This window comes from Camellia sinensis, chromosome 15 (assembly GCF_055761805.1).
Source record: "Camellia sinensis isolate YWXY chromosome 15, ASM5576180v1, whole genome shotgun sequence".
NCBI lineage: Eukaryota > Viridiplantae > Streptophyta > Magnoliopsida > Ericales > Theaceae > Camellia > Camellia sinensis.
Genome location: NC_138975.1, coordinates 116349381 through 116637738, shown reverse-complemented (window position 1 = coordinate 116637738; position 288358 = coordinate 116349381). Strand labels below are relative to the sequence as shown.

Below are 288358 nucleotides of genomic sequence, written 5' to 3'. Positions count from 1 at the left end.
GAGTCTGTAAGCAACGGTGTTAACTTTCTCAAGAATTTCAAACGGCCCAATATATCGGGGTGCAAGTTTACCCTTCTTCCCAAATCTCGAAACTCCTGTCATCGGTGAGACCTTCAAAAATACATGATCCCCAATTTCAAATTCTAACTCCCTCCTTCTTTGGTCGGCATAACACTTCTGTCGACTCTGTGCGGTTTTAATCCTCTGCTGAATGATTTTGATCTTTTCAGTTGTCATCTGAACCAACTCGGGGCCAATTAGGGCTTTGTCTCCTACTTCAGTCCAACATATCGGCGATCTGCACTCCCTTCCATACAAAGCTTCATACGGCGCCATGCCTATGCTGGCTTGATAACTGTTGTTGTACGCGAACTCTACTAATGGCAAATGCGATTCCCAACTTCCTTGGAAATCCAACACGCACAGTCTGAGCATGTCTTCGAGTGTCTGAATCGTTCTTTCTGTCTGCCCGTCGGTCTGGGGGTGAAAGGCTGTGCTAAATCTCAACTCTGTTCCCAAGGCTTCTTGTAGACTCTGCCAAAATCTAGAAACGAACTTCGGATCTCGGTCTGACACAATGGACATCGGCACTCCATGAAGCCTAACGATCTCATTTATGTACAATTCGGCAAGTCGGTCGGCATTGAATGTAGTCTTGACAGGCAAAAAGTGAGCTGACTTAGTAAACCTGTCGACTATAACCCAAATGGATTCCATACCTCTTTGCGTCCTCGGCAAACCCACTACAAAATCCATGGAGATGTGCTCCCATTTCCACTCAGGAATCGACAAGGGTTGAAGAAGTCCTGCCGGTCTTTGGTGTTCTGCCTTCACTTGCTGACAACACAGACACTGAAATACAAACTCGGCTATCTCTCTTTTCATGTTTGGCCACCAAAAGGTCCGCTTTACGTCTTGATACATCTTGGTGCTCCCCGGATGGATGGCGAACTTGGAACTATGGGCCTCTTGCAAAATCTTCCTTTTTAACTCTGGTACGTCGGCCACGCACAATCTTCCTTCAAACTTAAGCACTTGATTCTCCATAGTGTATCCTGGCCTCGGCTTGGTGACGAATTCATCAATTACCTTCTTGAGGAATTTATCCTCCCTCTGTCTAGTCTTCGCTTCCTCAATAATCGTCGGTTCCACCGAAACCGCTGTCAGGCACGCCAAACTTCCAACTAACTTCCTGCTCAATGCGTCGGCCACGGAATTTGCCTTACCTGGGTGATACTGAATCTGCATGTCATAATCCTTCAGTAGCTCGAGCCATCTTCTCTGCCTCATATTTAACTCTTTCTGAGTGAACAAGTACTTCAGACTCTTGTGGTCGGTGAAAACTTGGCAAGATGTTCCATACAAGTAATGACGCCATATCTTCAAAGCAAAAACCACGGTAGCTAGCTCCAGATCATGGGTAGGATAATTTCTCTCATTGGGCTTCAACTGACGAGACGCGTACGCTATGACCTTACCTTCTTGCATTAACACGCAACCCAAACCCTTATGTGAAGCATCACTGTAAATCTGAAATTCCTCATTAGTCGATGGTAGTACCAAAACTGGTGCTGTAACTAACCTCGTCTTCAGCTCCTGAAAGGCTGATTCTCTTTCATTGGTCTATTCATAAGCTGCTCCCTTCTTAGTTAGTTGTGTCAAAGGCACTGCAATCCTCGAGAAATCCTTCACAAACTTTCTGTAATAACCTGCCAAACCCAGAAAACTACGAACCTCGGACACGTTGGTCGGCGTCGGCCAGTTCACAATGGCTTCAATCTTACTGGGGTCAACTGATATACCGTCTTCATTGATCACATGCCCTAGAAATGAAATGCTGGAAAGCCAAAACTCGCATTTACTTAACTTGGCGTACAACTTTTTATCTCTCAAGGTCTGCAGGGCAAGTCTCAGATGATTCTCGTGCTCGCTCGTACTCCCGGAATAGATCAATATGTCGTCGATAAAAATAATGATAAACTCATCTAGGTACGGCTTAAAGACTCTGTTCATCAAGTCCATGAATGCTGCTGGGGCATTGGTTACTCCGAAGGGCATTACCAAAAATTCGTAGTGGCCATATCTTGTCCGAAAAGCAGTTTTCTCAATGTCCTCGGCTTTAACCTTCAACTGGTGGTAGCCCGACCTAAGGTCGATCTTGGAAAAGACTCGTGCTCCTCGTAGTTGATCAAGCAAATCGTCGATTCTAGGCAATGGGTACTTGTTCTTGATGGTCACCTTATTAAGTTCTCTGTAGTCAATGCAAAGACGAAGTGTGCCATCCTTTTTCTTAACAAATAGAACGGGTGCTCCCCACGGTGAAGTGCTCGGCCTAACAAATCCTTTGTCCAACAATTCCTGTAATTGCGATTTCAGTTCTCTAAGTTCGGCTGGGGCCATTCTGTAGGGTGTTTTGGAGATGGGTTGTGTTCCTGACAGGATGTCCACGGTAAACTCTATTTCCCTATCGACAAGGCGGCCAGGCAACTCATTCGGAAAGACATCGGGGAATTCCTGAACAACGGGTATGTCGGCTAACTCAACACTTCCATTCAAATCGCTTAGTATACTGCATAAATAACCCTGACATCCTTTTTGGATCAACTTGTAGGCCTTTATGGATGAAATTAAGTATGGTGGGGGTACTACTCCTTTACCTTGGAAGATGACCTCGGCTTGACTTGGGGTCCTCAATGTGACGCTCTTAGTGACACAATTAATGGATGCATGGTTCGCTACTAACCAATCCATTCCCAATATGACATCAAAATGGGTCATGCTTAATGGCATCAAATCAACTAACAACTCTACATTCTCAATCATAACAATACACTTCCTATAAATGGATGTAACAATCATATTTCTCCCAGATGGAGTAGACACAGATAATACGTAATCAAGGGGTTCTAATTCTCTACCCAACTTCTCGGCGAATATAGTGGACACAAATGAATGCGTAGAACCCGAATCAATCAATACGTATGCATCTTGAGAACAAATTGAAAGGGTACCTAACACTACCGCCTCGGCATTCTGGGCGTCTCCGGGCACCAATGCAAAAACTCTGCCTTGCCTTGCCTGTATTCTCCCAACGTTGTTGTTCTGTGCAGAGCCCGAGGTGCTTCCATTCCTCTTTCCGTTGTCAGTCCCTGCCTTCGGGCAATCCTTCACACGATGACCTATCTCGCCGCACTCATAGCAAGCTCCTGTTGCCCAACGACAAACCCCGAAATGTAGCTTTCCACAACTCGCGCACACCGGCTTCGCGTTACCTTCCTGATTTGAGTTGCTGGAACTGTCTGTGCTCATTCTCTTCTTGGCGTTGAACGGAACTCGGCGATTATCATAGTTCTGTCTCTTCCTCTGACCCTCACCTGAACTCTGGTATCGGTTTAAATTAGCTTCAGCCAAGATGGCCTTGTCCAGTACTCCGGCATATGTCGGCATATTGAGCATATTGACCCTATCTTGTATCGGTCCACGTAACCCACTTTCGAACTTTCTCGCCTTTCGATATTCGTCGTCAACCATATGAGGCGCATATCTCGCCAGTTCAGTAAAGGCACGATCGTATTCTGCGACTGTCTTATTCCCTTGCATCAGATTCTGAAACTCCGTGATTTTTCGGTCTCGGACGCTGAGGGGGAAATGCTTGTTGTAGAACAACTCCAAAAATTTTGCCCAAGTCAAACCCGGATTGCTTTCTCGGACCATCATCCACCACCTACGGGCATCGTCGTCTAATGTGAATGCTGCCAGAGATACCTTCTGGGCGTCTGTACTGGGAAAGATCTCAAACAACTTCTCCATCTCTAAAACCCATGCCTCGGCTTCCATTGGTTCTATACCTCCTTGAAATCTCGGCGGTTTCATTTTCTTGAACTCTCTGATTAGGGTTATCGTGTCGTTCCCATACAAAGCCTGCTGTAGAGGCACTTGTGGCACTGGTGGGGGTGGAGCTGCATAACGGCTGTTCGTCTGCTCAGCCTGCGTGGAAGTCGTACCAGTATCCTGTGGCCTAGGTTGTCTCTGCTCACGAACCAAGCCTTCGACTAACCTTTCCAATCTCTCCAATCTATCTTCTGAACGATCTCGGCCAACTGGAGGTCTACCTCTCCTCATGATGCTAGAAGGATGCAAGATGAGACTTTAAAAATAACTGAACAGATAATACGTATACAAGTAACAAATGTCTATGCCGAAATGATGCACACGTAGTCAAGTAGCAAGCAATATGATGCAATCCTAACATCATTCTAAGGAAAATCCTATGCTCTTTAGGACTCAAGGTGGGTGATTAACGTACTATAAGGATCTCGTGCTCTGATACCATTCTGTCACGCCCCCAAACCGCCCCTAGTAGTTTGGTGCCGTGATGGCCAGTAATCCGAGATTACCGAAGGCCGACTTACAAGAATCACACACAATCAGAGTATGAAATATGGGGCTTACAAGTGCGGAAGCAATATATGTATATACAGAATCTAAATAGTCCATGAGAGCCGTGCTTAAGTCCAATGAAATGACATACATTTTTACAAAGTCTTACAACTTAGATACAATGAGGAAATGAGATACAAAATACATCTTGACCAAAAGGCTTCTCAAGCCGACATATACAAGTACACATGAAATATAGACTAAGAAGCATAATCTTCAAGATGGTACAAAATGCTAATCCAAAACACGTCGGCATTGCACCCAAAAACACATCGGCTACACGTCTAGGCCTCATTGCCTTCTTGCTCATCACCTACATATATATAGAGAGGGTGAGCTTGGATACTCAGTGAATGATATTAGAAATAAAGGTTTTGCATGATTGATATCCAAGATTTGTTTCAAAACAATACATAGCATACTTTACAATCAAGGGGGAAATCAAGTTCATTGCCGGCCTTTCAAGTTCTTTGGATGTTATTACATCTACTTAATACAAGGGGGTGATGACAATTCCAAGACAAGAGTGCAGTTGCATTATAGTCCCCTGCAACTAAGGACTTTCAAGACAAGAGTGCAGTTGCATTATAGTCCCCTGCAACTAAGGACTTTCAAGAAATGTCATCAAAACAAGATAGTGTTTAATATACAAGTATGGATAGTCATTCATGCTAGATCAAGTACTTTTCAAAACAAGGCAAGACGAGGTTCATGAAAGCAAGTGTAACATAGCTTTATTAAAAATACCACTCACTTAGTTTCTTCAAACGTCGGGGTCGAGACAAACCCAAGTCCTACAAACACATGGCAAAGCCTATTGAATGCACCCTCAACAGTTTCGTATGTATACAATTGATTTCGGAAACATGCTGGGCACCAACCAGGTCTAGGCCGAGGTCCCACACCTCCTCGCCGAGGTGTGTTCCCGAGGGCCACATGCAAGGAAAAGAGGTCGGAAACTCTGGGTTTCCCTCTGCTGATGAACATGGAAAACATGAGTGTGAAAACATGAAAAATATGAATGCTCAATCATAATCTGTCATCACAAATCTGGGATTTTCGTGCTATGAGTTTGAAAACATGGACCTGGGTACCCGTACTTGGAATTCTTGCGGAAATAAACACAAAAACATGATTCTTTATGCAAGCTTTCGGATCAAAACAAGACTTTCTTGAAGAACACATGAATGTCATTTTCTCTTTCTAAAATCGGACTTCAAAACGATGCATGGCTTACAAATCATATCCGATCATGCAATGCAATAACATGAACATAGAGAACATCATGAGCAGATCAAGAATCTAACCTTAGAACACGGATCTAACGGTTCGATCTCTAGGAATCAAGCTTGAAGATCTACTTCCTCACTCTAAAACTCCTTCTTCCCCCTAGAGCTTCTCTCTCTACAAGGCAAGGTTATGACACCAAATGATAGTTTTTCTTTACCCGGTTCTGGGGTTAACCCTCTACTGAGACACGTGGCGGTGACTGGTTGGGTTTCCCTGAAAAAGGTGGCTGACAGACCAGACAAAGCATGGTGGAAGGGTGTTCAACAAGTAAAGCGGTATGGGCTCTCTGACGAGGCAAAGACATCGGCTAACAACAAGGCGTATCTAACAAGCTACCCGGAATGGCACTCCGGCAAGGGGTGACATCGGCTAACAAAGGACTTCGGCAACTACGGTGACAAATGACCTCGGCTAGGAAGGACAACACTTGACTAAGCTGTGCCACATCTTGGCCTAGATGCGCCACACCTCGGTCTAGGTCATACCACTCCAGGACGAGATCACTTGGGTGCAAGGTAACATCTCGGCTAACGTGTCAAGGCGAGGACGGAGGTCAACAAGGGGTTCCAAGATACTATTAGACTAAGGATGACCTCGGCTTGGAATAACATCGGCTAGCATAACTCAGGCGAGGCGTGACCTAAGTTTCACATCAAGGAAGGAACAAGACAAGCATACTACACTTAGACAATTCACAAGGCTTCAAAACAAGGCATGGATCACATTAGCTCAAGCGAAACAAATCACAACATACACATGCAAACTTAACAAGTCATAATCATACAGATGCTCATGAACATGATGAGAACATAAAATGTGGGTTCCTACAATTGACTTACACCAACATGAGTGGACCTCAGCCACACTCACGTCAGTGGCCATATGATGGAAATAAGACAACCGAAACACATGCAAACATGCACGATGCAAGGGACCGATCCTAAGGCATCAAATGCCACTCTACCAAAGCATGGCAAGGGATGAAAGATGGCATACAAACATGCAATTTCTAGCTCTGAAATAAGATGCTCAATGGTCTCGAATCATGGAAACATGTCACCCAATGCACGAAATAAGCCCTGAAACTCAAAACTAGGCAAATGCATTGAACCACAAGTATGCAAAGCAAGCATTATTTGACCATGAGGCATGAAAACAGAGCCAAGGCAGTCCTAAATATGCACCAAATCAGTTCTAAGCATGGCCAAAAAGTGCTAACATGAAGGGCTAAAACAACAAGCAACATAGGCTAGTAAGCATGGTTTACATTACATGTATATGAAACACAAGAGAGGTCACCAAACCAGCCAAAAATAGCAACATGGTATGCTAAAATATGCCCAAATAACCGCTGAAACTCAGTCAATGCATGCAAAAATGATGGGCTTCTTTGGAGGGCCATGCAAAGGGTTGTTCTACACCTATGTGATGGACATACCAAATGGAAAAACTAACTCTGGAAATAGGTTATGAGGGTCCTAAAACCCACCAAAAAGGCTCTGGAATAGGTCAATAAAGCATGCAAATGAAAGCCCCTTTGAAAGGCCTTGAGGAGGATTGCTCCACACATGCATGATAGACACAAAATATGGCCAAAGGGGCTCTGGACAGAGTTAAGGCAGACCTAAAAACTCACAACTAACGGCCTGAAACAAGACTTCAAAGCATGCAAAATGGGGGTCCTTTGGAAGGCCAAAAGGGCCAACAAACAAGACAAGGAGAGAGGGGGGGTGATTTTGGCTTTCAAAACAGTGTGATAGCCACTGAAAATCTACTGGATTTCAGTGGCTAGAAGGCCAAACAAAGCATGCAACAAAGGTCTAGATGTAAGGCTCAAAACAAGATGCAAACAAGCATATAAGGGGGTAGATGACCCCCAACAAAAAAATTCCCTAATCAAACTTCAAGAGAGGCTCAAAATAAGACTCTTTTCAGTTTATGACAAATCTCAAAAATGCTTGCAAGTAAGGCTAAGATAGGAAGCAAAATAAGCCTACAAAGAGGGATGGAGCATACAAGGAGGTAGATGACCTCAAGCAGAAAAGTATTCTTAAACAAACTTCAAGAGGAGATCAAAATAAGACACTTTTCAGTTTAAGACGAAACCCAGAAATGCTTGCAAATAGGGCTAAGTTATGAAGCAAAATAATACAAAAATGGGGGAAATGATGACTTACCCTTGTAGCACAGCAATGCAGCAAGTTCTGGACCAAGAAGGTGAGCCTTCAACCTCTGAAAAACAGCTCCAAGGTGCTTGGATGGATGGTGGAGGTGTTGTGCTAGGAGGTGTAGTGTAATGGCCAAGAACAATGGAGTATTTGAGCTTGGATGAGAGAGATATGGAGGAGAGTATGTATATGCCTTGGCTAAATTTTCTAACCCTTGGAATGGAAGAGGAGAGTTTGTTTTATAGAAGAAGAGAGCCAAGGCTTCTTGGAGAAGCCTCAAGAGAGGGTCAAAGCTTCTCAAAGAAACTTAACCAAAAGGGTCAAGCTTCTTGAGGAAGCTAGACCAAAGGGGTCAAGCTTCTTCAAGAAGCTTGATAAAAGGGTGAAGCTTCTCCTTGAAGCTAAGCAAAAGGGTCAAAACCCCCTTAAGAAGACCAAAAAGATGGTCAAAATCTCGGAGGAAGGGTCAAGTGCTTCGCAGCTGGCATAGCTGTGTTGCACTCAAAAGGGCCAAAAAGGAGGTGGTTGGCCGACCAGTTCAGGTGGTCGGCCGACCACTTGCCCTGGTTGGCTATACCAGAAAGGTGGCCTCCCAGATGAGTAGAATACAGCTGTATGGTGGGAGACCAGAAATTGTGGCCTAGGAGAGAGAAAAACCAGCTTTCTAGCAAGGTTCAAAAGGGGCAGGAAGAAAAGCTGGTCGGCCTACCCATATTGGTGGCCTCCCAGGTGAGTAAAACACAATGGTGGTATGGGAGACTAGAAATTATGGCCCAAAAGTGAGGAAAATCAGCTTTCTGTCAAGAAAACCGGTTGGAGGAGAGAGAAAATGGTTTCCAAAAGAATTGTTGGTATCCCACCATACTACCACCTTCCTAACAATGAAAATACGGTCCATACCAAAAATGAACCCTAACCGATGCAAAACGAGGATTCGGGGGCCAAAACACGCGACCCGGGGCTCTGAAAACAGGCTGTTGAGCATCGGAAGTGGCGTGCTATCACGAAGGTGGTTTCCCGGGCCACAGTGTCCCTCTAGGGAGGGGAAACAAGGTGTGTGCCAAAAATCGGAGCAAACAGAGGTAGTTAAGCAGTCCCGAACCGAGGCACGCGGTTGACGGCTCCGAAAACCGGAAACTAGTCTCCAAACGGGAATAGTGGCCTACGACCACGAAACGTAGCCTACGGCCACTGAGAGATGGTCTTCAAGACCTCTCCCTTCCTTCAGGAAGAGAAAATAGAGAAAATAAGACCTGGTTTGCAAATCGAGGCAAAGCACAGAAGAGTCCCGAAGCCCGGAGGCAAGGCTCTCAGCCGAGACTCCGAATCCTCAGAACGAGCACAACATGCGTCATTACCGAGTGCTCAATCGGTGACGTCTGAGTCTTAAGGTCGGTCAAAAATGTGGTGTCTACAGTCACCAAGATGTTTGAACCATTGTTAGGCCGAACAATGGAGGCTTACATAGATAACATGGTGGTCAAAAGCATGGATGAGAAGGGCCATCTCAAGGACCTAGGTGAAATGTTCCAGATTCTGAAGAAGAACAAGTTGCGCCTAAATGCATTCAAGTGTGCATTCGGCGTAGGATCAGGAAAATTCCTTGGCTTTCTGGTGACCAACCGAGGTATAGAAGCAGACCCTTCTCAGATCAAAGCAATCCAGGATCTGGAGAGGCCCAACACAGTAAAAGAGATACAGCATCTCACTGGCCTAACTGCCGCACTTAACCGGTTCATAAGTCGATCATCAGACAGATGTCGACTATTCTTCCAAGCATTGAAGGCCAAGTTTGAGTGGGATGAAGAATGCGATCACGCCCTAGAAAGCCTAAAAAAGTACATGTCTTCTCCACCGTTGCTAATAACCCCAGTACCTGGAGAAGAGCTCTTTTTATACCTAGCAGTTTCACAGCATGCAGTCAGCGCAGTGTTGGTCAGAGCGGAAGGAATCCAACATCTGCCCATATTTTATGTTAGCAAAACCTTGCTGGGCGTAGAAACCAGGTACCTACCATTGGAAAAACTGGCCTTAGCCTTGATGATGGCCTCAAAAAAGCTGTCGCATTACTTCCACGCCCACACCATAATTGTCTTAACAGCTTTTCCATTAAAAGCTTTATTTGAGAAGGCGAACTTTTTTGGGCTAATCTTGAAATGGGCGGTGGAATTAGGACAATTTGATATCAAGTTTCAACCAAAAACCGCAATAAAAGCCCAAGCTTTAGCAGACTTTATGGCAGAGTTCACACCAGGAAGTCATCACATCTGCCCAGTTGACTTGACTGGTACAACAGAAAAGGGGATGTAAAGTGCCACAGGAACTGCGCAACCACCAACACAGGATGCCCAGCCATATCCCAAGGCATACCGAATTAAAGAAAGAGAGGAAGATGCAAACCAAGCCATTCCTAGTGAGGACTCATCAAAAAATAGAGATTTGAGGCAGTCTGACAGCGAAGATACAACACTTACAGTCAGCATGGACTTGGAAGAAAACAACACTCATGACCCCAAGACATCATCCGACCCCTCCACTTGCTGGAAGCTATTCGTTGGAGAGATGTGGAAGCTCTTTGTGAATGGAGCATCCAATAAGCATGGTGTAGGACTAGGCATAGTCCTCATCTCACCAAATGGCCTAATAGTGAAACAAGTAGTCAACATTGGCTTCCCAGCATCAAACAATGAGGCGGAGTATGAAGCACTCTTAGCGGGCCTAAAATCAGCACTCTTCATACAGGCCACCGAGCTAATGGTTTACAGTGACTCCCAGCTCGTAGTAAACCAGATTTTAGGCGACTACAAAGCAAAAGATGAGAGGATAGCAAAGTATCAAGAGTTAGTCATAAGGGAAATCATGAAATTCGAAGTAGTGAGCAGATCGGTTGGGAAGAAAACAGTAGAGCAGACGAACTAGCAGGCTTTGCTTCGATGACAGATACATCCATCCCACATCCATTACTGATCGACTTTCTACCAAGACTAAGCATTGAAGAACCCGAAGTAACTGAAGTATGTTGCGCCGAACTAGGCCCTTCATGAATGGATCCCATTATAGTGTTCTTAAAAGACGGCGTCTTACCTGCAGAAAAGAAAGAAGCTAACAAGATCAGAGCAAAGTCACAGCGATTTTGGCTCTTCCCATCAACGGCCTTGTACAAAAAATCCTTCACAGGACCTTACCTGAAATGTGTCCATCCTAGCAAGGTCGAGGCATTCTTGTTCGAGATACACGAAGGTGTATCTGGAAGCCACCAAGGGGGAAGATCATTGGCCTCCAGAGCAATTTTGCAAGGATATTGGTGGCCTTATATGCAAGCAGATTCAGAGAAGTATGTCAAGAAGTGGGAGAAATGTCAGAAGTTCGCAACCAAATACATCAACTAGCCAGAGAGCTTCTACAATTAATTAGCCCATGGCCCTTCGCAATGTGGGGCTTGGACATAGTAGGACCACTTCTAATGGCGCCCGATAACAGAAAGCTCTTTCTCGCAGCAACAGACTACTTTACAAAATGGGTGGAAGCAGAAGCACTCGCCTCAATAAAAGAGAAATATGTGAAGAAGTTCGTCTAGCAGAATATCATCACTTGGTTTGGCATACCCAAGGCTCTAATATCAGACAACGGCACTCAGTTCGATGGCAAAATTTTTAGGGGCTTTTGTGAGGAGTACAAGATAGAATTCTACAACTCTACACCAGCATACCCCCAAGCAAATGGCCAGGCGGAAGCATCAAACAAAGTCGTCTTAGATGGATTGAAGAAAAGGCTGGAGAAAGCAAAAGGCAAGTGGACTGAGGAGCTCCCTCATGTTTTATGGGCTTACCGTACCACACCTCGGCGGTCAACTGGAGAAATACCTTTTTCCTTGGCCTATGGCATGGAAATAGTAATCCTACTGGAAGTTGGCCTTCCCACTATTAGAAGTGAAAATTTTGACCCAGATTTAAATGGAGAAGCCATGGCCATGGAACTCGACCTTGCAGAAAAGAGAAGAGAAAGAGCACTGGTTCACATCGCCTCATACCGGCAAGAGTTATCCAGAAAATATAACAAGACAGTACATCCGAGGCAATTCAAGATTGGAGATTGGGTGCTGCGCAGAGTAATGGGAAACACCCTGATTCCTGGAGATGGCAAGTTAGGGCCTAATTGGGAAAGACCTTACAAAGTAGTTGGATTAGCAGGAAAAGGGGCATACCACTTAGAAGATAGAGACAACAAGGCCATTCCCAGGCCATGGAACACTGCCAATCTCAAATTATTTTATTTTTAGCTTTTCTTTAACGTACTTGTAGTTTTTTTTTCAATAAAACAAGTAGTTTTTTTTTTCAATATAATTGTTTTCTTCTGTAAAAGTAGTTTTAGTGAGATAGGGGCAATGAAATCAGAGTTGGCCGGAATAACCAACTTTGAGCTCTCTTCAGCCGAGAACAGGATCTAGGCTGAAGAGATTGGCTGGAAAAACCAACACTTACTTCTCTTCAGTCGAGATCAAGATCTAGGCTGAAGAGGTTTGGTAGGAATAACCAAACATTTGGCTCTAGGTTGGCAGGAATAGCCAACACTGAGCTCTCTTCAGCCGAGATCAGGATCTAGGCTAAAGAGGTTGGCTGGAAAAACCAATACTCACTTTTCTTCAGCCGAGATCAGGATCTAGGCTGAAGAGGTTGGCTGGAAAAACTAAAACTTACTTATTTTCAGCCGAGATCAGGATCTAGGCTGAAGAGGTTTGGCAGGAATAACCAAACACTTGGCTCTAGGTTGGCAGGAATAACCAACACTGAGCTCTCTTCAGCCGAGATCAGGATCTAGGCTGAAGAGGTTGGCTGGAAAAACCAACACTTACCTCTCTTCAACCGAGATCAGGATCTAGGCTGAAGAGGTTGGCTGGAATAACCAACTTTAAGTACTCTTCAACTGAGATAAGGATCTAGGCTGAAGAGTGGTTAGCTGGAATAACCAACTTTAAGTACTCTTCAGCCGAGATAAGGATCTAGGTTGAAGAGTGATTGGCTGGAATAACCAACTTTAAGTACTCTTCAGCCGAGATAAGGATGTAGGCTGAGGAGTGGTTGGCTGGAATAACTAACTTTGGGTACCTTTCAACCGAAATAAGGATCTCGGCTGAAGAAACACGGAACAAATAGATTATAATGTTCCAAGACCGAGATAAGTATCTCAGCGAGAACAGAAAAAGGTAAAACTGAATACAAATTACAGTTAAAAAATAAGTACAGGTATGGAACAGACCGAACAAAAAGACGAAGATTTTCATTCAAAATTCAAATCAAAGGTACAAAAGGTGGGGCCTCAGCTCGGTTAGAAATTTCTTACATTTGTCATCTAAAGAAAAGAAAATACATGATCATGCAAAAAGGTCATCCAAATCAGCATCCAATTCAACCCGAGCTTCACCAGCTGGTAGCCCGGCATTGACGGGTAGGTCGGTCCCTACCACATCATCAACCACAATGGATACCAATGGCTCCACCCGAGCTGACTGAGCAATTTGAAGACAGGGATCATTGTCAATAACCGGGGCATTGTTGGGTTCTGGGGATGCCTCTTCTTCTTCCTTAACTTGAAGAAATTTTTGCTGAATAGCGTTGGCATACTCCGCCATGTAGCTCGGTATGAAATGTGGAGGAGGGTTCTGGAAGACCTCGATCTCTTGGCCATGACCGAGCTTCGCCACAGCCGCCTTCTATCCATACTTGAAGAACATATCTTTTGTGGCTTCACATTGTTGGATGTAAGTGGCCTCCCTCTCCTTGTAACCGCGGTCTTCCGCATCTTCCATACTCTTCTCTAGCCGAGCTATCTCTGCATCCTTCTTCATCTCGAGCTTGGCCAGCTCATGCAGGTATTTATCTTTCAACTCGGTCGAAGCCTTTTGCTTCTCTGTTTCAGCCGAGTTGACTAGCCCGGTCAGGCGGGCTATTTCGGTATGTAACTTGGCCATTTTCTGCTTGGACTCTTCCATCTCGGCCGACTTAGCGTTGGCCTCTGCCACGGCTTGCTGAGTGGTCTTACGTAGCTCCAGCACACGCTTATGTGCAATGTGATTTTTCTACATGGCCTGCAAGAGGGCGGTAAGCAATTGGAAGTAAAACCGAGCAAACAGATGCACAAAATTGGAAAACAAAAAAGTACTCACCAGCACCATCGATTTGGTGGTCGAGTGGATGACCTTGAGCTCGGTGAGATGGTCATGGTGTTCCATATCAGAGGGCAAGCACACACTCTTAGCCAGGTTGAAGGCGAGCGTGTGATCTTTGTCTGCCACCACTGAATCTGTGTCTCTTATGGCTCGGTTCTTGTATGATAGTTCTGGGGCCCACTCAGAGGAGCTAGCCCGGTCAGAACGCTCAGGTTCTGGGCTTGGTGGTATAGATTAGGGAAGTATGGCGTCTTCTTTATCAACAAGGCGTGGCTCGGTTATGGAAGTCCGAGCGCGCTTGCTTGGCTGAGATGATGAAGGCTGGGTGGTTGGAAGGGCTACCATGGCCTCTTGTGTTTGGCCGGCTTGTGGTATCTCGGCTTGATTTGTTTCGGTAATGAGGGCCCTAACTGCTCTCTTCTTGGCCATTTCTTGTTTCGCTGTTAATGAGATCAGATTGATTTGAGGTAGTGTTAGATCTGGTTCTGGAGAGGGTTCCAGAAGGAAATCTGTCACCCTGGTCTTCCTTCTACTACTGTATTTGTATGTTGGTTCAAAGTTGAGTAACTCGACCCAACCTCAATCGCGGTACCGCAGTGCGGCGCGGAGTGCGTCGAGATTGGGGTAACTGTACTGTGACTTTAAATGGTTCAAGTCTGCATAAGGAAAAAAGCAACGGCTAGCGCGGTGCCAAACTAATAAACAGAGTAAAGAACGCACGAAGCTAAAACCGAGGTATTCATACCAACTACTCCCTTGTCCCAGTTAATTCGGTCACCCGGGATCTGGGCCTCCTGGTTTTCGAAGTTGCCCGAGACCTAGAAAAAATCATCGTCATTTACATCTTTGTCTGGCGTTTTTTTTATTATTTTCTCTCAGCGGCGTCTTATTCTTAAGTAATATACCCAACCGTCTTCATTCTGGTCTAGTAAATATTGGTGAAATAGCTCGGCTAAATTGAGGTTGAGGCCAAGCCAGCGATTTAGCTCGGCAATGCCATTTATTATTCTGTAAGAATTGGTGCTGAGTTGGGTTGGGCATATTCTAGTTTGCCTTAAGAATTCACAAAGGAGTGGTTGAACAGGGAAGCAGAGTCTGGCTTCTACAATGGAAAGGACGTTGAAGGGAACGAAACCCTGTTTTCTCCATGGCGTTGTGTCTAGCTCGGCTAGTGAAAGATGGACGTCATCAGGGATGTTGTAGTCCTTGCAAAATTCGGCAATAGCCCCTGGTGAGTTTACTAGGAATCTATATTTGCCTATGTGGACTTAAGTTATGTATAAGTTAGCTCGGTGTTGAGATGGTGTTGAGTATCTTGGTTGAGCGTTCAAAGGAGTTCCTGGTCAACCTAAGTCAGTCTACAAAGTGAAAAGGAAAAGTGTTAAGCACAGATCGTTGGACCGTGCTAAAAGAAACAAAGGCAAAATAAATGGAGTCCTAGCTCGGCTAAGTGGGATACTATCCGTTCTTAGCTCGGTTGAGGTGAAGGACTTTAGTTTGGTTAAGTGGAACGAGAGGTTCGTAGCCTGGTTGAAGCTTAGGGTACGGCATTCTTGGTTCGGTTTTGACTAAGTCAGAGAGCTGGTTTGGCCCCAAGTGATAGCCCGATCATTGGTTAAGGCTTTCTAGTTCGGTAGTGCGCACACCTAATACAGTTCCCTAGCTTGGCTAAGTGAAACAGAAGGTTCTTAGATCGATTGAAACTTAGTCTAGTTCGGCTGGGTGCACACCTTAAGTACAAACAAGTTCCTAGTTCGGTTGAAATATTATTTTGGATCAAAAACGTCATTTCTCAAATTGGTTGTGAATCCAGTAGGTCTATTACATGGTTTTTGGAACAAAGTGGTTATTTCCCATGGAAACTACAAGAAAGTGTTTTTGAGAAACATATATACTATGCTATGTATTATAAAACAATGCAAGATAAACGCAAAAGAAAAAGATTTGAGTCCCGTACTAGTTCAAAATGAAGGAACCGAAGGTGAAAACAATACTAGCAGAAACACGAGCTTGGCAGGTGCTAGGGTTGCAAGAATGAAGACTCAGAGGGAAAGAGAGAGGGAAGATGAATAGTGATGTGTTTTGTTCGAAAGATAGGGTTTTGTTTTGTGTAAGGCATGAGTTTGGGCAAGACTGTTCAAATTTTGCGAGGTACGAGGGCGGCTATGGCAGCTGTAATTAACCAATAAAGACTTGCCACGTGTCCAAGAGAATCGTAAGCGATTCAGTTTTGCAGCGACTAAAAAGATGTTTTTTGACCGAACCAATCGGTAGCCCGGTGATGACTTAGCTTGGTTGAAAGTGTGTTTGGTAACGTTTACGTTTTCAGTTTATATTTACAAAAATTTTATAAACTGATTTTTGTTTATTTTTAGAAAAACATAAACTACAAACGTGTTTGGTAATTGACAAAATATTTTTAAAAAATTAAAAATATAAAAAAGAGTGAGAAATGGCAAGTTGTAGCAAGTGACGGCGGAAGACGGTGGTGGAAAGTGGTGACGGTGGGTGGTGGGTAGCTGGTGGTGGCGGGTGGGTGGTGGTGGTGGTGGTGGTGGTGGGTGGGTGGGTGACGGTGGTGGGTGGTGGCCAGTGGGTGGTGGTGGTAGTGGTGGCGGCAGGTGGGTGGCGGATGGCTGGTGGTGGTGGGTGGGTGGGTGGTGGTGGCGGGTAGGTGGCGGGTAGGTGGCGGTGGGTGACGGTGGCGGGTGGTGGGTGGTAGCGAGTGGGTGGTGATGGTGGCGGGTGGTGGTGGGTGGTGGCAGGTGGGTAGGTGGCGGATGATGGGTGGTAGCGAGTGGGTGGTGGTGGTGATGGTAGTGGTAGCAGGTGGTGGTGGTAGGTGGGTGGCGGATGGCGGGTAGGTGGCGAGTGGTGGTGGTGGTAGTGGGTGGGTGGGTGACGGTTGCAGGTGGTAGGTGCTAGCGAGTGGGTGGTGGGTGGTGGTGGCAGGTGGGTGTCGGGTGGGTGGTGGGTGATAGTGGTGGTGGGTGGCTAGTGGTGGCAGGTGATGGATGGTGGTGGCAGGTGGGTGGCGAGCGGTGGTGGCAAGTAGGTGGCGAGCGGTGGATGGTAGTAGCGGGTGGTGGGTGGTGGCGGGTGGATGGCAAATGGGTGGTGGTGGTGGTGGCGAGTGGGTGGGTGGTGGGTGGTGGTGGCAGGTGGTGGGTGGTGGTGGCAGGTGTGTGGTGAGTGGTGGTGGTAGGTGGTGGTGGTGGTGGTGGTGGTGGTGGGAGGTGGGTGGTGGTGGCGGAAGACGGTGGTGGAAAATGGTAGCGGGTGGTGACTAGTGTTGGGTGGTAAAAAAAAAAAAATCGAAAACTCAAAACGGAAACACATTTTTTGTGTTTTCATTTTTTGGCCAAATTTATAAACTGAGACCACTGATTTATAAATCAAAAATTTTGCCAAACAAGTTTTTATTTGAGTTTTTAAATTTTTTATAAATATAAACAGAAAACTGAAAACGTAAGTGTTACCAAACGGCACCCTAAGTTTTTTAGCTCGGCTGGTAACAGATAATCCCAATCATGCTACACATGAAATTAAGGGGCAATTGAGAGGGAGTTTTATGTGCATTAGGGCCGAGCTAGGCCAAGGCGTGATAATGGGCCGTTCTGTGGGCCGCAGTAAAAAGGGCTAAGTGAAAGGACTTTGCAGTTAGCTCAGTCCAAATATGGTTACAGTCACCACGGTCGGATTGGTCATTAGCTCGGTCATAGTATTTGAAACTGAGGTATTTGGGCTTTTGATAGTGAACCTTGCTCTTGTTAGCTCGGTCAAAACTTACTATAGTTAGCTCGGTCTCAGCAAGCAACCAAGATGCAAGTGAACAAAAGTCGAGCTATATGTTGCATGTGAAGGTGCTGGATTGAGTATGACAAAGAGATATTGTTAGCTCGGTTATATTGTCATCCCACCGAGGTAAAACCATCTCACTTGATTTAAGCAGTGAGGGGGGTATTGAAGGATAAGCATTATCTTTCAGGAGTATGATTCCTAGGAGGATTCTACATGGAGGAATAAGAGTCCTACTAGGATTGTGCCAGGCAAAAACTACAAAAGCTCACAACATAACCTATGTACAGGTATCATAACTTTGATTCCCGAATACGCAGAGCTTTTATCTATTTGTCTATTTTGCTGATTTAGGCATCGGAGAGGTATCCGACACACACCCGCCGGCTAGCTCACATTTGTGTTTTCAGGGAGTAAAGCGACGACGTTTGGAGGAGTGCAAACTTGATCAACAGGATTATACGAGAAGATTATTTCGTGCTTTACACGCACTAGAAATTTTATAGCAAACCCCCTTATGCCTTTGCCGCACTCAGAGCCGGGTGGTATGGAACCATTTCCCTGACTAGAACTGTTCGTTGACTCTGTATTTTGCTTTTTATTCAATGAACTGTTCCGGCCTTTCTTAAACTTAAAGCTCCGTCTCTTACCGTGCCACTCAGTCGCTAGTGTTTCAGTCTGTTTCAATGCCTCGATATTCGACTCAGCTATTATTGCGCGGTCAAGAACGTTCACATATTTAAGTAACTTCAGAACATTGATTCGATCAAGTATCTCGACATTAAGCCCGCCCTCAAACTTCCTGGCCTTTTTATAATCAGTATCAACCATGTGTGGTGCATATCGGGCGATTTCAGTGAACTTAGATTCATATTCTGCTACGGACATGGTACCTTGTTTTAACTGTTCAAATTCAGTCACTTTGCGATCCCTGACACACTGAGGAAAGTATTTTTCAAAGAAGGCTTCTTTAAATTGAGCCCAAGTCATAGCATTATTGGTGTCACGAACGAGCATCCACCACTGTCTGGCCTCTTCTTGTAAAGTGAAGGTAGCCAGTAATACCTTGTGTACTTTAGAACATGGGAACACTTCAAACAACTTTTCAGTTTCTAGAACCCATGCTTCGGCCTTTAGTGGTTCAAGGCCTCCTTGGAATGATGCTGGTTTCATTTTGTTGAACTTCTGTGTTAAAGTAATAACATCATCGTGAATATTCTGTTCGGGTTGTACTAGAGGAAGTGGGGGCTGTTGGTTCTGTTGTTTCCTTAAGGCCTCAGTCAACAGTCTAACTGTCCTTTCTAACCTTGCCATTCTTGCCTCAGATGATTCAGATTCATCGACATTTCTTGTATTCTCCATTTCACTATAGGCAATATGGTAATAATAAACATAGGAAGTTGCTGACTTAAGCATATTAGCACATTAGCACATATATTCATATCATGGCCACACACACTTTCTCATGCTCATGCAATGCCCTAATTACTTTTCTAGGACATCATATAGCTCATTTGGACACATGTGTGCGGTATAACTCGTGCTCTGATACCACTCAGTCACGACCCAAACCCGCCCCTATGAGTTTAGCATCGCAACCGACCAGTAATCTGTGATTACCGAAGGCCTGCTTAACAGTAAAGATGGTAATACAGAGAAAAGGGGCCGGCGGAAGCCAAACAGTAAATAAAAGATGTCCAATGAGCTGTGAAAACCTGAATGCAAAAAGACTTTATGCACAAGCCACATCGATAAACAAAACATATATACATACGTTATATATATACATGACATCCGGGTTAGGGACCAAGTCCCTTCAATATAACTATACAGTCAGAAAGTCTTATTCATCTATTACAAAATAGAGACAAAAAAGGGAAATCTGAGACACTCCAAAACAGCCGTGGCTTGAACGGACTCGGAACCTCGAAGTGAGGCGCGGTGGTTGGCTTGACAAAACAAGAGCTTAACTTGACGCTCCTAGCTTCGGTCCGGTGCCTGGACACCTACATATAACTATAAACAGTGAACTAAAGCCTAGTGAATAACATATGCGTAAATGGGTAAAGAATGAATGTCCTTCTATTAATTAAAACAGTCATTTGCATCAATAAATCAGTTATTCAATCAGTGGCTCATATTTCATGCCATATCAGTCATTTAGAAATCATAACAGTCATACGTGGTACGTCCAATAGCAAAACAGTACAGTGGGTCTTAATAGACCGAACAGTCAGTTGATGGCCACCAGAATAGTAAATAGTAGTAGTTCCAAACATTGGAACTAACAAAGATCTCTGTAACAGTAGCAGTAACAGTACAGTAACATTAAGTTGCTATGGAAGCCACGAATACAGTTTACAAATAGGACAAACATTCATTCAGTAAGCAATGCCATTTCAGAAAGCAGTACAGTTAATTGTTCAAAAATAATTATAATTGAACGTATCTTTACAATATTGTTACTCACAGAGCACTGGGCTACAGACAGGCTAGTCAACGTCCTCGGGTGCCAACCCTACACAGTTGTAGAACGAACACACACTAAGTTACACACTTGGGATTAATAACTTAGCCCTTTAACTTGACTCGGTGTGGTTCTATAACATTATCCTCATTAAGATGCCTTAAACTTGACCTAGGAATGCCTAGGATGGAATGAGGATGCAAAAATGTATTTTAAAACACTTTTCAAAATTTGCTGAAACAGGGGTCCACGCTCGAGCGGACATGCAGACAATGAAGCTCCACTCGAGCGTGACTTCCTTCACTTGAGCGGGCTGCAAACTCATGAAAAGTACTGGTTGCATGATATTCACGCTCGACCTCTGCTCGAGCGTGAGACTCAGACCCTCGCTCAAGCGTGAATTCTCTCGCTCGAGCGGACTGCAAAACACATGAACTTCTGGGCATATGCATTTCACGCTCGAGCGTGACTTTATTCGCTCTAGCGGAAGTGCATGTACTCAGAGTGTACGCTCGAGCGTGAAGTCCTCTGCTTGAGCGTGGATCCAAAGTTTGGAATTTCTAGATTGATCCTCAAGCATAAACTCAACTTCTGAAGCTTCAAATTCGATTCTTTTGGGCTAATTTTCTGGAAAACACTTAAAAACCCATACTACAATATGTTTCAAAGATCAATTTATGAAATCAAGCCCAAAGGTAAGCCAATTGAACACAATTTCAAAGAAACTTTCATGAACTAAACAAGAACATAACATGCATGAGCTCTTATGAATTCCAATGCTCCAAAACATGACTAAATGCAAGATTGAGCTCAAAATCATGGTGAATTCATGGACTACAACCAAAATGTGAACATGCATGTATGGATTTTCATGAAAACATCCTCACAATTCAAAGGTATGTACATGCATGCATGAATGGACTCTCAAATCAACATTTTAAACTAGTCCTTGACTCAAAACACTAATTTCTCCATAAACCAAGCATGAACAACTTAAATTCACAATTAAGAAGACGAATTCTCTACCTTAGGTCTTGAATTCCAAGTGTGGTAGCTCAACTTTGCAAATTCTCCTCAATTCCTCTAAGTTCAAGCAAGAATTCTAGACGAATTCAATTTTTCTCCCAATCTCCCTCTCTCTCACGGTTTTGGTCTAGAAAGTGGCTGAAGAATGGTGCTAAACAAATGTAAAGGGTGAGAGAAGTAGTGGCCTTGAATTAAACACCTCAATGGCGATTTGGTAGTAACTGCAAACTAATGTAATTTAACTTTATTTAATCTAATTTAATCATTCCAAATTGAATTTTAATTAAACCTATCATAAAATCACATAAATCCTACTTAGCATATAATATTAAGCAATTTTAGGTTCGGTCGCCGATAAGGCCTTCAATTTGAAATTCGAAGTCAAAACATGAACAGATCATTAAATGACAAACAGATAGAAATGCAATTAAAGCAACACACTCATACAAACAGATTAGGATTTCATTCTAATCAGTTACTTATCATACTCAAACACAGTTTAACACTAATCAGAGGTGAGGGTTGTCACAGACAAGCCTTAACTCAAACCTATAAGGAAATTTTACCAAACACACAATTTTCATGGAGCCCATTTTGGCATCAATTTCCCATTCACTCGATAATGGTTTTGAGCAACCAAATATAATAATTGAATCACAACATGACATAGAACCTGTTACCACTTAGACTTGCCAACTTTGGCGTATGGGTCCTGTAGACGTCCCCGAACGTCCCGGGAGAAGATCCGTTTTGTTCATTTGGGCTCACTACAGTTCAGGACTCAAAATGTCATGGTCCTGTATCTAATCTCGCAGAGTGCAATGCAAGACCGATGAATCATCAAAGAGTCCAAATCCGGCAAATCGTTTTTGAAAACTGATTTTTTTGAAAGAAGTGCCAAACATGGACTGTTTTGCCAAATATAGAGTCGCCACCTAAATATTTATTTTTGGGAGAATTTAGGAAATCTTGACTCGTTGCCTACGGCCACGTGTTTGTCATCACCAAAGTTGCCTCGACTCGGGAACTTGGGTACGATTGGGGAAGGTCACTTCGTGAGCACCCCCGCTCGCCCGATCAAAGATCTGTCTCTACTAACCATGATATCGAGTTTTGAAAACAATATGAGCTCTTATTCCGGTTATTAGCTTAGAATTACTATGTGATGCGCACAACATACAAGTATAGACTAGATCGCTTGAATTGGAACAAAACATTTCATGTTTGTTTATTTGAAAATGGTTTGATGGTGCTGCCCGCAAGTAGGCTAAGACGTGGATTTGCCACCCTCGGGTGGGCTTAGAAACATGATTTTGCCACTCTCAAGTGGGCTTAAAACTCGCAATCGGTGAATTGTTCCAATTCAAATAACCCAACCTTCATCTACAGGCATTCAAGCAGTTATATCACATAAGCAAATAGCCTTATGGCAAGCATGCTATCATGGCAGTCACTCACACACATGCAAGGATACTAAAGCATAAAAGCTTACCTAGTACTCCGAGCCAAAATAGAAGCTAGTTAGTAATCAAATACATGATCCTAACTATGCTGAAATGCCTAATGCAATACATACAGGAATGCAACTAAGATAGGCTCGGCTATTCTAAGATGGCAGGTGAAATGCAACAGATAACATGTATTTAACTCGGAATTGAAATACAACGCAGTTAGTATGAGGCGCCGAGCATGGTGCATGCAAGACAGAATGAATGCAAACATGTGAGCATAAGTATGCTAATTGAAACGTGCCCTAAACTAACCATCATAAGCTGGTAAATAAAAGGGAGAAACACGTGGGGTTGGAAGACATACATCACACGCACGCACACTTATTACAAAATTGCCCTCCCCGGAAGGTCCGAATAAATAATACAGACCGAATAAATAATTAACTACTCTAGCTAATTAAATATTACAAAACCCTAATTAATTAACAAATTAACTAAGAAACGAAATAAACTAGTATGCAGATCTATGGACCGCCTCAGCTCTGTTCCGAATGATGAAAGATGCATGCATGCTCGAGTCACCTTGTCGGGAAATTCCTCGCGATGCCCCGATTTGCCTCTGTTTGCAATTGATCCCGGAATATTGTACAAAGCTCTAGAAGGCTGCTGGTTTCTAGTTTGTTGCAACAGAGAGCAAGAAAGGGGCATGGCAAAGAATTTTCAACACATGTGCGCATGACCACTCTTCCCATCATTGCACAAGCTCTAGGGAGTGTAGTCCTCGATCCTCGTGCCATCAATCACGCATCTCAATGCATGATGGCCGAAGATTCGAATTCCATGACTCAATGTGAAATGAATGCACATATAAACACAACAAGGCCTAAACTTCATCATGGATAATCCGGAGTGTCGGCAACTGGAAATTGAGACACGTTTCATCACTTTGAGTACGAAACGCCCCTTGTTTCCCGTGTTTGGACTAACCCTACTCCAAACACAATGCAATGAGATGACATACACAATGCGACTAACATGCAACCCTAAATGCAATGCAACCTAATCATGCTGGCATGCAAGGGATGATATGCACACATGCAACCTAGCATACGCAATGCTATGGACTAAAATGGCATACATAATGCACATGAGCTATATGGCATACACAATGCACACATACGAAGATGGACATACACAAAGGCATAATCAAAGCATACACAATGCGATGGTCAAACATGCAACAACATGAACTAAATGGCATACACAATGCAAGATGGACTTAAACCAATGTGAGTGGACCTTAGCCACACTCAAATCAGTGGCCATATGATGAAAATGAGACAACCGAAATACATGTAAACATGCACGAATGCAAAGAACCAATCCTAAGGCACAACATGCAACTCTAACAAAGCATGACAAAGGATGAAATATGGCATAGAATGGCACATGATCCAGCTCTGAAATATGATGCACAATGGTCCGGAATCATGCTCACACGATGCATGCTAGATGACCCGAATACCGAAACTAGTGAAGTGCGTTACACTAGAGGTACACAAAGCAATGCACAAATGGCAAAACCAACCCCAAACAGACCCTAAGCAGGTCCAAGATAGTGGGAAATTGGTCTAAAACGATGGCTCGGAATGCATTCAAATGAAGTCTATGCAATGGTCGGTAAATGAGGCATACAAGCCCGACTCTCTAATGCACTTAAAGAGTGAAAATCAAGGGAATATGGCATGTATATAGGCTCTGAAATATGATGTGAAATGGACCCAAAATATGAAAAAACCTCAGTATATGCATGCGATGGACCTCAAAACTCAAAGCTAGGCAGGGATATTGTACTACAAGCATGCAAAACAAGCATCATTCGACCATGAGACCCAAAAAAAGAGCTAAGAAAGTCTAAAACATGCACAAAATCAGTTTAAGGCATGGCCAAAAAGTGCACAAATCAAGGGCCAACATAGCATGCAATGTAAACTAGTAAAGAGGATTTGCACTACAAGTATGTGAGGCAATCAAGAAGTCGCCAAATTAGAAAAATTCAGAAGTATGCCATGCCAAATAATGCCCAAAAACTCATGGAAACATAGTCAATGCGTGTAAGAATGATATGTTCCTTTGAAAGGCCCAAAAGAGGGTTATTCTACACGTGCAAGATGGACATCCAAAATGGAAAAACCACCTCTAGACAGAGGTTATGAAGGCCCTAAGACTCACTGAAAAGGGCCTAAAATGAGGCTAGGAAGCATGCAAGTAAAGGCTCCTTTGAAAGGCCATGAAGAGGGTTACTCTACACATGCAAGAGGGACACCTAATATGGAAAAACCACCTCTGGATAGAGGTCATGCAGGTCCTAAAATCCACCAAAAATGGCCTGAAACATGCTCAAGAAGTGTGTAAATATAGGCCCCTTTATTAGGCCAACAATGCTAGTAAACGAGACAAGGGTTGAGAGGGTCACCCCTCTTTGATTTTGGGGCTCAAAACAGTATGCTAGCCACTGAAAATCCATTGGAAGGCCAAACAAAGCTTGGTGGCTAGAAGGCCAAACAAAGCTCACTTCAAAGGCTTAGATGCATGGCTCAAAACAAGGTGAAAACAAGCATGCAAGGGGGTAGATGACCCCCAACAGAAAAATGACCTTAAACAAACTTCAAGAGGAGCTCAAAATAAGACTTTTTTTAGTTTATGACAAAACCCAAATATGCTTGAAAATGGAGCTAAGATGTGAAGCAAAATAATGCTTAAAATGGGGAAATGAGTGTTACCCTTGTAGAGAAGACCTCCAGCAGCTTCTGGACTAAAGAAGCAAACCTTCAACCTCTGAAAACCAGCTCCAAGGTGCTTGGATGGATGGTGGAAGGGTTAAGCTAAGGGTTGGTGTGCAAAGGGCCAAGAACTATGAAGTATTTGAGCACAAAAGATAGAGATATAGAGAGGTGTATATTGTATGCCTTAGAAGCAAAGTCTGAACCCTTGCAATGGAAGAGGACCTCTTCCTTTATAGAGGAGAGGGGATAAAGCTTCCTCAAGAAGCTTAAAACCAAGCTTAAAGATCCTCCATACACGTGTATGGAGGATCAATTCTGAGGCTTCCAGCTGGCATAGCTGGCTAACACTCAGTGAGACAAAAAAGGAGAAAGCTGGCCGTCCAGTTCAAGTGGTCGGTCGACCTCTTGCCCTGGTCGGCCGACCAGGGTCAAAAGGGTCAAGTTGATTTGGGTGGTCGGTGGCCTCTAGGGATGGTCTCCCAGATGAATGCAACTCAGTGGTGGTATGGGAGACCAGCAATTGTGGCCCAAAAACCAAGAAAACCAGCTTCCCGACAAGAAAACCAAAAAATCGACAAACGGGGAGAAAAGTGGTCTCCAAGGAGAAAAGGTGGTCTCCCACCCTTGTACCACCTCCCAAACAATAAAAATAGGGTCCATGCCAAAAATGAACCAAGACGGATGCAAAATGAAGGTTCGGGGGTCAAAACACGCAGCCGGGTGCCCCGAAAACAAGCTGTTAGGCATCGAAAGTGGCGTGTGACCACAAAGGTGGTCTCCCGGGCAACAGTGTCCCTCTAGACAGAGGAAAAAGGTGTGTACCAAAAACCGGAGTAAACGGAGAAAGTTAAGCGGTCCCGAATCGAGGCGCACGGTCGACGGCTCCGAAAATCAAAAATTGGTCTCCAAACGGGAACAGTGGCCTACGACCACGAAAAGTAGCCTACGGCCACTGAGAGATGGTCTACGAGACCTCTCCCTCCCTTCGGGAAGAGAAAACAGAACCTGGTTCGCAAACAGAGGCAAAGCACAGAAGAGTCCCGAAGTTCGGAGGCAAGGCTCTCAGCCGAGACTCCGTGACCTCAGAACGAGCATAACATCCGCAATCACCGAGCGCTCAATCGATGATGTCTAAGTTTTAAGGTCTGTCAAAAATGGGGTGTCTACAGGTCCCACCTAAAAATTAGACCAAAGTTGGGAAAAAATTTGTTTTTTCCCAAACCAATTTTCAAAACATTTCTAATAGTTAATAGATATAAAAATAAATAAATAAATAAAACATGAATTTACCCATGGTATTGAAGCGAAACAGTGCAAGAATGAACGTGGCAGTGTCATCAAAGAAGGAACACATGCCTTACTTATCATCATGTTGTAAAGTATCAATTTGGATGTTTGTTTTTAGTTATCTTTTTTTTTTTTTTTTTTAGTTTTTCAGTCTTTTTTTTTTCTTTCTAAAAACTTAATTTAAAAAAAATATATATAAATAAAATTCCAAAGGTGTTTGGGATTGACATTGACGCTTTAAGCTTTTTTTGTTGACTTTTCCATTTAAAAAAAAAAGTTTTTAATAAAAAATAATGATGATTTTTGTAATTAGATGTTAAACCAGGCCTAATAATTTTTCCACCGACTTTCAAAGTTTTGAAAGGGAGAAATTTTATTTCCACACACCTATTTATCTTTGTGCAAATCATTTCTCAATATACACATTTAATAATTTGATTATTAGTTATTTTTCTCATTCCACATGCCAAATGTCCAATTATACTCTTAACTCATATCCTGTACACAAACTACCTCAACCCTTTTTCTACACACTTCTTCAAAATTGTAGACCAACTGTTGACCCCTATTCGGTTCCACGCAGTGAAGACCTACCACCTCAACCCTCTATTGAAGACCCTTCATTGGATTGTTGAAGGTGAGTATTTCTTATTTTCGATTTTGTAAGTAAGCATTTTCTTTGATAATAGTAGTATCAGCAGTTGTGAATCGTTGGTGTCAAAGAGATCAGTGGTTTACAGAACTTTGTTTGGGAAGAGTCAAGGTGGTTTGCAGTGGAAAAGTTTCATTGACACCATAAAGATGAAATCGATGAGACGGTTTACTACTATTCCATTGTTGAATGGGTACAATATTTCAAAGAAAAATTTGATAAAGAAATTGAGGGGGAATCAAAGTGCTGATGATGAAATTGATTATGGTGATATGGTGGTACCCAAACCATTGTGAAAAACTTCAGTCGGACCGAGCTCATTGCTGCAACTAATAATTTTAGCTTCAGTAACACATTTTAATTTGTTTCTTTCTCTGTTTTTATCATTTTGGTTTTAGAGTACTCTATTTTTAATGGTTTAAGGGAGAGAACATTTGAGTTCTTGGGCACCCCTGTTTTTGACCGAACATTAAATGGATTGAACAAAAATCCAAATCAGGATATATTTAACTATGAGAGAGAGAGATGTTTTGTTGAAGATGAATACATGAGGGTCCTTTAGTACCTATAAATTGATTGCTACTTGCCTAGAATAAATTTGATGTTACATTTGCATTTCTTTTACTATTTGTTCTTCGTACATAATTTTGTGGATGATATTACTTTAGTTTAGATAGGGTTTTAATGCAATTGAGCTATATGATTGATTAATGTCGTCATCAAATTGGGGAAGCTCTAAAAATAGGGAACGGAGAATAAACCAATGTATTACAGTTAGTTTCACAAAATCTTAGAATGTATAATCGGGTTTGTGTTATACATGTATATGTAAATATATCCCAATAGGTATGTATTATAGGCATATGAATATAGACATAGTTACATCTTCATATAACTTCAAAGCTATATTACATGCACTCAGAAACAAGTATCAAGTGCCTGCATGTGCTGAACTATCAAGTTTATCAAACCTTTTATGTCCAAGGACACCAGAACACAACTAGATTCATATATTGTCAAGGGGATGCCACCCATGTTTTACACTATAAGAACCAAAACAATAAAAAAACAACTACTATACATCAATATATTCAAAATTCTCAACAAAATTCAAAAAAGGATTCAATGAAGCCTCAATACCCCTCAAGATCCAATTGTAAAAGATGGTTAGAATTCTACTCTTTAAAACAAAAATGGAAGTCTTAAGACTCTTAACACCATCAAAACTTCTATTAAGCTCCCTCCAGATGCTCCAAAATAAAATAGGAGGTCGTAGTTGCCAATCACCTCTTTTTTCGCTTTTCAACTCTGGCTACCCTCCAAGAAAGCAAAAGGTCCCAAACATTTGAAGGGAAGACCCAACCCACATCAAGCAAGACTAAAAATAAGGCCTAAATGTCCCAAAAGATGTGATCCCTCTCCCTACTCACATATCACTAACAACAACCTCTCTATCAATTGCTATCTGCCTCGAGCTAGACAGGCCAGCTCCAACTTCTCACCACAGCAAAGATGTCACCAAAACTAAATTCTCAAACACAAACCTCACATGATGGTGAAAAACATACCCAACCTTCCTAATACCTTGTAAAAGGCCCATACCGATGCACAAAAACCTCCAAAGACATCCAATCACCCCACCTACACCCATATTTTGCCAATACAAACCTTCTCCAAAATCTATCTCGCTCACACAGAAAACTCCATAACCACTTTCCCAAAAGAGCTTGATTGAAGATTTTAAGACGCCAAATCCCCAACCACCCACTCAAATAAGGGAGCAAACCGTATCAAATCAATCAAGTGGTTAAATATATCCCCCAACCCACCCTAAGGAAAGTCCCTCCACAACTTTTTCAACCACTTAGCTACTAAGACTGGAATGGTAACCACCAAACCAAACCAAACTAAGCATTGCGTCCCAATTGAGTGGAGTCGGCTACATGAATTCTTTTGTTCTATTCCGCTCTGTCAAAGGCTATATGAAAAAATAAATTTAATAAATTCAAATCATTTTTCACTACAACATCACATGTCAGTTTAGATCTTCCCCTCCTAACATTTTCATTTATGGTGATCATATCACTTTTATTTACTGTTGCATCTACAAGTCTTTGTTGCATATAACAACCATCTTTATCAGTGTAAGGCTACCATCTTTTTAAAAATAGAAAACATTTATATATATATATATATATATATATATATATATCAAACTCAACCTAAAATTAGTTCATCCAAAAGACCAACAAGGAATTCCCTAAAACAATTGCCAAACTCCAATTAATTAAAGGAATCACTAAAACAATCATCCACTTTTTAATTCATGCACTCCAACCTCAAATTTTATAACACCACTACTTTCAAACACAACACAATATGCATAACGTTAAGGTCCAAACATTCACAAGTGGGGATCAAAAACCTTGATATTTGCACTAAGGTTCATAAACATTTTTACCTTTTTTACTTGTGCTCCCTCCCTCCATGGGAACATGTTTTAAGCTAACCCAAAAGTGTTGAGATTTCTACTAACAAATCTGTGACTTTCTCATTGTTTTAACAACTAGTATATTCATTTTCAAACTTTTTATGGTACATTGTAGCACTATTATTGAAAAATCTAAAAATTTATGAGATATTGATTTGTGATTATATTTCAATTTTAAATAACGAATGACAATCCCAAACAAACAATCAAAGGCAAATCAACACAACGATTTAACGTGGAAAAATCACAATTGGAGCGCCTCCAATTGTGATAAAAAATCACGAGCCAAAGCCACAAAACAATCTACTAAGAAGACAAAAAGGAACTACACAAGTGTACCCTTAATTACTTAACGAATCCACGCCCGAATTGAACCGACCCCTATGTGCCTCTTCCACTACCGTCTTTGCCTCGGAATTGTCTTGCCCAACGTTGAATCCACAACGCCGATGTCAAATCCATGATGATGAGCCACTCCAGAATCCACCAAAGCTTCAAGCCCAAGTTCCACGAAATCCATCGAAGAACAACTCTATCTTTTGTGAATAAACGAAAACAAACAAACCCTTGCTGATGTTGATATGAATTTCATGGATCCATTGATCACTCTTAAATCATCAAGGAAATACTCAGAAAACACCCTCCAATATAAAACACTTTGTATCTTGTTCCTCTCTAAAAATCTGGACGGCTCCAACCCTAGAAACAGCGAACAATGCACTTTATAGAAAACAAAATCACGTAGACTGTTCGAGCGCACTTTTCACTGCTCGAGCAGTGTGACTAAAGGCAGTGCGAAACATATAGGCTGACCGTTCTTTTAAAATTTGACTTATGACCTCAGTTTCCATAAATTACAAATATGTCTCCAGAGATTTGTCAAAAATACAAATTCTCTCTTTATATTCTGGAAATTACAAATGTCTTATTGTGAGAATTTATCCTTCAATTCAACTGACCTAACATAAAAAAAATAAAATTACTCAACAGAAAATATTTGCGATCCCTAAAAAAGTCCCTTAATTTAAGTCACAATGATATGGCATGATAAGTGTAAACTTTTGATTTGCCACACAATTAACTATATTGAACCTAACTCTATTGCTAGATCATTGTGGATAAATTATTGTGAATCTTTAGCATTTCTCATTACCCAAATATCCTCTAGTAGCAAAATGAAAATTATTATACTACTTTCATTTCAATCCACAATTCACCAAATCATTCTCTTCATGCCATTATGATAGTCGTCAACTCTCTCTGAAGACACATCAAATATTTATAGACAATAATTGTAATAGTGTTAATTGAGAGTGAGAGAGAATAGTGTTACTAATTGAGAAAAAATGAGGAATAATGAAGGTAGAGTAGGACAAATATAAAATAAAATAAAATTTTTAACTTCATAAAAGTTAATATAAGTATTTAAAATAAAAAAATTGTTGCTTATATCATAGATTTTGTTAGTTAAAGGTTGATTAACGAGCCACCGAGGGTGGTGGCCTAGTGGAGAATGCATCCCTCTCCATAGGCGTGACCCATGTTCTAATCCTGGAGGAGCGAAAAATGGTTGCTTTGCAAGTGGCTTTTTTTGGAGACCTCTCATTGTATTTCGATTGAAACCCGAGCTTGTCAGGGGCATATGTTTGAGCTCCATTGGTGTTTGGGTTCCTTTCTATGGGTTGAGCCAAATCAAGTGGGCAACCGGTTACCCTGGGGCCTGGGTCCATGGATGTCATGATGACACTTCAGAGGATCATTTTTTCATGTTAAAAAAAAATAAAATAAAATAAAAAAATAGAATAAAGGTTGATTAACGAAAAATGTCATTTGTTATAGGATTGAAAATCTCAGGAGATTGGATGTAATTTCCCGAATGTGATGGAATAATCTATATTTTTAATAAACAAAAGGTATATTTTTAATTTGCCAAAATTTTATTTTATTTTTTATTATGCAGAAAAGGAAATTTTCATTTACTTAAATTTGTATTAAACTTAGATTTAAATAATTTTTTTTTTTAAAAAATATCCTTCACTCATGGACTCAATTTATACCAAATAAAATTTTACTCAAATTTTTGCTTTGAATCAAAGAGACTCAAATGTTTAACTAAAATTTTCAAGACGGTTGTGTGACTCAAATTTATAAATTTGAATAAAATTTTCAGGAAAAGCTAAAGATTGCCTAATGTGAGCTTTTTTGTAAACATCAAATGTTATCTCTCTATTTATTAATGAATATAGTAATAAACAAATAGAATAAAGTAATAAAAAATGTTTAAGACTCTTAAAAAGGTTTTTTTAAATTTGATTCACAATGAAATGACAGAATAAGTACCAACTTTTGATTTGTTACATGCCCAATTATATAATGTCTAACTTCCTTGTCACATCATTATGGGTGACTTTGTGAAAAATTACTAGTTGGTCTTGGGACGCCACATTGCCATACCTCACATCAATCATAATTTACCATATCTCTCAAGTTCTTCAATTACCCAACACAAATTCGTGGGCTCCACTTCTTCCACCAATCATAATACCATTAGGGCACTACGTGACGATGTCCCAAAACCAACCAATAACTTCTCAAGTTTGTAATATTTCTCTAAAATAATTACATGACTCTGTAATTGAATGGACACGCTTAAATTATAGACTCCATTGAAATTTTTTATTTGAGTAATGTATGGTGCTCTTTGATAATATTTATAATTTTTTTTTAGTCCATAAAAGATATTAAATATATTTGTATTAAGTTTGATTGAAAACGAAAATAAAAATATATTTGGTATACAAGATTTTTAATAATATATTTTGAAAACAAGTGAAAATAGATTATTACAGGAGGAGGTTGTTGACAATTAAAAATGATAGCTAGAGGTAGTTGTTGGCCATAAGAGGTGGTTGGTGGTAATCAGAGGTAGTTGTTGGCTACAGAAATAGTAGGTGAAAGTGATTGTCGACAGTAAAAAAATGATGGTTGGTTGGTCACCTAAAGTGATAGCTAAAGGTGATTTTCAACCAGAGTTGGTGGCCAAATGTGATTATTAGGAGATAATGGCTGAAAGTGATTAACAGTGAAGTTTATTAATAATGTAACCCGTACAGATGAATAATAGTTGGTTGTTGAAAAAAAAAAAACAATAGGAGGAAGAGGAAAAAAAAAATTAAGATAAATAAGTGAAACTTTTTTCTTTTTTTTTTTTTGTGTTTTGTAAATTTTGTAAACTATTTATAACTTTTTAAAACCAAAACAAAACAAGTTTTGTTTATAATTTTTAAAAATTCTATAAAAATAAAAAAAAAATTATTGATATAAACTTACCAAATATTTACTTATAATTGTTTTTGTTAATTGATGTGACAGTTGTTATATTATTATAATATGCTATTGTTAAAATTTGAATTTTTATTAGTGCTTAAAAAATGGCATTTTAACAAAATTTATATACAATTTATTATTAGAAGCATACGAGAGTTCCATTTTTTAAACTTTTAGATCAATAGGTTCAAATTTAATTATTCTTGAATTAAAAGAACATTAATATTTTTAAAAGGAAATTTATTTGTTTAAAACTTACTTACTTATCTAAATATTCCTTATTTATACACGTATCACTTGTCTGTTAATTATCTGTCTAAATGTCATTTCTTTATAATCTTATATTGCTTATTTATTCATCTTTGTGTTCACTCATTTCCATGAATTGCCAACTATCACCAGTGATTTTTTGATGATTTTTCAAACTCATGTTGTTTTATAACCAAATTTAAAAAAATAAAAAATCAAATAACAAATAAAAATAAAATCAAATAACATAGGATAATAGTGGACTTTTCACCAATATATATATTTATCTTGGTAATAAAAAAAAAGAAATCAATACTAACGTACCCGTAATTTATAAACCCTAAAATATATACGTTGGTAGTGTGAATGAAGGACATAGGAATAAGAGATGAAGGGCAAATCTGCAATTTGAGCTTTGTGGACGACATAGCTCTCATGTGGCTGTGGTGTTAGTATTCTTGCCAGAACCGTAAAATCGAATCAAAATGTAAAGACCCAGCTCACTGATCTCATCACTGGTTCTAAATTCTACCCTTTTTCTTCCATTTCCATTTCCTTGGTGTGATTTGATTTGCATAATATGTTTTTTCTATGAGAAAACTTGTCATTGTTTGTGTATTTTGTTAAATTGGATTACTTGTTGGCTATGTTTTTCCTATGCTAATTAATGGAATGAAGTGAACTGACCAAAGTGACCAAATGTTTGGGATTTGGGCATTTCTGGATACCGGAATAACTTGTAATCTGGGGGCTAGATATATATATATATATATATCTATATATACTAGTGGTAGGTGCAAATGATATGCGATTATAATTTTAAATTTAAGCTTTTGGACAGATGAATGAGGTAAATTGATTTGCAATTTTGGGCAGTTTGATGAATGAAAAAAACCATTTAGTAGTTATTGAATGTGGCAATTATTTGATGTGAAGGGCATTCTTTTTTTTTATTTTATTTTATTTTATTTTTATAATTAAAAAAAAAAAAGTGACAATGTTGTTCACACAGAGATGTGTTTTTGTTAAGGTAGAATTCCTCATATTGCTATAATTGCTAGTAATGTTTCTTATGAACTGGGATATTTTCGTCTAGCATTTACTTATGATTACAAGATTTGAGATTAGGTGTTATTTGATTGGTGAATATTCAGATACTGTATTTGAAATCTTGGTAGTAATTGGACGTCAATGTCATGACATTAGGTGACGTACTTGAATCTTTTTTTTCTCTGTTATACTCTATCAAGGGCCATATGCTCACTTAAATTAAGTAAATTCTTATCCTTATTTACTACACTGTCCCATGTCAACGTGGGTCTTTCCCTCCTCCCTAGCATTTCCATTGACCGTTATCCTATCAAACATCCTCGCTGTTGCCTCTATCAGTCTTCATTATATACGACAAAATCATTATAATTTGTTCCCTCTCAACTTATGTTCAGTTGGTGCTACTTTTACCATATCACAAAAAAATTTATTTATGATTCTACCTTTCATGGTCTTACCACACATTCACCTCAACATTTTCATCTCAGTTACATTAATTTTACTTACGTGTTATTTCTTAGTTTGTTAACATTTGTCTCATGATGCATTGCTGACCTTATAACTGTTCTATAATTTTTTTTCTTTCAATTATGTTGGTATACATCTATCACATAATATGTCAGAAGTATTCCTCCACTCTAACCAACCTACTTTAGTTTATGGGTCACGTCATCTCCAATCTCTCAATTCTTATTAATAATTGAATCTAGATAATGAAATTGTTCACTCTTAAGTATCTCTTGGTTTTCAATTTTCACTTTTCCTCATTATTAGAAATCAAAGATAATAAATTATCTCAAAAGTGTTAATTTCTTAGCTAGCTCAACTCTAAAAATTTTCATTGTTCTATTGTTTGTTGTCAAATGTTCTCATTTTTATTTTTATTTTTGTTTTGCATACTTTGTTCTTATACTTATTTTTGTTACCTTGCTGGCTCAGCCACTTACATATTTCGTGTCCTATTCTTTCTTGTAGTTTGTTATCTATTTTCCTAAGATTGCACTAGAAATTGTAAGATTTCTTTATGGGGTAAAAGGATAAAACAAGTAGACCTAAACACATGAAGGAGAGAGTAATTGGAAAATTGAGAAAACAGAGCCTCGGAAGGAGATCGACTAGAGAGAAGGAGAGTAGGCATATAGTTGAGAAGAAAAGCAGTAATAAAAACTGCTTCATCCCAAAACGAGAGGCAAAGAGAAGGAGGGACCTAGCTATCTCAAGGGGATGACGGTGTTTACGCTTAGCTTGACTTTTTTGTGTAGGTGTATTGGTACAAGAAATTTGGTGAATGATATCCAAATTGACCAAATATTCACAGAACTCAATTTTAAAATATTTTCCACTCAAGTTAAACTGCATCAATTTAATAAGAGACCCAAACTGTAGTGACCATAAACTGAAAAGTATGATATATCTGGTAGAAGGCAGACTTATGAGTTATAAGGTAAATTCAAGTGTAACAAGTGCAATCATCAACAAATGAAATATAATATGCAGGATCCACATAGGAGAAGGACCCCAGACATTAGTATGAACTAAAGAAAACGGTGTATCAGATATAGAAGTATTTTTACGAAAAGGTAAGGCTGTCATTTTAGCAAGTTTACGCCCTTGACACTTGGTAAGTTGAGTAGGAAAAAATTTACCCAATATACCTGATTGAGCTAAAGACTGTAAGCGGTCAGCAGACAAATGCTCTAATCTAGAATGCTATAAATAGAAAGGACTTGATAAAGAATCTAACTGAAAAGAAGAAAAGGCAGTCGAAAAGGTATTCATAGGCAGATGCAGGCTCTTCACCACATAGAGGTCTCTAACTTTATGGCTAGTCCCAATTTGCTTCTTGGACATCCAATCCTGCATAGAACAAATAGAAGAAGAAAAGATAACATCAAAACTGGAGGCATTACGCTGACTGATAGATAATAAATTGACAGATAACTGAGGAACATATAAGACAGATGGAATAGAGACATCATACATAGCAGACGGTGACCCAACAGATATAATAGACATACTAGACCCATTAGCAACATTAACAGTAATAGGAAAGGGAGGGGGAGTATAATTTTGAAGTAAGGAGAGATGGGCAGTCATATGATGAGAGAAACCAAAGTAAGAAAATCCCGATAGACGAAGAGATATCTGAAGAAGACCCAAGCAAATAAAGGAAACAGAGGAGGCAGACTGGGATGGCTGAGAGGTAGAGAATATATGCTAAAGCTGACTAATCTGAGCACTCAAGGAAGCCAAGTCCGGATCAATAGTTGAAACAGGAGCAGTATAAGTGGTGGGAGACCGAAGAGTACTTTGAAGAGGAGCACGGAACTGAGTCTGAGACTGCTGAGAAGACGAGGCTGGTAGACGCCCTTTCTTGGGACAGCGATACTTCCAATGGCTTCTCTAATGGCAGTAAGCACACTCATCTAAAGCCAGTAGCCTATTTTTAGGCCTAGCCATCTTATCATCCGTCATTGTAATGAATTAGCAAGAATAATATAAAAGATCCAAACAAGCAAATAGGGATATCCACTGGAGTCAAAGAATAATAAGCACTAAATTACCAAGTGAATAACACCTCAGATAGGGAACCAGATGATAATACCTCATATGGGTCAAATATCCAAACCCAGTTTAGAAAGACAATCTTCGCGATGTGAAGTTGAGCCAGAGAGATGATAGTGAATCAAAGCGAGAGAGTGACGAACCAGACGAAGCCCTAACACACAGTCATGATCCACGACTTACAATCCATGAACCAGAGAGGGTTATGGTGCAGCAATGACCACCTACTAATTAGCATCGCGAATTAGATGACTAGATGGGTCGATCGAACGAAGTCGACTCAAACAGATGGGTCGACTTAGATGGCCAAATGGGTCGACTCAAACAGATGACCAAACAAGCCAAACCCAATCTCGAATTAGACTAACAAGAGAACCACAATCGGTGGATTGCGATTCGAACTCAGATGGGTCGCATGAATCTAGAAAGCTGAACCAGAGAAGAATTGATAATGGCTGCTAGGGTTTTGAACATAGCTCTAAAACCATGTAAGATTTCTGAATGACTTCTATATATTTAATTGTGTTTCTAATACAAGAGTACATCGGTTTATATAACAAACTAACCCTAAGGCTGAAAAGAAAACTAGAATAATTACTCAATCCCTAACGTTCCCAAAAATATACAAAAAATATGTACTACCATATATACATAAAACCTATTATTGTCACAATGGATTTGAGTTTGGATGTGGATTCAAATCTAAGGATTTAAATCTAAAAAGCTAAGAATTAGTAGATGCATTTGGGAACATAGACACACACAAAAACATACATTATGTACATACATATAGATAACTATATAGTGTTTGAGCTAGGGTTGTGGATTTGTAGAAAATCATGGAGGGGGAGAGAGAGTTGGATCAAGCAAATCCGCACATAGTCCAAAAGTAATATATTTCTTAGGAATGAGCTCAAGCAAATCTTACTATATGTTAGACATATCTGTTATGTATGAGATAATGATTATCTTAATTTACTTGCCTTTAAGCAATTGTTGTTTTGTGGTGTGTGATTTTAAGCTCTTCCAGTGCTCACTCCTTGTTCATTGAGGTCTTCATATCGTGGTTTTGTATAGAAGGTTAAAGAGTCATGTGTAAGGACTCAAAGCCAAAGGAGTCAAGAGGAAAGGGAAAGGGAAAACAAGCAGGGGGAGGAAGTGATGATATTGCTTCAAAAGGTAAAGGAAAAAGAGCGAAGACGGATGGGCTTGGCACCTGCACATATGTCAAAGGTTGTTTCTTCCCCTTAATCTGTTTTTCAGGAGCTTCTATGTTTTTTTAACTGCAATTTATCTAGTATGTTGAGTCTCATGATTTGACTCTGGGTTTTCGATTTTGTTTTTAGCAAGGCATATCTTATGTGAGAAGCAAGGGAAGATTAATGAAGCATACAAGAAGCTAGAAAAGATGGCTGGCTTAGTAATGGAGACAAGGTTCCACCTGCTGAGTTTGCAGAGGTGATTTCCCCATTACATTATCCATTTTCTCATTATTTTTTTAACACATTTAGTTTAAAACTTTTACACTTGTTGGTCAAGGTTGTGTCGGTATCAATTTCTAGTTTTGAACTTGGAGGGGATCATTTTTGACTCTTTCATATTTTTGTAATGATTTAAGATCTTGATGGTGAACCTGATTCAATTGTATTTAGTTGGTTTTTATTTAGGTATTTAATAGGTTCATCATTTTCACTTAGCTACTTAATTGCTTTCAAGCCTTCTAAAATGTGCTAAATAATCACGATCTCTTCAACTTAATGATTATTATAGCAGTTTTGAAGTACTACATTACAAAACCTTGGTCATTGGAAACAAATTGCATGAACACAACATGTTGAAAATTAACTAACGGTCCATATGTTTGGGTGAGAAAATGTTTTTCTTATTTTTTGGGCGTTTGGTACAATGAAAAATGAAAGTCAACAAAAAATGTCCTGTGGTAAAAATAAACCTATGTGGGCGGAAAATGGTTGCACTTTTAAAAAGTGCAAAACGTTTTCCAAACTAAAGTTTACCAATCCCACCACGCTACCACCAGCAACACCACCATCACACTGCCACCACCACCGCCACAACCTCCTCCACATTACCACCCCTACCATCACCCTGTTGCCACCTCCTTACCACCGCTAATACAACCGTTAGTACATTAGTTTTAAGAACACAAAATGTTTTTCGTTGGAAAATGTTTTTCGCTGAAACAAAAGGAGCGTAAGGAAATGGTTCAGGTGTTCTCTGTACAATCTATAGAGAATTTTTGACCGAGATATTGTCTCAGGAATATTTGAAGGAGCCATAACACTGACATCTCCACTACAAGAAAACACATTTTTGGTGACCATTTTTGGCTACCAAAACAAATTTAGTCGCCAAAAGTGTGGGAATTGGCTACCAAAATTAATTTTAGTTGGCAAAAGTCAACTTTTTAGCTACTAATTTTTTTTAGTAGGGGAATGTTGATTATTGGCGACTGAAATAAATTTAGTAGCTAAAAATATTACAATTGGCCACTAAAAAAAATTTTAGTAGCTAAACATATCACAATTGGTGACTAAGAGAAATTTTAGTAGCCGTAGGGGCACCTTTAGCTACTAAATTGTTTGGTAGTTGAATGAAAATAAAAAAATTTATTTTTGATCTTTGGCGACCAAAATTTTGGTCGCCAAACATATATTTTCAGCGACAAAATTCCTTTTAGTCGCTGTAGACCTACTTTTGGCTACTAAATTGTTTGGTAGCCGAATGAAAATAAAAAAAATTATTTTTGATCTTTGGCGACCAAAATTTTGGTCGCCAAAAATATTTTTTCAGCGACAAAATAACTTTTAGTCGCTGTAGACCTACTTTTGGCTACTAAATTGTTTGGTAGCCGAATGAAAATAAAAAAAATTATTTTTGATCTTTTGGTCGCCAAAAATATATTTTCAGCGACAAAATTCTTTTTAGTCGCTGTAGACCCACTTTTGGCTACTAAATCGTTTGGTAGCCGAATGAAAATAAAAAATTTAATTTTTAATCTTTGGCGACCAAATCATATTTTAGTCACCAAAGATGACCTATATATATATATATATATTTTGTACCAAACCAAACCCTAAAATAATCAGCACCTCTCCCCCCCTCTCTCTCTCTATTTTCAGCGTTGCTCCTCTCCTCTCCCTCTCTCACTGCCGCTCTTCCTCGCCTTCGCCGGAAACCGGAGCACCTCCTCCTCCTCCACCATCGCCATCGTCATCATGAGTACCGCCGCTCTTTTCACGCCGCCTCCTGCTCCGCCGATCTTCATAGATCCAGCGCCACCGCCACGAGATCCAGAGGCTTCATCGCTGAGATGAACTCTGCTCCATTGATGCTCCGTCTTGTGTATGCTTCTCTCTCTCTCTCTCTATATATATATATCTATCTCATTTATCTTATGTGGTGTTTTGGGTTTCTGAAATTGAAGCTTTGAATGTTTGTGCTGTCTTTGAACTCTGTTTTTGGTGATATGCAATAATAAATTTGAGATTTTCCTTTCTTCCCCCCCTACATTTTCTTGAATGCCAAATGGGTTGTTGTTATTATTATTATTATTATTATTATTATATGGCTTTTTTGGTTTCTGATGTTGTTCTCAAGTTCAGGGATTTAAAGAATGCAAAGGAGGACTTGGGCAAGAATTGCGTTGCACTTTATGAGGCTTCAAGTGGTGATGGGTCGTTAAATGATGATGGTTTGTTTTCTCTTTCCCAGTTATTTGTTTATTTATTTATGAAAATGACAGATACTTGGTATTCTACCTCTGACAATGATTTATATATAGTTCAAAGGCTCCTCAAGTTAAATTGAGATTTATCCTAACAATTTTGGTTGACTGCATGATGCTTTTTCTTGCCAATGAGGCTTCAAGTTTTCTGACAAGTAATTGGTATAGGTTCTTTTGTGAAGGGCATTGTGGAAAATCATCAACATTGCCCGACTCCGCTTTGCCTCACAAAGAATGTCCAGATGATGGTACATTTCTGTTCCTTTAATAGTTTTCATTTTCAATGCTTTTCTTGGCAATGATTGATTATTGGTGGCTATTTTTAGTGAAGGGTATCATCAGAAATCATCAAAATTCATTAATCCTTTCTTACCATTGCATTTACTAGTTTGCATTGTACATCACCAAACCATTTTAATCTATAATCTGTCAACTTTACTTCAATTGGTGTTACTCCTAACATTTCATTTCATGATTGTATTCATCTCTAATTTTTTCTTTCTCCACAGATCCAACTAAGTATCCTTATCTCAACTACCATAATCTTTACTAACCATGCGACATTCCAATTCTAATATCTGATTGTTATTTCCCATACATTACATTGTTGATGATTTTTACCCAAATAATGTTTTAAAAACTGCAGATTGGGAAGCTATTGCAGATCGTGCTCCAGAGGAACTACTTTCTCCACAGTGCTTGCCTGAAGTCTCGAAACTATCACTGCAAGATGCCAAAACTCAAACTCCTAAGCGGCGTGGAAGGGGAATGTTCGCATACACTACTCATGGCATGTATAGTGATCAGCAGTCTCATGGGTCTGTTGTTGGTAATTCAAAAAATGAAGCTGTATGCGATAGTTCAGAAGGAGATACACAGATAAGAAATGGTATGTATCTATGTGAAATGCATTTGAAGGCAGATACACAGATAAGAAATGGTATATATGCTTGATGTTCTTAGTGGAAGTCTTCAACTCACTCTCATGGCACAGAGTGAGTTGTATGAGGTATTCAAGTTGGACTTTCAAGGAATCTCAAGGCACTAAATTATGGATGGCATTAGACATTTCATAGGATAATATTGTATAATGCTCCTCTTTCACGTCATATTTATCTGGATGGAACTGATGTGATTAGTCAGATGTCCTTCAGTAACAATTAAATCCTTGTGTTGCTTCTATTTGTTCGTTATTGGCTTTCATGATGGTGTTGGACTAGGAAGCATAGATACGGATACGACACGATAAGTATAAAATGATGTAGTGATAAGGGAGGCTTTTTAGGGGCCCTGATCTTTTTCCTTTTACCCTAGTTCACCTCTTCCCAGCATATATACATATCTACACACATTCATTATCTAACTGAAATAAGGAGCCTCCCAATGTAGAGATTGGGATAAATTAGGGTCTCATAGTGTTATTGATAGAAGTACAGCAGGTTGGATCAGTCATAGTCTGCAAAATGTGTTCATTAATTTCTTCCCACTTTAGATGCTATTACAGAGGAATTGCGGCAGGAATGGAAGGATGATGGAAGGCAGCTGGGGGAAGGGATATGGATGGGTAATAATGGCTTTTAATTGTATTTCTAACTGCAAAACTGTTGTTGGAAAGTTACTTGATTATCTCCTTTATTACTTTACAGATTTTCTACTTTATTGGATTTGCATTTCTTTCTCTCAAAGCGAGGCTTCAGAAGTTGATGGGCGAAGAACAGGTGCCTTTATTTCTTTCTTTCTTTCTCTCTATCGGTACAGTACATAAATATTTATGTAAGTCCAGTACATTTGTTGGGGAACAAGTCCTTTAATTGAGCAAATTTAAGTTCCATTAATTGGATTAGGTACAGACCTATTGGCTCTGTTTCATTAGCATAATTAATAACAAGGGAATTGACAATCCATGAAATTAGTGTATGATTAGTTATCCAACTAGATTAGTGGAATAAATAATTTCCTCCTGTCCATGTTTATTTTGCAACGATAAATATAAAAATATGTAATTCCAAATTATAACCACACATTGGAATGTGAATCCTATAGATTACTAATCTCAATCCTATGCCATAATCCCTCAATCAAACAGGCCCATTATGTATAAAGTGACCTTCTTAAGATTAATTGAGCAAATTTTAATAGTTGAATCAGTAACCTATTTGTAAGAAAAAGACCAACAAAAGTAGATTTGGATATATTATGAAGAATTGATCTCACCCAAAACCTAAGTTATATAATTCAATGCAACCAATGAAAAATAGTTACATATGAGAACAAAAGTACTGAAATTAGCATAAAATAAGTACAGTTTCATAGAGATCACATAACAAAAATTTGAAGCAAACCACAATTAAAACAAGGCAACCAAACCTTAAGATTGAGAACTTGATCAGCTTCACCTTCCGATAACAACACAACTTTTATATATCTTATATATATATATATATGGAGGGAGAGAGAGAGAGAGGGAGAGAGAAAGAGAGGCTCACCCTTTTTCCCTACCCTCCCAGAACTAGAAATAAGGGTTGCGAATGTGCAATTGAGGTAATATAGATGGATTGGTTGCCATATTATCGGTCCTTAATTTGTGATTTGTACTTCTTACATTGGATTGAATTCACTGACAAGCACAAGACTAGGTACCATATTGGACAACTGGTGAAAGAGACATCAACTAAGCTTAAGCAAGCTACTGAAACAGATCAGCGTACTGAAGTCAGTGTCAGTTCACATGTGATTGGCATTCTCAATTAGCCATTTTTATGCTACACATATTTACCATCCTACTTTTTTTGCTTCCTCTATTTACACTCGCTAACACTTGCATTTTTTAAGCCTCATATTGTTTGTGAGAAAATTCCAGAAGGCTCAACGGCTTGCTGCTGAGAGGGAAACAACATATGCTCCTTTTGTTCCTAAGGAAGTTCTTCTGCCCAGGTGCGTTGGCTAGATTTGTGATAACTTGATAAGGGTCTTAGTTTCTTCATTAAATATTGAGATGAGTTGGCCAATATTATCACTATTGGTTGAAATTTGACCAAGTCTTGACTCTGTTATTCATTTTGCTACTTGCTAAATTCTAAGGAGTAATTAGTTGATGTCTCACACATATTTGCCGCTGATTGACTTGGAATATTTCATCTAATGTCCTTGATCAAATTTTGTGCAGCAACAATGGCAATGAGCTGGAGGTAGATTCAGCGAAGAGTCATGAACAGTTAGCTCTTCTTGTGCAATCTAAAAGGTGAACAACTGAACTTAGCTAGAAACTTTAGGCCTGACTATGTAGCAATTATATGGAGACTACTATAATGGTTATCTTTTTTGTAAATGATTCATTGTATCATGTGTGAATTGTTATTATTATATATAATAAGCTCCTCTGGAGCAATGTAATTTAGTGCAGACAGGAGGTGGCAATGTTGGAGAATGATATTGTTTTCAATTAAAAATTTATAGAAGAAAGAGAACAAGGGATCGAAGAAATTCAATAGCAGATTGGTGAGGTGAATGAGATTTTTAAGGATCTGGCTGTGCTAGTTCATGAGCAAGGAGTTATGATTGGTAAGATATTTTTTTAAAAAAATTCTTCTTCTTTAAATTTATTTTATAAAAAAATCTTCTTTTTGTACCCACTGACGCTTTAATTTTACAAGATCTCTGTTTTATCTTCCTTCAGATGACATTAGCTCAAACATTGAGAGCTCTCATGCTGGAACTGCACAAGCTACTTGCCATTTTATATGTAAGAATATCTATGTCATTAACCGGGAAGCTTTTAAGCCTTCTTAACATTTTATAGCTATATAATTTTTTGACACCAAACTAATGAATTTTATTTTTTTTTGCAGATGGTTTTACAGATGGTTTTATAGCTATATATTCATGGATATATAATTTTTTGACAATTACGGGAGGGCATTGTTTTTATACCTCTATCCGTATATATAGTGGTTCGAACAAATTAATTTGGTTATTCATGTATTATGTATGGATTTAAATTATTGACGTTGGATTAGACTTGGAGTGTATGGAATTTGTATTATATATAGAATTGGACGTTCAAGATTAATTTTTTGAATGCTTGGAACTGAAATGTGTGCACGTTGTTAAATGCTTTAATGGTTGATAATATATTTTGGTATTGATGGATTATATTGTTTATACAGGGTATATGTTGTAATATAAATGAATACAGGTTGTTTACTATTTTTTTTTTTTTAAAAAAAAAACAGAAAATTATTTGGCTACCAAATGTTTTGGTAGCCAAATAGGTAATCAAAAGTTTTGGCTACTAATAATTTAGTAGCAAAAACATAACCCAAAATGTTTTTGCCACCAAATAATTAGTAGCTAAACAATTTGAGAGGGAGAGAAATAAACTATTGGCCACTAAATTTTTTAGTCACGAAAAAAAAGGTATCATTTGGCGACTAAAACTTTTGGTGGCAAAAAGTAAAGAAATTAATCTTAATAGGTTTTTGGCTACGAACAGTTTTAGTCGGCAAAAGTCACCACGCCTAAGGTAGAACTTTTAGTGACTAAAACTTTAGTCGCGGAAAGGTCACGTTTGCCGACTAAAAAAAGGATTAGTAGCTAAATGTTCACTTTCGGTGACTAACGGTTTAGTGGCGAAAAGATACCATTTGCCTACTAAAAGAAGTTTAGTAGGGAAAAGTTTCATTTTTTGGCGACCAAATGAAGTTTAGTCGCCAATACTATTGCCGACAGGGTATGGGCGACGAACTTGGCGACAAATATATTTGGTCGGTAAAACGTTTCAGCGACCAAATTTATGCCTTTTGCCGACCAATAATTTAGTTGCCAAAAGTGACATTTCTTGTAGTGCTCTGTGCTGCTTTTCTATCTTTTTCTTCCAGCTAGCAGCAGAATATTCAGAGTGTCCATCAGGGAAGAAGGGTGGAGACTTGGGATGGTTTCCGCGTGGTAAGATGGCTGGCCTATTTCAGGATGTTGCCTTTAGCACAACTGTTGGAGCTACCAGTGCACCATTTAAATCAACGTATGCTATTTTAATTCCTGATTTTTGCTCCGCAAACTTGCTAACGACATGTTAAGCTTTATCTTATCTTGTTCATGTTGCTCAGACCAGCTAAATTTGTTATGCTATTGATGGTTACAGGAATGGATACCACATTATGTTGTCGTAAAGGAGGAAGAATTGATAGAACTTGGCATTCAAAGTTGGGCTCTCTCGGATTATTAACCATCAAATCAAAGTAAGCATTGTGTATTTATCTGTGTGAGACTTTGGCTTGATTGTGGCGTGGTTTTTAGAACATAATTGACTCAATGATGCTTCAACCTTTTAGACATTGGTTTGATAAGTAGTTTTTTTTTTTTTTTTTTTAAATTTTTTGGTAGTCCACTTTCTGTTATATAGAGTTCTGACTGCTGGATTTGGTCTTCATTGCAGTCCACTTTCTGTTAAAAATCATTTGATAATCAAAGGTTGTGCATGGAATCCACCGATCCTTAATCTATAACCTATATATAAAAGAATGAAAGTAAGTAGGTCCCTTTGCATCAAACGCATCAAATTGTCTGATCTGCCCTAATATATTAGTTGGTTGAACTTTCAACATAGGAACAAAAAAACAAAACACCTTCACATGGAAGCGGTGGAAGTTTCTTCTGATGACTGTTACCCTTGACCTGTGAGTTCCAAGGAGGTGAGACGGTGTGTTTTGTTGTCTTTCTCGAGCAGTGGAAGATTGGGTCACAAGATTGCACCGTTTGGGGCTTCTTCGGTAAGCTCTGCGGAAGATGAAGCTTCTCAAACAAGCTGGCCTTCAGCTGTTGCCACCTGTGCTGACTCAGCTGTCTCCTGAGGCTTCCTCTTAAGCTCTTGTACTTTAAGAGGTGTAATTGTGGGCTGGTGCGAACTGTTCTGAATCTGGGTCAAGAAACAAACGAGGTATGCCATTTTTCAACTTCCATATTCCATTAGTTATGCAATCCAATTTCTACTGCCATTATCCTATGTTTGCTTGATGGAAAATTGTCTTGCCCTCTCTGTTTCTGAGCTTGGTTTGTGTTGATACATGTGTGGTTTGCCATGAATTTCTACTGCCTGTTACACCTTCTGCCCATCAACTGTAATGAAAAATCAGTAAATAAAAATTTGTGCATATGTATATGTAATGAAAAATATGTTGACAGTGGTGTTCCTTGGTAAACAAACACACACACACACACACATATATATATATAAGAAAGAATGATAGATAGATGGTTGGTGGCAGTTAGTTTGTTTTTTTTGTTTTTTATCACTTAAATTACACCATAAAAGCTACTGAATAAATTAACCATAAGATAAAATACTAAGCAGACCAGAAATTAGAAGTCCTTCAATCCAAACCCTCAAGTCATCAGCTGCACTATTTCCTTCATATCGGTGATAAAATATTAGGAAAAGACTCAATAGTATATCAAAAAAGCCTATTTCTCCTTAAACCCAATGCAACCATCATTTTCACATATCAAACCCTATCCCTGCCATCATTTTCAAGTTTATTGGATTGGAAAGGTTGGTTCATGGAACCACATTAGTCAAAACTTGATATATATATATATATATATATATAAGACTGACACTACAAGCTAAAAACCTATGAAGCAAAAAACCTCTATTTGATGTTAACCACTTCAATGTTCAAATTGAGATTTAAGCATAAATTTCAGTCAAAGTTTGATGAAGTAGTAACTTTGAGAGTAGACATTTTGGTCTCCTTTGGTTTCAGTAAAAAATTGAATGAAACACAATTTGATATAAGTTTAGCTGAAGGAGTAAACGATTGATTTTCATGCAAATTTGAATTTGATAGAAGTTTGAGTTAAGGATTGGAGATGTGTAACACACAATTTTATTATTCGTATATAAATTACATAATTACAAAAAATTATAAAATGTATTTGCCTATTTGATAAATGAGAGAACACATTGTTGTGAGACTTTAGTGTGTTTTTAAGCAAAATGGATGGGAAATAGACCCCACATGAAGAGAGACTTCTCATTGAAGCATATGGTCTTCTTTTCATTTTTAAATTTTACTATGTATTAGAGACCCTTTTAAATTTGAAACTAAGATTTCTTCTCCTCCCTAGATCCACTTCCCCCTCTCTTGCCCAAACCCAAGGAAAGGATATATAAGCAATACCTTTGGACTTGTAATGACCTATCACCTCAACTCCATTGTTGTTGAAATGGAGATTCAAAAGTATGAATAGTAATAATTTAACATATCAAAGTTTCATGGACTTGATTAGCAAGCACTTCTAATTCATTATTAGAAAGCATGGTTAATGTGAGAATATGTTTGATGCTTTTTGTCTGCATGATGTAATGAGATGGTTGGTGGCTGACCACTGGCCAAGGACATGCCTGTTACTATATTGTAGGTGAAAAAAAACTCTCCTCCATGTTTCATGGCCTTTGAGTACGAGGTCTGGTAATAGTAAGCCAATAGAAATGTGTATTTAGTATGCAAGGCCTGTGTTGAGGACAAGAATTATTACGTCACTTCACTTGCTGGTGCATCCAATGACAGTGCCTTGGTGGTTTATGTCCAAGGGTGAGTGAAAAAATTCTCTTTGGTATTTCACATTTTGACATACCTCACTTTTTTTATGACAATAAAATCCAGTATGAGAAATTTCAAAAGTGTAAACGGTGAACTTGCACATTTTAACAATGTTATGTTTCATGATAATCTACTTCCTAAAAGAAAATTAGTCTCATATCTAGAGATGCCTCAACACATTTTGATGAATTAATTTATGCACGACCCATATTGCAAGCATGTGTGGTATATCTTGTGTATTCTTTGTTTAACAAATGATTGTTCTTTATACTTTGGATTTACGTTATTCAGAAGTCATTAAGCCACTATTACGATATTACTCCTAAGTAATAAATTGATATAAACACGTAATTTTTTTATTATTATTGTTATTTTTTTGTGATTGAGAATACATTATTAGTTTATGGACAACAATGCACCTATTATTTTTTCTTTGAAATACTCAACCCCCAAACTACTTGTCAGGATATCCACATTTTTATCAAATCATTTGTACCAATGCAAGTTATTAATGTTATTTTTCAATTAACTGCGCGGGGAAAACTTGAAGATGGATTTGTTTTCAGTTTTAGCTTTATCATTGGTGCTAGAGAGAAGGAAAATCCTTCTAACTGGCCAACCCACAAAGTTATATTTTAAGACAATAAGGATTTAAGTTGTTTGTTGGTTCATAATTTCATATCAGATGTGTTTATGATTGATAGAATAGGGGGGAAAATAGTGTATTTTGTGTTGAAGATTTTCTCGAAAAGAAATTTTCTATTTGTCTTGTGGTATTATTTTTATCAATGATAATGCAACCCCCACGAGTAGGGGAACATAACACCTCATGCACATTCTAGAATATACAAAACGCGTGGGGTCCAACTAGTTTATACAGAAATGATGAGTAGGGGAACATAACACCTCATGCACATTCCAGAATATACAGATCTCTCTCTCTCTCTCTCTCACACACTCAATCGATCGATACATTATTTGGCATAAATTAAATAAGTGCACTTATTTAGATAAGTACATTTATTTGGATCACATCATCCCTTTATTTTTTTGCACATTTTTTCGTAAAAAATTAAAAAGTATACTTATTTCGATTACCTCACACAATTAGCATCGTAGTTTAGGTGAAGATACTCTGTGGTGTTTTGAAAAGTTGGTAGAAAATTGATTTTTTGACTTTTTTTAGTCTATTATCTTTTTGTGAATAAAAAATGTAAGAGATAATATGATCAAAAATAAATAAAAAGCTAAAAGTTGATTTTTTTTTTAACTTTCCAAAAGACCTCTCTATATGCAGAGTTACACTTGTCATATGCAGGATTTTGGGGTCATCACAGGCAAAATGGTCTCTGACATGTGCCAGTCATTGTCACATTATTTGGTTTTCCAAGTCGAGGATAAAACTCCTGTTTGATTTATTTTTTCTTAAGCAAAATACTCTTAACCCCTAGATTAGATTCAAAATAAAGGAGACCTCATATAGGCCTTGTTTAGCAAGTGGATTTTTAACTTTTTTTCAAGCTAAAATTTATAAAAAGTCAAAATTAATTATAATAGTCAATAAGATAAAATGTCACATTAAATTTATAATTATTTTATTTTTTCTTTTACAAATATTACATTCAATTAAAAAAAATTTAATTCTCTTTTCAAACATAAAAATTTCAACTTACTAAAATAATCAAAAATTAAAATAGAAATAGTCAATTTTCCAAATGAGGTCATAGTTTCATTTGTGATGATAAACCTCCTTGTGATGATCACCGCTCTCTTAACCAATAAGATGCTCTAAATAAGATGAGAGGGAAAAAAAAAATGAAAGGTGAACATTTATGTTCATAGTAAAAAAGTTAATTTTTGACATTGATTTTCTATTAAAAAACATTGAGGATACAAAACAAATGCAAAATATGGAATAATGTACCTACATGTATATATATAGAGAGAGAGAGAGAGAGAGAGGGAAAGGAGGAGGAGGAATTCACTATTATTATTTTTATATATTTTTGGTGTTTAGCCTTGTTGGAGTATCAAGACAAATTTATAATATAATTATTTTTCGAAGGCTTCCCATGTATTTTTTTTTAAAAAAAAAAAAATTCAAAATGAGGGATATGTCTGTTAAAATACAAGGATAGATTCTAAATATCCCATTTATTTATTTACATATTTTTACGCCTACTATATGCATTGTAAATATTATACATTGTGAAGAAATATTTGTATGTATAGCTGTATAGAGAAATTTAATATATTTATTTAAAAGCTCTCAAATACAAGAGGGGAAAATAGCTCATTTTGAAAACTAAAATTACCTTGGAAAGGATTAGTTAGAAATTAGAAATCTACCAAATGTTGATGGAAGGCATATGTTGCATTTTGTAAAAGTCTTCTCCTTTTTCCCTCTTGAGCCCTTGAAGCTTGTTATAAAAATGTTTTATTCAAATTGAGTTCGGTTTATAATTTGGACGTAAATTCGTTAGGTAATTAAGAGTTTTTGTATATATTTTCTTTATTTTTTTAGTGAATTGATTTGTGACTTTTAATCGGTAATTTTTTTTAATTACAATTGGAGGTGCTTCAATTGTGATTTTTTTCCACGTTATATTGTTGTGTTAATTTGTCGTTACTTGTTAGTAGATATAATTCAATTTTCGTTTAATTGGATTACATTTATGATTGTTTGATTAGAAATTATTATTCATCATTAAAATTGAATCTTAATTGCAAATTACAATCTCGGAGGATTTTAAGATTTTCACTACCAAAAGGCATCAATGCTCCCAGGAGCAAGACTTCCAATCTTTGGATCTCCCAGGCGATTTTGGATTCCATTCATGATGCTGCCAATGCTCTATTTCATTACTGTCCCTTTGGATAAACTGGTTCTAGATCCTACTGACCAAATAGGATCTGCATCTTCAGGAACTAGTGCAAGATTTTTTTGCTCTCTGCGATGAGATAAAAATAAAAGGTGTGAGCAGACAATATCTTCTATGAAAGAGATGCAACTCTAAGGTCTAGAGTGTATACATCCTTAAAAAAAGTTACAAAGTTTAATGAGTATCAATTTAGGAAGAATGGACACTTTTAAAAAGGTAACGTGTCGTGTCTAACACCGACATGACACGATATTCACTAGACTCTTTCTAATATTTAGACACATAAGATATATTACAAGTTTGAATAAAATAATTTGGAATCCAATGATAAAAACAAAAATTAAGTAATTTATACATATTCTCCTCTTTTATACTTAAAAAATGAATATATTATACTTAAATATTCATATATATGACATAATAATTATTTATTCATATATATAACATATCATAAATAAATAAATTATATATTTTGCAGGCGTCCCTACCGTGTCATGTTCTACATTTTTTAAAAAATTTACATGTCGATGTGTCAGTGTCCTGTCACATGTCTGTATCCATGCCTTTTAGGTATATGAATAATGGCGTGAAGGTATTTAAACCTTTCAACAGAATACACAAATTCATCTATTCAAGCACTAAAAGGAAGCTTAATTCTAAAACTTATTCACAAGTTAGTCTATGTTAACTATAAGAAAGGGAGCTCCCTAGAGTCATCATTTTCGATTATTGCAATGGGTATCGTGATAATCTCAAGAACTCTTTAAATTTAAATTTAAGTGTAAATTATAAATACATTATTAATATTTGTTTAAAATATAAATTACCTCTTATGATTTAAAATATTAAAAATACTCCCTTATTATAATTTTTTATTTAATAGAGTTAACTGAAAAAATAAAATTTCTAATTGTTCTCTTATATAATAATAAAATTAAATGAATTATTAATTAAAATAAATTTCGATCATCATTAAAAATTGTTAATTAACTTGATAGTTTATTAATAAAAGAGATTAGTTGTTATGAAATAAAAAATTTAAGAAACGAAATATAATTTTTAAAATTATTTTATATTTTAAATAAATCTTAAAAGATGTATATATAATTTTTTTTTAAAATTTAAATATGAGAAACGAAACCGGCGATAATTTTCCAACACTGCACTTGCATTGAAATGGGACGGAAACTAACACAAATCTGGTGCATCGTATGTTGAACGCGTTTGGTGAGGTTGGGTGGGGTCAGATCCATATGTTCAACGCAATAACGTGTGAACCACTCACTTTTTCCGACGCTGTACTTTCTCTTTTTCTTCCTAACGGCTGATTTGGTAATTTAATATTTTAATTTAAAAGTTAAAAAATTAAAAAATTAATAATTTATATCAAAAAAATTAATTTTTTTTCTATTTTTTACGTATTTTTTCGTAAAAAATTAAAAAATTATTCTAAATATATTAATTTTTTTATCTCATATTTTAATTACAAAATTTAAAAATTACTAAAATAAAATATTTACAAATAAGTCTACTAATTTTATGACATTATTACAGTGAATAATTTAATTGCTCCTTTAATATGTGTTGCGAAAGATAATCTTAAGGTCTATTTTGACAATATAATTAAAAGTTAATTTTTTGATTTTTTAAATTTTTTTAAAATGATATCATCTTTTTATTTTTTATATACTTTTTAAAAAAAAAATTAAAAAATTAATTTTTAATCTCCTTTTCAAAATAGACCGCTTATCTTTCTTATTGAAGAAGATATTCACCCAAAAAAACACATTGAAGAAGCAATTAAATTAGACTTATGTTAGATATTTTAAAAATTTTATTAAAATTTTTACCAAATGTCTTATATGGATGTGGAACCCACATAATGTGAGTTGCATATGAGACATTTGGTAAAATTTTTAATAGAAATTTTGAAATCTTTAGTATTTTTAATTAAATTATTCAGTATAATAATGTCATACAGTGAGTGGCCTTCTTTAAAAATAAAAAAATAAATAAATAAATTGGGAGCTCTAAATATAGAATTTTAGAAGAGCTCTAATAAATTATCCCTCACCTATGGTATAATTTATTTATTTATTTTAATACCGAGTGTGTAGAGCTTTGTTTGGATCGCTAAATTTAAACGATATACTATTTCCTTCAAAACAAAAAGTGAGTGGAGTGCATGTGAAATGAAGGTGACCTTGACGAGAATATAGTATTTCCGTCGAAACAAAAAGTGAGTGGGGTGCATGTGAAATGAGGGTGACCCTGCCGAGAATATACTAAAACAAAAAGTGAGTGGAGTGCATGTGCAATTCTAAGAACTCTGTCTCAATTAATCAAATCTCTGTCTCTCTCTCTCTCCAGTCTCTACACTCACCCCACATCCCAACCCCTTCTCTTCTCCAACCTTCATTCTAAGTTACCATCTACTCTTTAGATCCAGATTTTGTTGGGTTGGGAAGGAGTGGGTTTGAATTCAATTGAAGTAGCACAGTTTGACAATGGAAGTGCCTGTTGTGTCCTTCATTGTCAAAAGACTTGGAGTTTTGTTAACTGAAGAAGCAAAATTCTTATACGGAGTAAGCGACCAAGTTGAAAAAATTCGAATCGAGTTGAATCGAATGCAATGCTTCTTACAAGACGCAGATTATGCAATACAATCTGATCTTGTAGATGCGAGGGTCAACAACTGGTTTGCGGAAATCAGAAAACTTGCTTATGAAACCGAAGACATCCTCGAAACTTATGTCATCAAAGTTTCATCCAAAAGGAACAAAAGGGGTGTCCGAAACACCCTTAAAAGATTCGCTGGCATCTTCAACGAATGGCTAGACGTTCACAGGGTCGGAAGTGAGATCGGTGCTATTAAAAACAAGATCACTGACCTCACCGCTAGTTTACATACTTACGGCTTGAAAAGTATAGGTGAGCCACTTCAAGTGGTGATTTTAAATTTAAGTTTTTATTTATTAATAATTTCAATTATTGTTATATTTTTATTTAAAGTATATTTTTTCTCTTTTGAGATGCAAAATTATTACTAATTAAAATTTGAAATTTAAATTATGTTAATATATAACATTACTCTTCCGTGTGACATAGTCAATTTTAGGAAAGAATAATATTTTATATTTTAATTTTTCTGAAAAATTTAGGAGAAATTAAAATGACATCTCTCTACAAATTTGTGTAAGAATTTTAGGATAACAATAATTTGCTTGGTAGTTAAAATTCTTGAGATTTTAAATCTTTAAATAATAATGACCACTTTAACATATATATATAGTACAAAACGCCCTCATGATCTTAAAAATTCTAATTTTTCTCATAACATCGTTTCTCCCTGGTGTGATCTTTTCAGTGGCTGATGTGATTTTAAAATTTAATAACTTTTTATCTATATCTCAATTTTTTTGTAAAATTTGTAATTTTAGAAATTTCATTAACTTAGTCTAACTTAGTAATCAAAATTTCACTGACTAACCAAAATTTTATCAACCTATCCCAGGTCAATAAAATTTCGTTAACCTTTTCTTTTTGAAATTTTATATTCATCATGGATCCTATTTTACAGATTTTGATGAAACAATTCATAAAAATACAATTTTTATAAATAGAAAAAAGATCTAGATCAAAAGTTATACAATTTTGAAATTTTTATAAATGAATTAAAAAGGTAATAGGTGATATATGAAGCGATATAGTGAGAGCATTTTTGTCACGGTATATTTTGGAGGACCTATATTACTATAAAAAATTGTGTTGTCCTTGTCCTTCTAAAAAAATATCACTAGAAATCATAAACAAAAAATCTTTTTAAATTTATGGAAACATATAAAAATAATATTTCACAATTTTAACCTCCAATTTTTTTAATATATATTTCATAAAGGATGTATTGTTATATGGTGAAAAATGATTCAAAAAATAGAAATTTTATATACAAAATTCATACAAATTATGTGGCACTGTTATTTTTGGACCGTAAAATGAGCATTGTTTCCCTCTTTAAAATGAAAGAATCACAAAAGAAAAAGAAAAAAATCATTTTATGTGAGTTTTTTATATGAAAATTATATTTGTACAACATTATTATTGAATATCAACCGTTAGAAAGACTAAACTAATACTGCTGTAGGTGAAGGCATAAGAAGTTCGGCAGTTGAGAAGCAACAAGAATTGAGGCAATCGTATCAACATGTTGTTGAAGAGGATTTTGTTGGGTTTGAGGAAGACTTGAACAAGGTTGTGAAACATTTGGTGCAAGTTGATGTCTATACTCCTAGTCGAGTTGTCTCTATTTGCGGCATGGGTGGTTTGGGGAAGACCACTCTAGCTAAAAAAGTATACCATCACAAAGATGTCAAGAATCATTTTCATTGTTTGGCATGGGTATGCATATCTCAGCAATACCAAACAAGAGATATTCTGCAAAGAATCTTCATCAAACTTGTTCCAGAGAGGAAGAAAGAGGTTGTCAGGATGAGAAATGAAGAATTGTTTGAGCAACTTTATGAAGTCCAGCAGAGGAAAAAATGCTTAGTTGTACTGGATGATATTTGGTCAATAGAGGCTTGGAAGAGCTTGAAACCGGCCTTCCCAAATGGAAACACGGGCAGCAAAATATTGCTAACAACTCGTAATAAAACACTGCCTTCACAAATAGATCCATACCATATATTTCATGAACCCCCGTGTTTAAATGACGAGGAAAGTTGGGATCTACTTCAAAAGAAATCATTACTAAGAAGAGATGGTAGAGGTAATATTAATCAGTCCACATTGCTATATATTTTGATACAAATTAAATTATTTCAATGCTAGTTTTCATATCATTTGTGTGATCTATTATCATCTAAAAAGATTAATGACTCACGGGCAGAGATTTGGGAAAGATGGACAATACTTTAGCTTTACTGGCCATAGGTCGTACCAAATGTATTTAGAATATTCATTTTACGAAAATTACATAAAATTGAGAACATTCAAGGAATTACTTTCCAGTGAGATTGAAAATAAAATATTACACAAACATGTTTGCACCTTTGTACTTTTTCACTTGCATCTCATCACATAATCACTTACACCCCTATATTTTTATAATTTTTTTTTCTCTATCCCATTGTGTTGTAATTCCCCCAAGTTTCAATATATAGTTGGAATAGGGAAGGACTTATACAAAAAAAATCAAATTAATTAGGCATTCAAAATCACATGATCCATAGTTGTTTTCTAAAAATAGATAGTATATTATCAAAATCATATATTTAAAAGAATAAATAAATATGATCTTATTATTATGTGGTTATAAATATATGATTAATTATGATTTTTTTCATAGTTCATTTATTTGATAAATCTTACAATATAAATGATTCAAATAATCGAAATAGACCCAAATTGCCCCACACGAAGGGTTACAACAGCAGTCCCAAGACACCAACAACAACTCAGTGGTTATCAGACATATAGATACATAAAATTTATACAAATACATATAAGATAAACTATTAATGGATCTTAATAGTTAGACTTAATTTTCATTAAATTCAATTAAAAATAAGTTCTAGTAAAATTGTCGCTAAAAATAATTTTTTTGTAACAATTTTTTCGTGTTGCTAAAAATTGACAATTATTGATTTTTTTTTTTTTTTTTGTCATGGTTTTTATAAATTATCGTTGAAACTTACAATTAGTGACTTTTTCTGTAACAAATTTTTCAAACTGTCGCTGAAAGTTAAAAATTAGTGACTTTTTTGTAACATTTTTTAAAACTGTCGCTAAAACTTATAACTAGTGATATTTTTTGTGACAAAATTTTCAAACCGTCACTGAAAATTAACACCTATTAGGACTTACACGTAAGTTCTCCATGTATATATATATATACAGATATATGATGTGACATATTTAAGTCTTCTTATTTTAAATCAAAAGACCTATTGAATGGGTCATGCTATATGCAAGTTATGGCATTTATAATTTTGATTATCAAAAATGTCATAACTAGATTATTTTCAATTATAATTAAAAAATGAGTCATAACTAAACACCATAGAAGGTATAACTAAAGACATTTTAAATTATATCTAAAATAATGTCATAATCAACATCACAATAAATAAAAAATAACACAACAATGAATTATAACCAAATCATAACTAACAATCTAATAGCTTATAACTAAATATCACAAAAATTACAGACCACGAAAGTAGAATTTCCCCCATTTGGGGTGGCCTTTATTTCAAAAATACAATACCATATTATTCTGATTAAAAATTTTCTAATTGATGATAAAATAGCATTTCCATCCCCCAAAAAAATGTGGTCCAAGCATTTCACTTAGAAAGAAAAGCAACTTCTTTTATGTAATTTATTAATGGACAAATTATCTACAACTCCCTCGAGATTTAACGAAATTACCGATTCCCCCCTGAGGTTTCAAAAATTACATCATGTCTCATAGCAATTAACACCGTTAACAGATATCATAAATTGAGTAAAATGCCCTTAGGAAAAATTAGGGAAAATTACCTACACCCCCTTAAGGTTTAGCTAAATTATAGATTCCTCCACGAGGTTTAGCTAAATTATCATTTTTAAATAAGTTATGAATTGCAAAATTAAAATGAAAAAACGCTTATCACACTACAAAAAATTAAGATTTTAGAGACCAAAATTTAGGGACAATTATTTTTAGGAGACAAAATATTTTTGTTGCGAAAAGTGTCATTATATTTTTATTAACGAAAATTGAACAATAGTGATTAATTATTATATTTTTGGTGTCAAATTTTTTGTCTCAAAAAATGAACCATTTTGAGGCCAAATTATTTTGTTCCTAAAAGTCTATTTATTATTAACATTTTCAAAATTTTATTGCTAAAAGCTTTATTTTTGACTTTTCAATGTAACCTTTTAGCGACTATACTCATGACGATAGAAATTAGTCTCTAAATGTCTTTTGCAACAAAATTTTCAACTTTAGAGATCAAAAAAATTGATCACTAAAACTCTTATGTGTTGTAGTTTAAGATGGTAAAAATATCATAAAATTAACAAATAATGCAATAAGTTAAAAACATAAGAAATGGCTTGTTAAAAAGATTCTTAGAATATGTTTGTTTTGATTTTTAGAAATTTATTTTTAATTTTTTTTAAAAATTAAAAATTAATTAAGAAATAAAAAAATAATTATTATTTTTATATAATTTTATCTTTTGAGTGGTTAGAAATAATTTTTACAAATTAAATATATTTTTTCATATTTATTTTTATTAAATTAGTTTTTATTTTTTTTTAAATTCTGAAATTTTTTTCTAAACAATAAATCAAATATGGTTCCAAAAACTTAATTTTCTTTTCCATCTGACGTAGTTCTTTTATAAATTTTGTTGATTTATTAAAGGGATTTCAGCATGGGCAATATCATCTATCAATTTATATTTTGGTAATATTAGCTAGCCATTCTTAACGTTTAGTTAACGGTAGGAGTTAAGTTATTATGCGAATATAAACCTCGAGGGTGAGATGTAATTTCTAAAACCTCAGGGGAAATCTATAATTTAGCTAAACTCAAGAGAGGTGTAGGTAATTTGCCCTTTATTAATCTAAAAGAACTGAACGTAATTGGATGCTAAAAAATTTGGTGTTAATTATAATAACATCTCATGAACTAGTATTGAATATTAATATCCTCTTAAACTAAAAAATTGTACAGTTAAACCTTTTACTTTTAAAATATCATACAAATACCTTTGTTTAGAATTATTAGGTACTTTCAAAATACCATGTTATCTACATAATCTACTCTCCGTCAATGAGAAACCGCAATAAAAACTAAATAGGCTTCATTTGTCTGTTAACGAACCCCACAAAGATGAGTTAATATGTTCCATTCATAAAAGTTATTGCTATGCAATTAATATGAAACACCATATTGATAAGAATAATACTATGTGTACCAATTAGTGTACTAACAGATGACGTGGCATGATTTTAAAGGTTTTGGGTATTTGTAATTTAATTAATAGGTGGGGTCAGTATTAATAGCATAACACTAATTAATATATTAGTTAGTACATTAATTGGTGCATGTAACACCACCGTATTGATAATGACACATAATACTCAAAGACTAGTCACGAATCATTGATTCATGTATTCGTAATACTAGCTTGAAGAATGAAATCTAAAAGGAAGGTTAGGGGTACATACATCACTTTTTTTATTTTTTTTTATTCGTCTTTTTATAGCAAATTAAAAATTAATTAAAATAACAAATTCTCGGGGCCACAGTTCACTTCTTGGCTCCTTAACATCACTCTCTTTGCACCAAATGCATGCATGAGTTTGAGCTTTTTCTTCTTCTTTGTTGACATAGAACTTTTGATTGAAAAGATGCAAGTGTCAATGTAAACAGTGCTGACTTTGAGGCAAAGTTGAGGATGCGGCTGTTTTGAACCCCAATAATTGGTTGAAAAAAAAAAAAAAAAAATATCCCTTAAATAGAAACAAAAAAGCTTGTTGATGTAGTAAATTATTTAAAATTAACGGATGATTATTTTCCAAATATATGGTTTGTGTATAGAATGTTATTGACTATCCTGTTACAGTTGTTTCTGAAAAAATGAACTTTTTAAAATTGAAATTGATTAAATCTTACCTTTGATCAACTTTGTCACGAGAATAATTCAATGGATTTGATTGTTAAATTAAATTATGCAAGTTTGATTAGTAATTTTACAACTACTAATTTGAGTTTTATACTCGAGAATACAAAAGTTCAAAAATTTTAAATAAAATTTAAATTACCAACCGATTTGATTTTGCAGAAGAAATAAAATTTTTAAAATTGAAATTGATTAAATCTTACCTTTGGTCAACTTTGTCACAAGAATAATTCAATGGATTTGATTTTTAAATTGAATTATGCAAGTTTGATTAGTAATTTTACAACTATTAATTTGAGTTATATACTCGAGAATACGAAAGTTCAAAAATTTTAAATAAAACTTAAATTACCAAGCGATTTGATTTTGCAAAAATAAATAAATAAATAAATAAATAAAATAAAATCAATCCATATTACAAGCTCGCTTTAGAATTATCTATCTATATATGTATAAAAGGCCCACTTTAAAAAACTTGATTTGGGTGTCGAAAAAGTTGGTAAATTTTCATTTTTTATTGCTTATTCATTGCATGCATTCATTAGAATTTTCATTTTTGTTGTTTTATAGACTCTAGGCAATAATTTATTTTTTGTTGTTTTTAAATTTTGCATTTTGTTATTTTTGTAGACTCTGGAGTGCTTGAGACAAATATGGAGGCAATAGGGAGGAAAATGGTAAAGTTGTGTGCTGGTTTACCGTTAGCAATCATTGTGCTTGGTGGACTTTTGGCAACAAAGCATACATTAAGGGAATGGGAAGTTGTATACCAAAATGTTCGTTTGCATAAATGGAGTGATGACCCCATACAACATGACAATGGAGTATCAACGGTGTTAGCTTTAAGCTACCATGACTTGCCTTATCAATTGAAGCCATGTTTTCTATAATTTGGTCACTTTCCGGAGGATTATAAGGTAGATGCTAAAAGACTATATCACTTGTGGATAAGTGACGGTATAATTGTAGATGATGACAGAGTGGGAGATGAAACAACAATGGATGTGGCAGAACGTTACTTGGGTGTGCTTGCACAGAGGTGCATGGTTCAAGTACGAGTATACGAGTATACTCAAAGGATCCAGGATTGCCGCATTCATGACCTTATGTTGGAGCTGTGTTTATCAAAGGCAAAAATGAATGATTTTCTTGGGATCATTCATCTCCAACGCGAAACTGATCTGGCTAATTGCTTTTCCACCACAACATCAACAACTACTGCTCCAAAAATGCACAAACTTGCAATTCATTTGAATATGGAAGTCGAAAGAGTTGTCCTCCTTGAATCGGAGACAACTAAACATCTAAGATCCATATTGTTCTGCAATTCAGGGAGTGTCCACAAGAAGTCTTCAATAGAGTTGAACTTCCATTTGAAGTACTTCAAATTGCTTAGGACTTTGGATCTTGAAGTATTTAAGTTTGATGAAAAGTCAGTCGAATCAATATGCAACCTAATTAGCTTGAGGTACTTGAGGTTTGGAGCTTGTCGGATACCGAAATGGCATTCGTCTATCTGCAAGTTGAAACACTTGCAAACCTTGGATTTACAACATAGCCGGTTCAACTCAGGTGAAGTAATAGTCATACATGGAATGGAACAATTGAGGCATTTGTATATTCCGTTTAATCTCAATTTTCAATTCAAATTTGATGGGTTGAGCAACCTCGAAACATTAGGAGGGTTTGACACAGGGACTTGTGACGTCAATGATCTGTGTAAATTGATCAATCTTCGGCAACTAGAAGATGCAACTCTCTGGAAGATGCACAATCAGGACTTAGCGGCTTTCATCAACTTCCTAAGCATCGGTGCCGACCACCTCCGACAAACATCCGTATCAGTTAATTTTGGCAAAAAAGAAGAAGAGTTGACTCTTCTCAAACAACTGTTCAAACAACTGTTAGGGTGTCACCATCTTTATAGATTGAATATTACTGGAATTATTCCCGAGTTACCAGAGTACTGCCAGGGTTTCTCTCCCAACCTCATCGAGTTAACGTTGAAGCAATGTCAACTTAGAGAAGACCCTATGCCAACATTGGAGAGGCTACCTAACCTACAATATCTCGATTTAGGTGAGGATGCCTTTGTGGGGAAAAAAATGGTTTGCTCCGTTAATGGTTTCCCCCAACTCAAAACCCTATCTCTCTTTGCCTTGCAGCACTTAAAAGAGTGGGAGGTGGAAAAAGGAGCCATGCCCAATCTCTCTGCTTTAGAAATTGTTTTTTGCCGAGGACTAGAAATGGTTCCGGAGGGACTGAGATTCATTGCTACCCTCCAAGAATTTACAATTAAGAATGGGAGCGAAAATTTCAATAACAAGCTTCGAGGGGTCAATGGTGAAGAAGGAGAAGATTTTTACAAAGTGCGACATGTGTCTTCTCTCTACATTAGGTAAGTTTCTTAATTCTGGATAATTCTTTCTTTCACAAGAGACGAAACAACTGTTGTGCCTCTTATCATTTCTTTCACATCCCCCTCATTAATTCCCATCATAAAATTTGTTGATTGTATATCTCTCTGCTTTTTTGCTGTTATATTGGTTTAGGGGTGGACAAATTATCATAGAATCAAAAAAAACTAAACCAAACCGAAATTATTGGGTTGGTTTGGTTTTTTTTTTTTTTTGAATACATTGGTTTAGCTTTGAGTGTTCAATTCTATAATTCAATAGGATTGGATTAATTTTTGGTTTAGGTTCTATTTATATCGAACAAACCTGATGATCAAATCTATATATTTATTTATATTAAGATTCGATCAATATCGGCATGTTTTTACCTAATTAGTCTATTCTAATGGACTTGATTGCAACTAATCATTTCTCACTATTTATTTTTGATTTTCAGTACATATTGAGAAGCATCAAAAGAAGAATGGGAAGTGGAAGAAGAAAATACTGGAAGGTAGAATTGGAATTTACGGTACTTAATTTTATTTTATTAGTTGTGTTACTGGATTTGATTTATTTTGGTTGTATTTAAACTTGAGTTGGACTTCACTATACTATTCACAACTATTGGCTTGTATTAAACAATATTTATTTTATATTTGTGTTAAATTTAAATATTAAAGACTTGTTATTTTAATTATTTGGTTCAAGTGCATGATTCATTTAAATATGTTCTAAATTTCATATCAACTCAAACCAAACTGACCCAATCACACCCCTCTATTGGTTCATATCCATAAAAAAATTTAATACGAGACTTGAGTAATAAAAGCTTAGAGTTTTTATAATAGATCCCTTATAATAAGATTTTTTTTTAAGAAAACAAACGAGCCCATAAGTTTTATTGTGAGGAGAACAACACGTGCAACAAACACAATCCAATTACTGAATAGCTAATTTTATTTTTTAACTTTTAAATACTAATTTTTTATTCAAAATTTTATTTTTTGAAAGTAATTTTTGGAATACTCTCATCAAAATTCATTTAGTAAGAGTTCGTATTGAATATGCAATATTAAAGAAAATGTTATTTATTTTCGAACAATGAAATTTTTATTATCTATGAATAGAGAAATTTCATATTAAAAATTAAAAATCCAGAATTAAGTGCTACAAAATGAAAAACCATATTTCATTGTTTGTAGATTAGAAAGAAATTTCACTGTCTATTGACATGAAATAGAAAATTTTAAACTAGAGGGACAAAATGCAAAATTAGCATTGGTTGCTAAAAAAATTGCGATAAAAAGAGGCATCACGCTCACTATCAAGTACAAACTTTTGTTATGTTTGTTTTTTTTTTTTCTTTTTTGTTTTATTTCATCCAATGCTCATTAATTTGGGTTTTATAAAGAGTATCATTAAAGAACTAAACGAAAATTTTTATATTTTTTTGAATTACCAATGCACATGCAATACATATGCCATATGACCCTTCTAACAAATAAATTAGCACTCAATTGAACGTAGTAAATCAAAATTTCAAATGTAAACAATTTGTTATGTGTGGACATTTTGGTTAAGATCATGAAAGGAGGATATTTATTTTTTTAAACTGTATTTGGATCATAAACTTAAGTGGTATTTAGAAAAGACAATGAAAAACTCGATACAATGTACATGAAATATAACTACATTTCACTTATTTTCATCCACCTTTTTCTCTTTCCCTTTTCAATTCTATGATCTAAACATTGCCTTAATATTTTAACAAGACTCAATGGAAACACCCATGTCCAACCCTTCCTACTCAGAAACTTTTGGGAGCTGGATATCATCTTGCCAAATCTCAGGGAGGAATATGAAATTAACCTCAAAAGTTTTGAACAACATATTATTCTGAACTTGCTGAAAATTTTCTTTTATAGGAATTAACCTTCTAAAATTTTACATATCTCCTCATAATCTTCGTGAGAATTTTTCACTAAAATTTTACAACTTAGTGATACCATCACATATGTGCTTCCTTTTCCAGATAAGAAAGGTAAAGCAGCTCCTGAAGGTAACATAATCGAAAATTATCACAAAGTTATGATTCAGTCACACATTGAGACTAAAACAGACAAAAACGGACAAACTATCAATTCAAACAGGTTCCCAAAATTCATGGTATAATATCTAAATGATCAATGTACATATGTTGGGCAGCCATTTGCTAGTTACTTGTTACACCTGTGAGCAAATCAGTATAATCACAACGGTGATAGAACTCTGATCTTTACTTCGAGAACCCCATGTGCTTCATTTGCTTAATGTCAAACCTCGATTCCTTTGAACACCATCTATTACTCGGAGTCAGAATCTGATAGTGGCATCTGGTAAGCATCTCTTGGTTCCGTGTCAGTGATGGAAGGAGGACAATCTTGGTTTGACACCGCTCTCTTCTTGCGTCTCTGATTTGGTCTATCTTCATCATCCTGGAAATTTTCATATGGTGATTGAGCAAACATATAGAAAGCAGAGGAAAATAAAAATGCATAAAACAAATACTGTTTAACGTACAAAATGCTTATGCAAGTCCCACTGCAGTGAATTGGGCAGCATGTATGCATAGCAAAATTAAGATCACTGATATTTATGTTTGTTAGTTGTAATTATGTGTTAAAATAGGAATTAATATTGGAGATTGATATCAACTGTAAATTGTCTTTTCCAAGTATAAATAAAAAGTCGCAAAATAGATTTGAATTGTTTTTCTTTCGTTTCTATGAGCTTTGTATGTTTGAAAAGGGTTCTATTTCAGTTGTGTGTGGTTCTTCCCCAATGGGTGTGAGTTTCTTCCTCAATGGAAGCGAGTTTCTTACAGGTTTCTTCCTTGGGAGTGGAGAACCGCATTTTTGAGTAAGAAACGTCAACTAAGAAGGAAATTTTTACTACTAAGTGAAAAGCTCGATAACTTAAGCTAAAAATTCCGATTTACCTTTGATGAGGGCAAGCTTCCATCTCTACAATGAAATTTTTTGACGCGTTAAGGAGAAAAGTATTTACATCATATTTAATTTTTAATATTTGTTTACTATTTTGATATAAAATTCAAAATTCTAATGCCTCAAACGCCTTGAGGTTTACGCCTCTCCTCACGAGGGAAAAAAATGCCTCACATTACGCATTTGCCTTAAAAACTTCAGTAATTAGTAGTAAGAGGTGCCAAAAGGAGACATGTTGGCAGTGGTGCTAAAAATTATTCAGATTTCGAGGTTGGGAACTATATAACACATAACACCAGCAGCCTCCAGGTAGTTCAACACAAAGTGAAACACAATTTCCTTTTCCAAATGAATCAATGTCTTTGAAAAATGGTGGGGGATGACTGTTGAAGAAAATTATTAGAGAATATCAATGAAGGAGCACAATAATACAGGAATGATTGGTGGTGAGGGAAACAAGTTCAACTAGCAAGCAATAGATTCCCAGCGAAGGAACAATCATACAAGAATGATTCGTGGGGAGGGAGACAGAAAAATCCTTCTTTAGGGTGTTTTTTTTTTTTTTTTTTTTTTTTTTTTTTTTTTTTTTTTTAGGTGTCTGTGGGTTTGGGGTGGGGTGGGGTGGGGTGGGGTGTTGCTTTTTCAATGAGTGACAAGTCTAGAAATTGCAAAGCTGGAAAATGTGAATTGTTCAATGAGATGATTCAGAGATATGCTCAAAGCTATCACTCAGTACAATAATCTGTTAGGGCCAGAAATAAAATGACAATGAATAGGCAATAACATGGCCGTCAAGAAAATAAAATAAAATAAAAAAACAAAACAAAAAAGGCTGCTACCCACAAGGTATATGTGAATGCATTTGAACTAAATGAAGGGAAACTTTGAAGAATATGTTGTGAATGGGATTTATACCACATCCCACCAATGTGAACGGAAGCACACAACGCACACACCAAAGAGAAAAACAATTAGACATAGATTTTGTGGTTTGGCACCAATAGCCAACATCCACGGGAGAGAGATTCAACTATGAATAAAAAATAGATAATACATGTGAGATGGTTAACACGCTCAAAACCCATATCACTACTAGAATCCCATGCTCAAGAGTAGGTGAGCCATTGATCACTCTAGTGCCTTGTCGGTATTTTTTGTCACCCCTTACATCGCTATTTTATCCTCCTCTTAATCTCACCAAAACATAGTCCCCGTGACTATTTATAATAGTCTATCCACAAAAAACCTAGTTCCATAAAATTAGGTAACCAAAACCTACACATTGGGTTTCCCAATAGATTCAGACTCTACTATCCTAACCCAAATACATGCTTAAACTAATCTAACAAATGTATGGGACTACATGTATCACATGGGTGGACCAATCCCAATAGAATATTAATATAAGTTACTAAATTAATCAAGTAAAATATTATGCAGCCAAAACATCACATAAATAAAAAATAATTAGAAGGAAAACAATGATGCTGAAAAGTAGAAAAGGGAAATAAAAGAAAGGACTAATCATGAGTTAGAAGAATATCAATGAAATACATTGGATTGGAGATGAAGATAACAGCTGAACAAACAATAACAATAACAATGCTCCCAGGAGCACAATCTGCCATGACTTACTTTTTTGCTCGGTTGAGTTTGATTATTTGATTGACTTGGATGAGTTGATTGGCTCCTTCGCAGCCAGATGCCACCAAAAGACATCAATGTTCCCAAGAGCAAGACTGAGCCAATCCTTGGATATCCCAGGCGATTGTGGACTCCATTCATGATGCTACCAATTCTCTGTTTCATTCCTGTCCCTTTGGATAGAATGGTTTTGGCACCTACTGACCAAATAGGATCTGCATCTTCGGGAACAAGTGCAGGAGTTTTTGCTCTCTGCAATGAGACAAAACAGAAAAGGTTTAAGGCGGCAACATCTTGTATGAAAGAGATGCAACTCTAAGCTCCAGAGTGTATACATCCTTAAAAAAACCACAAAGTTTAATGAGTATCAATCTAAGAAGCATAGACACTTCTAAGAACGTAATGTGCCGTGTCCGACACTCGTCGAATACCTATGTAGCACTAGTGTGAGTATGGATACTGGTACGAGTACGCTAATACGGCAAAACCTTTCCAAAAAAAAAAAGGATATGGGTATGGTTGGGGTACGGTTGTGGTACGTCAATAAATTTTTTATTTTTCATAGTTTATTATTTGAGATTCAATCTACAAATCAAAGTTCAATACTAAAATTAAAACGAAAATTACAAAACCAAAAGAGAATTCACAGTTCAACAATACCAATATCAAAGCAAAGTCCATATTGCTATTTTAACGCCATTAAATAGGAAAAATTACAAAAACTAAGTTTCATTCCAAAAGCAAACTAGAAAAATTTGGAAAGTTGAAAAATCAATTCTCACTTACATCAACGTCATTATTGAACAATACATCTTTCATCTTTGACACATCAAGTAAAAGATTTGCAATTTCAAGTAAATCATAAATCTCTAATAAATTAAATGTATCACTATCAATGTCCCATAGCTTGGTGTACCCCCGATGCACCCATCACGTACCTACGAAGTACCCACCTGCTAAAAAATGTATAAAAACTACCCGGTACGTATTTCATGTACCCGATACGTGTGCAACCCTAATGGTACGCGTACCAGTACCCGTTATGAGTATGGCAATATTTTCGGAGTACCCGTGCTTCATAGCTGGACACTTTCCAACACTTATACATGAAACATATTACGAGTTTGAATAAATAACTTGGAATCCAATGATACAACAAAAATTAAGTAAATTTATACCTATTCTCCTCCTTTATACTTCAAAAATGAATATATTTTACTTAAATATTTATATATAAGACATAATAATTATTTATCCTTATATATGACATATATTTGATAAATACATGAATAAATTATATATTTTGCAGAAGTCCTCAACGTGTCGTCTCCTATATTTTTTGAAAATTTACATGTCGGTGTATCGGTGTGTCAATGTCATGTCACATGTTCGTGCTTCTTAGGTATCAATAATGGAGTGAAGGTAATTAAACCCCTCAGCAAAATGCACAAATTCATCCATTCAAGCACCAAAAGGAAGCTTAATTCTAAAAAAAGTTTGTCTATGGTAACTTACAAAAAGGGGAGCTCCCTAGAGTCACCATCTTCAATTATTTGAGAGATCCACTTGATGATCTGCCAACCAAATAAATATAAACTCAACGTGAAAAGGTACACTAAATCACAAAGAATGTTGCATTTGCGTTAACTGCTCAATACAGAGTGAAATATATATCAATAATTAAACCATGTAAAATCCATCTCACAACAGATAGAAGGCCAAACCTCTAAACTTTCTTCGGAACTATTGTACCTCGCAACAAGTTGTGATGCAGGATCCACATCGTCATTCAGAAATGCCTCCAACATGTTTTTTGGTTTTTTTTCCTCATTTAATACTATCTTCTGTAGCATTCCTTTTGTGTGTACAATAATTAACTCTGGTATATTTGTTATATCCCTCCTAGGTCCACATGTTTCATAGCTGTTCTCTATTTGAGTGTGGAAAAAACAATATCGCTGGAGAAGAAGAGAAATTTAGTGACTAATACAGTTGCAAAAGATCATTTGTTAAATGTTTCAGCGTAGACTAGTCCATCATGACCATTATTAATTAAAATATTATAATCCATAATAGTAAGCACACATACTACTACATAAAAAAGAAAAAAAACCTACAAATGGTTCTAGGAATAACAGTGGAGAGATGGAAAGATCATTCCTTCAACTGAATAAAGCAGAAGCAAACAACCTCTAATCATATGTACCATGCAGCTGCAATGACGTCTTACACAATTGCTATTGGAGTTTATGAATAATTTTCACCTTTGCAATACATGCCTCATATACGCAACCTGGTGAACTTTAGTTTATTTTAATTATATAACACCTTCTGTGAGAGGAATCACATTTTGTTTCTTACACTGCATAGCTTGACCTACAGAATAGTATTATTTGTATAGCTGAAGAGGAATCACATTCTTTGTACATATGGCTTGATTATAGAAATTCATTCAATGTACTTCCTACAGTTCTTTGTATTTCATTCTTTGAGATGAATCACATTTCCCTGTACATATAGCTCGATCCACAGAATAGAATCAACCAACAAAAGTACAATTTTTTTGTCAAAGATAACCTCCAAAGTTTTTAAAATGACCAAGAAGCATAATAAAAAACTTTCAGATTTTTTGGTTTAATTTATGAATAGCTTTTGAGTCTTTTCTTTTTCTAAAAAAGAAATTTGGGGGGGGGGGGGGGGTCTTTAGTGAACTTTTTTCATATTTTATTTTATTTTAATTTTTTACTTTTTAGATGCACCTAATCTAGATGCACTTAAAAAATAAAACATTTATAAAAAAAATATGAAATTGTCTTTTAACATTTTTCAGATTTTTTTTCAAATATTTTAAATTTTAAGTGCATCTAATTAGGGAGATCTAAAAAAAATAAAAAATAAAAACTAATATATGAAGAAAAAAAATTGCTAAAGACAAAAAACAAAACAATTTTGAGTTCCAAAAGTTGGTTTTGAACTCAAATAGGATAACAATGAATGATGAATACTTTTAATTGGACATGTCTCACATGGAAAACAATTGGTGTGTACATGCTTTGCACTAGACAGGCCATGGCTAAATATGTATATACCAAAGGCTTTAAATGTGAATGCGCAAGTCTCAAGGCATCAACACATGCATTTCAAATTTCAAATTTTTATATTTAGTAAGAAAAAGTTATTTAAAACTAAATAAAAAAACAACGCCCAATTAGTATACATTAATTTTAATTTTATTCAAAATTAAATATAAATTTATAAATACTTTTCTCCTCAAGGCATTGAACATTTCATTACAGAATAGGAAACTTGCCCTCATCAAAAATGAACTTGACATTCTTAGTTTCAGCTATTGAACTTCTTACTTGAGTCTTTGCTTCATACTTTTCTTGGTTTTTTCCTTGGAATATGATGGCTAAAGAAGATGTTCTTATTTTTTATGTTTAAATACAAACTAGGTATTAGAAAATAATAAAAAATAAAAACTAGGTATTATAGGCGGTGTTTGGGAAGTTTGTGTTTTGGTTTTTTTTGTTTTTTTTTTCACTAAAAGACAAATTAGTTACAAAACCAAAAAAAACCAATCTAAACAAAATATCACATCAAACCCCATAATCATTTCACTTTTTCTCTCACAAACATCATCCAATTACAAAAAAACGCAAATATCTTCCCAAACACAAAATAAAATTTCTCCAATAATATCCTACAACTACAAAAACCTACAAAAAAAACCCACTTCCCAAACACACACATAATAAGCTTAACAACAACCCAAGACAAGCTCTCCAAATACGTATTGTTACATGGGATTGAGGTACGAGTATCGGGTACAGGTGTATATCCAAGTGTCAGACCTTCATAAATTTAAATCTTGGGATACATATCCAAAATTAGATATAGGTACTGGAACACGTTATATGCACATATATATTATATTTTATATAATATTCTCGGATGAGATGTGGTAAATTATGTAGAAATATACTATAAATTAAATAAGATATAGGAAAAATATGAAATTTCTATATCTAAATCACGTGAGAGGCTAAAAATATTACTTTACTAACAAATGTGAGTTTCTTCTTCTTCTTCATGTATTGTCACAAATTAAAGCATCTGAGTGCCTAAATTGGGTACAAGTATCGGACACATATCTCACACCCTTACCAATGTCATATCCAATGGACACGGGTACTGTGGGGAAAATAGAAGAGTCCATGTAACACAGCTCCTCATATTTATGTGCAAAAGGAGTACAAGGTGCAAATGTGTTGCACACCTCAAACTGTGATGTGCAAGTCTTTGGAGAGTTTCGCCCAAAAAAAATAAAAAAAAACACAATGCATTTTACCTTAGCCTCGCCTCGAAGCTAGCCTCAATACATCTTTTAAATACACAATATATTTGTATAAACATGACATATTGTAGGATTTGTGGCTCAAATCATACAATAACTTTTTAAGATTAATAACACATATTTTGAAAGATTATTAAAAAGTACCAGAATTTTTTTTTTTTTTAACGAAAGGAAAAGAAGAGCCATAACAATGAGAATTACATCCTAAAATTCCAAATCAGTGACAGGCCTCTATAATCTTCTCGAAAAACCATATTCAGATGTCAAAAGGTTTATGAATGCAATCAGACTCTTGGACATTTCCAAAAGTTTCAAGTAGAAATTCTCAGCTACTTACGGCACGAGAGTATAGCGCATAAGGAAGTTGTGACGATGTTTTTTGATACCCTTGATTTTCAGGCCAAAGGTCACATGTGGTTTTAGCATTTAATGTTTCAGAATTTATCCTGCTATTAGATTGAATGATTTGTAATGTAAATAATTTCACATCATTTTATGGCAGTATAACACTGTCAGAATTTATGACAGCAATAATCACTGACCACCTTTTCCAACTTAGGCCACCATTTGGATTAAGATACTGGCACTTTGGCAAAATCTTCCAATGCCAATAGTGATCCCAACTAAGTTTGACAAAGAGAATAAATTTCAGAATAAATTGCTACCAAGTACCATACATACAGCATCACATACATGACCCTCAAATTAATTAATCCATTCACTACTACAAATGTGAATTCAACTACAACTAAACTTGGAAAACATTGGCATGCCAGACAAACAAAAGATGACACTTACTTGTTGGGCTTCCCCATCAAGCCAGGTAAATGTCAACCGCTTTTCCTTCAGTGCAACAGCTGCTAGTGACGACAGCTGATCGTTATCAACTGTGGACAGTGCTTCTAGGATCCTGTGCAGAGTCTTTATCATAGTAATGTACTCCATTTAGTAAACTAGAAGAATATACTAGCATTTGGGCATGCATACATGAATCTTTCTGTTATATTCAACATCAAATTTTGAATGAGTACACTTTGTGTGTCATAACTTCAAATGAACATCAGGGTCTTTGCCAGGATTCAACAAATAAAGTTCTTTCACATTCTGTGTTTTTCTTTCTAACCACTTTCTCTACTATTTTCCTCAAGTTACCTTTTCTATTCTTTCTTAGGTAGTTGTCTATTTTAATTTATGAAGATTTGTCTTCAAAGTTTAGAAAAATCAGCTGGCATCACTAGACAATGATTTCCCAACGAAGTAGCTAAATCATTTCTAGGAAATAACTACCAAGTGGGGATTTAATTTAACATAACAAGCAGGGCAAACAAACTCACTGCACGCATTTTGTTGAGTTCTGGGCTTGATCTTCCTGCTAGAATAACACAGTACCAAATTGCCGTTTCATTTCCAGCACGAGAATAGCCACGGGCATCACAACCCAGCTCCATGGACGTCACACTTCTCAATTGTGGAAGCTCTAAAAATAAGGAACGGAGAATAAACCAATGTATTACAGTTAGTTTCACAAAATCTTAGAATGCATAATCAGGTTTGTGTTATACATGTATATGTAAATATATCCCAATAAAAAACAACTCCTATCCATCAATATATTCAAAATTGTCAAAAAAATTCAAAAAAGGATTCAATGAAGGCTCAACACCCCTCAAGATCCAATTGTAGAAGATGGTTAGAATTCTACTCTTTAAAACAAAAATGAAAGCCTTAAGACTCTTAACACCATCAAAACTTCTTCTATTAAGCTCCATCCAGATGCTCCAAAATAAAATGGGAGGTCCTAGCTGCCAATTGCCTCTTTTTTCTCTTTTCAACTCTGGCTACCCTCCAAGAAAGCAAAAGGCCCCAAACATTTGAAAGGAAGACCCAAGCCACATCAAACACTACAACAAAAGTAACCTATGATGACGAAAAGTAGTGAAGAAAATAAATTTCGTCACTAAATAAGAATAATCCGTGACGAATTATAAAATTTTGTCACATATAAGAAAAAAATAAAAATAATAGGTGACGAAATTTATTTTCGTCAACAAATACTTCTTTTTAGGTGAGGAAAAATTAAGTTTCGTCATCGAAGGTTTTCCCGCTAATTTTTTTTTGTGGCACCAAAATTTTAAGACTTTTGGTGAGAAAAAAACTTGTCACCAATTCTAAAATTATTAGTGAGGAATATCTTTTCGTCACCAATAATTTTATATATATATATTTTTTGAGAACCCTGATTTTAAATATTTTAAGACCATTTGGTGAGAAATATATTTTTGTCATTAATAATTTTTAATATTTTGAGACTTTTTAGTGAAGAAATTATTTTGTCACTAATTTTAGAGGGAAAATTTTGACATATTGGGCAGTAATGAAAAAAAATATACTACTAACTCCTCCCCCCCTTTTTGTTTATCAATTTTCCTCTCCCTCTGTGTCTCTCTCTCTCTCAAAACAAAACACAAGTTAATTAGTTTTCTAAGTAACCTATAGTGACAAAAAGTAGTGAAGAAAATAAATTTCGTCACTAAATAAAAATAATCTATGACGAATTATAAAATTTTGTCACATAATAAAAAAGTAAAAATAATAAGTGACGAAATTTATTTTCGTCAATAAATACTTCATTTTCGTCAATAAATACTTCATTTTAGGTGAGGAAAAACTAAATTTCGTCACCAAAGGTTTTCTCTTTAATTTTTTTGGATGGGGCCAAAATTTTGAGACTTTTGGTGAGAAAAAAATTTGTCACAAATTATAAAATTATTAGTAAGGAATATATTTTCATCACTAATAATTTTAAATATTTTTTTTTTGAAAAATTTGATTTTAAATATTTTGAAACTATTTGATGAAAAATATACACTACAACAAAAACACACTTTAGTGGCACTGCACTAGTGACATGCTTTTAAAAAATGTCACAAAAATAATATTTTGTGACATATTTTAGAAAAATGCTACAGAATTGTAAACATATAAGGCTCTAGTGGCATTTCAATAAAAAATGTCACATCAATTTTATGTGACACAAGAAATTGTTTTAGTGACATTTATCAACAGATGTCATTAAACTAGGTGGGTGCAAGTTACTTTTTATGGCATTAGGTGAAAAGTGTCATAAACAAATATTTTATAACATTTTGAGAAATGTCACTAAGCCAAAAACTTTCCAAGCTATCTAATAACATTTTTTGAAAAAACAAAACTGCAAATATATTTTCAAAATTTTTAAAATGCACAAAACAATAAAAACAAATAAATTAAACTGCATATAACATGTTTTTTAACTATGCTTGTCACATGTATAAAATTGATCAACGACTTTATATGACTTAAAACAAAAGATAAAATTTCAAATTGTTCTCCTATGCAATAATAAATTTTTTTGAATTTTAATCTCTATAATTTCAATTAACTCGATTTTCACTCTGAATATTACCGCCCAATTTGAGTTTAGTTTAATTTCAGTATTATTATTTTTTAATTTATGTGATATCCCAATTTGAGTTTAGTTTAATTTCAGTATTATTATTTTTTAATTTATCTGTATACATAGGTACATACACCAAACAGAGTGACCAAACACCAGTCTTGCTCCCCCCCCTCTCTCTCATAGTCGCTCATCGGCGGTCAGTCAGCATTGCTCGCCGTCGGTCACTCATCGTAGCTCACCCTCTCCTCGGCTCCCATCGACGTTCAGGTCTCTCTCTCTCTCTCTCTTCCTTTATTTTCCTATTTCACTCTAGAGCTACGGTTTTTTTTTTTGGTTGTTGTTGATGTTGTAGGATTTTTATTTTTGTGAAATGAGTACATTAGTTTTGATTTTTGTTCTAGATTTAGGGTTTTTTGAACTAGTTATTGGTGTGATGGATGAGATGATTTATTCTATGAAATGATTTAGGGTTTTTGAATTTCAAGTTGAAGATATATTGAACAAACGAAATGGATTGTAGTTTTAATTATACAAAATTTTCTTTCGATTCTTAATATTAACTCCAATACTAATTTAACAATGATTTTTTCTCATTACTAAAATTGTAGTTCTATTTAACTGCTCCTAATGTTTGTCTATTTCATTTTCACTTCATGTACTTCAGAGGATGAAACCAAATCAATTAATTCCATAGGTGATTAATGCATATATGCATTTAAGCAGAATTTAGGGGATAGTAGGATGTTTGATAGATTCATAAATGGAGTATACACCGAGTTTTCGATTGGTTTGTTAAACATGCAGATTGGCCATCTCATTTGCAGGCAAGAACACCCAATGCCTGTGATTTTTATCTCATACATACAAGCCTTCAAAGGTCATTTATCTCATCGAATCTCTTCTTGATTACAGGTCAGTGGATCCTGCATGATCAAAGTTTTCTTTATAAAATTTCTCTAGTTTGTCTTGTACCCTTGAAATCATGTTCATGATCTGAATAAGATCTAAAAAGGATTTTCAAGTATGATAAAATGTTACAAAATTGTTCTTAAATTCTTGAACTTATTAGAAAAAATTTCAGATGTTTGGAAAATCTTGATTTCTCTAACATAATGGAAATGCATCCCTGTTTCCTGTTATATGCATACACATTTGAAGTACTAACTGTTTACCATGAAGGAAAATGCAACAAAATTAGCTGCTGATAGCTTCCAACAGTATATAGAAATGGTAAACTAGTGTAGTGGGTTGTCTTAACTTGGTACTAGTGCTCAGGGTATACTGTCCAAGTGGAAACCAAATTGACAAGGGATAAGATTGATTTGGTATTTTAAGAGTCTAGACCATGGACACCAAACAGAGCTCTTGTTTAGTTTATTAGTGAGTGGGGAGATATGTTGTTGATGGTCTTTTGTTTCACTATGTCACTTGCTGAATTCTTCAACAGTCACTGTCCACAGTTATCATAGCAGTACTGTTTATGAGAAATCGGTCACTGTTCTTTGCATCAATGTTGTCAATAATTGTTTAGCTTAACCGTTATTAAATGAGATGGTGGGGATTCCTTGAGAAAGGTGGTTTTTTTTTTTTTTTTCTCTGGGTAATTGTGTTTGAGTCCGCTTTTGGGCTACTGTGTGATAAATTTCTCTCTCTACTTGTTTTATTTGAATCAGTCCCTCTTCCCTCTTTCTGGTTTCAAACTCACGGACCTTCCACAAATCTTGAATGAAAATTTTCTTTTGTTGGGTTTAACTTTGAAAAAAAAAAAAATTTGGAAGAATGCATGCATTTCATAGATGTTAGGTGGCCATCCCTGTGACAAGAATTAGTATAAAATATTACTAGTTTTACATCCTCAATATTAATGATAAATTATGTACATGATTGGATGGCATTCAACAACTAGAAGTTTTTAGAAATGTTATACTATACTTTAGGCCAACGATACCTTGAATCATTGGTTTAGAATTTATTTCCAGAATATTTCTAATGCGTTATTCCATGCAGGGATTTGAACAATTTGAGATGGTATAATTTTTGTGGAGAGGGTTATCTCATCGTTCTTAAAAAATTATTCAGTGAATTGCTTCCGAAACTGGGTGGCTGGAAGACAAAATATACTACAGGAAGAGCAATTGTTATGTGTATGGAAGATATTTGTTTTTGTGTAATCCTCAAAATTATTCTCCGAGATAGCTTGATGAAGTCAATGATATCAAAATTTAGTTATAGTTTTTTCAGCTTTTACTTTTTATCAGTGTCTTTTTTACTCTTTCAGGATGGTTTATAATTTCTGACTTCAAATTTGGCTCGTAGGCAATTCAAGACTCGAGAACATAAGATACAGATAATAAGGCTTCAGAATATGAATTGATATACTCAATTTGCTTGGAGCAAGTTAACTAGGAGACCTTGTTTGAAGCTTGCTATGTTTGCATCAGGTCTCTCTTCTAGCTTTCATACCAATTATTTAACAATTTCTCATCAGTGCATGTCACATGATGATTCTAATCTTTTGATCTTCATATACAATGAACATATGCTCAGTTCAATCAATATTTAAGTACTTTGGTGAATTTCCAAATTATTAATGTTGATTTTATTTATTAAGTACTTTGGTTCTACGTGTTGCATAATCCCATCTGGGCAGACCACAGTCCACTGTGTTCTAACTTGCACGAGTACAAGAAGCAGAGAAAATGCAGCAAACCTTTGTACCCATTTGAACATTTCTGGAGTTTTTGTGACTTAAAAGCTTTCGAACTTTTTTATTTTTTGGTAATTGTAAATTTCCATGTTGTTCTGCATGCTAATGCAGATCCCATCTGTGTAGATTTCAATATACTCTATGCTCTGTTGCATCCTAACTTGCATCAATGCAGAAAAAAGAAATACAGAAAAATCTATTCAAATCAGAGCTTTGCTTCCCAAAATTTCAAAAATGTTAGTCTCATCATAGTAAATTGAACTAGTTAAATAATTGGTTAGAATCTAGATATGCTTGTCTTTGATAACTCAGCTGCTGCTGTCTTTTGCAGTTCCAAGCTAACCTCATGGATCCATCGCCATGCATGATGCAGTGTGATGGATTAGCGTGAAAGACTTAGTAATTCTATGTTTGTCATGCTGTAGAAAATTGAAGATCATGATTCAAACTTAGTCTTAGGAAATTAAGCTTTTAAGTATGTCAATTTAGTTACGAACTTGAATGGATTTGAGCCAAGAAATGAGATCAGTCCCATAAAATTGTGCCATTTGTTTGAAAGTCTGAATGAGACCACGCTTTCTTTTTCCTTTTTGGGTGTTGCTGCATTTCTTTCTTCATATCAGACTTTTCACCATGGGACATTTGCATATTTGGATGTTTCATGGAAATGAAATTATTTTGTGGATACATAATTCTGGCGTTTCATGACATGTTAATTGATAAGACACGATCCGTCTTGATTGTATCTCTGTTAATCATCAATGCCCATTAAATGATCACTGTATGCTTGTGACCAAATAGTTGTTCAGTTCCCAATGTGCCCTCGGGTATTTAGCTTCTTCGAATTAGTGTATGCACTATCATCCAGACGAGGGTTTTTTGTTATCTTGGTTTTACGACATTGATGCTTTTTATGCCTAATCTAAATGTACTCTGATTCTTCTCATTTTAAAAAAAAAATGTGCACCTGCCCATGGCAATTGCTGCCATTTCGTTTCGTTGGCAGTGATTGAATCTTTCATAGCTTTCAAGGCTTTTGTTATTTCTTAGTTACAGAGTTATCAAATCGATAATTACAATGACCCATTTATGTCACCGACAGGAAGTGGATTCAGAGGATGGGTTCCTCTGCTTATGGGACTGATCTCATTTCCTGGCTATGGATTGATAAAGTGCTATATTGTATGTTTGATCTTTGAGAGCATCTCCTCCATAAATTTAAAGGTTATCTGATGGGTGTTATTTTTCGTTCTAGTTTTCAGGGGCACAAGGAATGGATCGATGAAATGAACTTGTTGCATGTAGTCAAGCACCAAAATCTTGTCAAGTTAGTGGGATACTGTGCAGAAGATGATGAAAGAGGGATTCAGCGGCTTTTGGTGTATGAGCTCATGCGTAACAAAAGCTTAGAGGACCATCTGTTGGCTCGGGTAGGTCTCCTCTGCCATGGATGGCAAGATTAAAAATTGCTCAAGATGCAGCTCGTGGTTTGACTTATCTGCATGGAGAAATGGACTATGGAGACTAAAAATTTGTATGATGAATTATTATTAAATTTGTATGATGGATTTATTTTGATTTATAATATAAATTGGTTACTGAATTGTTTTGTAGAGTGATGTATAATAGCTAGTGGATTTGTTAGTATATTTGAAGGCTATTGAGATATGAGCAGGATATTTGTGAAATAATAATTTAAATTGAATTATAAAATATGGAACAATAAGTTTTGTGACGAAATTTATCGCAGCTATATATGTAAAGTTTTGTTGATTTTGTTGTTTGGTGACCAAAAATTTTGTCACGTATACATCTTTTTGTCACGAAATATATTTCGTCACCCATGTATGACTTTTGGAGACGAAAAATTTCGTCACCTTTACATCTTACTGTGACAAAATTATTTCCTCATCAATGATCAACATTTGTGACAAATTTATTTGTCAACTAAAATTATAAATATGGTACTGAATAATTATTTGGTGACGAAAATAAGAATTTTTGGCGACAAAATCTTGTTTTATTGGTGACAAAAATTTCGTCACTTAACTAATTTCATTGGTGACGAAATTATTTTTCGTCACGGTGGTTTTTAGTGACAAACGTTCAATGACGAAACTGGTGACGAAAATATTTCCTCACAAATATCTATAGTGACAAAATTAGTTTTTTCGAGACAAAAAAATTTCGTCACTCAAGACCCAACTTGTTGTAGTGAAACAAGACTAAAATAAGGCACAAAAGTCCCAAAAGATTTGATCCCTCTCCCTCCTCACATATCACTAATGTTAGGTTTTATTTCTTGGCAATCCCGTTTGACAAAACTCCTTTGAGTTGTAATTTTATTCGCATTTTTATTTCAGTGAGGCTATGAGTTTATTAGATGCGAATCCAACCCGAATTGTGCTTTTCAGAGAAGTTTGTGTTGATAAAGCTTTCAAGATTGCCACTTCGCTGATTATGACGGGGATCGAGCTGCCTGGTCAGCTCGCGGGGGTCCAGGGGGCAGCGCCCCTTGGCGGGTCCGGGGCAGCGCCACGGCGGGGTCGAGGGGCAGCGCCCCCGAAGCAAAATGCAAAAATGCATTCAAAGTTGCCTGTTCGATCATATTATATTTTTCCAGTTTTTCCAGTTTTGGCCTGTCCGCTCGAGCGGGGAAAAGGGCGCTCGAGCGGGGTTTGCGAGCTCTCAGCATCTCTGCAGTCGCCTGAAAAAGTACTGGATGGTGTGATTCACCGCTTGAGCGGCAAAACCGACGCTCGAGCGTGGAGCCTGTATGAAATCACAGAATTTGAAGTCTCCGCTCGAGCGGGGAAAAGGGCGCTCGAGCGGACCGCGCGATCCCAGATTTCCAGATTTGATTAAAGAGTTGGTTTTCTTCTGAAATTAGGATTGCTTTGGTTTTCTATAAATAATTGGTTTTCTCCCAACACTAGGGGGACTTCTCCAGATCTTACTTTTAGATCTTAAGGTTTATATCTGGAGAGATTTTGCTAGTTTTTCTTTGATGTTTTTATTGAGTATTCAACTCATGTTCTAAAGAGAGTACATCAAAGGTTGTGTTTTGTTCTACAAAAGAGAGTGTTGTTCTTCAGTTGTGTATTCTGAAGAATTCGAGCCTGAAGCTTTGGTGGAATCTAGAGTGGCTCATCAGAAAGACAATTCCGTGGTGAAGATGGGGTTGGAAGAGGCACATAGAGGTTGGTTCAATTAGGCGTTGTGGATTCGCTAGGTAATTGAGAGTATACCTGTGTAATTCCTTTAAATCTTCTTAGTGGATTGTTCTTGTGGCTGTTGCCCGTGGTTTTTTTATCACAGTTGGAGGTGTCCAATTGTGGTTTTTTCCACGTTAAATCGCTGTGTTTCTTTGTCTTGATTGTTTGATTGGGATTGTTATATTCTGTTTAAAATTGATACATAATCACAAATCAACATCTAGGGGATTTCTAGATTTTTCAACTAACAACAACCTCTCTATCAACTGCTATCTATCTCGAGCTAGACAGGCCAGCTCCAAATTCCTTCCACAACAAAGATGTCACCAAATGGGGTTGTTTGGCATCCCCTACAATAGCATTTTTTTTTTTTTTTTTTTATCTTTTTTAAGTCACATCACCTCTCTACGTTTTTGCACATCTCAAAGGCTATATGACAAATTAAATTTAATAAATTCAAATCATTTTTTACTACAACATCACATGTCAATTTAGATCTTCCCCTCCTAACGTTTTCATTTATGGTGATCATATCACTTTTACTTACTGTTGCATCTACAAGTCTTTGTCGCACATAACAACCATCTTTATCAGCGCAAGGCTACCACCTTTTTTAAAATAGAAAATAAATATATATATCAAACTCAACCTAAAATTAGTTCATCCAAAAAACCAACAAGGAATTCCCTAAAACAATCGCAAAACTCCAATTAATTAAATAATCACTAAAACAATCACCCACTTTTTAATTCATGCACTCCAACCTCAAAATTTTTATAACACCACTACATTCAAATACAACACAATATGCACAACGTTAAGGTTCAAACATTCACAATTGCGGATCAAAAACCCTAATATTTGCACTGAGGTTCATTAACATTTCTACCTTTTTTACTTGTGCTCCCTCCCTCCCTGGGAACATGTTTTAAGCCAATCCAAAAATGTCAATATTTCTGCTAACAAATCTGTGACTTTCTCATTGTTTTAACTAGTATATTCATTTTCAAACTTTTTTATGGTATATTGTAGCATTATTATTATTTTTTTATTTAAGGAAGCTAACATATTCTGACAAAAGCCAGGTATTTACATATATGTAAAGGGATATAAGCAACACAAAACTGACTCCTTTGCAACCCTATGTCAGAATGCAGATTGGAAATTTTGACGAGACTATCTTGTGTTTTGCTCTTTCCTTTTATTTATCGTTTATCATTCATGTTTTTATAGTTTAATATATTAAAAAGGTTGTATTTATGCCTTGCTTCATGGGAACAAAGAATGCTTTGTCTAATCTCTCGTCCATGATAACCATAATCTCAACATAGAACAACTTACGAGCATTTAGTAGATCGCAGAAGTAAACTAAACCAGCTAAAGGATATCTATAATAATATTTGTATAATAGCATAGCCCATTGGAACCAATAAACACAACCTAGTCTGTTTCCCAGTAACTCTCAAATGCAGACATAAGACGATCCCTCACAAGTAACTTTGCAGAATGGACGCATTGTTGAGTCATTTATTCTACTATGTGGAAAAAATGGTGGATACTCTGCAGGCTTGTACTCTCGTAAAATCTAAAGAAAAAGGATTACTTTATAAGGAGGGCCACATTTGACAAAATATTCTACCATAAATTTACACAATACGGAAAAAAGGTTGCAACACAACATCCTATCAAATGAAAACAAAATCATAACCTGACAAGTTCTGTACAATTCAATTCATGTGAAGGAAATTATCAAGGAAGATTTCTACATAGGAAAACACGTACCGAGGAAACACTTCATAGTCAGATTAGCTGATCCAATGTTTCAAGAACAGAGAAATGATTGGTACAGTTCCCAGGAAAAAATATCAAAATATAATCTAGATTTTTTCCCCTTTTGCTGAAGAAAATAACTACATAAAGGACTCTAGTCAGTGGATAAAAAGACTGATGACAGCAAGAACCTCCAAATAATCATGAAGCTAACAGTTTGCACTTGTCAATCACATGAGGTTTACTTGCACATTAGACTCACTGTAACAAGCCATTTACACAATGGTTGCACTCACTCAAGTAATATGACGGGGACAATTTTGTTAGTGTCAAGGCCCTAGATTATAAAACTTGATAAAGTACAAACAAACAGCATTACCTTGATGTTTATTCTGTTCCATTATATCTACAAACCATGAATTGTTGGCAGGTCCTGCAGAAAATGTGCACTGCTTAGCTTGTTATGTACACATTATTTATGTTAACTTGCTATGTACACATTATTTATGTTACAAAGAGTACCAAGAAATACTATGAAACGAAATAAAAAGAGAGTGACATACCATGGTACACAACAGGTTTAACACCATGTTCTTTTAAAAATACAATTGCAGGTGCAGATTCCACTCCAAACCTGTTGTTGATAATAAGAACACCATCAAGATCATACTCTATTTTGGAAAAAAATTATGAAGCACCACATTTTTGAAGGTGGCGTTTCACGATCAAGTTTCCAAAGATTGGAAGGGGAAAGGGAACCAAAATTAGTCTCCCAAAAAAAAAGTACAATCCAGTATGCTGGTTAGAGTAACCAATCTTTCCAACCCATAAGCCCATTAGCCTGATCCATAATTGATGAAAAAGACAAAAAAAGAACAGTTGATTCTTCTCTAAACTATATAATAAGGAACAAAAAAAATAGATGCCTTCCAGAAAAAAGGAACAAACAAGTAGAAAAAGAAAAAGAAAATTTCAGAAAAGACATGACGATTAAATATGAAATGTAGTGTTGTCAGAATCGTTATGAAAAATATATGTATTGCGGATTCATATGTTGGTAGATTGAATCGTGAGATACGTTTTGCATTGTATCAATTTCTTATTGTATCACAATTTAACATGTATTCTTGATTAGCTATCAATACCTTCTCTTTCACCTTTAGACCTATTAACAGCATTTCGAAATGTCAATTGCCATTGCCCGCACTCGTTGAACAATCCAAAACCATATTATCAAAAAACCCCATACCAAGGAGACCCAAATCCAAATAAACCCTAAAGCAAAAATGACTCTCATACTCCCTTTGTTACAAAAAATATTGGACAACTATCATGAATCTAATTCAGGTGAAAGAAACAAAGAGCTTACACACACAGACCATTTGGAATTGGGTTGAGACCCAAGATTTGGGCCAAAAGGCTTGTTTGGACTATGACCATATACCTCATAACAAGTATGTTTAAGCTATACTCATCATCCAACTCCTAAAGAAAGTCTTTGGCTGCAAACTGGGAACCAAACGAACTAGCGACCAAGAAGTTGGGCTCAATTGAAAAACAAAAATCTTGTATTATTTCTATATTTGCAATGAAATCTCATTGATCCTTTTGTTTTATAAATTTTGAATTTTCTTTCCAATTTATTATTAGTTGGATATTTGGGTTTCTAATGAATGCATATTTACCTTTTTGTCGAATTTGTAAGCTTTTAGAGATTATTTTTCATGTCGTTGGTTATATGCTTTAGTACTTCATTTTTTCAATATATTTATGTATCATATGAAAGTACTTTTTATTTATTTATCTGTGTGGGTATCTATATCATGCTTGGCACGTGGCGATCCCTACGGGCGTCACGTCATCACCATCACACATTCACGTGCCAAATCCCTGAGGCATCACGGTGAGTTTGGGTTGTATGCCTAGCCTAAGCGCGGGCATGCACACTACCAAGTATGAAAACAAGACCACAGCTCACCTAGAGCTCTCCATGGCCCTTCATGACTCATAAGAAATATGTTCTCTATACACTCACCCCAACTCCATAACAACATAGTGGACCCTTGACTCACCTATGCTTGCTTAGGTGTTCAGGATGAGCCTTTGGCTCACCCATGCACTCACCCCTTTTGCTGCCTAGGTTGGGAGCAGGACCTAAGCACTCCCACCTGGGATCATTGGAGGATCGTGGATTGGAGGCTAAGACCTCGAGATCATCAAGGTCGTGTAACTGTCTTCCTGCAATGACAATTCCACCTTGACCTAGCTTAGAGAAAAGGGACGTTAACCTTACACCCAATGACCTGAATCATAATACACAGCTAGTAGGGCTGATATCACCCTCCTGTCGAGTTGAGAACTTGCCACCTGTCTTGAGATTGCATGGGCTCCAATTCTCCTAGTTTATATAATGGCATCATAAGTGCAACCACAATCATAACAAGAGCAACAAGAATCATACAACATATACAAAGTGTTCAAGGTCTCTCACTGCCACCCCTTTCCTCTCTAAGCCTACCTTGGTCTTCTCCTCTTCCACCTCCGATGATCTTGGGCCATTTAAGTGCCCGCCATCTTCCCAGAGGTCAATGACCGATCGCCTCTAATTTCTCTTACCCACAATCTGCAGTCATATATGTTAATGTATTTTATTATACATGATATGACATGAGACATAAGACATGATACACAATGCACAAAAGTGACATAACAATACATGACATGTATTCAACAACACTGATGAAAAGAATTTCCTCACTTGATTTTCATCTAAAAACTTACTCTGTAATTTAATAGTCAAAAGAAAAATAGAAGAAACAAATATGCTTGGAGGTTGATTTCATAATCTTCACACAGAAATTTAAGGAAATGACAACAAAAGCATGAAATGATACAGAACATTTGTGATCCTAATTGAGATTACAAAACAGAAGAATGAAATGAAAATTTTAAAAGTTTGCATAAGATTTTTCAAAGGATTTGAAATATGAATAATCAGACCTTGACAGCTTTAAAGCTGTGTAGCATGGACTCTAGTAGATATATTGGACCTAACTGTCAAGCCTCTTCCAAAACCCCAAATCTTATGGTGGGACTTGGCTCAAAATACATACAAGGGCTGGGTAGTGCTACAGGGAAACATCCTGAGCATTCAAATGCCTTATATTTCATATAACACTGAAATGAAAATTGTTATCCCCTTTAAGGATACAACTGCATAGTGAAATTTAGAAAGATGTCGTTGAAAGAAAAAGTTCGTGGAAGTCTTTCCATGTGAGGCAAGAAAAACTTTTTCACTATCACATTTGAGCTCGTCATTCTTCTTCCATCATAACATAAGTAGGATTTTGTTTGTTCACACATAACACTTTGTTATTGTCATGGGTAACATGACGACAGACGTTTTCTACCCCCTACTACTGCAATAAATAAAGAAATTTGATAAGTAAACTTATCCAAGATATAACAGCTTTCCAAATCAAAGTAGAAGTTAACATGAAGTAGATAGTTGTGACTGCAAAAAAATCTGGTTTTGCTGCAAAAAGAATTCCCCATTTACCATCAATCCTTCAAGCCAATATAAGAAAGAATAATGATAGCTGCTTCTGTTCAATGAAGCAAGGAATAATTTAAAATAGTTCTGATACTATTCTAAGATTTATTGCTGGTTAAATGACAAGATAATTTGGGGATTAGTCGGGCTTTGATCCGGACAACCCGGTGCCAATCAAAAAAAAAAAGACAAGATTATTCACAAAACTAGGAAATTATTCCGAAGGAAGCTTGTAAGAACATTTAAGATATTAATCTTTCCTTTTCTTTTTTTTTTTTAAAATAAAAAGGAAGGGGGGAAAAAAAAGCATTCCTATATGTTCTCCCAAAAAAGAAAAGAAAGAAAATACACGTACACATTCCACCAAAGGAAGATTCCTCTTCTCGTCATGGCACAAATGCGAAAGCAGCATATGGCATAATTTAGGGCAGCTTGACGCATGAATGGAGCTGCACGCTCCCTGTTTCTGAGAAGAAAATGACTTTCACCTGTTATCCAGAATTGAAAAATCAATTGAGAATGATAATAGATATTAAAAAAAAAAAAAAAAAAACCCATGATATTGAAACCAAACAGTGCAAGAATGAGCGTGGCAGTGTCATCAAAGAAGGAACACATGCTGACATATCATCCTGTTGTAAAGTATCAATTTGGATGGGTAGCACAGTCAGCTAAAATAAAATATATAACTTGGATCTCACGGAAAGAAATAGAAGAACTAAAGACATGATTACGCGTAGCATTCTTCCTCTTATTTGTTTCAAGGGTCCATAAGAAGATTGCAGGATCATAATTTTTGGTCAAGTAGTAACTGTTAAATAGTTTTATTGGTGTGACAATAAATTATAATCAAAATTATCAAAGTGAAAAATAATACTAACTAGTACACAGTAAGTAAAATAGACTGATTAGCAATATATGGGAACTGAAAATAATTTGTAACTAATGAGGACTGCTTTTTCCCACAAGCTGAAATAAATATATAATTCCATATCAGTTCCAATAAAAAGGCCATTAAAAAACATGAAAGCAAGAGAAACTTTATTATCTCCAAGGCAAGCTGGTTTCAGTTAAAAGTACTATGCAAAATGACAAAAGGAATATCAAAAGTCATTAGTGATTTATGTCAGGTAAGCATGCAGCTTGACAATTGAGAAGTAGGAAGGACTAAACTAGGTAAAACTCTAATGTCTGCCATCATTCACACAGAGATGCAGTCTTCACAGCTGAACTGATTTTCTCAAACTTGCCTGCCAACCTTTTACAATTGCCCCAATTAATGGCTTCGTGTGCATGGTAAATTCAGAATACATGAAAAAGAGGAGGATCAATTACTCCTCTTTTTTTCTTTCTTTTTTTCTCGAGGAAAGGGCGGAATCAAACCATAACCTCCGAATGATGTAAACCGGTTCTTGCCACTGCCTAACTCCAGTGGTTAAAGATAAATTACGCTGTCCACCCCAAAGGTTTGGCTTCAATACACTTGCTACCCTATGGTATTAATAATTACAGTGACTTCCTCTATTTGGGAAACCATGTAATAAATTTCCTCCTGTTGCTAACTGACCATTGGTGATAAAAATGAAATATGATGACATCATATTTTGAAATTTCGAAATGCCTACTTAACCATTGATATAAGTTATAACTAGCCCAAATGGTGACACGTGTCACTCTAAGCCAAATCATCTATCACCACCACTTCTCTCTCTACATATACATTAATTGGACACAGCAACCCCATTACCATTGTCAAAGGTGGAGGTACTCATTATGGCTCATATTATGGTGGATCTATCGAAAATCAAAGAGAGATAAAAGATGGAGGGAAAGAGGCTGCTAGAGAAATATGGGTCTTGGACCTGTTGGTGGGAGTGAATCATCAAAGATGATTTTGTTCAGATTTCATTCGGAGAAGAGGGTTGTGATGATTATGTTGAGAAAAAAGGTTTTGGGTGCTAAATTGGAGGAAATAATAAGGGCTTTAATTCATAAAGTTCAAAGAATAAATTGACATCATCTGTTAATAGTGTTTCCAACAAAGTCTAACAAGGGTGGTCAATGTAGTTTTTATATGATAGGGTCAATGAGAGTATTATGGCCAAACCTTAGGAGTGGTCAATGGAATTTAGCCATAAAAAATTCTTTTACCTTCTCTTTTTAAGTGAAAAGAACATGGTCAAATTGTTACCCATCTTACCCAAACCTACACCAATTTAATAGAGAGCATGAGAGAGACAAAAAGAAGGGTTTAGAAAAGAAAAAAAAAATGCTGGAGTCCCCATCCAATAATGAACTTAGTCATGATTATGCAAATATTAAATTCACGAGAATATTGCATGATATTGATCAAATGCTAATTATCAGAAAAGACCCCTAACCAAATAATGATTTCTTGTCATATTGCTTTTTCAGTGCATCAATCTATGAAATTCCACTCTAGCATTACAACATAATGCAAGCCTAGTAAATCATTCCCAACAAAAGTTCATTCCTTCTACCTTATTCTCCACAAATTAACTTCAAAATTCAAGATAATTATAATCTGTTACGGTCACAAACACTAGAGCCATCCAACCTTATTGAACTCTAAACCCTCAACCTTTCTTGGCCCTAAAACTACTAAAAATTCAAGTGTAGACAGCATCATCCAAGTTTCCTAAACTATCCCACGTCACAATTAGTCGTAACAAAATGTGTATATGGACCCAGGAAAGAGTGTATTTATTACCAATGAATCCTTTGAGTAGTATAGAACGCGAGGCAAACTTAGGATTGTGGTTGCAAACCAATTAGTAACAGCATCAACAGAAAGCTCTCCCTCATACCTGCATCAAACAATCAAAATGATGTTAAAATTTCCTTTAGAATCCATCAAGTAGAAAATTATAAGACAAACCCCATAATATATATATATATATATATATGTATGTATGTATGTATATATATATATATATAGAGAGAGAGAGAGAGAGAGAGATTGCATTGGGCATAAATAGAAATGTGCAAAGTTATAAAGCTTGTGTGTTGACTTTAAAACCCACAATGCAGCATGAGGGCAGCTTTCAAAATTTAAACCTGAGGCGGAAACTCACCTAATTAGACAATTTGCAGTGTTACATCCAGAGGGAAATGCAATGAGTGAAGGCAAGCCTGTACATATCAAATGAAGTTAAAATAGGGGGAGAAGTCAAGTGCTTATAACAATAATAGTTGTTCTCCCAACTCTTTAACAAGCATAATCAAACAATATATATAAATGGCAAACAAGAAAATATAAAATAATTTATTCAATTGAAAACATGACTAAATTCCAGAAAGTGATAGAAAGTTTTTACTAGGGAGAAAATCAAGTGACGATCATTTCAGTCACAAAATCCAGATTTAATGTCTACCAAGGGTGGGCATCGACTGGGTTGGATCAGGCTTCCACTTTATAGTAAGAATAAATGCATTATCCCAAGGCCTGCCCAACCTCGGCCCTAATCTAACCATCCCAAATTCGGCCCTAAAAATACTTCTACATCCCAAGCCCGCACAATTAACTCAGTATATTCTTTTTGCAGTTCATTTATGTCAGGATGCAGTCCTATTTTTTTGCGGTTCCATTTGCAGGTTTTTAAAAATTTAGTTTGCAGTGCTTGATCATTCACATTGCATATAATTCATGTAAATTATATGAAAGAGAGCAAATATTTGATCCATAGCTTAGGAGATCAATATCTATTGGTGAGATTTTGAGCTGTAAAATCCCAAAGATTGCTCAATGAACTATTTTGGATGCGTATAGAGGCAAAGAGTTCTAGTTTTTTTTAGTTTCTTGGTAATTATTCTAAAATTGAAATTTAAAAAATCTGATAAACTATTTACCATTTTGAAAGGAAGGCTGCCCTGTAAATGTCTTCTCAGCAAGGTAAGTAGCAAGCTGAACTTCTCCAAGTTCAACCATTCCAGTATTTGCCATGCCATCCAACAGAGAAGCTGAACAAATAAATGAAAACAAAAACCACTTCTATCAACAAGGTAATCTAGAAACATAAAACTTCATAGAGAAAATGAAATAGAACCAAGTTGATCAGTCCAACCAAGAAAAGGAAAAAGACAAAAGAGAGGAATAAAGAATGATACAAGAAAACAAATATTAGCCAAGGTAAGCAATTTGTTACTTAGATTCTTATAATAGAACAACTCTTTTTTCAATGTTCACCGAGAACAAAAGACAAAATGCATATACTTTTGCTTCCAGACTTGCATCAGCCCCCCCCCCCCCAAAAAAAAAAAAAAAAAAAAAGAACTGTGTTGGCATTCTTTCATATCACTAGTCCCAAAAAAAAAATTTTTTTTTTTTTTTTTTTTTGACAAAATTCATTTACCTCCCTATGGTATGGTCCCCGTAGCACTTTACCCCTTATCTTTTAAAAATAGCCACAAGTCCCCCATGTGGTTGTGGATTAAATTGCAATACTAACTCTGTTAACTTTAGCAATAAAAAGACAATTATACCCTTGTTTTCTTCCTCTACTTCTCATTATTTGTGTAAGAATAAATGTAAAACAAATAAATAAATCAAACTTGCCTCAATTAAGAAACTTGATTTTTTTAACTTCTAACTTAATTTCTAAATTTGTAACCTAATTACTAATTTAATCACATCTTAAGTTGTAATATATCCATATACATATATACCTTACCATTAGCAGGCAACACAGAGTTTGAAAAAAAAAAAAAAATTGAAAGTGTAAACAAAAAAAAAGAAGCATAATAAACAAATGGCTAAACAATAGAAGAACTGTCAAAGCATGGGAGGGTTGGTGAATCTCAGACAAATGCTGAGATTTGTCATTACGATTTCAAGAAAGGGACCGAAATCAAACTTGATATCATATTATTTCATCATCACGGAAACAAGATTACATATTACCCAAGTCTCTGTGTATATATAGTGCGTATATATATGAACTATTTAATAAGTTAAGAATGAGTTTTGTCATTCGGTTTGCAGGAGTCACAGATTCTGCCAATTGCATTGCAGTGACAAGGGAGTCTGTACAGTGGCCAGGCCAATGGTTGAGAGGAAGAGACGGTGGCTAGGCGGCAAGGAGGGAGGTGGTATCTAGAAGGTGGGGAGGATGGCAGGGAAAAGTGGAAGGGAGTGGGGGTGGCTGAGAGGTGGGAGAGTGGGGAAGGGGTGGCTGGCATGGTGGAGGAGGTGATGGTAGGTTTAGATTTAGGTTTTTTTTTTTTTTTGGAAAAGATGGTGCAAGGGGCGATTTTGTCTTTTGACCTTAAAAAGTTGACTTTAAGTAATTATTTTTCTTCCCAACTCTCTCAAAATGCATGTGCAATATAATTTATATTAGTTTTAGACAAAATGTAATGGGAGCTATATAGTCCAAAATCACATGAGGGTTAATTGGCTATTTTCAAAAGGCAGGGGCTATGCTATTGGACCAAACCACAGGGAGGTAAAATGGATTTTGCCCCCTTTTTTTATTTAAATATGTTGATCTCATTTTATGCTTTCTAATCACAATGCTAACTTTCAATCTATAACGTGAAGAAACAGTTAAAGTCTAGAACCATAGGGTTTGGCAATTTCATGACTTATATTGTAGCAAGGGTGAAGGATAATCCAATATCCATAGAGGGGTTTGGAAAGGGAAAACTCATACAAGCCCCAAGCACTTGACAACTTCAAAGAGGCATCAAAGAGTCAAGGAAGGATGAACTCAAGTCATGAACAAGAAGGATGTCCAAGTGACACAAGAAGACCAAAATGTCTTAAATAGAACCACCTAGGGTAAAGACTTGACTTTGGAAGACATTTATGCTGGTCCTGGTCAAGATTGGTGACCATTTTGGTAAATGAAGTATGACCTCCTAGCCATCCAAAACCATAACTTAGGATCTAGGTTTTTTTTTTTTTATCGGCCATAACTTAGGTTCTAGTTTAAAATTTTAAATCCTTGCGTACAACCAATTTCAAATGAAACTAGATTTACAAGTTTCAATTTGAGCAGAATTTTCACCCAAAACAGAGTTAAAATGAAAGCGTTAATAATCTTTTGAAGTAAGCCCTGTGTTGCGGGTGGAAGAAATCAAACAGACTTGAAAGATCAAATATTTTGGCCAGCCAAACTGGGTGCAGCTTGAAAAAAATAAACTAGCCATTATCTAGCAGTTGGAACACACGCATTATACGTAAGTTTCTTTCATTTTAAACACACAACTTGATGATTTGAGACCCAATATTACCTATATACATTAGAGAACATATCTTGAGAGATTTGGGAGAGCTTAGAGTATTCATCATACGCTAACTATCAACAACTGGCCCAAGCTTAAGAATCTTGAAAAGCAAACTTTGGACAACTTTTGAGCTTCAATTTAAGGTATAAATTCTTCCTATTAGTGTATTGTTGAGGTACGTTTACCACCCATTGATATTTATTTTGTAAATAGCAAAGGTTGGGGTAAGACTTGGAAAACTGGTGCCTGTTTGACTCTGATAGTTTGTGGTAGTAGGCTACCCATTGTGAGTTGTGCATTGTGAAAGAGGTTGTGGGGGAGCCTATAAACCCATTGTGAGTTAAGGACTGTGGTTGAGATTGTAGGTGATCCTAGAAACTCGTTGAATTCTGAATTGAGGAAGAGGATGAGGGTGGCCTTGTAAAACCCAGTGTGGTGGGTTTTGGGTGAGCCCTTGAGTGAAAACCTAGAGACTTGAAGTAGTGGGTTTTAGGAGAGCTCTTTGTGTGAAACCTAGAAAGAATAGTAGTGTTGTTCTTCAAGACAAAATATTAGTTAGGTAGATTAGTAGCATGTAGGTTAGCCTAGGAGAAACCTTCATCAAATGCAAGTGTAATACTTGAATAGGAGACAATAGGTAGATTAGTGGGTTTTAGGTTAGACTAGGAGAAACATTCTTCAAATCCTAGAGATTGTCTATGCGAGGAGAGTTTAGGTGGGTACTGGTGTGCCCATTGTAAGTCACCAGTTGTTTGGATGATTCATGGATACTTCAACCGAGAAGGTAAATAAAACATGAACCTTTGATAGATATTTTCTATCACATAGAATCTCTTACTAAGTTTTAAACATACCGAATGGTTAGAAAAATTGAGATTGGTCACTGAGGACTGGTGAAGAAAAAACAAAAGAACTGTCCTATTCACCCCATTCTAGAACATTTTCATGAACACGTAACGGGACACAATGACACGCCAATTCAGGTTGGTTTCCATGGCAATGGACTTCTGCATGAACCTTAAAAAAATTCAAAATTCCTAGTTTCAAGGTGGACCAATTATGATATGCATTGAGTTTTATTAAGAGTTTTACTTGCCTTATTCCATGTTATGTTTGTTGTGCCAAACACCATAACATGAAATAATCTCCCATCCTCCAGTTATATCCTTCTAGAAAATCAAATCATAGTATTAGGATTGAAATAGAGCAACTTGCTTATTCTTTCCCAATTAAAGGAAAAAGCCAAATGATGCCAAGGAATTCTTTCATATCTTCTCTCTTATATCTCTTATATGTTGTAGAATAGCTAGCAAAAATGTGTATGAATGTTGGATTGAACATTAATAATTGATATGATGTCATACAAGAACCATGGACAAATGCTGACAAGGGCATCCATATAAAAGGGCATTACTTTAGTAGCATTCAACTCTTTGGTTGATATGTGAGACGCTATTTAAAGTACCACCTCAGGTTTCCCCGTGCCCCCCTCTCAAACACAACTCAATTCAATTTATCCGACTCAACAAAGCCTTGTGCCATTTGTCTCGGGTGGGTACGAAAGTTCTACCTATCCATTCCACTCTTTCAAGGGCTATAACTTTGGTTAAACCACCAACCTACATTTTAAGGTTATGATATTATCAAAATCAACGAATATCACGTCAATATCCTCATTAGACAGACCACATCAAACATACTTTATTTAATCCTTCATATATAATGAATAAATATTCGCGCTATAAAATGAGTTAATAAAATATGATGACAGCCACAAATTGAGAAAGAAAATAAAAAAGCTCCAACCACAAAATTGAACAACTTGAAGATAGTTAAAAAAAAGGAAAGAAATATGTTAAAGAGCAACAAGTGGTTCAACTATATACCATCACATAGTAACTCAATTATCTCAATTATCCATAGACATACAACATATAGTGTCTCATTAGATATTCTGAATGATATGTGCAACGACAAAATTGAGACATCCATTTCCCTAGTATTTTTACTATTATTGACATACTTCAATGATTATCAAAAGGCTACCAACATATGATATGTCAAAATCATTGGTAAATGGTTATATATATTCTGTTTGGGTGTCATATGCCATGTTCTCAAAAGGCTGAGTAGTGCTCATGTCAATGTTAAATGTACATTAAAGTATAAATTATCATCAATATAACGTACAAATTGTGTTTCATTTGGGAGACATTAAATTTAAATAACTGTACTCTTAGGAAAATTATGACAAAATCACCTCCATTTGGGTTTGTGGTGGGTTTAGGGCTGGAATATGTTTTAGTGTTAGGGTTCTAAAAAGAAAAAAGAAAACTTCTAGGGTTTGTAGAATAAAAAAAAAAAAAAAAAACTAAATTTGTTGAATTTCAAAAACAACAGCTTGCTGAATTTTCAAAAAAGATTCTATTTGAAAGTAATTTAGTGGCTAAAATGAAGGACCTGGGGAGAGGCCATTGAGGGCCAATAAGAAGAGGAAGGGGAAGGGTTAAGTTTGATTTAGGCTGGAAATAAAAAGTTAATTTTTCTAGGGCTTTGAACAGTAGTACGAGATCGGTGTTTACAGACGCTTTTGAATATTATTAATTTTCTGGATCAATACTACATTGCCGTGATTTTTTGGTTTGGAAATTTTGAAAGCTATCCTGGAGTGCTGTTGATTCAGTGGCTGATGGAGAACATTTAGATGCTTTCAGAGTTAATTTTAGTCCAACTGTAACTTAAATTTTACGGTTGGAAAGAATATAAGGAGGAACTGGAATACCTGCTCCCATTTCTTTGTGGGTGTTTGGGAAGTGGGTTTTTATGTAGGTTTTTTTAGTTGTAGGATATTATTGGAGAAATTTTTTTTTGTGTTTGAGAAGATAGTTTGGTTTTTTTCTGGTTGGATGTGACGTTTGTGAGAGAAAAAGTGAAATAATTATGGGTTTTGATGTGATATTTTGTTTGGATTTGTTTTTTTTGGTTTTGTAACCTTCTTGTCTTTTAGTGAAAAAAAACCCAAAAAATTTGTTTCCAAACACCACCTTTGTCTTATCCAACATAAAGTGAACACAAATGAAATGTTTCAAATAATTAAAATGATAGAACACAATATCATTTAATCCATATTCCGAAAATCCCAAGTAGTCCCACTTTACATCCAAATCTAAAAACCTTATGCTGGCCACATACTCGAATGCAAGAAGAGCAATAAGGATGAATGAGATTCAATGAATTATCAGATTTTGCATGCAGATAGGCCTATTCTGTTACAAAAGTAAATAAACTAATTAGGTAAATAGGTTTACTCAGCCTTGTGTTGGAGAAACATGTCTTGACTATGAGAAAAAAAATAAGTTTTTAGTTTGTTATTTCACAAAATTGTAATCAAATCATTTCACTTAAGTTTCATTTAAATACAACTCGTGCCTAACGGCTTAGTTTACTTTGAAAGTAAAACTTTTATTGGGTTTTGTACCCCATATCTTTTTCAATGAACTAAGTTTCCTATAATGAGCAGCACAAGCTATGGAAAAGAGATTCATTTTATACAAATATAGGTTCCACATCTTTATCATGGCATATTAAGTATAACAAAGGAAAGAAGGCAAGCAGAAAACATATCAAAAAAGAAAAAATATAGTAATAAAAGAGGGCAAGCAGACAGATATAACACAAGTAAAAAACATCATCAACAATAAATATATGCAACAATTAATATCAGAAATGCATACCAATTTTCTTCCAGTTATTAGAAAATTGTGCAGAGCGGTTACTCCCAAATGAAAATACCTAAACCAAGTTTTGATAAACAACAATAAACACCTATAAAAGATCTCTTTCCAGTACACTAATATTAGAATAACCACGACAACAATAGGAATGACAAAGAAAAGATCAAGAGTTCATAATATTTACGGCAGCCTTCTATGATTATTTTGTATGGCTGGTATTTCATGTTAGAATAATATATGATTATTTGGGTTATTATTTTGTAATTATTTTATGCCTTAGGGCTTCCTTGTAGTTATTAATCTTTATTTATATAAATAGGGAATGATATCCTAATCATTCCCTAATCTTGAATTCTCTAAAATAACATAGTATCAAAGCCAAACCCTAAAACTTAAATTACTCACCCATACAGTCGTCAATCACCACCATCGCCACCCTAGAACCAAGCGTCACATCCCTCTGGTTCTCATCACAGAGCCAATCGTCAAAGAACTAGTCGTCACACACAGAGCCAATCGTCAAAGCCAGTCGTTGGGCTCTCCCAACCCAGTCGGGCCCTGACGTCAGGCCTCCTGGCCTTAGCGTCGTCGGCGAGGGACGAGAAAAGGTTTGTTGTTGTCGTCTGTCCCTGTCGACGCCTACCTCTGCTTCGCTGAGTTACGTGATGATCTGTGTTAAATTCAATATTCAACAGCTGCTTCGTTTTTCCCTTTCATCTTAAAATATATATATATATACATATACATAGATTTTTTATTTTTATATATATATATATATAAATCAATGTTGTAAAAAATAAATAAATAAATAAATAAAGAGGTTAATGAGATTTTAAGTCTTTAATTTTCTTAGTGGTCATTGTGTTTGTATTCCTCCACCTTCCGGGTTTGTGATTGGCACTAATTTTGTTGAGGGTTCAGTAGTATAGTATCTATGGCAAATTCTACCGATGTGTCCACTACTTCTCAAACACCTAGGAGTGAGAGTTTCCCTATACCTATTACCATGACTGATAACCCCAACCCTAGTCTTAAAATCACTACCTCTCTATTTAATGGTCAGAACTATCTCGCATGGTCGCAGAGTTTGACTATGTTTTTAAAGAGTAGAGAGAAGATGGGGTATGTGGATGGCTGGATACAGGCACCCAGCACAACTAACCCGGGTTATGACCAATGGGAGATTACCAACTCTTTGATTATGGGTTGGCTTATTCATTCGATGGTGCCAGACATTGACGAGGGCTACTTATCTATGGAGACTACCCAGGATGTTTGGGATGCTGTGGCTACCACCTATTCCTGCAAAGGGAATTTCTCACAAGCATTTGAGTTACGCCGCTCTATTGAGAGCTCTGTTCAGGGGGAGCAGACGGTTCTTCAGTACTTCACCTTCCTCACCAATGGCTGGAAACGCCTTGATCACCTGCAGGACTATAAGCCTGTTTGCACTGCTGATTCAGTCGGGTACAGGAAGTTTATTGCACAAGAAAGGGTCTTCAAGTTTCTGGCTGGTCTTAACGTGGAGTGTGATCCGGTTCGGAGTTCGGTTCTGAGTATGGACACTCTTCCTTCACTTCAGGAGGCCTTTGCCTATGTACAGAATGAGGAGAGTCGTCGGTCTGCTATGATGTCCTCTGTCTCTACCGACCGCTCAGCATTACTGTCTACCTCTAGAGATGGCCTCAGCCTAACTCCTATTCCTTCGTCTGCCACCAAGGAGTCTATATTTTTGTGATTATTGTAAGAAGCTACGGTATACTCGTGAGATGTATTGGAAGCTTCATGGGACTCCATCCGGGGGGTCAAGGTGATCGGTCTGGTTCTAGAGGCGGTCGGTCAGGCCAGTCTAGAGGACGTGGCTCCTGTCCACGAGCTCATCAGTTTAGTGCTATTGATACGCGTGATTCTAATTCTGCTTCCGTTGGCCAGGCTTCTGATGATCTCTCTGGCATGACTACTCATGAGCTTGAGGATGTTCTACGTCAATTGCTGGACTGCCGGTCTTCTACTGCTCTCAGTACATCTTCCTCGTCATTTGCCCGCTCAGATAACTTAGCTTCTTCTCCTTGTGTTTTCCTGTCTCATAAGTCTTTGCCTTGGATTATTGATTCTGGTGCCTCAGATCATATGTCTGGTTCCTCTGATCTTTTCTCTGCCTATAAGCCCTCTTCAGGTCAGGACAAAGTTAGGATTGCAGACGGTACTGTTTCTTCTATTTCTAGAAAAAGTTTAATCCATGTCACTCCTACTTTACCTCTCTCTTATGTTCTCTATGTTCCTAATTTTTCTGTTAACCTATTATCCTTGAGTCGTATTATAAAGGATTTGAATTGTAGTGTGACATTTTTTCCTGATCATTGTCTTGTCCAGGACCTTGTCACGAGGAGGACAATTAGCAGCGGTAGTGCAGAAAATGATCTCTACTTCCTGGATCATCCGGACAAGCTTGCTCATTCTTCTACCATGCGTCCTACTACCACCGATGATATATGGTTGTGGCATCGGCATCTTGGGCATCCTTCTTTTTATTTACTTAAGCATTTATTTCCATCTGGTTTTTCAAACAATAATGTGTCTGAATTTCTTTGTGAGTCTTGTCAGCTTGGCAAACAACATAGAGCTTCTTTTGCTCCCAGTTTTAATAAAAGTTTAGTTCATTTCTCATTAATACATTATGATATTTGAGATCCATCTCGTGTTGTGTCTGTGAAAGGTCATCACTGGTTCGTTACATTTATTGATAATTTTTCTCGTACTTCTTGAGTGTATCTTATGAAAGACAAGAGTGAGGTTTTCTCTGTGTTCCGCAATTTTCATAGGATGATTTATACTCAGTTTGGGGCCACTGTCAAAATATTTCGTTCTGATAATGGGGGTGAATACATAGATTCTGGGTTAGGGCAATATTTTTCTACTCATGGCATTATCCATTAAACCTCTTACAACAATACCCCTCAACAAAATGGGGTGGCGGAACGCAAGAATCGCCATCTTCTTGACATGGCTTAGTGCATGTGTTTTTCTATGAGTGTGCTCAGTCCTATTGGGGCGACGTTGTTCTCACTGCTACCCATCTTATTAATCGTCTTCCTACTCAAGTCTTGCAAAAACAAGCTCCTCTTCAAGTCCTCCTAGGTTCTCAGTCCTTGTTTTCTATTCCTCCTAAAATATTTGGTTGTGTCTATTTTGTCCATAATCACTCTTCTACTCATTGTAAGTTGGACCCTCGCTCTCTCAAATGTGTTTTCCTTGGGTACTCTCCTACTCAAAAAGGGTATAAGTGTTACCACTCTCCTTTTCATAAGTGGTTTGTGTCCATGGATGCCACATTCTTTGAATCGTAGTCTTATTTCTTGTCCTCTCCGGTGTCACAGTCCTCCCTTCAGGGGGAGCCTTGGTGTGAAGTGATTCCTGTGATTCCTATGATGGAACCAGTTGTTCTTGCACCACCATCTCATACTGGGACTGCAAAACCTAATGTCACCCAGGATAGGGAAGGGCAAGCTTATGTCAGGGACAAAGACAGACAGAAAGTTAACTGGATACAAGAGACCACTTCTGCTCCTCCACTGTCATCTCTTGCTTTTGATGAGAGTTCAGGTACCTTTGAATTTCTTGAGTCCATTGATCTTGATGTTCCGATTGCCAAGAAAAAAGGGTGTGAGGTCTTGTACTCAACATCCTATCTCAAATTTTGTGTCTTACTCTCATTTGTCGTCCTCATATAAAGCGTTTGTGTCCAATATTTCCTCTGTTAGCATTCTTAACCATTTTCAGGATGCTCTTGCTACCTCTGAGTGGAAACTTGCCATGATTGGGGAAATGAAAACACTTAGGAAGAATGGTACTTGGGAATTGACTTAGTTACTTAAGGGCAAACGACCTATGGGATGCAAATAGGTGTATACTGTGAAACACAAAGCGGATGGTTCTATTGAGCGTTACAAGGCTAGACTTGTGGCAAAAGGGTTCACTTAGACGTATGGTGTTGACTATCAGGAGACCTTTGCACCAGTGGCTAAGATGAATTCAGTCAGAGTGCTCCTCTCTTTAGCAGCTAATCTAGATTGGCCACTTCATCAGTTTGATGTAAATAATGCCTTTCTCCATGGTGACCTCGAAGAAGAGATATATGGACATTCCTCCTGATTTTGAGAATCATCAGACAGAAGGCAAAGTATGTAGGCTTCGGAAGTCATTATATGGTCTCAAGCAGTCTCTGAGAGCTTGGTTTGAGAGATTCACTCAGGCTGTGCTTTAATATGGCTTCAAACAGAGTCAAGCAGATCACACCTTGTTTGTGAAACATTCCTCACTTGGTAAGACTACAGCACTCATTGTTTATGTAGATGACATAGTTCTTACGGGTGATGATAGTGAGAAAATTCCTCTGTTGAAAAAATATTTAACCCGTGAGTTTGAGATCAAAGACTTGGGGAGCTTGAAGTATTTCTGGGAATTGAAGTTGCTCGCTCCAAGGATGGGATATTTATCTCACTGAGGAAGTATGTGCTTGATTTGTTGAAGGAAACTGGGATGCTTGGCTGCAAGGCCTGTGACACTCCACTAGAACCCAATCAGAAACTGGGAGATAATGAAGGAGGAGCAACTGTTGACAGGGGGAGCTATCAGCTATTAGTGGGTAAACTCATTTACCTATCTCCCTCTCGTCCTGATATTGCTGTTGCTATCAGTGTGGTGAGCCAGTTTATGCATGCTCCTTATCAGATTCACTTCGAGGCTGTCATGCGAATTTTGAGGCACTTGAAGTCTACTGCTAGTAAGAGTCTTTATTTTTCAAGGTATGATTATCTTCATGTAGAAGCCTATACAGATGTTTCTGGATCAGTGACTGATAGGAGATCGACTTCAGGGTATTGCACCTTTGCTGGAGGCAACCTAGTTACTTGGAGGATTAAGAAACAGAATGTGGTTGCCAGGTCGAGTGCAGAAGCTGAGTTTAGAGATATGGCACAAAGGGTGTGTGAGCTCTTATAGATCAGGTTATTGTTGAGTGATCTAGATATTGATCAGATAGACTCCATGCGGTTATACTGTGACAATAAGGCTGCTATCAACATCGCTCACAATCCGGTTCAACATGACAGGACAAAACATGTTGAGATTGATCGCCACTTCATTAAGGAGAAACTCACTAGTGGCACAATATGTACTCCCTTTGTGCAGTCTGGTGAACAACTTGCTGACATCCTCACCAAGAGAGTTGGAAATAAGCCATTTCATGACATCTTAGGCAAGCTAGGCATGAGAGACATCTTCGCACCAGCTTGAGGGGGAGTGTTAGAATAATATATGATTATTTGGGTTATTATTTTGTAATTATTTTATGCCTTAGGGCTTCCTTGTAATTATTAATCTTTATTAATATAAATAGGGAATGATATCCTAATCATTCCCTAATCTTGAATTCTGTAAAATAACATTTCACACATTTGCAACATTTGACTACAAACTCAATTGTTGCTTATTAAGAAAAAAATTCCAGCATATGAATGATGTATCTAAGTTTTTATATCAGTACGAAGAGTCTTTCCATCCCCACAGACATTAACATTGAAACCCTAGATTAAAGAAAACGGTTTAAATTTCAAGGATTTTCTTTTTCACTGTTATTTCTTTTTCAGATTTTGATTTTCTGGGATAATTCAAGTTAAGATATTTGTTACATATTACATGAAATATCATTTGTACAAAATGAACAAAAACAACACAGCCAGTCCTTTGTACATAGATTCTAAGCTTTATGTACGAGTGTCGAGTGCAGGTATGTATCTAAGTATCAATTCATCTAATTCCCAAGTCCTAGGTCATCAAGCATGGTTATTTATAATTTCACAAGCTAAAATGGTATTTCAAGTGATATTAAGTGTTATACTTCACTCACTTTGAATAAAATACGTAACAGAATTGATGTAGTAACGGAGTTTTATGTATAATTAAAGTTGAATAACTTTACATGCTTGCTAGGTGAATGTCTAACTAAAAATGTTAATTATTTAGAGAGTCTATGTAACATTGGTCCACTAAGTACTTACTCTTTTGATAATAGCCAAGATATATCAAGTCACTGTACCTATTGAGAATACCTGAATTAGCAATGCCTTTGAATTTTCAAACTTAGACAGAAAGTCCCAGAGGTGATGACCTCAAAATCATGATCTCCTGGATCTGATTTAACAGGAAAAGAAAATAAAAGAAAGAGATGATGACATCATATTAGAGTTGTATTTCCCACAACAAGAAACATATAGTACATGTTTCCAAATAAAAATCTTTGGTACAAAAGCAAATAGTCTAGAATGGAACATCTCAACCAACCAAAGGAAGCAGACTCCAGCAATGGAAGGTCAATTTCAGAAAAAATTGTCCCAGCATATCGCTCCTTGATACTATCAAGAACATGCTACAGTCAACAAATCAATGTCATGCATCAAAAGATTATTAGTAAAGTCTATTGAGCAAAGAAAAATAGTAAAGGTTCAAACAAGCACCATAGGCTTCATATTGATAGGTTGATAGTTAAAAACTCACAATGTGCTCGTCAATACCAAATATGTCGTAATTCCTCTTCCATAAAGGATTTGTCAGCAGCTCAAAAGCATATCAAATCTGGAAATCAGACCACATAACTTAAATATTTACAATACTGGAAGTACTCAAGTTAACTCAAGTAGGATTTGATATTGGTGGCAACAAAACCACATAATTTCTAGACAAACCAAACCAAACCAAACTAATCCAATCAAGTGGTATTGGCAACATGAATTTTTTTTCATCATTCTACTTTGTCAAGGGCTATATGCTCAATTAAATTAAATTAAATTAATACATATCATTTTTTACTATAGCATCCCATATCAATTTAGGTTTGGGGCTCTCCCTAACATTTCTATTTATGCTGATCATATCACAATCTGTTACTATTGCATCTAGACCCTTCATTGTACATGATCAAACCATCCTAGCATATTCTCTTTCAACTCATCTTAAATCGGTGTTACTCCGGTCATTTCATGAATATATTCAATTTCTAATTGTGTACTTCCTAGTCTTACCACACACATTCTTCTAAGTATATCTCTATCTCAACTACACTCATTTTATAAATGAGACTAAATTTCTTACAATTTAGCCGTGATGGATAGACTTTACGGGTAGCCATTCAATAGTTGACATGTCAAACCCATTTTGTTTTTTACTTATTTTCAATTTCTCCTCTAGTTTTTGTTTTCTCTCTCCCAGATTTCTCACTCAGTTCTTTCAAAACATCTTATTGATAATATGATCTACATACACACATAAAAATCTGACTGACAATCTACAATGTTCAGACTATATTATTTATCTGATGCAACTAACGGAGGGGGCATACAATCTTAAGAATACTTTATGAGCAAGAATATATAGAAGCTATGATATCATGGAGATCAAAATTGCAAAGGATTGCAAAAAAATAAAAATAAAAATAAAAAAATAAATTTTTTGCAGTTGATAATGATGCAATTTCCCATCCTTCCATGAGTTTGTAATTGCAGAATCTTATAGATCTTATCATAAATTCCATCTTCCATAAAATAATACAATAATTTCAACACAAAACCCAAAATCTTGTAGAGCTTGCCATAAATTCCATCTTCCATGAAACAACTACAATAATTTCAAGCCAAAACCCAAAACCAAATCAGTTTTTCTAGATTGGAACTCAGGAGCTCCGTTTCTAGCTTGAACATGCGTGGCTTTTCATTCTTCCAGTCACCAGATCTGACTTCCATACAGCCTCAATCGATAGCTTCTTCATCAGCACATCACTACCAATAATCAAGATTCTTCGTTTTGATTGCTTGGTTTGTACCATTGTATAGAGAGGGAATGAAGAAAAAGCATCGAGAGAAAGAACGAGAGAGAAGAGAAAACCTGAGTGGTGGACATCTCTTCAATGGCCAACATAGCATCTGTTGAGTGGCCGCCCATAAACTAAGTGGTTTACGGCTAAGCCGTGTAGAATTCATTCTCTTTATAAATATGTTGTTTTAGTTGCCCAACATTCTATCTTGTAAAGTATCACTAACTTCATAGTTCTATGAAATTTCCATTTCAATTTTGTTTATATTCATCGATCACATAATATGTCAGTAGCACTTCTGTACTTGAGCCAACCTACTTTATTTTATGGATCACATTATCTCTAACCTCTCCATCTTAATTAATAATCAAACCTAGGTTAAAAAAATGTCCACTCTTTGTAATTTGCTAATTTTTAATTTTCACTTCATTATTTCTTCTACTATCGATACTAAAGTTACATTCCAAATACTCATTTTTAGCTCTACTAATTTAAACCCTTTTCACTTGAGTGTTTCTTTCCAAGGTTCTATTCTAGTGTTAATTTCTTCCTTAATTTCATCCACTAGAACAAACATCATCTACGAACAACATACATCATGGGACATCATACTAAATGTATACAAGACATCATGCTAACTAAATATATATAGTTAATTCATCCATAACAAAGGCAAATAGATAAGAGCTCAAAGTTGACCCTTGATGTAATCCTCCAGTACTTGGAAATTCACTAATTTCCGCTGCATGTAATTATAGTCACAACCTCATCATATATGTCCATTATCGCATCAATAAATCCCTTGGTCACACCCTTTTTCTCTAACACCCACTATATCACATCATTAGGCACCCTATCGTAAGGTTTCCTTAATATATAAATATCATATGAACAGAGATGACTTCCACATTGAGTAACTCTTTCGAACTGGGCATGGTGTCATATCTGTGTTATGTGACAGAAAGTAGACATGATAATTAAGACTTCATAAAGCATTAGATTTATAGATCAAACACCATTATAATAAAAAATAAATAAATAAAACCTTATATTTCAGTAAACAAAATTTTCAAATATTTTGAAGAAGCAACCAAAAAAAAATTTAAATGTAGAATTTGATCAAATTTTCAAAATGACTCATAAATGAGCCACAGATTGTATAAGTAAGAGAACTTTTATAATTTGACTGACTAAGCATTGGGATATCTTGTAACCATAAGGAAATTTATCGAAGGAGATCCTTTCCCCTTGAATAATTTCATTGTCATAACAGATTCCAGTAGTAACAAAGGGGAAATTTATTCTTAATTTCAAGAAGCAATATCAAGTGCAATGCAAAGCATCTGTACAAATTATCACATGGCTCAACTCAATAAAATATTATGCTTCCATGGATCTTATTTCATGAATATTTCATCTGGGACAGGGTCCAAAGTTCAATCAAAATAAACTAACATGTTTTTTCCAGTCCTTTTAGGTCCTTTCTTTTTATTCCCTTCATTAGGCAACACCTTCAAGACATTGCTCTCTCTAGTTGGCACAATTATTGGCCTTTGTTTCACATGATCAGCCAATCTAAGTGTGTCATCCTATTCCAATTGATCCTACCACTACCTTCCAGTTCTATACTTCTGCTGTATTACTACTCATCCATCTTGGAAAATTTATTCCAATAATTTCATCGTGAAAAAATTTTGTTTCTCAGCTTCCAATAAATAATGTGGTCAAATTGGAGAAGCATAACAACAGGAGAACATATATACAATACAACGATATTTCACACGACATAAAAATATATAACAATATTACAGGATGTTCAAAACCGACCCCCCACGCGAGACATACATATATATGCATAAACATACACATGAAACTGATTTTGTAAATCGCCTTGAGAGCAAATGGAGACTTACAAACCTTGATAAACTTAGTTATAGGAGGGACTTCTGTGGCTGAATTCCTGAATCAATGCATTTGTTAGTTTAATATAAAAATATTTGGTATAACACCAATTAGAGAAAAAAAAAAATACCATATATACAGTTAGCTACATATTTTATTAACGTCTTCTAGAAAAGATCAGCATCAACTAAGCAAGAAAAGTTACTGTGGTTAATTCACAACAATGCATAATCGTGTCAAGTAATATAATGACACAGTGATATAAACACACTCATATTGCAGCAGAAAAAGAAATTAAAAACAAACAAACAAACAAAGTAGAACCTTGCGTATATGACAATTATTAAGCAAATTAGTCTGTTTTCTATACTGGTAGTGAATCAGTGATCATAGACATCCATTATTAAACTAATGCTTCAACTTTTAAAGTGCACAACTTTAACCATCATCAAACTTCAGAACCTGCAAAAAACGAAATTGATGCTTACAAGATTTAACTTCTAAATATTTCCACAAGTCAATTCTCCTTCTGAATGAGAGAAATATAACCAGTTCAAAGCTTAAATATAGTTATTCACCCAAAAACAAAGGCTTAAATATAGTGGTCATTATTGTTAAGAGTTGAGAAATCATTATCGTTAAGAGTTGAGAAATAAGACTGGTCACAAAAGTAGTTGAAAGGAAGTGCAAATGATGTAGTTCTTATTCACGAAGACAAGAATGCTATGCTCAATTTTAGCAAGTTGAGTAGCTGTAGGGCTGAGGAAAGTATGTTAAACAGAACTTTATAATTCAGTAGTTGAATTTAGGGGACCAGAATAGTGTTTTTTACTTTAAAGCTATAAATCAGAGAAGAGCTAGCCATAGAAATATGGGAATAACAAAGTTGGGTGGTTCCGTCATACTGATCCAAATGAAGTAAAGACATTATCTCATTTTTGGATAAACTTTTAGGTGGCATAAAAAACTATATCAAGAAGCAACTTACTGAATGTCAAAAATGTGAGTTACTCATGTATGTTGCTCCTGCAGAGATGAAGCACTATGTTCTCACTGAAAGATGAAAAAGCTCCAACAGCTGATAGATACAATGCTATGTTCTTTAAAAAAAGCTTGGTCCATTATAGGTGATGATGTGATTGCTTGGATATCTTTTTTCTTCAGTTCTGGTGCTTGCTGAGAGAAGTTCAATCTATAGTGATTAATTGGATCGGCAAGCTGCCTAATCCTTCAAATCTAAGTGATAGAAGTATCTCTTATTGTAATATCATTTATAAGTGCACTGCTAAAATTGTAGCAGATAGACTTAAAATGGTTCTTCCTTCAATTGTGTCACATTGTCAAACTGCCCATTATGGAGGATGGAGAGGATTGCTGATAATGTGCTGCTTTCTCAGCAAATATCATCGCAGTGATATTGGCAGGAAATGTGCTTTGAAGGTGGACTTAAGAAAAGCCTATGATTCAGCAAGTAGGCATTCCAAGCTCCAGACACCTGATGGGACGGGGTTTCCTGAAAAGTTTATCAGTTGGGTCAAGGCATGTGTTACTTCTCCCAGCTTTTTAATTAATAGCAATGATAATGAACTAAAGGAATATTTCCCAAGTGCCAAAGGCCTTAAACAAGGGTACCCATGTCACCCTACTTGTTTGTTTAGGCTATAGAAAATCTAACAGGTATCCTGAGAAAGAAGATAACAGTGAGTGACTTCAAGTACTCAAGGTATGCAAAGGAAAGGATTACTCATTTGACTTCCACTTACACATGCCCTTTTGCAAGGCTGATGTGAGTTTTATTACTCTATTTAAAGAGGCTTTGACTGTTTTCCAGAGTTTGTCTGGTTTAACTCCGGAATGATGAGCCTTCTAATATGGCGTTTCTAGCTTAATTTCTTCCAAGTTCATGGCAGAGTATTGTAGACGTCTTGTTGAATTATAGCCAGAGTTAAGTCCTGGACTAATGTATAATCTTGTGCTGGCAGATTTCAATTGATCAAAACCTATGTACATAGACTCAATCACGGGTGTTGAGTGTGGATATGTCAAATTCATATAATTCTCATGTCAAGGACACCTAGACACGGCTATATTTCATATATGTTATTTTCTTAATATTTTAAGGATAAAATGATGTTTAAAAACTAAAATAGAGTATTAATATAGAAAATAGAAATCTTATGCATGTTACTATAATAAACTCAACAACTTATACATACTTTTTGAGTGCATCTCCAACTAGGCATATCGGACATATCCCATACCCTTTCACAACTATTAACTGTCCAACACATATACTTCATAAATTTAGAAGAGCCCATATAATATTGATCAAGACAGTGTTATTCTCTATTCAAATATACTAGTCCTCTATGTTACATGGACTCTTCAAAATAAATCAAATACCCGTGTCGAACAAGGGTATAGAATATGTGTTTGACACTTTTCAATGGATACTTCTTATATAATTATATATAACACTATTATTATATATACATATTGTTATATAAAAAACGTCTTTTTGACACTGTAAGTTACATATAGCACCATTTTATCTTACATACTTGATTAAAAATATAAAAATATGACATTTTTTTGCAGAATCCACGTACCCTTAAATTTATGGTTTGATGAATCCTACTTCTAGATACATATCCACATCCGACACCCGTACCCAAGTCCATGTAACATAGAGTCCAGTATGTTTATTCTCCAAAAGAAAGTTCACTTCCATAGAAAAAATTTTGCGAGCCTTTCTATGGAAATCTATGGAAAGGAGTGGATCTCACCTCTACCATAGCCAAGATTGCTGAAGATTAAAAGGAGGACAAACATAAAGAACAAAATAAAGCTCAGTTAGTAGGCATTTATGAAATTTTTTTTTAATTACTCACGTTGGATCTTTGATTTGGGCAAATTGGTATAGATCACAACTTTAAAAATTCTTGAGGACCCACTTCGGCTTGGAGAAGGAAGTATTTTTTTATTGGCAGCAAAGCAAATCATATTAGAGAACATAGAGAGGGGCACAACCCTTCTGCAACCAAATAAAAAAGAAAAGTCGGTAAAAACATGAAAAAATGCAAAAGATAGACCCAATACCCCTTATAACAAAAAAACGCACCTACAAAAAAGAATTCTAGGTACCCACCCACCCTTAACTTCCCCAAATTTACCCCGAATGGGACAATGTGGTTGTGATTGAATTTATGTGGTGTGGGGTCCATGTATAGAATAAATCTCAACCACAAGATGATAATTCTGGTAATTTCTGGGTAGTTAAGTTTGGTTTGTAGTATTATTGGGAAAAAAAAAATCCACTTCAATTGCTAAGAAGACATCACTATGGTTTAACAAATGGTTGCCTCCTTTTTTTTCTATTCTTTTCTTCCAATTGCCTAAAAAAATCCACTCCAATTATATTTGATTCAAGTATGTGCAAAGAGGTTCGTTCAAGTTTCCTCTATTATTTCAGGCAATTGCTGGAAAGGCCAAGTGCAGATTCTATCAAATTGATAGGTTAAAAGAGAGATTCTCGCTTACTTCTTCCCTTGCAGTAAAGACTCCAAACAAGATTGTATGGATATTTAGTGTTCAAGTTGTTTGAAGGATTTTCACATCTTAAGGTTCTAGGGTAGATTAGAATAAGCTTGTGTGGTCTCACAAGTCTGTTCCCCGCCATTCTTTTGTTTTTATAGTGAAATAAACAGGGGTCAAGCCAATCCAACCCAACGGTTCCACAATTATATGTTACTTTTTCTTTAACAATAAATATACACACCTTTTAGGTTTTAAAATAAAGAGTTTTCACTTTATCTTTCTTCATATTCTACTCTATTTAGAGTTCATAGGTCCACCTTTTCAATGTCAAGTGGATGAGAATATATTATATAAAAATAACACTGCCATTTACATAAATATATTTCATTATGGGCCTGTTTGATTCTAGTATTAGAGCATAGGATTGGATTGTTGATCCAGTGATATACACATTCCTACGTTTGGATGGCATAAATGGTGACCGGCTTAGTAATACATAGGATTTCTAATCCCACAAAATCGTGGAATATTCAATACCATATGGAAGTAGGCATTATTATTAATAATCCACTAAGGACTTGTTTGATTAGCAAGGATTAATAGCGAGGGTATTAACAATCCATGGGATTAGTGTAGGATTAGTTATCCAGCTGGATTGCTAAAATACATAATTTCCTCTTATCCAAGTTTATTTTCCAACAGATAAAAAAATTTATAATCCCAATTATATGTATAAGTTGTAAGATTAAAAAAATCATCAATTTTGTTGGATAGAATAACAATTGGAATCTAATCCGAATAATAAAATTTGCAACCAAACAATGGAATATGAGTCCTCTGAATTAATAATCTCAATCTTATGTTACAGTCTGCCTAATTAAACAAGCCTTAATTGAGTCAGACAGTCAATCCAATGGTTAATCCAATGGCTAATCCCATGGATTATTAATCCCATCACTATTACTCCAACCAATCAAACAAGCCCTACCAGTATCACATACCATTGTATACCATAGTAAAGCCACTCCATGAAATGTATGCCTTAAAATATTAGAAAGAACACAATATAAAAAATTGATTAGTATAAATGATGTAAAGCTATGAAGCACAGACACCTCTCCGGAGGTGTCTGATACGTGTCGAACACGGACACTAACACGCGCTGGACACATGTCGGGCACGTTAGAAAGAGTTGAACACACTGGAACACTCTGGACACATCGCGGACACATTGGGACAAACAAGGGACACATTGAGGCTATGCTATGGGCACTCTGGGACACATTAGGAACACACTGAGTACTATTTTTTCTTTTTAAATTAAAATATTTAATTTTTTTATTAAAATAGTATATGATTAATTTGATAAAATTAAATATTTGACATAAAATATATATTAAATATTTAAAAATATACATATAATAAAAATATATGTTTTAAGCATATCCCAATGCATCGTATCCTATATTTTTTTAAAAAATTTACGTATCCATGTCGTGTCGCCGTGTTGTCCGTACTTCTTAGAGGTAAAGACACAAAGTTAACCTACCAATTTAGTATCTCACAAGTCACAAATAAAACTGTCAAGGGTTAAAACAGAATATAAGATTTTAGAGAGGCTAGACTGCATAGTATCACACTTCACTATGTGTGCATATATAGATTGAAAACTTGATGTACTAAAAGATGAGATTTTAGAGAGTGAAGAGCATTATTACCACTTGGATGAGAACTTCTCGTAGGCTTCAGTGACTTGCTCCATGGAACTATACCTCTTGATCCCCAAAACTGAAATTACAAAAATTGATTGTTATGTAAAGTAGATAGTGAAGAAAGAGAGAGAGAGAGAAGAGAAATTTTGATAGTGAGTGAGTGAGTGTGACCATCGTAGTGAGAAGGAGGGTAGGAACGAGGAAGGATCAGAAGCCGATAGAACATGGATAATGCGAAGAGAATCAGAGGAAACCAGTATGCTTTCAGCACAGACACTGGTGACGATTTCGCCATTGGAATCTCCGGAGAAACTCTCGTCGCCAGACTGGTTTTTGAGAGAGAGGGAGAGAGGGAGAGAATGAATGAATGAATGAGGGGTCTTCAGGATCGCGATCGTTCTAGTTTCGGGCCTTTTTTTGTAATATATAACAAATAAGGGTTCTAAAAAGATTCTAAAAACTGGACTCACCCGTTTGGCTTGAACCCAAGAAAATAATATATAAACAAATAAATGATAAATTAAGGTGAGTTTGAGAAAATTGAGTTTTTGGGTTTGCTTTTTTTTTTGGGAAAATCGGTCTAAGGTCCCTATCCAACTTTTAGTAATGGATTAGGTCCACAATCTGTTCTTTTGTAGTCTAAGGTCCCTCACCCCATTTCTTCTCTCTTTCTACTCACTTTCTCTCTCTACATGGGCTCTCTGTTTCTGCTTCACATTCAAATGGCCAAGACCAACAAGGTCTCCACAGATCGTGACGCATGGCGGCGATGGAGAAGGGGAGGAAGAAGAAGTCGGCGTCGGAGGGATTAGTGGTGAGGAAGAGGAGGAAGAAGATCTTCAGAGAAACAGAGACACAGGAAGACGATTACTGGAGAAAGTCCAAACTTCCTCATGCTACTCTATTTAAGCCCCAGCATCCTTATGAAAGCTCTCTCTGGGAGACTTTCAAAGATTTACCAAAAACGGCTGTGAATCTGATAGAAACTTTACTCTCTGTGGAACCATACAAGCGTGGAACCGCATCTTCCGCTCTTGCATCTGAGGTATCATGCAGAAACTATTTGTAATTATTTGTGTTTTATCTTCAGTTGCATCATGAATATGCTTAATGTTCATCTTGTACTTGCTATCCTCAGTATTTCAAAACAAAGCCCTATGCATGTGACCCGTTGACCTTGCCAAAATATCCACCAAATAAAGAGATTGATGCCAAACATCGTGAGGAGGCACAAAGGTAAGATTTCTCGTCTCCTTTTTTTAGCGGTACATGGAAGAATTTGGCAGCAAAACATGTGCCGAATCCACTGTAGCCTAGCATCTAAAATAGAGGGAGCATTTAGGTAGTTTTTGCAATATTAAAAAAAAAAAAAAAAAAAAAATCAATAATAATGATACAAGAAATATTTGAACAACAACAAAATTGCAAGCTACTATTGTGGAATTGAGGTCATTTATTAAAGGGAAATGCCAACCACCAGCCATTTGGTTAATTTATGTATAAAAAATGTAATGAAATATTTGAAAAGTATATAGAAATATATAAAAGTGTAGGGAAAATACATATTTTTGTTTAATCAAGTTGTCTTTTGAGAATTATAACCGACTTGCACCGGATTTGCTTTGTTTTACAATGCTTGTATAAATTGTTTGAGGCTTTTGAGTATTAATGTGTGATTCCATTAATATAGTTACTTACCACATCGTTTTTTTAATTTTTAATTTTTTTTTTTATTTTTAACTTCATTTACCCATCAACTCTATGAATAGATAGCCTTACCAGGCTTGTGGCTCAACCTTTTCAGCCACTATGGAAAGTTTTTCAGCCACTATGGAAAGTTTGGGAGGATTTGGGTTCAGTGAAATGGGCAGAACTGTGAGGAAGAAGAGGATTTGGGTTCAGTGAAATGCGCACAATACATACCAAGTTCATGTCGGTTGGTGCTTCTTTGGGTGGATCTTCTTCTATGAAATATTCTCATTCTCCTGATGCCTCTCGTCCACGGAAGAAGCTGATTCTTCAGGTAATTAATTCCTGTGTGGATTTTTTTGTTTTATCTTTACTGTGGTAGCTGCTAATCAAGATATTAGTGAATTGGACTGAATTTTCTCTGGGTTGATCCAGAGAAATTCTCTGGTTTGAACTGAATTTTCTCTGGGTTGATCCAGAGAAATTCTCTGGTTTGGATTGAACTAGTCCTCAAGTGTTGTCCAGAGAAATTTGGCATTTTCTCTGTGAATTTTCTCTGGTTTGGAAATCATGTTTTTTGAATCTTTAGTATGTATAAAGGTGTAATGATGTCATGTTGAGAATTGAATTCATTTTATAACCCGTAGATTTCTTCTCTCAGTGCTCTAATTCATTTGAATTTTTTTTTCTTTTTTTTTCCGTTGATTAAAATTTCTTTACAAAGTTGCTCATTTTATTCCCCCAAAACGAAAACCACATGTGATTTAAGGCAATTATTGACAAGATATTCCAGTGTTTAAATCACCAGAAAATACTCTGATTTGCACCATTTTTGGGAATTGGATGAGACATTTGCAAAACATAGAAAATCAAAAAAATTGAACAAATCAGAGAAATTTCAAATTTCTCTGGTTTGAAATTTCTCTGGATGGAAATTTCTCTGGGTTGAAATTTCTCTGGATAGATTTTCTCTGGACCTGCAGAAATTTTTCAAAAAATATTACAAACCAGAGAAATTCTCAATTGTTATTTTTAATAAACCAAAGAAATTCTCAATTGATATTTCAATAACAAACTAGAGAAATACTCCGATTTTTCAAGAGTTTCTCTGGTTCTGGTAAGTTGCCATTGTTATCCCATTCTAATGTTGCTTACATATTACAATGTGAAATTTTTCCAGTTGAATTCAGTTGAACAATGTTACTTACCTAATGAATCACAATGATTTGGATGTGAGTGAGAAGAAAAGTAGAGAAACTCATCCAGAGAAATTTGGTCCAGAGAAATTTCTCTGAGCCAGAATTTCTCTGACCAATTTTCTCTGCACTGAAATTTCTCTGGACCAAATTTCTCTGGACCAATTTTCTCTGGACTGAAATTTCTCTGGACTGAAATTTCTCTGGATCAAGGTTGAGGGACCTTAGATATTATGAAAATATTGTTGAGGGACCTTAGACATTATGAAAATATTTGGTGTCCTTTATGCTATAAAATCATAATACCAGGGACCTTAAAAAAAAAACCCCTTTTTTTTTAATGAATTTTTTTAATATTTTAGGTAATTTTTTTATTTTTTAGATACACTAAATTTAAAATATGCATATATTTTAGGTAAATTTTTTATTTTTTATTTTTTAGATACACTTAATTTAAAATATGCATATATTTTAGGTAAATTTTTTATTTTTTAAATATACGTAATTTAAAATATGCTTAAAAAGTATAATGTTTATGAAAAAAAAATTAAAGATTCACTAAATATAAAATATAAAAAATATAAAAATTCAATATATTTTTGTATTTTTTGTATTTAATGAATTTTTAAAAAAAATTGTACAAATTTTTTACTTTTTAAATGCATTAAGATTAAGGGGATCAAAAAAAAAATTTTAAAAATGATTAAAATATTGTAAAAAATTATGAAAAATATAAAAATATGAATTGAAAATTCATAAAATTATTTTTAAAAATTCAAAACCAAATAAGGTGACTTTTTTTTTTAAATTTGAATTAGGGATAAGGATTATACGATGAATTTAAATGCTTATAAATTCTACACCCTTTTTTAATATTGATTTATTAGAATGAAACTAATAGGCAGAGTAGTGAATGATCATTTAAGGTGATTTATGATTTTATTTATAATGTATTTTTTATTATTTTTTAATTAATCAAATATGGTAATAGATTTTTTACGAAATAATTTTTTCATTCTAGTGAACCAAATACCACCTAAGTTTTACAATGTTTATTTTGCCTCAACACTTTTTGAAGATATTGATAGGTAAAAAATAAAAATTAAAAAACTCCTATAGAAATAAGTTTGATTACTAGAACTGTACCATAAGTCTCTTTAAAATAAATAACACAAATCATTTTATATTAATTTAAAAATATTTTTATAACTTATAGGTGAAGGATGATTTCAGATGATTTATGATTTCATTTATAATATAATTTTTATTTTTATTTTAATTAACCAAATATATTTTTTAATGAAATGATCATTTTAGTATAGTGAATCAAATAGCACCTAAGTTTTAAAATGTTTATTTTGCCTTGACACTTTTTTTAAGTTATTGATAGGTAAAATAAAATTAAAAAAAAGAAAAGAAAAAAAAGAAGAAGACTTATAGGTAAATAAGGTTGACTAGGGAACTGGGTGGTAAGTCTCCTTAAAATAAATAACACAAATCATTTTATATTAATTTTACAATATTTTTTTATTAAAAATTTTAAAAAAAAATTGTACATAAAAAATTAATAAAATATTCTTTTTAATTTTTTAAAACAAATTATACAACCTAAATCTAAAAAACAAAAGGGAATAAAAGAAATTTGGATGCACAGGAAGTTTGAACTCAAGGCCTCTACTTGGGGGTGTTTGGGAATATGTTTTTGACTAAAATAATCAATAAAAATAAAATAGGTTAAAATAGTTAATAAGATAAAATGTCACATTCAAACTATAATCATTTCACTATTTCTTTGACAACGATTAATCAACTACGATAAAAAATCAACTATCATCTCAAATACAACCTTTTTAACTAAATTCAAAACAATAACTAAAATAGTCAAGTTTCTAAACATGCCCACTATAAGATAGGGATAATATACACTATTGGGTAATGTTTGATTGAAGTATAAAAAAAGTGTAGCCCGACTTTTTTCGCGCCTCCTTTTGAAAAGCGAAATAAGCCCTACAGTTTGGACTCCCGCGGTTCTGAATCTGATTCCACAAGTGCAATGCGAAATAGATAATCACCAAAGAGTCCAAATCCGGCACATCTTTTGGAAATTCGATTTTGAATTAAATTGCTAAAAATGGACTGTTTTGCCAGATACAAAGTCGCTACCTAAATGTTTTAGGAAATCTAGGAAACTTATAACTTGTGCCAAAGGCCACGTGTCCATCATCACCAAAATTGTCTCGGCTCGGGAACTTAGGTACGAGAGAGGAAGGTCATGAATTGAGTACCCCGCTCACCCGATCAAAGATCGGCTTCTACTAATCATGATATGAATCTTATGTACATTATATGCTCTTGTTTTGATTATTAGGCTAGCATTACTATATGATGCGCACATACACAAGTGTAGACTAACTTGCAAGAATTGAAACACTTGAATTCATGTTTGTTTTGAAAATTGTTTCGAAAATATGTATCACTTGAAAAAATGATTGCATATAAACATTGCTCAAATTATTCTAATTCAAGCATTCATCCACATGCATTCAAGCAGTTATAGCACTTAAGCAATTAGCCTCATAGCAAACATACTAAACATGGCAACAATCACACTCATGCAATATGCTAAAGTTAGTAAAGACTCACCTAGTACTCCAAGTCAAAAATAAACATCAGTTAGAAAAATACATGATTCCTAACTATGTGATATGACTAATGCAACACATACGATATGTAGCTAATAAGCTCGACTACTAACATGACATATGATCAATGAAATAGCATGTGATGTAAGCACGTATTCAAAGAAGTATTAAATTAACAATACAGTTAGCATAATGAACCGAGTCTCGGTGCATGCAATACAAGTGGATGCAGACATGAAGTATGCTAATTGAAATATGATGTCCCTAAACTAACCATCATAAGCAGTTTAAATAAAAAGGAGAAAGACGTGGAGTTGGAAGACATATACATTATTACATTGCACTCTCACGAATGAGAGTCTGAATGAACTAAGCTAATTAACTAATTAATTAAATCTAAGCTAATTAAGCTAATTATTACAAACCGAAATGAATAAATAGCTAAACTACTTAACTAATTCTTACAAACAATAAATTAACTAACTATTCTAGTTAACTAACAACGGAATTGAATAGCTAGTTAACTAACTAATTAATTACAACACTTTGCAAAATTAACTAGCTACTATTAATTAATTACAACAATTTAAACTTAAACAGTCTCGGTACGCGAGGGATGCTCATGTACATGCACATGCTCAGTCTCCACCCGAAAAGCCACTATTTTGTTTCCGAAGAGCCTCTGTTGCATAATAGAACACGTACACTATTGCCCACTCATCTCTTATTCCAAATTTCTCTTTTCATCAAATTTGATAAAAGAAAATTATTTTCAATATTTCATCTTTTTAAATTTTCATCAAATTATAGTTTGATGAATTCTCAATTTCATCATATGGTTCTCTCTTGATTTGATTAATGAAATTAGGGATGAGCGAGGTCGGTTGCGGCAACGGAACCCTAAATCCGTCATCCGTACGTCAGATTGGTGGATTGGAGAAAATCAATTCGCATCTGTCCGCTAATCTAGCGGATGCGGATTGAGTAGATTGGCGGATGGATACGAATTGGTTTGGTGGTTTAAAATTTTATAAATTTTCAACATAATTTAACTTGTGCACTTTCTCAAAAAAAAAAAAATGAAAGTATTACAATCAATGACTTAAAAAAGTATTATAATCACTGTATGCCTCATCCAAAAAAAGAAAGTTTGAAACTTTAGAATATTACAATCACTGCATGCCTCATCCACATATTACAATCACAACATGCATCATTCACATAAAGTATTACAATTTGTGGTTCTTAAAATATAAAAACAATTCAAACCACCAAAAGCATGAACAGAGAAGTAGTAGAGATTGTATGCCTCTGTATTGTTACATCTATATATGTTTTTAAAAACAAAAACCAACTAGCATATATCATCTTTTTTATTTATTATTTTTAGAGGTAGATTTACAAACAAAAAAATATAGATAAATAATACATTTATTTTTTTTCAATTTAAAAAATATATTCAAGTTGAAAACTCTTTTTCAACTGAATATATTCAGTTTTCAACTTGAATATATTCAACAGAAAATTTAAACTATTTTTCAATTAAAAACACAAATAGAATATCTAAACAAATTAAAAACACGAAGTCTTACAAATTACTAAGGGTGCTCGCGGTTTGGTGGCTCGGTTATGGTCAAAGGAACCTCTAATCCGCTATTCGTCTAAAACTAGGCGGATTGAAAAAAATCAATCCGTAACCGTCTGCTCGTCATCACGTATCCGCTCAAAATGCGACGGATTGATTCAGTTCGGTCGGTTTGGATAGATCAGTATATCCGCTGCTCACCCCTAAATGAAATGAAGATAATTTTTTAAATATTTTTTTTATCAAATTCAAATTTAATAAAAAATAAAATTATAAATTAGAGACATTCCTATGTCGTCTCCATCAATATTACGTTTTTAGCTAAAATGGGCAGTGATTTCATGAAAATATAGTGACTATCCAAATATAACTAGTTATTGTATAAAAAATAATTTAACTCTCTTGCATCCCATCATCTTATCCTTTATTTTCATATATTTTTATTTAAATAAAAATAATAATTTGAAGTAAAGTAAAGTAGAGGAATATAGAGCACTTATTCACCCAAAAAAAAAAAAAAAAAAAAAAAAAAGAAAAAAAAAAGAAGGAGGTATATAGAACAATGTCAGAAAGAGTCTAGGAACGTACATTTTGAATATATTTATATATTAATTAACATTGCTAGAAATTTTTTTAGGCCTTATATATTAATTATACATCTTAATTAAAAAAAATTAAAAAATCACTCTCTTTATTTTTCTGTATATCTTTTCGTAAAAGTAAAAAAATTACTAAAATAATATGTTCTCAAATGAGACCTTATTCTAACTTATAGAACATTTCCCCTACAACTTGAACGTAATCCTCTCAATCTTATAATTATATCAGTTGTGTTTGATTCCATTCTCAATATATAATTATGACTCAAATTACAATATTTACATTTGACCCTATTTTAAATAGTAACTCACTCTTATATCAAATAATACAAATTCTTAGATAGAACTCACCATTAAAAATCGAAACATGTCCAAAAACTTAAATTCAAATTCATTTTTGACCAATGTGTTAATATTCCACTTAATTTGTATGTACTTTGTGGGTAGGTCTAACATTCCAATCTTGCCCAGAAGAAGATAAAAGATAAGTGGTAGCAAAAATTGATGGCAACAAGGACTTGTTGGTACACACGTGTTCATGCGATATCAATTCAATATGGCCACCAATTCAAAACATCTATATCAATATATAGTACTGAAAATATTTACCCAAAAATGGTATGTATGTCATTGTAAATTGATGGGGGATTGATAGGGCTTTTTGCTCTAACTGACCATTATTGATTGCACAACACCACCCAATTCACACACCTATCCACGCTCCATTATGTGATTTCATGATCATACAATTATTAATAATAACAAACTTTACCATATTAAAATTTAAACTCACAAAGGTTTTCATATATTTGTTTTTGAACTTACTATCCAAGAAAATTTATATAGGATTTTTGTACATAATGATGTATTTACCGTGAACATTTCACTTTAGAACTAAATATCTATAAAGTACTTTTATTTACAAAATTATCATTGTTATATATATTTGTAAAAATAAATTTTTCTTTATTTATTTATGACATTCTTCAACAGTGACTACCCTCCATCCATCCTCTTCTCATTGACTTAGCCTGGTGCAGAAAAAGACTTGGGATAGAAAGAGGGGAAAAAAAGTAGTAATAAGTGGGGTATTATATCAAATATTTTTATATCTTATTTCTATAAAATGAAATGTAACATTAGAAATTTCAAATAGGTCGAATCACACTTTTGCATCATTTGTTTTGGTGAAAAATACTTGCGCTCCGTTTGTTTTGGTGAAAAAAAGTTTTCTATATATATATATAATTTTTTTTTTTTGTGAAAAAAAGGCTTTTACAAAAAAATGTTTTCTATGTTTAGTTGCAATTCTAAAACTGATATGCTAGTGATTTTAATAGTGATGGTGTTGTGACAGTGGCGACAAGAAGTGGCACTTGTGATTTATGTTATACGGACTCTCAAAAATAAATCAAATATCTGTGTCGGACACTCGATACTCGAACAAGTGTATAGAATATGTGTCGGATATTTTTCAACAAATACTTCTTATATAATTGTATATAAAACTATTATTATATGTACTTATTGTTATATAATTGCTATAAATGTATGTTTTATATTGTAAGTTACATATAGCACTTGTGGAAGGATAAAACGTTGGCCCAAACCCAAGCCCAACCAAGCAAGATGGTCCAAGAGAAAAGTCCAGACCATCAAAAGGTCCATCAGATAAGGGGACAATATCACATAACTGAAGCCTAAGTAAAATCGCCATCTAGAAGGAGATCTGAAGAATACAGGGAAGCCCTTAAACCCATTCTTAATCAACGATAAGGACAACAATTATCAGAGATCAGGACGTAGGGTGTGATGACCGGTTTCTTTTCTCCTTTCTTGCTCTTTCTTCGCTTCGTTCTCTTTTATCCTCGTCGGATTTGAAATGCCTGGGAATGATTCTTTAGTTGTATTTCTCTCGGTGTTGAATTCCGGTTGTTCCGGAGGGTACGCGGGGGAATCCGGGGTGCCGAGAGCGAAGTTGAATTTTTGGGTGGCTGGGCTTGGGCCACACGTGTGGGGCTGGGCCGCTCGAGCGGTGGGCTAGGCTGCTCGAGCGGTGGAGGTTGACACCCAGAAAATTTCATTCTGAAATGGGCTGCACGAGCGGAGAAAGTGGGCCGCACGAGTAGTCAAGGTGGGCCGCACGAGCGGCCAACTGGGCAATCCGAGCTCTATTTTTATATAACATTTTGGTCCGAATATATATCACTTCTAACTCATTTTTCTCTCATTCTAAACCTAATTTCTCTCTTCATTCTCTCTAGAAAACACCTCAATCACCCAAAACTCTTTGATTCTTGTGATTCTTGGAGCAAGATCATCATTATCTCTCTGAAATTTTGAAGATCCAAAGCTAGGGCCTCACTTGGGTGGTGGAGATCCGAAAATTTCTCCCATCTTTGAGGCTAGGGTTTCATCTCTCCTTTCATCAACAAGCTTGAGGTAGGGATTTCTTGAGTTATATATACTAGTTTTGCTATTTGTTGTTGATTTAGAAGAGATCTTGAAGTTTTGTGTTGATTTCTTTGATTTTGATTCAAAATGAAGAGGGCTTTGAAAGTGGGTTTACATCTCAACCTTTTTCTATTTTCTTCAGGGTTTTCTTCTATTAAACTCATGAAAGATGGTGTGATGGAGTTTCTCTTAGAAAACGATGATAGTTTGTTAATGATGAAAACCCTAGAAATTGGGGATTTTTGGTAAAATGGAAAATGTCTTTGAAGTTACTTATTTTCTTGTGTTAAAAAGATAAATGAGAGGTGCTTCATCAATGTTTAACAAGATGGCATTTTTCTTGATGTATGAGAAGGAGGTGCTATTTAAATATTATTGCTAATACTTGAATAAGCAACCTTGTGTGTGATAAATTGTTCGATATCATAAATGGTGGGAAAATTGTAAACATTGGGGATTTCTATTTGAAATATGTCATTTGTAGCCATGGAGAGACTAATTTGTTAGGACATGTGAAAAGATAATTGTGGTAACATGTTGATGACACAAGTTAATTTTGTGGATGAATATCGAAAGGAGAATATGAGAATGTGAATGTTGGCATTGTTGTAGAAATATTCAAAATGGAGAAATGTTATGAGGTATGAAAAAGATCTTTGCATTGCATGTTATTTCTTCTATCATTGTGCATTGTGAATTTAAATCAAAGAGACTTACATCATGAAGAAAAGTATTATTGTAATGTGAACTATGGAAATGTTTATGGGGTAAATACGGTGGTAAGTTCGGATAGGGGGTGTAGTTGAACTTGTTAAGTTGGCCTGAGTGTCCTTGGTGAAAGACCAGAAAGCCACGCGGATAGGTGTCGAGCCTTCCGATTAATACCGGTAAAAATGACAGTTTGATAGTACTCGTAGAGTCTACTTGCAGACACCAGCCTAGGGATTATCAATGTCGTATTTACCACCCCTGTTGATTTAAATATTGGAAGTTTGAAATTGATGAGATTGCTAAATATTATTGAGAACATGGTGAATTTAAAATTGTGCATTGAATATTATTGAGAACATGATGATTTTGAAATAGTGCATCAAAATAAAATTTTCCTTCATTATTAGCACTTGCATGGCATTACATATGCATTTTTAATGTTATGGAATTGGCATAACTGCATATACTTTGTGAGGAATCTCTACTGGGCTTTATGCTCACCCCTATGGGAATTGGTGCAGGTAAAGATGTGGTGACCCCACCAAGCTAAGAGCGTGGAAATGTTTGAAGAAGAGTAGTTTAACTCTTTTTTTGTTGTGATATTTTTGTAAGCCAAGGGCTAATGTGTATGGGTCCGAGAGACCATTTTGTGTAACCGGGCTATTGCCTTGGAATTTGTAAGCCCTTGAGGGCCTTATTCGTTTTGATTTTGATGATTTTACATGTTATAGATTCATGTACTAGTTTATCAATGATATATAACTACATGTGAGATTATTTTTGAAAAACATTTGATCTTATGTAAAGGGATATGGTTAATATCTTATTTGGAAGTGGGTTGATGTAATAGTTATGCGGGTAGTTCATGTCGAATTATTTCGGGGCATTACATAGGGTTAGCCTACCCAAATAACACAACCATCCGATGATCTTAATCAGGCAGACGAAGCATTTGAAAGTTGGCCATTAGCTAACATTTGAACTAATATAAGCTGCCCACAGCAAGAGATGATCCAATGGTAAAGGATCAAGATAACCTGGCCACTTGCCCAACCAAAGTCTGGTAGTAGGCAGAGCACTTAGATTACGATGTTAATCCAATGGCCAAAACCCAAGATAATAATACTATAAAAGGAGGAATAAGAAAAAGCAAGTGGACATAACAAAAAAGGTAACTAAAACTCCCTCTTTAACAAAATACTATATGGCCGATCAGAATTTTAATTTGATCATTGAAAGGTCTCCCGACCACCTCTGGTCGGGAGTGATCACTAACGAATTGGTTTAGTTTTGCTGAGTAAAGAAAGGGGTACTTCATCCCACTTTCCCTGTGGAGAAGATTTCTACCTTTCAAAACACTAATTTATCTCACATACTTGATTCAAAGTATAAAAATATGACATTTTTTTGCCGAGTCCGCATACTCTTAAATTTATGATTTGATGAGCCCAACATCTAGATACATACCCGCACCCAGCACTCAGTACACGACATTCATACTCAAGTCCATGTAACATAACTTGTGATAGTGGTAACCTATAGGGTGGTGGAGTTACCACCATGGCATTTATAGCGATCCCGGTTTTCCCTTCCTTATTTACTGTGTTCCGGACTCGGTTTCGTTGATAGTTGTTGTTGTCTGTATTTCATTTCCGTCCTTTAATGCTTTGGATTGGAGTTTAGAAATGTCTTGGGCGTGTTTCGAACAAGTTGGTTGAGCTTTAATCCCATTTCTTGTTGGTTGATCAATTCGCGCTCGAGCGGAGTTTGCACACTTTCAGCATCTTGTGTGTCTGCAAAAGTACTACAGGTGTGTTTTTCATGCTCGAGCGGATTTCTTTACGCTCGAGCAGGTATCCTTGCGCTCGAGCGGGTGTTCATTGTCTGTAAAAGTACTAGAAGAGTGTAATCTACGCTCAAGCGGTTCCTTTTTGCGCTCGAGCGGGTGGTGTCTTATTTTGTGTCTTGGAGCTCGAACGAGTATATTTGTGCTTGAGCGGGCTAAGTTTTTGTGTTTGATGCTCGAGCGTCCTATTATCCGCTCGAGCGGGTCATACGTATATCAGATCTGGACTGTGATATTTTAAATCACTTTTTACACTCTCACTCTCTCTCTTACTTTTCAAAAACCTATTTTGAGAGCTTCTCTCACTACATTTCACCTTCTCTCTAAGGTTTGATCTAGTTTGAGTGATCTTCTATCCTTGGGCCTTTGTAAAAAGTGTGGAGCTTGTTGAGGGCTACATTTTGGTCCGAAAATATTGGGGTTTGGAGCACTTTCAAATTTCTTCATCTTCTCCTTTGAGCTCCGAATTTGAGGTAGGGATAACTACTCATTTTTATGGTCTTTGACATAAACTATTGGTTATTTTGATGTAATGTTGAAATTGGGTAATTTTGGGTGTTAGGGTTTCAAAATGAATAAAGGGGGGTTTGGTTATTTTGACTCATAAATGTGTATCTTGGGTTTTAAAATGATGGTATTGATGTTGTTGATGATATATGGGACCTTTGGGTTATTGTAGAGAAAAAGATGGAGAAAGTCCTAAATTTTTGTATGAATTAATTTATATAATTAATTTAGAAATGTTATGGAAATATGGAATTGAGTTGGAAATAATGTAATTGGTTCAATATAAGTGGGAATGGTGGAGTTGGATTTATTAATCGCTCACTTATGAAATTGTTGTCAAATTATCTGTTGATGCATTTATTATCTGTTTAGAAATAAATTGCTTTGGGCTATCGGTGAAGGATAGTCTTGATTGTTGTAGACAATGCATGATGATTAGGCAAATTAAAACTAATTGTAGACGTCCCCGAACGCTCCCGGGAGGAACGAGCTCCCGTTCCGTTCATTTTGGGGTCACTACAGCTCAGGACTCTCAAATTTGTCACGGTTCTAAGTCTGAACCAAAGAGTCCAAATCCGGCAAATCGTTTTGAGAAAAAACAGATTTTTGAAAGAAGTGCCAAACATGGACTGCTTTGCCAGATACAGAGTCGCCACCTAAATGTTTTTTTTTAATGGGAAATTTAGGAAACCCTGACTCGTTTGCCTAAGGCCATGTATCCGTCATCACCAAAGTTGCCTCGGCTCGGGAACTTGGGTACGATTGGGGAAGGTCACTTCGTGAGCACCCCCGCTCGCCCGATCAAAGATCGGCCTCTACTAACCATGATATCAATTTTTGAAAACATTGTGTGTTCTTATTCCGGTTATTAGCCTAGGTTACTATGTGATGCACACAGCATATAAGTATAGACTGGGTCGCCCGAATTGGAACAAAACATTTCATGCTTGTTTATTTGAAAGATGGTTTGCTACTCGCAAGTAGGCTTAAAATGCAGATTTTGCCACCCGCAGGTGGGCTTAGAAAAGATGGTTTTGCCACTATCTAGTGGGCTTAAAACAAACAGTTGATGATTTATTCCAATCCAAGTAACCTAACCTTCACCCACAGGCATTCAGGCAGATATATCACATAAGCAAGTAGCCTCATGGTAAGCATGCTATTCATGGCAGTCACTCACACGCATGCAAAGATGCCAAAGCATAAAACTTACCGAGTACTCCAAGCCAAAACAGAAGCTCATTAGAAATCATGCATGATCCTAAGTATACAGAAATGCCTAATGCAACACACGCAAAAATGCAAACTATAGCAGGCTCGGCTATTCTAAACATGGCACATGAGATGCTACAACTACCATGTATTCAATTTGGAATTGAAAGTACGATGCAGTTAGTATGATGCGCCGAGCCCGGTGCATGCAATACAGATGAATGAATGCAAACATGCTGTCATACTGTATGCTAATTTAAACATGCCCTAATCTAACCATCATAAGCGGATAAATAAAAGGGAGAAAGACGTGGGGTTGGAAGACATACATCACACTCACCCACACTTATTACAGTTGTGCCCTCACTCGGAGGGTCCGAATAAATATACAGTCCAAATATTACAGTCCCGAATAAAAGAATATTACAGTTCAAAATATTACAAAATCCTAATTAATTAATGAATTAACTAAGAAAGCAAATAAAACTGGCGTGCAAGCCAGGGACTGCCTCGCTTCTGATGGATGATGCATGTCCGGATTGTCTTGCGCGGAAATCCACCGGAATGCCCCAATTAGCCTCTGTTTACACCTGTTCTTGAAATGCGTGCCAAGTCCCAAAAAGTCGCTGATTCTTCGTTTCGCTGCAACAGAGAGCAGGAAAGGGGCATAGCAATGTATTTGCACAGATATATGCATGTCTCGATCCTCGTACCACCAATCACGCATACCAAGGCATGATGGCCGAGGAGTCGAAATGCACAACTCAATATAGGATGAATGCACATGAAACTACAGCTAAAACCTAACTCCATCATGGGTAATCCGGAGCGTCGGTGACTGGGGAATTGAGACACATTCCGTCACTCGGAGTACGAAATGCACCTCGTTTCCCGTGCCCGGGCTAACTCTTATCCCGAACATAATGCAATATGCATGACATGCATGAAATGCAACTAAGATACAACCTAGTATGCAAAATGCTATGAAAATGAGATGCCTCGAAATGCGTGCACACGGGTATGCAAACCGAGACGATGGCATACGCAATACAAATGACATAGAAAAGATGATATGGACTTATACTAACATGAGAGAGCCTCGGCCACACTCACATAAGAGGCCGATGGATGAAAATGGGGTGCCTCGAAATGCGTGCACACGGGCACGCAAACCGAGGCGAAGGCATATGTGATGCAAATGACATGGAAATGGCATACGGGCTTACACTAACATGAGAGAGCCTCAGCTACACTCGCATAAGAGGATGGTGGATGAAAAAGAAGTGGCTCGAAATGCGTGCACACTGGCACGCAAACCGAAGCGAAGGCATATGTGATGCAAATGACATGGAAATGGCATACGGGCTTACACTAACATGAGAGAGCCTCAGCTACACTCACATAAGAGGCCGGTGGATGAAAATGGGGTGCCTCGAAATGCGTGCACACGGGCACGCAAACCGAGGCGATGGCATACGCAATGCAAATGATATGAAAACATGATATGGACTTACACTAACATGAGATAGCCTCAGCTAGACTCACATAAGAGGCCGATGAATGAAAATGAGGTGCCTCGAAATGCGTGCACACTGGCACGCAAACCGAGGCGATGGCATACGCAATGCAAATGACATGGAAACATGATATGGACTTACACTAACATGAGATAGCCTCAGCTAGACTCACATAAGAGGCCGATGAATGAAAATGAGGTGCCTCGAAATGCGTGCACACTGGCACGCAAATCGAGGCAAAGGCAAATGACATGGAAATGACATGCAAACATTCTAGTGGAATTTCAGCACTGAAAAAAAGGGGAAAACAGTCCCGAAATGGGGCGAAAGTACACCCGAAGCATGAAATGGTCCCGAAATGCAACATTAGGCACCCGAAATGGCCTATAGCTATGCCAAACATGCACAATATGGACATGCAATGCAAAGACAGAAGCTAGGCAGTCCCAAAAAAGGCACTTTTACAGTTATGAACATGGCCAAACAGCAAGCATAGGTACGGCAAAAATGGCATGCAAGAATAGGGGCCAAGAGAGGGGTAATGAAGCAAGTGATATAAGAAAAACCCAAACTGAAAAATTTCCTTCTAAAACATTGAAGAGGGACCAAAAATATGAACATTTACAGTTTATGGAAACCTCAAAATCAGTATACACATATGCTAAAAATTCGGTGTAAAATGAGGCTCAAAAGTGGCTATAACATGAAGTATGCAAAATAATCACCAAACAGAAAAAAATTGTGAATGAAACATGAAGTATAGGCCAAAATAAGGCCACTTTAAGTTCTGTAAAACAGCCAAAAACAGAAGCAAGAGGGGCTACCAATTGATACAAAAATGGGGGCCAAATGAGGGATATAACTACAAGTGACACATGGAGGCACCAAATAGTGAGGGGCCCTTCAACAATGTTGAATAAGGGCCCAAAATAAGCACTTTTACAGATTACATCATCCTCAAAAACAGATTACATATAGGCTAAAAATAGCATGCAAAATGTTGACATACAAGAGGGTCAATGAAGCAAGTGCATCATGGAGGGCTCAAACAGGGTTGAGCCCTTAATGAAAAGTGAAAATGAGCTCAAAAGAGGGCCACTTTCAGTTATGGCCGGAGCTCAAAAGTATAAGCAAAGAGGGGTAAGAAATGGATACAAAAAGGGCCCAAAAAAGAGAGAAATGGTGCTCACCCTTGAAGACAAGTCTTGGCTGCCTTTTTGCTTGAATAAATGGTTCCTCTTAGCCTCTGGAAGACTCCCCTTGCTGCTGGAAATGGAATGGTGGTGGTGGTGCTAGGTGGTAGTGTGAAAATGGGATAGGATTTAGGGATTTTGGAAGGAAAATGAGAGAGATGGAAGGAGGTTTGATGCAAGGGCCTTAGGGGATTTTTGTAACCTTAAAAACCAGAGCTGGGGCTGCTGTTATGAAGGCAAAAAAGGGGGGGAAAAGGGGAAAAAGAAATGGAGGGAAAACCAACCAAGTTTCCCTCCAAAATGGCCAAACCCTCGGACATAGGTGTAGTAGAAAACAAAATTCACTTCTAGGACACACTTGGGGAGGGGGGCATGGCCGGCTAGTTTAAAGGGGCAAAAAGGTCATTTCACCAGCTAGGTGGCCGGCCTGCTAGTTTTTCTGGCCGGCCAGCTACTTTCAGGACAAAAAATGGACTGTCGGAAAGAAAAGTGGCCGGTGGGTGGTAGGAAGGTCCAATGGTGGCCGTTCAAGTGTCCAAATTGAAGCCCCGGAAGTTAGCTTTCCAATGGCGCAAACCTTGCATTAAAATTCCTCATGTGGAAAAAGTTATGGCCTTTTTGGTGAAGCCGCGCAGATTTCGGTCCAACCGGAGTGATGCCCTACTTCAATCAACTATATCTTCCCCGTCCGGAATTGGATTTCGGAGATTCTTGAGTGCAAAATGAAGTCCCAGAAGTATTATTTCCAATGGTGGTGGCCTCATAGCTTGATTCCAAGTATGCCAATGAATAGGCCCGATTTGGCGAGGGCTGTTCGACTCTTTCTTAACGATTCACGCCCATTTTCTTCCCCAACTGGACTTCTTCCCTCTTCTCCTCTTATCTTCAACTTCAAACCCCTAAGTAAGGTATTTTGAAAGATTTTTCAAAGATTTCATCTCTCCTTCATTCATTTCCACTTTGTCTTTGCTCGGTTTACCGAAAAGCGCAACTTTTAACAAAATGCAAGCGTCAGAACATCGTAGGAACTTTATTTCAAAAACGTTTTTGAGAGAGAGGGTTTTAAGACTAAAATCTTTTGATCAAGATTGTTTTGGTCCAGAACAGGGGTATGAAGTTGAGATTTGACTCTCTCTTTCCCGAAGAAATTGCACATTTCCCTTGCACACCTTTCTCCACCAAGTAAACCATCAGTCATGTCCAAGTCTTAAAGGTAGTGAAAAATGGGGTGTCTACACTAATCAATTGATTATGTCATCGAATATGACGGTTGAAATAATACATTAAATTTATGTATTGACTGCTCATGTATATGATACGTGTTTATATACATTGTGTTGTGTGGGAGGAGATAGGGGATGCACTCCACGGTTTAGGGGAAAATAGGGAATGGACTCCTAAACCAGATTTTATTTGGGAGGAGATAGGGGATGAACTCCATTGATACAACAAATCTGTGTATCATTTATGAAGTATGGAAGTGTTTTAATGTGTTATTGATACAACAAATCTGTGTATCATTTGTGAATCATAGAAATGTTTTGATATGAGTTATAGTCTCATTAAATTATTGGCTAGGTTCTGAGCCTTATTCATAAATTGAGAACTGGATAAGTAATGGAAGATGGAATGAAACATGGACATATTTGTCATGGAATTGAAATGTGTTATAAGTTGGTATATATGAGTTAAACATTTATCGAATGCTAATGTTTTAGTTATTGCTCATATTATGTTTAGCATATCTTTACTGGGCATTGGCTCACCCTATATGAGACATCATTTTTCAGGTTCAGGTATTATGCCACCTCCAAGGACATAGCTTGGGAGGTTCTGGGAGTTGAAGACTCTTTTTGTTGTTTTGTTATCTTTTGGTGTATTACATGTAAATTCAAGCCAAGGGCTAAATATGTATTTGAGTTAGTACTCTCTTCTTGTATCGAAGTATTGGCTTGGAAAGTTGTAAGCCCATAGGGCATTTACTTTTGTTGTCAACATGTAATACTTTTGTAATGAATATTCTGATAAATGGAAAGATGTTTATTTCTCTTATGTCTATGCATGTCAAGATTGTTGGGTTTTATGTATTAGTTTGAGGGCGTTACAACTTGGTATCAGAGCGTACCAGGTTCGAATACTTTGGGTACACGGGAAGTGATTAGTATCACAATGGGTTCGTCTCGTTTGTTAGAGACTTAGATGTAATGTTATGTGCTTATGTGATAACATGTTTATGTGACTACTTGGGTATGGGATTTAATTTCTAGGATTTTGACTAAATCCTTGGGTTTCTGTGAGTCTTGTTGGAAAAAAACTTGATCAATGCTGTTTCTGACTGGAACTCTAGTAACGCCTCGGGACTGTCATTATCCGGAAATGAAATTTGTAAGTGCTTATGTGATTATGTGCTTACGTGGAATGAATTACAGTTGTCCAATGTATTAGGACGCGAGTGTTATAGTTTCGGCACATTTGTGAATGTGCTAATGTTCTTCGTTACCTTTATTAGGATGTCAGGACGAGGACGAGGTGGTAGGCGTGGTAGGCAGGAGATGCCTATACCGGATGAAATTCTGGCGCAGTAGGAGGGGGTTGGCCAGGCCAATGTGGCCGAGCCAGTAGGTCAGCAGCCCATGGGCGCCTTAGCCCGCGAGATAGCAGGAGCTTTGAGGGAATCCATGGGCATTCTCAGAGCTGAGAATCAAGTCCCGGCCCAGGTTGTTGATGCAGGGCCTTCTTTTCTAAAGAGGGAGTTTTTCCGGTCAAATCCGGATGAGTTTGTCGGTGATTCAAAAGAGCCACTTAAGGCTGATGAGTGGTTGGAACAGATGACGAAGACGTTTAAGATGCTTGGCATCGAAGACGGGGCATTGAAGTTGACCTTGGCATCTTTCCAGCTTAAGGGGGATGCGGGTCAGTGGTGGAAGTTCATGAGGGGTCGTATTGGTGGTACTTGGGAGGCCTTTGTAGATGCTTTCCAGGAGAAGTTCTTATCTCCAGCTGTTAGAGAGAAGCTGAGGGACCAGTTTTGTCAGCTTAAGCAGTTGAGTTCTTTAGTGGCTGAGTTTGAGGCCTCATTTACTAGTTTATCCAGGTTTGCACATGAGCTTATGGCGTCTGAAAAACGCCGTTGTCTGGAATTTGAGAGGAAGTTGAGGCACGGGCTCAAGATGAGAGTTGGAGGGTCTATGACCCGAGAGTATGGGCGCCTTGTGGATGCTGCGGCCCATATGGAGATCATGATGCACGAGGAGGAAGAGAGGATGAGGGGCTCCAAGAGGAATCAGGATGGTCAGGGGGACGGTTGGAGGCAGAAGGGCTTTAACCCTCAGCAGTTCCAGGGTGCCTTTGCTAGATCGACCTTTCCAGTGTCGAGTACAGGCTTGGGGAGAGGTAGTCAGGGAGACGTTACATGTTATAAGTGTGGTCAACTGGGCCACAAGTCTCTAGTTTTCTCGCAGAAGGGAGGAGGCCAGAGAGCTGCTTTATCTTCGGCTCAACCTCAGAGCTAGAGTCAGGGCAGAGCCCAGCCGCTCTCTTGTTACCAGTGTGGTCAGGTGGGGCACCTGAAGAGGTTTTGTCCGTAGTTGAGTGCTACATCGGGTGCGTCTGGTTCTAGGCAGACGTAGAGTTTTTAGCCAGCACAGTCAGTACAGGCCTCGAGGGCTAATCAGGGGGCTTCTTCGTCTCAGTCTGTGCAGCAGCCTTTTGCTCCTAGGGGTGAGCAGGTAGATCAAGGGTCTATTGGGCGTGTGTATGCTGTTACCGCGCAGGATCTAGTACCGGCTCCATCTGTTGTAAGAGGTACCTTTTTGTTTTGCAACTTGGTTGCCAATGTGTTGATTGATACGGGTGCATCTCATTCCTTTATATCTGTTGCATTTGTATCTGTTTTGGGGCTAGAGTTGGCACAGTTAGCATCTCCTATTTGTGTAGTATCACCTGTTGGGGGTGAATTGATTTTGAAACAAGGGTGTAGAGGCTATGATATAGAGGTCGCCGACCACCGACTTCCATTTTCTTTTGTAGTTATGGCTATGTCGGGTTTTGATGTTATTTTGGGTATGGACTAGCTATCGTCACACCGGACAGTTATTGATTGTTATCGCCAGAGGGTCACAGTATGTACCTTGAGCAGGGATTGTTTCCATTTCTTGGGGGATCGGGTTGGTAGTGTGTTGCCACCGGTCTATGATCTGCGAGGGCAGAGTGAGCTTAGCGGTCTTTTCGCTAGCTTTATGAGTGGTGAGTGTGATGAGACCCAGACTGTATTGTCGAGAGTGGTTTGTGAGTACTCGGACATTTTTCCCGAGGATCTTGTTAGTTTGCCACCACATCGAGAGATGGAGTTCTCTATTGATTTAGTGCCCGATACGGCGCCGATTTCTGTGGCACCTTATCGTTTTGCCCCAGCCGAGTTGAGTGAGTTGAAGATTCAACTCCAAGAGTTGCTAGATAAGGGTTTAGTCCGCCCTAGTACTTCACTGTGGGGAGCACCGGCCCTCTTTGCTAAAAAGAAAGATGGTGCCTTGAGACTTTGCATCGATTACTGGAAATTGAATCGGCTGTGGTTAAGAATAAGTACCCTATACCCCGTATAGAAGATCTGTTTGACCAGTTGAAGGGGTCCCGTTGTTTCTCTAAGATAGACTTGAGATCGGGTTACCACCAGTTGAGGGTCAGGGAGGAGGATATTCCGAAGACGGTATTCCGTACGCGATATGGCCATTATGAGTTTCTGGTGATACCTTTTGGGCTCACCAATGCACCGGCAGTGTTTATGGACTTGATGAACCAGATATTCCGGGAATTCTTAGATCGTTTTGTAATCGTTTTCGTGGACGACATCTTGATTTATTCACCTTCAGAGGAGGAGCACGAGGAACACTTGAGAGTGGTGCTTGAGTTCCTTAGAGCCCATATGCTGTATGCCAAGTTTGAAAAGTGTGAGTTCTGGCTAAGAGAGGTGAAATTCTTAGGCCATGTAGTCTCCGGGGAAGGGGTGTCTGTTGATACATCCAAGATTGAGGCAGTGCAGGATTGGGCACAGCCTAAGAGTGTTTTTGAGAGCCACAGTTTTCTGGAATTAGCTGGGTATTACCGTCGTTTTATGATGGACTTCTCCAGGCTAGCTTCGCCGTTGACTAGATTGACGCAGAAAGGGGTCAAATTTGTATGGAGTGAGACTTGTGAAAAGTCGTTCCAAGAGTTGAAAGTTAGACTTACCACCACTCCTGTTTTGATTATTCTGGAGAGAGGTTTGGGTTATGCGGTTTATGGTGATGCCTCACGAGGGGGTTTGGGTTGTGTGTTGATGTAAGAGGGAAAAGTAGTAGCCTATGGCTCACGTCAGTTGAAAATACACGAGAGGAATTACCCTAAACATGACCTAGAACTAGCAGCAGTAATTTTTGCCTTAAAGATTTGAAGGCACTACCTTTATGGTGAGAGGTTCGAGGTATTCTTGGATCATAAGAGTCTGAAATATCTATTCACACAGAAAGACTTGAATTTGAGGCAGAGGAGGTGGATGGAGTTTATCAAGGACTATGGTTTCAAGTTGCACTATCACTCGGGAAACGCCAATGTTGTAGCCGATGCCCTTAGTAGGAAATCCATTAGTGATATAGCTTGTATAGCCATCCAGGAGTGGGAGATGTTGGGTGCACTTGGCGAGTTTGATTTGTTTCTGGGCGAATCCGTTTAGGCTGCGGCCTTGTTTTCCTTTATTACGCAGCCTACACTTGTGACTCGAGTGTCAGAGGCACAGAGAGGTGGCCTTGAGGTAGAATCCCTCCGAGAGAAGATCTCCAATGGGAAGGTTGAGAAGGGTTTGACTGTGTATCCCGACCAGAGTGTGAGATACCGAGACTGTCTATTTGTACCGGAGTCTTGTCGATAGGAAGTACTCCGAGAGTTTCACCATTCACGCCTTGCGGTGCATCCGGGAGGCACTAAGATGTATTGTGATTTGGGTCGTCAGTTTTGGTGGTGGGGTATGAAGAAGGATGTGGCAGTGTTTGTGTCTAAGTGCCTTACTTGTCAGCAAGTGAAGGCCGAGCATCAGAGGCCAGCGGGTTTGTTGCAACCCTTGCCTATTGTCGAGTGGAAGTGGGAGCATGTCACTATGGACTTCGTTGTAGGTCTTCCGAGGACTCAGCGGGGTAGTGATGCTATTTGGGTGGTTGTAGACCGGTTGACTAAGTCGGCGCACTTTATCCCTATACGCGTGAGAGATTCGGTAGATCATCTTGCCGACTTGTATGTTCGGGACATAGTGAGGTTGCACAGGGTCCCAGTATCGATCGTCTCAGATAGAGATCCACGTTTTACTGCTAGGTTGTGGCAGAGTTTGCAGAGTACCTTGGGCACTAGATTGACCTTTAGCACGGCTTATCATCCTCAGACTGACGGGCAGTCCTAGCGTACTATTCAGATCCTTGAGGATATGCTTCGAGGTTGTGTTCTTGACTTTAGTGGGTCGTGGGAAAAGCACTTGCCCTTGGTGGAGTTTGCTTACAACAACAGTTTCTAATCGAGTATTGGTATGGCACCATTTGAGGTCTTGTATGGTCGACCTTGTAGGTCTCCGGTTTGTTGGGCCGAGGTGGTTGATGCACCTTTGTTGGGCCCGGATTTGGTGAGGAAAACGATGGAGAAAGTTGAGCTAATTCGTAGGAGGCTTGTTACAGCCCAGAGTCGCCAAAAGAGTTATGCCGACTGTAGGAGGAAGCCTTTGGCATTTGAGGCGGGTGATCATATTTTTCTGAAAATATCACTTAGGCGGGGTTTGATGAGGTTTGGGAAGAGTGGGAAGTTAGCCCCTCGGTTTATCAGTCCCTTTGAGATCCTTGAGAGGATTGGGGAGGTTGCTTATCGTTTAGCTTTACCGCCACAGTTGTCCGAGGTGCATGATGTGTTTCATGTTAGTATGCTTCAGAAGTACGAGCCGGATCCATCGCATGTATTGGATTGGACCGACTCATAGGTTGATGAGGATGCCTCGCATGAGGAGAGACCGGTCCAAGTCTTGGATAGGCGGGACCAAGTCTTGCGAGGCAAGACCATTTCCTTGGTGAAAGTTTTGTGGAAGCATCACGGAGTGGAATAAACCACTTGGGAACGTGAGTTAGAGGTCCGTGAGAAATATCCGGACTTGTTTGTTAATGTGTAATCATGTATCGGTAATTTGGTAATATTGATGAACTTTAAGAGCATTGAATATGTCTTAAGTTGTAAAACATTGTAAATGTTTCGGTTTATGGAAGTTTATTTTAACATTGCATATGTTAATTTTGTTTTAGAAATGCAAATATATTATTGGCATTGAATATGTAATTGAATGGTGGAATATATGTTGAAATTGATAAGTTTCAAGGGAAAGCATGTTGATAATGCATATTGACTATTATATTGTGATTTACCTCTTGAAAGGAGATGAGATGACCGGTAATGGGTCAAGTTGTTGAGTATTGAATTGTGTTATTGATGAGAATTGAGAAAACTTGTTTTTTAAAAACTTGTATCTAATTTCGAGGACGAAATTCCTTAATGGGGGAGGTTATAACGATCTCGGTTTTCCCTTCCTTATTTACTGTGTTCCGGACTCGGTTCCGTTGATAGTTGTTGTTGTCTTTATTTCATTTCCGTCCTTTAATGCTTTGGATTGGAGTTTAGAAATGTCTTGGACGTGTTTCGAACAGGTTGGTTGAGCTTTAATCCCATTTCTTGTTGCCCAGATTTTTGGTGGTCCGCTCGAGCGGATCAATTCGCGCTCGAGCGGAGTTTGCACACTTTCAGCATCTTGTGCGTCTACAAAAGTACTGCAAGTGTGTTTTTCACACTCGAGCGGATTTCTTTACGCTCGAGCAGGTCGCGCTCGAGAGGGTATCCTTGTGCTCGAGCGGGTGTTCGTTGTCTGTAAAAGTACTGGAAGAGTGTAATCTACGCTCGAGCGGGTTCCTTTTTGCGCTCGAGCGGGTGGTGTCTTATTTTGTGTCTTGGAGCTCGAGCGGGTATATTTGCGCTCGAGCGGGTTAAGTTTTGTGTTTGACGCTCGAGCGTCCCATTATCCGCTCGAGCGGGTCATACGTATATCAGATCTGGACTGTGATATTTTAAATCACTTTTTACACTCTCAGTCTCTCTCTTACTTTTCAAAAACCTATTTTGAGAGCTTCTCTCACTACATTTCACCTTCTCTCTAAGGTTTGATCTAGTTTGAGTGATCTTCTATCCTTGGGCCTTTGTAAAAAGTGTGGAGCTTGTTGAGGGCCTACATTTTGATCCGAAAATATTGGAGTTTGAAGCACTTTCAAATTTCTTCATCTTCTCATTTGAGCTCCAAATTTGAGGTAGGGATAACTACTCATTTTTATGGTCTTTGACATAAACTATTGGTCATTTTGATGTAATGTTGAAGTTGGGTAATTTTGGATGTTAGGGTTTCAAAATGAATAAAGGGGGGTTTGGTTATTTTGACTCATAAATGTGTATCTTGGGTTTTAAAATGATGGTATTGATGTTGTTGATGATATATGGGACCTTTGGGTCATTATAGAGAAAAAGGGGGAGAAAGCCCTAAATTTTTGTATGAATTAATTTATATAATTAATTTGGAATGTTATGGAAATATGGAATTGAGGTGGAAATAATGTAATTGGCTCATTATAAGTGAGAATGGTGGAGTTGGATTTATTAATTGCTCACTTATGAAATTGTTGTCAAATTATCTGTTGATGCATTTATTATCTGTTTAGAAATAAATTGCTTTGGGCTATCGGTGAAGGATAGTCTTGATTGTTGTAGACAATAAATGATGATTAGGCGAATTAAAACTAATCAATTGATTATGTCATCGAATATGACGGTTGGAATAATACATTAAATTTATGTATTGACTGCTCATGTATATGATATGTGTTTATATACATTATGTTGTGTGGAAGGAGATAGGAGATGCACTCCACGGTTTAAGGGAAGATAGGGGATGGACTCCTAAACCAGATTTTATTTGGGAGGAGATAGGGGATGAACTCCATTGATATAGCAAATCTGTGTATCATTTATGAAGTATGGAAGTGTTTTAATGTGTTATTGATACAGTGAATCTGTGTATCATTTGTCAATCATAGAAGTGTTTTGATATGAGTTATATTCTCATTAAATTATTGGCCAGGTTCTGAGCCTTATTCATAAATTGAGGACTGGATAAGTAATGGAAGATGGAATGAAACATGGACATATTTGTCATGAAATTGAAATGTGTTATAAGTTGGTATATATGAGCTAAACATTTATCGAATGCTAATGTTTTAGTTATTGCTCATATTATGTTTAGTATATCTCTACTAGGCGTTAGCTCACCCTATATGGGACATCATTTTTCAGGTTCAGGTATTATGCCACCTCCAAGGACATAGCTTGGGAGGTTCTAGGAGTTGAAGACTCTTTTTGTTGTTTTGTTATCTTTTGGTGTATTACATGTAAATTCAAGCCAAGGGCTAAATATGTATTTGAGTTAGTACTCTCTTCTTGTATCCAAGTGTTGGCTTGGAAAGTTGTAAGCCCGTAGGGCATTTACTTTTGTTGTCAACATGTAATACTTTTGTAATGAATACTCTGATAAATGGAAAGATGTTTATTTCTTTTATGTCTATGCATGTCAAGATTGTTGGGTTTTATGTATTATTTTGATGGCGTTACAGCATTGAGAAGATTTTAATTCAAAAAATGTTTTCTACTTAAAAAAAAAAAAAATCATCCAAATAAATGATTTTTTGTTGACTTCGTTTTCTGTCTTATTAAATGTCATAAAATGCATAATTTTTTAAAACAAGCAGAGTGTAATTGGACTCACATATTTTTTGGTACATTGGATGTAAGGGGGAGGGGATGTTGAATCCATAACCTCTTAATAAAGTATTTGAGCTCTAGCCACTAAACTAATCAAGGGCAAAGTCAGGATTCATCTAGGAGGGAGCCAAAAGTAATTTAATAAAAAAAAAATATCATTTGTGAAAAAATATATAATTTTAAATCATTTGAATACCTTGAACTCAATTTTTTTTTATTGTTTTAAATTATTTGAATAGAAATGTAACGCCCTCAAAAATAATAACAATAAACCCATCAGATAAGACATGCATTTACATTTAAACTAACTGCATTCCTTTCATTCATTAGAATTCCAAGACATAAGTATTACATGTTAACCTCATAACAAAATGCCCTACGGGCTTACAGCTTTCCAAGTTATCACTTGGTTACAACAAAGAGTTCTAACTCGTTTACACATTAAGCCCTTGGCTTGAAATTACATATAATACATCAAAAGTAAATCGACAAAACTATGCCCGCCACTAGCCTCCCAGCTATGTCCTTGGAGGTGGCATGCTTCCTGTACCTGAAAATGATATTCCCATATAGGGTGAGCCACAGCCCAGTAGAAATACACTAAACCAACCATGGACAATGACTAAAACATTAGCAATTGATAGTTGGTCAACACTGATACAATCACATAAATTACATATTTATGTCAACGACTTACAAGTCCCAATTACTTTTCATTTTCCCTTTTCAACAGATAAGCATGCTAGTTCTCCACAGATATGTATAAAAACTATATCTCACATTCAGATAAACATAAAAGCTATATCCACATCCTCAACAGATATGTATAACTACAATATCCACAGATAAGCATACAAGCTATATCCACATTCTACAACAGATATGTATATCAACAATATCCACAGATAAGCATACAAGCTATATCCACACTTCACAAAGATAAGCATATGAGCTCTATCTTCACTTCTCTAGACAAGCATATGAGCTCTGTCTACGGAGTTCATCCCCTATCTCCTCCCAATACCTATCCGGTTTAGAGGTACATCCCCTATCTTCCCCTAAACCGCGGAGTACATCCCCTATCTCCTCCTCTACACATAACGTATATAAACACATTGGTTCTATATACAATCACACAATACACACAGTTAATGTATTCTATCAACCGTCAAGTTCCATGACACATTCCATTGATTAGTTTCCGTTTACCTAATCATCATGCATTGTCTACAACAATCTCGACTATCCTCCACCGATAGCCCAAAGCAGTTATTTCTAAAACAGAAAATAAATGCACAAATGGATATTCAATCAACATTTCCTTTCCTCATTTCTCACCAATTAATTATCCCAATTAATTAAACAATGTAATTAGGCCATTTTCCATAATTACCATTTCAACCCTTAGGTCCCATTTTCATCAATGATTCAACAATCATTCCATTTTTCTATGCCAAACATGCACCTAGGTTTATTATGAATAAAACTCCAACTTTTGTAAAATTACACAAAAGCCCCAAACTTTCACAAAATTACCAAACCAAGCCCAACATCTCAAAATACCAAAATTTAAAGACAAAACCCATAGAGAGGAGTAGGTTATCCCTACCTCAAATTCGGAGCTCCAAGGGAGAAGAAGACAAAACTCAACGTGCTCCAAAACCCGAGATTTTCAGATTAAAATGAAGCCCTCGACGATCAACAACTTTTTTGTAAAGGCCAAAGGTGAGTAAATCACTCCTACTAGATCAAAACCTAGAGAGAAGGTAGTATCTAGAGTGAGAGGCTCAACAATGGTGATTTTGGAAAAGTAAGAGAGAGAAGAGAAAGCAAAAAGTTATTTGAAAAGTCACAACTTCGGGTCTTTAACCCAGGTCTCCGCTCGAGCGTAAAACACCCCGCTCGAGCGGCCACTCACAGACTTACGCTCGAGCGGCCAACCTCCCGCTCGAGCGCAGAATGCACTCGCTCTGCACTTTTGCAGAAACAGACCTACGCTCGAGCTGCCAACCCTACGCTCGAGCGTACAACACTGCACAACAAATACTGGATGGGTGTATTCCCCGCTCGAGCGCCAACACCTCCGCTCGAGCGTACAGGCCAAAATCTGGGCAACTAGTTTTGGCTTCTAAACTCAACCAACCTGAAACAAAACCGCCCAACACATCCTATAACTCAAATATGTAGTAAAAAGGATGTAAACAAGATGATAATCAACTACCAACATCCACGGACACATGTTCGGATCACTGTGCAACAAGGGTAAACCCGGGATCGCTATAACCTCCCCCCTTAAAGAATTTCATCCCCGAAATTAAGTACAAGTTTGCAAAAAAACAGGTGTTCTTTCATTTTAAACAATGTTACATGTTAACATTCAACAGTTCGACCCATTATCGGTCATTCCATCCCTTTAACAAGAGACATATCACAATATGTAAACAACATATGTATTTTCAACATGCACCAACATATGCACTAACTTTCCAATGTCAACAATATATTCAACATATATAGTGTTACATCCAACTACCATATGAGGCAAGTTCCAAGACATGCTTCCAATAATCAAAACATTCTCAATGTTTTACAACTTAAGACATATATAAAAGCTCTTAAGTTCAACATAATGTAAAATTTAAATACAAGATCACACATCAACAAATAAGTCCGGATATTTCTCACGGACTTCCAACTCACGTTCCCAAGTGGCTTCCTCCACTCCGTGATGTTTCCACAAGACTTTCACCAAAGGAATGGTCTTACCACGCAGGACCTGATCCCGCCTATCCAAGACCCGAACCGGTCTCTCCTCATACGAGGCATCCTCATCTACCTCTAAATCGCTCCAATCCAGCACATGTGATGGATCTGGCTCATACTTCCGAAGCATACTCACATGAAACACGTCATGCACTCCGGACAACTGCGGCGGTAAGGCTAACCGATAAGCAACCTCACCTATCCTCTCAAGGATCTCAAAAGGACCTATAAATCGAGGGGATAACTTCCCACTCTTCCCAAACCTCATCAGGCCCCGTCTAGGTGATATTTTCAGAAAGACATGATCACCTACCTCAAATGCCAAAGGCCTCCTCCTACGGTCAGCATAAGATTTCTGCCGACTCTGGGCTGTAACCAGCCTCCTACGGATAAGCTCAACTTTCTCCGTCGTCTCCCTAACCAACTCCGGACCCAACAAAGGTGCATCACCCACCTCGGCCCAACACACTGGAGACCTACACGGTCGGCCATACAAGGCCTCAAACGGTGCCATACCGATGCTAGACTGAAAACTGTTGTTGTAGGCAAACTCTACCAATGGCAAGTGCCTCTCCCACGTCCCACTGAAATCCAGGACACAACCCCGAAGCATATCCTCGAGGATCTGAATAGTACGCTCGGACTGCCCGTCAGTCTGAGGATGATAAGCCGTACTAAAGGTCAACTTAGTGCCCAGTGCACTCTGCAAACTCTGCCACAACCTAGCAGTAAAACGAGGATCTCTATCTGAGACGATCGTCACTGGGACCCCGTGCAATCGCACTACGTCCCGAATATACAAATCGGCAAGACGATCTACCGAATCTCTCACGCGCATAGGAATAAAGTGCGCCGACTTAGTCAACCGGTCTACAACCACCCAAATAGCATCACTACCCCGCTGAGTCCTCGGAAGACCTACAACGAAGTCCATAGTGACATGCTCCCACTTCCACTCGGCAATAGGCAAGGGTTGCAACAAACCCGCTGGCCTCTGATGCTCGGCCTTCACTTGCTGGCAAGTAAGGCACTTCGATACGAAAACAGCCACATCTCTTTTCATACCCCGCCACCAAAACTGGCGGCTCAAATCCTGATACATCTTAGTACCTCCCGGATGCACCGCAAGGCGCGAATGATGAAACTCTCGGAGTACTTCCTCTCGGCAAGACTCCGGTACAAACAAACGGTCTCGGTATCTCACACTCAGGTCGGGATACACCGTCAAACCCTTCTCAATTTTCCCACTGGAGATCTTCTCTCGGAGGGTTTCTACCTCAAGGTCACCTCTCTGTGCTTCTAACACTCGAATCACAAGTGTAGGCTGCGCAACAACAGAAAACAAGGCCGCAGCCTTGACAGATTCGCCCAGTAGCAAATCAAACTCGCCCAGTGCTCCCAACATCTCCCATTCCCGGATGGCTATACAAGCTACATCACTAATGGTTTTCCTACTAAGGGCATCGGCCACAACATTGGCCTTTCCCGGATGATAATGCAACTCAAAATCATAATCCTCGATGAACTCCATCCATCTCCTCTGCCTCAGATTCAAGTCTCTCTGTGTAAACAGATACTTCAAACTCCTATGGTCCGAGAACACCTCGAACCTCTCACCATAAAGGTAGTGCCTCCAGATTTTCAAGGCAAAGATCACTGCTGCTAACTCTAGGTCGTGTGTGGGGTAATTCTTCTCGTGTATTTTCAACTGACGTGAGCCATAAGCTACCACTTTCCCCTCCTGCATCAACACACAACCCAAACCCTCTCGTGAGGCATCACAATAAACCGCATAACCCAACCCTCTCTCCGGAATAATCAACACCGGAGCGGTGGTCAATCTAACTTTCAACTCTTGGAACGACTTTTCACAAGTCTCACTCCACACAAACTTGACTCCCTTCCTAGTCAGTCTAGTCAACGGTGACGCTAACCTGGAGAAATCTTTCACAAACCGACGGTAATACCCAGCTAATCCCAGAAAACTGCGGATCTCGAACACACTCTTAGGCTGTGCCCAATCTTGCACTGCCTCAACCTTGGATGTATCAACAGACACCCCTTCTCCGGATACCACGTGGCCTAAGAATTTGACTTCCCTCAGCCAGAACTCACACTTCCCAAACTTGGCATACAGCCTATGGGCTCTAAGTAACTCAAGCACCACTCTCAAGTGTTCCTCGTGCTTCTCCTCAGAAGACGAATAGATAAGAATGTCGTCCACAAAGACGACCACAAATCGGTCTAAGAACTCCCGGAAAATCCGGTTCATCAAGTCCATAAAGACTGCCGGTGCATTGGTAAGCCCAAATGGCATCACCAGAAACTCATAATGGCCATACCGCGTACGGAATGCCGTTTTCGGAATATCCTCCTCCCTGACCCTCAACTGGTGGTAACCCGATCTCAAGTCTATCTTAGAGAAACAACGGGAACCCTTCAACTGGTCAAACAAATCATCTATACGGGGCATAGGGTACTTATTCTTAACCGTAGCCCGATTCAACTTCCGGTAGTCAATACACAATCTCAAGGCCCCATCTTTCTTTTTAACAAAGAGGGCCGGCGCTCCCCACGGCAAAACACTAGGGCGAACAAAGCCCTTATCAAGCAATTCCTGGAGCTGAACTTTCAACTCAACCAACTCTGCTGGAGCAAAACGATAAGGTGCCATAGAAATCGGCGTCGTGCCGGGCACTAAATCAATAGAGAACTCTATCTCTCGGTGAGGTGGCAAACTAACAAGATCTTCGGGAAAAACATCCGAATACTCACAAACCACCCTCGGCAACACGATCTGTGTCTCAACACACTCACTACTCTCAAAGCTAGCAAGTAGACTACTAAGCTCACTTCGCCCTCGCGAATCAAACCCCGGTGGCAAAATACTACCAACCCGATCTCCCAAGAAATGGAACCACTCCCCGCTCAAGGTACACAATGTAACCCTCTGGCGGTAGCAATCAATAACAGCCCGGTATGACGATAACCAGTCCATACCCAAAATAACATCAAAACCCTTCATGGGCATGACAACAAACGGAAAAGGAAGCCTATAGTCGGCGACCTCTATATCACATCCTCTAACACCCTGTTTCAGGATCAACTCACCACCCAAAGGCGATACCACACAAACAGGATATGCTAACCGTGCTAACTCCAATTCCAAAACAGATGCAAATGCAGCAGATACAAAAGAATGAGATGCACCCGTGTCTATCAACACATTAGCAACTGAGTTGCAAAACAGAAAAGTACCTCTCACTACTGATGGAGCCGGTACTAAATCCTGCGCGGTAACAGCATACACGCGCCCCGTAGGCCCCTGGTCTACCTGCTCACCTCTCGGAGCAAAAGACTGCTGCACAGACTGGGATGACGAAGCTCCCGGATTGGCCCTCGAGGCCTGCACAGACTGAGCTGGCTGAAAACCCTGCGTCTGCCTAGAACCAGACGCTCCCGAAGTGGCACTCAACTGTGGGCAAAACCTCTTCATGTGCCCAGGTTGTCCACACTGATAACAAGTCAAGAGCTGCCCCCTGCCCAAACTCTGACTCTGCGGTCTAGCTGAAGAAGAAGCAGCTTTCTGACCCCCACCCTTCTGCGGGCAAACAGATACCTTGTGACTCAGCTGGCCACACTTGTAACAGGTGAAATCCCCCTGACCACCTCTCCTGGAGCCTGCACTCGGCACTGGGAAGGTCGATCTAGCAACACCACCCTGCGACTGCTGAGGGTTATAACCCTTCTGTCTCCTGCCATCACTCTGACTATCCTGGCTCCTCTTGGAGCCTCTCTGACCCTCATCCTCCTCCTGCATCATAAGCTCCATATGAGCTGCAGCATCCACTAGGTGTCTATACTCTCGAATATAAGACCCACCAATTCTCAACTTGAGGCCCCGCCTCAACTTCCGCTCAAACTCATAACAACGGCGTTCCTCAGACGCCACCAGTTCAGGTGCAAACCTGGACAGACTGGTAAAAGTAGCCTCAAACTCGGCCACTGACAAGCCCTGCTGATTAAGCCGGCTAAACTGATCCCTCAGCTTCTCCCTAGCTACTGCAGACAAAAACCTCTCCTGAAAAGCATTCACAAACGCCTCCCAAGTACCACCAACACGAGCTTTCTCGTATTTCCACCATTGACCCGCATCTCCCTTCAATTGGAAGGATGCCAAGGTCACTTTCAGTGCTCCATCCTCGATGCCAAGCATCTCAAACGTCTTCGTTGTCTGTTCGAGCCATTCATCTACCTTAAGCGGCTCTTTAGGATCCCCGATAAACTCGTCCGGATTACACCGGAAGAACTCCCTCTTCAAGAAGGAAGGCCCTGCCTCAGCTGCCTGATTCCCAGCTCTAAGAATGCCCAATGCTCCTGCTATCTCTCTAGCCAAGGCACCCATGGCCTGCTGACCCACTGGCTCGGCCACATTGGCCTGGCCCACTCCCTCCTGCACTGCCGGAATCTCACCCGGTAACGGTGCTTCCTGCCTCGCAGGTCTACCACGCCTAGCACCTCTTCCTCGTCCTGACATCCTAATAAAGGTAACACAGAACATTAGCACATTCACAAATGTGCCGAAACTAAACACTCACGTCCTAATGCATGGACAACTGTAATTCACTCCACATAAGCACATAAACACATAAACACTTACGAACTTCATTTCCGGATAATGATAGTCCCGAGGCGTTACTAGAGTTCCGGTTAGAAACAGCATCGATCAAGTGCTTTTCCAACAAGACTCACAGAAACCCAAGGATCCAGTCAACATCCTAGAAATTAAATCCCATACCCACATAGTCACATAAGCATGTTATCAAGTAAGCACATAGCATATGATACTACATCTAGGTCTCTATCAAGCGAGACAAACCCTTTGTGATACTAATCACTTCCCACGTACCCAAAGTATTCGAACCCGGTACGCTCTGATACCAAGTTGTAACGCCCTCAAAAATAATAACAATAAACCCATCAGATAAGACATGCATTTACATTTAAACTAACTGCATTCCTTTCATTCATTAGAATTCCAAGACATAAGTATTACATGTTAACCTCATAACAAAATGCCCTACGGGCTTACAGCTTTCCAAGTTATCACTTAGTTACAACAAAGAGTTCTAACTCGTTTACACATTAAGCCCTTGGCTTGAAATTACATATAATACATCAAAAGTAAATCGACAAAACTATGCCCGCCACTAGCCTCCCAGCTATGTCCTTGGAGGTGGCATGCTTCCTGTACCTGAAAATGATATTCCCATATAGGGTGAGCCACAGCCCAGTAGAAATACACTAAACCAACCATGGACAATGACTAAAACATTAGCAATTGATAGTTGGTCAACACTGATACAATCACATAAATTACATATTTATGTCAACGACTTACAAGTCCCAATTACTTTTCATTTTCCCTTTTCAACAGATAAGCATGCTAGTTCTCCACAGATATGTATAAAAACTATATCTCACATTCAGATAAACATAAAAGCTATATCCACATCCTCAACAGATATGTATAACTACAATATCCACAGATAAGCATACAAGCTATATCCACATTCTACAACAGATATGTATATCAACAATATCCACAGATAAGCATACAAGCTATATCCACACTTCACAAAGATAAGCATATGAGCTCTATCTTCACTTCTCTAGACAAGCATATGAGCTCTGTCTACGGAGTTCATCCCCTATCTCCTCCCAATACCTATCCGGTTTAGAGGTACATCCCCTATCTTCCCCTAAACCGCGGAGTACATCCCCTATCTCCTCCTCTACACATAACGTATATAAACACATTGGTTCTATATACAATCACACAATACACACAGTTAATGTATTCTATCAACCGTCAAGTTCCATGACACATTCCATTGATTAGTTTCCGTTTACCTAATCATCATGCATTGTCTACAACAATCTCGACTATCCTCCACCGATAGCCCAAAGCAGTTATTTCTAAAACAGAAAATAAATGCACAAATGGATATTCAATCAACATTTCCTTTCCTCATTTCTCACCAATTAATTATCCCAATTAATTAAACAATGTAATTAGGCCATTTTCCATAATTACCATTTCAACCCTTAGGTCCCATTTTCATCAATGATTCAACAATCATTCCATTTTTCTATGCCAAACATGCACCTAGGTTTATTATGAATAAAACTCCAACTTTTGTAAAATTACACAAAAGCCCCAAACTTTCACAAAATTACCAAACCAAGCCCAACATCTCAAAATACCAAAATTTAAAGACAAAACCCATAGAGAGGAGTAGGTTATCCCTACCTCAAATTCGGAGCTCCAAGGGAGAAGAAGACAAAACTCAACGTGCTCCAAAACCCGAGATTTTCAGATTAAAATGAAGCCCTCGACGATCAACAACTTTTTTGTAAAGGCCAAAGGTGAGTAAATCACTCCTACTAGATCAAAACCTAGAGAGAAGGTAGTATCTAGAGTGAGAGGCTCAACAATGGTGATTTTGGAAAAGTAAGAGAGAGAAGAGAAAGCAAAAAGTGATTTGGAAAGTCACAACTTCGGGTCTTTAACCCAGGTCTCCGCTCGAGCGTAAAACACCCCGCTCGAGCGGCCACTCACAGACTTACGCTCGAGCGGCCAACCTCCCGCTCGAGCGCAGAATGCACTCGCTCAGCACTTTTGCAGAAACAGACCTACCCTCGAGCTGCCAACCCTACGCTCGAGCGTACAACACTGCACAACAAATACTGGATGGGTGTATTCCCCGCTCGAGCGCCAACACCTCCGCTCGAGCGTACAGGCCAAAATCTGGGCAACTAGTTTTGGCTTCTAAACTCAACCAACCTGAAACAAAACCGCCCAACACATCCTATAACTCAAATATGTAGTAAAAAGGATGTAAACAAGATGATAATCAACAACCAACATCCACGGACACATGTTCGGATCACTGTGCAACAAGGGTAAACCCGGGATCGCTATAAGAAATATATAGGTGGGAGCATATCAAATAGTCATATGTTACAACCATTGAAAACAACTATGATGATATACAATTTTAATTGATTTTTCAATCATTTTAACATGTGACTAAATTGTCCTTGGTGAGTATTGAAAATATGATGTCTATTAAAAATTATATCAAAATTTATTTTGAAATGAGATGTAAATTGTAAATTTAATTGACTTTTTTCAATATATAGTAGTGTTGATATGTGTTTCTCTCACATGACTTTGTTATGGCAACCATATCTTTGAGCCTGCCTAAATTTTCCATTTTGGGTGTAAAGGTTATAAACTACAAATCAAACACTAACAACAGTGTTGCTATACATGTCAGAGTTCAACGAATGAAGCTCTCTATTGGGGCTGCCAAAGATTTACCAAAAGAAATGATGGAATCAGCATATATATCCACCCAATATACATGCATACATATAATATATATTTTTATTATGTCAAAAGATTATATATTTAGTTAAATTAAATAAATTTATTTTTCTACTACATCTTATGTCAATTTAAATCTTTTTCTCTTCTTAATATTTTAATTTACAGTAATCGTATCACTCTTTTTGACTACTATCTTAACGAGTCTTCATCATACGCAATCAATTTATCATGGAATGTTCTTTTTTAACTTCATTTCAAATGGTGCTATTATCATTTCACAAATATTTTCACTTCTTAATTGTCTTTCCTAATCTTATTACCACATATTTATTTAATTGTCCTTATCTCAACTGCATTTGGTTTATGTTCGTGTTGTTTATAGTTGTTAAATAGAATTTTCTTTTCAGTTTTATTGGTGTTTGTCAATTACATGATATGTCAAAAGCATTTCTCTACTAGAGTCAACTTATTTTAATTCTATGGACCACATTATCTTCACCTTTCCATCCTTAATAATCAAACCTAAGTAACAAAAATATTCACTATTTGTTATTCTTGATTTTTAATTTCATTTTTCCATTATTTTCACTTCTATTGTTACTGTTGGCTACACATTTTGTACTAAGCCAGTGACAATCCGACGCGTGGCGAAGTGAGGGTAATATGGGGAGACCAGGTAGGTCTTCGATCCTGATCATACACGTGGCAATTAATATTGGTTTTTATAAGATCTGAGTAGTAGCAGAAAAACAAAGAGACGTACAGTGACGTGGCTTCAACGGTTGTTCATATTTCAAATTCGAATATAAGGGGGAAGCCTAATTGCAAGTGAAGGCATAGTGGAACTACTTATAAGGTAGCATGATCAGCAACTACGGAGGAGCAGTTCGACGGTTTGAAGTACAATTCGATGGTTATCTTCGGAGAGTATAAATAGCAGGAAGGACTTCAGAGAAGGGAACGAAGAAAAATCTAAAGAATCACTTTACATATTCCAGTGTTATTTCCTGTCCTTTATATTCCTGTATTTTAAGTTTCTGCGCTGCACTTCATTTGTAGGAGTAGTTATCGAGTATATTGCCGCTGTAATTCTCTACGGAACTAAGATCATTGTAAGTTCTTTTTATACTAATGAAATACTCCAGTTTAGTTAACTGTTCTTATGTTCAAATTTTCTGAAGTTAAATTATCAGTAAGCCACCAGTAAAAGTCCTCTTTATTGAGGCCGAAAGAACCATAACACAATCGTCTGAATAATTGTTTGGCAATTCTGTAGGACTGATTGATCCTTGCTGGCACGCTCATAATTATGAAAGTAACCTTCGAAAGCCAAAAAAGCCAACATATATTTTTGGCACGCCCAGTGGGACCTTTTAAAAACAAAAATGGCTAGACGTAGGAGACAAGGAGAAAATGAACGTTTGGAAGAAGGCGTGGAAGGAGAGGTGGAGACATCCAATCCAGAGGATAATGTGATAACACATCCTATGGAGACTCCTATCCTATCGGAACCCATGGTCGAACAGACCAATACTTCAGAACAAATACCATTTGTTCGTAATAGTGGACGAGACCAAGGAATTGGACCATCCAGTGTCCCATCTGCTCAGTCACTTAATCCGTGGGGCGGCTTGATAGATGCCATGGGACAGCAATTAATAAACACAATAGAAAGGTGGGCTGTATCCTTTTTGGATCGAATGAATAACCACCAACCAACGAATGTAAGACACATAGAGGAGGTGAATGTCCCTCAGCAAAGATTGGCTAGAGACAAACAGCCTATGCAAGCTAATGGACATTCTAATGGTCAAACCAGTAATCAGATTCATGAAAGATTACCACCTCAGTCTTGGTACGAACCCATTTCGAGGCCTGTAGCAGGCCAGAATGCCTCAATGTTCAACAGTGAAGCCATGCAGATTGGTGGATCTGGCCTGGTACAAGAAAATGGCATAAGAATGAGTCCAAATCCCACATTCGAAGCCATACCTGGCACCAGGGGGTATAATAATCCCGTATTCGAATTTATACTCGGGGGGTTGGAAGGTTTTCCTACAAGTGGAAGGGATACAATACCTGTTCCAGCACCTTTCGTGGGTCCTTTCGCAGGATAGGCTCAAAGAGGTTACCTACACCCCCAACAGCACCCTCTACCACAGGGACAGCCAGTCCCAAATGTACCACCTTATGGACCAAGAGGACCACAAGCACAAGGTTGTCCACCAAATCCTGTGTTTGTTCCCCCAATCGTGGTTCAGCAGGCGCAAAATATGGTCCCTAGGGACCAGATCACTGAGATAGTTAGGGAGTTGTGTGGACCAATGGCTCGGGGGGTCCAGACCCCTGTGTATAGAAAACCATACCCAGAATGGGTCGATAGGGTACATGAATATCCAAGAGGTTTCAGGATACCAGATTTTGTCTTCTTTCATGGGAACGGAAACCAATCCACAGTAGAACATATTGCTAGGTTTGCCGCTCAATGTGGTGAATTTACCAATCATGACTATATAAAGTTGAGACTATTCCCAAATTCTCTAACCGGAGGAGCATTCGTATGGTATATTAACCTTCCACCTGGCTCCATCCAGACTTGGCAGCAAATGGAAGAGGCATTTCATGCCCAGTTTTTCCAATCAGAGCCAAAAGTTTCCATGGCAGACTTGGCCAGATTAAGTCAAAGGCCTGAAGAGAAGGCCACTCAGTTTATTTCCAGATTTAAGAGGGCTCGAAATAAATGTAGAGTAATCTTGCCAGAAACTGAATTTGTAAGATTGGCCCAAAATGGCCTAGAGTTCAGGCTTCGAAAGAAGTTTGATTGAACAGAGTTTAGAGATTTAGTGGAACTGACTTATAAAGTATCTAGATATGAAGCATTACTAGAAGAGGAACAGGATCGAAATAATGCATCATATAGGACATACTACAAAGATCCTAATTATGAGATTGATGCAGCAGAGATTGTGGGAAAAGAGCCTATGATCTGTGAAGCATTAATCCATAAAGATACAACAATTGACCAGCAGTTTAAAAAGAAAGATCTCCACAGGAAATATTCTTTCGACTTAACTAAGGCAGATGACATTTTTGATCATTTGCTTGCGGCCAACTTCCTTAAGTTACCAAAGGGTGTTAAAATTCCATCTCTTGATGAACTTAAAGGAAAAATATATTGCAAATGGCATAATTCTTGGTCTCACTCGACTAAAAACTGTGTTGTTTTTCGAGACAGGATCTAAGAACAAATTCGGAAGGGGAGTTTGAAGTTCCCAGCCAAAGCTAAAAAAGCCATGGGGATCGATAGCAATCCATTTCCAGAAATTGGAGAGGTGGCAGCCAATGTCATTATGTCAGACTTTCAGAACTTGTCTCTGAAAGAATTGGAGGAAGTCAATGTACAGATGCATGTGGCCAACCAGACAACAACCAAAAAAGACCTTAGAAGTCCACCAGCCATGGGACGAGAGTTCCCACATCAGAAGGAAGACTCTGATGAAGAAGCACTGGATGATGATTCCCTAGAAGCAGCCGTGATGCAACGAATGTGTCCCAGGTGCAGACTGAGTTATAAGTGGTTGAAGGGCCTTCCAGTCGATGGGAAGCAGTATTACAGGGATGTGCAGAGGCGTCCCAAACCAACCAATGCTTATAACAAAAGGCCGTATCCGGCTAATGTCAGGCAGCAGCCATTAGTGGTTGAACCTGCAGTTGGTAGAATGTATGCTAAAGGCAAGAGGCCTTTCTATGAGTCCAGATCTCCTAACTATTACAGGTTGGAGAGTAGTCATTCTGAAAGAAGGTTGGAGAAGAGTTCAGGTTTTGGTATCAAAGCCAGGAATTGGCCCCTTGGGCCAGCTTCACGAAGGACAGAAAATGATCACCATCACCAAGAACCTGAATCAGGCTTAAAGCTTGGAGACAGGGCCAAACAATTGTCTTCACAGCCAGCCTTGAAGGTGACCTCGAAAGAAGAATCAAAGCCTACTTGGCCAACCCTCCGGTACTGATGCCACCAAATGGCGTTAAGCCTTTGAAGTTGTACATAGCCGCAGCAGAAGATTCATTGGGAGCTTTTTTGGCCCAAGACAATGAGGAAGGCAAGGAGCAAGCTGTGTATTACCTTAGTAGGTTTTTAAATTCTAGCGAATGTAAATATTCAGCTGTAGAAAAGCTTTGCCTTGCATTGTATTTTGCTGTAATGAAATTAAGGTATTACCTTTTGCCTACAACTGTCTTGGTAATTGCAACCACAGATTTGGTTAAATACATGTTATCTAGACCTATGTTGAGGGGAAGAATTGGCAAATGGGTATTAGCCTTGTCAGAATTTCACTTAGAGTATGTGCCCCAAAGGGCAGTGAAAGGACAAGTTTTAGCCAATTTTTTTGGCAGACCATCCATCTCAAACAGAGGGTCAAGAAATAATGGAACTCAGTATGGCTAGTGTCGAACCATGGCAAATGTGGTTCGATGGATCGAAAGCCAATGGCCTAATTGGAATTGGTATAGTAATCAAGTCACCACAAGGAATTGAAACCACACATGGTTTCAGAATAGATGGAACTGCTTGTTCTAATAACCAAGCTGAATATGAAGCTTTGATAGTAGGATTGGAAATTCTTATTGGATTACAAGTACATGCAGTTGACGTATTTGGAGATTCCCAATTGGTCGTTAACCAAGTAAGAGGGATTTTCAAGTGTCAAAGTATAAGTATGCTGCCTTATTATGTCGTTGCATTACATTTGCTCTCTCAATTTGAAATAGTAAATGTAACTTATGTCCCGAGATTCTTGAATAATAGAGCTAACGATGTGGCGCAGAAAGCTTCGAATTTCAAGAGTAAAGATGGTACCCATTGGGATGTAAGCCAAACGACATACCAAAAACCTATACCTCCTTTGAGTGAGAGGAACATGGTCCTGGAAATCAACTATAATGATCTACAGGAACAAGGAAGGGATCTTCTGAAATAGTTACCCTAGACAGTCTGAGAGCATCGAGAAGGCAGAGTTCTTGAAGGTCTAGGGTCCTAGCAGGAATAACCCGATCATACCATTCTTGCCACTCTGGTCTCACCGTGGGCCAGCATCGGTGGGGGCGATTTATTCTCCAGTTCCTCCAGTCAAGACCACCTTCATAGAGAAGACATTGGTTTTCTAGTCGGGGATACAAGGCTGGGAGTTCAGTGAGGACCTCTTTGAATATGGGCCCAAGCACGTAGTCCGATTGCACATGGCGTCGAGGAACAAAGATGCGTCCATCAATAGCGCTCTTCTCCACAGCTTTGTACTTTTCGCATTCTGCATCAATAATCCTCTTCAGGGCCACAGATGGGCTCATACGCTCTACGAGTGATACTGAAGGAGAAGCCATTGACGGTATGCTTTTCTTTGGAAAGGAAGTAGAGAGAAGCCGACGATCGGTAATAAGAGGGGTTTGTGCGATTAGAAGAGCAAGTGATTCAGAACGCGAAACAAAAGGGTTTTAAAAGCTCTCGCATTTAAAAATATATTACATGAGCTGTTAAGTATTAAAAGTGCGAGTACAAAAGCTTCCTTCAACATTGATGCTTTTGGAGGGAAAAACAAAGCCCGGTTGTTAAGGCTAGCGTCGAAGTAAGATATTTTGCTTCGAAGCCGAGTCAAACGGCTTCGAAAACAGAGAAGCCAGCTTCGAAATGGGTTGCCCTACCCAAGAAATAAAAATACTCGAGTATTTATTTTAAAAAAAAAAAAAAAAAAGGGGCTTAAAGACCTGTTTTTAGAGTTTCTTAACAAAGATAATGTCCTTCGAAGCAAAACTTGAGTTTCTTTAACAAAGGTAATGTCCTCCGAAGCAAAAGTTGAGTTTCTTTAAGGATGGGATTTGGTGTTCGAAACATCAAAGGCAACGATGACAATGACTAGATATTGACTGTGGTCAAAACAGGTTTTGAATGTAAGATTGTTAGATTCGAAGCACTGTTTCCAATTGAAAATCAGCCAAAACTCAACTCCACAAATTGGAAAGGTTACGATTGGCTCATTTAGTGTTTTATTTAAAACAATTAAGTCCAAATTTAAAGGATGAAATTGTTCGAAGTTCAGAGTTGACTTTTAAAACACAAGTAAAAATACAAGTGAAGACAGAGTCAAACAAAGACAAATTTTGTTCATATTAAGATTAGAGTGATTACATCAGCTGACCCTATCTCGGTATGAACTCGAGTTCATAAAAATAAGGAATGGAATAAATAACAAGATCATGAAATTTGGTCCAACAATGGTCAATGAACTTTTGTTCTTTCCTTATTCTATCTTCTAAATTTTCTACCATCGGCTGCATGAGTTGATATGCTCTCACTTCATAGTAGAGCTCTTCAGCCTTTATTTCGAAGGCCACTTCTCTTAACCCTTGTTCCAATTCATCAATGTCTAAATCATCCCAATAGGCAGAGTCTTTATTCTTGAAATCATTGAATTCTTCCATAAAGTTCTCTGCTTTGTATTGAGTACGAATTCGAAGGGACAAAAGCTGGTCTAACGATTGTGTAGTAGCCATAGAATTGCGATGCCAGTGAAGGAGTAATGGAAGTTGGTCTAGAAACATGTGAAGTTCTGCCTGAGCAAGGGGATTAAGGACATGACCCCTAGTTAGAATATCACAAGCCCATTGAAGGTTTGTGAGAGGGACTTCATCCTCGAGTACATTGAAAGGCAAGTGAGAAAAGGCTGCAAGCAGGAGTAGAGCCTGTTTCCGTTCAGCTGAGGTAGGAGGAGGTGGAGGTTTAAAAGGGGGAAAGACTTTCTCCATGGATAGAGCAATCTTTAGTTTCTCTGTCCAGGAAAGAATTGGTGGGGAAGAAGGTGTGCATACTTCAACTTCGGGAGACGAAGAAGAAGATGTGGACGCTTCTGTTTCCGGGGATGATACGGGGGCAGAAGGAACAAAGGCATTAATATAATCAAGCCAGTCAGAAGAACAGAGCTTCGCCTTCTGGGCTAAGAATGATGGGTTATACCCTTGTGCTTCTTCTGGGCGTGGGGCAGTGTGCACTATCTTTGTAGGCATGGAAGATGTATACCATGCTACAAGAAGATTCTCCTCCAGACTACACCGATGGTCAATGGGCACATAAGGATAAACAACTGAACTTCAAGCATAGGAGGGAAACTCTAAAGGGTCAGTGAACTCAACAAAATGGTGGTTGATTCGCTCCCTTAAATCAGGAGTCTCAGGTACTGACCAGTTTGTCCAGTTAGAACTTCCAGAAGAGCCAGAAGAGGAAGCAGCTGCAGCTTTATCCCATACAGAAATTTGCGAAGAAGAGTTATTCAAATCCATATTTGTAATTTTACGAATCAGAGGTTTGAGAATAGATTGTTCGAACTGTAAAGGTAGGTCAGAAGGGAAAATTCTTATGTCTTTGATTTTAGCCTTCTGAATCAAAGGATTAAGAGCAATGTGTTCGTAATCCAAAGGTCGGTAATGTGCAAAGGCGTCCATGACCTGAATATAGAAAGGTGGGTAAAGGTGGCTAATAAATGCATGCTTTCGACGAGGAATAGCATCGACATGTGACTCTTCGTATGCTTCATCATTGGAAGAAAGAATTAATTTGGCCATGAAATGTATCAGTCTGTTCGAATAATAAGACAGTGAAAGTACTTAAGGATCAAGACGAGAGTATTAATACAGATGGTGTGTGACAGTTGCATTTCTGGGAAGATGCAAAACCTATGCACATTCTAAGACGTGGGAAAAGGGACTCTGATCCACTAATATCACCAAGTCTTGGGCATATTAGTGCGGGGGGTAATGTTGGCTACACATTTTGTACTAAGCCAGTGACAATCCGACGCGTGGCGAAGTGAGGGTAATATGGGGAGACCAGGTAGGTCTTCGATCCTGATCATACATGTGGCAATTAATATTGGTTGTTATAAGATCTGAGTAGTAACAGATCAACAAAGAGACGTACAGTGACGTGGCTTCAACGGTTGTTCATATTTCAAATTCGAATATAAGGGGGAAGCCTAACTGCAAGTGAAGGCGTAGTGGAACTACTTATAAGGTAGCATGATCAACAACTACGGAGGAGCAGTTCGACGGTTTGAAGTACAATTCGATGGTTATCTTCGGAGAGTATAAATAGCAGGAAGGACTTCAGAGAAGGGAACGAAGAAAAATCTAAAGAATCACTTTACATATTCCAGTGTTATTTCCTGTCCTTTATATTCCTGTATTTTAAGTTTCTGCGCTGCACTTCATTTGTAGGAGTAGTTGTCGAGTATATTGCCGCTGTAATTCTCTACGGAACTGAGATCATTGTAAGTTCTTTTTATACTAATGAAATACTCCAGTTTAGTTAATTGTTCTTATGTTCAAATTTTTTGAAGTTAAATTATCAGTAAGCCACCAGTAAAAGTCCTCTTTATTGAGGCCGAAAGAACCATAACACAATCGTCTGAATAATTGTTTGGCAATTCTGTAAGGACTGATTGATCCTTGCTGGCACGCTCATAATTACGAAAGTAACCTTCAAAAGCCAAAAAAGCCAACAGTTACTAAAATAATATTCCATATATTCAATTTTATTTCTACTAATTTTAAATTCTTTTAATTCGACGGTTTCTCTTTATATTTTTAATTTAGTGCTTTTGTTAGTTTCTGTTGGAAAATTTTAGAAGTAAATGAGAATTGACTCCATTTGAATAAAAGAACGCAATTCCTCATAGTGTCTATTCATATAAAAGAGTGTGAACTCAAGAGATATGACCATTCTAAAGGTCACAAGTATTTTTATAAATACCATCTCATCCCTTGGCATTGATGCATGGTTAAGGTTTGTTTTAGGATTTATATATTATGTCTAGTCGAGTATATAATAGAGAATGCATGGCACAAATTGGTTCACTGTGAGCATAGAAAGTTGTGCAATTTCTATGTAGGGTGATCGTTGTATCTTGGAGGCAGGACGTCTATTAATCGCAAGCATCAGAGGCGATGGTGAAATTGTCTTAAAGACACAGTGTTCAAACACTAGCCTCAGTCACAATTTGTTTTAAATTTACAAAATTTTTGTAAGAAATTTCTTGTGTTCTATTTTATTATTTATTTGCATTAAATTGATTTTTTTAGAAAATATTTTCCTACAATTTTAAGACAAAATTTGTATCTATAGTGATATAGATTAATTCTTTTCGGTTAGATTAATTTTTTTACAAATTTGATTTCCTGCAATGTGGTTCCTGTTTACAGTAAAACTCTTATTGTTGTTTATTGTTATTATTCATGAGTAATAGAATCCATTAACTTCATAATTGTAACCCGAAATTGTGTTTCAGTAAAATACTAGTACTTGTAGATCTTTTGCATTACACTGTTTTATACAATAAGTGTTACATATTATTTGATATTATTTTTCAGAATATTTAATTTGTATAATTATATTTTACAAATTTCAGATTATTTGATATAACACCAAAACTATTTGTTTGAACAGAATTGTTTGTAATACTTTTTTGTAATTCTTAAATTATATTTTGTACATTGAATTCAATTTCTCTTGCATTCAATTGTTTTTCACAGTTCTTATCGTTTCTTCTTGTGTGCCATAGTGCATATACGTCTCACAAGTTATTTGCCTTATGTTTTCTATCATCTGTCAAATCGCTTGAGATTTATCAAACATTATAATGAATTAATATGGGTTATACATATTGATCCAGTTATATATATTTCCGTAGTTATGGTTAAACAGTTTATTTTAGACTAAATCTAATTTTTTTTTGTTGTTATTTATTATCCACAGAATTTCTGATATGTTTCTATACAGAATATTTTTTTATTTCTTGATTTGAATTGGTATTATTTGTTTCACGTATGGTTATACAAATTTATTGTCAGAGATGGTTTATTTCACAAATTGTCTAACTTTATTTCTTTGTCTATATGTTAATATCATTTTAATGAAAATGTGCAACTTTTCATTCATTGTGTGTAGAGAGCATTGACGTATGAGTAATGATTGTCTATTTGGCTTTTCTTATTTTTTTCGAATTTGTTAAATTCTCTTTTAATAGATTTTGTATTTTATGCTTTTTGGGATTTGTGAATTATAATTGTGTTTTATGTGTTCACGCTTATTAGATTTGTTGGAATATGTTAAGTTAGATTTTGAATATTTTATCAAAATGTATGCCTGTATTTTAATTCAATTTGTATTTTGATTTAGATACGTTATTATTTAAAGAGTTTCACATATTGGCCATTCTTGTGATATTTTTAGCATGTATATAGACGTAAATGTCATCTCATGATTGAACTATTGAATAATTTGTTACTTGATTTATGATATTAGAGATGATAAATTGAATCTGTTAGGAGATTGGTTATCAAAATTTTGTTGATAATTACATGGGCATATATGTTTTGACACGTGTTTTTTTTTCTTCTTTTCTTTCTTTCATGATGACGGTGATATAGATACTGTTTTAATGAATTTGTTATAAAATATTATTATGTGGAAGAATATATTTTGCATATGTAAAAGTAGCATCGTTGCATCATCAAGACAATCATCGACATCATGAAAATTTGACATCGGTGAAATTTAAACATGAAGGTTTAAATAGTGGTGTCATTTAATTGGAAAAAGATTAAGGAATCTTTTGTGTCAATTATTATGTTGTTAATAATCAATTTGAAAGTTATTTTTAAAGTAACTTCGAGTATTGTGACAAAAGTTGTTATCAATTATTATGACACTTGTGAAGTAAAGTTGGTTTATATGTTTTAGTGAGTATGCAATTATGTCAGTGTTACATAGATGTTTATTGCAATAAGCATTAACCATAAAAGGAAGAGTAAATAGTTACTCATATGAGAGTTTCACTCTTGGTTAGATAATGTAATTATCATTTGTCACAAATATTTGTTTTGAATAAATAAACGATGATTGTATCAAGTATGAGTTATTAGTTGTGATAGTAACACTTGTCTAAAAATGAGTTATATGTTGTGCTAATTTATATATTATCACAAATGTGAGAGAGAAAAGTAGAGTTGTTTGCTGATCATAATTTATATTAAGGGTTTGAATCTTAATTTGGAGGTACAAGTATTTTTTTCTTAATTGCATTGTAAAAATTTATACAATCAAATGAGGTTTTGAATTGTTCGGTTTTTGGGCAAAATCCTTATGAGAATATGATTTTGTTTGCATTAATTCTAATTATTTTGGGTTTTATATTTCATAAATTTGATTTAAAATTTTGTTACTCAAGCATGTGGGGATGTATTAATAGGAAATTAATTTTTCTTAGAGTACTTAAAATGTGGGGGTGCTTGAAGGATTTTACTGAAGTAATGATTCTGATAGTAGGTCCACAAAGAATCTCAATTCTTTCTATAGGACAAAGTCAGAGTAGAAGCAAAAATGGTTTCATTAACTCCTATATGGAACATCTCTATCTCTATTATTTGAATTTAACAAATAGGAGTGACATAGAGTAATTGTAAGTCTTGATTTATTCAAAGACTTAATACCGTAAGATATTTGTTCTTAGATTTAAATATTGTCTAAGGACAATATAGTGGATCCGCTATATATAAAGAAGAAAATCAAATAGAAAATAGCGATTGCTAAAGAAAATGTAACACCCCGAAATAATTCAACATGAACAATCATACTAATGAATATTGACTAATCTATGACAATAATCCTTCCAACATCTTATATATAATAAATGGATTAAAACACAAAAGTCCACTTGCGATATACATTCAAATGAATTAAAGAACACAGGAATCTATAGTATATGAAACACCTAAATCTCAAAACAATAAAATGCCCTTATGGGCTTATATCTTCCAAGGCAATAGCCCGGTTACACAAAATGGTCTCTCGGACCCAAACACATTAGCCCTTGGCTTACGGAAAGATCACAACAAAATAAGAGCAATGTACTCTTTACAATTATCTGCACCCTCAACTTGGCAGGATCACCTTGTCTTTACCTGCACCAAAGTCCCATAGGGGTGAGCATAAAGCCTAGTAGAGAATTCTAACAAAGTATATACAGTTATGCAATTCTCAAAAAAAAAAAATGCAAATGCAAATGCAAATGCGAATGCCATGCCATGCTCTTTTCTTTTTAAAGAAATTTCATTTCATGCTCTTGATAAACTTTCCATTTCAATAAAGAATTAGCAATCTCAATTCTTCCAATAAAAGCTTGCCTTCTCAACATATTTCAAACTTCCAATTTTAGTCAATTGGGCCGGTAAATACGACACTGGTAATCCCTAGGCTGGTGTCTGCAAGTAGACTTCACGAGTACTATCAAATTGTCAGTTTTACCGGTATTAACCGGAAGGCTCGACACTTATCCGCGCGATTTTTTGGTCTTTCACCATGGACACTCAGGCCAATTTATCAAAGTCATCTACACCCCCTAACTGGACTTACCAACGTATTTACCCCTTTCATATTTCCGTAGTTCTTATTACAATACATTTCCTTTCGTGAAGCAAATGATTTCAATTTAAATACACCATGCATGATAGTAAATCAAATGAATATACAATGCAATCATTTATCCATGTCTCATGGAAAATTCTCAAGTCATTCCAACAACATTACTAAACAATTTCATTCACCATTTCCATATTTTTCCAACCAATAGTCAAGAGTTTATTAACATTTGACCATATGCAACTATACGACCACAATCCATGCTCTTTCAACATTTCCTTCCATTTAAGCCAATGCAACATGTAGATGCTAATTTCTACTCTCAAAATCTTTTGTAGTATAAGATGTTCCTCTATCCATAAAAAGGGTTACATCTATGTATAAATATAGACATTCATACTCATCTAACATTTCATGCACATTAATAATAATATATCAAATGAGAATGCGACGCAATAATTAATATTTCATAACATTTCTTCATTTTCAAATATCTCTACGATAGTGCCAACAATCATAATTCTCATTTTCTTTCTTCATTGTTCTTTCACAAGAAGTCCATATATCATCAGCACATATGTATAATTTCACATTCACAAGCCTTCACAATCTAGTCTCCTCAAGGCCACAAATAGTATTTTTCGAAACCTTAATTCCCATGTTCCTAGTTTTCACAAAGATACACAACAAATAATCACCTCACACCATATATCATCTTATCTTTATCCATAGTTTTTGTAAAACAAATTCTTCATTTCTATATATCAAAAGCTTTCTTTCTTACCACCACATGATGGAATCTACACACATTCATCTTTTTATCCAAGAAAAGAAAGGGTTCCAAGGACATTTCTATGTTTTTCAAAAAATCCCCAAATTCGAGGGTTTTCATCAAAAGCCAACTTTTTTCCCTTTTCTTAGTGAAAACATGCCAAATCATCCTTTTTATGTTTAATGAAAAGGAAAAACTCCCTAGGATTAACATAGGGTTGAGATTTTTAAACCCACGTTTAAAACTCTCTACATTTTGCTCAAAAATAAAAGTTTGACATGAGAACCACTAGAAGACTCACAAATCAACATTTATATGGCATAACATGTATATATAACTCAAGAAAACCCTACCTCAAGAGAGAAAAGGAGAAGAAGCTCAAAAATCCTCCTCCCCGAAAAACGATCTCCACCGGTCAATACGAAGCCCCGACACACTCGTCATTTTGGTATAAAGGACTAGCATCAAAATCCCAATGGATTTCTTGAGATCAAAGAAGATATAAAATTTTGGGGGTTTGGGTAGAGAGAGATGAGAGAAAAAGAGAGAAACAATATAGAGAGAGAGTGATATATCTGAAAATGAGAGAAAATGGACCAAAAATGCAAAATATAGCTGAAAGACACGAAAAACTGAGCAAAAACGCGGAACGCCGCACCTGCGGCGCACCTCCCCGCACGTGCGGAGCGGCCCTCCAGCACGTGCGGCACTCACCCCCGCACGTGCGGTCCTCTCCTGCACATGCCTTTCTAACAGTGTGCACCCAGCTCCCTTGCCCAGCTTCCCGCACGTGCGGGCCCTCCCGCACGTGTGGTGCGAGGCCCCCGCACGTACGGCACTAGCCTCCAGCCCAGAAAAACCCTTGGCTTCACTCTCGACACCCCGGAGCCGATCCCGCATCTTCTGAAACAAACGAACACTCAGAAACAAAACAACTGCAATCGGAAAGAATTCAAAAAGAAATTTTCAACGGAAGCTTACCCGACCTCTTAACAAAGATAATTCTAACATAATTTCGAGAGAGTGAGGCAAAGTACGCACCGGTCATCACATAAAAAGTTTGACCAGAGAGTAAATGAGGGAAAGTTCATTAAGAGAAATGTGATTAAAACCTATTAATTTCGAATCGCCATAATGGCAACCCAACCTAATTGACTGAAGATCCCAAGATTTAGATTCAAAGAGACAACCAAATTATGGATGACTTATCAGAAATCACTAAGGGAGTTTATTTCCTATCCATTTCTATGATGAGAGTGATATTTGTAACATGTGTTGTATGTAAGAGACTTAGGATAAGTTATGTTTTTAATGATTACTTATATCTTGAAAAACTTAAAAGGGTATCTTTTAAGAGGAGTATTTAAGAGACTCGAAATAAGAATCACCTATATGAGTGTGAAGAGGCCACTTCTATGAGAATTGATAAGGCTAAATTCTCTAAAGCACCAACGAAAATCAGGAATTTGCCAAGGCCAAAACGGGCACAACCGAAAGAATCAAGATGTGTTAGGAGATATTTTATGTGAATTCTATTATCTTGGCTTACATAAACGGCTGAATAGTTCAATGCATCATGTCTATTGATTAGCTAGTAAGTCTGATAGTCTTTCACTAAGGAAGGTTTAAGGCCAAAAGTTACCTATCTAGATGCAAGATATTTCCATGTTATACTCTTTTTGTCAGTGTTTGCATTTCATTTGCATTGTGTCGCAATTTCATTCATGTGGGGGATTGTTGGAAAATTTTAGAAGTAAATGAGAATTGACTCCATTTGAATGAAATGATGCAATCTTTCATGGTATCTATTCGTATGAAAGCGCTTGAACCCTAGAGATATAAAGGTCACGAGTACTTCTATAAATATCATTCCATCCCATGGCATTGATGCATAGTTAAGGTTTGTTTTAAGATTCATACATTATATCTAGTTGAGTATATAATAAAGAGTGAATGGCACAAATTGGTTAGCTGTATGCACAGAAAGTTGTGCAATTTCTATGTGGGGTGATCTTTGTATCCTGGAGGTAGGACGTCCATTAATCGCAAACACCAGATATGACGGGGAAATTCTGTCTTGAAGGAACAATGTTCAAACACTGGTCTTAGTCACAATCTGTATTAAATTTACAAAATTTTTGTAGGAAATTTCTTGTATTCTATTTTATTATTTATTTGCATTAAATTCATTTTTCCAAAAATATTTTTCCTACAAATTCATCTAGTAGAACAATATCATTTGTGAACGTACATCATAAGACTTCATCCCGAATGTGTGTAAAAATAATTCATCAATAATTAAGGCAAATAAATATGTACTCAAAATTATTCCATAATGTAATTCTATAGTAATTTAAAATTCAATAGCTTTTCTTCTAAATGATCTAATTGTAGTGACAACTCTTCTCATAATGTCTTTCATCATATCAATATACCATTTCATCATATCATTTTTTTTTTCAACGGCCACCATATTATTATATCTCTAAATATTCTATCATATTTATTTTTCAATCTATAAAAGTCATATGTAAATTCCTCATCTTAAAAAAAAATACAAAAAGTAGCTTTTATTTATTTATTTATTTATTAATGTGCTTAGTAAATTTATAGCTTCCATAATTGACTTATCTGTCATAAAACCAAGCTCTTAAACACTATCCAATCACTCACTTCTGCCATTGTTGATGATGCTTTACTCCAACAATTTCAATGTATTATTAATTAACTTAGGTCTCGTTTAATAATATCCTATTTTAATTTAAAAGTCAAAAATTATTTAAAAAGTTAAAAATTCAGAAATACTAAAAAGTCAAAAAATCATTAAAAAGTCATTCTAAATATATTAATTTTTTTATCTCATATTTTAGTAAAAAAATCAAAATCACTAAAAAAAGTCGGTTCCCAAACAATGACTTAATGTCTATATAGTTATTGTAATTTTGAACATATCTTTGATTTTTCTACATAAATATTAAAATATATATATATATATATATATATTTTTGTACTTAGATCTTTTTCTAATTATTAAAATATCATTATTAATTTTGTTAACCAAAACACCTCTCAATTCAAATACCTACTGTAGGCGCGCCCTTTGCGGGGGCTTCGATGCTACAGTTCAGATTCAAAATGTCATGGTTCTTAATCTGATCTCACAATGTGCGATGTGAGATTGATAAATCACCAAAGAGTCCAAATCCAGCAAATCGTTTTGGAAAACTGATTTTTGTAAAGAAGTGTCAAACATGGACTGCTTTGCCAGATACAGAGTTGCCATCTAAATATTTTATTTTGGGGGAATTTAGGAAACCCTGACTCGTGCCTAAGGCCACGTGTCCGTTATCACCAAAGTTGCCTCGGTTCGGGAACTTGGGTACGATTGGGGAAGGTCATTTAATAAGCACCCCCGCTCACTCGATCAAAGATCGGCCTGTACTAAGCATGATATCATGTTTTTGAAAACACATGTGCTCTTATTCCGATTAATTAGCTAATCTTACTATGTGATGCGCACAACAAACAAGTATAGACTAGATCGCCTAATTTGGAACTAAGCATTGCATATCCGTTTGTTTGGAAAATGGTCTGAAGTTTGCTACTCGTAAGTAGGCTAAAATGCGGATTTCAATGAATTGTTCCAATTCAAGTAATCCAACCTTCACCCACAGGCATTTAGGCAGTTAATCATGTAAGCAAATGGCCTCATGGCAAGCATGCTTTCATGGCAGCATTAACACACATGCAATATGCTAAAGCGTAAACACTCATAGTGTACTCCGAGCCAAAACAAGGAACTAGTTAGAAATCATGCATGATCCTAGTTCATGTTAAAATGGCTAATGCAACACATGCGAAAATGTATTTAAAATGGGCTCGACTATCCTAAGAATGTCATGTGAGATGCAACTTGGTACATGTATTCAAATTGGAATTGAAATACAATGCAGTTAGCATGATGCACCGAGCCCGGTGCATACAATACAGATGAATGGATGCACGCATGCGAGCATAAGGTATGCTAAATGAGATATGCCCTAAAACTAACCATCGTAAGCGGTTAAGTAAAAGGGAGAAAGAAATGGGGATTGGAAAACATGCATCACACACATGTATGCTTATTACAATAATGCGCCCTCTCGAAGGAGGGACCAAATAAGAAGCTAACTAACTAATCTAAGTTAATTAAACTAATTATTACACAACAAATTAATTAACTAATCCTAGTTAACTAATTATTACAAAACGAATTGAATAGCTAACGCATTAACTAATTAAAGTACAAACCAAAGCAAAAGCTAGCTATCTAAGCATGGCAGCTAAGGAAAGCAGTAAAAGCAGGAGGTTCTCAGAGGGAGAAGACTGGATGCATGCTCGGTCGCTTCGTTCGGAAATCCAATGCGATGCCTCAATTTGCCTCTGTTTTCATTTGTCCTCAGAAACTTGCACCAAGCTCCAGAAAGATGAAAATCCACCTTTGGAATCCAGTAGGAGGGTGGCCGACCACTTTTGGTCTCTCCATACCACTGCCGACCACTTTTGGTTGTTGAAAACTAAGAAAAGTGGTTGGCCAGCTACTTTTTCTGGCTGGCCGACCAGTTGTTGCTGCTGAACTGCAATTTGCTGCAACAAAGAGCAAAAAAAGGCATGACAATGTATTTGCAAGATATGTGTGTACAACCACCCTCCCTATCATGTCATGAACTCAAGGGAGTGTAGGTTCTCGACTCTCGGGCCACCAATCGCGCATTTTCATGCGTGATGGCCGAGAGGCGAAGTTACACAATTCAATATGAAAATGAATGCACAAGTAAACACATAAGGCCTAGAACTCTATCATGGATGATCAAGAGCGTCGGCGACCGGGAATTAAGGTACATTTCATCACTTTAAGTATGAAACATCCCTCGTTTCCCGTGTTTGGACTAACACCTATGCCAAACACAATGCAAGCAAGCATGGCATATACAATGCGAATGAACTACATGGCATGCTTAATGCAATGTGACATGATCAACTTAATAAAGCTAATGATATGCTAACAATGCTAACACATGCATGCACAATGCAATGCAACAAGGGCAGTTTAGCAAAGTTAGGAACATGCATACTCAATGCAAATATCAGTTAGCATGCACAATGCAATGATGTAAACTAAGTATGCACAACGCAAAGTACAAGGGATACATAATGCGATGAACAACATGGCATGCTCAATGCAATATACATGGCATGTTCAATGGACTTAAACTAAAAGGGGTAGACCTCAGTCATGCCCAAATCAGTGGCCATTGGTGATGAAATGAAGGCACATAAAGTAAGGCATGGATGCACAATGCATTGGCCATTAAAGAGGCCAAAGAGCACAACTCTCAAGAGCGCTCAATGAGTGACAAAAGTGGAAGTGTAACAACACTAAGTGCACTAAAATGAAGCAAGAAATGATGCCAAATCATTCAAACAACATAAGTAAAGCATGCTAGGGTCCTAAGGCATGAAGGCTAGCAAAGAGCAATACAAAGGAGGCATGCAATACATGGCACAAATGCATGAACTAAGTATGGACAGAGTTCAAGTAGGTCAAAACAAGGACCTAAACATGCTGAGATAACAGCCCAAAGGCCTAGGCATGCAAGCATGCAAGCTAAGGCCACAACAAGGCCATAATGCACAACACTTAAAGACATTCAAAGCATGAATGAAGTGGAACATAAGCATGCTATAAGCTCTGAAATGTCATGTTAGGTGATGCCAAATCATGTACACAACACAAATAAAGCATGCAATGATGCTCAAAGCTTGAGGCAAGCAAGAGCATTTGTACTACAAGTATACAAAACATAGATCATGTGATCAAGGCAACCCAAAACAGTCCTAGAACACGTCAAAATGAGTCTAAAATATGCACGGAAGGAAGCCAAATCAAGCTAGCATAAAGGGCATGAAGCATGGTGAATGCAAGGCATATAGGGTGGTTTACACTACACCTATTAGGACCAAGCATGGTATGACTTAAGCAACAAAAATCAAAGTTATATCATGGCACAATAACCCCAAAAACACACTGAAATGGTGGCTCACAAGCAAGGGCATGAAAGCATACGTAATGGTTCATGGTAAGGCATAAAGGGGGAAACCCTCCAACACATTGAATGAGTGATAAATGTGAATGCATGGCCATGAAACATGGGCTAAAATCACATTATGAATGATGCCAAATCATTGAAATAGTCCAAGTAAAGCATGCTAGTGGACTTGGTGTACAAAGCTAACAAGCTAGAATGCACTATAGCTATACAAAGCAAGGCATATATGACCAAGACAACCAAAATCAGACCTTAGACATGCTAAAACATTAACAAAAGCTTCATGAAGTTAAGCCAAAAGCATGCTAGAATGACATGTTATAACATGATGCATGTTAGGCTATTTCAAGGGGTTGCACTACAAGTGCATGAGGCATGCAAGGGCCAACCAAACCAAACCAAAACAGAGTCATGACATGGCAAAACATCACCAAAAACATGCTGAAATGGAAAGAAAACAAGCTAGAATGACATGCTATTTCATGAAGCACATAAAGCTAGTTTGTGTGATTTACACTACAAGTGTGTTAACCATGCATGGAGTGACCAAACTAAGCAAAAAAAGTGGTATGTCTCAGCAAAATAACCACAAATACAAGCTAAGACATGGTCAACATACACTTAACAAAGGTGCTCAAACATGAGGCATATTAAGGCATGTATAGAAGATGCAAACAAATATACAACATAAAAGTTTACATCAATAAAATAAAAAATAAATAAAAAAAGAAAAAAGAAGGAGAGAGCAAAAAGTATCATAGAGAACTTCAAAATCCCAACTAGCTAAACTTGTTAGCACAAAAACATTGTTCGGGTTTACTGTTCATCTTTTCAAATCAACCTCTCAAACAAATTTTAAGAAGTCTCAAAAATCATCAAATAGTTCAAAAATTTTCAATAAATCAGCATAAATATTTTCATGAAATTTTTAAGAGTAAATTACACTCACGTCCCTTCAAATTTTAAGAAAATATAGTTAATCTTACACTTTGGACATAATTACGCTAACTTCCATTAAAATTTTTATTCACATAGTAGTTAAATATTTTTTCATCAGTTATTATTGATGGAAAAAATGATATTCTTATCAATTTTTAACTAAAATGTATATTTGTCTTTATTTGGGAAGTTAGTAAAAAGTTGACTTTTGACTTTTTTAGTCTATTTTGTGGGTAAAAAATGTAAGAGGTGATGTGACCAAAAATAGATAAAAAGCTAAAAGGTGTTTTTTTTTTACTTCCCAAAATACACTAAAAAAAGATATTAATACAATTATATAAAAAAACATGAGACTAATTATATGTTTTTCAAATCTCAAGTAAGTGTAATCTACCCAATTTATAAGGATAAATTTGACCCAGTATTATTGTGTATCGTATCAACAATAAACGGAAGTTGAGACTTGTAACGCCCCAAATTTCTAACCCAAATGATAATGCAACAATCATAACTCTCTTTAAAGAAAAACCAAATATAACTTCCCATACTTGCATTACATAATAATAATAGTTCCTCATGCAATATTACATTGATTCAACAACAAGTAAATAACCAAATAAGCACCCCCAAGGGTTTACAATCTTCTACGACTTAAGCCCAGTACACAAAATGGTTATTCAAACCCACACATACATAGCCCTTGGCTTACAAATAGGATCACAGTAAATGAGAACTTTAGTGCCCTCAACACACATATTTCCACGCCCTCAATTAAGCGGATTCACCATGTCTTTTCCTGCACAAAAATCCTGTAGGGTGAGCATAAAGTCTAGTAGAAAATCCTTAACAAAGTATATACATTTTATACAAGTCTCAAGAGATGAATGCACATGCCATGCCATGCCTTTTTGAAAATAAAACACATCTTCATCTTTTGAAAACCATCATGCTCAATGATGTTATGCAACTTCAACTGTTCAAAATTTATCAATTTAATTAAAGGGGGCGGTAAATACAACTCTGGTAATCCCTAGGTCGATGTCTGCAGGTAGACTATACGAGTACTACCAATTGTCATTTTTACCGGTATTAGCCGGAAGGCTCGACACGTATCCGCGCGACTTTCTAGTCTTTCACTAAGGATACTCAGGCCAACTTAAACAATTTCATCTACACCATCTATCAAGACTTACCACCGTATTTACTCCAAAATCATTTCATGAAAACCCATTTCCCATTATTCTTTTCTCAATACAAATTTCCAACGCTTAACATAGTCTAATGAATTGAAATGCCAATGTGTGCTTAATAATGCAATGCAACATTACTTCCATATTCAATTGTTCCACACAATATGCCATTGTGATCAAAATTCCCAATCTACTTTTCAACACAATTCTACAAGATGAATATATATATATATATATACTTTTATATCCAATTTATTCAAGAGAATAATGTAATTCCCACATTTCGAGCAATCTCAACAATTTAGTCAAGACTAAATCAACATTTTGACAACAATTTCCAAAATAAACAACATTTCTCATTTTTTCCCCCACAAAATTCATCATTTATATATAAATAAACAATTTTCAAAACATTCATTTATTTTGGTATACAAAATAAATATGACAACATCTTCCAGGGATTTTCAACATCTTTCAAAGAAAAGACCCAATTTTTAGGTTTTCTCACCAAAACCATTCATCTCCAAGATATTTAGAAGAATCTCCCCAAAATCATCTTTCTTCAATCAATATGGTTCAAAACCTTCAATTTCTATTTTAAAAGGAAAAGAAATTAAACCCTCTTTCAAAATTACTCATCTTCTTGAAATCAACAATCAATTTCTCAAAACTAATTAAAGGATGATTTTGAAAATCATCTAGATCTTGCAAAAACATATATATAACTCTAAGAAAATCCCTACCTCGAGTTTTGAAGAAAAAATGAGATGAAACCTCCAAAATCAACGGTGTCGAAACTCGATCTTCACCGCACAAAATGAAGCCCCCGACATGATAACCAACTTTGGTGAAGTTAGTGTGTTTGGTTTGAGTTTTTTGAATTAAGTTTTTTGAAAATTGTGTTTTTTTGGTTTTCATGTTTTTTTGTTTTTAGTGAATATTTTTAAAATTTGAAACTTTTTTTTTACTTTTTTAGATGCACCTTACTTAGATGTATCTAAAAAGTAAAAAATTTGTGAAAAAATATTTTTAAAAATTAATAAATACATAAAAATACAAAAAATGTACTGAATTCTAATATTTTTTTTTATATTTTTGGTATTTAGTGAATTTTTAAAAGGTTTTTTTTTTTTAATTTTTTTAACTTTTTAGGTATATGTATTTTAGGTATGTTTAAAAATTAAAAAAATGGCTCAAAATATTTAAAAAATTCAGTAAAAACAAAAAAACACGGAACATAAAAGAGTAGAATTTTTTGAAAAGTGTTTTTGAAAAATGATAACCAAGCATAGTCGGATTTGGAGAAATCAAAGAGAGAAGATGACTTCTAGAGAGAGAAGCTTCTGATCTGGAATTCTGGAGAGTTTTAGAGAGAGAGATGACTGAAAAAGTAATATGAAATATCATATTCACGAACTGTTATAACATGGTCCGCTCAAGTGTGGAATGCCCCGCTCGAGCGTCAAATACACTAACCCAGTACTTTTGCAGACATGTCAAACTTCTGAAACCAATCATTCTTCGCTCGAGTGCATAAACGGCCGCTCGAGCAGACAAGCAACTTCGAATGCATTTTGCATTTTTGTTTTGAGGGCGCTGCCCCTCAACCCCGCCAGGGCGCTGCCCTAGGACCCGCCAAGGGGCGCTGCCCCCTGGACCCCCGCGAGCTGACCGAGTAGCTCGACCCTCGACAGACCCAGTCGAAGTGGCAAATCATGAAAGAAGAATCGAAACCGGGATTGCTACAACTTTCCTCCCTTAAAGAATTTCATCCCCAAAATTTCAAATCAAACTACCTAAACAAAGGGGTTTCTAGCGATCAAAGCCATATTGTTTCATTTTCAAATCACAACACTAACTCTTAACCAAATTCCACCATTTCTACCATAGTTATCTCATTAACAACAACCTCCCAAATATGTATAAACATGAAATTTCCCAAAAAGTAATGGCAACTCTAAATAACCTTATGCTTAAAACAACAACACACATATCAGCATGTGGTTAACAACTTTAAATACGTTTTCCCATAACAATAGGGAATATTACAAAGAAAAGCAACTTAAGCAATTTCAAATAAATCTAGATATTTGGAGTGGACTTCCGCTTCCCGTTCCCACGTCGCTTCTTCAACCCCATGGTGTCTCCACGACACCTTTACCAATGATATAGTTTTGCCTTGTAGCACTTGCTCCTGCGTATCTAATATTTGAACCGGTCGTTCTTCGTAAGAGGCATCCTCATCTACCTCCAAGTCAACCCAATCAAGAACATGAGAAGGGTCGAGTTCATACTTCCTAAGCATAGATACATGAAATACATTGTGAACTCTCGAAAGTTATGGCGGTAAAGCTAACCGGTATGCCACTTCCCCAATTCGCTCTAAGATCTCAAAAGTCTCAATGAACCTTAAAGATAATTTACCACTCTTACCAAATCTCATCAAACCCCGCCTTGGTGAGATTTTTAGAAACATATGGTCACCATCTTCAAAAGATAAAGTTCGTCTTCTCTTATCGGCATAACTCTTTTGTCGGCTTTGGGCTGTAGCTAACCTCTTCCGAATGAGAACAACTTTCTCAGTTGTCTCTCTAACAATTTTCGGATCCAGTAACAGGGCATCACCCACTCCGGTCCAACAAACCGGTGATCTACAAGGTCGGCTATATAAGGCCTCAAATGGTGCCATCCCAACACTAGCTTGGTAACTATTGTTGTAAGCAAACTCAATCAATGGTAAGTGCCTTTCCCAAGGCCCTTTAAAATCAAGGACACATGCTCTAAGCATGTCCTCCAAAATCTGAATGGTACGTTCTGACTGTCCATCGATTTGAGGATGATAAGCGGTGCTAAGAGTCAACTTAGTTCCCAACGCCTCTTGCAGGCTTTGCCATAATCGGGCAGTATAACGAGGATCCCTTTCTGACACAATAGTCACAGGGACTCCATGAAATCGAACTATCTCTCTAATATACAACTCTGCCAAGCGTTCAACTAAGTCGCTGGTGCACATCGCAATGAAATGGGTAGACTTAGTCAACCTATCAACAATCACCCAAACGGCGTCATTGCCTCGTTGTGTTCTAGGAAGGCCAACTACAAAATCCATGGTAACACGCTCCCATTTCCACTCGGCTATTGGTAAGGGTTGTAACAAACCCGCTGGTCTTTGGTGTTCGGCCTTCACTTGTTGACAAGTAAGGCACTTCGATACAAATAAAGCGACATCCCGTTTCATTCCCCTCCACCAAAATTGACAACTAAGATCATGATACATTTTAGTGCCTTCCAGGTGTACCGCAAGGCGTGAGTGATGGAACTCCCGAAGTACTTCCTCTCTACAAGATTCTAGTACAAACAAATGGTCTAGGTAACGTACACTCATATCCGAGTGAACGTTCAAACCTTTCTCTTCCTTCCCATTAGAAATCTTAACACGGATTGATTCCACATCACGGTCTCCTCGTTGTGCCTCTAACCTTACTAACCAAGGTAGGTTGAGCATTCAAAGTAAACAAGGTAGCACTCTCTTCGGACTCACCCAAGTGCAAATCAAACTTGCCAATAACATCTAGCATATCCCATTCCCGAATGGCCACACTTGCCAAACTACTCACAGATTTTCGACTCAAAGCATCGGCCACCACATTGGCCTTCTCTGGATGATAGTGTAACTCAAAGTTATAATCCTCCATAAATTCCATCCACCTCCATTGTCGTAAATTCAAGTCTTTTTGAGAAAACAAATACTTTAGACTCTTATGATCGGAGAAGACTTCAAACTTCTCACCGTACAAGTAATGCCTTCAAATTTTCAAAGCAAAAATTACCGCTGCTAATTCTAGATCATGGGTAGGGTAATTTTTCTCATGAGTTTTCAATTGTCGTGAACCGTAGGCCACAACTATTCCCTTTTGCATCAAGACACAACCAAGTCCATCCCTGGACGCATCACAATAGACAATTTAATTCAAACCCCTTTTCGGAATTATCAAGACCGGTGCAGTGGTCAATCTAGTCTTAAGTTCTTGGAATGACTTTTCACAAGCCTCACTCCACACAAATTTGATACCCTTTCTAGTCAACCTAGTCAAAGGTGAAGCTAGTCTAGAGAAGTCCCTGACAAAACATCGATAATACCCAGCTAACCCCAAGAAACTCCGGATCTCAAAAACATTCTTGGGTTGTTCACAATCTTGTACGACATCTATCTTTGAGGAGTCTACTGTTACTCTCTCTTTTGACACTAGGTGCCCCAAAAATTTTACCTCGGTTAACCAAAACTCACATTTCTCAAACTTGGCATACAAACGGTATTTCTCAAGCAATTCAAGCACTACTCGTAAGTGAGCCTCATGTTCCTCCTTGGAGGTTGAATAAATTAAGATGTCGTCCACAAAGACGACCACAAAACGGTCCAAGTATTCTCAAAAAATTCTGTTCATCAAATCCATAAAAGGAAGCAAGCGCTTTGGTTAACCCAAAAGGCATTACAAGGAATTCATAATGGCCATAACACGTACGAAAGGCCGTTTTCTGAATGTCCTCCTCCCGGACTCTCAACTGATGGTACCCCAATCTCAAATCTAATTTTGAGAGGCAACGAGGCCCTTTAAGTTGGTCAAACAAATCATCTATTCTGGGTAGAGGATACTTGTTCTTAACTGTGACTCTATTCAACTTGCGGTAATCAATACACAACTGCAATGACCCATCATTCTTCTTCGAAAAAAGAGCCGGCGCTCCTCAAGGCGATGTACTAGGGCGAATGAAGCCCTTGTCTAAAATTCTTGGAGTTGAATCTTTAACTCATGCAATTCGGCTGGTGCAAATCTATACGGTGACATGGAAATCAGTGTCGTACCAGGCACTAATTCAATGGAGAACTCGATCTCCCGGTGAGGTCGTAAACTAGTAAGATCTTCTGAAAAGACATCCGGGTATTCACAAACTACCCTTGGTAACTCAACACGAGCCCTGTCACTCTTACTATCCAAGAGAGTTGCAAGAAGGCCACTAAGCTTGCTCCTACTACGAGGGTCAACAACTGGCGACAAGGCTCTATCAACTTTGTTCCCCCGAAAATAGAAACAATCCCCACCCGAAGTGCATACTGTGACTCTCTGACGGTAACAATCAATCATAGCTTGATAAGAACACAACTAGTCTATGTCTAAAATGACATCAAAACTCGACATATCTAACAACACAAAAGCAAACGGAAGTCGATGCCAGTAACTTCTATTTCACAATTACAACAACCCCGGTCTAAATCAGCTGTACCCCCAACAGGTGACTCTACTCTACAAATGCAGTAGATATAAATGAATGAGACGCATCCGTGTCTATTAATACATTAGCTAAAGAATTATACACAACAAAAATACCTCTCACAGCTGAGGATTTTGGCAACTATTCTTGCACAGTAACAGCATACACGCGCCCCTGTGGCCCCTGATTAACTTGCCCCCCTCTCGGAGCATAGGCCTGTTGTACCGACTGAGTCGAAGTGGCTCCCTGATTAGCTCGTGAAGCCTGAGCTGAATGAGCCTGCTGGTGGCTTTGAGTCTACTTCGACCCTGATGCGCCAGATGTGCCTCCCAACTGAGGGCAAGTTCTTTTCATATGCCTCGACTGACCACACTGATAACAATTAAATCCCTGGCCTCCATTCTGAGACTGAGACTGACTCTGAGATCGGTTAGGTGGTGGTAGTGGCAACATCAACTGTACTCCACCCTTCTGTAGGCACGAAAGGCTTTGTGGCCCAGCTGGCCACACTTGAAACACGTGAAGCCACTAGATGTACTTTTTCCTGGAACCGCTTGTCCCACCTGCTCGGCCACATTAGCTTGGCCTGCTTACTCGGCCATATTAGCTTGGCCGAACCCTTCTTCTTGCACCGGAACCCTATGGACCGGTACCTCATGCACACCTCGGCAAGCCCTACCACGCCTCCCGCTTCTACCACCATGGACTTGACCCCTTCCTAACATCCTAATAAAGGACATAAGAGAAATAATTTAGCACATTAACTCATATGTGCTTATAACTTGACTCACACGTTCGAATGCAACAATTCCATATATTTCTCTACCATATACACAATTCAATTTCACTACACATAAGCACTTAGTCATGTAAACACATACGGATCATTCTTTCTTGATGAAATTTGTCCCACAAAAAACCAAGAATTCTTAGTAGAACGAGTATTGATCAAGTACCCTTCTAATGAGACGTCAAGGAATTTAACAGGCACAAACAACAACCTAAAAGTCCAATCCCATACCCATTTAGTCACATAAGAATGTTATCACATAGTCGCAAAATACATAACACTTCCTAAGCATGCTAGATGAACCCATTATGGTTAAACAACCACTTCCCACGAGCTCCAAGTATTCAAACCCGGTAGCTCTCATACCAAGTTGTAACGCCCCAAATTTCTAGCCCAAATGATAATGCAATAATCATGGCTCTCATAAAGGAAAACGAAATATAATTTCCCATACTTGCATTACATAATAATAATAGTTCCTCATGCGATATTACATTGATTCAACAACAAGTAAATAACCAAATAAGCACCCCCAAGCGTTTACAATCTTTCAAGGCTTAAACCCGGTACACAAAATGGTTATTCAAACCCATACATACATAGCCCTTGGCTTACAAATAGGATCATAGTAAATGAGAACTTTAGTGCTCTCAACACACACATTTCCGCGCCCTCAATTAGGCGGATTCACCACGTCTTTTCCTGCACAAAAATCCGATAGGGTGAGCATAAAGCCCAGTAGAAAATCCTTAACAAAGTATATACATTTTATACAAGTCTTAAGAGATTAATGCACATGCCATGCCATGCCTTTTTGAAAATAAAACACATCTTCATCTTTTGAAAACTATCATGCTCAATGATGTTGTGCAACTTCAACTGTTCAAAATTTATCAATTTAATTAAAGGGGGCGGTAAATACAACTTTGGTAATCCCTAGGTCGGTGTCTGCAAGTAGACTAAACGAGTACTACCAATTGTCATTTTTACCGATATTAACCGGAAGGCTCGACACGTATCCGCGCGACTTTCTGGTCTTTCACCAAGGACACTCAGGCCAACTTAAACAATTTCATCTACACCACCTATCAAGACTTACCACCGTATTTATCCCAAAACCATTTCATGAAAACCCATTTCCCAACATTCTTTTCTCAATGCAAATTTCCAAAACTTAACATAGTCCAATGAATTGAAATGCCAGTTTATGCTTAATAATGCAATGCAACATTACTTCCATATTCAATTGTTCCACACAATATACCATTGTGATCAAAATTCTCAATCCTCTTTTCAACACAATTCCACAAGATGAATATATATATATATATATATATACTTTTATATCCAATTCATTCAAGAGAATAATGTAATTATCACATTTCGAAAAATCTCAACAATTTAGTCAATTCAAGACTAAATTAACAATTTCGACAACAATTTCCAAAATAAACAACATTTCTCATTTTTTTTTCCACAAAATTCGTCATTTATATATAAATAAACAATTTTCAAAACATCCATTTATTTTGGTATACAAAATAAATATGACAACATCTTCTAGGGATTTTCAACATCTTTCAAAGAAAAGACCCAATTTCTAGGTTTTTTCACCAAAACCATTCATCTCCAAGATATTTAGAAGAATCTCCCCAAAATCATCTTTCTTCAATCAATATGGTTCAAAACCTTCAATTTCTATTTTAAAAGGAAAAGAAATTAAACCCTCTTTCAAAATCACTCATCTTCTTGAAATCAACAATCAATTTCTCAAAGCTAATCAAAGGATGATTTTGAAAATCATCTAGATCTTGCAAAAACATATATATATAACTCTAAGAAAATCCTTACCTCGAGTTTTGAAGAAGAAATGAGATGAAACCCCTAAAATCAATGGTGTCGAAACTCAATTTTTACCGCACACAACGAAGCCCTCGAGATGATAACCAACTTTGGTGAAGAACTTAGGTCTAAATCCCAATGGATTTGGAGAAATCAAAGAGAGAAGATGACTTCTAGAGAGAGAAGCTCCCGACCTGGAATTCTGGAGAGTTTTAGAGAGAGAGATGACTGAAAAAGTGATATGAAATATCATATTCACAAACTGATATAACATGGTCCGCTTGAGTGTGGAATGCCCCGCTCGAGCGTCAAGTACACTAACCCAGTACTTTTGCAGACAAGTCAAACTTCTGAAACCAATTATTCTTCACTCGAGCACATAAACGGTCGCTCGAGTGGACAAGCAACTTCAAATGCATTTTGCATTTTTGTTTTGGGGGCACTGCCCCTCAACCCCAACAGGGCGCTGCCCTAGGACCCACCAAGGGGCGCTGCCCTCTGGACCCTCGCGAGCTGATCGGGCAGCTCGATCCCCGACCGACCCAGTCGAAGTGACAAATCATGAAAGAAGAATCGAAACCGGGATCGCTACAAGACTTAATACCTAACAAGTCATGCTTTAAATTTATAGGCTGACACAATCCAACTCGCTAACCCCGCAACTTTCAGCTTATACCGATTCTCACAATAAACTTATCATTTTTCCAATGATTCTCAATGATAAAATGTATGATTTTTAGGACTAATATGTCTATAAAAGTCTCACCATAGACTAATTAAGTAAATTCAAAATTAATAGGATCAATTGGTAATCTTCATAATAAATAAAAACAAGAATACAAGGCTAATTCTATTTACGCAACAAAAAGAGCTCATTACACTCCAATTTTTGGGAAAAAAAAAAAAATCACTTTTATCCCTTTCTAAAATTACCAAAAAAACCTTAAAAATCCTAGTCCAAATTTCAAAGCACGCTCATCTTTTTCCACCATCAACTGTATTTGGTGACTCACATTCCCATCTCCGGAGAGCCCTTTTATCAATTTTGCCACCTCCGGCGCCAAACTTCACCGGCGATTCAAACCCCATTCTCCCTTCACCATCGTCCCTTGCTGCTCCATCTCCTCCCCTATCACCTCTCGCAGTCACCCTTTGCCCTATTTCGACCCAACCACCCTAATCCCCTTCCCTTAATGGCGATTCCCCCTCTCATTCCTTGTTTCTTTTTGTAGTCACTCCTTGCCCCATCACGACCGGGCCATCCCAGCCCCTTTCCTACAACGGCGATTCACACCTCGTGCACTATGGTGACCCAGCAATGCTCTTCACTCTCCTTCCGTTACTTTTCTCAACCTCGCATCCTTCGAACATCTCGAAAGCGTGCGATACAATGACAAAGACAGATTTGGAAAGAAGAATAAGAAGAAGAACAAAGATGAGAAAGTGGAGATGAGGGTTACGTTTATTGGATGTGGTGGAGAGGATGATTGTTGTTGGTGGGCGAGCTTGGTAGTTGGCTGCTGGAAGCCGCAGTGGTTGGGGTGTGGGCTTGGGTTTAGGTTTGTAAAGATAAGGTTAAGTTTGGTATTATTGAAAGCGTAATGACAACAAATTAAAATAAAGTGAAATGTGACAAGAAAAAGGGTGAAGGATTTAACAAAACCCTTCTTCCAAAAACTCCTAACAAAATCCATCAAGAAGAAGAAGAGTCAATATGATTACTGTCTTTACTGTCTCATCCACCATGGTCACAGTTGGTATTCTCACTCTATATATATATACATAATTTCTTAGTTTTCTCGTAATAATTTCTTCTCTTGCAGGAAAAAATTATAATAATTGGTTTGGTTGGTAGATATTATAAAATTGTGAGTTTAGCAGAGAATTACGCAGCAATATTATCAAAGCTACGCGATGAAGGAATACCTTTTAAACTTGATAATGGATTTGGGCTACTTCCGAACAAATAAGAAATGTTCGGTTACTTATTCCCGAACAAATAAACAATGTTCGGGCCTGTGTTCCTAAATTTCGGTCATATGTTTGGGAGTTCAATCCCGAAAAAATGAAGAAATTTTTTTATTATTTTTGCCATTTTTTTCAAGAAACTTACACTTACAAGACCAATCTCCTATGAGCTAGGAACAATATCAAAGCTATGAACCTCCTTTAAGCCTTTATTGTTTTACTCCTCTCATCTTATGGAGTTGTGGTTACTAGAAAAACTTTCACTCATTGTCATTGCCGGAAAAGTATATGTAGTCAAATGGTTGCCATTGTTACCGTCGGAATATTGCCGCCAAAAGGTTTTCAAAGTTTTGAGAGCGGGTAGGCTTTGAAGGTGGGATTTGGGGAAGATAGATGGGTGGTGATGGAGATGGGTACTCTCATAAACCCTAATTCATAATGTAGTAGGTGTGTAAGTTTAATTGTGAGATGGGGTGTCCCAAAATTAATGATGTACTTTTTAGTAATTTTATTTGAGGTTATTATTGTAAACAATAAAAAAAAATTAAAAATTAAAGAATCCAAAATAATTTATGAGGTGCTAATAGGAGCACTCTTAATCTAATGGTGTAAGTGGAATTTTCCTAAAAACTATACGCTATCTCACGTGAAATTGACAACTTTAGACAAAATAAGTCTACACGAACTCCCTTTGGAGAATAAATTATTCACGGATGTTCTGGAAATGTGGTTTTTACAAGCATCCACTTATATGGTGTCACATAAGCAAAAATATGGTCCACAACAATTGTATTTCTTCCCACCTTTCATCTCTTTGCTCTGATTTTTTTCACCGTCCTCACCTAAACCCACTCATACCCCCGGCAACCTCATGATTTGGATCCTTCAACAAAGCCCCTATCATTCATATTGATAGCCATCAACGGACGTTGAAGAGCCCGTGACCACCGACCACCACCACATATTTATGCTTGGAATCTCCTCTGGTTGAATCCGTCATCACCATCACATATACAAATGGAAAGCCAATTCAAAGAAAATCAGATTTATGATGGGTTCTTAATGAACGATTGGTGATTTAAAATTTTCTGCTTGTTTGTTTTTTTTTTTTTTGGGGGGGGGGCTCTATTTTTATGTTTAACCCAATGAGAAATCTGTGTGTGTGTGTGAAGATCATAGCCTTGTCCATCAACGAAACCCCCATCTTTTGCATTTTCTCTTTCTTTTTTTGTAATTATTTCTCTTCAGGATCAGAGCCACTAAAATCAGCCCCTTTCTCAATCTAGTACTCGCTCCTCTATTGCTGTTGTTGCTGGTCAAATTTGAGAAATACAACGCATTAACCTTCGAGTTTGCCTTCCCTCACATGCCAAATCTTTATACCTTTATTTTGTTGGACTATGAAATATGGTTATAATCTTTATAATAAAAAAATAAAAAACAATTTTGAGGTAGATTTTATGCCGACCATCAATTGATCTGGATGATATGCAACAAACAATTGGGCTATTCAATTTTCGGAGTCTCAATAACATTTTTTTGGGAAATTATTCAGTATTTCCAGAGCACCACATCATCCATCCCAGGTGGTGCTCCAAGCCAATAATAAAATGCCACAAAAGCTTAATGTAAGACCATCTCTAATGGTCATCAAATCTATCATCTCCAATGCCATAAAATATGGTTATAATCTTTTGTTTTTTCCTTCTTTTTTTTTTTTTCTTCTTTCTTTTTCTTCGTTAGGAACAAGAATATGAAAAACAATTGTGGATTAATAATATCTTTCCCTTGTTCGTGAATTTTGAGTGGTGTATAATGTAGGTTCACTGCTGCTTCTATTTAGAAATTGAAGTGCCCTTATCTATATCTATGTCTGTATATTAAAAAGATTCAGTATATATTTAAGGCATTTTTTATTTTTTTATAAATAGGTAATAATTATTCATTGAAAGAAAAAATACTTAAAACCATTTCAGATTACAAATTTAATATTCTAACACTCCTTATATTGTTCCTTATACTTTTGTTAGTGCATTTTCAACTAAGAAAAGGTATTTACAAATAAATTTAATGTTCTAACAAACTCTGTATTTTAAAGTCTTGTTGGAGTATATACTTTAGAGTGATTATGCAAATTAAAGTATACATTTTATGTTCTTTTGCCATGAAACTACAGGACCAAACAGAGACACTCTTCTCAGGACCACAAGTAATATAATTCAATATATTTGTGGAGATTCCAAGCAACCCATTTGTAGGACTTTACTGTTGTGCGATATATTTTGTGGTAAAAATTGAAAATTCCGCATGTCAATACAAAACCTACTAAAATACATACTAAAAAAAAAAAAGGAAAATTGGTGAGACATCTCTCTCCAACTTTATATAGTAGAAGAGGTCCAAGATATTTTCAAGTTGAGAATACACATTTTTTAAAAAAAAATTTGAAAGAAATTATTTTTATGAGTCTTTTACATATCACACACACAGTGACAAAAATTTTCATAAGTCATTAGCAAGTCTGTTTGTATTTGAATTATTAAAATTTTCAAACATAAAGTATTAAAACTCAAAATCAATTTTTTCTTTCAAAAATAAACTCCCGTATATTGCACGGGTTAACAACTGGGTAAAATAGTATTTCAATTTAATATTTATTGATTAGGTGCCATATTATTTTACACAATAATGGGTAAATTGCGTTGTCATTGTCCTAACTTTTGGATCACCCTTTCATACGCGGTTATTATAGTCAAAATTTTCTAAACATAAAATATTAAAACTCAAAATTAATTTTTTCTTTTAAAAATAAATTTCCGTATTTTACACGGGTTAACAACTGGGTAAAATAGTATTTCAATTTAATATTTATTAATTAGGTGCCATATTGTATGCGTTGGGTTAGATGCCATATTATTTTATGCAATAACGCATAAATTGCGTTGTTATTGTCCCAACTTTTGAATCACCCTTTCATATGCGGTTGTTATAGTCTTTTTTTTAATATTAACTACGGTTGTCATATTCACCCAAAAAACTACTTGTCATAGCTTGATATGTGGTTGTTATAATAAATTATAAAATAAAAAAATAAAAAATTTGACGTGCCGTGTTTGGACTTGCGAGCTCATTATTGATCCTTTTTAATAATTTATTTTATGATCATCATCATTTTTATTTTATTTTATTATGTATGCCATAAAAAATAAATAACATATGATGTGGATTCCACAAAGCTTCTTTCTCTCTGTGACTTATATAAACACCTCTCTCTCTCTCTCTCTCTCTCTCTCTCTCTCCTCTCAACTAAGAATCAGTTTAGTCCCACTACAAAAAAATTGACTTTTTGCGACGGTAAAATACCGTCGCTAATACTCCTAATGCCGTCGCTAATACTTTTTGCGACGGCAAAATGACTTTTTGCGACGGCAAGAGGGGGGTTGCAACTGCAGGGGTTACAAAAGAGTTTTTGCGACGGTAAGTGCCGTCGCTAATGTTTTGCGACGGCATTTTTTGCTTTTTTGTGACGGCACCATGCAGTCGCTAATAACGTTTGAAATTTCTTGACTTTTTTGCGACGGCTCTATTTTACCGTCGCTAAAAACGTTATTTGAGACGGCAAAAAATACCGTCGCCAATAGTCTTTTTTTTTAAAAAAAAAACACTACTTTTTGCGACGGTGTGGTGCCGTCGCAGAAAATATAAAAAATATGAAATTTTCTATTTTTTGCGACAGTGTAATGCCGTCGCAAAAAATATTAAAAAATAATAAATTTTCTATTTTAAATAATAAAATTTCTATTTTTTGCGACAGTATAATGTTGTCGCAAAAAGTAAAACCTGTAACAAAATAAAAATATTAAAATTTTCTATTTTTTCCGACGGTGGTGCCGTCTCTCTCTAAGAGCTGATTATTTACATTCTATTCACAAAAACATCATAACAGAAAATAAAAATAAAAATTTAAATTGATCAAACCATCAAATTCAATATTTTACAAAGAACAATTAAACTGTACATGTTCATAAAAGCATATTTAAATTATAAAATTCACCCAAATCCTAAAAAAAAAAAAATAATAAAATAAAATCTAAAATTCACCAATCAGCACATTGGATATTTAAATGCTCTTACAAAAATTAAAAAATTTCCAACAAGATCTCAATTTTGAGCCTATTTCAAAAATCAAGCTCCAAATTCCTTACTTCTATAATCAGATCTTCCCATCGGCAAAATTTATCCTTTTGACCTACAAATAAATAGATAACAGTTGCAAATTATAATCTTTTGGAGAAACCAACTATTTAAACACCAGTAATGAAGACAATGAAGACTGTGGAAAGAACACTTATGTTGTCATCAGGAACAACTGCATATCTCTCAATTGGAGAAACCAAAGCTTTCCCTGCTCACAAAAAATAATAATAATAATAATAATAATAATAATAATAATAATAATAATAATAATAATAATAATAATAATAATAATAATGGAATTCATTGTAGTCCAAAATAGTGTAATAAACTCTTATTGTAATATACCTGGGGAATTTTTTCATGTCTGATGGGAGTGGGAAGGGTTGGACTTAAAGGGTTCCTACCTGTCTTGGATTGTAGAATACAAAAATTTATTTTGTAGGAACTCACATGCAGAGGGTCCATCATAAAGAATTGTGAGAAGAATACTAATATGTGATTACAATTAACTCTATATATGGTAGTTAATCAGGTGTAACGAAAAAAATTTTACGAAAAAATAAAAAAAAACAGGGTGTCCACTAAAAATTAAATTATTTTTTGGTTGTAGGATTAGGATTGTAATAGAATCGGGATCGTAATGCGATTCTACAGGATTTTATGCCTAGGATTATAGTCACTTTAAGATCCTACTACGATCCAAATTGGAATTCTGATAACCATGCTACAGCCATGGTTTGTGGCTTGGAAATTTAAAACGTATTATGGTGTCAGTCTTTTCTCAAAAAGCTTTTTACTTCTCATTAGCAATATAACATTCATATCCTCCCCAATAGCCATTATAAATTATTTATCAGAAATAAGGTTCTCATTCATTACAATAAACTACCAACTATCTATTTTAAATTCAGCTTTGGCACATCTTAAATAAAACACCTGTCTGTTGGAGCATATCAATAATAAAACATGAGTCAAACAAAGCATATACATAACATTTCCCAGTTGTTGGTTCCTATCTCATGAATTTTCCTCTTACCCAAAAAAGGAAGTAAGAAGTAAAAATAAAAACAGGAACAGAAAAAATCAAACAGCAATAACAAACGATCGGCAGCAATCAAAAGGTTTATGACAAAACTACAAAGAACTCACACATTATTGAAAAGATATGCTTTTCCCCTGCGGCAATGAAAAGCCTGATCAAATCACAAAACAACTAGTGAGTAACAAAGTTGAAAATCCACATAAAATTTGAACAGATGGATCTATGCATCTCAAAATGTAGCAAGAAATTAGAAATCTATGATCTAATAACAAAATTAAATTGGTTAAATCCTTGCTTTTCTTCCTGAAAGTGAAAGAGTTACAATATGATTGACGAAATTGACACCTCCCCAGAGAGTAAAAGAGTACTATTAGTCAAATAATAAATAAACAATCAAAGAACACTTTAAGCACTCTGGTACAAGATAGATGATATTTAACATCTCAAGCTACCAACCAAAAAAAAATCACCAATATTCTTGGGAAGTTATTGTACAACCCAATGATGTGACGGATATGATTGGACACACCAAAAACCAATCTTTTCCTTTTGAAGCACCACAATCAAATACCCTAAAATACATAACAAGGGAGACTGACATCACTGGGGGATACGACAGAGTTGAAACTTTATTTCCTCTCAAATGAGTCTTATTCCCTTTTTTTGGGGGGGTCTCTCCCACTTTAGGAATTTATGTAATTGTAACTTATGCTATATTTAGTTCTCATTGCAATTGATGATTCATTATCCTTCATTGTTTTGCTATACATTATTGGGGCACTTAAGCATCCAATTGAGCCTTTAAAGGTGTATTTACATTTGAAGAGTGAGTTTGTTCCACATTATACCAGTTATACCTCAAGCTTTCCGATTCATAATTAGCCCACACCAAGCAAAGCTTCCAACAACCCTTTTTTCTTTTTTAAATCCACGCCATATATTCAAAATCTGGGCTTTTTTTTCTAGATACAAGACATTTCTTCTTCTTTCTTTTTTTTTTAATCTCATCCAAGAACCAAATTCTTACAGCTATTATTGTCAATGCCCTCAAATAACATTTCAAAAACCAAAAGTTCCAAAACTTGCATAGAGTGATGCTATACAAACTAACAAATCTTACAATTTTTTCTTGTTTACTGACTTGACTCATGTTCCAAATTCCAAAGCTTCATTGTTGCATAGGAAAAATCTTGTTAATTTGTGTAACTTTTTTTCTAATTGTTTAGTTTGCTCATAACCACAATTTATAATAACCAACCAACAAGAATAAAATTATACCACAAACATATACATATATAGGCAACACATAAAACATATAGGTATAAATACATATAAGAAGTTACCTTGGAGACAAGGTCATCTGCAAGGGCCAAGTGGGTTTTGCAGAACTTGCATCTGTAAGTCCTACCCTCCAGCTCCACCACAAATATCATCCCCATCTCTCTCTCTCTCTCTCTCTCTCTCTACAAAATCACTGAAGTTACCTTCTGATTCATTCAACACCAAGCCCCAATTCATGTATCAATCCAAAACTCACAAAAAAACAACCAAAAAAAAAAAAAAAAATTAGCAGTACATTTCATGAGTACCTCTCACGCGAATCCACCAAGCTTCGTCCCCTTAAGAAGTGGCCCATTCCCAACGCCATGTGTCGAGGGACACGTCTCTTTTCACTGATGATGCTGAGTCCTCAAATTTGTCGCAACTCTGTTATCCATCGAAAACCATACATTCTCAACTCAACATTGAAGAGTCAGATTAGATCAGAGATATATCTGATATATATATATATATATAAAACAACCATCGGGCCGAGAGAGAGAGAGATAGAGATTGAGAGAGAGAGTTTACCTGTGAGTAGATCGGCGGTGCGATGATCGGTGCGAATCGATGAGATGAACAACGAGAGAGTGAGAGAGTGATCGGTGCAGAGATGAACGAGATCGGTGCAGAGATAAACGAGAGGGTGAGAGAGAGAAAGAGAGAGGCGACTGAGAGAGTGATGTGAGGGAGACGATTAGATTTAGGGTTTTTTTTGGTTCTAAAGAGATTGGGGATTTTGGGGCACAGGAATGGAAAAAATGGGAAAAAAAAAAAATTCATCATAAATAAATATTTTAATAATAAAAATAAATAAATAATAATTTTTATTTTCTTTCCGTTATTAAGATTGATTTGTTTCATATATATTTTAATGAAAAATATTTTCACTAAAATAAAAGTTAATTTTCTGTAGTCAATGAAAAATATTTTTCTGCGGCCTATTTTTTTTTATTACTAAAAATTATGAACTAATTTTTTGTGGTAGAGGAAAAGGAGCGGCAGCAGTAGTGAAGGTGGTGGATAAGAGATGATGGTGGTGGTGGTGGTGGTGATGGTGATGGCGAAAGAGATTAGTGGTGAAGTTGTGGTAGTGGTAGTGTAAATGGAGTGGCAGGGGTGAAAGAGAGGTAATGGTAGTAGTGGTGGTAGTGGTGGTAGTGGAGTGGTGGCGATAGTAGTAGTAATGGTAGTGGTAGAGGTGAAGTGGCTACAGTAGAAGTAATGGTGGTGGTGGAATGGTGTTTGCAGTAGTGGTGAAGGTGGTAAAGGAGATGGGTGGTGAGAGAGATAAATGAGTGAGAGACAAATAGAGGAGAGAGAAAGACAGAGTGATGAGCGAGAGAGAGATAAAGAGAGAAAGAGATATAGAGAGAGACAGAGAGAGAAATAGATAGAGAGAGACATATAGAAAAATAGAGATAAACAAGAGATGAGAGAGACACATAGAAAGAGAGTGAAAAGAGATGAACGATAGAGAGAATAGAAAAATAGAGAGATAGAGAGAAGAGAGATGAGCGAGAGAGACAGAGAGAGAAAAGAGATGAGAGAGATAGAGAGAAGAGAGATGAGCAAGGGAGACATAGAGAGAAGACAAATGAGAGAGATAGAGAGAAGAAAGATGAACGAAAGACACACAGACAAATAGATAGATAGACAAACAGACAGAGAAATAAGAGTGATGAGTGAAAGAGAGAAAGAGAAGAGTGGTGGTAGTTGAATGGCATTTGCAGTAGTGGTAAATGTGGTAGAGAAGATGGGCAGTGAGAGAGAAAGATGAGTGAGAGACGAATAGAGAAAAGAGATAGAGAGACAGAGTGATGAGCGAGAAAGAGACAAAGTGGTCGCTAAAAGTGCATTTTCTTGTAGTGGATCGATAAATCGATAGGGAGCTCAATAAATAAAGAAGACAGATAATTCAAAACTCTGTTCAAAACTTAATTCAAATCAATTTTTTAAATATTTTAATTTTGTGACAGACAGATAAAGAAGAGAGATAGAGAGAGAGAGAGAGACATAGAGATAGAGTGATGAGCGAGAGAGAGAGATAGACAAAGTGGTTGCTAAAAGTGTATTTTCTTATAGTGGATCGATAAATCGAGAAGGAGCTCGATAAATAGAGAAGATAGGAGTAAGAGAGTGAGCAAGGCGAACATAGTGAGGGAGGCGAACATAGTGAGGGAGAAATAGACAAATAGACAAATAGACACAGAGAGAGAGAAGAGTGATGAGTGAGAGAAAGACAGAGAGAGAGAGATAGACATAAAAAGAGATAGAGAGAGAAAGAAAAAGAGAGATGGAAAGATAGAAAAAGAGAGAGAAACAAGAGATGAGCGAGAGATAGACAAAAAAAGAGAGAAATAGAGCGAAAAGAGATGAGCGAGAGAGAGACACAGAAAAAGAGAGAGACAGAAAGAGAAGAGAAATGAGCGAGAGAGATAGAGAGAGATAGAAAGATAAGAGAGAGAGAAAGAGAGAGAAAAAAAAATGAAATGAGAGAGATAGAGATAAGAGAGATGAGCGAGAGAGACAGAAAGAGAAAACAGATGAGAGAGATAGAGAGAAGAGAGATAGGCGAGAGACACAGAGAGAAAATGAGAGAGATAGAAAGAGAAAACAGATGAGAGAGATAGAGAGAAGAGAGATAGGCGAGAGAAAATGAGAGAGAGAGAAACAGGCAGACATAGAAAGAGAGAGAGATAGAGATAGAGAGAAATGAATGAAAAGAGATAAAGAGAAAAGAGAGAGATAAAGACAGAGAGACAGGAAGATGAAAAAATGAATGAAAAGAGAAATGTTATATCTAAAGAGTAAGACGACATTGTTTTTTTTAATTTTTTTTGCGACAGAAAAATACCGTTGAATTTATTCAAACAATTTTGTGACTGTATATATATGAAGCTATCTCAAAACCACAATCACCAAAATCTTTTAAAAATTCACTAAATACCAAAAATACAAAAAAAAATACCATAATTCAATACATTTTTTTTTGTATTTTTATGTATTTATTAATTTTTAAAAATATTTTTTCATAATTTTTTTATTTTTTAGATACATCTAAGTAAGGTACATCTAAAAAAAATATTTAAATTTTTAAAAATATTCAATAAAAAAAAAAACACGAAAGCCACTTTTTGTGACGGCAGAAAATGCCGTCTCAAAAAAGCAGAGTATTTGCGACGGCACCATTTGCCGTCTCAAAAAAGCAGAGCATTTGCGATGGCACTATTTGCCGTCTCAAAAAATGAGAGTATTTGCGACGGCAGAAAATACCATCGCAAATACTCCCATTTTTTGAGACGGCAAATAGTGCCGTCGCAAATGCTCTGCTTTTTTGAGACGGCAAATGGTGCCGTCGCAAATACTCTGCTGTTTTGAGACGGCATTTTCTGCCGTTACAAAAAGTGACTTTTTGAGACGGCAAGTGTGCCGTCGCAAATAGTTCCGTCTCATATACCCAGTTTTCTTGTAGTTCCAGTCTGTCCACTCACACCACATCCCAACAGCTCTTTTTTTCCAACCTTCATCCTAGCCTAGGCTACTCACCCACCTACCCTTTGTACCCAGATTTTGTTGGGAGGGACGGACTGGGATTGAATTCAGTTGAAATACCACATGATCATAATGGAAGTGCCTGTTGTGTCCTTCATTGTCAAAAGACTTGGAGTTTTGTTAATCGAAGAAGCAAAATTCTTATACGGAGTAAGCGACCAAGTTGAACAAATCCGAGTCGAGTTGAATCGAATGCAATGCTTCTTACAAGACGCAGATTATGCAATACAATCTGATCTTGTAGATGCGGGGGTCAACAACTGGGCTGCAGAAATCAGAAAACTTGCTTATGAAACCGAAGACATCCTCGAAACTTATGTCATCCAAGTTTCATCCAAAAGGAACAAGGGTTTCCGAAACACCCTTAAAAGATTCGTTTGCATCTTCAACGAATGGCAAGATGTTCACAGGGTGGGATGTGAGATCGGTGCCATTAAAAACAAGATCACTCACCTCACCGCTAGTTTACATACTTACGGCTTGAAAAGTATAGGTCAGCCACTTCATGTGTTGATTTTAAATTTAAGTTTTTATTTATTTATTTGTTAATAATTTCAATTATTGTTTTTTTTTATATTTAAAGTATATTTTTCTCTCTTTTGAGATGCAAAATTATTACTAATTAAAATTTGAAATTTAAATTATGTTAATAAATTCCATTAAGCTTTCGTGTGACATAATCAATTTTAGGAAAGAATAATATTTTATATTTTATTTTTTTAGTTAAATTTAGGGGAAATTAAAAAGACATAACTCTACAAGTTTGTGTAAGAATTTAAGGATAACAACAATTTGCTTGCTAGTTGAAATTATTGAGATTTGAAATTTTAAAATAATAATGACAACTTTAACATTATAGTTCAAAATGCTCTCATGATTTCAATAAAAAAATTTCAAAACTCATAATCAAACACTCAATTCAAAACTCTTTTCAAAATTTATAACCAAACTCTTTTCAAAATTCTATTTTAAAAACAAAAAAAAAAAAATCATTTTTTTTTAAAATTGTTTTCTTTAAATTTTTTATTTTTATTTTTCTATAAAAATATTTTTTATTTTTTCAAAAAAATTATTTTGTTATTTTTTAAGTATTGGCAAAATAATTTGTTATGATTTAGATATATATGGGCGATTCAAAATTTTTTAAAATTAAAAAATAAATATTTTAAAAAATATTTTGTATTTAAAAAAATTAAAAATATTTAAAAAATAAAAAATATTTTTAAAAATTTTAAATATTTAAAAAAAATAAACCAAATCAAGTCTTAAGTCTCATCAAATGGGGTGGATTATATGAATCCTTCTTCTCCACTTGACTCTATCAAAAATTATTTAATTAGTCAAATTATGGAGATTCATATCTTTATTTACTATATTCTCACACGTCAATTTAGGTATGCCTCTTCCCAGAACACTTTCATTTACCGTCCACGAATATACTTATTCATAATTCTGTCTTTTCTAATCTTGTCACACATCCACCTTAACATTCTCATATCAGTAATACTCATTTTATCTATATGTTTCTCAATTGTCCAACATTTCGTATCATACAATATCGCTGGTCTAATAACCATTCCATAGAACTTTCATTTTAGTCTAATGGATACTCGTTTATCACATAATATCTCAGACGTACTCTTCCACTTAAGCCACCATGCTTTAATTCTATGAATCACCTCCGCACCAATCTCCTCAACTGTTGTGATAATCGATCCTAAATAATGAAAATGTTCACTCTTAGGTAGTTCTTGGTTCTTAATCTTTACTTCTTCTTTGCTTCTATTGTTACAGTTACTAAAATTGCATTCCATGTACTTTGTCTTAATTCTATTTATCCTAAATCCTTTAAATTCACGTGCGTGTCTACAAGTCTCCAACTTAGCATTAACTCCTTCTTTAGTCTCATCCACTAACACGATATTATCTGCAAAAAACATACACCATGACACATCTTCCTGAATATTTCTCGTCAACTCATCCATAGCTAAAGCAAAAAAATAATGACTTAAGGTTGATCTTTGGTGTAACTCCACAATAATTGAAAACTCACTTGTCTCTCTAACAGGCGATCTAATAGTTGTCACCACACCTTCATATATGTCCCTAATCATATCAATGTACCCTTTTGTCACTTATTTCTTCTCTAACATTACTAGATTATATCCTGAGACATTCTATCATTTGCTTTCTCAAGATCAATCAAAACCATATGAATGTCTCTTTTCTTTTCTCTATATTTTTCTATTATTCTCCTCAAAATATAGATCGCTTCCATTGTTGGCCTACCAGGCATATCCAAATTGATTCTATGACACCACTGTTAAAATATTTTTTTAAAAAATGCAACGTACAAATGTAGTAAATACAACGCACATTAAATTTTTTTTTTACCCTAATAAAATAAATTAAAGTAAATTTTCAAATATTTTTAAAAAATAAACTCAAAACAATTTTAATGTACAACTCAAAACTTAAAACTCTTTTCAAAACTCATAATTAAACAAATTTTCTCTTTTCAAAACTCATTTCAAAAACTTATCTTTTAAAACACAACTCCACACTCAAATCATGATTCTAAAATTAACCCAAACAAAACCTATTCATCATGGATCTTATTTTACAGATTTTGATGAAACAATTCCAAAACTACAAATTTTATAAATAAAAAAAAAATTAGTTCAAAAGTTATATAATTTTGAAATTTTTAAATGAGTTAAAAAAGTAACAGGTGATACCTGAAGCGGTATAGTGGGAGTATTTTTGTCACCGTATATTTTGGAGGACCTATATTACTATAAAAAATTGTATTGTCCTTATTCTTCTAAATTTTTTTTACTAGAAATCATAAACAAAAAATCTTGTAAATTTTTAGAAACATATAAAAATAATATTTCACAATTTTACCCTCCACTTTTTTTAATATATATTTTATAAAGGATTTACTGTTAAATGATGAAAAATGATTCATAATTATTTTTATATACAAAGTTCATACAAACTATGTGACATTGTTATTTTTGGACCATAAAATGAGTGTTTTTTCCTCTTTAAAATGAAAGAATCACAAAGAAAAAAAAAATCATTTTATGTGAGTTTTTTGTATGAAAATTCTATTCGTACAATATTATTATTGAAAATCGACCGTTAGAAGACTAAACTAATACTGCTATAGGTGCAGGCATAAGAAGTTCGACAGTTAAGAAGCAACAAGAATTGAGGCAATCATATCAGCATGTTGTTGAAGAGGATTTTGTTGGGTTTGAGGAAGACTTGAACACGGTTGTGAAACATTTGGTGCAAGTTGATGACTATACGCCTAGCCGAGTGGTCTCTATTTGGGGCATGGGTGGTCTGGGGAAGACCACTCTAGCTAAAAAAGTATATCATCATAAAGATATCCAGAGTCACTTTCATGGTTTGGCATGGGTATGCATATATCAACAGTATCAAACAAGAGATATTCTGCAAGAAATCTTCATCAATCTTGTTCCAAAGAGGAAGGAAGATGTTGTTAGGATGGCAAATAAAGAGTTGTTTGAGCAGCTTTATAAAATCCAGCAGTGTAACGCCCTCAAAATAACAACATTAAACCCATCAAATAAGACATGCATTGATATATAAAAGTTCCACATTCTTCCATTTGTCATAGTTCCATTACAAATGTATTACATGTTAACAACAAAAGCAAATGCCCTATGGGCTTACAGCTTTCCAAGTTAACACTTGGTTGCAACAAAAGAGTACTAACTCATACACGTTAAGCCCTTGGCTTGAATTTACATGTAATACATCAAAAAGTAAAATGACAACAGTATGTCCGCCTCTAGCCTCCCAAGCTATGTCCTTGGAGGTGGCATGCTACCTGTACCTGAAAATGATATTCCCATATATGGTGAGCCACAGCCCAGTAGAAATACACTAAACCAACCATGAACAATGACTAAAAGATTAGCAATTGATAGATGGCCAACACTGATACATTCACATAAATCTCATATTTATGTCATCCGACTTATGAGTCCAAGTTACTTTTCATTTTCCCCTTTTTCAACAGATAAGCATGTAAGCTCTATCATTATTTCAACAGATAAGGATAAAAACTATATCCTACATTCATAGATAAGCATATAAGCTATATCCACATTCTCAACAGATATGTATAACAACAATATCCCACATTCACAGATAAGCATATAAGCTGTATCCACACTTCACAAAGATAAGCATATGAGCTCTATCTTCACTTCTCTAGACAAGCATATTAGCTGTATCTACGGAGTTCATCCCCTATCTTCTCCCAACACTATCCGGTTAGAGGTACATCCCCCATCTTCCCCTAAACCGCGGAGTACATCCCCCATCTCCTCCTCTACACATAACGTATACAAACACATTGGTTCTATATACAATCTCAATACATACAATTAATGTATTCTATCAACCGTCAAATTCCATGACACATCCCATTGATTAGTTTCCGTTTGCCTAATCATCATGCATTGTCTACAACAATCACAACTATCCTCCACCGATAGCCCAAAGCAATTATTTCTAAACAGAAAATAAATGCACAAATGGATATTCAATCAACATTTCATTTCGGTGTGTGATAAACAATTCAACTACACCCTTTAACCCCATACATTCCCAATCTCGACAATTCCATTTCATTTCCTCATTTCTCACAATTAATTATCCCAATTAATCAAACAATGTAATTAGGTCATTATCCATAATTAACATTTCAACCCTTAAGGTCCCATTTTCAACAATGATTCAACATTTATACCATTTCTCTATGCCAAACATGTATCTAGGTTTATTACGAATAAAACCCCAACTTTTGTAAAATTGCACAAAAGCCCCAAACTTTCACAAAATTACCAAACCAACCCCAACATCTCAAAATACTAAAATTTAAAGACAAAATCCATAGAGAGGAGTAGGATATCCCTACCTCAAATTCGGAGCCCCAAAGGAGAAGATGACAAAACCCAACGTGCTCCAAATCCCGAAATTTTCAGATTAAAAAGAAGCCCTCGATGATCAACAACTCTTTTGTAAAGGCCAAAGATGAGCAAACCACTCTTACTAGATCAAAACCTAGAGAGAAGGTCGAGTTCTAGAGTGAGAGGCTCAACAATGGTGTTTTTGGAGAAGTAGGAGAGAGAAGAGAAGGTGAAAAAGTGATTTGAAAAGTCAAAACACGGAGCTTTAACCCAGTCTCTCCGCTCGAGCGTAAAACACTCCGCTCGAGCGTCACTCACAGACCCCCGCTCGAGCGGCCAAACTCCCGCTCGAGCGCCGGATGCACTCTCCCAGCACTTTTACAGAACCAGGCCTCCGCTCGAGCTCCCAACTCTACGCTCGAGCGGCACTCACACAACCCCGCTCGAGCGGCCAAACCCACGCTCGAGCGTACAACACTGCACAAGAAATACTGGATGGGTGTATTCCCCGCTCGAGCGCTAACACCCCCGCTCGAGCGGACAGGCCAAAATCTGGGCAACTAGTTTTGGTTTCTAAATTCAACCAACCTGAAACAAATCCGCCCAACACATCTTATAACCCAAATACGAAGTAAAAAGGATGTAAACAAGATAATAATCAACTACTAACATCCACGAACACATGTCCGGATCTCTGTACAACAAGGGTAAACCCGGGATCGCTATAAGCAGAGTAAAAAATGCTTAGTTGTGCTGGATGATATTTGGTCAATAGAGGCTTGGAAGAGCTTGAAACCAGCCTTCCCAAATGGAAACACCGGCAGCAAAATATTGCTAACGACTCGTAATAAAACACTGCCTTCACAGATAGATCCATACCATATTTTCCATGAACTCCAGTGTTTAAATGATAAGGAAAGTTGGGATCTACTTCAAAAGAAATCATTACTAAGAAGAGATGGTGGAGGTAATATTAATCCGTCCACATTGCTATATATTTTGATACAAATTAAATTATTTCAATGTTAGTTTTCATATCATTTGTGTGATCTATTATCATCTAAAAAGATTAATGACTCGTGGGCAAAGATTTGGGAAAGATGGACAATACTTTAGCTCTACTGGCCATAGGCCGTACCGAATGTATTTAGAATATTCATTTTACGAAAACGGCATAAAATTGAAAACATTCAAGGAATTACTTTCTAGTGAGATAGAAAATAAAATTTTACACAAACATGTTTGCACCTCCGTACCTTTGCACTTGCACCTCATCACATAATCACTTGCACCCCCATATTTTTATCATTTTTTTTCTCTATCCCATTGTGTTGTAATTCCCCCAAGTTTCAATAGTTGGAATAGAGAAGGACTTGTACAAAAAAAAAAAAAAATCAAATTAATCAAAATCACATGATCCATAGTTGTTTTCTAAAAATAGATAGTATATTATCAAAATCATATATTTAAAAAAATAAATAAATATGATCTTATTATTAAGTGGTTATAAATATATGATTAATTATGATTTTTTTCATAGTTCATTTATTCGATAAATCTTACAATATAAATGATTCAAATAATCGAAATAGACCCAAATTGCCCCACGCGAAGGGTTACAACAGCATTTCCAAGACACCAACAACAACTCAATGGTTATCAAACATATAGATACATAAAGTTTATACAAATATATATAGGGTAAACTATCAATAGGTCTTAATAGTTGGACTTAATTTCCATTAAGTTCAATTAAAAATAAGTTCTAGTAAAATCGTCGCTAAAAATATTTTTTTGTGACAATTTTTTTCATGTTGCTAAAAATTGACAATTATTGATTTTTTTTTTAATCATGGTTTTTATAAATTATCGCTGAAACTTACAATTAGTGACTTTTTTTGTGATGAATTTTTCAAATTGTCACTGAAAGTTAAAAATTAGTGATTTTTTTTGTAATATTTTTTAAAACTGTCACTAAAACTTATAACTAGTGATATTTTTTGTGACAAAAATTTCAAACCGTCACTGAAAATTAACACCTATTAGGACTTACACGTAAGTTCTCCAAATATATATATACAGATATATAATGTGACATATTTAAGTCTTCTTATTTTAAATCAAAAGACCTATTAGATGGGTCATGCTATATGCAAGTTATGACATTTATAATTTTGATTATCAAAAATGTCATAACTACATTATTTTCAATTATAATTAAAAAAATGTGTCATAACTAAACACCATAGAAGGTATAACTAAAGACATTTTAAATCATATCTAAAATAAGGGAGATGTTACAATATACACCCTAAAAAAGGTGCATATGATATGTCTTTCATAATTTTTTTTCAAAATTTCGTAACTTAAACACAAAATGTCATAACTTTTTAGCTACAAAATTATAAAAAAAAATTCACTGAAAAATGTCATAACAAAATTCCAAAGTATCATAACAAAAATCACAAAATGTCATAACATTATCATTCCTAATTTTAGGATGTACATCATAAATTCGCTATTCATAATTTTACTACAAAATGTCATAACACATATCATAAACAATTATAACATTCATCATAAAAAAATCATAACTTTTTTACGATGTGCACTATTTGAAAAGGTGCACATTGTAAATTTCTCCCTAAAAATAATATCATAATCAACAATACAATAATAATAAATAACACAACAATGAATTATAACCAAATCATAACTAACAATATAATAGCTTATAACTAAATATCACAAAAATTACAGACCTCAAAAGTAGAATCCCCCCCATTTGGGTGGCCTTTATTTCAAAAATACAATACCATGTTATTTTGATTAAAATTTTTGTAAACTAATGATAAAATAGCATTTCCATACCCCAAAAAAATGTGGTCCCTTGAGGTTTATGTAATTTATTAATGGACAAATTACCTACACCTCCCTTGATGTTTAATAAAATTACAGATTCTCTCTTGAGGTTTCAAAAATTACATTCTGTCCCATCGCAATTAACGTCGTTAGTAGATATCACAAATTGAGTAAAATTCCCTTTTGAAAAATTAGGGCAAATTACCTACACCCCCTTGAGGTTTAGCTAAATTATAGATTCCTCCATAAGGTTTAGCTAAATTACAGATTCCCCCCTCTGAGGTTTCACTGAATTATCATTTTTAAATAAGTTATGAAATGCAAAATTAAAATGGAAAAACGCTTATCATACTACAAAACATTAAGGTTTTAGAGACAAAAATTTAGGGATAATTATTTTTAGAGGACCAAATGTTTTTGTTGCAAAAAGTGTCGTTGTTATATTTTTAGCAACAAAAATTGAACATTAGTGATTAATTATTATCTTTTTGGTATCAAATTTTTTGTCTCAAAAAATAAACCATTTTGAGACCAAATTGTTTTTTTTTTTTAAATTCTGATTTTTTTTCTAAACAATAAATCAAACATGGTTCCAAAAACTTAGGTTGCGTTTGGTAAAGTTTTCTAATTATAATTTGAAAATAGAATTGTATTTTGAGTTTGTGAGTTTTAAAATTACGATTTGAGTGTGGGAAATTTGTTTGGTGAATGAGTTTTGAATTGAGTGGAAAATTTTTGATGTGACATATGATATTTGATACAAAAACTTACAATTCATAACCAAACACACAACTCAAAATTCTATTTAAAACTCATAAAAAATTTAAAAAAATTCAGAAAATATTTTTTATTGAATATATAAAAGTTAACATGTGTCAAAAAAAAAAAATTATGCACTGTTCTAGTCAACCGGCCGGACGACCGGTTAGCCCAAATTTTCCCGCCTTGGACAGAGTTTTCAAAAGTGTGCGTTAAATTAATTTTTGAAAACTGTAAACAAATACGGTGTGCAAATCAAAGCTTGGAACTAACGTTCCAAAGCTCTATCAAACAGAGTCTTAATTTTTTTTTCATCTAACGTAGTTCTTTTGTAAATTTTGTTGATTTATCATAGGGATTTCAACAAGGGCAATATCATCCATCAATTTATATTTTGGTGATGTCAGCTAACCATTCTTAACGTTTAGTTAACGGTAGGGGTTAAATTGTTATGTGAATATAAACATCGAGGGGCGGGATGTAATTTCTGAAATCTCAGGGGAGAATCTGTAATTTAGCTAAACTCAAGGGAGGTGTAGGTAATTTTCCCTTTATTAACCTAAAAGAACTGAACATAAATGGTCTAAAAAATTTAGTGTTAATTATAATAATATCTCGTGAACTAGTATTGAATATTAATATCCTCTTAAACTAAAAAATTGTATAGTTAAACCTTTTAATTTTAAAATATCATACAAATATCTCTGTTTAGAATTATTAAGTACTTTCAAAATACCAAGTTATCTACATGATCTACTCTCGGTTAATGAGAAACAGCAATAAAAGCTAAATAGTCTTCATATGTCTGTTAACTAACCCCATCCCCCACAAAGATGATGTCACGACCCCATTCCGCCCCTAGTAGAATGGTGCCATGATGGCCAGTAATCCGAGATTACCAAAGGCCAACTTACAAAGATTCACACACAAACAGAGTATACATATTGGGCTTACATGTGCGGAAGCAATAATTTAATTCTAATTAGTCCATAAGAGCTGTGCATAAATCAAATGAAATGACATACATCATATCGAGGTCTTACAACTTGAATACAATGAATAAGTACATGATACATCTTGTTCAAAAGGGTTCTCAAGCCGACATATGCAAAATACAATGAGTCACAAGCCAAGAAGCATAGTCTTCAAGATGCTATCAAAAGTATGAATCCAAAACATCATGCCAAACGCATCTAGGCGTCACCGCCGTCCTGCTCATCACCTACATATATATATAGAGAGAGGGTGAGCTTGGATACTCAGTGAATGATATAATCAATAAAGGGGTTTGTATGAATGATATCCGTGATCTTTATCAAGCCAAAACACATCATATCTTGTACGAAACCAAAGGACAAATCAAGTTCATCTAAAAATCTTTAAAGTCTCAAGGGATGCTTACTAGCATCAATAATACAAGGGATGAGATAATCAAAGGTGCTACAAAAGTTTAGAGTCCCCTAGTACGTACGGACTTGTGCCACAAATGCTTATAGTCCCTTAGCACGTACAGACTTGTGCTACAAATGCTTATAGTCCCTTGGCACGTACGGACTTGTGCTACAAATGCTTATAGTCCCTTCGCACGTACGGACTTGTGCTACAAATGCTTATAGTCCCTTAGCACGTACGGACTTGTGCTACAAATGCTTATAGTCCCTTAGCACGTACGGACTTGACAAGAATGTTATCAAAACCAAAGCTAATACTTGATACCCAAAATAGGGATAGTCATTCATGCTTAACAAATACTTTTCCAAAACAAGCAAGGCAAAGCTTTATCAAATGTCATAACATAGCTTTATTAAAAATACCACTCACTTAGTTCTTTAAACGTCGGGGTCAAAGCAAGAGTCCAAGTCCTACAAACACATAGCAAAGTCTATTGAATGCACTCTCAAACAAGCTTTACATGAATGCAAATGATCTCGGCATTCCTTCAAAACTAAGTCGGACCAAAACAAAACACTGTTTCTCATCTCGGGAAAACATAATGGATACCAACCAGGTCTTGGCCGAGGTCTCACACCTCCTTGCCGAGGTGTGGTCTCGATGGCCACATTCAAGGAAATGAAGTCGGGAAAATCTGGGTTTTCCTCTGCTGAAGAACATGAAGAACATGAACAACATGAATGCTCAATCACAACTTGTTATTACAAAATCTGAGATTTCGTGAGATGAGTTCGAAAACATGGATCTGGGTACCCATACTAGAAGATCTTATGAAGACAAACACAAAAACATGAATCTTGATGCAAGCTTTCGGATCAAACAAGGCTTTTATTCAAGAACACATGAATATCACTTTCTCTTTCTAAAACCAAACTTTAAATCAATGCATGGCCTACAAATCATGCTCGATCATGCAATGCAGCTAGATGAACAATAAGAACAACAAGAGTAGATCAAGATTCTTATCTCAAGACACGAATCTAACGGCTCAAGGTGTGAAGGTCAAGCTTGGAAATCTATTCCCTCTCTAAGAACTCCTCCTTCTTCTTCCTAGAGCCTCTCTCTCTAAAAGACAAGGATATGATACAAAATGATGTGTTCTTTATAGCTCACTGACTTAACCCTCTGCTGGGACACGTGGCATCGGCTGGCTGGCTCTTCTCAAAAAGGTGACTGAGTGAAAAGACAAGACTATGACAAAGTGTGTTCAACAAGCAAGATGGCATAGGCACTTCGGCAGGTAATGATCTCGGCTAAGGACAAGGCTTCGGCAAGTAAGGTCTCAATGATCTCGTCTAGGAAGGACAACACTTGACTTAGCTGTGCCACACCTCGGCCTAAATGTGCCACACCTCGGTCTAGGTCATACCAATCCAGGAACAAGATCACTAGGTGCAAGGGTAACATCTCGGCCTAGATAATACACATCTCGGCCTTGATGATGAACACCTCGGCCTAGATAGTGACATCTCGGCCAATATGCCAAGGTGCGAGTGGAGGTTAACCAAAAGATTCCAACATAGTCCTAGGTATAAGAGATTCAAAGGTGCGACCCAGGCTTAGGATGACCTCGGATAAACTCACACCAAGCAAGGAACAAAGCATGCAGTAACACTTTAAGCAAAACAAAGACAAGATTCGAAATGCAAGCTTAACAAGACAAAATCATATAAATGCATGAGAGCATGACTAAGATAAAGTGAGGGTTGTTACATCCTACCCCCCTTAAAGAAGTTTGGTCCCCAAACTTGAGTTACCTTGATCTGAAAACAATTCTGGATATCGGACTTTCATCTCTTCTTCCATCTCCCATGTAGCATCCTCACCGTAATGCTCCTTCCATTCGATTTTCACCATCGGTATCGACTTGTTCCTCAACCGTTTCACTTGTCTATCAATAATTCTCATTGGCTTCTCCTCGTAGCCTAAATCTTCATTAACCCTAATCCTGGAATGATCAATCACATGCAATGGATCCCGAATATACTTCCTCAACATCGAAATGTGAAATACATTGTGGACTTGACTTAGTTCTGGCAGCAAAAAAATTTTTGTAAGCAACTGGGTTAACTCCTTCGAGGATTTCAAACGGTCCAATGTAACGAGGTGCTAACTTACCTTTCTTCCTGAATCTTGAAACTCCCTTTATCGGCGAAATCTTCAGGAATACATGATCCCCAACCTCAAACTCTAACTCTTTTCTCCTCTGGTCGGCGTAACTCTTCTGTCGACTCTTAGCAGTCCTAATTCTTTGTCGGATAAGTTTAATCTTCTCAGTTGTCATTTGAATCAGTTCGGGACCGATTAAAGCTTTGTCTCCTACTTCGGTCCAACATATCGGCGATCTGCACTTCCTTCCATATAAAGCTTCATACGGCGCCATGCCAATGCTGGCTTGGTAGCTGTTGTTGTAGGCAAATTCCACTAATGGCAAATGCACTTCCCAACTTCCCTTGAAGTCCAATACACATAGTCTGAGCATATCTTCAAGTGTTTGAATCGTTCTCTCTGTTTGTCCATTAGTTTGGGGGTGAAAAGCTGTGCTAAACTTCAACTCGGTCCCCAAGGCCCTTTGTAAACTCTGCCAAAATCTAGAAACAAACTTCGGATCTTGGTCTGACACAATGGACATCGGCACTCCATGAAGTCTCACAATCTCATTCATATACAGTACAGCAAGTCGGTCGGCATTAAAGGTAGTCTTAACAGGCAAGAAGTGTGCTGACTTAGTTAATCTATTGACTACAACCCAAATTGAATCCATACCCTTCAGTGTCCTCGGCAAACCAACCACAAAATCCATGGAGATGTGCTCCCATTTCCATTTGGGAATCGACAAAGGTTGAAGAAGTCCTGCTGGCCTCTGGTGCTCTGCTTTAACTTGTTGACAATATAGGCGCTGAGATACAAACTCAGCTATTTCTCTCTTCATATTTAGCCACCAAAAAGTCTGCTTCACATCTTGGTACATCTTGGTATTTCCTGGATGAACGGCAAACTTGGAACCATGGGCCTCCTGTAAAATCTTCTTTTTTAACTCTGGGACGTCGGCTACGCACAATCTTCCTTCAAACTTGAGTACCTGATTCTCAATGGTATACCCTGACCTTGGCTTAGTGACAATCTCATCAATCACCTTTCTGAGGAATCTGTCCTCCATCTGTCTGGCCTTCACTTCTTTAATGATAGTCGGCTCTACTGAAATCATTGACAAATAAGCTGAATCCCCCACTAACTTCCTGCTCAATGCGTCGGCCACTGAGTTTGCTTTACCTGGGTGATACTGAATTTGCATGTCGTAATCTTTCAATAATTCAAGCCATCTTATCTGCCTCATGTTTAACTCCTTCTGAGTGAATAAGTACTTCAAACTCTTGTGATCTGTGAAGACTTGGCAAGAAGCTCCATACAAGTAATGACGCCAAATCTTCAAAGCAAACACTACGGCTACTAGTTCTAAATCATGGGTAGGATAATTCTTTTCATGAGGTTTCAATTGACGAGATGCATATGCTATAACTTTACCCCCTTGCATTAACACACATCCCAATCCCTTATAAGAAGCATCACTATAAATCTGGAATTCCTCATTACCCGTCGGCAGTACAAGAACTGGTGTTGTGACTAACCTCGTCTTTAGTTCCTAGAAGGCTGATTCCCTATTCTCGGTCCATTCATACGCCACTCCTTTCTGAGTTATTTGTGTCAAAGGTATTGCGATCTTTGAAAAATCCTTCACAAACTTTCTGTAGTAACCGGGCAAACCCAGAAAACTACGAACCTCAGACACATTAGTCGGCCTCGGCCAATTTACAACGGCTTCAACCTTGCTAGGATCAACTGAAATACCTTCTTCATTAATCACATGCCCCAAAAATGAAATGCTGGAAAGCCAAAACTCACACTTGCTAAGCTTGGCATACAACTTCCTATCCCTCAAAATCTGCAAGGCAAGTCTCAGATGCTTTTCATGCTCAACTTCACTCCTGGAATAGATCAATATATCGTCGATGAAGACAACCACAAATTCGTCTAAGTGAGGTTTAAAGACTCTGTTCATCAAGTCCATGAATGCCGCAAGAGCATTAGTCACTCCAAAAGGCATTACCAAAAATTCGTAATGGCCATATCTTGTCCGAAAAGCAGTCTTCTCAACATCCTCGGCTTTAACCTTCAACTGATGGTAGCCCGATATGAGATCGATCTTAGAAAAGACTCGTGCTCCTTGTAGTTGATCAAGCAAATCATCGATCCTCGGCAATGGGTACTTGTTCTTAATGGTTACCTTGTTCAGTTCTCGGTAGTCAATACAAAGGCGAAGTGTACCATCCTTTTTCTTCACAAATAAAACTGGTGCTCCCCAAGGTGAGGTACTCGGCCTAATAAAGCCCTTATCTAACAACTCTTGTAATTGTAGTTTCAATTCCTTAAGCTCTGCTGGGGCCATTCTATAGGGTGTTTTAGAGATAGGCTGGGTTCCCGACATGATGTCAACAGTAAACTCTATTTCTCTATCGACAAAGCAGCCAGGCAAGTCATTTGGAAAGACGTCGGGGAATTCCTTAATAACTGGGATGTCGGCCAATTTAACGTTTCCACTCAGATTGTTTAGTATACTACACAAATAACCTTGACACCCTTTTTTGATCAATTTATAAGCTCTCATGGATGAGATCAAGTAAGGTGGAGATACTACTCCTTTTCGCCGAAATGTAACCTCGGCTTGGTTCGGGGGTTTCAACATGACACTTTTGGAAACACAATTTATGAATGCATGATTCGCTGCTAACCAATCCATCCCCAATATAACGTCAAAATGAGTTATGTCCAACGGCATCAAATCAACTAATAATTCAACATTCTCAATCATAACAACACATGTTCTATAAATGGATGCAACAGTCATAGTTCTTCTAGACGGAGTAGACACAGATAACACATAATCAAGGGGTTCTAATTCCTTATTCAACTTCTCGGCAAACTTAGTAGATACAAATGAATGATTAGAACCCGAATCAATCAATGTATATGCATCTTGAGAGCAAATGGGAAGTATACCTGACACTACTGTCTCGGCGTTCTGGGTGTCTCCTGGCACTAGAGCAAAAACTCTGCACTGCCTCATCTGTCCTTTCCCGACGTTGCCTTTTTGCGCCGGGCCCGAGGTGTTTCCATTCTTCTTACTATCATCAGCCTTTGCCTTCGGACAGTCTTTCACTCAGTGACCTACCTCACCACATTCAAAACAAGCTCTAGACGCCCAACGACAAACTCCAGAATGTGGCTTCCCACAACTTGAACATGTCGGCCTAGTGCCACCTTCCTGTCTTGAGTTGCTTGAACTGCCTATGTTTGTTTTCTTCCTGGCATCAAATGCTCGTCGGCGATTGTCGTAATTCTGTCTCTTCTTTTGGTTCTCTCCTGAACTCTAGTATCGGTTCAGGTTAGCTTCTGCTAGGATGGCCTTGTCTAACACTCCGGTGTAAGTCGGCATGTTGAGCATGCTCACTCGGTCCTGTATCGGTCCACGCAACCCACTTTCGAACTTCCTAGCTTTTCTATATTCGTCATCGACCATATGGGGCGCATATCTTGCCAACTCGGTAAAAGCACGGTCGTATTCCACCACTGTCTTGTTGCCTTGTGTCAAAGTTTGGAACTCCGTGGTCTTGCGGTCTCGGACACTAAGGGGGAAATGCTTGTTGTAGAACAACTCCAAAAATCTAGCCCAAGTCAAACCTGGGTTGCCTTCTCGGACCATCATCCACCATCTTCGTGCGTCGTCGTCCAACGTGAATGCTGCTAATGACGCCTTCTGGGCGTCGGTGCTGGGAAAAATCTCGAATAACTTCTCTATTTTCAAAACTCATGCTTCGGCCTTCATCGGCTCTATACCCCCTTGGAACCTCGGCATTTCATCTTTTTGAACTCTCTGATCAAGGCTATGGTGCCGTCCCCATATAAGGCTTGCTGTGGAGGCACTTGCGGTACTGGAGGAGGTAGAGGTGGCGTTGCATGTCGGCCGTTTGTCTGCTCGACCTGGGTAGAGGTAGTGCTAGCATCCTAGGGCCTAGGCTGTCTCAACTCGCGGACTAAACCTTCGACCAACCTTTCTAGTCTGTCTAATCTGTCTTCAGAATGATCTCGCCCAATTGGAGGTCTACCCCTTCTCATGATGCTAGGAGTATGCAAAATATGACTTTAAAACAAAATGAACGAATAACATGTATGCAAATAACAAATAGTTATGCCGAGATGATGCACACCTTGTCAAGTAGCAAACAATATGATGCAAATCCTAATATCATTCTAAGGGAAATCCTATGCCCTTTAGGACTCAAAGCGTGTGAATAACGTACCATAAGGAATTTGTGCTCTGATACCAATCTGTCACGACCCCATTCCGCCCCTAGTAGAATGGTGCCATGATGGCCAGTAATCTGAGATTACCAAAGGCCAACTTACAAAGATTCACACACAAACAGAGTATACATATGGGGCTTACATGTGCGGAAGCAATAATTTAATTCTATTTAGTCCATAAGAGCTGTGCATAAATCAAATGAAATGATATACATCATATCGAGGACTTACAACTTGAATACAATGAATAAGTACATGATACATTTTGATCAAAAGGCTTCTCAAGCCGACATATGCAAAATACAATGAGTCACAAGCCAAGAAGCATAGTCTTCATGATGCTATCAAAAGTATGAATCCAAAACATCATGCCAAACGCATCTAGGCGTCACCGCCGTCCTGCTCATCACCGACATAAATATATAAAGAGGGTGAGCTTGGATACTCAGTGACTGATATAATCAATGAAGGGGTTTGCATGAATGATATCCGAGACCTTTATCAAGCCAAAACACATCATATCTTGTACGAAACCAAAGGACAAATCAAGTTCATCTAAAAATCTTTCAAGTCTCAAGGGATGCTTACTAGCATCAATAATACAAGGGATGACATAATCAAAGGTGCTACAAAAGTTTAGAGTCCCCTAGCACGTACGGACTTGTGCCACAAATGCTTATAGTCCCTTAGCACGTACGGACTTGTGCTACAAATGCTTATAGTCCCTTAGCACATACGGACTTGTGCTACAAATGCTTATAGTCCCTTAGCACGTACGGACTTGTGCTACAAATGCTTATAGTCCCCTAGCACGTACGGACTTGACAAGAATGTTATCAAAACTAAAGCTAATACTTGATACACAAAAAGGTGACTGAGTGAAAAGACAAGACTATGACAAAGTGTGTTCAACAAGCAAGATGGCATAGGCACTTCGACAGGTAATGATCTCAGCTAAGGACAAGGCTTCGACAAGTAAGGTCTCAATGATCTCGGCTAGGAAGGACAACACTTGACTTAGCTGTGCCGCACTTCGGCGTAGATGTGCCACACCTCGGTCTAGGTCATACCAATCCAGGAACAAGATCACTAGGTGCAAGGGTAACATCTCGGCCTAAATAATACACATCTCGGCCTTGGTGATGAACACCTAGGCCTAGATAGTGACATCTCGGCCAATATGCCAAGGTGCGAGTGGAGGTTAACCAAAAGATTCCAAGATAGTCCTAGGTATAAGAGATTCAAAGGTGCGGCCCAGGCTTAGGATGACCTCAGATAAACTCACACCAAGCAAGGAACAAAGCATGCAGTAACACTTTAAGCAAAACAAAGACAAGATTCGAAATGCAAGCTTAACAAGACAAAATCATAAAAATGCATGAGAGCATGACTAAGATGAAGTGAGGGTTGTTACAGATGAGTTAATATGTTCCATTCATAAAAGTTTTTGCTATGCAATTAATATGAAACACCATATTGATAATGACACATAATACTTAAAGACTAGTCACTAATTATTGATTAAAATTTGAATGACATAAGTCATGTAGATAACTCTGTAATACTAGCTTGAAGAATGGAATCTAAAAGGAGGGTTAGGGGTACATGCATCACTCTTTTTATTTTTATTTTTATTTTTATTCGTCTTTTTATAACAAATTAAAAATTAATTAAAATAACAAATTCTCAAACGAGGCCATAGTTCACTTCTTGGCTCTTTAACATCATTCTCTTTGCACCAAATGTATGCTTGAGTTTGAGCTTTTTCTTCTTCTTTGTTGACATAGAACTTTTGATTGAAAAGATGCAAGTATCAATGTAAACAATGTTGACTTTGAGGCAAAGTTGAGGACACGGCTGTTTTGGACCCCAACAATTGGTTGAAAAAAAACTATCCCTTAAATAGAAACAAAAAAGCTTGTTGATGTAGTAAATTAATTAAAATTAACGGATGATTATTTTCCAAATATATGGTTTGTGTATAGAATGTTATTAACTATTCCTGCTATAGTTGTTTTTGAAGAAATAAACTTTTTAAAATTGAAATTGATTAAATCTTACATTTGGTCAACTTTGTCACAAGAATAATTCAATGGATTTGATTGTTAAATTGAATTATGCAAGGTTGATTGGTAATTTTACAACTACTAATTTGAGTTTTATACTCTAGGATACAAAATTTAAAAAATTTTAAGTAAAATTTAAATTACCAACCGATTTGATTTTGCAGAAGAAATAAACTTTTTAAAATTGAAATTGATTAAATCTTACCTTTGGTCAACTTTGTCACAAGAATAATTCAATGGATTTGATTGTTAAATTGAATTATGCAAGTTTGATTAGTAATTTTACAACTACTAATTTGAGTTTTATACTCGAGAATACGAAAGTTCAAAAATTTTAAATAAAACATAAATTACCAACCAATTTGATTTTGCAAAAATAAAATAAAATAAAATAAATAAAATAAAATAAAATAAAATCAATCCATATTACAAGCTCGCTTTAGAATTATCTATCTATATATGTATAAAAGGCCTATGTTAAAAAACTTGATTTGGGTGTCGAAAAAGTCGGCAAATTTTCATTTTTTATTGCTTATTCACGCATGCATTCATTAGAATTTTCATTTTTGTTGTTTTATAGACTCTAGGCAATAATTTAATTTTTGCTGTTTTTAAATTTTGCATTTGTTATTTTTGTAGACTTTGGAGTGCTTGACACAAATATGGAGGCAATAGGGAGGAAAATGGTAAAGTTGTGTGCTGGTTTACCGTTAGCAATCATTGTGCTTGGTGGACTTTTGGCAACAAAGCATACATTAAGGGAATGGGAGGTTGTATACCAAAATGTTCGTTCGCATAAATGGAGTGACGACCCCATACAACATGACAATGGAGTATCAACGGTGTTAGCTTTAAGCTACCATGACTTGCCTTATCAATTGAAGCCATGTTTTTTGTATTTTGGTCACTTTCCGGAGGATTATAGGATAAATGCTGAAAGACTATATCACTTGTGGATAAGTGACGGTATAATTGTAGATGATGATAGAGTGGGAGATGAAACAATAATGGATGTGGCAAAACGTTACTTGGGTGCGCTTGCACAGAGGTGCATGGTTCAAGTACAAGTAGAGGACTATACTCAAAGGATCAATGATTGCCGCATTCATGACCTTATGCTGGAGCTGTGTTTATCAAAGGCAAAAATGAATGATTTTCTTCGAATCATTCATCTCCAACGCAAAACTGATCTAGCTAATTGCTTTTTCACCACAACATCAACAACTACTGCTCCTAAAATACGCAAACTTGCAATTCATTTGAATAGGGATGTCAAAAGAGTTGCCCTCCCTGAATTGGAGACAACTAAACATCTAAGATCCATATTGTTCTGCAATTCAAGGAGTGTCAACAGCAAGTCTTCAATAGAGTTGAACTCCCATTTGAAGTACTTCAAATTGCTTAGGAATTTGGATCTTGAAGCATTTAAGTTTGATGAAAAGTCAGTCGAATCAATAGGCAACCTAATTAGTTTGAGGTACTTGAGTTTTAGAAGTTGTTTGATACCGAAATGGCATTCGTCTATCTGCAAGTTGAAACACTTGCAAACCTTGGATTTACGATTTTGTAAGTTCAACTTAGGTGAAGTAATAGTCATACATGGAATGGAACAATTGAGGCATTTGTATATTCCGTCAGTTCTCAATCTCAATGTTGAATTCGAATTTGATGGGTTAAGCAACCTCGAAACATTAGGAGGGTTTAACACACGGTCTTGTGACGTCAATGATCTGTGTAAATTGATCAATCTTCGGCAACTAGAAGATGCAACTTTCTGGAAGATGGACAATCACGACTTAGTGGCTTTCATCAACTACCTAAGCATCGGTGCCGACCACCTCCGACAAACATCCTTATCAGTTGAATTTTGCAAAAAAGAAAAACAAGAGTTGACTCTTCTCAAACAACTGTTAGGGTGTCACCATCTTTACAAATTGAGTATTCGTGGAATTATTCCCGAGTTACCAAAGTACTGCCATGGTTTCTCTCCCAGCCTCATCGAGTTAGCGTTGTTTGGATGTGAACTTGAAGAAGACCCTATGCCAACATTGGAGATGCTACCTAACCTACGATATCTCTATTTAGGTAGTGGTGCCTTTATGGGGGACAAAATGGTTTGCTCAGCTAATGGTTTTCGCAAACTTAAAACCCTAAAACTCCATGGTTTGCACTACATAAACGAGTGGGAGGTGGAAAAAGGAGCCATGCCCAATCTCTCTGCTTTAAACATTAGTTATTGCTATGAACTGGAAATGGTTCCAGAGGGACTGAGATTCATTGCTACCCTCCAACAATTTACAACTTCTCGTATGGGCAAAAAATTCAATAGCAAGCTTCGAAGGCGCAACGGTAAAGAAGGAGAAGATTTTTACAAAGTGCGACATGTGTCTTCCCTCGACATTAGGTAAATTTCTTAATTCTGGATAATCTTTTCTTTCACAAGAGATGAAACAACTGTTAGGTCTCTTATCATTTCTTTCACATCCCCCTCATTAATTCTCATCATAAAATTTGTTGATATATATATATATATATCTACTTTTTTGCCTTTATATTGGTCTAGGGGTGGACAAATTATCATAGAATCAAAAAAAAAAAAAAACTAAACCAAACCGAAATTATTGGGTTGGTTTGGTTTTTTTTGAATACATTGGTTTAGTTTTGAGTGTTCAATTCTATAATTCAATAGGATTGGATTAATTTTTGGTTTATTACGTTCTATCTATCTCGAACAAACCTGATAACCAAATCTATATATTTATTTATATTATAAGATTCAATCTGTATCGGCATTTTTTACCTAATTGATCTATTCTAATGGACTTGGTTACAACTAATCATTTCTCACTATTTATTTTGATTTTCAGTAGATATTGAGAAGAAATGGAAGAAGAAAATATTGGAAGGCAGAGTTGGAATTTAAAGTTCTTAATTTTATTTTATTAGTTGTGTTACTGGATTTGATTTATTTTGGTTGTATTTAAACTTGAGTTGGACTTCACTATACTATTCACAACTGTTGGCTTGTATTAAACAACATTTATTTTATGTTTGTGTTAAATTTAAATATTAAAGACTTGTTTATTTTAATTATTTGGTTCAAGTGCATGATTCACTTAAATATGTTTTAAATTTAATATCAATTCAAACCAAATTGACCTAATCACACCCCTCTATTGGTTCATATCCATAAAAAAAATTAATACAAGACTTGAGTAATAAAAGCTAAGATTTTTTATAATAGATCCCTTATAATAAGATTTTTTTATATGAAAACAAATGAGCCCATAAGTTTTATTGTGAGGAGAACAATATGTGCAACAAACACAACCCAATTACTGAATAGCTAATTTTATTTTTTAAACTTTTAAATACTAATTTTTGATTCAAAATTTATTTTTTGAAAGTAATTTTTGGAATACTCTCATCAAAATCCATTTAGTAAGAGTTCATATTGAATATGCAATATTGAAGAAAATGTTATTTATTTTTCAAACTGTTAGGTTTTATTATTGGCAATCCCGTTTGACAAGGATTTCTTTAAGAAGTTGATTTTCTTCCAAAACCAGAATTACTTTTGGATTTCTATAAGTAATTGGATTTCTTCCAAAACTAGGATTACTTTTGGATTTTCTATAAATAGTTGGTTTTCTCCCAAAACTATTGAATTCCTCCAGATTTTCTTTTTGGTTCTTAAGGTTTATATCTGGGGATATTTTGTTAGTTTTCTTTGATGTTTTATTGAGTATTCAACTCATGGTTTAAAGAGCGTACATCAAAGGTTTTGTTTGTTATACACAAGAGAGAGAGAGAGAGAGAGAGAGAGAGAGAGAGAGAGTTGTTCTTCGGTGGATTCTGAAGAATTCGAGCCTAAAGCTTCGGTGGATTCTGGAGTGGCTCATCGTAAAGACAATTCCGCGGTGAAGACGGGGTTGGAAGAGGCACATAGAGGTTGGTTCAATTAGGCGTGGATTCGCTAGGTAATTGAGAGTATACCTGTGTAATTCCTTTAAATCTTCTTAGTGGATTGTTTTGTGGCTGTTGCCCGTGGTTTTTTAATCACAGTTAGAGGTGTCCAATTGTGATTTTTCCATGTTAAAATCATTGTGTTGATTTGTCTTGATTGTTTGATTGGGATTGTTATATACTGCTTAAAATTGTTACATAATCACAAATCAATATCTAGATGATTTCTAGATTTTTCAATTGGTATCAGAGCAGGTCGTTCTATTTTTTTTTTAAAAAAATTCTTTTAGAACGAGATCTTGTTTGATTTGTGATAATGGATTCAATTCGTGAGGGAAATTCTATGGTTCGACCACCCCTACTTGACGAATCCTCGGAGAGTGATGATGAAGAGCTTGAGCAAGTTTATGAAAAGTTGTATAAGGAGTCTCTTAACTTATTCAAATTAAATGACATACTCACAAAGAAACTCAAAGCATGTGAAAGTGAGAATGTCAAACTTAAGAAGGAGATTTCCGAGGCTAGGATTGATGCCATCGAGATAGCTAATGATCGACATGCTCTTTGTGAAAAACTCTTGACTTGTGAGACAGAGAGGAACGAGCTACAACAAATCTATGCAACATATGAAGAAAAAATTGAAACTCTCGAGATGTCACAAGTTGCTTTGGAAGAACTAATGATCAAGAAAGAGGAAGAGCTCAAGTGTGTTATGGCTACCATTGGTCTTTGGAACAGAGGATCAAAGACTTTGGACAATATCATTGGGTCTCAACAAATTTGTTTTGACAAGAGTGGCATTGGCTTTGGTGGTAAGAAAGAGCAAAAATAGAATGCATCCACATCTCATGATACAAGAACTCAAGGAAAAGCAGAACAAAAAATTCAACATAAGGATGGACTTCTCAAACTTGCTAGAGTTGGTAAGGTAAAAGAAAAGAAGGTACATCCTGTACACCCTCATTTGTCATCATTGTGGTATGCATGGTCATATTCGCCCTTATTGTTATAAGTTACATGGGAGAGTGTCTCATAGAGATGGAAGAAATTCTAACATCTCATGGGGTAGGAGACACTTCATTGGTCATAAGGAGGTTAAGGGTCATAATAAACTTTGCTATTTTGATTTACTTGAGACCGAACATGAACAGAGGCTGTGTTTTCCTAGACCTAGGAATAAGAAGTTAGAAACCATGTCAAGACGGGTTCTCATTGAAAGCAAAGGAAACCACAACGTCAAAACACCACCCAAGAGCCGTAATGCTTACAACTTTGTTCATACTAAAGCGGTTTGGGTGAGAAAACTTGACTTGTGTTAATTTGTTTATTTGTTTTAGTTTTTGGGTTTCTGTGTGTTTTTTTTTTGAAAAAAAAATGTGTGCATGTTTTTTTTTTGTCTTGCTTTTTTTTTTTTTTAAAAAAAAGGAAAAAAAAAACCCAAAAAGATTTTCGTAGTATGGTTTTGCAAGCTTGAAATTTTGGAGTGGTCCTTGGTGCATATTGGAATTGATGAGAATATCCATTACATGTTAATATATGTATGCTTTCTGTGGTCATTACTCGTTTTGGAGTGCGTGTTTTTTAATTAGTATGTCTCATTCTGTACACACTCTTGGATTAGCAAATTTTGGAGTCTTCCGCCTTAGTGATTATTTTTTCTCTATGGACTTCTGTCATTGATCTTTTGCGTTTCTAGAGGATTTGACCTATACTAGCATATCATAGGTGATGTTGAGTCTCTTAACCACCTACCATCTTTTTGCATCTCCATGGCTTTCCCCTCGATTCTTTGTAGTCCAGCCATGAGGAAAAGGCTACCTTAGCATGTCAGCCGCTAATGATTGTGCAAAAGAAAAAGAAAAAGAAAAAGAAAAAGAAAAAGAAAAAAATATGCAAAAGAAAAAAAATGTGCAAAAGAAAGAAAAAAAGAAGAAGAAGAAAAGATTCATTGATTGAGGGGGAGCCTTCGCCTTTACTCACCAAATACCCTTGATTCCTAGTGGTTTGACTTTCCTTTGTCGTGCTTAGATTCTCTTGGCGGAGGTCCAGCTTTCATATCACTACTAGGATTGAATCTAGTGTTTGTCGAACTCCAAGAGTCACACACACACTTTTTTATCACGGGATCTATGCTTTTCACATAATGCATCACTTTCTTTCATGAAGAATCTTCTACAGACTGCGCACATTGTGTTTTTTTGTAATGGTGCTTCTTGGATAGTCTTGTGTGTTTTAAGGTACTAATCTGAAATTTCTAGATTGCTCCACCATATTATTTTTGTCGTTTTCTTCTTATTCATTGTTTTCAGTGTTTGTAGTTGCTTTTAGTGAGGGGGAGTTTGTTTCATCTTGACTTGGGTTGGTTTATGATCTTGCTTTTGTTGCTGGTTTATGATCTTGCTTTTGTTGTTTGAGAGTTTTTTTTCATGAGTCTTAGTTTTCATCTATTCATGGTTTCCATCTCATGTTTCAAGATAATCTTGTCCTATGTTTATTGTTTTTTCTTATACTCTTGTGGGACTAATAGTTGTTTTGGAGATTGTGGCACTAATAGCTGTTTTGCAGATCATGACCTTGAGAAAGAAGTTGGTTTTTGTTGGCTGTAATGGGTTGGGGTATTTAGGATTTTATTTGTTAGATGTGTTTTGTCACGGCATTGCCAAAGGGGGAGATTGTTAGGTTTTATTATTGGCAATCCCGTTTGACAAGGATTTCTTTAAGAAGTTGATTTTCTTCCAAAACTAGGATTACTTTTGGATTTCTATAAGTGATTGGATTTCTTCCAAAGCTAGGATTACTTTTGGATTTTCTATAAATAGTTGGTTTTCTCCCAAAACTATTGAATTCCTCCAGATCTTCTTTTTGGTTCTTAAGGTTTATATCTGGGGATATTTTGTTAGTTTTCTTTGATGTTTTATTGAGTATTCAACTCATGGTTTAAAGAGTGTACATCAAAGGTTTTGTTTGTTATACACAAGAGAGAGAGAGAGAGAGTTGTTCTTCGATGGATTCTGAAGAATTCGAGCCTGAAGCTTCGGTGGATTCTGGAGTGGCTCATCGTAAAGACAATTCCGAGGTGAAGACGGGGTTGGAAGAGGCACATAGAGGTTGGTTCAATTAGGCGTGGATTCGCTAGGTAATTGAGAATATACCTGTGTAATTCCTTTAAATCTTCTTAGTGGATTGTTTTGTGGCTGTTGCCCGTGATTTTTTAATCACAGTTAGAGGTGTCCAATTGTGGTTTTTCCACGTTAAAATCATTGTGTTGATTTGTCTTGATTGTTTGATTGGGATTGTTATATATTGCTTAAAATTGTTACATAATCACAAATCAATATCTAGAGGATTTCTAGATTTTTCACAAACAATGAAATTTTTATTATCTATGAATAGAGAAATTTCATATTAAAAATCCAAAATCCAAAATCCAAAATCCAAAATTAAGTACTACAAAATGAAAGACCATATTTCATTGTTTGTAGATTAGAAAGAAATTTCACTGTCGATTGACGTCAAATAGAAAATTTTAAACTAGAGGGATGAAATGCAAAATTAGCATTGGTTGCTAAAAAAATTGCGATAAAAAGAGGCATCACGCTCACTGTCAAGTACAAACTTTTGTTATGTATGGTATTTTTTCTTTTTTGTTTTATTTCATCCCATGCTCATTAATTTTGTATTTTAGAGAGGGTATCATTAAAGAACTAAACGAAAATTTTTATATTTTTTTGAATTACCAATGCACATGCAATGCATATGCCATATGACCCTTCTAACAGATAAATTAGCACTCAATTGAACGTAGTAAATCAAAATTTCAAATGTAAAAACAATTTGTCACGTGCGGACATTTTGGTTAAGATCATGAAAGGAGGATATTTATTTTTTAAACTATATTTAGATCATGAACTTAAGTGGTATTTAGAAAAGACAATGAAAAACTCAATAAAATGTACATGAAATATAATTGCATTTCACTTATTTTCACCCACATTTTTCTCTTTCCCTTTCCAATTCTTTGATCTAAACACAGCCTTAATATTTTAACAAGACTCAATAGAAACACCCATGTCCAACCCTTCCTACTTAGAAACTTTTGGGGGCTAGATATCATCTTGCCAAATCTCAGGGAGGAATATGAAATTAACCTCAAGACTCCGTTAAGTTTTGAACAATATATTAATCTAAACTTGTTGAAAATTTTCTTTTATAGGAATTAACCTTCTAAAATTTTACATATCTCCTCATAATCTTCATGAGAATTTTTCACTAAAATTTTACAACTTACCGATACAATCACATATGTGCTTCCTTTTCCAAATAAGAAAGGTAAAGCAGCTCCTGAAGGTAACATAATCTAAAATTATCAAAAAGTTATAATTCAGTCACACATTGAAACTAAAACGGACAAACTATCAATTCAAACATGTTCCCAAAATTCATGGTATAATTTCTAAATGATCAATGTATATATGTTGGGCAGCCATTTGCTAGTTACTTGTTACACCTGTGAGCAAATCAGTATAATCACAATGGAGATAAAACTTTGATCTTTACTTTGAGAACCCCATGTGCTTCATTTGCTTAATGTCAAACCCCGATTCCTTTGAACACCATCTACTACTCGGAGTCACCATCTACTACTCGGAGTCAGAATCTGATAGTGGCATCTAGTAAGCATCTTTTGGTTCTGTGTCAGTGATGGAAGGAGGACAATCTTGGTTTGACACCACTCTCTTCTTGCGTCTCTGATTTTGTCTATCTTCATCATCCTGGAAATTTTCATATGGTGATTGAGCAAACATATAGAAAGCAGAGGAAAATAAAAATGCATAAAACAAATACTATTTAACGTACAAAATGCTTATGCCAGTCCCACTGCAGTGAATTGGGCAGTTATTTATGCATAGCAAAATTAAGATCACTGATATTTATGTTTGTTAGTTGTAATTATGTGTTAAAATAGGAATTAATATTGGAGATTGATGTCGACTGTAAATTGTCTTTACTAAGTATAAATAAAAAGTCGCAAAATAGATTTGAATTGTTTTTCTTTCGTTTCTATGAGCTTTGTATGTTTGAAAAGGTTCTATTTCAGTTGAGTGTGAGGTTCTTCCCCAATGGGTGTGAGTTTCTTCCTCAATGGAAGCGAGTTTCTTACAAGTTTCTTCCTTGGGAGTGGAGAACCGCATTTCTGAGTAAGAAACGTCAACCAAGAAGGAAATTTTTGCTACTAAGTGAAAAGCTCTATAACTTAAGCTAAAAATGCCGATTTCCCTTTGATGAGGGCAAGCTTCCATCTCTACAATGAAATTTTTTGACACGTTAAGGAGAAAAGTATTTACATCATATTTAATTTTTAATATTTGTTTACTATTTTAATATAAAATTCAAAATTCTAATGCCTCAAACGCCTTGAGGTTTACGCCTCTCCTCACGAGGGAAAAAATGCCTCACATTATGCATTTGCCTTTAAAAACTTTGGTAATTAGTAGTAAGAGGTGCCAAAAGGAGAAATGTTGGTAGTGGCGCTAAAAATTATTCAGATTTTGAGGTTGGGAACTATATAACACATAACACCAGCAGCCTCCAGGTAGTTCAACACAGTGAAACACAATTTCCTTTTCGAAATGAATCAATATGTCTTTGAAAAATGGTTGGGGATGACTGTTAAAGAAAATTATTAGAGAATATCAATGAAGGAACACAATAATACAGGAATGATTGGTGGTGAGGGAAGCAAGTTCAACTAGCAAGCAATAGATTCCCAACAAAGGAACAATCATACAAGAATGATTCGTGGTGAGGGAGACAGAAAAATCCTTCTTTAGGGTTTTTTTTTTCCTTCGTTTTTAGTGTCTGTGAGTTTGGGGTGGGGCGGGGTGGGGTGGGGTGGGGTGTTGCTTTTTCAATGAGAATGACTAGTCTAGAAATTGCAAAGCTGGAAAATGTGAATTGTTCAATGAGATGATTCAGAGATATGCTCAAAGCTATCACTCAGTACAATAATCTGTTAGGGGCAGTAATAAAATGCTAATGAATAGGCAATAACCTGACCGTCAAGAAAGAAAAAAAAAAAAAAAGGGTTGCTTCCCACAAGGTATATGTGACTGCATTTGAACTAAATAAAGGGAAACTTTAAAGAATATGTTGTGAATGGGATTTATACCACATCCCACCAATGTGAACAAAAGCACACAACTCACACACCAAAGAGAAAAAAAATTAGACACAGATTTTGTGGTTCGGCACCAATTGCCCACATCCACGGGAGAGAGATTCAACTATGAATAAAAAATAGATAATACATGTGAGATGGTTAACACGCTCAAAACCCATATCACTACTAAAATCCCATACTCAAGAGTAGTTGAGCCATTTATAATAGTCTATCCACTAAAAACCTAGTTCTATAAAATTAGGCAACCAAAAGTAACAACCCTCACTTTGCTTTAGTCATGCTCACATGCATTTATATGATTTTGTCTTGTCAAATTGCATTCATAAGATCCTGTTTTCTTTTATCTAAGTGTTGTTGCATGCTTTGTTCCTTGTTTAGTGTGCGTTTAGCCGAGGTCATCTTAAGCCTAGGTCACACCCTTGAATCTCTTATGCCTAGGACCATCTTGGAGCCACTTTGGCTGACCTCCACCTTCACCCTGGCATATTGGCCGAGATGTCATCATCCAGGCTGAGGTGTGCATCACCGAGGCTGAGATATATATCATCTAAGCCGAGATGTCATCCTTTGGTATTATGTAGATGTTATTAACATCCAAGAAGCTTTGAAAGATTTGATAGATGAACTTGGTTCATCCCCTTGATTTGTAAAGTTATGATATGTATTGTTTTGGAAAAGATCTCGGATATCATTCATTCAAACCTTTATTACTTATACCATTCACTGAGTATCCAAGCTCACCCTTTCCTTATATTTATATGCAGGTGTTGAGCAGGAAGGCGGTGACGCCTAGGTGTATTTTGCAAGCTTGTTTTGGGATTCATACTTTTGCTAGCATCTTGAAGATTATGCTTCTTGGCTTGTAGTTTATTTCTTTTGTTTATGTCGGCTTGAGAAGCCTTTTGATCAAGATGTATTATGTATTTTTTTTAATTGTATTCAAGTTGTAAAACCACGTTATGCATGTCATTTCATTTAATCTATGCACAGCTCTTATGGACTAATTAGATTGAATTTTATTGCTTCCGCACACTTTTAGTCCTAAAGAGCTTAGGATTTCCCTTAGAATGATATTAGGATTGCATCATATCGATTGCTACTTGACAAGGTGTGCATTATCTCGGCATGGTCATTTGTTACTTGCATACATGTCTATTTGTTCATTTTGTTTTAAAGTCACATTTTGCATACTCCTAGCATCATGAGAAGGGGTAGACCTCCAGTTAGCCGAGATCAATCCGAGGACAGGTTGGGCAGATTAGAAAGGATGGTAGAGGGTTTGGCCCATGAGTTGAGGCAAGCAAGGCAACAGAACATTGGTACTACATCTACTCCGGCCGAGCAGACAGATGGCCGACATGCAGTTCCACCTCCACCTCCCCCAGTACCACAAGTGCCTCCACAGCCAGCTTTGTATGGGGATGGCACGTTGACCTTGATCAAAGAATTCAAGAAGATGAATCCGCCGAAATTCCAAGGAGGTATAGAGCCGATGAAGGCAGAAGCATGGGTTCTTGAGATGGAGAAGTTGTTCGAGGTTTTCCCCAGCATCGACACTCAGAAGGTGTCATTGGCAGCATTCACATTGGATGACGACACCCGTAGATGGTAGATGATGATCTGAGAAGGCAACCCAGGTTTGACTTGGGCCGGATTTTTGGAGTTGTTCTATGACAAGCACTTTCCCCTCAGTGTCCGAGATCGCAAGACCACAGAATTCCAGATGTTGACGCAGGGTAACAAAACAGTGGCTAAATATGATCGTGCTTTCATCGAGTTGACAAGGTAAGCACCCCACATGGTCAACAACGAATACAGGAAAGCTAGGAAGTTTGAGAGTAGACTTCGGGGCTCAATACAAGATCGAGTTAATATGCTCAACATGCCGACGTATGCTGGAGTGTTAGATAAAGCCATCCTAGCAGAAGCTAACTTGAACAGAAGCCAGAGTTCAGGGGAGAATCAGAGAAAGAGGTAGGATTATGACAATCGCCAAGCACCGTTTGATGTCAACAAGAAGGTAAATGTGGGCAGTGCCAACAACGTGAATCAGGAAGGTGGCGCCAGGCTGACATGTACAAGTTGCGGGAAGCAACATTTTAGGGTTTGTTATCGGGTATCTGGAGCATGTTTTGAATGCGGTGAGATGAGTCATCGTATTAAGGATTGTCCCAAGGTAAAGGCTAGAGACGATAAGAAGAAATGAGAACCCGACATCCGGAGTTGTTTTGGGGACAAAGTAAGTTAAGTTTGGGGACCAAACTTCTTTAAGGGGGGAAGGATGTAACAACCCTCACTTTGCTTTAGTCATGCTCACATGCATTTATATGATTTTGTCTTGTCAAATTGCATTCATAAGATCCTGTTTTGTTTTATCTAAGTGTTGTTGCATGCTTTGTTCCTTGTTTAGTGTGTGTTTAGCCTAGGTCACACCCTTGAATCTCTTATGCCTAGGACCATCTTGGAACCATTTTGGCTGACCTCCACCTTCACCCTGGCATATTGACCGAGTTGTCATCATCCAGGCCGAGGTGTGCATCACCGAGGCCGAGATATGTATCATCTAAGTCGAGATGTTATCCTTTAGGTATTAGAGATCTTTGATCCCTGCACCTGGTGATCTTGTTCCTGGACTGGTATGACCTAGACCGAGGTGTGGCACATCTAGGCCGAGGTGTGGCACAGCTAGGCCAAGTGTTATCCTTTATAGCCGAGATCATTGAGACCTTACTTGCTGAAGCCTTGTTCTAATATGAGGTCCTTACCCGCCGGAGTGCCCTTGCTACCTTGCTTGTCATACACACTTTGTCATAGCCTTGTCTTTTCACTCAGTCACCTTTTTGAGGAGAGCCAACCGGTCGTTGCCACGTGTCCCAGCAGAGGTTTAAGTCTGCTGGCAGTAGAGAAACCCACATCACTTTGTCATATCTTCGCCTTTGAAGAGAGAGAGAAGCTCTAGGAAGAGGAAGAGGAGTTCTTGAGAGAGAAGTAGGCTTCCAAGCTTGATCCTTAGAATTTAAACCGTTAGATCTGTGTTTTGAGGTTAGATTCTTGATCTACTCTTGTTATTCTTTATATTGATCCGATCACATTGCATGATCTAGCATGATTCATGAGCCATGCATTGATTTAAAGCTTGTTTTAGAAAGGGAAAATGATGTTCTTGTTCTTGAAATAAAACTATGTTTTGATCCGAAAGTTTGTATCAAGATCCATGTTTTTGTGTTTGTTTTCTTAAGATCTTCAAGTATGGGTACCAAGGTCCATGTTTTTGAACTCATAGCATGGAATCTCAGATTTTGAATAAAGAAGTTATGATTTTAGCATTCATGTTCTTTATGTTCTTCATGTTCATGTTCTTCATGTGCTTCAAGGAAGGAAATCCAGATTTCCAGACATCACCTTTCCCTAGGTGTGGTCACTGAGACCACTCTTGCCTAGATCTCACACTTAGGCCAAGCATCGTATCTCACCTTGGCCTATGTTGCATGATCACTTGCACCATTAGTCTGTCTTGCATGAACACCTCGACAGATAGCCGTTCGCCGAAGCCTTGGTAACCACACCTCGGCCAAGAGGTGTGGGACCTCGGCAAAGACCTGGTTGGTATCCAGTAAGTTTTCCCCGAGATGAAAAATAGTGTTTTACCTTCCAGCATGTTTTGCTCTGACTTGACCTAGTCTTGAAGGAAATGCCGGGATCATTTGCATTCATATGAGGCTTGTCTTGAGAGTGCATTTCTTATCCATCTTTGAGCATTCTTTCTTGTCTCCTTGAAGTGCATTCAGTAGACTTTGCCATGTGTTTGTAGGACTTGGACCCTTGCTTTAAGCCCGACGTTTGAAGAGCTATGTGAGTGGTATTTCTAATAAAGTTTTGATAAAGCTTTGTTTCGTTTTGGAAAAGTATTTGATCAAGCATGAATGACTGTCCCTAGTTTTGTATCAAGTAATATATTTGTTTTGATGACATTCTGGGAAAGTCCTTAGTGCCAGGGAACTATAATGCAACTGCACCCTTGCTTTGAAAGTCCTTAGTGCCAGGGGACTATAATGCAACTGCACCCTTGTTTTGCCACTGACGGTTTTCTGCGTGGGTTTGTTTGTCCGGAATGTCATTCTTTGGTATTATGTAGATGTTATTAACATCCAAGAAGCTTTGAAAGATTTGACGGATGAACTTTGTTCATCCCCTTGATTTGTAAGTTATGATATGCATTGTTTTGGAAAAGATCTTGGATATCATTCATTCAAACCTTTATTACTTATACCATTCACTGAGTATCCAAGCTCACCCTCTCCTTATATATATATATATATATATATGTAGGTGTTGAGCAGGAAGGCGGTGACGCCTAGGTGTATTTTGCAAGCTTGTTTTGGGATTCATACTTTTGCTAGCATCTTGAAGATTATGCTTCTTGGCTTGTAGTTTATTTCTTTTGTTTATGTCGGCTTGAGAAGCCTTTTGATCAAGATGTATTATGTATTTATTTTAATTGTATTCAAGTTGTAAAACCACGTTATGCATGTCATTTCATTTAATCTATGCACAGCTCTTATGGACTAATTAGATTGAATTTTATTGCTTCCGTACATGTAAGCCCAATACGTATACTCTGATTGTGTGTGAATCCTTGTAAGTTGGCCTTTGGTAATCTCGGATTACTGGCCATCACGGCACCATTCTAGTAGGGGCGGAGTGGGGTCATGACACAAAACCTACACATTGGGTTTCCCAATAGATTCTGACTCTACTATCCTAACCCAAATACATGCTTAAACTAATCTAACAAATGTATGGGACCACATATATCACATGGGTGGACTAATCCTAATAGAATATTAATATAAGTTACTAAATTAATCAAGTAAAATATTATGCAGCCAAGACATCACATATATAAAAAATAATTAGAAGGAAAATAATGATGCTAAAAAGTAGAAAAGGGAAATAAAAGAAAGGACTAATCATGAGTCAAAAGAATATCAATGAAATTACATTGGATTGGAGAGAAGATAGTAGCTGGAACAAAAATAACAATAACAATGCTCCCAGGAGCACAATCTGCCATGACTTACTTTTTTGCTCGGTTGAGTTTGATTATTTGATTGACTTGGATGAGTTGATTGGCTCCTTCGCAGCCAGATGCCACCAAAAGACATCAATGCTCCCAAGAGCAAGACTGGGCCAATCCTTGGATCTCCCAGGCGATTGCGGATTCCATTCATGATGCTACCAATTCTCTGTTTCATTCTTGTCCCTTTGGATAGAATGGTTTTGGCACCTACTGACCAAATAGGATCTACATCTTCGGGAACAAGTGCAGGAGTTTTTGCTCTCTGCGATGAGACAAAACAGAAAAGGTTTTAGCAGGCAACATCTTGTATGAAAGAGATGCAACTCTAAGCTCCAGAGTGTATACATCCTTAAAAAAACCACAATGTTCAATGAGTATCAATCTAAGACGCATGGACACTTCTAAGAACATAACGTGCCGTGTTCGACACTCATCGAATACCTATGTTGCACAGGTGTGGGTATGGATACTAGAACGAGTACGCTAATACGGCAAAACCTTTCCAAAAAAAAAAAGAAAAGGATATGGGTACGGTTGTGGTACGTCAACAATTTTTTATTTTTATTTTTCATAGTTTATTGTTTGAGATTCAACCTACAAATCAAAGTTCAACACCAAAATTAAAAGGAAAATTATAAAACCAAAGAGAAATCACAGTTCAATAATACCAATATCAAAGCAAAGTCCATATGCTATTTTAATGCCATTAAATAGGAAAAATTACAAAACTAAGTTTCATTCCAAAAGCAAACTAGAAAAATTTGGAAAGTTGAAAAATCAATTTTCACTTCCATCAACTTCATTATTGAATAATACATCTTTCATCTTTGACACATCAAGTAAAAGATTTGCAATTTCAAGTAAATTGTAACTCTCTAATAAATTAAATGTATCACTATCAATGTCCCATAGCTTGGTGTACCCCCGATGCACCCATCATGTACCTACGAAGTACCCACTTGCCAAAAAATGTATAAAAACTACCCGGTATGTATTTCATGTACCCGATATGCATGCAGCCCTAATGGTACGCGTACCAGTACCCTTCATGAGTATGGCAATATTTTTGGAGTACCCGTGCTTCATAGCTGGACACTCTCCAACACTTAGACATACATGAAACATATTATGAGTTTGAATAAATAACTTAGAATCTAATGATATAACAAAAATTAAGTAAATTTATACCTATTCTCCTCCTTTATACTTCAAAAATGAATATATTTTACTTAAATATTTATATATAAGACACAATAGTTATTTATCCTTATATATGACATATATTTGATAAATACATAAATAAATTATATATTTTGCAGCAGTCCCCAACGTGTCGTGTCCTACATTTTTTGAAAATTTACATGTCAGCGTGTCGGTGTGTCAATGTTATGTCATATGTTTGTGCTTCTTAGGTATCAATAGTGGAGTGAAGGTAATTAAACCCCTTAGCAAAATACACAAATTCATCCATTCAAGCACCAAAAGGAAGCTTAATTCTAAAAAAGTTTGTCTATGCTAACTTACAAAAAAGGGAGCTCCCTAGAGTCACCATCTTCGATTATTTGAGAGATCCACTTGATGATCTGGCAACCAAATAAATAGAAACAACTCAACGTGAAAAGGTACACTAAATCACAAAGAATGTTGCATTTGCGTTAACTGCTCAATACAAAGTGAAATATATCTCAATAATTAAACCATGTAGTAAAATCCATCTCACAATAGATAGAAGGCCAAACCTCTGAACTTTCTTTGGCTTTTGTTCCTCAATTTTAATACTATGTTCTGTAGCATTCCTTTTGTAACGTACAATAATTAACTGTGGTATATCTATTATATCCCTCCTAGGTCCACATGTTTCATAGCTGTTCTTTGTTTGAGTGTGGAAAAAACAATATCACCGGAGAAGAAGAGAAATTTAGTGACTACTACAGTTGCAAAAGATCATTTATTAAATGTTCCAGTGTAGACTAGTCCATCATGATCATTATTACTTAAAATATTATAATCCATAATAGTAAGCACACATACTTCTACATAAAAAAGAAAAAAAAAAAACTACAAATGGTTCTAAGAATAACAGTGGAGAGATGGAAAGATCATTCCTTCAACTGAATAAAGCAGAAGCAAACAACCTCTAATCATATGTAGCATGCACCTGCAATGACGTCTTACACAATTACTATTGGAGTTTATGAATAATTTTCACCTTTGCAAAACATGCCTCATATATGCAACCCGGTGAACTTTAGTTTATTTTTATTATATAACACCTTCTGTGAGAGGAATCACATTCTGTTTCCTACACTACATAGCTTGACCTACAGAACAGTATTATTTGTATAGCTAGAGAGGAATCACATTCTTTGTACACATGGCTTGATCACAGAAATTCATTCTATGTACTTCCTATAGTTCTTTGTATTTCATTCTTTGAGATGAATCACATTTCCCTGTACATATAGCTCCATCCATAGAATAAAATCAACCAACAAAAGTGCAATTTTTTTGTCAAAGATAATGAAAAACTTTCACCTTCTTTGGTTTAATTTATGAATAGCTTTTGAGTCTTTTGTTTTTCTAATTTTTTTTTTTGGGGGGGGGGGGGCGGTGGAGTCTTTAGTGAACTTTTTTCATATTTTATTTTATTTTATTTTATTTTTTTACTTTTTAGATGCACCTAATCTAGATGCACTTAAAAAATAAAATATTTGTAAAAAAAATATGAAATTGTCTTTTAACATTTTTTAGATTTTTTTTTAAATATTTTAAATTTTAAGTGCGTCTAATTTGGCAGATCTAAAAAAAATAAAAAATAAAAACTAAAATATGAAGAAAAAAAATTGCTAAAGACAAAAAACAAAACAATTTTGAGTTCCAAAAGTTGGTTTTGAACTCAAATAGGATATTTTTTTTTCCGTTGTAGCGAAAAAAAAAACTCAAATAGGATAACAATGAATGATGAATACTTTTAATTGGTCATGTCTCACATGGAGAACATAATCTACTGCACCAAACAATTGAGGTGTACATGCTTTGCAGAAGACGGGCCACGACTAAATATGTATATACCAAAGCCTTTAAATGTGAATGCGTAAATCTCAAGGCATCAACACATATGCATTTCAAATTTCAAATTTTTATATTTAGTGAGAAAAAGTTATTTAAAACTAAATAAAAAAACAACATCCAATTAGTACAAATTAATTTTAATTTTATTCAAAATTAAATATAAATGTTTAAATACATTTCTCCTCAAGGCGTTGAACATTTCATTACAGAATAGGAAACTTGCCCTCATTGAAGATGAGCTTGACATTCTTAGTTTGAGCTATTGAATTTCTTACTTGAGTCTTTGCTTTATACTTTTCTTGGTTTTTTCCATGGAATATGATAGTTACAGAAGAGGTTCTTATTTTTTTTTGTTTAAATCTAGGTCTTAGAAAAAAATAAAAAATAAAAAAAATAAAAAAATAAAAAAAACAACAACAACAACTAGGTATTATAATAAGCTTAACAACAACCCAAGACAAGCTCTCCATATACGTATTGTTACATGGGACTGAGATAAGGGTATCGGGTGCAAGTGTGTATCCAAGCGTCAGACCTTCATAAATTTAAATCTTGGGATACGCATCCAAAATTGGATATGGGTACTAGGACACATTATATGCACATATATATTATATTTCATATAATATTCTTGAATGAGATGTGGTAAATTGTGTAAAAATATACTAGAAATTAAATAAGATATAGGAAAAACATGAAATTTCTATATCTAATTCATGTGAGAGGCTAAAAATATTACTTTACTAACAAATGTGAGTTTCTTCTTCTTCATGTATTGTCATAAATTAAAGCATCTGAGTGCCTAAATTGGGTACAAGTGTCGGACACATATTTCACACCCTTACCAATGTCATATCTAGTGGACATGGGTACTGTGGGGGAAATAGAAGAGTCCATGTAACACAGCTCCTCATATTTATCTGCAAAATGAGTACAAGGTGCACATGTGTTGCACGCCTCAAACTGTGATGTGCAAGTCTTTGGAGAGTTTCGCCCAAAAATAATTTAAAAAAACTCAATGCATTTTACCTTAGCCTCGCCTCAAAGCTAGCCTCAATACATCTTTTAAATACACAATATATTTGTATAAACATGACATATTGTAGGATTTGTGGCTCAAATCATACAATAACTTTCTAAGATTAATAACACATATTTTGAAAGATTATCAAAAAGTACTAGAATTTTTTTTAACGAAAGGAAAAGAAGAGCCATAAAAATGAGAATTACATCCTAAAATTTCAAATCAGTGACAGGCCTCTATAATCTTCTCAAAAAACCATATTCAGATGTCAAAAGGTTTATGAATGCAATCAGATTCTTGGACATAAGTTTCAAGTAGAAATTCTCAGTTGCTTACAGCACGAGAGTATAGCGCATAAGGAAGTTGTGACGATGTTTTTTGATACCCTGCATTTTCAGGCCAAAGGTCACATGTGGTTTTAGCATTTAATGTTTCAGAATTTATCCTGCTATTAGATTGAATGATTTGTAATGTAAATAATTTCACATCATTTTATGGCAGTATAACACTGTCAGAATTTATAACAGCAATAATCACTGACCACTTTTTCCAACTTAGGCCATCATTTGGATTAAGATACTGGCACTTTGGAAAAAATCTTCCAATGCCAATAGTGATCCCAACTAAGTTCGACAAAGAGATTAAATTTCAGAATAAATTGCTACCAAGTACCATACATACAGCATCACATACATGACCCTCAAATTAATTAATCCATTACTACAAATGTGAATTCAACTACAACTAAACTTGGAAAACATTGACATGCCAGACAAACAAAAGATGACACTTACTTGTTGGGCTTCCCCATCAAGCCAGGTAAATGTCAACCGCTTTTCCTTCAGTGCAACAGCTGCTAGTGACGACGGCTGATCGTTATCAAATGTGGACAGTGCTTCTTGGATCCTGCGCAGTCTTTATCATAGTAATGTACTCCATTTAGTAAACTAGAAGAATATACTAGCATTTGGGCATGCATACATGAATCTTTCTGCTATATTCAAGGTCAAATTTTGAATGAGTACACTTTTTGTGTCATAACTTCAAATGAACATCAGGATCTTTGCCAGGATTCAACAAATAAAGTTCTTTCACATTCTGTGTTTTCTTTCTAACCACTTTCTCTACTATTTTCCTTAAGTTACCTTTCTTATTCTTTCTTAGGTAGTTGTCTATTTTAATTTATGAAGATTTTTCATTAAAGTTTAGAAAAATCAGCTGGCATCACTAGACAATGATTTCCCAACGAAGTAGCTAAATCATTTCTAGGAAATAACTACCAAGTGGGGATTTATTTTAACATAACAAGTAGGGCAAACAAACTCACTGCACACATTTTGTTGAGTTCTGGGCTTGATCTTCTTGCTAGAATAACATAGTACCAAATTGCCGTTTCATTTCCAGCATGAGAATAGCCATGGGCATCACAACCCAGCTCCATGGACGTCACACTTCTCAATTGTGGAAGCTCTAAAAATAAGGAACGGAGAATAAACCAATGTATTATAGTTAGTTTCACAAAATCTTAGAATGTATAATCGGGCTTGTGTTATACATGTATATGTAAATCTATCCCAATAAAAAACAACTCCTATCCATCAATATATTCAAAATTGTCAATAAAATTCAAAAAAGGATTCAATGAAGGCTCAACACCCCTCAAGATCGAATTGTAAAAGATGGTTAGAATTCTACTCTTTAATACAAAAATGAAAGCCTTAAGACTCTTAACACCGTCAAAACTTCTTCTATTAAGCTCCATCCAGATGCTCCAAAATAAAATGGGAGGTCCTAGCTGCCAATCGCCTCCTTTTTCTCTTTTCAACTCTGGCTACCCTCCAAGAAAGCAAAAGGTCCCAAACATTTGAAAGGAAGACCCAAGCCACGTCATACAAGACTAAAATAAGGCCCAAAAGTCCCAAAAGATTTGATCCCTCTCTCTCCTCACATATCACTAACAACAACCCCTTTATTAATTGCTATCTGTCTCGAGCTAGACAGGCCAGCTCCAAATTCTCTCCACAACAACGATGTCACCAAATGGGGTTATTTGGCATCCCCTATAATAGCATATTTTTTTTATTTTTATCTTTTTTAAGTCATATCACCTCTCTACTTTTTTGTACATCTTAAAAGCTATACAGATAGCACATAATCAAGGGGTTCTAACGGTCTGTTCAACTTCTCGGCAAATTTAACAGATACAAATCAATGTGTAGAGCTCGAATCAATCAAGACATATGCAACTTGAGAGCAAATTGAGAGTGTACCTGACACTACCGTTTCAGCATTCTGGGTGTCTCCTGGCACTAGAGCAAAAACTCTGCCCTGTCTTATCTGCGTCCTTCCGACGTTGCTTCCTTGTGCAGAGCCCGAGGTGCTCCCATTTTTCTTACCATCATCAGCTCTTGCCTTTGGACAGTCTTTCACGCGGTGGCCTGTCTCGCCACATTCAAAGCAGGCTCCTGTCGCCCAGCGACAAACCCCGAGATGCGGCTTCCCACAACTCGCACACGTCGGCTTAGCATTACCATCCCGATTTGAGTTGCTGGAACTGCCCACATTCGCCTTCTTCTTGGCATTAAACGGCATCCAACGACCTTCATAGTTCTGTCTCTTCCTCTGACTCTCTCCTGAACTTTGACATCGGTTTAAGTTGGCTTCCGCCAAGATGGCCTTGTCTAACACCTCGGCGTAAGTCGGCATATTGAGCATGTTGACCCAATCCTGGATTGGTCCACGTAGTCCACTTTCAAACTTCCTGGCTTTCCTATACTCATCACTGACCATATGAGGCGCGTATCTCGCCAATTCGGTGAAGGCGCGGTCGTACTCTGCCACTGTTCTGTTGCCTTGTGTCAGAGTCTGGAACTCTGTGGTCTTGCGATCTCGAACGCTAAGCGGAAAATGATTGTTGTAAAACAGTTCCAAAAATCTGGCCCAAGTTAAACCAGGATTAGCGTCCCGGATCATCATCCACCACCTTCGAGCGTCGTCGTCTAATGTGAATGCTGCTAATGTCACCTTCTGAGTGTCGGTGCTAGTAAAGATCTCGAACAGGTTTTCCATTTCCAAAACCCACGCCTCGGCCTTCATCGGCTCTATGCCCCCTGAGAATCTCGGTGGGTTCATCTTCTTGAACTCTTTAATCAAAGTCATCGTCCCTTTCCCATACAAGGCTGGCTGTGGAGGCACTTGGGGCACTGGAGGAGGTGGAGCTGCGTGTCGGCCATCCGTCTGTTCAACCTGGGTAGATGTAGCACTTGCATTCTGTTGCCTCATCTGCCTCAACTCATGGGTCAAACCTTCAACTAGTCTTTCTAGTCTGTCCAGTCTATCCTCCGATTGATCTCGGCCAACTGGTGGTCTACCTCTCCTCATGATGTTACGAGTAGGCAAAATGCAACCTTAAAACACACTGAACCAAGAATCATGTATGCAAATAACAAATGGTCATGCCGAGATGATGCATACCTTGTCAAATAGCAAGCAATATGATGCGATCCTAACATTTTTCTAAGGGAAATCCTATGCTCTTTAGGACTCGAGTGTGTGAATAGTGCACTATAAGAAACTTGCGCTCTGATACCAATCTGCCACAACCCCAAATCGCCCCTAGTAGTTTGGTGCTGTGATGGCCAGTAATCCAGGATTACCGACGGCCAACCTTCGAAATCAACACAGAATCAGAGTATAAATTTATATATGGGGCTCACAAGTGCGGAAGCAATAATTTAAAAATACAAGCGGTCCATAAGAGCAGTGCGTAAGTTACATGGAATGGCATACAACTTTACATAATTTTACAACTTGAATACAAATACAATGAAGTACCAAAATACATATTACATCTTGATCAAAAGGCTTCTCAAGCCGACATGTGTAAATTACAAGTATTATAAGTCGAGAAGCATAATCTTCAAGACTGCTGACGTGAATACAAGTTAGGCCGACATAACAAAACCCAAAACAAGCTCGCGAATCACACCTAAGCGTCACCGCCTTCCTGCTCATCACCTACATATACATATAGAGATGGTGAGCTTGGATACTCAGTGAATGGTATAAGTAATAAAGGGGTTTGCATGACTGGTATCCAAGATCTTTATCAAACAATACATAACATAATTAGTGCAAGTCAAGGGATGAACCAAGTCCATCTTCCAAATTTGTCAAGTTTCAAAGGATGCTTACTAACATCATTATAATACAAGTGATGACATCTCGGCAAACAGACCCACGCGGTAAACCATCAGTGGCAAACAAGGCAAGACAAGGGAGATATCTCAATTCAATGGTGCCGTTGCATTATAGTCCCCTGACACTAAGGACTTGTGCTACTAATGCTTAGAGTCCCCTAGCACGTACGGACTTCCAAACTTTGTGCTGCAAATGCTTAGAGTCCTCCAGCACGTAAGGACTTCCAAACTTTGTGCTGCAAATGCTTAGAGTCCTCCAGCACGTAAGGACTTTCAAAGGTTGTGCTACAAATGCTAGTAGTCCCTTAGCACGTACGGACTTTCCAAGAATGTCATCAGAACAAGATAGTACGTATATTTTCCAACTAGGAATAACCATTGATGCTTACAAATACTTTTCAAAACGAAGCAAAACAAGACTTTTATCAAAGCATTATAACATAGTTTTATTAAAAATACCACTCACTTAGTTCTTCAAACGTTGGGGTCAAGGCAAGTCCAAGTCCTACAAACACATGGCAAAGTCTGTTGAATGCACTTTCAAACAAGTTTCACATGCATGCAGATGATCTTGGCATTCCTCAAGACTAAGTCAAATCAAAACAAACACAGTTCTTTATCTCGGGAAAACATGCTGGGCAACTACCAGGTCTAGGCTGAGGTTCCACACCCCCTTGCCGAGGTGTGGCCTCGATGGCCTCATTCAAAGGAATGAAGCCGGGAAAAATCTGGGTTTCCCTCTCTTGAAGAACATGATGAACATGAAGAACATGAACATGAGGAAGATGAATGCAAAGATCATAATTTGCTATTACAAAATCTGAGATTTCATACTATGAGTTCAAAAACATGGACCTGGGTACCCATATTCAAGGATCTTGTGAGAACAAACACAAAAACATGAATCTTAATGCAAACTTTCAGATCAAACAAGACTTTTTCTTCAAGAACACATGAATACTATTTTCTCTTTCTAAACCAACTTTAAATTGATGCATGACATGCAGAACAGGTTCGATTGTGCAATGCGGCTACATGATCAATAAGAACGACAAGAGTAAATCAAGAATCTAACCTCAATACGCGAATCTAATGGTTTGATCTCTAGGAATCAAGCTCGAAAGCCCACTCTCTCACTCTAAACTTCTTCTTCTTCTAGAGCTTCTCTCTCCTCACAAACAAAGACATATAGCAAAATGATACATTTCTAGGTCTGCTGGCTGACTTAACCCTCTACAGGGGCACGTGGCAGCGGCTGGTTGGTGCTACTCAAAAAGGTGGCTGAGTGACAAGACAAGACTATGACAAAGTGTGTTCAACAAGCAAGATGGCATGGGCACTTCGGTAGGCAATGATCTCGGCTAAGAGCAAGGCATTGGCAAGTAAGGGAACAATGACCTCGGCTAGGAAGGACAACGCTTGACTAAGCTGTGCCACACCTTGGCCTAGATGTGCTACACCTCGGTCTAGGTCATACCACTCCGGGACAAGATCACTTAGGTGCAAAGGTAACATCTCAACCTAGATGATACACACCTCGGCCTTGGTGATGAACACCTCAGCCTAGATAATGACATCTCGGCCAATATGTCAGGGCGAAGGTGGAGGTCAAACAAAGTGGTTCCAAGATATTCTAGATTGGAGACGACCTCGGCTAAACTCACACCAAGCAAGGTACAAAACATGCTGTAACACTTAAACGAATAAGGACAAGACTTGAAACGCAAGCTTACAAGACAGAATCACATGAATTCATATGAGTATGGTTAGGATAGCGTGAGGGTTATTACAATTTAAGTGCCCTCCATCTTCTGAAAGGTCAATGACCAATCGCCTCTAACTTCTCTTACCCACAATCTGTAGTCATATATGTTAATGTATTTTATTATACATGATATGACATGAGACATGAGACACGAGACACAAAAGTAAGATAACAATACATGACATGTATTCAACAACATTGATGAAAAGAATTTTCCTCACTTGATTTTCATCTAAAAACTTATTCTGTAATTTAATAGTCAAAAGCAAAATAGAAGAAACAAATATGCTTGGAGGTTGATTTCTTAATCTTCACATAAAAATTTAAGGAGATGCCAACAATAGCATGAAATGATACAGAACATTTGTGATCCTAATTGAGATTACAAAACAAAAGAATGAAATGAAAATTTTAAAAGTTTGCACAAGATTTGTCAAAGGATTTGAAATATGAATAATCCGACCCTGACAGCTTTAAAGCTGTGTAGCATGGACTCTGATCGATATATTGGATCTAACTGTCTAGCCTCTTCCAAAACCCCAGATCTTATGATGGGACTTGGCTCAAAATACATAAAAGGCTGGGTAGCGCTACAGGGAAACATCCTGAACATTCAAATGCCTTATATTTCATATACTACTGAAATGAAAATTGTTATCCCCTTCAAGGATACAACTGCATAGTGAAATTTAGAGAGATGTCGTTGAAAGAAAAAGTTCGTGGAAGTCTTTCCATGTGAGGCAAGAAAAATTTTTCACTATCAAATTTGAGCTTGTCATTCTTCTTCCATTATAACATAAGTAGGATTTTGTTTGTTCATACATAACACTTTGTTATTGTCATGGGTAACATGACGACAGACGTTTTCTACCCCTACTACTGCAATAAATAAAGAAATTTGATAACTACACTTATCCAAGATATAACAACTTTCCAGATCAAAGTAGAAGTTAACATGAAGTAGATAGTTGTGACTGCAAAAAAATCTGGCTTTGCTGCAAAAAGAATTCCCCATTTATCATCAATCCTTCAAGCCAATATAAGAAAGAATAAAGATACTGCTTCTGTTCAATGAAGAAAGGAATAATATAAAATAGTTCCGATACTATTCTAAGATTTATTGTTGGTTAAATGACAAGATTATTTGGGGATTAGTCGGGCTTTGATCCGGACAACCCGGTGCCAATCAAAAAAAAAAAAAAAAAAGACAAGATTATTCACAAAACTAGGAAATTATTTCGAAGGAAGCTTGTAAGAACACTTAAGATATTAATCTTTCCCTTTCTTTTTCTTTTTTTAAACAAAAGGAAGGGGGAAAAAAAAGCATTCCTATACGTTCTCCCAAAAAAGAAAAGAAAGAAAATACACGTACACATTCCACCAAAAGGAAGATTCCTCTTCTCGCCATGGCACAAATGCGAAAGCAAATAATTTAGGGCAGCTTGATGCACGAATGGAGCTGCACGCTCCCCTGTTTCTGAGAAGAAAATGACTTTCACCTGTTATCCAGAATTGAAAAATCAATTAAGGATGATAATAGATATAAAAAATTTAAATATAAAAAAAAAATGAATCTACCCATGGTATTGAAACCCAACAGTGCAAGAATGAGCGTGGCAGTGTCATCAAAGAAGGAACACATGCCTTACATATCATCATGTTGTAAAGTATCAATTTGGATGGGTAGCACAGTCAGCTAAAATAAAATATATAACTTGGATTTCACGGAAAGAAATAAAAGAACTAAAGACATGATTACACGTAGCATTTCTTCCTCTTATTTGTTTCAAGGGTCCATAAGAAGATTACTGGATCATAATTTTTGGTCAAGTAGCAACTGTTAAATAGTTTTATTGGTGTGACAATAAATTATAATCAAAATTATCAAAGTGAAAAATAATACTAAATAGCACACAGTAAATAAAATAGACTGATTTGCAATATATGGGAACTGAAAATAATTTGTACCTTATGAGGATTGCTTTTTCCCACAAAACTTTGTAGCTGGAATAAATATATAATTCCATATCAGTTCTAATAAAAAGGCCATTAAAAAACATGAAAGCAAGAGAAACATTATTATCTCCAATGCAAACTGGTTTCAGTTAAAAGTACTATGCAAAATGATAAAGGAATATCAAAAGTCATTAGTGATTTAGGTCAGGCAAGCATGCAGCTTGACAATTGAGAAGTAGGAATGACTAAACTAGGTAAAACTCTAATGTCTGCCATCATTCACACAGAGATGCAGCCTTCATAGTTGAACAGATTTTCTCAAACTTGTCTGCCAACCTTTTACAATTGCCCCAATTAATGGCTTTGTGAGCATGGTAAATTCAACATACATGAAAAAGAGGAGGATCAATTACTCTGCTTTTTTTCTTTTTCTTTTTCTTTTTCTTTTTTTCTCCTGGTACATTTGAGGAAAGGAGGGAATCAAACCATAACCTCCTAATGATGCAAACCAGTTCTCGCAACTGCCTAACTCCAGTGGTTAAGGATAAATTATGCTGTCCACCCCAAAGGTTTGGCTTCAATACACTTGCTACCCTATGGTATTAATAATCACACTAACTTCCTCTATTTGGGAAATCATGTAATAGATTTCCCCTTGTTGCTAACTGACCGTTGGTGATAAAAATGAAATATGATGACATCATATACCCTTGATATAAGTTATAACTAGCCCAAATGGTGACGTGTCGCTCTAAGCCTGATCATCTATCACCACCACTTCTCTCTCTACATATACATTAATTGGACACAGCAACCCCATAACCATTGTCAAAGGTGGAGGGCATGGGATTCATTATGGCTCATATTATGGTGGATCTATCAAAAATCAAAGAGAGAGATAAAAGATGGAGGGAAAGAGGCTACTGGAGAAATATGGGTCTTGGACCTGTTGGTGGAAGTGAATCATCAGGTTTCATTTGGAGAAGAGGGTTGTGATGATTATGTTGAGAAAAAAAGGTTTTGGGTGCTAAATTGGAGGAAATAATAAGGGCTTTAATTCATAAAGTTTAAAGAATAAAATGACATCATCTGTTAATATTGTTTCCAACAAAGTCTGACAAGGGTGGTCAATGTAGTTTTTATATGATAGGGTCAATGAGAGTATTATGGCCAAACCTTAGGAGTGGTCAATGTAATTTAGCCATAAAAAATTCTTTTACCACCTCTTTTTAAGTGAAAAGAACATGGTCAAATTGTTACCCATCTTACCCAAACCAATATCAGTTTAATAGAGAGCATAAGTGAAACAAAAAGAAGGGTTGAGAAAAGAAAAAAAAAATGCTGGAGTCCCCATCCAATAATGAACTTAGTCATGATTATGCAAATATTAAATTCAAGAGAATATTGCATGATATTGATCAAATGCTAATTATCAGAAAAGACTCCTAACTAAATAATGATTTCTTGTCATATTGCTTTTTCAGTGCATCAATCTATGAAATTCCACTCCAGCATTACAACGTCATGCAAGCCTAGTCAATCGCTCCCAACAAAAGTTCATTCCTTCTACCTTATTCTCCACAAATTAACTTCAAAATTCAGGATAATTATAATCTGTTATGATCACAAACACTAGAACCCTCCAACCTTATTGAACTCTAAACCCACAACCTTTCTTGGCCCTAAAACTACTAAAAATTCAAGTGTAGACAGCATCATCCAAGTTTCCTAAACTATCCTACATCACAATTTAGTCGTAACAAAATGTGTATATGGACCCAGGAAAGAGTGTATTTATTACCAATGAATCCTTTGAGTAGTATAGAATGCGAGGCAAACTTAGGATCGTGGTTGCAAACCAATTAGTAACAGCATCAACAGAAAGCTCTCCCTCATACCTACATCAAACAATCAAAATGATGTTAAAATTTCCTTTAGAATCCATCAAGTAGAAAATTATAAGACAAATCCCATAATATATATATATATATAGAGAGAGAGAGATTGCATTGGGCATAAATAGAACTGTGCAAAGTTATAAAGCTTGTGTGTTGACTTTAAAACTCACAATGCAGCATGAGGGGCAACTTTCAAAATTTAAACCTCAGGCGGAAACTCACATAATTAGACAATTTGCAGTGTTACATCCAGAGGGAAATGCAATGAGTGAAGGCAATCCTGTACATATCAAATGAAGTTAAAATAGGGGAAGAAGTCAAGTGCTTATAACAATAATAGTTGTTCTCCAAACTCTTTAACAAGCATAATCAAACAATATATATAAATGGCAAACAAGAAAATATAAAATAATTTATTCAATTGAAAGCATGACTAAATTCCAGAAAGTGATAGAAAGTTCTTACTAGGGAGAAAATCAAGTGACAATCATTTCAGTCATAAAATCCAGATTTACTGTCTACTAGGGGTGGGCATCGACTGGGTTGGGTCAGGCTTCCACTATATAGTAAGAATAAATGCATTACCCCAAGGCCCGCCCAACCTCGGCCCTAATCTAACCATCCCAAATTCGGCCCTAAAAATACTTATACATCCCAAGCCTGCACAATTAAGTCAGTATATTCTTTGTGCAGTTCATTTATGTCAGGATGAAGTCCTATCTTTTTGCGGTTCCATTTGCAGTTTTTTTAAAATTTAAATTGCAGTGCTTAATCATTCACATTGCATATAATTCATGTAAATTATATGAAAGAGAGCAAATATTTGATCCATAGCTTACGAGATCAATATCTGTTGGTGAGATTTTGAGCTGTAAAATCCCAAAGATTGCTTAATGAACTATTTTGGAGGTGTATAGAGGCAAAGAGTACTAGTTTTTTTTTAGTTTCTTGGTAATTATTCTAAAATTGAAATTTAAAAAATCTGATAAACTATTTACCATTTTGAAAGGAAGGCTACCCTGTAAATGTCTTCTCAGCAAGGTAAGTAGCAAGTTGAACTTCTCCAAGTTCAATCATTCTAGTATTTTCCATGTGTAACACCCTCAAAAGAAACCCATAAATCATACATTCTAGCCATGCATAAACATAAGAGAATAAAGCACATTTCTATTCGTTAGAGTATTCTTACAAGAGATATTACATGTTAACGACAAAAGTAAATGCCCTATAGGCTTACAACTTTCCAAGTCAACACTTGGGTTCAACAATAATAGAGTTTTAACTCTTTGTACAAAATAAGCCCCTGACTTGATATACATGTAATACACAAAATGATCACAAAGTAAGCCTTTAGCTTCTACAACTTCCCAAGCTATATCCTTGGAGGTGGCATATCACCTGCACCTGAAAATGATGTCCCATTCAGGGTGAGCCAAAGCCCAGTAGAGATATGCTAAACATAATATGAGCAATAATTAAAACATTAGCACTTGATAAATATTTAACTCATATAAACCAACATACAACGTGTTCCAGTTCCATGACAAATATATCCATGTTTCATTCCACTTTCCTTTACTTAACCAATTCAATTCATAAACATGGCTCAGAACCTAGCCAAACAATTCAATGAGATTATAACTCATATTAAAACACTTCCATACTTCACAATTCACATGAAAATATAACTCACATTAAAACACTTTCATACTTCACAATTCACATGAAAATATAACTCACATTAAAACACTTCCATACTTCAAGTGATACATAGAATTGCTGTATCAGTGGAGTCCATCCCTTATCTCCTCCCAAACAGGTTTGAGAGTCCATCCCCTATCTCCTCTCAAACCATTGAGTACATCCCCTATCTCCTCCCACACAAATTACATATACAATGTATTTAAACACTTATCATATACAATGATCAATCAATACACACATTTGCTGTATTATTCCAACCGTCATATTCAATGACATATTCAATGTGATTAGTTTCAGTTTTCCGTAATCATCATACAATGTCTACAACAATCAAGACTATTCTCCACCGATAGCCCAAAACAATTATTTCCAAACAGATAATAAATGTGTCAACAGATAAATTATCAACAATTTCAAAGGTGAGTGATTAATAAATCCAACTTCACCATTCATTCTCATAACTTCTCAATTTCATTATTCCCAACCAATTTCATTAACTCATGATAAATGTCATTAATTTCACAAATGACCCAATTAATCCCAACTAAGGTATTTTCCCATTTTTCTCAATATTGGCCCAAAGGTCCAAATATCATCAATAGACCTCAATAACTTCATTTTAAGGCTCAAATACACATACATAGTTCAATGGAACAAAAACCCCTCTTTACACATTTAAAGGTTTGAAACCCTAACTCCCAAACTTTCCCAACTACAACATTAAATCAAAATAACTACAAGTTTATGTCAAAGATCATAAGTATGAGTAGTTATCCCTACCTCAAGCTTAGAAGGGGAAGAAGGAAGAAAAACCCAACAGTCGACGAAGGAGAAACCAAGCTTTGCTCAGATCAAAAGGAAGCCCTCGACAAGCTCTACACTTTATCTCAAATGAGCAAGGTGAGTAGAGGTCTTCAAACAAGTAGATCTAAGGATCTTTAAGTGAAAAGTGCCTAGAGAGAGAGAGAAGGTGTTTCACGGTTTAGAGAGAGAAAATGGAAGAAAAAGTGAGAGAAAAGGTCAAGTGAGGGCCTTTATATAGTACTAGGTCAAAAATAAATATAAGCCCCAAAGTCAACTCAAAATATCTAGTCAAAATATCCCCAAAAAGTAGGCCCAAACCAGTAGAAAAATCTGGGAAAAAGTCGCAGGTGTCGACCTTTGCAACAGTGGTGTCGACACCAAAGAGGGAAAAAAAAATCTGGGAAAGCTTTGACTGCACTGAAGGTGTCGACACCACCCCAGACTGGTGTTTACACTATCTTCCAGCAACCAACACACAGACAGAAGAGGGTCGACCCTCTCCCAGTCTGGTGTCTACCCTATGTTCCAGCAACCAACACACAGACAGAAGAGGGTCGACCCTCTCCCAGTCCGGTGTCTACCCTATGTTCCAGTAACACTTCCAAAACTTCATCAATAGGTAAGGGTCGACCCTAGGAAGGCTGGTGTCGACCCCAGAATGAAATTTCTAAGTCTCCAAGGAACTTTTGACAAGAATAAATGCGAACAACCAAACTCAACAAGTTTAAATCAATTTGTACTCCTCCAAAACTAAAGTACAACAACATCAAAGGTTCCCAAAATAGAATAAAGGGTCCAAATACATTTACCAAAAGCTTTAAAAGGTACAAGTGCTACAACCTCCCCACCTTAGGAAATTTCGTCCCCGAAATTAGTTATAATTTTCAAAATTGTGATTTTTCAATTCTCAACAATATTACAATTCAATATTCAACATCCTGACCCATTACCGGCCATCCCATCTCTTTTCAAGAGGCAATTTACAACATGACACAACATGCATTATCAACATGCAATTCTTTGAAATTCAACAAGTCCCAATACACATGCTTCACAATTCCATAACATATTCAATGTTAATAATATATTTGCATTTCTACAACACATTCAACATATACAATGTTAAACTTAAACTTCCATTTCCGAGGTGTATTCAACAATTACCATACTTCCATAAACCAAAACATATACAATGTTCTTAGAGTTTATCAACAAAACAAAGTTTCCAATACATGGTTAAACATTAACAAACAAGTCAGGATATTTCTCAGGGACATCCAACTCACGTTCGCAAGTGGCTTCGTCAACCCCGTGATGTTTCCACAACACCTTAATTAATGAAAAAGTCCTGCTCTGCAAGACTCGATAACAATGATAACAGTACGACACATTCAACCACTACAGTGTTCTGAGACATCCACCACGTCTCGACTACCGACAATACCCTAACCAGTATTGAGTGCTTAATACCCCCAACATAGGAAACATGAAATCATTCATACACAAGGCTTTCGGTCAACTTTCACAAAACGAGAATGCAAGACGGAGCACAGGTAAAGAATAACATTATGGCACGTTCATGCCCCAAAATTTCGAGTTCTTGCCAAAGACACACAACATGTAACCAGCAACTCAGACTAGGTCAATTCTAACTTCTCATAAGATACTCCGTCCAGGTTAAAGAAATTGTTTTATTTATTCCATTTGTTTCAAAACACTTGGTTTTTCCCAAAAAGTGTTCAGACTTATACCGCCGCCACTTAAACACGTCATTTACAACTGGCCACAGCCGAACTCAGAGATTTTTCAAATTATTTTCCCGAAGAATAAGGATCGCAAATTCACGTTTCGACCCAAAATCATTTTTATTTATGAAGAGTACTCAATGTCCCTCCAGTGAATCACAACATAGTCATCCCACAAAACCCGTCACACTCACGGTGATGGCACAATACTAAAAAACAAAACTTTCATGCTAGGGACCCCGATAAATTTTGAAATTTCCAACCACGCAACAACACAAAGGGTGAAATTGCACACCCCCCAATCACAAAAATGGCGCGAAGCGCTCAAAGGGTTGAAGTTCTCAACCAAACTTCCAAACCGATTACCACAACTCAAAATAACTTTCTAACTGTCCGTGTGAAGGTTACATCAAACATCAAGACGCCGATTGATTACACAACCTCCTAGGTCTAATAGATTGCCCCGGATTCTTCAAAGTTACCCCACGACACCTACACCCAAGTGACCCAACTTTACCAAACATCAAACCACTCGATTCTATCAGTAACCACACTATCGCCTTACCAAGGCATTCTCCTGGGGTTTCCCTAAGATCGATCCCCTTCAACACATCATCTAATAACAACATACGAACCGCACACTGTCACGCACCGTACTAGGCAAAACCTTCTCACTTAATGCAAGCTATCTTACACCCATATGGAATCCCTCATTCAGAGATTTCACTCGCCACCTCGACCGAACTCATAAGAACAAAATTTGCATACTTGTTTCCTCGTACCGAATTAGCTAACAAGGGTTTACCACGCCACGACACTTATCATCACTACGTAACCGTTCGAGCCGAACACAAGCAACCATAGTATCTTCATCCCCCAATGATCCACAGGGTCCACTTTTTATTCCGCATCCTATTTGTCACTCGTCCCGAGAGTACACTCAAGACTCTAAGTCTCCGTGCCAAACAACTAGTCATTACTACTACTGAACAACTGCCTTGAACCAAACCCTGGCACAATCGCATGTCGCCGACAAGGCTTTCAAAGACTCACCATCCTAACTCTCCAGAAGAGTAAAAGTCCTCACCCTCCTTGCTATTATCCCAAACCTTCATCCGCAAAGACCATACCACTGTGACTCTACTCACGGGTCACACCCTAACCATGGGTTATACACCCAACCAACCCTACTGACCGCATCTCCTAACCTAACCAGTATTAAGGTACACACCTAACGCATTCAAACACAGTAAAAGAATCCTAAAACTTAGAGAACATCCATTATACTACTGCTCGAGATATCACACCAGCTGCTCACAACACATCACTCCCCGATGCCAACAACCACAATCTTAATAAGGGATTAACACTCCCTCAAATAAAATAACCAATCAGAACGTATGTAGATTCGGCAACGTTACCTACCACGAAGGTATAAGTCTATTCCTAACGAAATTATGTGCTATGCCTCCGTAAAACATCAGGTTAAATATACAAAACCTAGTGTTAATCGCACACTTCACATCCTCTAGAGAACTTCTCACGACAATAGACCAAAATTTCTACCATAGGATCGAACAGGTAACACTCATGAAATTCCGCACACCCGGCAAGTATAACTGTTCTCGCCCCATAGTAGTCCTGACCAGGATATGCATCCCTCAATAATTCTTCCAAATTTGAAAAAAAAAAAAACATGGCTCACCAGCCCTCAATTTTTTTTTTTACCAAATCACACGCATACAAATGCATTATTACAAAAATTTTTCTGTTTCACAACAACTTATTGCATTAATAAAACTTTAGAGCCACCACATGCTCCAATCTGCCCAATCCATGGAAATTAACAAACAAAGGCATATATATATAAACAAGCAACTTTGATGTTCCAACATTCCCAAAACACATTGGTTACACAACAAAACCCAATGATTACAAAACGATAATTCATCGATTACAAAACAGATTAGCCAAAACAAAACCATCCTATCGGTGTTACCACCGTTACCGTCCCTCACTGGACCGCTAAAGTTGGTCATTCTCAAACCCAAGATATCCTACGAGCTTACAAGCCACGGACAAGAACTACTGATATGCCCCAACTGGCCACACCTGGAACAACAGCATATTTCCCCAATTGGGGCTTGAGAACTCGACTCCCTCGAGGCCCTCGAAATCTGGCCTGTTTGTTCCTCGTAACGATATTGCCCATGCCCAGTCAAATAAAGTTGAACCCGACTAGGTTGAAAAACTCCCAAAAAAGCCCTTGGCTGGGTACAGAAATGTTTGAAATGGCCTGGCTGATTACACACGCAACAAGTAAGCGGTTCCCAAGTACGTAACTGGTTCAAAGTCTGAACTGATGGGAACCCTAACGATAGCTTTCCTAACGAGCATTCGATCGATCCAAAACCTGGTTGGCTAGATGATTCTGGTGGTGCAACTACTGGTCGAACTGCCAACCATGCCCTCTTCCTTCGTGGGCAAGCCGGAGACTTGTGGCCCAGCTGACCACATTTGAAACAAGTGACATCCCTCCGCTTACCCTTTCCCGAACCTAGACTTGGCACTTGTAGACACCCCATTTTTGACCGACCTTAAGACTCAGATGTCACTGATTGAGCGCTCGGTGATTTCGCATGTTGTGCTTGTTTTGAGGTTTCGGAGTTCCTGACTGAGAGCCTTACCTCCGAACCTCGGGACTCTTTGTACTTTGACTCGGTCTGCGAACTAAGTCTTGTTTACTCTTCCCAGAAGGAGGGAGAGGTCTTGTAGACCATCTCTCAGTGGTCATAGACTACTTTTCGTGGTCGTAGGCCACTGTTCCCATTCGGAGACTAGTATTCAATTTTCAGAGCCGTCGGTCGCATGCTTTAGCTCGGGACCGCTTAACATTCTCCGTTTGGCACAGTTTTTGGAACACACCTTGTTTCTTCTATCTAGAGGGACACTATGATCCGGGAGACCACTTTTGTGGTCGTACGCCGCTTTTTGTGCTCAACAGCCAGTTTTCGGGGGTCCTGGCTGCACGTTTTGCCTCTCGAACTCTCGTTTTGCATCCATGTTGGTTCGTTTTTGGCACGAACCTTGCTTTTCATGTTTGGGAAGTGGTACAAAGGTGGGAGACCACTTTTTCTCCTTGGAGACTAGTTTTTCTCCTTGGAGACCACTTTTCTTCCCGTCAGTCGGTTTTTTGGTCGAGAAACTGGTTTTCTTGGTCTTTGGGCCACATTTGCTGGTCTCCCACCACACCACTGGCTTGCTTTCAGTGTGGAGACCACCAATTACCCCTGGAAACTAGCATTTATCCTTGGAGACCACTTTTCTTCCCGCCAGTCCGTTTTCTGGTCGGGAAACAAGTTTTCCTGGTCTTTGGGCCACATTTGCTGGTCTCCCACCACACTACTGGCTTTCTTTCAGTGTGGAGACCACCAATTCCCCTTGCAAACCAGCTTTTACCCTTGGGGACCACTTCTCTCCCTGCCAGCCACTTTTCTGGTCGGGAAATTGGTTTTTTTGGCCTTTGGGCCACATTTACTGGTCTTTGGGCCACTACACCACTGGCTTTCTTTCAGTGTAGAGACCACCAAATACCCTGGCCGACCATTTTTTTTTGGAAAACAAGAAAAAGTGGTCGGCTGACTAGAAAAAGTAGTGGGCCGACCACCTTTTCTGGTCTGCAGGTTTCCTCCAATTTTGTTTGACTGAATGGATACCAGTTATGCCAGCTGGAGGGCACAGACTGTATCCTCCATACACGTGTATGGAGGGATTGCATCCAAGTTCTAGCTTCTCCAAGAAGCTTAAACCCTTTGAACTCTTGGTTTTTTCTATAAGAGAGGCCCTCCCTCTCCATTCCAGAGGTTCTGAAATTTGCTAAGGCAAAAATATATATATCTCTCTCTCTATATCTCTACATTTTGGGTGCAAAAGTGTGTTATTCTTGACCTATTGCACCATACCTCATAGCCATACACCTCCACCATTGATCTGAGGTTCTTAGAGGATATTTTTGGAGGTTGAAGAGTTGGTTTTTGGTCCAAAAACTTACTGATTTTGTTGAGCTTCAAGGGTAATCACTTTTCCCTCTTTTAAGCATTATTTTGATCCTTCTCTTAGCCTCATTTGCATGCTTATTTGAGCTTTGTTGTCAACTGAAAAAAGGTTCATATTTAAGTCATTTTCATGTTTGTTTAAGGCTCTTTTGGTGTTGGAAGTCATCTACCCTCTTGCATGCTCTATTTAGCCTTGTTTTGAGCCATGCCATAAGGCCTTTGAGTCAATCTTTGCTTGGCCTTTTAGCCACTAAAATCCAGTGGATTTTCAGTGGTTGGCATGTGGTTTTGAGGGCCTAAATCAGAGAGGGGAGACCCTCTATCTTTTGGTCTTGTTTGCTTGTATTTTTGGCCTATCAAAGGAGCATATGTTTTTGTACTTTCAAGGCTCGATTCAGGCACTTTTTGGTGACTTTTAGGGCCTGACTAGACTCTCTCTATGGCTGGTTTGGTCACCTTGGGTTTGCCTCTTGCATGTGTAGAGTAATCCCTTTTGTGGCTTATCAAAGTGGCATGTCATTCTTGCATGTATTGGTCATATTTCAGTGGGTTTTTGGCCATCATTTGGCGTTCCATGACTCTATTTTTGGCTGGTTTGGTAGCCTGTCACATGCTTCATATGCTTGTAGTGTAAATCATGTTCACTAGCTTAGAATGCATGATGTTTTGGCCCTCTATTCTAGCATATTTTGGCCATGCTCTAATCTAGTTTTGTTCATATTTTGGGCTGCCTTAGCTCTGTTTTGTGGCCTCTTGGTCGAAAGATGCTTGCCATGCATGCTTGTAGTGTAAATCCCTTAAACTAGCTTTATATGCTTCATGCCTTGACATGTCATTCTAGCTTGTTTTCTTCCCATTTTAGCATGTTTTTGGTGGTGTTTTACCATGTCATGACTCTGTTTTGGTTTGGTTCGGTTCGGTTGGCCTTTGCATGCTCCATACACTTGCCATGCAATCCCATGAGATAGCCTAACATGCATCATGTTGGCACATGTCTTTTTAGCATGCTTTTGGCTTGGCTTCAAGAAGACTTTTTCATGTTTTTCCATGTTTAAGGTCTGATTTTGGTCGTCTTGGTCATCCATGACTTGCTTTATATAGCTTTGGTTCAACCTAGCTTGTTTGCTTTGTGCATCGCGTTCACTAGCATGCATTACTTGGCTCATTTCAATGATTTGGCATCATTAGTTATGCTATTTCAGTCCATGTTTCATGGTCGTGCACTTGCATTTGTCACTCAATCAATGCGTTGGAGGGTTCCCCCTTTATGCCTTAACATGAGCCATTGTGTATGCATTCATGCCTTTGCTTGTGAGCCATCATTTCAGTGCTTATTTGGGGTCATTTTGCCATTATATAACTCTGATTTTTGTTGGTTGAGTCATCCCATGCTTGGTCCTAATAGGTGTAGTGTAATCCACCTTATTTGCCTTGTATGCATTATGCCTCATGCCCCTCATGATAGCACATTTTGGCTTCCATCCATGCATGTTTTAGTCTCATATTAACATGTACTAGGACTATTTTTGGTTGCCTTAATCACATGCTTCATGTTTTGTATACTTGTAGTGTAAATGCTTGCTTGCCTCAAGCTTTGAGCACCATTGCATGCTTTATTTGTGTTGTGTACTTGACTCGGCATCACTTAACATCACATTTCAGAACATATAGACTTGCCATGTTCTCACTTCGTTCATGTTTTGAATGCCTTTGATGGTTATGAATTGTTGCCTAGTTCATGCCTTAGTGTGTATGCTTGCATGCCTAGGACTTTGGGCCCTCATCTTAGCACATTTTGGTCTTTGTTAAGACCTATTTCAACTCTGTCCATGCTTAGTTCATGCATATTTTCCATACATTACACGCCTTATGTGTTGCCCTCTTTGATAGCTCTCATGCCTTAGGACGCTTGCATGCTCTACTTGCTTTGTTTGAATGATTTGGCATCACTTCTTACTTAATTTCAGTGCACTTAGTGTCTTTACACTTGCACATTTGTCACTCTTTGAGCACTCTCGAGAGTTGTGCTCTTGGACCTCTTATATTGGCCAATGCATTGTGCATGCATGCTTTGTATTTCGTGCTTTCATTTCATCCTAATGGCCACTGAGTTGGGCATGGCTGAGGCCGATCCATCTTGGTTTAAGTCCATTGTTGCATTGTGTACGCCATGTCATAATGCGTTGTGCATGTTATGTTATTGTTTGCATTGAGCATGCCATGATCATATTACATTGAGTATGCCATATTGTCCATAACATTGTGTATGCCATGTAGTCACATTGCATGTTTGCCATGTTGCTTGCATTGTGTTTGGAATAGGTGTTAGTCCAAACACGGGAATCGAGATACTTCAAGTGATGAAACGTGCCTTAATTCCCGGTCGCCGACGCTCTTGATTACCCATGATAGAGTTTTAGGCATTATGTGTTTACTTGTGCATTCATTTCCATATTGAATTGTGCAACTTCGCCTCTCGGCCATCATGCATTGAAATGCGCGATTGGTGGCCCAAGGGTCGAGAACCACACCCCCTTGAGTTCATTACATGATAGGGAGGGTGGTTGTGCACACATATACTGCAAATACTTTGCCATGCCCCTGTCTTGCTCCCTGTTGTAGCAAACTAGAAACCAGCAGCAAAAACTGGTCGGCCGACCAGATGAAGGGCAGGCCGACCACTTTTTCTGGCTTTCAGCATAAAAAGTGGTCAGCAGGTGGTCTCCAAGGCCAATAGCTAGTCGGCAGCCTTCCCACAGATTCCTAGGGTGGAGTTTCAGCCTTCTGGAGCTTTGTGCAGTGTTTTGGGACCAGTTGCAAATAGAGACAAGTTGGGGCATCGCGATGGATTTTCGAGCGAGGCGATTCGAGCGTGCATGCATCCCTCGTCACGAGGCCATTTCAGTGTTTTGTTAGCTTAGAATGTATATTTGTTTCAATTTTGGTTGTGTAATAATTAATTAGCTAGAATAGTTAGTTAATTAGTCGGTTCTGTATTATTTATTCGGACCCTCCGTCGAGAGGGCAAATTTTGTAATAAGTGTGCGTGTGTGTGATGCATGTCTTCCAACCCCCATTTATTTCTCCATTTTATTTACCAACTTACGATGGTTAGTTTTAGGGCATGTTTCAATTAGCATCCTTATGCTCGTATGTTTGCATCCATTCATTTGTCTTGTACGCACTGGGCTCGGGGCATCATGCTAACTGCATTGTATTCAATTCCGAATTGAATACATGTTATCTGTAGCATCTCATATGCCATCTTAGAAAAGCCGAGCCTATCTTAGTTGCATTTTGCATGTGTTGCATTAGCCATCTTAACATGAACTAGGGTCATGCATTGATTACTAACTAGTTTCTGTTTTGGCTTGGAGTACTCGGTGAGTGTTTATGTTTTAGCATCCTTGCATGTGTGTGAGTGACTGCCATGATAGCATGCTTGCCATGAGGTTAACTGCTTATGTGATATACCTGCCTGAATGCCTGTGGGTGAAGGTTGGATTATTTAAATTGGAACAATTCATCGATTGCGAGTTTTAAGCCCACTTGAGAGTGGCAAATGACCATGTTTTCTAAGCCCACTTGAGGGTGGCAAAATTCGCATTTTAGCCTACTTGTGAGTAGAAAACCGCTTTAAAAAATAAACATAAGATATTTTGTTCCAACTTAGACGATCCAGTCTATACTTGTATGTTGTGCGCATCACGCAGCAATTCTAGGCTAATAAACCGGAATAAGAGCACATATGTTTTCAAAAACAAGATATCATGTTTAGTAGTGGCCGATTTTTTATCGGGCGAGCGGGGGTGCTCATTGTATGACCTTCCCCAATCGTACCCAAGTTCCTGAGCCGAGGCAACTTTGGTGATAACGGACACGTGGCCTTAGGCACGAGTTAGGGTTTCCTAAATTCCCCCAAAATAAAATATTTAGGTGGCGACTCTGTATCTGGCAAAGCAGTCCATGTTTGACACTTCTTTCTAAAAATTAATTTTTCAAAATGATTTGCCGGATTTGGACTCTTTGGTGATTTATCAATCTCGTATTGCACTTTGCGAGATCATATTAAGAACCGTGACATTGAGTCCGAACTGTAGTGAGCCCAATAAACAAAACGGGATTTCCCCGGGACGTTTGGGGCGCGTCTACAGTTTCTGGCGACTCTGCTGGGGATTTAGAGAACTTGACTCGAACTCATAATATCTTGTTTTGATTACACTTATGTGTTTCTTTGCATTGCATTTGCATTGGTGCGCCTAGGACACTGTGTTTTCCATCTACTATTCCTGAACGGTTTGCCGGAGGCTTGTTTTGAGAAGCGTGCCATAACGCTGACTGGTTACGGGCTCTACTACAATGGGAACACAAATCCCGGTTTTCACCGGGGCACCATTTTTGACCATTCGACCTAGTGCATATCGGAATCCATAGTGACTATCCCAAACTAGGACAGGTTGCTCACCTGATTATAGGTTGTTTGAAACCGCTGCGTCCGTAGTGAAACCCTAGCTCCTAACAAAATAGGACAGGGAAACCTTACCTCTCCATAGGGGTGTTTTGGCTCTAATTTGCTTGATTGTGTGCTTTTAGAGTTGGCCTCTACAAGGAATGCATGTATCAGTTTGCAAGTCTGGGTATCAGGCCTGAGGGCATCAGTATTTTGGGGGAATCAGTTTTACTTGAGGGTATCAATTTACAGGCGCAATTTTGGGCAGAATTCAGTAGAGAGTGCAGTCATTCAGCTATGCTCACATCTATTCCAGTGAAATTGGGCTGAGATGCTGCCTGTTTTCTCTTTTGCAGGGTAGTCTTGGAACCATAGCTTCAGAAGGCTCCAATATCCCCCGAGGTTCATCGGACTTGCGCTGATAGACTTTGTCAGGTCAGAGATTCAGTTCAAGGGAAATCAGTGTTCCTTTGCCAGAGGCAGGGTAAAAAGGCCAGTTAGGCACAGATCATCAGTTCAACAGTCTTCAGATAAGCAATCATTATCCATCTCACCTGTGTGCAGTTGGGTTGAGATATCTGCTTTTACCACAAAAACAGATACACCGATAGATCAGTTAGATCAGGGCAGTATGACGGGAATGGAAGAGATGATGCGTCAGCTCCAGGAGAGTATGAAAACCATGCAGCAGGACGCTGCTCGTCAAGCAGAATTTGCCAAACAGCAGGCTGAGGTCATGGCCCAACAGGCAGAGGTAATTATTAGGCTACAGCAGTAGACTGGAGTATATGCTTCACACCAGGCTCCTCCCCCACCAAGAGTTCCTATACTCAGGGAGACAGTTAACGTCCAGGATGATACGGACATTCCAATAGGGCCGGCTCCGCCCCCGATCATCCCCTAGCTATCCAAAGCGCTGACCAACCTACTGGATTCTCCCTTTGAGTTCAAGGTGGACCCCATAGCATTGAACGTGAGCAAGCTTGAAAAGCTGTTCAAGAAGTCTCAAAGTGTGAAGTCCATTCTAAATATTAAGGATGGGTACACCGACTCGGCCGTGACGCTGCCATACCGATTTAAGATGCCACACATAGACCGCTTTGACGGGTCTGGAGATCCTATGGTGCATCTGCGGCTATTTTCAGACATACTAAGGCCGATGGGCCTCTCCAGATTACAAAAGCTTTCCTTGTTTGGCCGGACCTTGTCGAGTGTAGCGGCTATGTGGTATGCAAAACTGGAGGACTCCGTCAAGAGAAATTGGGAGGAGATGGCTGAGGCCTTCATAGCTCAATACTCCTATAACAAGCAGATTGAGATTACAACCCGTGATCTTGAGACCACTAGGTAAGAGCTGAAGGAGAGTTTCTCCGATTTTGTAACCCGGTGGAGGGCTAAGGCCTCGATGATGACCATCAGGCCTGTTGACAAAGATCAGATTCGGATGGTTGTGCGCAACCTCCAGCCCAAGCTCATACAGAAGATGATCGTTTTGCTCCTCCCCATCTTTGTAGATCTACATGAGATTGGGGTACAGATTGAGGACGCTATGAAGCAGGGCCTCATTGACTAGGAGAAGGAGCAGCCCGGGAGGGCATTTTCCTGTAGTTCGAATGCGACCACCAGTGGTGATGTAACTGCAAGATCTTCTGAAGTGGGCATGGTCACTACCACCGCATCAAAAACAGTTACCCCATTCATCGGTGCGTCCGGAAGTAGCTTACAAAAAACCAAATATCCACCTCGAGTCAAGAGGGTTTTTACCCCACTTTATATGCCTTTGTCAAAGGCTCTAGAGGTCTTACTTTGGAAAGGATATCTGAAACCGTTGGAAGAACGGCCTCTACCCGATCCTATCCCTTCAAAGCATGACCAGACTAAATACTGTGCCTATCATCAACAAATCGGTCATGACACTGGCAGTTGCTTTCATCTTCGCCATGATGTACAAGATATGTTTGACAACAAGGTCATCGCCGCACTAGCTCAGCAAAGTCTATCGCCACTGGATCAGTGAACTTGGGGGATAGTACGAATATGTGATCAGGGGATGAACCACCTGCGGGCGACACTCAGTTTACTCCAGATGTGGCGTATGGCACGCACTATTTTGAGCATTTGTGAATGCTGGTTTTTGTACTTTTTGACTTGGGTATTGAGTCAGTTTTGTTATGTCGTTTAGAGTCTGTCCTGTTGTATAGAGTCAGTCTTTTCATGCTGAGTTAGTTGGGTCTGTCTTGTTGCATCAAGTCAGTCCTGTTTTGCTAGAGTCGGGTGATCCCGGGGGCGTTACCTCGGATATCACTATTTTTGTTTCGTGTTTGTTTTTTCGCTTTCTTTTGAGTCTGTTTCTGCCGGGGAGCCAGTTACACCAGAAGATCTAATTGAAACAACTGTGGTTTTCATGCTTTTGTGCTTGTTTATGCTTTGAGCCTATTGTGCCAGCAAACTTGAATGAAACGACAGTGCTTTTCACCTGCTTTTCCGTGCCTTTAAGTCATTACATCGACCCAAGTTTTTCAAAACCTTTTTGAACATTGTGATGAAAACGAAGAGGAAGGAATTCCTTGGAATTTACAAAACTTTGATCAATTAAAAGATAGAAAAGCATGCTAAGCCCTTAATGAATGAGATCATGTTTGTTAATGTGAGTACTGAGAAGGATCCTGGCTTGATCCAGATTGATTCTGAACTGTCTTTAGCGCGAGCGACTGGTCGCTTTCTTAAAAGATTTCAAAAAATGTTTTGCATGGTCCTGTGAAGACCTGTGTGGAATCACTCTTGAGATTGTGCAACTTAGGATCACTCTCAGCCCCGAGACTCGACCCCTCACTTTCAAACCTTGAACTTGAATTCAGAATGTTCAACGGTCAACCATAATGTGAGGCCTGTGTGGCCAGATTCGAAGCAGCCCTCGAACTAGGGGCAGGGAAGTCAGATCGAGAAGATCAGATGTCGTCAAAAGAAGCTTGCAAAGCTAGATCAGAAGCACCCCTCGAACTAGGAGCAAAAATGTCAAAGGTGCTCGAAGAGTAAAAAAAAACTGGGATGTTTCTCAAGCTAACAAAGATCAGCAAGAATGCCAAATCCCAGAAGGGAGGAAAGAAGAAAGTACTGCTGAAGGATAACCGAGTTCCTATCCACAACATTAGGGGCAAATTCAGCCCCCCATTGGATGGACTCCTGCATTGTCAGCGAACAGCAGCCATTCTCCTGGATTCAGATGACTTCAGGATCTCAAAACCATTTGACATGGACAAAGCTAAACTTTTACCCTTGAGAGGCTCGCTGGGCCGAAAACCCGGAAGGGCGACCCAGGCAAAAGTTAGAGCAAGAAAAAGAAGAAAAAGAACAAAAAAATGAAAAATGCAAAGAACAAAAACAAAGAAAAAGAAGAAAAATGAAGAAAATGAAAGAAAAAGATGAAAAAGAAAAAAAAGTAGAAAAGAAATGAAAAGAATTGAAAAGAAAAGAAGAACATAGCTCGCAAGGTTGAAAACCCAGAAGGGCGGCCTCGGCAAAAGTTAGAGCGCAAAAGGAGAGGTTAATACCCGAGTGTACCTTAATCCCGAACTACGTAAGGCTTGATTCCCATGTTTGGGATACATAGGCAACTTCATTCTGAAGTCTAGCCATAAAACACTTCAAATTCAACTGTCCTGTCTATGAGATTGAACGGGTCATCTTTGTCATTTCTGTATCCAAGAGTTTGGTTGTAACCTTCACCATGAGAACTGGTTACAGTGCGTTACGGTACTATTCAAACAAGGGGCAACTTTCCATTGCCATACAGTGCGCTGCGGTGCTATTCAAACAAGGGGCAACTTTCTGTTGTAGTGCAGTGTCCTTCAGACAAGGGGCAATTTTTCATTTGTTTTGGATCTGAGGTTGTGCATCTCAAGAGTAAATTCTGCGTTGGTCGAGCAGTGGCCATTTGCAAAAAATAGTTTTTGAGAATTTTTATTGAGGTTGACTAATTCTCTAAAAAATTATTCCATTTTTCCAAAACTGGACCATTTTCTTGGATCCAAAAAGGAAAATTTTCAGTGCTTATAACCCAACTTGCATGATTTTAAATCAGAAAATCGAACAAGCGTGTTAATCTAACTCTCATTTTGGTTAAAATTGCTTTAGCAAAAAAAAAAAAAAAAAACAAAAAATGGTCAAAATGATGAAATAGGGGCACAGTTGAGTCAGGTTTTCTGTCTTTTCCCCTTTATCAACGCACTTGCCAAAAAGGGCATCATACCTACTGGAAAAGGGCACCACTGAAGCTGACCGCAAAAGGGCAAAAAGCTTTCACATCCTTCGAGCAAAGAGGTATCAAGCCAAGTGCGAAGCACGAACTAGAATGGAGCAGGATATTCCATTCCCTCATCTGGATAGATCTAATCACGTCCAAACTCCCAGTAGAGCATTGTCAACCAATATCAATTGCAGATCTGCTGCACATCCAGCCGCATCACAACCCCTCTGTGGGGGAAGTTCACTATTGTGAGTAGAAGAAAGAGAATCTAGCAGAATGCTAGGGGCAAGAGCCCGCAACTTCTTGTTTATCCATCAACCACCTAGGGGAGGGATAAAAAAATGAGAGATTAAAGAATAGAGAGATGTGTGCTGAGAGGAAAAGTGAGGAAAAGGGCTTTTTCAAAAAAAAAAAAAAAAAAACAGAGCCTGAGAGCCGAGTGATGTGAGAATCACAAATGAGAAAGGGTGGGAAACAATACCCAGAGAAACAGGCTCCCTGTGCACGTCTGGGTGTCATGTCTTTTTGTTTTATCTCGATTCTTGTTTTGAGTCATTTCGAGTGTTACTCGATGTGTTTAGGTTGTTTACCTTTTGTTTTCTGTTGTTGAGTCGTAGTGCGCTGTGTTCAGTCGTAGGCTCAATACCCAGTTGAGAACTTATTCTCACTCTCAATTTCAAAAAATCATTTTATGCTCAGAGTGCTGTGCTGTTCTCGACATTTGTGCAAAACAAGATTTGTTCTTTAAAAAACCACAGGGTTTAACCCGGGTCATGTGGGAATAGTAAAACCAGGACCTATCTGAAGCTATATAGGTTCCAGACTGCAAAGCAAAAGAAAAGAGGGAAAATGTTGGGTATCTGAGTTTGTTTCAACTTCAGTAAGTTCCGAGATTACATTCCGTGTGTACCTCTTCAGGTCTTGCCAGTGCTCCGAAGTATGAGTGTGCCTCTACCTCAAGCTCAAAGATCAAGTCTGCTTCAAGCCAGAATGGCGATCAAAAGTGCTCTCCCTGAGTACCATTCCCTGCCAGAGGCATCTTGGCTGTGTTCGCGATGAGTTCCTAGGAGACCAACTGCGACGGTGGAAACTAGAGTTCGAACGGCTGTTGCCTAGAACAGAAAGGTTCGGGATTTCTGAGACTAAAGTCTGGTTTAAATACCCAGAGGCGTGTCCTCGGCTTGAAATCTGTACGGAAGCCCCATAGGTTGAGATAGCATGTATGCACCTCAATTCTGGATACTGAACCAACCTAGTCTGTCACCCCGTTGGAGAATAAGGAAAATTGTGAATATGATCAGGAAGAAAGGCAACATCCAAAGTGTTCTACGTGAAGAACCCTTGTCAGTATTTCAGAGCCTTTGTATTGTAAGTTGAAGGTAAGTGTTCGAAGAGCACGAGGGGAGATCCCCGTCAGAGTAGAGCGGTTCATCGCCACTCACCCCATGAGATGCTTTCTAAAGCGCTGCTAGGTTTGTTTATTGCATTCCTTAAACATCATGCATTATATTGCATTGTACCTATCAAGTTTCTTTCTCATTCATGCATGATATTGTATGTACGGTTCATTTGAAATTGGCGTGGCCAGGCGATATTGTATATACGGTTCATTCAAAAAAGTTCCATTTAAGGTCATTCATCTTAGTGTATCCATCACACTTCATTTACTTTTGTGTATCTATCACACTTGTTCACTTAGTGCATCTATCACACTTCGTGTTCACCTTTAGTGTATCTATTATACTTGTTCACATAGTGCATCTATCACACTTTGTGTTCACCTTTTGTGTATCCATTACACTTTCACTTAGTGCATCTATCACACTTCGTGTTCATCTTTTGTGTATCTATCACACTTGTTCACTTAGTGCATCTATCACACTTCCTGTTCACCTTTAGTGTATCTATCATACTTGTTCACTTAGTGCATCTATCACCCTTCGTGTTCACCTTTAGTGTATCTATCATACTTTGTTCACTAAGTGCATCTATCACACTTCGTGTTCACCATTAGTGTATCTGTCATACTTTGTTCACTAAGTGCATCTATCACACTCTGTGTTCACCTTTTGTGTATCTATCACACTTGTTCACTTAGTACATCTATCACACTTCGTGTTCACCTTTTGTGTATCTATCACACTTGTTCACTTAGTGCATCTATCACACTTCGTGTTCACCTTTAGTGTATCTATCATACTTGTTCACTTAGTGCATCTATCACACTTCGTGTTCACCTTTTGTGTATCTATCACACTTGTTCACTTAGTGCATCTATCACACTTCGTGTTCACCTTTAGTGTATCTATCATACTTGTTCTCTAAGTGCATCTATCACACTTCGTGTTCACCTTTAGTGTATCTATCATACTTTGTTCACTAAGTGCATCTATCACACTTCGTGTTCACCTTTACTGTATCTATCATACTTTGTTCAGTAAGTGCATCTATTACACTCTGTGTTCACCTTTTGTGTATCCCTCACACTTGTTCACTTAGTGCATCTATCACACTTCGTGTTCACCTTTAGTGTATCTATCATACTTTGTTCACTAAGTGCATCTATCACACTTCGTGTTCACCTTTAGTGTATCTATCATACTTTGTTCACTAAGTGCATCTATCATACTCTGTGTTCACCTTTTGTGTATCCATCACACTTGTTCACTTAGTGCATCTATCACACTTTGTGTTCACCTTTTGTGTATCCATCACACTTGTTCACTTAATGCTTCTATCACACTTCGTGTTCACCTTTAGTGTATCTATCATACATTGTTCACTAAGTGCATCTATCACACTTCATGTTCGCCTATTGTGTATCCATCACACTTGTTCACTAAGTGCATCTATCACACTTTGTGTTCACCTTTTGTGTATCCATCACACTTGTTCACTTAGTGCATCTATCACACTTCATGTTCACCTTTTGTGTATCTATCACACTACGCTTACATGTGTATCTATCACACGCTCACTATGTGTATCTATCACAAGCTCACTTTGTGTATCTATCACACGCTCACTTTGCATATCTATCACACTATGTTCGCTTTTTCTATCTATCACACATGCTTGTCCACTTAGTGTATCTATCACACTTCGTTCACCTTTATGTATCTATCGCATATGTTCGTGAGAATTGCATAATTTTCTTACATCCTTTCTGCATGTAATGTAGTTTGGTTTGAATTTGTCTGCTTAATCTGTTGCATTTATTGTGTATATTTGTTTCATTACAGCTTTCTTTGCATGATCATAAGTTATGTTCGGCATCGTGCATGTCCTTTGTATTTTGCCTTTGCCTGCGGGCACATCTCTTTGTTATCTTGCCTGTCTGTCTAAGTCTTCGGCCTTGTCAAAAATGGGTCGTCTCTGGGCTTTGACATTCACTCCTGTCACTTATGACTTTCGAGTTCTATCAAAGAGGGGCAACTGTAGACACCCCATTTTTGACCGACCTTAAGACTCAGATGTCACCGATTGAGCGCTCGGTGATTGTGTTTGTTGTGCTCGTTTCGAGGTTTCGAAGTTCCTGGCTGAGAGCCTCACCTCCGGACCTCAGGACTCTTTGTACTTTGACTCGGTCTGCGGACTAAGTCTTGTTTTCTCTTCCTGGAAGGAGGGAGAGGTCTTGTAGACCATCTCTCAATGGTCGTAGACTACTTTTTGTGGTCGTAGGCCATTGTTCCCGTTTGGAGACTAGTTTTCGGTTTTCAGAGCCGTCGGTCGCGCGCCTTGGCTCGGGACCGCTTAACATTCTCTGTTTGGCACGATTTTTGGAACACACCTTGTTTCCTCTGTCTAGAGGGACACTGTGGTCTGGGAGACCACTTTTGTGGTCGTACGCCACTTTTTGTGCTCAACAGCCAGTTTTCGGGGCCCCCGGCCGCGCGTTTTGCCTCCCGAACTCTCGTTTTGCATCCGTGTTGGTTCGTTCTTTGCACGAACCTTGCTTTTCATGTTTGGGAAGTGGTACAAGGATGGGAGATCACTTTTTCTCCTTGGAGACCAGTTTTTCTCCTTGGAGACCACTTTTCTTCCCGCCAGCCGGTTTTCTGGTCGGGAAACTGGTTTTCTTGATCTTTGGGCCACATTTGTTGGTCTCCCACCACACCACTAGCTTGCTTTCAGTATGGAGACCACCAATTACCCCTGGAAACCAGTTTTTATCCTTGGAGACCACTTTTCTTCCCGCCAGCTGATTTTCTGGTCAGGAAACTGGTTTTCTTGGTCTTGGGGCCACATTTGCTGGTCTCCCATCACACCACTGGCTTTCTTTCAGTGTGGGGACCACCAATTCCCCTTGCAAACCAGCTTTTATCCTTGGGGACCACCTCTCTCCCCGCCAGCCGGTTTTCTGGTCGGGAAACTGGTTTTCTTGGTCTTTGGGCTACATTTGCTGGTCTCCCGCCACCCCACTAGCTTTCTTTCAGTGTAGAGACCACCAAATACCCTGGCCGATCACTTTTTTTTGGAAAACCAGAAAAAGTGGTCGGCCGACCAGAAAAAGTAGCGGGCCGACCACCTTTTCTGGTCGGCAGGTTTCCTCCTATTTTGTCTGACTGAATAGATGCCAGCTGTGCCAGCTGGAGGGCATAGACTGTATCCTCCATACACGTGTATGGAGGGATTGCATCCAAGTTCAAGCTTCTCCAAGAAGCTTGAACCCTTTGAACCCTTTTGCAGGCATCCCCGAACGTCCCGGGAAAAATCCCGTTTGGTCCATTGGGCTCACTACAATTCGGACTCAATGTCGTGGTTCTGATTCTAATCTCGCAAAGTGCAATGCAAGATTGATAAATCACTAAAGAGTCCAAATCCGGCAAATCGTTTTGAAAAACTGATTTTAGAAAGAAGTGCCAAACATGGACAGCTTTGCCAGATACAGAGTCGCCACCTAAATATTTTGTTTTAGGAAAATTTAGGACACCCTGACTTGTGCCTAAGGCCACGTGTCCGTCATCACCAAAGTTGCCGCGGCTCGGGAACTTGGGTATGATTGGGGAAGGTCATTTCATGGGCACCCCCGCTCGCCCGATCGAAGATCGGCCACTACTAAGCATGATATCGAGTTTTTGAAAACACATGTGCTCTTATTCCAATTTATTAGCCTAGAATTACTATGTGATGCGCACAGCATACAAGTATAGACTGGATTGCCTAAGTTGGGATAAAGCATCGCATATCCGTTTGATTTGAAAATGGATTGAAGTTTGCTACTCGCAAGTAGGCTAAAACACGGGTTTCGACGAATTATTCCAACTCAAGCAACCCAACCTTCACCCACAGGCATTCAGACAGTTATATCATATAAACACATAGCCTCATAGTAAGCATGCTATCATGGCAGTCACTCACACAAATGCAAGGATGCTAAAGCATAAACACTTATCGAGTACTCCAAGCCAAAGAAAGAAGCTAATTAGAAAACATGCATGAATCCTAACTATGCAGAGATGCCTAATGCAACACATGCAAGAATGCAACTAAGATAGGCTCGGCTATTCTAAGATGGCATATGAGATGCTACAGGTAACATGTATTCACCTTGAAATTGAAATACGATGCAGTTAGTATGATGCGTCGAGCCCGGTGCATGCAAATCAGATGAATGGATGCAAACATACGAGCATAAGGATGCTAATTGAAATGTGCCCTAAAACTAACCATCATAAGCTGGTAAATAAAAGGGAGAAAGACGTGGGGTTGGAAGACATGCATCACACACACGCACACTTATTACAACATTGCCCTCCTTGGAGGGTCCAAATGAATAATACACAACCAACTAGCGAATCTAAGTTAATTAAACTAGTTATTACACAACCGAAATGAATAATGAATTATAGCTAAATATTACACAACATTAATTAATTAACAAATTAAACTAAGGAAGCAAATAAATTAGCATGCAAGCTATATGAAATGGACTGTCTCAGCTCTGTTCCGAATGATAAGGCATGCATGCATGCTCGAGTCGCCTTGTCGGGAAATCCATCGCGATGTCCCGGCTTGCCTTTGTTTGCAACTGATCTAAGAAACTTGCACAAAGCTCCAGAAGGCTAAAACTACACCCTGGGAGCCCATGGGAAGGCTGCCGACCAGCTCATGGCCTTGGAGACCACCTACCGACCACCTTTTCTGAGAGAAACCAAAAGGGGTGGTCGGCCGACCAATTTCTGCCTTTGGTTTCTGGTTTTTCCTGCAACAAAGGCAAGAGAGAGAGAAGGCAAGGTATTTTCAACATATGTGTGCCCGACCATTCTCCCCATCATTGCATAAGCTCTAGGGAGTGTAGTCCTCGATCCTCGGGCCACCAATCACATATCCCGATGCATGATGGCTGAGGAGTCGAATTGCACGACTCAATGGGACATGAATGCACATATAAGCAACTAAAACCAACAACTCCATCATGGATAGTCAAGAGTGTCGGTGACCAAGAATCGAGGCACGTTTCGTCACTTTGAGTATGAAACGTCCCTCGTTTCCCGTGTTTGGACTAAACCCTACTCCAAACACAATGCAACAAACAATGTAAGGATGAATGCAACTCTAGCACGCGATCTAAATACAATGCAACTAAGTGATGCGAAGATGCACGGAATGACATGCAAGCATGCAAATGGCATACACAATGCTACGAACTAATCAATGGGATACTCAATGCACATGGATTATATGGCATGCATACACAATGCACTAACATACACAATGTTATGAACGAAGCATACGCAATGCAATGATCAAACGTGCGATAACATGGATTATATGGCATACACAATGCAAGATGGACTTAAACCAAGATGGATGAACCTCAGCTACACCCAAATCAGTGGCCAAACATGATGAAAAACAAGGCAATGACACACACACAAGCATGCACAATGCAAGGGATCAAAGCCTAAGGTACGAGATACAACTCTACCAAAGCATGACAAGGATGAAATATGGCATACAATGACACATGTTCCAGCTCTGAAATGACATGCAAGATGGTCTCGAATCATGCAAACAACTCACCCGATGCATGTTGGATGGCACAAATATCGAAACTAGTGAAGTGCATTACATTAGAGGTATGCAAAGCGAAGCCCAAATGACCAAACCAACCCCAAACGGTCCCTATGCAGACCCAAAACAGTGGCAAAATGGACTAAAATGATAGCTTGTAGTGAACAAAAATGAAGCTCATGCAATAGCCCAAAAATGAGGCATAGAAGCACAACTCTCAAACGCATTTAAAGAGTGCAAAACATGGGAATATGGCACAAGTATAAGCTCTAAAATAACATGTTCAATGATGCCAAGGCACAAAAACAACTCAAGTGAAGCATGTAAGAGGCTTCAAAACTCGAAACTAGGCAAGGGTATTATACTACAAGCATGCATGGAAAGCATCATTCGACCTTGGGACCTCAAAACAGAGCTAAGGCAGCCCAAATCATGAATAAAATTAGTTTAGAACATGGTCAAAATATGCTAGAATCAGTGGCCAAAACAACATGCAATGGAAGCTAGTGAGCATGGTTTACACTACAAGCATATGAAGCATTCAAGAGGCCACTAAACCAGCAAAATTCGGAGACATGATATGCCAAATAAAGCCCAGAAACTCACTGAAACATGATCAATGCATGCAAGAATGTCATGCTCCTTTGATAGGCTATAAGAGGGTTATTTTACACATGAAAAACACACACCCAAGGCGACAAAACCAACTCTAGACAGAGCCTAGGAAGGCCCTAAAAGTCACTGAAAAGGGTCTGAAACAAGGCTTGGAGGTGTGCAAATAAAGGCTCCTTTGTAAGGCCAAAAATGCTAGTGAACAAGACAAGGAAGGAGAGGGTCACCCCTCTCTGATTTTGGCTCTCAAAAACACATGTTAACCACTGAAAATCTGTTGGATTTCAGTGGTTAAAAGGCCAAGCAAAGTTCAACACAAAGGCCTTAAGGCGTGGCTCAAAACAAGGCAAAATGATGCATGCAAGGGGATAGATGACCCCCAACAACAAAATGACCTTAAACAAACATCAAAAGGACCTCAAAACAAGACTTTTTTTAGTTGACAAAAAAGCTCAAATATGCATGCAAATAAGGCTAAGAGATGGATCAAAATAGTGCTAAAAAGAGGGAAAAGGTGTGTTACCCTTGAAGCTCAACAAGACAGCAACTTCTCCAGCCCAAAACCAACTCTTTGAGACCTCTCAAGACCCTCCAAGAACCTTAGAACAATGGTGGAGTTGTGTGGCTATGAGGTGTGGTGTAATAGGTCAATAACAAGACCCTTTTGAACCCAAAACAAAGAGATATAGAGGGAAGTGTATGCACAAGCCTTAGACAAATTTCTTAACCCTCACAAAGGAGGGGAAGGCCCTCCTTTATAGCCAAAAGGGACCAAAGCTTCTCAAAGAAGCTAAAAACCAAGGTTGAAGATTCTCTATACACGTGTATAGAGGATCCAGTCTGCGCCTTCTAGCTGGCAACAACTCACAGAGACAAAGCTGGGGGTGGTAGGCCGACCAGTTCAAAAGGTTCAACCCCAAAAAAGTTGGTCGGCTAGCCCATTTGGTGGTCTCCACATTGAATGCAAGCTAGTGGTATGGTTAGAGACCAGTAAATGTGGCTCAAAAACCAAGGAGACCATCTTCCTAACAAGAAAACCGACTGGCGGGAGAAAAGTGGTTTCCAAGGAGAAAAGGTGGTCTCCCACCCTTGTACCACCTCCCAAACATTGAAAACAAGGTAAGTAAAAAGGAGAGAGAAGTGGGGGTTGGAAGACATGCACACACTCACCCACACTTATTGCAAATTCGCCCTCGCTCGGAGGGACCAAAAGAATAATACAATTCGAATAATGAATTAACTATCCTAGCTAATTAATTATTACAGACCAACTAAATTAATTAAACAAATTAATTAATTTAAGAAAGCAAGAAAAAGGGCCTCGGGAAGAGGGCTCAATGCACGCGTGCTCGGGTCTTGCTCGGAAGTCCACTGCCATGCATAGGCCGCCTCGGTCGGCACTGAACACTGCCGGTCGGCCAAGAATGTCTGCAGAACCTGCAATTAACAGCAGTAGAGGGCAAGGCACAGCATGGCAATGCATTTCAAGCAATGTATGCACCGACCATATCCCTTATCATGTTTATGATTCAAAGGGACATGGTCCTTGGTTCTCGGACCATCAAGCGCGCATTTCAATGCGTGATAGCCCAAGAGACCAAGTTGTGCATTTTTTATTTCAAATGTAATGCAATGCACATAGTCAAACCAAGGGGCTTGTACCTCTATCATGACTCACTTCAAGAGGTGAGGCAATGCATGCACAATGCAATGCAACCTAGGCATGCGAGCTAAGGATGCAACATGGCAATGCAATGTGTATATGCAAGCATGCAAGCAACCATGCGAGGTGAGCATGCAAACAAGCAAAGAAATGGACTTAAACATGATCAGGCAATTCTCAAACAAGCCTAAATCAGTGGCCAAAGTGCTCAAACATGGAGGCCAACACACGCACACACATGCACATGTTAAAGGGCTAATACTTAAGCACAAAAGGGCAACTCTCAAGCACACTTGAAAGAGGCATAACATGGACGATTAGCATGTAAATTAAGCTTTGAAAATCATGCAAGAACATGGTGCCAAACCAACCCAAACAATGCAATCAAGGTATGCAAGCAAAGTCCAAGATTCAAAGCAAGCTAAAGGGGTATTGAACCACGCTTAACAAGACCAAACATGGCATGAATTCAATGACCCAAAACAGAGTTTTAGCACATAAAACAAAGCCCAAAAGATTACTTAGATGGCATCTAAATGACTTGAATTCAAAAGCATGCACAATGACCACAACATGGAGCATGCAACACAAGCCTTTGACATATCAAAGGGACCATGAAATGCAAGCATACAAGCATACTAAGTGGATTGAAATGACATGGAAAATGGTCACAACCCACTAAATCAAAGCAAGTAATGCATGCTATACACTCACACCCTTAAGGCCAACAAGCCAAAATGCAAAGGGGCTATACAATGCATGCCAAAGTCGACCCAAACAACTAAGGACAGACCTTAATCATGGCAAAATAAACATGAAAGCTTCACAAAGTCAAGCCTAAAACATGCTAGAACAATGGTTTACAACCTAAGGCATGTTAAGGCAACAAAATGACATTACAAGGCATGTATGCTAAGCAATCATGGTGTACCAAAACCAACTTAAAACAATGCTATTTCATGGCAAAATAAGCATAAATAACAGCTAAGGCATGGTCAACAAGAGCCTAAGCTAGGTGCTCCCTCAAAAGGCAAAAATGGTCCTTTTCAAGGACAACAAGGAGAGGGGGTGGCCCTCTCCTTCTTGGGACCTCAAGGCACCATCCTTACCACTGAAATCCCTCAAGATTTCAGTGGTGAGGAGGCCCAAACACCAAAGTCCCGGAGCTCACACAAAATAGCACAAAACAAGGGCCAAACAAGGCTTAAGAGGGGTCGAACAACCCCAAAGCTTAAAACACTCTTAACAAACTATTTAGAGGCCTTAAAAAAAGAACTTTTATGTATTACATGCAAAGCCAAAAAATAGTTGCAAGATAGGTAAAAGTAGTGTGCAAAAATGTGGTAAAAAGGGACTAGTTTCTTACCCTTGAAGTCCTCCTTCACAAATGATGATCTTGTTGCCTCCTTGAGCTCAAATCCAGTCAAGAACACCAAGAACAACCCTCTGATCCCTCAACAACCAAGAGAAGGTGTAACACTATGTGTTTGTATGCAATAGTATGGACAAACACACACTAGACACACACAAGAGAGAGATATAGAGATAGGAAATATGTATCAACCCTAACCCTAATCCAGAGCACCCTCTGAAATTTTTTGTAACCCTCATGCCAAGAGAGGAGCCCTCTTCTTATAGGCAACTCCCTCTTGTAAGGCTTTCAAAACAAGCCATCCAAGAGGGAAATCCCTCCATACACATGTATGGAGGGGAGTAGAGTGGGTGCCAGCTATCACAATTGGCACAAAATATCTACTAAAAGTAAATGAACAGTGATCGGCCATTCAAAATTGCCATTTTGGCAAAATAAATGGCCGACCGGCAATAAAGAGTGCCGACCAGCAATATACATTGCCGATGGCATAAAATCACTGGCCGGTGGCCTCAAGCCATGGCCGGTGATGTGTGGGGATGCCTCACAAGGCATTCCCTACCCCTCCAAGGCAAAACACAAGTGTTTGGTGCAAAACCAGACACAACACGGTCGAGTCGAGAGATCCTGAGGCAAGGCGCGCAACCGAGACCTCCGGGAACTCAAGACGAACACAAACAAGGGTAATCACCAAGTGTTCCAATGGTGACGTCTAAGTCTTGAGGACGGTCAAAAATGGGGTGTCTATAGTAGCCCACAATTTTTTGAAGGTTAAACACGCAACCCAAACTCTTAATGGTGAACACACAGCCCACAGTTCTTGAAAGTTGAACACACAGCCCAAACACTGTAATCTGAACACACAACTCAAACTTTTCACTTCTGAACACGTAGCTCATGCCGAACACACAGTCCGTTTACTTCATTTGCCCGCAGCTCATACTGAACACACAATTCATTTACTTCATTTGCACGTAGCTCATACATTTCATTTTAAACTGAATACATCTGTTCATTCTGAATGCAGGTATCTTCTCGTTCTGCACGAGGCTATGGCTCGATTATCGCTAGGGAGTGGTATACAGAGCTCCCAGAGACCGTTCGTCATACGGTTGACAAGGCAAGGTTTGGATCCTTCTGCACGGGGCTATCACGTTTCCTGGCGAGCAGGACCTTGATGGGGGCACTTGTGGAGAGATGATGGGACACCACCAACTCGTTCCACTTTTCGGCTACTGGGGATATGACGATGACCCCGTTTGACTTTACCATGCTGACTGGCCTTGATGTGGCCGGCCGACTGGTCCCTTACGACGCAGATGTGGGTGACTGAGAGGAGGCTTGGATTTATCTACTGGGAGTCTGCCCACTGATTGACAGATCATCAGGTAGAGTTAGATACACCTGGTTTTTCACGTATTACAGGGAGACTATGCCCGAGACTCTCGAGGAGATAGAGCAGTACGCTCGAGGGTTTTTGATGTTCCTCATTGGGACCACTTTGTTCTCTGATAGGGGGAACACAGTTGGACTGTATTTGCTCAATGCTTTAGTGGACCTATCACAGGTCAGCCAGTATGACTGAGGTGGCGCCGGCCTCGCTATCCTTTACTGTTACATGAGTGCGACCTCCCGCGGGCAGGGGAACATAGTTGGTGGCTGCTGGAGAGCCTGGGAGGTACTTTCTGCCCTCTGCCCTCTTGATTTACATTCCTATTTTTTCATTAGTTGTACACAGCACACGGCACACCTTACATTCGGTATTCTACATTCTGCACTTAACATTTTGTATTCTCTATTATGTATTCATACTATGCATTCAGCATTCTGTATTCTCTGTACATTTTGTATTCTGATGGCTATTGCCATGTTTTCCACAGCTATGGGTTTATGCATACTTTCCGACGCTAGCCCCGGAGCGCGAGGTGGAGGTGCCTCTTGTGATTTCTTACTCTCACGTATTTGAGGGCAGGAACGGGCTGAGGGCTCAGGAGACTCTGCCCTACCTGCGGCAATTCTTTGATACGTTGTTGGTGACCAAGGTAATTCAGAACTCTCAATTCTTCATGTTTTCAGCTTTGATTCATCTTGCATATTTACGATATCTAATCAGCTCATGCACTGGTTATCCGTAGATCACTTGGCAGCCCTGGGCGCCCTTGGGAGGAGATATCCATTTTCCGATTCCCTGGGGGGTGGGCCTCTTCTCTGTACAGGACTTTATTTGAGGGGCTGGTTTGCAGGACCTGGTTTCTGGGGGATCGCTTCATGCGTCAGACGATGGGCGTCCCTGATCAGCGTATCCCCTTAGCACCTCCAGATGACATGCGATCCACTGAGGGACTCACTCCCGAGAAGGTCGACATCGCTATGTTGGGTACTGATGCAATTCAGCAGATGGAGGAGGGGGAGTACGTGACTTACCGCCATACGTACCTGATGCCCCCATTGACAGGTATCCGTACTCCTGTAAGGAGAGCTGCTGGTGCATCATTGTCAGCTCGAGCCCAGGCTATAGATGCTTCTTCGGCTAGCAGGGCCGGCACATCGAGAGGTGGGGCTGGGCTGGTTCCCCCGATTCCCTCGACTTACCATCATGCTGGATGGCCAGATCTCCCGACCGAGCTGACAGGATGGCGGTATGGGACATCTTACCCGATTCCAATGGAGCCGCCACTGCCCGATCATCGATACGTCAGAGACCCTGACTCGCCACCGGTATACTTTACAGTTTTTTGATTTATCACTCAGATATTTGGACATTCATTCATTCACTGATAACTTGCACTTGTATCTGCAGCCTCCCGTCGAGTATTGAGAGGGGTTACTCAGAGTAGTGGCCTCACTCGAGAGCATGGTCCTGCAGAGCGAGACGCAGCTGTTCATCGCCGGTGTTTCGGTACTTTAAATTTTCTTGCATTTATCATACTTCTGATGACATGCTGATTTTGACTATTTCACTATATTGATTGACTGCATGTGTAGAGCACATCTGACACATACCACATTCATATACTTTATCTGTATGCACCCATTCTATGTAGCCTTCCTGCCTCTGCATCTGATATACATATTGGCTAATGTATTGAAATTGCCCTATTTTGTTTTCAGATGTCACCGCTACAGTCAGAGCCATCCCGGCCTTCTCGAGGAGCTGGGAGAGGGGATTCGTCTTGCAGCCGAGGCAGGCGTAGAGCACCCATCAGAAACGATCCGGAGTCCAGTGAGGAAGAGGAGTCTGCACATCCTTAGTCAGAGACATCTGCAGGTAGAGAGGATGACTCTGGATCCAGTTCTGAGAGTGGAGATGATGCCGAGGAGGGCTCCGAGGCGGTGACTCTGATTCAGATGGTGATGGTGCAGAGGTTGCTCAGCCGAAGAGGACACAGAGGGCCTCTCAGTCTTGCGCTTGATAGCGTTGATGCATATGTTCTTGCTTTATTTTCCTTTTTTACTAATAGTTGTAGCACATTAGCTTTTGGCAGTTTTGTTTTTTTTAAAACTTGTACCCTATTGTAAAATGTTGTAACAAAAGGATCATGATGGAATGAAACATCTTTTGCTCAAAAGTGTTGTATTTTGTATTCTTAGCATCGCATCGCATCATTTTGCACGAAAATGAGATTGAATGAAAAATGAGCATTGTATATCACCAAGTTAGGTAGTGAACCGACGCAACAAACTAAACGACTTAACTTGCTAAGAAACAACAAAACCTTAGCAAGTTTACAACTCGATAAGCAAAACACGACAATGTTGATTAAACAAAGAGTAACAACTCGATGCACAAAACTTGACAACTCAATAAGCGAACTTAACAACTCGATAAACAAAACTTAACAACTCGAAAAATAAAGAACAACAACTCGATAAGTAAATGCATTTCGGACAAACCGGGTGGCGGAACGCATTCGAAACAGAGGTAAACTAAGACCTTCAACACTCCCAACACATGGAAAGGCTAGGAGCTCTCTTCTAGAGACCAGGAAAAGACCAAAGACCAACTTTCCTCCATTGCCGACCACCAGAGAAGGCTAGCCGACCAGCTTTCTACCTTGGAGACCAATGGGGTGGTCAGCCAACTAGAAAAACTGGCTGGCCAACCAGAAAAAGTGGTCGGCCGACCACTTGGCCCGGCGACCTCCAGATTTTTGACACATGTCCTCCAAACAGTGCCTTATCCTCTATAAAAGTTCCAGCTTCGTGGTTCTTTCATTCCATCTCAGTTTTGCATCAAAATGGAGGCATTTCTCATCCAAAATCTCACAGCTTGGATTGCTACTTTAGACGGTTCGGAAAAGTTAAACTTCCGGGGCTTCGACATAAATGCACTATTCATGCTAAGTCGCACTCCGCTGCATCTTCCATTCCTCCATGCCGCGGCAAGGTTTTGGAATCCGGTAACACACGTCTTTAGCTTTGGCGGGCAAGAGGTGTGTCCTACCTTCGAAGATTTCCAAGCTTTGATGGAATCCGAACGTGACGAAGAAATCTTGCCCCAGCTTCGCTTTGGCCACGCCCAAGCCTTAGGGCGAATGTGTGGGCTCACTATGCACGACGCTCGATCTTTGATTTGTGATGGAATGCTGGATATTCCGAGTTTGATTTGTCGGTTTTTCGATGCCCGTGACCGCGGTGATCATCATTGGCAAGGCTTTCGGCGACATGCCCTTTGTTTGTGCATGCTATCTCATTTCTTGCTTGCCTCAGGCTTCGGAGGATCTAGTGTCCAGTTGATCGAGGTTGCCCAAGGCTTAAGGGAGGGCAAAATCTGCATTGCCATGTCATTGGCCGAGACATTGATGGGCTTGGATGCTTTCCACCGCCGAGAGACGACCAGATTTGCGGGGAGTCCACTACTGCTACAGGTAATGTTTCCCACCCTATCTCACATATATATTGCTCACATCACTCGGCCCTCAAGCTCAATTTTTCTTACAAAGCCCTTTTCTCACTTTTCCCTCATCGTACATCTCTCTATTCTTTAATCTCTCATTTTTTATCCCTCCCCAGGTGTGGTTGATGGATAAGTTGCATGTTGTGGACTCTTGCCCAGCATACTTAGCTTGCGGCTACTTCTTCCGACATTGTCTAGTCGATGCCCTGGATGAGGGATGGGGGTTCGATTGGATATGCAATTTGTTCGCAGACCGCATTGTTTGGCATTGTCCTTGGCTCAATCTACCGGCAATGAGCTACAATATGTCTTGCCAAGCCGGGATTCAATTGATCGGCCTGACACACTATGTGTTCTACTTTCCTTTTCGATTCCAGCACCAGTTCGGCCATGATAAGATTTGCTCAGCAGAGGGGATAGAGTACCCCGCTGCATTTTCGGTCCGAGGCGCATAGCTAGCTCGGTATGCCACGGCATGGAGGACGAGAGAGCTTCTGGCCCCCGCTCCCACTTTCAGTTGCACTTTGTCTGATGAGTGCAGAGATTGGCTCAATGAAGAGGCACAGATTGGGCCCAGCTTGGCATCAGAGGCTTCAACCAGCTCCGGGAGCGGACGCGGAAACGCCCGACTATGCCCCTGATTTATTTGCTTTAATTAGAACTTTCAAGTTTTCTTTATGAATGTAATGAAAAGCAACTTCAATTTGTATGCAAGAGCAGGAGAACTCTGTATTGAAGTCAATAAAGTTGAAGGTTGTGGGTACTAAAAATTTTCCGCTTTGGTCCAAAAATGGTCTAAATTGTAAAATGATTAATTTGAGCAAAATCAACTTTTATTAAAACTTTTCAAAACCATTTTTGATATGGATCAGAACTGGACACGCCTAAGATCTGTCACTGAGATGCACAACCCCGGATCCCAGCAACTGGAAAGTTGCCCCTGGTCTGAATAGCACTGCACCGGAGATCACAACCGAAGCTCCTGAATGCTGAATAGACAAAGATGACCGAGATGATCAAATGAACAAAGTTGATCAGGGAAAAGTTTATGGCTAGACTTCAGAATGAAGTTTCCTACGTATCCCAAAGATGGAAATCAAGCCAAACGTAGTTCGGCTCAGGTTCACTCGTGTATTAACCCTCACCTTTTACGCTCTAACTTTTGCCAAGGCCACCCTTTGCGGGTTTTCAACCTTGCGAGCTCAGTTTTTATAATTTTGAATTTTTGTATGCTCTAACTTTTGCCTAGGTCGCCCTTTCGGGTTTTCGGCCTAGCGCGCCTCTTAGTGGTAATATTTCTTCAACTTGTTCATGTTGATCGACTGTGAGAACTCTAGGCCATCTAGGTCCATCAGAACGACAGCTCCACCTGACCAGATAGACTTGATGATGCAGGGACCGGTCTAATTGGGTCTGAACTTGCCCCTAGGGTCATGGATGGGAGCTCGGTTGTCTTTGAGCACCAAATCTCCTTCTTTCAAATTCCGAGACTTAACCTTCTTATTGAAAGCCCTGGCAATTCTGCGTTGATAACCTTGAACATGGTACAGCGCTTTCAGTTTTCTTTCATCAAAGAGCACGAGTTCTTCAAATCTGCTCTGCTGCCAATCTGCTTCGGCTATCTGGCACTCTGCCAGCACTCTCAATAACGGAACCTCAATTTCAATAGGTAGAACGGCCTCCATCCCATAAACTAATGAATACGGAGTCGCCCCAGTAGAAGTTCTAATTGACGTCCGGTAGCCCCACAGAGCAAATGGCAGCTTATCTGGCCAGTCTCGGTAGGTTTCCACCATCTTCTGCAAAATGTGTTTGATGTTCTTGTTGGCAGCCTGACTGCACCATTGGTCTGCGGCCGATATGTGGATGACTTATGAAAAACCACATTGTATTTCTCCAACAAGTCAATCACTTCCTTCTTGAAGTGGGAACCATTATCTGAGATAACCTCGTTCGGGACCCCATAGCGACAGATGATGTTATTCCTGATAAACTTTTCAACGTGTGACGCCTTCAACACCGCATAAGATTGGGCCTCAACCCACTTTGTGAAATAGTCTATCGTGACCAGAATGAACTCATGCCCATTGGACCCCTTTGGAGTGACAGCCCCGATCACATCGATTCCCCAAACTGAAAATGGCCATGGCGAAGTCATATTGTACAGCTTCGACGGCGGGATGTTCATGCGGTTTGCATAGATCTGACATTTGTGGCATCGCCGAACAAAGACGATACAATCCTCCTCCATGGTGGACCAATAGTAACCCTGTCTGAGGATTTTTCGGGCTAGCATCACCCCGTTCACGTGTGCTCTGCATTCTCCTCCATGGATGGCCTCCATTAGGCGCTTCGACTCTTCAACCTCAACACACAGCTTATGCATTCCCAGATGACCTCTCTTATACAATTTTCCTCCGCAGATGATGAATTGAGCAGCCATTCTTCGGATTGCCCTCTTGTCTTTGGCATTTGCCCCTGGTGGATACGCTTCTTTCTCCAAGAAGTTCCAGACATCGTAATACCAGGGGTTCTCATCTTGAACCTCTTCTATGGCAGCAATTAACTCGTAGGCCGGTGTAAACTTCTGGTCATTGATGATCAGACAGATTCGGACTCCAAAAGGGATGTCTATCTTAGAAGATAGAGTTGTTAGTGAATCTACGAACCTATTGTTTTCTCTTAGTAGATGAGCGAAGTTCAGCTTCTCAAACTGAGGAATCAGCAGGTCCAAGGTCTGGTGGTACATTCTCATCTTTTCTTCTTTGAATTTTCAATCTCCCTTAGCTTGGGATACAACAAGGTTCGAGTCCCCGATGACGTCCAACCGTTTTGCCCCTAGTTCTACGGCGGCTTCTAAACCAGCAATGCATGCTTCATACTCTGCTTCGTTGTTCGAGACTTTGAATTAGAGTTTAAATGCTAGAGGGATACGGGAATTGTCTGGTGCTATCAGCAACACCCCTATCCCATACCCGTACTGGTTTGACGCTCCGTCAAAATACATCGTCCAAAACTCATCTTCTATATGCAAAATGCCCTCGTCTGGGAATAAGTACTCAACTGCTTCATCCCCTTCCACTGGGTGATCGGCTAGGAACTTCGCTACCACTCTCTCCTTCACTGACTTGCGAGTCACATACTTCAGATTGAATTCAGAAAGCAGAAGCAACCAACGAGCCAGCCTACCTGTAAGTGCTGGTTTCTCGAAGAGATATTTGATGGGACCTAATCTTGAAACCAACATTATAGAGTGAGCTAACAAGTAGTGTCGCAGCTTCCTGGTAGCCCATACCAAGGCTAAGCAAGCCTTTTCCAGCGGAGTGTAACGGGTTTCGTAATCCAGCATCTTCTTACTCAGGTAATAGATAGCTCTCTCCACCTTGTCGTCTGATTCCTGCACAAGCATGCAGCCCATCCTAGTTTCAGTCATTGAAAGGTACAAAATCAACAGTTTTCCCGGCTCAGGCGGTGACAACACGGGTGGGTTCTGTAAGTATTCCTTGATCTGTTCAAAAGCAACTTGGCATCGGCCGTCCCATTGGAACTTCTTTCCTTTCTTCAGGAGACTAAAAAGTGGTTCACAAGTCAAGGTTAATTTTGAGATAAACCGTCTTATGAATTGCACTTTACCCAGAAAGCCTCTAACCTCCTTTTCAGTCCTTGGTGGTGGCATTTCTAAGATGGCCTTGATTTTGGAAGGGTCGACCTCAATACCTCTCTGTGTAATCAAGAACCTCAGCATTTTCCCTGCTGTAACACCGAACGTACACTTCTGAGGATTCAGCCGCAACCGAAATTCTCTAATCCCTTGAAAAAACTTTTGCAAGGCGGTGTAGTGGCCTTCTCTTTTTTTGGACTTGACAATCATGTCGTCCACGTACACCTCCACCTCCTTGTGGATCATGTCATGCAGTATCGTGGTTGCGGCCCGTTGATATGTAGCTCCAGCGTTCTTCAACCCAAATGGCATCACCCTATAGTAGTAAGTCCCCCACGGATTGGTGAAAGCAGTCTTCTCCCGGTCTTTGGATGGCATCACAATCTGGTTGTAGCCCGAGAAGCCATCCATGAACGAAAGCAAAGCATGCCCTGCTGTGAAGTCCACTAACTCGTCGATATGTGGTAAAGGAAAGTCGTCCTTCGGACTGGCTCTGTTCAAATCCCTAAAATTCACGCATACTCAAATCTTTCCATCCTTCTTTGGCACCGGAATGATGTTGGCCAATCATGTTGGGTACTCAGATACCAGCAAGAACCCTATGTCAATTTACTTGGTGACCTCTTCTTTAATTTTGAGAGCCCAGTCCGGGCTGATCCTTCTGAGTTTCTGTTTAACGGGTCGGGCCTTTGGGTCAAGAGGAATCCGGTGCTGTACAATCTCAAGATCGATTCCAGGCATGTCTTCGTAGGACCACGCGAAAACATCTTTGAAATCTTTTAACAAAGCGACTAAGCGCTCGCGCTCCTCCAAAGACAACGTGGACCCGATCTGGACCAGCCGCGGGTCCTCCTTAGTACCCACATTAATTGTAGTGATTTCATCAACCAAGGGTTTAACAAATCTCTCTTGCTCTTGATCAATTAGACGTTTTAAAACCGGAGGAATTTCTTCCTCGTCGTTTTCATCAAAATTTTGGAAGTCCTGATTAATACAATAAATCAAAGGCACAGAAAAATACTCAGAAACCACAGCCATTCCATTCTCATTAAGCATATCCAAATCGTCCAATTCCTCTGTTACAATAGACTCAAAAGAGAAAGAAAAAGATGACCTAGACAGGACTGTGGTATCTGGGTTATCACCCCCAGGATTACCGAACTCAGACTTAGACGAATTGGAACCTGATTCCGACTCTACAGACTCGGTGGAATCAGATTCCGACTCACTACCTGACCCGGTGCTGCTTGACAAAAATCCCTCATCGTACTGCCAGATGAGAGAGGGTGCGATGGATGCATCCAAAATGCTTGACGGTGGGCTCGCAGCCGTTTCATTCCCAATCATGGACACCGAGAAGTTATCCCCCAAGCACTTCTGTACGATCGGAGGATCTGAGAGTAGACAAGCCAGCGCTACCCCCATTTCGATTTCGGCGTTCTCAGAATCCACTTTCTTGCACTACTCAACCTCAGCTGATGGGTCTGTCTGCTCTTCGGTAACATCAACCCCGAATAACTGCAGGTCAAAGAAGATCTCAAACCCCAACAGGCGCCTCCTCTCGGCATTCAGCCATGGCTCTGCGAAGCCACAAAATGGAAAGTCCTCCCCCTCCCGGATGAAGCGTCCGTTTAGGGTACCCCGGATGGGTCGGTGCATCAACTCAAAAGGCTTCCCCGCCTGCCTCGCTCTAGCTCTCCCAGCCATCTCCTTATCTTTCCTCACCCAATCCTCTTTGGTGGGTAGATAACCCAAGCCAAAGGTATGTGGGTTGTGCGACACTTCGGCTAATACTGTAATGCCCTTCCTACCACTCTTCCCTAATCCCATCCCGGGGATGTGTTGGAGCTTGTTCATGAGGTACACTGATTGAGCGCTAACATACAACCCCTCATCAACAGCCAAGATGTTCTGTACAATTTGAGCCTCGGCTAAGGTAAAACCTGACAAGAACACATCCTCCATACCATGCTCGATTTCCAAAACCGGCATAGATACTTCTGGCGGTGGATGAATCGATGAATTTCCAAAAACAATGGCCACCCCCTTCCCGTGGGGGTATTTCAATATCTAGTGCAAGGTGGATGAAACTGCCTTCACCTGGTGCAGCCACGGCCGCCCCAAGAGTAGATTGAAGGTCGCAGGAACTTCCAAGACATGAAAGTCAATCTCATGCTGTCCTGGACCGACCTGGGTCTGAATTCTCATCGTCCCCATTACTTCTCTGCTTGTGTTATCATATGCTTTTATCACCTGAGCTGTCGGCACAAAGTCTGCGGGCTTCAACCCAATTGCATATGCTGTCCTTGCCGGGCACACGTTGATGGCAGATCCTGTATTGACAAGAACCATCGGTATCCATTTGCTTTTACATTCCACAGAGATGTAGAGTGGTTTGTTATGATTTGTGCCCTCAGGCGGCAGTTATTTATCATAAAAGGTCAACATCGGGGAACCTCCTCCCGGAAAGACCAATCCCACCAACTGTTCAGGCTCGGTGTCTATTGAGAGTTTGGCCTTGTCCATTGCTGATATGACTGCTTGTCTATGAACACGTGAAGCCATAAGCAGTCCCCAGATAGAGATGTCTGGTTGTATCTTTCTCAATTGTTTCAGAATGGCCTCATCTTCTAGTAGCTTCTCTTTCTGCTTCTCTACCTCCTTGTCCTTTCCGGACGCCTCTGGTTGATCTAGGTGCAGGGGCTTGAAATATCGCCCACTCTTAGTCATATGGTCAACTTCACCAATATACTAGGTATCGTCCGGCTGGTTACTCCCCCAATCCTCATCTGTGTGGGCAAGACATAATCATCATCCTCCCACCATATTCCATCAGCAGCCGATAGACACCTGTCCGGCTCCGTTGTAATTATCCCTGTACTCGCAGTACTTTCCGTCCAGGTGCTCGCAGTACGCTCTATCTTTGCGCACATGGCAAGTTCAGTCCCCACAGGGGCCTTGGCTTTTCTGGCTCTCTCAGAGTCTTCGATTCCCTCTTGTTCCAACTACTTCAGTGCAGTTTGCTGTTCAACATTCCCTGTATTCAAAATGCCCAAATCCTGAGCGAAATTCTTGGCCTCGGCGCTCTCCGGCGATGTATTCTGATCCCCAGCCCTTTCGGCCACAATTGATGTCCTTGCCCCTGACGGGCCCTTTTCCAGCTGAGACTCTTCAACAATATCTAATTGGCCATCAAGCCACCCTGTGACCTCTGCTGACTCCTCAAAATCGAACCAGTTGACTATCATGTCCCCCGGATCTTGTTCGTTGAAAATCTGAAGGTCAGCAATGTCCCCTTCCAGAACTGCTAAGTCATCTATCCTCTGATCAAGTCCATCCCCCCGTAGTACACAAATTTTTGCTCCCACCGGCAATTCCACATTTGGCTTAATCTGACCCGCTGACACAATGTAGCCACTCAGATTGTACACCTCCACAGCAAAGCTCCCCAATTTTTTAGTCCCTGAATCCACTGTACCACTTTCTTTCGAAATCATCCCTATTCTGTCTTCGATAGCCACAGCCATTGGTTCGGGTTGGGTTCGGGAGATGTCCAACATGCACAAGTCAATGCTGTCAGGAAGGAACACCTCCGGCTTGGGTAGGTGAGATGGGGTGATATATATACTGGGGTCGTATGACATGACCCTGGCCTGGATAAAGTTGATGCGTTTGGGAGGTGGAGCTTGGTTGTGTGGTGGGAGAGGGTTAGTTGTGACATTGGGTTTCTCTGGAGGCACAATCACCCTATTATCAATGTGATCTTGAATCTCATGACGTAATCGGAAGCATTGGTCGGTGGCATGACCGTGCTGTTGGTGAAAGGCGCAGTATTTGGCTAGATTATGGGAGGGGGGAAGTGGATTCGGTAATGGCCGCTGCTCCAGGGGCTTCAAGTGCCCTTTCCTGATTAAAACCCCCAGAGCTTTGGACAGGGGCATATATAACGGAGTGAAGGTTCTTTGGCCTCGAGGTTGGTGTTTGGTTGTTTGCGAGCTACTTCCGGACGCATCGGAGAATGGTGTAGCCGCAAGGGTTCTTGGGGGAGTGGTGGTGACCATGTTTACTTCTGAAGCTTTGGCAGTTGCGGCATTGCTTGTGCCTGTATTGGTGTTGCGGTTGAAGGTTCTCCTGGGTTGCTTTCTGTCTTGGTCGATCAAACCCTGTTTCATAGCATCCTCAATTTGTACCCCCATCTCATGTAAGTCTGCAAAGGTAGGGAAGGGAAGAACAATCATTTTCTGCATAAGCTTGCTTTGGAGATTGTGCACAATCATCCGAATCTGATCTTTGTCAGTGGGCCTAGTGGTCATCATTGAGGCCTTGGCCCTCCACCGGGTTAAGAAGTCAGAAAAACTCTCCTTAGGCTCCTGCCTAGTCGTCTCGAGATCACGGGTTGTGATGTCGATCTGTGTATTATAGGAGTACTGAGCGACAAAAGCCTCGGCCATCTCATCCCAATTCCTCTTAACATCGTCTTCCAGTTTTGCGTACCAGATGGCCGCCACACCTGACAGGGTCTAGCCGAATAAAGAAGCTTCTGTAGTCTGGTGAGGCCCATCAGCCTTAATATGTCTGAAAACAGCCGTAAGTGCACCATGGGATCCCCGGACTCGTCAAAGCGGTCAATATGTGGCATCTTAAATCTGTCCGGCAGCATCACGACTGCGTCGATATACCCATCCTTGATGTCCAAGATGGACTTCACACCCTGAGATTTCTTGAATAGCTTTTCAAGCTTGCTCACTTTTAATGTTGTGGGGTCCACCTCGAATTCGAAGGGAGAATCCGGTTGATTGATAGGAGTAGGTGACTTGGATAGTTGAGGTAGAATCGGGGGCGGAGCCGGCCCTGTTGGGATGTCTGTATCCTCCTGGACATTCTGGACATTCGCCGTCTCCCCGGGTATTGGAACTCTTAGTGGGGTAGGAGCTTGGTGTGAAGCTGATGCTCCGGCTTACTACTGTAGCCGGATAATTAGCTCTGCCTGTTGGGCCATAACGACGGCCTGCTGTTTGGCAAATTCTGCTTGACGAGCAGCGTCCTCCTGTATGGTTCTCATGCTCTCCTAGAGTTTACGCATCATTTCTTCCATTCCTGCCTTACTGTCCTGATCTATCTGAACTACCGGTATGTCTATCTCTGGAGTAGCCTCAGGAATCCCAACCTGACTGTTTAAAGACCACTGATCTGGCAATCTCGGTACCGATACACTGCGTCTTCTCGACCTCTGCCTGACAACCGGGGGTAAGGAATAGAACACTGGTTGTCCGTCTACCAGATCCTTAGATTGATGGAGTCGACGACCTCTAGTCCAGAGTGCTTGGGGAATATCTGCTTGGTCAGAAGCAATTGTGCTAAACTATCTAGCAAAAAGATAAATAAAGCATAATAAGGAAATAAACAACTAGAAACAGACAGCATAACGACTTAAATAAACACAACACACAGTCTGCATGACAACACATAGTTGGCACGTGTAAGCTGAATATACTGTTCTCAAATACTGGTCATTGTTTCCCAAATCACTGCCCCAAATCTGAATCTGATCCCCGCGGATATACTGATTCTCAAAACACTGGTGCCCACAGGCCTGATGCATAAACTCGCAAACTGATACATGCATTCCTGTAGAGACACACTCTAAAAGCACATAGCAAACAAGTGAGAGCCAAAACACCCCTATGGAGGGGTGGGGTTTCCCTGTCCTATTTTGTCAGGAGCTAGGGTTTCACTACGCACACAGCGGTTTCAAACAACCTATGATCGGGTGAGTAACCTGTCCTAGTTTGGAATGGTCACTATGGCTTCCGAATAGGCACTAGGTCGAATGGTCAAAAAGGGTGCCCCGATAAAAACCGGGGTTTGTGTTCCCATCATGGCAGAGCTCGTAACCGGTCAGCCTTATGGCACGCTTCTCAAAGCGAGCCTCCGGCAGACCGTTTAGGAATAGTAGATGGTAAACACGGTGTCCTAGGCGCACCAATGCACATGCAATGCAAAGAAACACATAAGTTTAGTCAAAACAGGATATCATGAGTTCGAGTCAAGCTCTCTAACTCCTCAGCAGAGTCGCCAGAAACTGTAGACGTCCCTGAACGTCCCGGGAAAAATCCCATTTTGTCCATTGGGCTCACTACAGTTCAGACTCGATGTCATGGTTCTGAATCTAATCTCGCAAAGTGCAATGCAAGATCGATAAATCACCAAAGAGTTTAAATTCGGCAAATCGTTTTGAAAAACTGATTTTAGAAAGAAGTGCCAAACATGGATTGCTTTGCCAGATACAGAGTCGCCATCTAAATATTTTGTTTTGGGAGAATTTAGGAAACCCTGACTCATGCCTAAGGCCACGTGTCTATCATCACTAAAGTTGCCTTGGCTCGGGAACTTGGGTACGATTGGGCAAGGTCATTTCATGACCACCCCCGCTCGCCCGATCGAAGATCGGCCACTACTAAGCATGATATCGAGTTTTTGAAAACACATGTGCTCTTACTCCGGTTTATTAGCCTAGAATTACTATGTGATGCGCACAACATACAAGTATAGACTGGATTGCCTACGTTGGGACAAAGCATCACATACCGTTTGTTTTGAAAATGGATTGAAGTTTGCTACTCGCAAGTAGGCTAAAACACGAGTTTCGACGAATTATTCCAACTCAAGCAACCTAACCTTCACCCACAGACATTCAGGCAGTTATATCATATAAACACATAGTCTCATAGTAAGCATGCTATCAAGACAGTCACTCACACACATGCAAGGATGCTAAAGCATAAACACTTACCGAGTACTCCAAGCCAAAGAAAGAAGCTAATTAGAAAACATGCATGAAAACTAACTATGCTGAGATGCCTAATGCAACACATGCAAGAATGCAACTAAGATAGGTTCGGCTATTCTAATATGGCATATGAGATGCTACAGGTAACATGTATTCACCTTGGAATTGAAATACGATGCAGTTAGTATTGATGCATCGAGCCCGGTGCATGCAAATCAGATGAATGGATGCAAACATACGAGCATAAGGATGCTAATTGAAACGTGCCCTAAAACTAACCATCATAAGCTGGTAAGTAAAAAGGAGAAAGACGTGGGGTTGAAAGGCATGCATCACACATACGCACACTTATTACAACATTGCCCTCCTTGGAGGGTCCGAATGAATAATACACAACCAACTAGCTAATCTAAGCTAATTAAACTAGTTATTACACAACCGAAATGAATAACGAATTACAGCTAAATATTACACAACATTAATTAATTAACAAATTAAACTAAGGAAGCAAATAAATTAGCATGCAAGCTACATGAAATGGACTGTCTCAGCTCTGTTCCGAATGATAAGGGATGCATGCATGCTCGAGTCGCCTTGTTGGGAAATCCATCGCGATGTCCCGACTCACCTTTGTTTGCGATTGATCTCAGAAACTTGCACAAAGCTCTAGAAGGCTGAAACTACACCCTGGGAACCCATGGGAAGGCTGCCGACTAGCTCATGGCCTTGGAGACCACCTACCGACCACCTTTTGTGAGAGAAATCAAAAGGGGTGGTTGGCCTGCCAGAAAAGCTGGTCGGCCGACCAGTTTCTGCCTCTAGTTTCTGGTTTTTTCTGCAACAAAGGCAAGAGAAAGAGAAGGCAAGGTATTTTCAACATATGTGTGCTCGACCATTCTCCCCCATCATTGCATAAGCTTTAGGGAGTGTAGTCCTTGATCCTCGGGCCACCAATCACGCATCCCGATGCATGATGGCCGAGGAGTCGAATTGCACGACTCAATGGGACATGAATGCACATGTAAGCAACTAAAACCACCAACTCCATCATGGATAGTCAAGAGTGTCGGTGTCCAAGAATCGAGACACATTTCGTCACTTTGAGTACGAAACGTTCCTCGTTTTCCGTGTTTGGACTAAACCCTACTCTAAACACAATGCAACAAACAATGTATGGACGAATGCAACTCTAGCATGCGATCTAAATGCAATGCAACTAAGTGATGCGAAGATGTACGGAATGACATGCAAGCATGCAAATGGCATACACAATGCTACAAACTAATCAATGGCATACTCAATGCACATGGATTATATGGTATGCATACACAATGCACTAACATACACAATGTTATGAACGAAGCATACGCAATGCAATGATCAAACGTGCGATAACATGGATTATATGGCATACACAATGCAAGATGGACTTAAACCAAGATGGATGAACCTTAACTACACCCAAATCAGTGGCCAAACATGATGAAAAACAAGGCAATGACACACACACAAGCATGCACAATGCAAGGGATCAAAGCCTAAGGTACGAGATACAACTCTACCAAAGCATGACAAGGATGAAATATGGCATACAATGACACATGTTCCAGCTCTGAAATGACATGCAAGATGGTCCCGAATCATGCAAACAACTCACCCGATGCATGTTGGATGGCACAAATATCGAAACTAGTGAAGTGCATTACATTAGAGGTATGCAAAGCGAAGCCCAAATGACCAAACCAACCCCAAACAGTCCCTATGCAGACCCAAAACAGTGGCAAAATGGACTAAAATGATGGCTTGTAATGCACAAAAATGAAGCTCATGCAATAGCCCAAAAATGAGGCATACAAGTACAACTCTCAAACGCATTTAAAGAGTGGAAAAAATGAGAATATGGCACAAGTATAAGCTCTGAAATAACATGTTCAATGATGCCAAGGCACAAAAACAACTCAAGTTAAGCATGCAAGAGGCTTCAAAACTTGAAACTAGGCAAGGGTATTACACTACAAGCATGCATGGAAAGCATCATTCGACCATGTAACCTCAAAATAGAGCTAAGGTAGCCCAAATCATGAATAGAATCAGTTTAGAACATGGTCAAAGTATGCTAGAATCAATGGCCAAAACAACATGCAATGGAAGCTAGTGAGCACGGTTTACACTACAAGCATATGAAGCATTCAAGAGGCCACTAAACCAGCAAAAGTCAGAGACATGATATGCCAAATAAAGCCCAAAAGTCCACTGAAATATGATCAATGCATGCAAGAATGTCATGATCCTTTGATAGGCTATAAGAGGGGTTATTCAACACATGCAAGAGACACACCTAAGTTGACAAAATCAACTTTGGACAGAGCCTAGGCAGGCCCTAAAAGACACTAAAAAGGGCCTGAAACAAGGCTTGGAGGTGTGCAAATGAAGGCTCCTTTGTAAGGCTAAAAATGCTAGTGAACATGACAACGAATGAGAGGGTCACCCCTCTCTGATTTTGGCTCTCAAAAACACATGTTAACCACTGAAAATCCACTGGATTTCAGTGGTTAAAAGGCCAAGCGAAGGTCAACACAAAGGCCTTAAGGCATGGCTCAAAACAAGGTAAAATGAAGCATGCAAGGGGGTAGATGACCCCCAACAACAAAATGACCTTAAACAAACATCAAAAGGACCTCAAAACAAGACTTTTTTTAGTTGACAAAAAAGCTCAAATATGCATGCAAATAAGGCTAATAGATGGATCAAAATAGTGCTAAAAAGAGGGAAAAGGTGTGTTACCCTTGAAGCGCAGGAAGAAAGCAACTTCTCCAGCCCAAAACCAACTCTTTGAGACCTCTCAAGACCCTCCAAGAACCTTGGAACAATGGTGGAGTTGTGTGGCTATGAGGTGTGGTGTAATAGGTCAATAGCAAGACCCTTTTGAACCCAAAATAAAGAGATATAGAGGGAAGTGTATGCATAAGCCTTAGACAAATTTCTCAACCCTCACAAAGGAGGGGGAGGTCCTCCTTTATAGCTGTAGACGAGCCCGCGTGAGGCCTCGTTATAGTTCGGACTCAATTTGTGTCACGATTCTTAATCTGAACCAAAGAGTCCAAAATACGGCAAATCGTTTTGAGAAAACAGATTTTTAGAAAAGAAGTGCCAAACATGGACTGCTTTGCCAGATACAGAGTTGCCACCTAAATATTTTTTATGGGAGAATTTAGGAAACCCTGACTCGGTGCCAAAGGCCACGTGTCCATCATCACCAAAGTTGCCTTGGCTCGGGAGCTTGGGTACGATTAGGGAAGGTCAGCTATGAGAACCCCCTCTCGCCCGATCCGAAGATCGGCCTCTACTAACAGTGATATCCGTTTTTGAAAACGTTATGTGTTCTTATTCCAGTTATTAGCCTAGAATTACTATGTTATGCGCTCAGCAAACAAGTATAGACCAAATCGTCTAAATTGGAACAAAACATTGCATGCTCGTTTTGAAGATGGTTTGCTACTCGCAAGTAGGCTAAAATGCAGGTTTTGCCACCCTCGAGTGGGCTTTTAGAAAAAGATGGTTTTGCCACTATCTAGTGGGCTTAAAACTCACAGTTTTAATGCATTATTCCAATTTAGATAATTCAACCTCCATCCACAGGCATTCAAGCAGTTATATCACGTAAGCAGCTAGCCTCATGGTAATCATACTGTTATGGCAGCACTCACACGCATGCGGTATGCTGAAGCATAAATGCTTACCGAGTACTCCGAGCCAAAACAAAAACTAGTTAGTAATCATATGCTTGATCCTAGTTCATGTTTAAGATGGCTAATGCAACACATGCAAAATGCAACTAAGATAGGCTTGGCTAATCTACAATGACATGTGAAATGCTACAACTAACACGTATTCAATTTGGAATTGAAATACAAATGCAGTTAGAATGATGCGCCGAGCCCGGTGCATGCAAGACAAATATATGAATGCATGCATGCATAGCATAAGGTATGCTAATTTAAATATGCCCTAATCGACCATCATAAGCGGGTAAATAAAAGGGAAGAAAGACGTGGGGTTGGAAGACATACACACACTCACGCACATTATTACACAATTGCCCTCGCTCGGAGGGTCCAAATAAATATTACAGTCCAAATACTAAATTAATTATTACAGAATTTCTAATTAATTAACAAATTAAACGCAGGAGTAAAGTGGCCACAGCCCCGCCTTGGGATACGTGGATGACGCATGTTTGACTCGTCTCGCCCGGAAATTTGCTGCCATAGCACTGTTGCCTCTGTTGACACTGCCCTGCCCCTCTGAAATTTATGAAAGTCTCCTGAACTGTTCTGAACTTCATTCTGAGTGTAGTGGAGTTCCACCGGCCAAATCAAAAGGCCACCGGCCATGGGAATGAGGTTATCGGCTAAAGATTTTGCTCTCGGCCAAAATTCTTTGCCAGTCGGCACTCATCATTGCCGGCCGGCCAAATCTTCCTGTTGAAATCTGCAGTTGACAGCAGCAGAGGGCAAGCAGTGTATGGCATGGAATTTTCAAGCAAATGTAAGCATGGGCACACTCCCTATTATGCAAGGGACTCAAGGGAGCCAGACCCTCGACCCTCGGGCCATCAATTATGCATTTTTGATGCATGATGGCCTAAGAGGCCAAGTTAGCAACTTTGATGTAAATGCATGCAAACAAAAGGGATGAATGCCAACACCCTATCATGTTGAGGTCAAGGGGATTGACGACCGAGGGTTGAGACGTGTTACATCACTTGGAGTATGAACACTTCTCAATCCTCATACTTGGTTTGACACCCCAAACCAAGCCAAATGTAATGGATGGATGGAATATACAATGCAAAGTGATGCAAATCATGTAAGATAACATGAACATGCTAAGCTAATGCAACATGACACTATCTAATCTTGCAAGCTAAACTAATGCAATATGGACATATCAAGCATACAACAAGACTATGTAATGCCATTAACGAAACAACATGCAAACATGCGAAAATGATACAATGTAAGCATGCAACCAATGCAATACAACATGCAAGCATGCAAAATATGCAAAGAGGGACTTATACTGAAATGAGAGGACCTCAGCCCCCCCCAAAAAAACAGTGGCCTAAGAGGATACACAAGAGCACAAATGATGCATGCAAGCATGCACACATCAAGGTCCATCACCTAAGCATAAAAGGGGACAACTCTAAGCATACTTAAAGGCAATATATATGGGCATTAAACCAACATGCTAAGCTCTGAAAATGAATAGAGAATGATGCCAAATCAAACAAAACATGCAAGCAAGGCATGCAACAATGACCAACACTTGAAGCCAATAAAGGGGGTCAAACCAAAGCTATGTCAACCAAACCTTAAAGGACCAAAATAACCTAAAACAGTCCCAAGGGACCCCAAAACAAGACCAAAGCATACATAGATCATGGTCAAAACACGCCAAGGAATGAGTCCAAAACATGGGCACTCAAGGCCAAAAATGGGAGCATTGCTCAACACCTCCCCCAAGAAAACACGGCATGAATTTTTCAATACAAAACAGAGTTTTAGCATGCAAAAAGGACCCTCAAAACCCACTGATATGGCAGCCTAATGTCTAAACACATAGGCATGCACAATGACCATTTTCCAAGGCACAAAAGAACAACCTTTCAAGGCAAGAAAGTGATGACGAATGTGGGCATACAAGCATGGATTAGGGACTGAAATGGCATATGAAATGACTCCAAATCATTGAAACAACCCAACTAAAGCATGCTAGTGACTCACACACTCAAGGCTCACAAGCCAAAATACAAAGGGGCTATACCAAACATGGAAAATACGACCAAACCAGCACCCAACAGACCTCAATCATGATAAATCATGACCAAAAGCTTCACAAAGCTAGGCAAGAATATGCAAGCACGATGGTTCAATGGCTAGATGCATTTCTACGCAAAATGAGGGAATACAAAGCAAGTGTATTAAGCATGTAAGGCACCACAAATCCGACCAAAAACAGAGGTAAGATATGCCCAAATAACACCCAAAAACCTCTGAAATAGGGCCAAATACAACCAAGCATACATGCTACCCTTATGAGCCAAAACATGAACAAAATGAGAGACCAAGGGAGAGAGGTGTCCCTCCCCTATGCAAGACCTCAGAACCCCTTCCTCACCACTGAAAATCCATTGGATTTCAGTGGTGAGAAGGCCAACACACTAAGGTAAACAAAGCTTACTGAAAGAGCACAAAAAGAGGCCAAAAGAGGCCTAAGAGGGGGAGGTCGACCCCAAACACCAAAACTACCTTAATGAAGAATCTTAAGCATGAAAATACAAGACTTTTTTCAGTTATACAAAAAGCTTAAATCAACATGCAAGATAGGTCAAAAGCCAATGCAAGATTGGGGAAACCAAAGTAAAGTAGTTACCCTTGAAGAACTCTTGATGAACAGCAAATGCAGCCCTATTCTTTTGATCAAAATCAGCCCAAAATCTCAAGAAGAAACCCTCCAAGCCCCTCAAGGTCGGAGTAAGGTGTGATGGTGTGTGTGTTGGTGCAAAACTAAGGTAAAAATACACTTTTAGGCCACAAAACACACACAAGGGAGGAGAGAGAGGGAAATATATATAGAGAGAGAGAGAGGATATATATATCAGAATATATGTATAAGCTTTGCCTTTTTTGTTTTTTTTTGCTAACCTTTAACAATGGAGGAGGAGAGGTCCTTATATAGGCAAAAGAAATGGTTCTAAGCTTCTCAAAGAAGCTAAGTAAAAGGGGGTAAAAGGGGCAAGGAGGTCAAGGCTTCTTGAGGAAGCTAAGACAGCTGGCCAAGCTTCTTGAGGAAGCTTTGACAAAGGGTCAAGCTTCCTCAAGAAACTTTGACCAAAAGGGGGCAAAAGGGGCAAAACAGCCACATGTAAGCCCCAGGGGAGGTTTGGTGTATTCCAGCTGGCACAGTTGGCATGCACCATGCCTGAAGAAGGCAAAAAGGTGTTACCGGCCAAAAAAGGAGGTTGCCGGCCAAACAGATAGCCAGCCGGCCATATAGAGTGCCGACCGGCCATTGGTATTAAGAAACCATGGCCGGTGTCAGCAATTAATGGCCGGTGATGCAAAGGGAAGGCCGATGGGGTGTGGGGATGGCCAACAAGCCATTCCCTACCCCTCAAAGCAAAAACACAAGTATTTGGTGCCAAAACCAAGGGCAAGACGAACAAGTTGAGAGATCCCGAGGCAAGGCGCGCAACCAAGGCCTCCGGGAACTCAAAACGAACACGAACATGGATGATCACCGAGTGTCCCCATCGGTAACGTCCAAGTCTTGAGAACGGTCAAAAAGGGATGTCTACAGTTGCCTCTCTTTGACAGAACTCGAAAGTCATAACAATGACGGGAGTGATTGTCAAAGCCCAGAGACGACCCATTTTTGACCAGGCCGAAGACTTAGACAAACATGCAAGGCAAACAAGATATGCACCCGAAGGCAGGGGCAAAATGCAAGACAATGCACAAAGCTGAACATAACTTATGATCATGCAAAGAAAGCTGTAACGAAGCATAACATGCGACACTTTTAAGCGGGAGGGCAAATCAAACTACATTTCATGCAGTTATGATGCAATCTTAGCGAGCATATGTGATAGATACACAAAAGTGAAGAGAGTATGCTGGATACACTATATGAATAAAGTGTGGTTGATACACTAAGTGAAGCAAAGTGTGATAGATACACAAAGCGAAACGAGTGTGATGGATACACTAAGCAAACACGTGATAGATACACTAAGCGAACGTGTGTGATGGATACACAAAATGAACGCGTGATAGATACACAAAATGAGCATAATGTGAAGCAAGTGTGATGGATACACTATATGAAGCAAAGTGTGATAGACACTAAAAGTGAATACAAAGTGTGATAGATGCACTATGTGAAGCA

The 288358-nt window shown here is 37.8% G+C and overlaps 5 protein-coding genes, 1 long non-coding RNA gene and 1 other non-coding gene across 26 annotated transcripts; 5 read left to right on the top strand and 2 right to left on the bottom strand.

Annotated features, from left to right (window-relative positions):
• Positions 1–33936: 33936 nt before the first annotated feature.
• LOC114259696 (uncharacterized) lies at positions 33937–45027 on the top strand. Of its 18 annotated transcripts, XM_082910062.1 has the most exons (14): positions 33937–34085; positions 38291–38446; positions 38560–38671; positions 40837–40925; positions 41141–41206; positions 41605–41847; positions 42451–42522; positions 42605–42676; positions 43595–43676; positions 43819–43892; positions 44125–44199; positions 44362–44519; positions 44635–44700; positions 44807–45027. In XM_082910062.1, exons 2-9 carry the CDS (start codon positions 38305–38307, stop codon positions 43615–43617), a joined length of 819 nt encoding a protein of 272 aa, XP_082766188.1. In that variant the 5' UTR covers positions 33937–34085; positions 38291–38304; the 3' UTR covers positions 43618–43676; positions 43819–43892; positions 44125–44199; positions 44362–44519; positions 44635–44700; positions 44807–45027. The 18 variants fall into 18 exon arrangements, with proteins under 18 accessions (XP_082766188.1, XP_082766187.1, XP_082766184.1 ...); XM_082910061.1 differs by lacking the exon at positions 43595–43676 and having other exon boundaries at positions 44415–44519; XM_082910058.1 differs by lacking the exon at positions 43595–43676.
• Positions 45028–53568: 8541 nt separating this feature from the next.
• LOC114268272 (putative disease resistance protein At1g50180) lies at positions 53569–63215 on the top strand. 3 transcript variants are annotated; one of them, XM_082910008.1, is made up of 5 exons: positions 53622–54372; positions 55586–56209; positions 60753–62201; positions 62288–62520; positions 62976–63215. In XM_082910008.1, the coding sequence occupies exons 1-3, from the start codon at positions 53949–53951 to the stop codon at positions 61010–61012; spliced, it is 1308 nt and encodes a 435-aa protein (XP_082766134.1). In that variant the 5' UTR covers positions 53622–53948; the 3' UTR covers positions 61013–62201; positions 62288–62520; positions 62976–63215. The 3 variants fall into 3 exon arrangements, with proteins under 3 accessions (XP_028065206.2, XP_082766134.1, XP_082766133.1); XM_028209405.2 differs by having other exon boundaries at positions 53569–54372; positions 60753–62520; XM_082910007.1 differs by having other exon boundaries at positions 60753–62520.
• Positions 63216–64412: 1197 nt separating this feature from the next.
• Positions 64413–238481, bottom strand: LOC114294036 (uncharacterized). The gene is made up of 9 exons (XR_014356343.1): positions 238408–238481; positions 237293–237389; positions 234908–235034; positions 83201–83271; positions 83017–83070; positions 72841–72983; positions 72305–72427; positions 67141–67401; positions 64413–64995 (listed from the first exon to the last, which is right to left on the bottom strand). It is a non-coding gene; the product is annotated as an uncharacterized LOC114294036 (transcript).
• Positions 75064–80721, top strand: LOC114277446 (uncharacterized). The gene is made up of 3 exons (XR_014357251.1): positions 75064–75212; positions 77224–77386; positions 78908–80721. It is a non-coding gene; the product is annotated as an uncharacterized LOC114277446 (long non-coding RNA).
• LOC114308612 (uncharacterized) lies at positions 85164–111610 on the bottom strand. Its single transcript, XM_082910067.1, has 12 exons — positions 111363–111610; positions 111198–111267; positions 105958–106000; positions 102729–102806; positions 102516–102600; positions 102284–102365; positions 96579–96843; positions 90061–90171; positions 89286–89343; positions 88922–89018; positions 86546–86678; positions 85164–85260 (listed from the first exon to the last, which is right to left on the bottom strand). Exons 7-11 carry the CDS (start codon positions 96601–96603, stop codon positions 86613–86615), a joined length of 357 nt encoding a protein of 118 aa, XP_082766193.1. The 5' UTR covers positions 96604–96843; positions 102284–102365; positions 102516–102600; positions 102729–102806; positions 105958–106000; positions 111198–111267; positions 111363–111610; the 3' UTR covers positions 85164–85260; positions 86546–86612.
• On the top strand, positions 111918–112493 carry LOC145813783 (cyclin-dependent kinase C-2 C-like). Its single transcript, XM_082909842.1, has 2 exons — positions 111918–112236; positions 112330–112493. The coding sequence occupies exons 1-2, from the start codon at positions 111952–111954 to the stop codon at positions 112429–112431; spliced, it is 387 nt and encodes a 128-aa protein (XP_082765968.1). The 5' UTR covers positions 111918–111951; the 3' UTR covers positions 112432–112493.
• On the top strand, positions 189712–211338 carry LOC114291014 (putative disease resistance protein At1g50180). Its single transcript, XM_082909925.1, has 5 exons — positions 189712–190287; positions 192970–193357; positions 193447–193459; positions 195479–195713; positions 208888–211338. Exons 1-5 carry the CDS (start codon positions 189858–189860, stop codon positions 210654–210656), a joined length of 2835 nt encoding a protein of 944 aa, XP_082766051.1. The 5' UTR covers positions 189712–189857; the 3' UTR covers positions 210657–211338.
• Positions 238482–288358: the final 49877 nt, after the last annotated feature.

Coding starts and splice junctions, on each gene's coding strand:
- LOC114268272 (XM_028209405.2), top strand. CDS start 61,121: ATGGATGTGGCAGAACGTTACTTGGGTGTGCTTGCACAGAGGTGCATG.
- LOC114259696 (XM_082910055.1), top strand. CDS start 38,305: ATGTGTAAGGACTCAAAGCCAAAGGAGTCAAGAGGAAAGGGAAAGGGA. Junction 38,447..38,559: donor CACCTGCACATATGTCAAAG/GTTGTTTCTTCC, acceptor TTTTGTTTTTAG/CAAGGCATATCTTATGTGAG. Junction 42,523..42,604: donor GGGGGAAGGGATATGGATGG/GTAATAATGGCT, acceptor ATTACTTTACAG/ATTTTCTACTTTATTGGATT.
- LOC114291014 (XM_082909925.1), top strand. CDS start 189,858: ATGATCATAATGGAAGTGCCTGTTGTGTCCTTCATTGTCAAAAGACTT. Junction 190,288..192,969: donor TTACGGCTTGAAAAGTATAG/GTCAGCCACTTC, acceptor ATACTGCTATAG/GTGCAGGCATAAGAAGTTCG. Junction 195,714..208,887: donor ACTAAGAAGAGATGGTGGAG/GTAATATTAATC, acceptor TTATTTTTGTAG/ACTTTGGAGTGCTTGACACA.
- LOC145813783 (XM_082909842.1), top strand. CDS start 111,952: ATGGCGGCGATGGAGAAGGGGAGGAAGAAGAAGTCGGCGTCGGAGGGA. Junction 112,237..112,329: donor CTTCCGCTCTTGCATCTGAG/GTATCATGCAGA, acceptor TGCTATCCTCAG/TATTTCAAAACAAAGCCCTA.
- LOC114308612 (XM_082910067.1), bottom strand. CDS start 96,603: ATGGTGGTGATTGACGACTGTATGG. Junction 89,019..89,285: donor ACTGCAAATTGTCTAATTAG/GTGAGTTTCCGC, acceptor TGTTTGATGCAG/GTATGAGGGAGAGCTTTCTG. Junction 86,679..88,921: donor ACTACTCAAAGGATTCATTG/GTAATAAATACA, acceptor TCTGGATAACAG/GTGAAAGTCATTTTCTTCTC.